At 38.5% G+C, this 288,358-nt stretch overlaps 1 protein-coding gene and 1 long non-coding RNA gene across 5 annotated transcripts; one reads left to right on the forward strand and one right to left on the reverse strand.

The window, feature by feature from the left end:
• Nucleotides 1–9,318: 9,318 nt before the first annotated feature.
• On the forward strand, nucleotides 9,319–206,940 carry PTGER3 (prostaglandin E receptor 3). Of its 4 annotated transcripts, XM_059054672.2 has the most exons (5): nucleotides 10,027–10,916; nucleotides 46,198–46,402; nucleotides 60,495–60,627; nucleotides 85,092–85,183; nucleotides 87,882–88,761. In XM_059054672.2, exons 1-4 carry the CDS (start codon nucleotides 10,035–10,037, stop codon nucleotides 85,159–85,161), a joined length of 1,290 nt encoding a protein of 429 aa, XP_058910655.1. In that variant the 5' UTR covers nucleotides 10,027–10,034; the 3' UTR covers nucleotides 85,162–85,183; nucleotides 87,882–88,761. The 4 variants fall into 4 exon arrangements, with proteins under 4 accessions (XP_058910627.1, XP_058910637.1, XP_058910662.1 ...); XM_059054644.2 differs by lacking the exon at nucleotides 60,495–60,627 and having other exon boundaries at nucleotides 9,319–10,916; nucleotides 46,198–46,377; XM_059054654.2 differs by lacking the exons at nucleotides 60,495–60,627; nucleotides 85,092–85,183; nucleotides 87,882–88,761 and adding an exon at nucleotides 206,147–206,940 and having other exon boundaries at nucleotides 9,319–10,916; nucleotides 46,198–46,377.
• LOC136791997 (uncharacterized) lies at nucleotides 93,656–230,418 on the reverse strand. The gene is made up of 4 exons (XR_010835020.1): nucleotides 230,356–230,418; nucleotides 183,436–183,551; nucleotides 94,554–94,610; nucleotides 93,656–93,789 (listed from the first exon to the last, which is right to left on the reverse strand). It is a non-coding gene; the product is annotated as an uncharacterized lncRNA (long non-coding RNA).
• Nucleotides 230,419–288,358: the final 57,940 nt, after the last annotated feature.

The raw sequence follows: 288,358 nt of genomic DNA on the forward strand, positions 1-288,358 counted from the left end.
AGGACCAGATAATAGAGGTCAAAATGGTTTAGTGTGTATTAAAATAACTCATAAATGTGCTTAGGTCTTTAGAACAGTAAATTTATTACATACTACTTATAACCATGTTTAATAAGTATGGCTTTAAGACCTTAAAAGCTTTTAATAGAAGAAAATAGCATAAAATATTATTCATTGATAAGTACACCAGTCAAGTTCATTTTACTGGCAAAAATGATTTGGACATTTATTATGAGAGAAGTAAATTATGAGTTATTTGCTCATTAGTGAAATGAAAACCTGAAAATCAAAAATGGAAGTGTTTGGGATGAAACGAGTCTGACAAATTAGTCTTTAATTATATTAATCCTCTTAGTGACATAATTACCTCTGTATACAATCTACCTGTTGACTTCAAACCTGCTGAAAATGTTGCCTTTTCAATGATTAAATACTTCACATCAGAATTCTGAACAGGGAAGATAAATCATCTGCATTCTTGTAATTTGGAATCTGTGGCTATTAGAGCTTAAGAATTTTAATGTGATTCTAGTGACCATGATCAGAGAAAATGAAATATTTGCAACTCTGTAAATGGTGTGGTTGGAATCACAAAATTGCGTTGCCCTTTATTATTACACTGTTCTTAATACATTAGAATCACCAAAAAGGAAAGGTTAAAAAGTGTTTAGTTCATTTTCTACCAGAAATGAAGACCACATAAGTACTTCTCAGGCTACATATTCAGTGCTGCAGTACCTGTAGTTCTAAAACCCTACAGTGGAAAAAATGCTGAGAGAAGATTGGGACGTTTCACTTATAATAGTTATGTTTTAATATTTTCCCCAAATTTATAAATTAGGTTAAATCCTTTCAATTAATTTAAATCCTTGAGTTTAAATGCTTCTCACAAAGCATTCCATATCAAGGTCTAAGCATAGACATGAAGAAAATTAGAGCAGATCTATTCATAAAATTAGAGCAGAACTAATCAAATTGTTTAAAGCCTGTGATAAAGATGAAAAGCAGCCAGAGAAAAAGATGTTTATACAGAAATGGTAAGAATGACAGCCAACATTGTCAGAGCAGTGCAAACCAGATCGTGCAATTATCAGCCTACTATTCTATATTTACTCCTTCAAGAATATAAAAATAACAAGCTTTTCAGCTACTCAAAAGCTGAATCTCTTAATACAGAAAGTATTGAGATTCTTTTGGCAGAAGAAAACTCGTATCAGATGGAAATTAGGCCTACACAAATAGCACAGAAAGTGTTATGTGTCTAAATATAGTATGGGTTTTTTTCCCACTTACTATTTAAGTCTCTTTAAAAGGTAATTGTTTAAAGCAAATACTCTGTGAGACTTTTATGTACGAGTAAAATATACAGCAAAAATTGCTCACAGGTCCAGAGGGGAGAAATGGAAGTGAGCTATTGTAAAGTTATATACAAAGTTGCAGGCATCTTGAAGGTAGTCTGATAAGAGAGATGCTATAAAAGCAACCACTGAACATAACCAAGAGTTATACATAATACACTTGTAAAGGAGGGAAAAAGTGGAATTACAAATACTCAATGCAAAAGGAGGTAGGAAAAGGAAACGTGACAGAAAACAAATAGGCTTGTAGGTTTAAACACAACCACATCAATGATTGCATTAAATATAAATGATCAAAACCCCCCAATTATAAAGTACTGCTTGTCAAACTGGGTAAATGAAGCAAGACCTACATGATCTTACAAGAAACCCACTGTAAACATAAAGACAAATAGGTTAAAAGTGGAAAATACTATAATTCTAGTAAAAACGGAGCAAAGAATAGAGGTAAAGAATGTCATGTCATAAGTCAATCACAAAAGCATAACAATCTTAAACGTTTATGAATGTTCTAGTCTTCAAAATATATGAAGCAAAAATTGATAGAACTGCATGGCAAAAGTAGGGAAATCCACAATTAGAGATTAAACTTCTCAGTAATAAAACAAGCAGGAAAGCAGGATATAGAAGATAACAATCAACTTGACCTAGTTGATATTTATAGAACACACTACCCAATAACAGAAATCTTTTTTTTTTTTTTTTTTTTTTTTTTTTTGCGGTACGCAGGCCTCTCACTGTTGTGGCCTCTCCCGTTGCGGAGCACAGGCTCCGGACGCGCAGGCTCAGCGGCCATGGCTCAGTCCATGGCCGCTCCTCAGCACGTGGGATCTTCCCGAACCGGGGCACGAACCCACGTCCTCTGCATCGGCAGGCGGACTCTCAACCACTGCGCCACCAGGGAAGCCCAGAAATCATTCTTTTCAAATACACGTGGGACATTTATGGAGATAAACTAGAGCACAAACAGATATATACATACTGTATGATTCCATTTATATGAAGCTCAGGAACACATTTAGCTGTTGTGATGGGAGTCAAAATAGTGATTACCTTGTGGGGCGTTGTGCTGGTTATTGATTGGGTCGGGGCACAAGAAACCTAGGTTGCTAGAATTGTGTATAAATCTGGATGGTGGTTACAACTGTGTATATATGTTTTTAACAATCACTGATCTATAGAGTTAAGGTTTTTGCACTTCGTGTATGAATGTTATACCTCAAAATAGTATTCACCTAGAAATACAAATAGCAGAATAGAATAAGAAATTACAGAGAAGAATACACACCTATATAGGATTTTTTAATAACTTTATTTGGGGAATAATTTTAGATATATAGAAAACGTACATACCCTTACAGTGTTAATATTTTACATTACCATAATTTGCAAAAACCAAGAAATCAATATTCAAACATTACTGTTAACTCCAGATTTTTTTTGAATTCCACCAGTTTTTCCACTAATGTCCTCTTTCTATTCCAGGATCCAATAGAGGGTGGTACACTGCATATAGTTATGTCCCCCATTTTCTTCTGGTTTGTGACATTTTCTCATTCTTGTTTTTCATGACCTTAACAATCTTAAGGAGTACTGGCCAGGTATCCTGTAGAATGACCCTCATTGGGGGTTAATCGATTACTTTCTTTTCGTGATTAGACTGGAAAGATTACTACAGGAGTGAAGTGCCCTCTCCTCATCACATATCAGGAGGTGTATAATGTCCACATGACATTGCTGGTGATGTTAACCATCACTTGGTTAAGATAGTGTTTGCCAGATTTCTCCATTGTAAAGATACTATTTTTTTTCTTTTCATACTATATCATTTAGAAGTACAGGCATACCTCGGAGATATTGCAGCTTCAATTCCAGACCACCACAATAAAGCGAATATCACAGTAAAGTGAGCCACACAATTTTTTTGGTTTGCCAGTACATATAAAAGTTATGTTTACGCTATACTATAGTCTATTAAGTGTGTGATATCATTATATCTAAAAGACAATGTACATACCTTAATTTTAAAATACCATATTGCTAAAAAATACTAACCATTCTCTGACAATACAGGATTGCCACCAACCTTCAATCTAAAAAATGCAGTATCCGCAAAGCTGAATAAAGCAAAGTACGATAAATTCCTGGAAGTCATGAAGTCAAGCATACCCTCAAGGCACAAGGGGAATTATGCTTCAATTCTGGAGGGGGGAATATCTACATATATTAAGGAGGTTTGCCTCCTCTTTCCCATTTATTTAATCAATCAGTATGGACTTATGTGTATTTTATATTTGGATTACATTCAATATTACATTACATATTTTGTTGCTCAAATTGTTCCAGTTAGCCATTGAGAATTCTTTCAGGTTGGCTTCTGTGTCCCTTGCACATGTTCCCATCCTTTTGTCTTTCAAGCACTTTAATTTTTGGTAATACAAGATGCTCTAGGCTTATCTTATATTTTCCCTGCCACAGCCATAAATCAGCCATTTCTCCAAAGAGCCCTGGTTGTTCTTACTGAAGAATGATATTTAGAAAGCAAGATCTAGAGTCTAGGCTGTATGGAAATTTATTATTTGATAAAATGGTATTTCAATTAAGAATTATTTAGCTAATAAATGGTGCTAGCTATTCATATGATAACCCATCAAAAAAAATTAAACCGTCTTATTACCATTTGCTAAAATGTAAGAATTTAAATCTATCTGATTAAAAGGTATGACTATTAAAGAAATATTTTCCAAAATGTAACTTGAGTGTAGAAATTAAGAAGGAGAAACTTTCTTAAGCAGTAATCCTAAAAATCATAAAGGAAAAGATGAACATTTTTCTGAATAAATTATTTTACATATGGTAATAGACATTACACAAAAAATAGAAAAAGAAATGATAAGGTAGGAAAATGAGAAACAGGCGGTATCTCTAACTAAGGAGCTCCTGCAAATTAATAGCATAATGATAATCTAACAGGAAATGCACAAAGATCAATTAGTCGAAGAGTAAGTTAATAGATATGTGAGAATGGATTTAACTTCACTACTTAGGGAGATCCAAATTAACAGTAAAATATATTTCATTCAGATTGTAAATATATCAGACAGCAATAATATACAGAGCTGGCAAACAGAGAAGCAGAAACCCATGTATTTTGAGTGGATATATCTTTGTATGAGCATAAAGAAAACGCTGAATACACCCCAACCTGTTTATATTGGTTAATTTGGGAGTGAAAATGAGGACGGGGTAGAAAATATCATTAACCTTTAAAAATGTAATCTACATGTTGTTTAAACTTTTTTTGCTTAGCTTATTTTGTTAAAATTTAAAATGATAAAATCAAGGTAATTTTAAAAAAAGATTGCAGTAGATTAGGTAAACGATGGTAGTGACCTGAACCAGGATAGTAGCTGTGGATATGGAGACAAGTGAATGTACCTGAGATATATTTTGGAATTAGAATTAATATTACTGGATGATGGATTGGAAGACAGTGATAATGGAAAACAAAGACTCAAGGATGGCCATTGGATTTCTGGCTTGAGTAAGTGGGTGGTATTATTATATACTGCAATGGGGAAGCCTCAGATAGAACCAGGAGTGGCGAAAAATTTTTGAAGTTACGTTTGAACATATTGAGGTGTCAATGGGCTATCCAAATGGGATGACAAATAGTCAGTTGGATATGAGGCTGGAATTCAAAGGAGACGTATAGGCTGCAGATATAAACTTGGGACACATCAGTCCTCTTCTAAGGATTGATCATGTAAAAATAAGCCCCACAGATATACACACCAATATATACAAGAATGTTATTGTACCATTGCTGCTGATAGCAAAAATTATAAATAACCCAAACATTCAGAAAAAATTTGTTAGATTCTTGGTATTTAAAAAGATTATGAAGGATTTCTATACAAACTGACCAAAGAGATAATCACATTTTGTTAAAATTTTTAAAAGCAAAAGACAAAAAATAAGTTGCAGGAGTACTTCCAGTAACAATGGGAAGGTAAAGAAATCACAAGGATTTTTCTCCTGTTTTAATCTAGAAGATTTATAATTTTAAGATTAAATGTAATTACACTTAGTGTATAATCCATTTTGTGTGTGGTGTAAGATAAGGATTGTTTCATTTTTATTTTCATATAGGTAGTGTATCCAGTTTTTTCAGCACCATTTGTTGAAAACATTTTTCTCTATTGAATTACCTTAACACTTTGCTGAAAATTAATTGAATTTGTATTTACGTATGTGTGTATATATATCTTTGTATCTATATCTCTGTATATCAATATTTATGTATCTATAAAAACATAGATATACTAAGAAACAGCAGCAGCTGTCTATCACAGTAGAGAAAATGTTGGCATTTTGAATCCAGGCACTGCCAAAAGAAGCCCCCCAAATCAATAATCCTCAGAAGAAAAAAGTGGAATCCACGGTCACTACAGTATATGAACTTCAATGTCCAGTTTTCAATTAAAAATTACTAGGCATGTAAAGAAACAGGAAGAAAAGTTTGGAGAAAAGGCAGTCAATAGAAAAGGACTCAGTGTACCCAGATGTTTGATTTAGAAAAGACTTAAAGCATCTCCTTTATTTTGTTGAAGTGCTAATTATATTGATTAATGTTTGAGTGCTACATCTGCCTTGGGTTCCTGAGATAAATCTTATTTGATCATGAAAACTACATATCTTTTCCACTTTTTCATGAAAACTACATTGTTTTTAAAAATGTGTTTCTTATAAGATCCTACCTCCATGGCAAATCACAAAAGCCACTGAGATTAGGATTCTTTCTTCTGTTATTTTGGATAGAAAAAAAATCAAGAGTTTTGCACTAAAATACAAACTCCATAAATGTAGAGACTTCTGTGTTTTTCTTTTGTATCCCTACTGACTAGTATAGTGTCTGACATAGACTAGGTGCTCAATATTTATTGAATAAATGACTTTAAAACATGCTGAAATTAGTTGGCTCTGTGGAGTAAGAATTGCAGAAAAGGGCCTGATTGTATGAAACTAGTTATTAATTTTTTAATCTATATCTATTTTAAGATTTCTTAATAGAAGTTCAGTAGAAGTAAATAGAATAATTTCATCAACACTAGCTAAATATTGACATATGTCGTGAATTTTAAAATTATTTATTTATTTATGGCTGTGTTGGGTCTTCGTTTCTGTGCGAGGGCTTTCTCCAATTGTGGCAAGTGGGGGCCACTCTTAATCGCTGTGCGCGGGCCTCTCACTATCGCAGTCTCTCGTTGCGGAGCATGGTCTTCGTCACGCGTGCTCAGTAGTTGTGGCTCGCGGGCTCCAGACGCGCAGGCTCAGTAATTGTGGCTCACTGGCCCAGTTGCTCCGCGGCATGTGGGATCTTCCCAGAGCTCGAACCCGTGTCCCCTGAATTGGCAGGCAGATTCTCAACCACTGCGCCACGAGGGAAGCCCTGTCGTGAATTTTAAAATGTAAGATACAAGAGGTGATTTAAATTTATGGATTGGGCTTCCCTGGTGGCACAGTGGTTGAGAGTCCACCTGCCAATGCAGGGGACACGGGTTCGTGCCCTGGTCCGGGAAGATCCCACATGCCGCGGAGCAGCTGGGCCCGTGAGCCATGGCCGCTGAGCCTGTGCGTCCGCAGCCTGCGCTCCGCAACGGGAGAGGCCACAACAGTGAGAGGCCTGCATACGGCAATAAATAAATAAATAAATAAATAAATAAATGTATGGATTAAAATTACTTCTAGGGCATAATAGCAGTTAAAAATATATAATGGGTGAATACGTGCTTTAAAATCTTTAGAACAAGTTTTGAATATGTGGTCTTTCAATTATCTGACTCTATAACTTTAATCCTATCTGGTCTACTGATTAAGCAGACACTCAAATGAAGACAGAATGACCACAGTTATGTATTAATGATTTAGGCCCCTGCGAAAGATATCAGAGGTCCCTAAGCAAAGCATGTATTTGTTATTTACAAATTGCATAGCATGTTATTAACCTTTTGGTCACTAGAGGGTACTGGTGTTTCAGACCAACACAATTCAGACTTCTACTCTGACACCAAAAAAATGCCAATCAGAATCCAACTGCCAGCATTCTATTGTGTGACTGTTCAGATCCCCCAAATTACTTGTTTGAAAGGTGAATAGCTACAATTTAGGATGGGATGAAGCAAAACACCAAAAGGAAAAAAGTGTTACACAAAAGATCTTAAATGCAACACATTTAAAGCATTGGTGTAGAGGTGAGTTAAGAGAAGCTAACATTAATTCTTCGATAACTGTAAGTCCTTATGCTTGTATCTCTTATGAAATCTAATTTGTGTATACTGCAATGGGGGAAACAAAAGTTTCAAAGAAGTCAAATATTCATAAATAAAAATGAGAATAATTTTTGATGTAACTGGAGATTGGCTCTGCTTTCTTTGATGTATGGATCATAGAAAGGTCTTAAATTTTAAAATAAAATACATAGTTACACTAGAATTTTATTGCTGTAACATTAAATTTTGACATGTACTTTCATCCCATTGTTTTGGATAAAGCTTGTATCTAAGAATACCATCAAAATTATTTTACTTTTCAAAGGACATTTTAGAAAAACATTTTCCCAAGTATGGGTTTGAGAGTAATTAAAACTAATAAGACAAACGTTTGGGGAAAGATTTAAAAGGTAAACCACTTCATTCCTTCCTAGCTATTGTTCTCATTAGAAACATGACATTTTAAAAGAAATTTCAAAAGTGTAAAAAAAATTTAACAGTAAAACACAAAGTGAAATTAGTGATATGATTAATGTATGTTGTTAAAATAGAGTTTACATTACATTTTTGCTTTTTTCTCCTTTAAAAACTATATAGCCCTATAATTATTTTTTTTTTCAAACTCTCATACAGAATCAAAACAACAACATAGAAAGAAAAAATGCAGGGGAACATATTCCATTCTTATTTCCTACCACTGATTTACACCAATAAGAATATCAACATGAAGAACTGAACTGACCAGGGCTTGCTCTGAAAGTCAAGCTGAAGTCTGAGTAATGGTCTTCATAGTGCTGCATGATTAGGTCTAATTTCTTAAATATGAGGAAAAATGAAGTTTGTAAATTTTAAAATCTTTTCATTTCCCTGTCAAGATGAAGAGGCAGAAAAACCAGGCTTTCCCTAGATTTGAGAACAGCTGGTTTTACCACTGATTTTCACCTGTTGAGAGTGGTTATGGTACCTATGTAAAAAACACTGTGCTTCAAATAAGAAGATGGAGACTGGAGAATTGCTGAAAGACTTGGGCACATCCTTTAACTTAATGGAGCCTCAGCTACCTCACCTTAAAAGGGGAATAATAATAATAGCAACAGGACCTTGGAGGATGTCTGAAAAAAAATGGGAAAATGGTTGTGAAACATAAAATATTGGCTTAGTAAAAGATGTTACTAGGCGATTATGCCCATTTTCACTAAATGTGAAGGCCTACATAACATCTAAATGCAGTTTCCAGTCCTAATTGCATAGGAATGGGCCAGGGGTGGAGAAAGATGGCTGGAGACTTTGTAAGAACTTGCCTTTTTCCTCTGCCCCACCCCGCCTTCACTCCCAAAGGCAAGCAGCCTTTGATTTCAATATCTCAGATGCACTGAGATAGTGAAAGAGTGAGGTAGTGAGTGGCTGCACCTGCCTCTAGCCACTTTTGCCCTAGCTAACTTTTTGTTGTTGTTGTTAATGAAGGGGAAGAATTTAGGCGGGGATTGGGGGTAGGTTGGTAGTTGGGATTTCTTTATTTTTTAATTGGACCGTCTGATTTTATTTTGTTTTCCTGTACCTATCCCCCTAAATCTCGAGGCACTATTAGTTTTATAGTTTCAGTGCGCCCCTGGGGACAGAACAACTTGGCCCTCTCATGATCATGCTAGAGTCCCGAAGCAGAAAGGGAAAAATGTTCAGGCTCATCCATGCAACGGGAGAGTGGTCGGCTTAGATTGCTCAGCGTCAGGTGAATGACACTTGCCAGGGTTACAAAAGAGCTTCAGGAGGAAGACCTGGTCCTTGCACAAGCGTCTGTGGATGGAGAAGGAGGAGGGCCGGCGCTCAGGTCCGCCTTGGCAACTTGGCAGAGGTGGGGTAGACCAGGGAGACACTCTAGCCCCCGCCGCCCACGAACGCTCCTCTGGCAGAGAACCGGAGGAGGCGCGGAGCCGGGCACGGCGGCCTGGCTGGGCGTCCGCTCCGGCCAGGAGTTGGAACATTTCAAGAGGAGTCTTCCGGGGGGTTTGCCGAGCCCAGGCGGCCAAGGCATTGGTCGCGCAGCAGCCGAGAGAGGCGCTCACTTTCTGCCGCATCCCCTCCCACAGCACTTTGGCCGACACCCACGGGCGCCCCGCCCCCCTCGGGCTTATAGAACCTGCCGGGCACCTCCACACGCCTGGGAGCCGGACGCTTCCCGGAGCCGACGGCACGGCTGCCTGTGTCGCCTGAAAGTCCCGCCGCCGCCGCCGCCGCCAAAGTGGCGAAGTGAGGCGGCGGCTGAGCCCCGCATCATGGAGGGCAGCTCCGCCGCAGCCCCAGCCCCAGCCCCAGTCGCCACCGAGAGCCGCCACCTCCCGCGTCCCGTCTGCCGGCTCTCGTCGTTGCTCTCAGGGCTCCGTTCCTTCCTCACCTCGAAGACAGTATGAAGGAGACCCGGGACCACGCGAGTTCCCCTTTCAACCACTCCTACCCCGGCATCTGGGCGCCCGAGCGCTCCGCTGAGGCGCGGAGCAACCTAACGCGTCCCGCGGGGCCCGGCGAGGACTGCAGCTCGGTGTCCGTAGCCTTCCCGATGACCATGCTGATCACTGGCTTCGTGGGCAACGCGTTGGCCATGCTGCTCGTGTCGCAGAGCTACCGGCGCCGGGAGAGCAAGCGCAAGAAGTCGTTCCTGCTATGCATCGGCTGGCTGGCGCTCACCGACCTGGTCGGGCAGCTGCTCACCAGCCCGGTGGTCATCGTCCTGTACCTGTCCCACCAGCGCTGGGAGCAGGTCGACCCGTCGGGGAGGCTGTGCACCTTCTTCGGACTGACCATGACCGTCTTTGGACTCTCTTCGCTCTTCATCGCCAGCACCATGGCCGTCGAGCGGGCGCTGGCCACCCGGGCGCCGCACTGGTACTCGAGCCACATGAAGACGAGCGCCACCCGCACCGTGCTGCTCGGCGTGTGGTTGGCGGTGCTCGCCTTCGCCCTTTTGCCGGTGCTGGGCGTGGGTCAGTACACCATCCAGTGGCCCGGGACGTGGTGCTTCATTAGCACCGGGGCAGGAGGCAATGGGACTAGCCCTTCGCACAACTGGGGCAACATTTTCTTCGCTTCCTCCTTTGCTTTCCTGGGGCTGTCAGCGCTGGCCGTCACCTTCGCCTGCAACTTGGCCACCATTAAGGCCCTAGTGTCCCGCTGCCGGGCCAAGGCCACGGCGTCGCAGTCCAGTGCCCAGTGGGGCCGGATCACGACCGAGACGGCTATCCAGCTCATGGGGATCATGTGCGTGCTGTCGGTCTGCTGGTCGCCGTTGCTGGTAGGTAGTTCCAGGGCGTGGGGAGTTCGGGGTGGGAGCGTGCGCGCCGGCGGGCAATGGAGACTTTTGGAAATGGCAGCACCTGCAAGGATGTGTTTGCAAGCACAGAACTTTGGAGAGGGCTCTGCCTTGTGCCATCTTGGTCGCGGCTTCAGAGCTGAGCTCTTCACTTACTTGCTGAGCACCTTCCAAGTGCCAGGCATCGCATTAGGCTCTGGTTGTACAGGCATGGAGACCACAGGGCTGCTCACGTTCTAACCAGAGAGAGTAAGAGGATACCCAGGTATCATTTCAGTGCTTGTGCAGAAACAGAGGTTTCTCCTGGGTGCCTTGGGAGCAGGATGGCGGTGACAACGGTAGCTCGGTGCTCTGGGTTTTCTCCTATTTCAAATACCTCTCTCCCGTTGAGTCGATTTTCAGTCTGCAGAAGTACTTTATCTGCGAACCACTGCAGACAGGCACAGCCGTCTTGCAGTCTCTGAGCCACTGCTTGTGCCCTCCCGGAGCAGCCGGCGCTCACGTTGCTTACAGGCTCACTCCTGAAGGGAGGCAGGAGAGTGAAGAAGCATCCTGCCGCTCGGGCAGCCTCAGCCCTTTCGAATTGTGCTGCACCCTCTCCCTCTAGGAAATGTTTGAACCGACAGTCAGCCAGTGGGCCCTGAGACCTGGTAACTCCCCCTGACCAGCCTTTGCTTGTCCTTGTGGCTACCGCGCAGGGCTGATGGCAAGGCCAATCCTGGGATAGGAAGTAGAGGTTTCTGCACTTCCCGGCTCCCCACGAGGGCCACAGCTCAAGAGCAAATGAGTTTCCACACGCTCCTAATCTAACGCTCTCTCTTACATTCGTACTTTCCATGTTTTCCTCTGGGATACTTTTAGCTAGACATTTTGTATAAGTGCTGTTTACTAATTCCTGATGAATGGTTGCTTTTTTAGGCCCCAAGCAGCCTGGCTTAGTAGATGTTCCTGAAAGAGCGATCTGGTCACTGTGACAGGGTTATAACAGATGACATATTGGACCTGGAAATTTATTAGACAGTTGTGAAAAACTCCTGAATCCCATGGCACGGTTTTCAGAACCCACCCATGTATATTTTTTCTTTTTGCTTTCTTTTCTTGTCTTCTGTTTTTTAAATTTTTTGGACGGGCCCAGCGGCACCCAAGATCTTACTTCCCCCCACCAGGGATGGAACCCGTGCCCCCTTCACTGGGACCATGGAGTCTTAACCACTTGACCACCAGGGAATTCCTGTAGTTTTCTTTTTTTAATTGTGATAACATACACATAACATGAAATTTGCCATTTTAATCACTTTTAAGTGTACAGTTAAATGGTATTAAGTACATTAACATTGTTGTGCACCATGTATAGTTTTAAATCCCTGGTATTTTATAAGAGAACTGTAGTTCCTTTTCCCCCTCACCCTCCCCTGCATTTAACAACAAAGATATTACAAAATACCTGTATTTAACTGGTGTAGTATATTTAGAGCAGGAGTCTTGGCTCCCAATCAGTAATAGGTGGTGACAAACAGAGTTATGTTGGAACCTCATAGCCCACAAATCACTGTAAGGTCTCAGTTCTGCATTCTGGGAGCTAGAACTTAGGCTGATGTCATCACCATGGCTTATCAAAGCCAGCACCAACTTTAGACATATTTACTTCTGTGGTGTGTAGGTGGCCAAATAGAAGGAAAAAAAGTTCTAAATAATAAGCACTTTGCTAAAGTTGATAATTAACATAACTTTAAAGGCAAACAGAGTATTTGAATTTTCCACAACAGTCATTTGAGTCTGACATATCTGAGTTTGTTCTATCACACTCTTTATATCTGTACTGTATATATCCAAGAAAAAAGGTAAATGATACAAATAAAATACTTACTCATACAGTTAACCAGACTTATAGTTGTTGATTTTTTTTTAAGTAGAAGAGAAACTATGTAGTGTGGTTTTTATTTCAACACTTTGATCCTAATATGATGAGCATAGCAGCCTTAGGAAGACTTTAGATCAGTTCTGAAAATTGCAATCTAGGATGGCCAAACTCACTCTCTTAAGAAAGACTGTATTTAGAATTCATCTTATTTAATTTCAATTAATAGTTGCAATTAAAATATTTGTTGGTTTGCTGCATTTTATCAGACACTTTATTCATTCAGTTCTCATAAAAACATTAAACTTAAAATAAATTCAACATGTCATCATATCAAAGAGAAGAAATTCGTGGTTTCCAAAATAGGTATTTTTTAAACTAAAGGAAATTATTCTATCTTCTGTTTTGTGCACCATTGAAATTAAATCTCCAACTATCTTCAGAAAGATCTACAGTACAAAGTTGGAATTATTTCAAAGGAAAGAAACAGGCAAAACTGCTTTCTTAATAGGTTAGGGAATTATAAGAATGAAAACACTAGAATATAGTGAAATGAATTTTCAGTGTATTAATGTTGAAGTGAAAGATGGTTTTTTATACTTTTTTCCTAACTAGAAAATATGGATTACCTATTAGCTTTCTCTGAATTGGGCATAGGATACTAATCTAATTATCCAAACTCCTTACTTAAAAGGACCCTGAGTATATCTTATCTTGGAAAACTGTCATGACTATAATAATAATCAGTTGTCATTGCTGAAAAACTTAGCATAGTAGAGATACCATAATAAGAAAACATCCCAACTGCTACAAGTTCCTGCTATGCAAATACTTAAATTGAGGGTTTATCTGTGGTGCAAACAAAAGCTTTTTTACCTTTTTTTTCCCAGAAACTTTACAAAGTACAAAAGAAAATGTGAAATTAAGTGAGACTACAGTGGGAAATGATGTCACCGTTGGTAGATGAACTACAGTTACAGTTCTTAGTCGATATTTATGTGAGATATCAAATTCTGTTGGAATCGGACAGTTGACTCAGCAATGCAATCTGTTTGACTTATTACTCTCGTTACATTTTTTTATGAACTACACTCACCAAATAGTCCAGTTGTTTGACATGATAGCCAAGTTTCCAGAAGCAGGAATAACCTGAGGCTGTTGTTCAGAGGAAGCCATGACTACATTTTATACTTTTGTACACCTGGTACTCCTCAAACAGGTAGAACGTGGCTAATACTGTAGCTGCCTTAAAAATAGTAGATATAAAGCTAACTATCACCATTGTGAAAAGAGAGGTATGAGGAACAGAGTTTCTTGTCTACAACTTTGGAACTGGATAAAAGCAGTCTTAGAAACTTTTGCCTTTAATCTTGAACAAGTAAATTCCCTGTTCAACATCCACAGATGCCGACAGGGATGCTTTGATTCAAGGAGATATTTTGCAATATAGATGTAAGTTTTCTTTTTTTTTTTCTTTTTTTTTTTTTTTTTGTGGTACGCGGGCCTCTCAGTGTTGTGGCTTCTCCCCTTGTGGAGCACAGGCTCCGGACGCGCAGGCCCAGCGGCCATGGCTCACGGGCCCAGCCGCTCCGCGGCATGTGGGATCTTCCCGGACCGGGGCACAAACCCGTGTCCCCTGCATCGGCAGGCGGATTCTCAACCACTGCGCCACCAGGGAAGCCCCGTAAGTTTTCTTTTAATTTAAGGATATATTTTGACAAAGGAAATTTGTCTTAAATATACTTCCTGTGATAAATAGATGCAATACATTATTTTACAGAAGGAATGCTATTTTATAGTATTAAAAAGTATTATTAAATTGCTAATGTTCTCTGCCTATTAATTTCTGCCATGTTCAGGATGTTGCTTCAGGGAAAATGATTAAACATGTGAAACGACATTATAGGAGAAAACTTCTATAATTTGTTTTTATAAGAATTGAGATTACTCAGACTTTTTTTTTTTTGGAGTTTACTACAATACGTTTTAAGCACTCTGGAAGTGATATTAAGTAGACTTATTAACAACTGGTCAAAACGTTATAATCTGTTCAGAGAAGTAGAATTCCCACATTTATGAGTGAAAAACTTAGAAAACAATACAAGATTGGATGTAATTAATAGTCCCTTTGGCTCTGGGAAGAAAGTCTCTGAATTTGCCAGAGTAGGCTTCCAGGAAGAACTGGGATGGCATAGCTTGACCTCATGGCTGAGAATGGGTGTGTCTGTGGACCCAGCCCATGAATACAGAGGGTGCACACTGGAACCATGGGAGGGATGGTTTGAAAAGGTTCCTGTGGCCGGATTGAGGTAGTTAGGATGAACACAGGATGAGGACTGTGTTCTTTTGCCAGTAGGCCATAGAACCTCTATTTTGGGTCTTTGAATAGGGGAATGAGTTTTAAAAACATTGGCAGGGCTGTAATGTGTGGATAGATTTGGACTGGAAAATGTGAAAGTGAGATCAGTTACAACTTGCTTCTGCAGGTGGGTTAGGCTCTAAGGGTAGATACCGTGAGAAGAGATAAGTCAGAGAAAGAAAGGTAAGAGAGAACTAATGCTGTTAGAAATGGTCAATTTAAGGAGTGATTGATTCACCAAACATTTCTTACACATATACTGTGTCCTATTCTTTGCGGTAAATATTTTCACATATATTACCTCATTTAACTGCATGCTGTGAGATTGCCACTATTTTCTGCATCACTCAGGTGAAGAACTCAAGTATAAAGAATATTAGAACCAAATTTCTAATTCAAGATATCTGACTTTGAGTTTATTTTCAATTTTTTGTTGTTGCCGTTGATCTGTTTGTTTAGCTTAGATAAAGGCCAGGAATTCTAGTCCTAATAGTAGTACTGGGCAAGTTATGTATCCTCTTATCTGTAAAGTGCAAAAGTAGGGCTAATAGATATCTAAGGTCTTTTTCCATTTGTTATGCTCAGGAGAATTATGAGAGATTTGGGAGAATCATAGTTTAATGATCCAGAATGAGAAATTTGGGAAGGAGACTGCTTGGTCAATTGTTTTTTTATAAGAATGGGGGCTTCTAGGGTTTTTGGACACCATGCGTATGGAGATGGCAGATTATCTAAATGATATATCCAGAAGCAAATATAACCTGAAAATTCATGGCATAAATCAGGGCTTAAAAATATAGATTTTTTTTTAGTTTTGAGTTTGTCAGAGAGAGCCAAGAATGAATTAAACAAATTTTTAAGCCATCGTATTTGAAGAAATTCAGATGGTCTAGATTTGTAGCATAATTGTGACTCATTGACCTTTGTCTTTTGAAAAAGCTGTAAAGGTCAATAACTCAATTATGAAAGTTTCCATAGGATCAGTTTTCTGGGAATAACACTCAGGAATATGCACTACAGGCATTTGTAACAGAGGATGATTGATAATTCGTCTGGGGGAGCTGAGAGGTAGTAGTGAGTGGTACTGGGTGTTATGTTTCAGTTTTTAGTCCTTGCCTTACAGTGTGGGGAAGCAGGGAGGGAAGTCCTCCCTCAAACTCCTCACATACGGGTAGCATTTTTATAATCCACCAGGGTTCCACATGCATCTCATTCTTGCCTCGCAACTCTTAAGATCTACAACTGTAGCATGTCGCATTCTGAATCCCCCTTTTCCCCTCAATTCCTTATCATAGAGGTAAGTAAGAAGTTTGTGTTTCAACTCCTACCATGCTTCTTGAGGATTATTAGATGGCCTCTCAAGTCCCCCTTTTCCCTAGAAAATTCCAGTTTTCATAGATTAATTAAGGTAACCAAAGAAGAGACCTAATTTTTGGGATTCCTCTTATATCTTGTCTCTTGAGTATATGTCAACATTTTATAGTAAACATAGTAATTCATTCTTACATAGAAATGACAGTTGAACAGCATGTGACTTTTTTCATGAGAGGGACACACGCACACGGAAGTAGCACTATGGAATGGTGAATCTGCTCCCTTTACTCAGAGCACATTTGTCTCCATTTTCCCACTTACACTTCACCCCTCAATCATTCAGCTATTGCTGCCGAGCAGTCACCCATCTTGGACTGGTTAAGTTCCCAAGTTAGCAGTCACTTTGTTAGAGGAGCCTTGCTTGATCCTCTCTAGAGGATCTTATTAACTGAATATCTGAGCACGTAAATCAAAAGACGGCGTCTGGTCCCAGTGACATACGTAATTCATTGTGTGACCTTAGACAGTTTACTTGATAACTTTGGGAACCATTTTCCTTTTTTTTTTGTAAAATAAGAGTAAAAACACCTACTCAGCCTCTTTCACAGGACTGTAATGAAAACCAAAATAAATGTATGTGAAAATAATAGGGAATATTTCTTCCATATTAGGAATACTACTATGATGTTTTACTGGATGATAATGTTGACTTCTTGTCTTCAGATAGACCTTCCCCCCAGGAAACTGGAGAAAAGAGACAAGTGATGTTTCACAGCTTGATTAGTTATAGTTAACTGGCGGGGAAATGTGGTGGAGAATATGACTTTTCAGAAAAAAATAAAATAAGAAAAATGGTGCATAAATTTTTACAAGGTACTGTAATTCATTCCTCCTCTTCTCCCCCTGTCGCCATCACTCTTCTGCATTCTCTCAGCTCTGGAATGCTTTCCCCCACACAGCTGCCAGGTAACTCTCTAAATCTAAAACATGCTGGATCCCATCTCACCCTTCCCTTGAACCTGGAGGAGTGCCCACTACCTCGTGCTCTGAAGGCCTCTGTCTAGAATGTGTCTCTTGTCTTTCCAGTCAGGGTCGTGGTGTGCTCAGACCTGTCCTCATGTAAATGAGTCAAATTAATTGTGCATCTAGTTGCTGTCCTGGGTCAGATTACTCTGCAGACCTCTTAAGGATAGAGCCTGTGCCTTGGTTGTCCGCATCTCTTCACAGGTGATCAGGAAAGTTGCGACTGCACAGAATCTCCACCACTGACTCACAGCCCAGAACTGAGTTCACACAAGCCTTAAATCAGACCAAAGTGTGAGAAACACAGAGTTGTAAACTGTCTCACAGTTAGACCAGGACCTGACAAGACATTAATATTATTTGCAATCTGCAAGTAGCACAAAGTGTAATTTTCCCATCCAGTGACCCTCCCAGAATTCTCTTGGGCAACATTTATAAGGAGGACATTTCAGTGGCTGATCTTGTCACTTATTCAAAATCTATATATTATTTTACCATATTGATTTTTATGTTAGGTGTTTGAGGACTGTAAATCTAAAAATGAAACATGGTGGCAGAGACAGAAGAGGAGGCTTGATTTTTCACACTTTAATTCTGTTAGAAAGAAGGAAATTAGATACTAATTAAGGTAAGAGTCATGTAATATAAGTATAGGATAAATTCTACACCAAATAGCATTACTATTTTTAAAAATCTTGATAATACAAAGACAGAGGCCAAATTGGAGGTGAAAGCCTATTTATTTTAAGCAATTATTGATCTAATAAAAATAAAGTATAATTTTAAAAATATACTTTTTACTTATCTTTTATTTCCTAAAAGTAAATTTGATTTTTCTGTCCCGCTTTCTGAATACTCAATGTGTCATTTTCTGTGGTTGAGAATATGCTGCTGTTGGTGAAATTCATGAAAATTTGGAAAAAGGAGTATGTTGTTAACGCTGAAAGAGAGATTCTGAAAGATATGACACGTCTTGAAAAATTCACCAGACAGTAGAGTGGAGCTTTTATTGTGGTCTTGATGTATGGAATTTCCCTGATAACATCCTGCTACCAACCACCTTGTTTGGGTCAAGTAGAGCACACACATCCATATTTCCCCAGATAGACTAGTGCCTCATCAGTCAAAGGCACAAGCAGCAGTTAGTGATTAAGTGACCTCTGCCTGTGTTTCCTAAGAAGATCAAGAGAAAGTGGTTGTTTCCATGTCCTGGCTATTGTAAATAGAGCTGCATGGACCTAGAGTCTGTCATACAGAATGAAGTAAGTCAGAAAGAAAAACAAATACTGTATGCTAACACGTATGTATGGAATCTAAAAAAATAATGGTTCTGAAGAACCTATGGGCAGGATAGGAATAAAGAGGCAGATGTAGAGAATGGACTTGAGGACACAGTGAGGGGGAAGGGTAAGCTGGGACGAAGTGAGAGAGAGGCATGGACATATACACACTACCAAATGTAAAATAGATAGCTAGTGGGAAGCAGCCACATAGAACAGGGAGATCAGCTTGGTGCTTTGTGACCACCTAGAGGGGTGGGATAGGGAGGGTGGGGGGGAAGGAGACACAAGAGGGAGGAGATATGGGGATATATGTATATGTATAGCTGATTCACTTTGTCATACAGCAGAAACTAACACACCATTGTAGAGCAATTATACTCCAATAAAGATGTTAAAAAAAAAAAAAAAAGAGAGAGAAAGTGATTGAAGAAGCAGGTGAGGGCCATAGAATAAGGCACTGGAAGGCAAGAGCCCAGGGTTCTCATCTTGGCTTTTTTACCACAGGATAAAAGTCACTGTATCTTTCTGGTTTTCCCTTTCCTCATTAGTAAGATAAAACAGTTATCACGCTAACCTTCCTTCCAGTTCTGACTTCCTGTAGCTCGAAATAAATAAAATCGTTCCTTTTGGACATACTATATTAAATGTGTGGGGGAACACACCCAAAGACTTCTTAAGAAAAATCATAGAAATGTATGCAAATGGACAGAGTAGATCATGCATTCTGTTATACAATTATTCTGTGAATATTTACTGCTTGCTATGTGCCTGCCACTCTGGTGATACGGTGGTGACCAGGGCTGACGTGTACGGTTGTAGGTGCTGAACGGTTACGTGGCTCTAGGGGGCACTCTTCACATCATGTTCTATGTGAATGACAGTCCTTGTGGAGCAGGGTGCCATCTGTGCTGTACTTGGTAGCCCTGAGAGTAAGCCAAACAGACATGTTAGCTTCTTCCATGAAGCTTTCAATCCACTAAGGTAGACGGACAGTGAATAAACAATCCTTCCAATAAACAAATGTAACCAGTCTAATGGGTCATTACCCTGGTTGCTTTCACCACCATGTGGTACAGCTTTTGCAGGTTGGCCTTGTCTGGGCTGAAGGGCAGTGCTGGTCCACTGACGCTGTGAGGCCCTGATGGAGCACGTCCCTGTCCAGGCTGTAGTGGGTCCGTGTTTGGGCACAATCATTAGAGAGCACATTAATTCACACCCATAACTTCAGCCCTGAAGCTCACCAGCAATTCCCTGGAGGGCAACCACTGTGCTAGAAGGTAAGAACCCCGAGAGTAGCTGACCTCAGGCCACATACTGCCTGGAACCAGCCTTCCCTCTTGGGTCCTTAGGCTCTGGGTTGTACTCAGATCATCCCCTCACAAGTTTGTCTTTCTCGTCCAGTAAATTTTCTTTTAAGGCTTGCCATGTCTTTTCCCTCTACTGAATGTAGCCAAAGTTACTGTGCTTTAAGTTTCTTGGCTTCAGATATTGGGAGAGGAGGTTAGATTTCTCAGCCTCTTTTTTCCAGAAAATATGATGGTCTACCTCTTCCCAAGTGATCAGCAGTTTATAGCAGCTGTGTTGCATGGATTTTCCTTTGTTGTACCACACAAGTTTCCACTGTGTAAATCTACTCCTTCTACATTTACCAAAGTAAATGTTTCTTACTTCTGTAACATCTGCTCCAATGTGACTTGCTCTGCCCACCTGAACAGAGAAGAGGGGGGCAGCTTCTGACATTCCCTTACCTACATCATTAAAACAATGGGTGTGGGGCTTCCCTGGTGGCGCAGTGGTTGAGAATCCACCTGCCGATGCAGGAGACAAGGGTTCAGGCCCCGGTCCGGGACGATCCCACATGCTGTGGAGCAGCTGGGCCCGTGAGCCATGGACACTGAGCCTGTGAGTCCGGAGCCTGTGCTCCGCAAGGGGAGAGGCCACAACAGTGAGAAGCCCGCGTACCACACACACACACACACACACACAAAAAAAAAAACAAAACCCAAAACAATGAGTGTGTGATGAAGGCAAGAAAAAGGTGCTTTGGGAGTGTCAAAGAGGACCTTCTCTTGATGCATTGGTGGATGCAGGGGTGGTTAAGGAGGGCTTCCCTAAGAAAATGTCATTTATGGTGAATCTTGAAAGATGTTACTTGAGGAAGAAAGAGCAGCTTGCGAAGCCATCAGTGTAGGAAAGAACTGGAAGCATTAGAGTAACTTAAAGAGGGCCAGATGGGTACATTAGAGTGAGTAAAACGGGCGGTGCCTTTAAGGTGAAGCTAGGGAGGTAGACAGGGCCAAACCATGTAGAACCTTGTCATTTTTGTTTGGGAGTTTATAGATTTTGATCTCAAGTATGATGGAAAACAACTAGCTTTGAGTAAGGGAGTGATTTGTTCTGTTTTGTGTATTAAGAAGATCACTCAGGTTGCCTTATGAATTGGAAAAGTGAGGCATCAGAGCCCTTGAGTACTGAGATCAGTTGGAGATGTAGAGACATTAAGGATAGGGGCTTCCCTGATGGCGCAGTGGTAGCGAGTCCGCCTGCCGATGCAAGGGACGCGGTTCGTGACCCGGTTCGGGAAGATCCCACCACATGCCGCGGAGCGGCTGGGCCCATGCATGGCCGCTGAGCCTGCGTGTCTGGAGCCTGTGCTCTGCAACAGGAGAGGCCACAACAGTGAGAGGCCCAAGTACCGCAAAAAAAAAAAAAAAAAAAAAAAAGAGAAGGATAAACTTTTTTTCCTTAAGTGTTGCTTTGAAAGAAGGAGGGGCACAGCTTGGTATAGAATTGGTAGTGGGAGTGAGAGTCAGTGCAGAAGCACAGAGGGAAAAATTGAGCCAGGTGTGCTGGGAATGGTAAGCAAATCTGTTTTTGTTGAATTATGCTTGAGAAAGTCAAATATTATGAGTCAAATAGGGACTGAGGGATAAGGGAGGGAGGAGCACGTTGTTGGATTGCCTTGAAAATTAGAAGTAGAAATTTGTATTTCATCTTGCACAAGTTGTATTGCTTGTCTATACTTCTGTTGTATGTTTGTAAAATAAGAAGGTTGACCTTATAAAATCTCTTGGTTTATGAAAGGTCATTTAGTAAAACAAGTGTTTTGTTTGATCTCTTTCTAGAATATTCTTGGTGAAATTGTCCAAGCTTTGTTTGAATACCTTTACTTCTAGGAAATTTATTGCTTTTTAAGGGGCATAAAACATTTTCTTAGAGGCAAGTATTGTGCTAGGCTCTTTCTTTCCTTCTTTCTTTCTTTTCCTTTCTTTCTCTCTCTCTCTCTCTTTCTTTTATGATCAAATGTAATAATATATGTAAAACACTTAAACATCATATCACACTAATAAGCACTTAATAAATGTTAGCTTCATTATCCCACTTCCAACTTGTGACAGATACTTCTCCTCAGTTTCCAGAAGTCACCACTATTATGATTTTCCAGAACACTGTTTCAGTATTGTTTGTGTGTATATGACAAAATGGTGTCATATTATACATATTATTCTGCAGTTTGCCTTTTTTCAATTAGCAGTGATGTTTTGTGATTTATCCATGTTGACACAAATGAATCTAGTATATTCATTTTAAGAGTTTTTAATATATTATATAAAATATAAATATAAATACTATATATTTATTGTATATACAATATATACATATAAAATACTACTGTGTATCGTTTCTTTTTTTCTTCTATTTTTAAAATTTATTTATTCATTAATCTATCTATTTATTTATTTTTGAGGATCTGGAAACATTAGGCACACAGTACATTCTCACCCTCTAACATATTCTTTTATTATTATTATTAATTTTTTTCTTTTCACCTTTTGATCTATTTCTCTCACCCTCACCCTCACCTCTGTTAACCACCCATCTGTTCTCTCTGTCTCTGAGCTTGGTTGTTGTTATTTTTTTAGATTTTACATGTAAGTGAGAACATACGATATTTGTCTTTCTCTGACTTATTTCACTTGGTATAATGCCTTGGAAACCCATGCATTTTGTCACAATTGGCAAGTTTTATTCTTTTTTCATGGCTGAGTAACTGAGTAATACTCCATTGTGTGTGTGGATGTATCTTCTTTATTCGTTCATCCATCAGTGGGCACTTTGTTTCCGTATCCTGGCTATTGTAAATAATACTGCAGTGAACATGAGGGTGCATATATCTTTCCAAGTTACTGTTTTTGTTTTCTTCGATAACTACCCAGAAGTGGAATTGCTGGATTGTATGGTAGCTCTATTTTTAATTTTTTGAAGAACCTCTATACCATTTTCCACAGTGGTTGCACCAATTTACATTCCCACCAACAGTGCACAAGGGTCTCCTTTTCTTCACATCCTCACTAGCTCTTGTTAATTCTTATCTTTTTGATAATAGCCATTCTAAGAGATGTGAGGTAATATCTCATGGTAACTTTGGTTTGCATTTTCCTGATGATTAGTGATGTTGAGCATCTTTTCATGTGCTTTTTGGCCATCTGTATGTCTTCTTTGGAAAAATGTCTATTCAGATCCTCTGCCCATTTTTAAATGATTGTTTATTTGCTATTTAGTTGTATGAGTTCTTTATATATTTTGGATATTAGTCCCTTATCAGATATATGAATTACAATTTTTTTTTCCATTCAGTAGGTTGCCTTTTCATTTTGTTGATGGTTTCCTTTGCTGTGAAGAACTTTTTAATTTGATGTAGTCCCACTTGTTCATTTTTGCTTTGGGTGTCAGATTCAAAAAATCATTCACGAAGACCTTTGTCAAAGAGCTTATCACCTATGTTTTCCTCTAGGAGCTTTATGGTTTCAGGCCTTACATTCGTGTTCTGGGCTCTTTCTCACAAATACTTTTCTTTATTTCATACAACAACCCTATGAGGTTCCAATATACAGATAATGAAGAAACCAAAGCTAAAAGAGGTTGAGTGATTCATTCAAGGTAACACCCAATGTAAGCAGTCAAACTGGGAATCAATGGCCAAGCTCTTTTCTCCAAGCCATGGTGACTCAAGGTAGCCCAATTCATCTTGAGTTGTTCTTTCTATTGTTAGACCTAAACGGTCTCCGGGGGATTCCACTCGCCCAAGAACCGCCAAGAGTGGAGAGCTGCTGCAACACGCAAGAGGTTTATTAGAAGCCGATGCATCGGGGTTCCCTGGTCCTCACGCAGGAGGCCGATAAGGAACCCCCAAAAGCGGAATCACACACATTTTATAGGTTTATTTTACTCATAGGGCGGGTACATCTGGAGTTTCATAATGATTGGGTAATCGGGGTGACATTTAAATTGATTGGCTTAGGCATTCTTGCCTGTTTTTGCGATTCGGGCCTGTCCTGTTTTTTTTCAAGCCCTTTTCTCGTAAGGGTGCGTCCTGTCCCTTTCTCGGAACTGTTTATGCCCAAAGGGACACTCCAGTATCTTATCTACACCTGCCAGCTGGACAGCCCAAAAAGTTCTAGTTATCGATAGGGAAGTGGGGATGGTGGGGATGTGAGTACAGTTGAGGCCTTACATTCCCCCCTTTTCTTGTTGTAACTAATTTCAATCATGGAATTTCAGTTTCTTTCGAGCTCTGGTATTGTTGCCTTAGCAATAACACTTGTACTGTACTGACACGCTGTCTGATAAAGGCTAACAAGCGATTTAAAATGCATGGTCCAAAAGTTAAGAGCAATAACAAAATAATAAGGGGTCCTAACAAGATGGAAATTAAAGTAGTAAGCCAGGGGGATCTGTCAAACCATGATTGGAACCATCCTTTTTGATTTTCCCTTTCCCATTGCCTTTTGTCCAGGCATCCCCTAAGTTTGTCCATAGTTTTGGTGATAGCCCCAGAATGATCAATGTAAAAACAGCACTCTTCTTTCAATGCAGCACATAGTCCACCCTCCTTAAGGAACAACAGGTCTAGCCCCCTCCTGTTTTGCATTACTACCTCTGAAAGCGAGGTGAGTGATTCTTTTAACTGAGTTATGGAACTCTCTAATGCCCGGAGGTCGATATCTACAGCCTGTCTTAAGTTAGCATAGTAGTGAGGCTGTTGGATGAGGGCTGTTGTACCTGTTCCTACTCCGGCTGCCACCCCAAATCCTAGGAGTACAGCCAGGGTAAGGGTTACGGGCTCTCTCTTAAATCTCCTTTTGCCTTCATATTCGTCTAGAAAGGATGAATCCGAATAATAGATGAGTCTGGGGACCAGCTGGACTAACACACAAAAGTCGGTCGAAGCATTGAGGACCTCTAGAGAAATGCAAGGGGTCAGTCCTGTACTACATGCCCACCATCCATCCAGAGGAGGGAGGAGATATCCTGAGCCCTGTGAGAGGCTTGAATTGGTACAGAGATGTCGATGGGACGGGGGGGGGGGGGGCGCGTTCCTACACATGTACCGTTTCCTGATACTGAGGACAGGGTCAATTTATTGTTTTCTTTTTGTTTCCATCGGCATTGATCTGGAGAGTTGCCATTACTATAATTAGCACTATATCCTATAGCATCATAATAAGGGGGAGGAGCAGCATAGCAAAGCCAACATGATTTGGTAGCCTCTGGATTTGTGGTATTTAAGACCTCAAAGGCCGCCTGGACCAACGAGAGCATTCAGTCCCGGGGAGTTTTGGGTTTGATTGCTATTTCCCTTAGCCCAGAAGTCTGGTTTCTTATCCCTGGTAGTATTGTGGGAGGGGCCAAGGGTAGCAGAGAGTGTCCAATCTCGGGATTGGGGCCCATAGGAACAGGAGTAGGGGTCTCGATCTTTAATTTGATGGTCATTAGGAGCCCATCATCATATCGTTCTTTGTAAAACCTTATACCCCATGAATGGCCATTCATCCAATTTTTGTCTTTCTTCCCAGGTTCACTAAAAGAAATTTTAAGGGGATGGCACCACGTTGAACATTCGGGCACGTTGGCCCATTGGGGATTTCCCTGGCTCCTAGTTTTCTGATGAGTGTAGTTGGCCATTACCTTGATAAAATCCCAGCTAGAGGTGGGTTTCCAGTAGGTGTCCCCTGTGGTTTCACATCCCCAGCTCTTGCAATAGAAATGTTCTCTTCCCCCGCACTGATAATTCAAGGACCGGTGACGATGGAACCCAGGGCATACATAAAAGGAGAGGGCCCTGAGCATGCTTCTTCGATCCTTGGTTGAACAACCCCCCCAGGGGTCTAATCCCTGGCGCCTGGGCGGGGAAGGTCTAGTCGGGGCAGTTTGTTGATCATAATATCCTTCTAGATCCCAATCAGAGGGGGCTCCCAAAGCCAACTTACAAACGTCGGGAAAGAGGTCTGGCCACCAGGTCCAAGGGGCAGCGGTATGGCTAACAGACCATATTACATCTCCAGTTTGGGAAATTACCTGCCAGGTTAAGCGCTGGGGCAGGTGAGGACTAAAGTTACTCACAGCCAGTAGGGGTAACAGAGTCAGAGTTATGAGTCTGATGAGCGCAGGAGCTTGAGCTTGAGCGGGTTGCTCGTCTTCTGGGCCCGCCATTCCGATGATGCAGACGCTGGCGCAGCTTTTACGTGTGAGGCGTGAATCCAAGCAGCGATGCCGTCTACCTTTACAGCCGTGGGGGTGGTGAGCAGGACGATGTAGGGTCCTTTCCACCAAGGCTCTAGCGTCTGGGTTCGGTGCCGACGGACGTACACGGAATCTCCAACTTGGAAGGGGTGAGCCTCTGCTGGTGTTCCCGGTCGGTAAGCCTCTGCCAGCTGGGACCACACCTCCTTTTGGACCAACTGGAGTCCCAATAGCCTAGCATATAAGTCAGTGTTATTCTGGCAGTCAGGACTTATTCCTTCCCCGAGCGTGAGAAGGGGAGGTGGGGCCCCGTATAGTATTTCAAATGGAGTGAGATGATAGCGGGAGGGGGTATTTCTAGCCCGGAACAGGGCTAAAGGAAGGAGCACCGTCCAATCTGTACCGCCAGTCTCTATGGACAATTTAGTTAGGGTCTCTTTTAGAGTTCTATTCATTCTTTCTACCTGTCCTGAACTCTGGGGTCTATAGGCACAATGTAATTTCCAATCAGTCCCCAGGTATTTGGCCACACCCTGACTTACCTGGGCGACGAAGGCGGGACCATTATCGGACCCTATTACCTTGGGTGCCCCGAACCAGGGGAAAATTTCTTCTAAGATCTTTTTGGCCACCACAGTAGCTGTCTCCTTTTTCGTTGGGAAAGCTTCTATCCATCCTGAGACGGTATCTATAAAAACTAGGAGATACCTGTTACCATATCTTCCAGGGCGTATTTCAGTGAAGTCGACCTCCCAATAGGCCCCTGGGCAGTCTCCTCTGAGTCTTTTTCCGCTCTCAAGTTTTCCTTTATGGGAGGTTACCTGTTGGCATGGAATGCACTCCCGGGCAATCTGTTCGGCTAATTTGGTTAGTCCAGGGGTATCATAACCTGTCTTGTGTAGTAGGGATACCATCTTTTTGGTTCCCAAGTGTGTCCATCTGTGAATCTGTTGTAGCATGGGTTTTGCTTGTTGAGGAGATAATGTTCCTTTGGCTATGGCTGGGGTGGTTATTCCCCTGTCATTTGGTTCCCCAGGACTCTTATCCGATAGTTCTAGTATAATTTCCCCTAGCGCCACTTTTCGTGCCACTCTATCCGCCATGTTATTACCTCTTGTCACCGGGGTATTGTCCTTCTGGTGCCCAGGGCAATGAATGATGCTGACTTTAGTGGGGAGCATGAGGGCAGCTAGCAGGGCCACTATTTCTTCTTTGTTTTTAATTTCTTTGCCCGCCGAGGTGAGCAAGCCTCTTTGTTGGTAGATGGCCCCGTGGACGTGGGCAGTAGCAAATGCGTACCTACTGTCCGTGTAGATGTTTACCTTTTTGTTTTCTGCTAGTTCTAATGCCCTGGTCATAGCAATTAGTTCAGCCCGCTGGGCCGATGTCCCTTGCGGTAATGCGGCTGCCCAGATGACCTCTTTCCCGTCTACCACGGCTGCTCCCGCCCGACGCTTACCTTCTTCTAGGAAACTGCTTCCATCAGTGAACCAGGTAACGTTGGCATCGGGGAGAGGCTGATCCTTCAAGTCTGGCCTGCTACCGTAGGCTGCAGCCAGTACTTCCTGACAATCATGGATGATGATGGTGCTTTCCAGGTCGGGGTCGGGTAGCAAGGTGGCCGGGTTAAGCCCTGTGGCTGGTGTAAACTTAATACGGTCTGAATTTAACAGCAGGGTCTGGTAATGAGTCATTCTGGCATTTGTTAGCCACCTGTCGGGCGGTTGGCGAATCACACTTTCTAGTGCATGGGGGGGCTGTTATCGTTAAGTTCTGCCCCAAAGTCAATTTGTCAGCATCTTTGACCAAGGCGGCTACAGCGGCGATTATTTTTAAGCAGGCGGGCCATCCTGTTGCCACAGGATCTAATTTTTTTGATAGGTACGCAACCGGGCGATTCCAGGGGCCCAGTTTCTGAGTTAGTTCTCCCTTTGCGATACCTTTATTCTCGGCCGCATACAGATGGAAAGGCTTAGTAACATCTGGCAGCCCCAAAGCCGGGGCTGATAGTAGGGCTCGTTTAATTTGGTCGAAGGCCCGTTGTTCTTTATCACCCCAAGCGAAAGGGATGCAGTGTTTGGTCAGGGGATACAAAGGGGCTGCTAATTCAGCAAACCCTGGAATCCATAGCCTACAGAATCCGGCCGTCCCCCAAAATTCCCTAACCTGTTTGGGACTCTTGGGGGCCGGTATCCGGGCGACGGTATCTTTCCTGCTTTCCGAGAGCCATCTCTGTCCTCCTTTTAACAAGTACCCCAGGTAACTGACCTGTCGTTGACATATTTGTGCTTTCTTTGCTGAAGCCCGATATCCCAATGTCTCAAGCTCTGTTAACAGCCTCTCAGTTCCCCTGATGCAGTCTTCTTGGGTCTCTGCAGCTAAAAGAAGGTCATCAACATATTGAAGGAGAGTTACCTGAGGATTGGATTCTCTATAAGATGCCAAATCCTGGTGGAGAGCCTCGTCGAAAACGGTGGGGGAGTTCTTGAATCCTTGTGGCAGGCGAGTCCAGGTCAGTTGACCTGACATTCCAGAGGCTGGATCCTTCCACTCGAAGGCAAAGTAGAACTGGCTGAGAGAGGAGAGTCTCAAGCAGAAGAAAGCATCTTTAAGATCCAGAACAGTGTACCAAGTGAGCTGAGGTGGAAGAGTACTCAAGAGATTGTAGGGGTTGGGTACCGTGGGATGGAGGTCCGCTACCCGCTTATTTACCTCACGTAGGTCTTGTACCGGCCGGTAATCATTAGTTCCTGGCTTTTTAACTGGTAAAAGAGGGGTATTCCACGCGGATTGGCACCTTACTAGGATCCCTAGTTCCAGCAACCTCTGTATGTGAGGACGGATGCCATCCCGGGCTTCCTTGCTCATAGGGTACTGGCGGACTGTCACCAGGGTGGCGGTTACTTTGAGTTCTACCACCACGGGGGGCGATATTTTGCCATTCCCATACCGGTGGTTTCTGCCCAAGCCTGTGGAAACCTGGTCACCCAATCCTGCATGTCAACTTGTGGAGGCGAGGGCACTTCATATAACCTATGTTCATCTTCCAGCTTCATAGTCAAAATTCGGAGTAATCTCCCTTTGTTGTCAGTTATGGTGGGTCCTTCTGGTTGGAAGTGGATCTGGGCCCCCACCTTAGAGAGTATGTCTCTGCCTAGCAGAGGGTATGGGCACTCAGGTATGACCAAGAATGAGTGGGTTACTTGTCCCACCCCAAGGTCTACTGTCCTTCGTGTGGTCCATGAGTACTGCTTATTTCCTGTAGCCCCCTGGACCCATGACCTTTTAGTTGAGAGGGGGCCCTTTGAGTGGAGGAGGACTGAGTGCTGAGCTCCGGTGTCCACCAAGAACTGGACGGGTTCCCCCTCCACTTTAAGAGTTACCCTGGGCTCGGGGAGAGGGTCCGAGCCCTGACTTTCCTAATCTTCCTCTTCCAGGGTAAAAATTTTTTCTCTGGTTGGTTTTCCCCCGTTCTTCTTTTTAGGGCATTCTCTTGCCCAATGACCTTTTTCCTTACAGTAGGCACATTGATCCTTGTCTAATGGTCACCTTCTATCCATTGTCTGCCCTTCCTGTCTATTTCTGTCTCTAATATTTTCTCCTCTGACTACAGTGGCCAGTATCTTACTCAAATTTTTCTCTTGCCGCTTGTCCCGCCTTAATTCGCGGGCCTCTTGCTCCTTCTGCTTTCTTTCTTCCCTTTCCTCTTCTGTTTCCCTCTTATTATATACTTTATCTGCCTCCTTCACTAAATCCTGAAGGGAGAAGCCTTGTAGGCCGTCCAGTCTTTGTAACTTCCTTCTAATATCAGGGGCTGCCTGGTCAATAAAGGCCATTGCTACGGTGGCCTTATGTTCTTCAGAGGTTGGATCATAAGGAGTGAACCGTCTAAAAGCCTCCATTAATCGTTCTAAGAACACGGTTGGCGATTCCTGGGGCCCCTGAGTTACCTCTCTTACCTTGGCCAAATTCGTGGGGTGCCTAGCCGCTCCATGGAGACCCGCCACCAGAGCCTGGTGATACATTCTCAGGCGCTCCTTACCTTCTGGGGTATTAAAGTCCCAATTCGGCCTGACGAGTGGAAAACCGGCATCAATCTCATTAGGCAACTGGGTAGGTTGCCCATTGGCGCCTAACACATTCTTTCTAGCCTCCAAGAGAACCCGTTGTCTTTCCTCGGTTGTGAGGAGAGTCTGGAGGAGCTGTTGACAATCGTCCCAGGTGGGTTGGTGGGAGAAGACAAGAGACTCTATTAGAGCAGTGAGAGCCTGTGGATTTTCAGAAAAAGTAGGGTTATGCATCTTCCAGTTATAAAGATCTGCAGAGGAAAAGGGCCAGTATTGAAGGGGCCTATTCCTGTGGTTATCGGGGGGGCCATATTCTCTAAGGGGTAGGGCGGTAGAGTCCGGGGACATAGCCCTCTGGCTCCTGGTGCCCGCCGAGGGACCCCCCCTTTCCGCCATGACAGGTGGTCCTATTGGTGCGGAGGGTTGTGGAGCTGGGGGATCGGGAGGCTACGGTATGGGGTCTAGGGCTGGAGGGTAAGGTGGTGGTGGGGGATCGAGGAGAAGCAGGTCGGACTGCAAGTCTGGATATATCGCCTTTGGTGGATCCGGGACTGCAGATGACTTTTCGGAGTCTGGGGCTTTCTTCAGAGCCAGTACTTCCGACCGTGCTGGTGCGCATGCAGATATGCCTGTTGAGGGAACAAAGGGCCGGACCCACGGAGGTGGGGAGAGAACCAGATCTTCCCAGACCAAGATATATGATGTCTGGTCTGGGTGTCCGTGGGGTCCTGTGTTAAAGACCCTAGATTTGACTGGCCTGATTTTATCTAACAGAAAGGATCCCTCGGGTGGCCACCCTGTCTGAAATGTAGGCCACTCAGAGGTACACAGCGTCTGCCATTTCCCTCTCTTTACTTCTACCGAAAGGTTGTGGGCCCTAGCCCTAACTTCGGTCCAGTGGCTTAGGGTGAGAAAGAGAGGCGTCGTCACAGTTTGTCCCATTATCGTCTGTCAAAAGAAAGATAGAGCACAGGAGAACAATAAAATTTCAGAAGACACACGTTAGTATTGCCGCCGCGAGCTCGTTTTAAAACTGAAACCAACTCAGATTCAGATGGCAGTTTGTATAACCTGCCAGGACCAGGTGAAGGGGAGACAAGATTTGTTTCTCCTTCCAGATGGACCACCAGGGCGTCCCCCAGCGTCCGTGGACACCAGCTATTGGCACGTCTGCCTAGCTAGAAGTCCAATACAGATTTCACAGAGAACCGGTTCGCATGACTTCTTCCTGATGGCGGCTAACAGAGGACAGGGGACAAACAGACAAACAATCAGGCCCCGGCCTGCCTACCTGATACCTCCGACTCCCGATGTTCTTGTGACCCGGGGGTGAGTGGGGATCCCGGACGAGCCCCCAGATGTTAGACCTAAATGGTCTCCGGGGGATTCCACTCGCCCAAGAACCGCCAAGAGTCGAGAGCCGCTGCAACACGCAAGAGGTTTATTAGAAGCCGATGCATCGGGGTTCCCTGATCCTCACGCAAGAGGCCGATAAGGAACCCCCAAAAGCGGAATCACACACATTTTATAAATAATAAATAAACAATAAATAAATAAACAATAAATAAATTATTTATAAATAATAAATAAACAATAAACATTTATTGTTTATTGAGTAACTACTATGTGTTAGGCACAGTTCTAGGTGCTGGAAATATAGTAGTTAAATAGGCAGACTAGTTTCCTGCTCTCAGGGAACATGCATTCTAGTGGAAGGAGAAAGTCAATCACTAAATTAGATGAAAGCCAGATTGTGATAAATACTGTTGAGAAAATAAAGCGATGTGATGTGATAGAGGGAGGCTGGGAAACTTTTGTAGATGAGGTCTTAAGAGAAAGGTGCATTTTAAATGAGAGGTAACATTTAAGCTGACATCTGAGTGAAAGGAAAGAACCAGGTATGAATGATCTCCAGGAAGAACATTCTAAGCAGAAGGAAGAGCAAAGGCCCTCACCTCAAGGTGGGCTCAAGGGATAGAAAGAAGTCCAGTGTGGCTGAAGTGAGATGAGCATGGAGATAGTAGAATGCCATGAATTGAGGTCAGAGACCATGTTGGGGTCCAGATTGTGTGAGGCCATGCAGAGGAGTTTTGATATGAGTTTAAGAGAACACTGGAAGACTTGAAGCAGGGGAGTGACATTATTGGATTTACATTTTTAAAAGATCCTTCTCAAAGCTGTGTGAAGACTGGATTGCAGAAAGGCCAGAGTGGGAGCAGGGAGACCAGATAGAAGGTGTTGAAGTTCTCCAGGTGAGGGACAATAACAGCTGAGGTTGGAGTGGAGAAGTGGATATGTTCGCATAGAGCATTTTGGAGATAAGAGTTTACAAGACATTCTGTGTTTTCTCTAATCCTTGTCCTGTAACTATAACAAGAAATAGGGTCCTGTCTTCCTCTCTGAGCCTCTGGTAGGGAGGTGGCTATCTGTCCACAAATGACTTTCCATGTGACTCCTTAAAATGGAAGTGACCTCTCCAGGCTTACACAGCTAGCAATGGGCAGATTTAGGATTAAGTTCTATCTAATGGGCACTATTTTTTTTTCTTCTGAGATGTGAATTGGAATAGTCAGAGAGAAAGGGAAATAAGCAAAGTTTGCTTATACAATAGTAGGATGTTATAAAAATCATCATCCCCAAAGAAGATCCAGACCAAGCTAAAGCAAGCTAGTTTAAGAAAAAAAAAGCAGGGGGCGGGGGGAGGATTTCTTGATTTACGTAAATTGCTGGGGGTGCCCAGAGTGGAGGTGGCCTTGTGGAAGACAGAAGCCAGGACTCTCTCTTTCTGTATCTCTCACTTTGACTTCTTGCCTGTGTCAGAATCTCCAATTCCGTCTCTGCTTCTAAGGAACCAAGCTAAAACATAGCTTCGCAGCCCATTGGCTAAGTCCTATATACTTTTTTTCAGAGCTTTTGGTTAATAGGTTTATATTTACAGCCTGCATGTAGGGGTTTAATTTTGCCTTTGTAGCAATACAGTATTTCAGTGACTATGTCTTCCTGAAGGACTGTTTCAACAAATTTATTTTCCTTCCTTCCTCCCTTCCTTCCTTCCTTCCTTCCTTCCTTCCTTCCTTCCTCCCTCCCTCCCTCCCTCCCTCCCTTCCTTCCTTCCTCTCTTTCTTTCTCTCTTTCTTCCTCTCTTCCTCGATTCCTCCATTTGGCCCTCCCAACCTCACTCCTTCTTTCTTCTTTATTATTATTTTTTGTAAGTACAAGAAACAGTTATACATGACGTAAAGTTTCAGGACCGCACTTCATCTTCAAAGACTATTGTGAGTTTTGTTAAGCTATGATAAAAGATTTAGGCTCAGAGAATTGTCCAGAAGTGAGTTAAGACTGTAATGTGAAGTTTCCAATGGTACAGAGGTAGCTGTATAAAGCTCTGAAAGCTCACAAATACACCATCAACACCACAGTGAGGCAACAGGAGAAGAAAAAAGAAGCTCTTTCTTGATTTTTCCATAAAGGGTGAATTGCAGTCTGGGTTTGATGTTAATCTGGCGACTTTCTCTGTATAAATCAGTGTATGTGCTAACAGCCAACAGGCTGGGTGGCATATTTTTGAATTTACTTAATGGTAATAATTTCCTCCAGAATAGATTAAGGATTTGCCTGGATCCAGAAGTAAATTTCTTAATTTCTTCACTTTTGTTCTATAAAAGATATTAGGGAACATCTTGATTTTTTTTTTCTTTAACATCTATTTGTAATTAAATTCTGCTGTAGATCCATTTCAGGAAGTACGGGAATATCCTCTGACATCAGATCTCTTGTCTTCTCCCTCAACTTCATTCTTGGTTGCAAACAACAGAATCTGACTCCAAGCACAAAGGCCCTATGTGAAAAGGATATCGGAGGGAAAGCTGGCAGGCCAGATTTGAAAGAGGCAGGACACAGACTATTCTAGATACTGAGCATCAGGCCACACTGCCAAGATCCTGCTGCAAAACAGTTTGCTGCGTGCTGCTAGGATGAACTATAAACTCCATTGCTCTTTGTGTCTCTGTGTCCTGGGGGCAAACCTGACTGCTTTCTGCCCCCCCCACCCCCGCTATATGAAGGGGTTACTAGAAGAGGGATCAGGCACGTGCAGCAGCTTGTTTTTGAAGTAGGAACTGATAGTGAGAGGTATATGCTGAGATTTCTCTCCCACCCAGAATATATAGAAAAAGTTCATCAAAATTGGGGCATTAATAATAAAAATGGGAGTTCACTGTTATCATCTAATTCATCCTTAGAAACATTATGACAGTAATGTTGTGTCTTTCGAGTCCTGTGTGTGTTGTGTGTATGTGTGTGTTCATGTCACTTATTGAGGAGTTGGAGTGTAGTGAGACTGGTGGAGAGGAAGCTGAAGAGACCCACAAAACAAAAGGACATTTATTGAATGCCTACTATATGCAAATACTTGAGAATTAGTTTATTATCTCATTTAATCTTCACAAATTTATCAGATTGGTATTTTTATCCCCATCTTTCAGTTGCACATACTAAAATTTAAACAATTAAAAAATTCTCCCCAATCCTACCCCTAGAAATTGGTAGCAGCTAGATTTTTTATGCTGTAATAATCTCTTTCACATTGGTTGTCTTTTCTTTATTAGTTTACTAAAACGTTTTCAAGTTACTTCATTGAAAATGTCACACAAAAAAGAACAGATTGATTGAGAATAGTCAATAATCACAGAAACTGGATGGGTCACATAATTACAGCGATTAAAGGTTCCCTGCAGTATCTTCATTCATCCATTAATTGATTGCCCTTCTTAGGAGCTTGGGTTTCTAGAGAGCATACTGTCAAAACCCCTGTAGAAATGACAAGAAATTTTGCTTGTCCTACAACAGACTGTTAAAGGATTCCATTCAACATGATACCTACAATTTAGGAGGTTTTTTCTGTTAAGGGGCAGCATCAATTTCATCCTGTCTGTCTCTTCAGGTTTAGAACACTCACATACAGTGGTAAAGTTTTACTAGGCAAACATTTTTCAGCTAGTACAATTCACAAATGTTATTCTTTTTGCTAAACTATTTATAAAACAAATAAAATTGTTTACTGAGTTCTCATTGCTTAGTGGGAAAGTGTTTGACTAAAGTCAAAATTAGAAAATTTGTTTTGACAGTGTTAAAATTTCTAGCATGATACAGTACAATTGGGATTCTTGCAAACCTGCTTTCGACTTTTTTTTTTTTTTTCTTATAGAGAAGAAAAAGAGCCTGAACCTTACTGAACCTTAGTGTGTTCACAGTGACTCTCTAACATGGAATTCAGGCACGTTTCCATCCAGCACCCTCTCACCCAGATTAAAAGGCTTCAGATTCCTTAGTTTAATCCTTAAATTCTTGGATTTGCCACATTTACCACTCATTTTCCATTCCTCCCCCAGCATCCCTATCTTCAGTCATAGAAATCAATCTGAAGTTCCTGGAATGACTAGCACAATTTCACACTTAGAAGTGTGAACTCTGTATTTCAAAACTCTCCAGAAGCTTCTGCTGTTTTAGGGGACAGAGCTTCCCTAATCCTGGAGACTGATTTAAATGCCCTGCTTCTATACTCCATAGTGCATGCACATACCCTTTTTATTTAATTATGCACAGTTATATTTACAATTGTCATAGTGTTTATTATGACTAAGGATGATTGCCCACAGTAGACAAGTGCTTGCTTTACAACAGGCACTGAGTTTAGCATTTCACAGACATAATCTCATTCTCTTCTGTCAACAACACTACAAGAGGATACTCTTATCTCCTTTTTCAGATGAGGAAATTGGTTTTGAGATGTTAAGTAACTTTCCCAAGGTCACAAAGTTAACAAAAAGCAGAGCTGACCTTCAAATCTAGATTTGTCTGACTTTATAGCCTATGTAATGAACCGCTAAATGAAATGGCCTCCCTCTTGTTAATATCCACTTATTTGTCTGATGTACAATAAACTGTAAACTGCTAAAGAGCAGAGACCTTGCCATATTTGTCTATAAATCTTCGTGGCCAATAGCAGGCACTCAATAAATGATCATGGAATGAATGAAGAAATGAAGTTGCAATAAACTAAAGAGGACGCTAGAGTTGGAATCAGAAAATTGAGGTTTAAATTTGGCCTTAAGAGTTTTACATATGTTACATGGTTTTTAATCTTCACATAAATTTTTCAAGGTAGAAGATATTTATCTATTTTATTTTATTATATTATTTTTTCATTTGCTGGGTAAGCAACTTGCTTTAATTCCCACAGTTGGTAAATGGTATTGAGCAAATCAAACCCAACTCTTTTTTATTCCAAAGCCACCAGTGCAGCTTGTATCTAATGAATAATGGTACTAATTTATACAGTAAAACTGTGAACATTTTTTAAAAAACATTACACCTTTCATTTGTTAATTTTTATTGTTTCCACATTGTTCTTAGTAATAAAAATTCTTAGAAAGACTGAAAAATACATGGGAGAAACAGCATTGTTTTTGTAAAACAAGAGAGAAGTTAATTAGAAGCAGTGGGTAGAAGCACTAGAAAACAGCTGTTCTAATGCCTGGTATCCAAAGAAGAAAAAACAGGATATTTGGAAAGGTGCCCTGGGGATAACAATTAAACAATTAGGAATTTTAGCAACAATAGGGAAACAGTAAGACTAACAAAGGAAGGGAAAAACATGCTTCGAAATATGCTCAAAAGTTTCAGTATATTTATGTTGCCCTCAGTTGTTTTTAGAGATGGTATAATATGGTGTCTTCAGAATAAAAAACATAACTGCAAACCCAGAGTTGGGGCAGCCTTCAGAGTTGATTAATCCAGAAGCTCAGCATTGTCATCAGGCTTGCCTCTTCTTTTGCAGTCTGGCCTCATCCTATGGCTTGTTCCCCTCAGGTAGTAGGATGGTTGCTAGTACATGCTTCCTAGTTCACCTCTAGCAGGAGAGAGAAGCCGTGTTTTTTTCTATGGCTCTCCCCTAAAAATGAAGAAATTTTCCCCCAGATGTCCTTAGGAAACTTCCTCATGGGACTCATTTCCTAGTATGGGGTCATATCATCATCCCTGATCCAGACACTTCCAGTAGCTAGGGATGGGGTCAGCCCTGATGCACTTAGTCTTCAATGAAAATAGATGTGCTGGGAGAAGCAGAGATGGGAGACTGGCTGTTGAACAGGCAACCAATAATGGACACTATAGTGATGACATCTATGCAGTTTAATTGAGAGAATACAGGTGGAAGGCCGTCAAAAAGTATAAAGCACTAGACCTGCACTGTCCCATATGATAGCCCAGAGCACTTGGTTATTGGACACTTGAATATGAATACTCCAAATTGAGATATAAGTGTAAAATACATATCAGATTTTGAAGATTAAGTACAAAAAGAAAGTAAAATATCTCATAATTCTATACTGATTACATGTTGAAATAATATTTCAGATATATTTGATGAATTTAAAAATATTATTAAAATCAATTCTACATGTTTCTTTTTACTTTTTTTTTAAATAAATTTTTATCTATTTATTTATTTATTTTTGGCTGCGTTGGGTCTTCGTTTCTGTGCGTGGGCTTTCTCCAGTTGCGGTGAGCGGGGGCCAGTCTTCATCGCGGTGCGCGGGCTTCTCACTGTTGTGGCCTCTCCTGTTGCAGAGCACAGGCTCCAGACGCGCAAGCTCAGTAGCAGTGGCTCACGGGCCCAGCAGCTCCGCCGCATGTGGGATCTTCCCGGACCGGGGCATGAACCCGTGTCCCCTGCACTGGCAGGCGGACTCTTAACCACTGCGCCACAAGGGACACCCTCTTTTTACTTTTTAAGATGTGGTTACTATAAAACTTAAAAGTATACATGTGGCTCACATTTGTGGCTTGAATTATTTTCTTTTGGACAGAGCTGCATGATCTTCCAATTGTTTTATCTGGGAAAACGACTTCAATAAGTATCTTTAGAGTAACACATACAAACAAAGCTGTTCTGGTTCAATGGGGTGGGGAGCTGGATATTTCCAAGTCCCAATAATATCTGTTCACTAATTCCTGCAAAATTATTCTTGAAAATATTTACATCAAATATAGGTTTTTAAATGAAATCAACAAAAGTCCCTAAGATAATAACAGGAATAATTTTACAGTTACTCCTATTAATTTTTTAAGATCTCCCCTGGGAAATTAGTACTGCAATAAAATTCCTCGGAACTCACAGGTTAAGGAGAGAGGGAGCTAATGGATTCAGGTGTTGGGATCTGTTTATCTTCCATAGAAGCCCATAAAATTCTCATAAGAGTTTGGCATTTGAGTCATGGGAAAAATAGATTTCTTCTTCATGTTTGCTTAATTCTGGTTCCTATTATTTACTTTGCTGTTGGACCAAATGGTATGAATCCAACTAAATCAACATATGAGAAAAGAGCAGCTGAATGGGGGAAAACACAGAAGATGAACAGGTTACAAGTTTCCATGTTCCTGCATTACATATAATATGAATTTAATCTTCTTCAAACTTTGCTCAAATCTGGTAAAAAATTGTAAGTGTTAACTATAATTTATGTGATTTTGTAAAGTCTGATTTCCTGAAAATGGAAAGCAGACTCTTTTCAGAAGAGCAATTTGAAAAATAAAGTTTATCATTTGTAATGCAAATATCACATGGTACTTGATGGTGTTCATCTGCCATCTACATAGTGCCTGAAAGGAAAGAGTGATTGTGAAGATGTATTACAAGGCTGCTACATAAACCTTAATGGAGGATGATGGAGTCAAAAAGGGACTTGTACCTCTACTGGACATGGCAAGTTACCATTCTGTCGTGTGTCATAGCCACATTCTTCCTCATTGGAATTCATGTACTAGCTAAGAGGTGACAGTGAAGAGACCTTTTATGCTTCCTTTTATTATATTTAACATCTGAATATTAATAATACCAAAACAATAGCACCTAATACTTACACAGTACTTACTATAAGGTTACAATACACATCCATATCTGTTAACACAGCAAACCTGGAAGGTGAGTGGGTTTCAGGCATCAATGTCTTCAGTGCTGCTACTTGGAAACCCAAAAGGATAGTCATCAAAAATTTTGGTTGTCACTTTCCCCCCTCACAAAGGCCAAGCAATAAAAGTGGAAGTTAAACCCAGTTAACACAGTTCTCTTTAAAAAGGTTGAGGCATTGGAGGCTGAGCTTCCTGTCACAGTCAGGAAATCATAGAAAGTTCTTCTTAATGTCAAAGGATAGAAGTAAGCCCTACTCTTGAAACAATTTTCATGTCCTAGAAGAGGCTGGCAATTAAACAACAATATAAAGTGTGTAGGAGTGATAAAAGTAGTCAAGAATTTTGCGAGTACGTATTACAAATTATCTGCTAGGCTTTTGGCAGGGGAAACAGCATATAAATTGATTTTTCAAATATACACAAAAAATAAGTTGGAATTAGTCAAGAACAGAAGAGGAGAGTGAGAGTTATAGAACCTAGATATCCACATTTATAAAAGTCTAGAAGAAAGAAGAACTGGCACTTTTAAAGAACTCAAAGAAGTTCAAAGTAATTGGAATATAGATAGATGTGGGAGTAACAAATGGTGAGAATTTAGGCTAGAAAGCACTACAGGAGCCAAATGATAATGAGCTTTCAATGCCCATTTTAAAGGGTTTAGACTTTATACTCAGGGCAATTAAAAGCCATTGAAAAAACTTTTCAAAGTGGAATAACACAGTCACATTTTCATTTCAGGAACATCTTGTAAACAGCACGGAGGGGCCCAGAATGGAGGCTAACGAATCATGTAATAGACTACTGTGGTAGTTTATATAAGAGATGATGATGGTCTGAATTTAGAGTCAATGGGAGTGAAAATGAAAGAAGTGATAGATTTTTAAAGTAAAAGTAATTGGAGAATTAGTGATTGATTGGATGTGAGGAATGTGACTAATGAGGTGGAATGAGAGAGAAAAAGCTAGACAGAGAGGAACATACAGAGATAAATAAATCAAGATGAACCAAGGATAACTCTTCAGTTTCTGTTTCAGGGGACTGGGTTTACTGAGACAGAGAAGATTAGTGGAGGAGCAGCTTTGAAGAAGATAATGATTTCAGTTTGAACCTGCCGAATTTGATGTGAGACATCTAGGAAGATCTGGGCTTTAGGCGGATCTGTTCTAGAAACCTATACAATAGTGCAGTAGCCTGGGGCTTAGGGAGAGGTATGCTGTGTAGATTGAAGGTGTTAATTATCCTTACCTCATTTTAATTTTCACAACTGCACTACTAGATGGAGAAGATGCTTAGTAAGCATGTATTAATCAGGTTTTAGAGAAGAAGAGAAATCAAGATTCAAAGTTAGGTAACTTGTCCCCAAACTAGATGCAGAGCTGAGTCAGATTTATGGCAGATCTTTAACTCTTGATCAGTGTGTTTGCCTAAGCCTGAACTTCTAAAATATCTCCTCCTAAAGTTTCATGAATTCTTGTCCCTTGTCTTCTTACACTGTCCACTTTCTAACTTTGTAGTTTTCCTCTCTCTTCCATTTCCCAAAAGACACATTTGGGGTTTTCCTGCAGAAGAGTTTTGTCTTTTGTTCCACATCTTTTACTTTTCGGTTTCTTTTCTTTTTCAGATTAAATCCTTATTCATTTTCCAGTTTTGCCCCAGAATTCATCAGAAAAAATTTAGCCATAGAAGTATATGTAAGAAACCATCCAGTCCAACCCCATGGTTTACTAGTAAATTTAATAAAGCACAGAGAGTAAATGACTTGCCTAAAGTCATAATTGGTGGCAGAGCCAGGGTAGGATTTGCTTCTTCTAATTCTTAGTCCATTGTTGTTTTGAAACATTTAATAAAATTGCATAGTAGTAAAGATGAAGTAATGCAACTTCTAGTAACTTTTCTTAATGTGTATGAACTGTTTACTTCCAACTTTTCCAGATCAAACAAAGAGGAGAAGTTTCTGAAACAAAGTCTAGAATGCTGAGATGATTTGGCAATCTGAGAACAGAGTTGTAATCAGATTGAAAAGACTACAATTATTTCTTAAATTTGCAGTCAAACTTCTCATGAAAGCCCTTCAAATTATGTAATTAAGTGGTTCAAAGCTTCCAGACTGGTTTCAACGTATTATAATGTAGCACATTTATCAAACTATACAGTGAGTTTCCAGTGCAGCAGAATAGTCTCCCATAGCCTGACAACCAGAGATTATGGAAAATAAAACATCATACATAAAAATTGTCTGTGAGGAAAGTTCTCTTACACATTATATTAGGAATAATCTCGAAATGCATAAAAACCATGTAATGGAGCCTAAGGGAAAATAAAAATGTTATTCCCTCCCCACAAATTAATTTTTCTGGGTTTTCTCATTTATCATCTTCAATAGATAGATGTAGCCTATAGCCCAAGGCATTTTTGAACCAAGAAATAAAGTACTGAAGGTTTTTAAATGTGTACTTTTAAATCCTACTGCAGTAAAATAAAATCCAAATGCAGAATATTAAAAACAGTCTTCCGGGCATTCCCTGGCGGTTCAGTGGTTAGGACTCCACGCTTTCACTTCCAGGGCCCAGGTTCAGTCCCTGGTCGGGGAACTAAGATCCCACAAGCTGTGCAGTGTGACCAAAAGAAAAAAGAAAAAAAAAAAAAGTCTCCCTGGTTAGTGTTTTGTACATTTAAAAGATCATTATCACTGGGGAAGGGACAAATCGGACAATTCTTCCTTTAGGATGGAGAAAAGTAATTGCCCTTGACACTAGGCAGGGATGGAGAATTTAGGGGTTTCTGATGTAGTTGTGTTCCTCGCTATCATGGTACAAAAAGAACTCTCTCTTCCTGCTGATAACCAGAGGAGAGGCAAGAGGCCTGGGAGAGTCATATGGAGCCTGGAGAAGATGCTGACAGAAGAGCGTCAGCTCTGTTTAACCACAGCTGGTCTCACGGCTCCCTTGACCAGATTGTTATATGAGGCTGTTTAGAAGGAGCAACTGTGCAGCGTGTTTGCTGAAAAAATAGCTTCAGTGGTGGCCAAGCATCCTGGTTTTTGTCTGTCCCTTCTCCCTTGTAGAATGGGGCTAATAGGAATAATCTACCAGAAGTCTGTATATTGATGCCAAAGTTTTTCTCCCAAAGTCTGATCGTCTAAAATATATTTGCAAAAATCCTCATCACTGTTCAGCTCCTTAAATAGAAGGACGTCTAATATAGGACACCTAATATCAAGGTGTCCACAGGGCTCTATTCCCTGCTGGAAGCTGTGCAGGAGCATCGGAGACTCCTTTCCTTGCTTTTTTCATGGATGTTAACTTGCATTTATATTTAAAATTAAACAAGAAATTAAGAGTTCTATTTCCATCCCTGCTGCCATTTGGAAATGGCAATATCATGCTCACTGCCTCTAATTCCAATTATCTTCATACTGCACATCTCATGAGTTCTGGGAAAGCTCGAGTGTGTCTTCCCATGTGCCAGCTATTGCTTACAGAGCTTGGTATCATAATTTCATAATCACTGCATTGTCAATAGGCAATTATGGGAAATTACAGTGGACTAGCCAATGTAAGGCATATGAAAGCTGTATTAGCCTAATAAAAATAATTTTAAATTATTAGCCTCATAAACATTAATTTTTAAACAATCAAGGAGGACTGTGTAAAATGACTGAAATCCCATTTTAATAAGTAATTTTGTGAATTTTCCTGATTATAAAAAGTTGGAGAAATCCAATACTTTATTTTGTAAAAGAAAATGAAAATGTAACCTAAGTGAGTTTTTAAATCATTCTAGATGAGGCTCAGAACACTTCCTGAAAGATGGTAAGTGGTCAAATATATTTAATTATTGGATGAGGTGAGGCACTGAAAGAGTTAGCACCAATAGCTTATAAAAAGAAGACGAAAGAATTAATAAGCATGTGTTTTTCTTAAAGGCAACTGAACTGAAAATATTGTTTTATACCTTTTAGTCAAAGACTGAGATCTAACTGATGTAACTTGAAATAACAGGAATGCATTTTTACATGATGCAAATATAGAAATTGAGATAATTTAGATAAGAGTTAGGATGAAGTTTACTTTTACTTTATTTATGTTAAAAAAAGTTTCCTAAGAAAGTGCACAAAGTAAGGAAAATTGCTAGGATATTTTATCTGTGAGAGAGAATAAGTCATTTTCAAGCTCATACCTCCCCATCCCCTTTCAGCATTTGTTGAGAACTCACTCTATGGGTGTATTAGTTTTCTACTGTAGCTCTTTAACAAATTACTACAAAGTTGGTGGCTTAAAACAAAACAAATTTATCTTACAGTTCTGTAGGTTGGAAGCCTGACATGGGTCTCACTGGGCTAATCTCAAGGTATGCACAGGGGGCTGCATTACTTTCTGGAAGCTCTGAAGAAGAATCAGACTTGTTTCCTTGCCTTTTTTTTTTCTTTTTCTTTCAATTTCTAGAGGTCATCTATAATTCCTTAACTCATGGCTCCCTTCCTTCATCTTCAAAACCAGCAACACCGCATCTCTCTGACCATTCTTCTGTGGACCCATCTCCTTCTGACCACAGCTGGAAAGGTTCTCAGATTTTAAGGACCCGTGTAATTACATTGAGCCTACCCAGATAATTCAGGATAATTGCCCCATCTCGAGGCCCTTAACATTCATCGCATGTGGGAGGTAGTGTTCAGTTCACAGGGCTCTGAGCCAGCATCAGAAGATACTAATGTAGATATATTTATTTTAAAAAATTTTGGTGTATAATAATTCATGTTTATTAATGAAGGGAATAATCAACTCCCTTTAAACAAAAGACTTTCCTAAATTGCTCGAAATGTTTTTATGTACATAAAAAATTTTAAATAATTTAATAATTGTTTAATAATAATTCCATTGCCTTCTGCAAGTCTACATATTTTACATAATCTAATTGTAATAACAATATAATTTTATATGCATGATAGTATCTTACATTCTGTTCTTTTCACTTACTTCATATATATATTATTAGGCAAACAGGCTGTATTCTATTAAACTTTACTCCTGATACTAGAGATTTATTTGTTTGCAGTTTCTTACCAGATTAGACAATTCTTCACTGAACATTCACATATTTGTCCAGCTTTTTCCTTTTATTGAATAAATCCCTTCGAAAAAATTTCTTTGAAAGAAATTACAAAGTCAGAATATATGCCTACCCATTTTTCTCTTCTTATTTGTTTATAGAGCCGTAATTTTGTTCACATATTAGGTGGTAAATTGGTCAAGGACCAGGGTGTAAGCCCCAGAGAATGTATTTGTCTTATAAGCCAAACCTGGAAATTTCCATCTCCTTTGCCAGTGATTGGTTTAAGAATTACCTGTGACTCAATTCTGTCCAGTAAGACCGAGGTGACATTTTTATAGCTGGTGAGGATTTGATCAGAGCCGAGATTTAGAATGCCGAATCTGTGTAGTGCTGACATCTCTTTGCACCATCGGGGTGTCTGTTATCACTATAATTCAGATGAGAGGACAAGCTGAACTAGGATGAGACTGGAACAAGAGCAAATGGCAGTGCAGCGGACAAGGCAAAAGAAGGATTTGAAGGTGACTCTGACGTGTCAAGCCAGGGTGACTGTGTAAGAAAGAAAGTGCCATTGTTGGGATAGTAAGTTTGTGGATGTTTGGGATGCCCAGAGATGTTGGGACCCCTTTAATTTGGGATGTGTGACCTGAGGACAGAACATCCAAATAAATGTGAGCCTTAAGAGAGGGACATTTTGGGTTCAATAGAAATGTACCGTGAGCAACAAATACAAGCCACATATATAATTTTAAATTTTCTAGTAATGCCATTTTTTAAAAAGTAACAAGAAACAAGTGATGCTAATTTTAATAGTGTACTTTATTTAACACACTATATCAAAAATATTATCATTTCATTAGTCATTACATATCCCAGCATCTCAATTTTCTCCAGCCAAGTTTCAATTGCTTAACAGTCATGTACGTCTAGAAAGACCAGTTTAGGAGCTGGTAATAAAGTCAGCACCTTTCTTTGTTTGCAGGTCATATATTCATTTACAAATGCTTATTGAACACCCTTTGCTAAATACTGGTCTAGGTACTAGTGAGGAAAAAATGATATAGTCCCAAATTCTGCCTTCATGGAGTTTACATTCTAGTGTGTGTGCAGTGACCAGGGAGAGACCATAAAAAGGTAAAATGCTGTCAGTGAACCTGAGTTTAAGTCTGGCTCAGCCATTTTACGTCATTAAACCTTGGTTTCTGCAATTGTAAAAAGGAGATGGCAATAATATTTAGCTTCTATTGTTTATTAAATGCATATGAAGAACTTGACACAGTGTCAGGCAAATTGTAAGGATTCAGCAAATGCTAATGACAATAAGAAGAAGAAGAAGAAAAAGAAAATATAACTACTATTTTCCCCTTTCTTGCTTCTATTTTTTCTTCTAGGTTTTTTTTTTCTTTTTTTCCAGTTACAACTACTGAAGTTTAAGATTACATATGTTTTGGTTTTTTTGAAGCATTGGCTCTCATTTAGGTGTCAACCTCCTGATATTTTCTGCAGCAAGACAGAAGACATTAGCTAATTTGGGGATGTGTTGTTTTCCAACTTCTTAAATCCCAAGAGCCAAGAGCCTGAGTACATGTACTTTTAAAAAATCTGCATCACGTTGAATAGGCAAAAATGTGGGAAAATCCAGAGGAATATCTTATATAATTCAGGGCTGTGTTCTGTGAGTATAAATGTTGCTTGAATTAATCATTTCAATCCAATAACCAATTTATTGTTGATTTATGTGCAAAGTATCGTGTAGGGGAGATGCATATGACTTTATTAATCTTTGGAATAATAATTTGTCCCTTTTTCTTAGATAATGATGTTGAAAATGATCTTCAATCATACATCAGTTGAGCACTGCAAGACGTACACAGAAAAGCAGAAAGAGTGCAGCTTCTTCTTAATAGCTGTTCGCCTGGCTTCACTGAACCAGATCTTGGATCCCTGGGTTTATCTGCTGCTAAGAAAGATCCTTCTTCAAAAGTTTTGCCAGGTAGCAAATGCTGTCTCCAGCTGCAGTAATAATGGAAAGAAAGTACAGACTAGCTCACTATCCAATGAAATAACACAGACAGAGGCATGAAAGAGAACTCTTAATCAACTTGCATGTTCACAGTTTTTGGCAACAAATAGCCCTAAACCTTACTGTGAATTTAGGCATCTCTGGCATGCCACTGTTTATGCATTGAAGTAGAATTTTTGATGTAAGGCTAAATGGTCTCAGAAGCATAAATAATCCCCTATGTGCAAGGGAAAATAGATTAATAATAGTCTAGTGTTTGGGGGACTCTGTCATTTGTCCCTGAATATGTGATTATTTATTAGGTGAAGACTTTTTTTCTATATAAATGATCTTGGACTGTGATGGGGGCGGGATGGGAATGGTTAATATTCTAGTATTCCGAATACATGGGGAATTTAATGCCCAGATCGTTGAAGACAAGGTTTGTTTTTGCTCAAAGACCTTGGCCTTCTGCTTTCTCTTTTACTCTCTCTCTTTCTCTCTGTGTCACTCTTATTCCCCTTACATTTTTTAAAAAGTTGAGTTATGATAAAAAAAAAATCTATAATATATCAACAGTGATCATTGGTACTGCTGTTATTTAAATATTGCTCAATATGTAAATTAGCTGCTAACCTTACAGAGTTTAAGTTTTGGTTGGGTGGGTAATTAGGTTTATTCATTATCTGAATAACAGTCAATTCCATTTATTTCAAAAATGACAGAGTTTGTGACCATCCAAATTGCTGAATGTTCTTCCTTTGTTTTTTTTTTTTGGTTTTTGTGGTACACGGACCTCTCACCGCCGTGGCCTCTCCCGTCGCAGAGCACAGGCTCCGGACGCACAGGTCCAGTGGCCATGGCTCACGGGCCCAGCCGCTCCGCGGCACATGGGATCCTCCCGGACCGGGGCATGAACCCGCATCCCCTGCATCGGCAGGCAGATTCTCAACCACTGTGCCACCAGGGAAGCCCCATGTTCTTCCTTTTGATTACATTTTTAATTCCTACAAGCCTGCAGAAGATTTGTAAAACTGTGCTTGGGAGTCAGTGAAGTGATTTTTCAAAATGCTATTTAAGGACTGATTTGAGCACTAAATATAGGTACTCTGGCTAATTATCTTCCCTGATTTTCCACCAAAATATTCTCCTCAGTATTTTGGGTATTTAAATACTAACTCTGATTCTAAGACCAGTAAATATTTTGAAGCTTCCATAAAGACTTTCTATAGTTTGGCCTAATTATAGGATTAGGAAATTAATAATATTGATCCCTCACAGCACTTTCTCTGCCCTCTTCTCAAAGTAGCTCTATCTAAATATTTATTCTTAAAATGTTTCTCTCAGGGTCTACATGTGTACAAACCTTGATAGCTAAGCTTGATATCTTTTTGGCACAAGTAGGCCACTACATTAAGTTTTGAGAATTACACTTAAGAAGAAGATTTCCCCAACAAACACAGCAATCTTTCAAATCAGACCCACATAAAATGTTCTTCATACTCTTTAGAGCATTCATTTTGCAAACTTACTAACATTTTCGCATGAAGACTTTAATTTGCTTTTTCCTTTATTGCTTTCCTAGTTTTAAGAAACTTGAGATTTATTTATACTCCTTTATAGTAACTACATTTGTGTTTGTGTTCAGTAAGCATTTGGGGAAGAATTAATTTTAAGAGGTACCAAATATCTATTAGATTAATATGTACACCACTCTAAGTCAATCAGGAGGAATCAATTTAAATGACCATGTCAAACTGAGTGAGAAGGCAAGATCTGCTGGGAGCAGAAATAGAGACACAGATGTAGAGAACAAATGTATGGACACCAAGGGGGGAAAGTGGTGGGGATGGGGGGTGGTGGTGGGATGACTGGGAGACTGGAATTGACATGTATACACTAATATGTATAAAAAGCATAACTAATAAGAACCTGCTCTATAAAAAATAAATAAATAAATAAAATTCAAATAAAAGAAAAAAAATCTGCTGGGAGCACTTTTGTAACTCATGATCATTCCACTAGTCTAGGTTTTGGACAAAATGATGATAAATAACCTATACTAAAACCCCACTATAAAACCTCTCTATGCCATAGAATTGGATTATCCTACAGGTCACCTCATGGAGGATGAAACAAAACTACATACTTTTTTCTCAGGAAAAAAGTGCACTTAAATGATCTTACAGTGAAGAGGTTTTACCTCTTGAGTGGTCCTCAGATCCTAGGTTTAGATATACACATAGTATAGATCCAAGTGGTATGAGCTTGACTGGGTTATTTCTTCCAGCACCTAGTACAGCACTTGGAATATAGAAAATGTTCAATGACTGTTTGTTCAGAGAATGAATGAATCATTATCTGCCTAAGCCAAGTGCACATTGGTGGGGCCCCACAACGTGGTTGAAGCGCTTCATGCCATTACAGACCATCAAGCTGATAGAGTGAATGATCTCTGCTTGTTTAATTACAGAAACACAAATTTATCTTCAGAAGTGCAGTGTCATATTGCTGCATAACAAAGTGCATTATTTGTATTAATAATTTAAGAGACTGCTCCTCCCAAGTGGTAATTGAGATTATTGTCAAAGAAATATCACTTTTCATCAAACCACAGAAATGCATAAAGACAAAACAGCCTAAAACTCATGCTTAACTACAAAACAAATTCCTGCCCAGGGATACATGGTAGTTGTGGATGATGGCAGTTTTTGAACAAGCTTGAAAAGGAATCTTAAAAAAAAAAAAAAAAAAAGAAAGAAAATGGTTCTGAAGAACCTAGGGTCAGGACAGGAATAAAGACGCACATGTAGAGAATGGACTTGAGGACACAGGGAGGGGGAAGGGTAAGCTGGGACGAAGTGAGAGAGTGACATGAACATACATACACTACCAAATGTAAAATAGCTAGTGGGAAGCAGCTGCATAGCACAGGGAGATCAGCTCAGTGGTTTGTGACCACCTAGAGGGGTGGGATAGGGAGGGTGGACAGAGATGCAAGAGGGAGGGGATATAGGGATATATGTATATGTATAGCTGATTCGCTTTGTTATAAAGCAGAAACTAACACACCATTGTAAAGCAATTATACTCCAATAAAGATGTTAAAAAAAAGAATTAATGAACAGGTAAATAATTGAAACAAGTAATTCTGGTAAGAAAGATCTGGAGATAAGAGGCTATCTTTTTAGTAGAGACTTTAAAATATTATTGTCAAAAAAAAAAAAAAGGAGATGGAAAAGGAAGAATTAGGTAAACAGCATGTGAGTTTTGTTATGTAGGCAGCCATTTATTTGCACATGGAAAACCTGATAAGAAATATAAGTCCTAAATGATATCAGCCTTTGGATGATAGCTGGTTAGATTTCAGAGATGTTGGTCATAGGTCCTAGATTTGGTTAGGAAGTAAGCATCTAAAGTCACTGCAGAAGAGTATGTCAGTTTCCACGTTTAAGTTCATTGGCCTTTAAATTCACTCGCATATACTTAGTTTATCCATGCATATATCTGAGCAGGAAAAAAATGCATGCATAAATTATGAGAATTCCAAAACTTCTCAGTATTGGTTAAAAAAGAAATAGAGACCTAGGAAACTAAATAGAAAGTAGTGAGTGAATGCAATGTAGAAATATATGTAATGTCAGCTGTCGTAGATTTTACGAAGCAGTTTTGATTTTCCAAACAGTGAATTTATACCGCTATGTTGTGTCACAGAAGAGAATGAGGACATGTCAACCAATTAGAACAGTTTACTTTTCAAATAAAATAAGTATAGTGGATATCTTTAAAATATTTTAAATTGAAGAAGCAAAATGTGTTATCCCAAGATTTATCAAATTTACCTAATGCTATATATGAAGTTATTTTAAGTAAGCATAAGCATTTAATCATGCCAGATTTAAATGATTGTCAATTTAAAAGTGCACATATATACTGAACACTTCTTTATTGTATAAAAGACCTCTTGACCATGTTATGGAATAAAATTGTGGAAGCTCATGTAAAAGTTAACTATAAAAGACCCTGTGACCACACTGGCATTGAGTAATAGACAAACTAAAAACTTTGACAAAACAGTATTTTAATAAGGTGGACAATCTGTGGCAGTATTCTAATATTAAATTTTCAAGAATTAGGAATTTTGTTTATTTAATACTTTATATGTTTTTGTTGGTTTTGACCCCAGATTAGTGATCTGCTTTCAGTCTTCCCCATGTCAGTTATCATAGTTCTTTGTATTGGGATTAAGTCAGCTACAGAAAATTGAAAAATTTTGTTTTTTGAAATTTTAGGCACATATATTGTCCATTTATTCTCATATTTTAACCCCAAAGCTTCTCTTGAAATATACAGATTACTAGAAGATGAGTGACACAGAGAGACTTTATTACTACAGAGAGTATTTATTGCTACAAACATATAAAAAGCTTAGTATGGAATAATTAAAATTTCCATGATTTACCTCTGTAAAAATTTAGGTCACCAACCATGCCCAATCTTCACAACTGCTTGTTTATTGCTAGTTTTGTGATTGTGTTATGTCTCAAATCTGCAAAATTGAGGTCTAAATAAATGAATTGTTCAATGAATGAGATTATAACATTTTTTAAATGAAGAGTAATATTGTGGCTAAATCGACAGAACTGTTTTCTGAGTTGCAATACAATGCTAATAAGAGGTGACATAATCTGTGATGTTTCCTAACATATGTTACGATAGAGTCTATTTACAAAATTTAGAAATCAGTCTAAAACTCACATGCACATTTATTAAGAAGCTGCTATCAGTTCAGAATTCTAAGACTACTGACAGGTGGTGATTACATATGAAGCATGAAACAGAGAATTAGGGAAAATTCAAAAATTAAAACTCGATTATACTGGTATCATTAATATAGTTACAAATTACATGTAAAAGTTTATTTCCCCTGGATTACTCTCATGCAAAAGGTTTCAGTTTTATAATGATTCATGTTGTAGTTACTAAGTAAAATCTTTCACATGCCTTCCCTGAATGCCTTTTTTGGATTGAGTCTACCTTAAATAAAACTGAAGAAAGTAAAAAGAGTAGTACAGGGTGACTTTGTTCTCAAAGTGACAAAGGGAAAACTGAAACTATACATATTTATGAAAGACTTCAACAAGTCTAGAAGTGAGGCATTTTTTTTCTAAAAGAGGTAGATAATTAGTTTTTAAGTCAGATGGAAATACATCTTCAAAGCATGCTACTTTCCATTTCCTTTCTCACTCTTCCCTGTTCTCTTTTAAGTAATGAAAGAGCACAGGATTTTTATTTTGTATAGTCTCTATTTTATAATTTCTAAAGTGAGGATTCTATTTAAAGGCTTATAATTTATACAAGTTGAGCTGTAAACCATTACATTATGATACCACAAGCCAAGTACATTTTGATTCTCTAGAAATGTAGTTCAATCAGACATATACCATATTTATTCATATGTAAATCACACATTTTATCTATTGAGAATGAAAATTATTTTATTTTCAGAAGTTTTACATCAATCTGTTTCAAATCATAAACAACTCAAATATCCACTGGAATGCTTATTTCTTCATTAGGAGCGAGACTGTTCCCCCAGTGCCCTTGCCTCCAGCCTGTTTTTCCATTTTCTCATGGAGAAAAAGTAACAGAAATATTTACTATGGTGAAGCTGGGATTGTTTTTAAGAGAGAGAATGGTTTCACATTTCTAATATGCTAACGTCCTAATATATGAAACATCTGAGTCTGCTTTTTTTTTTTTTTTTTTTTTTGCGGTATGCGGGCCTCTCACTGTCGCGGCCTCTCCCATTGCGGAGCACAGGCTCCGGACGCGCAGGCCTAGCGGCCATGGCTCACGGGCCCAGTTGCTCCACGGCATGTGGGATCTTCCCGGACCAGGGCACGAACCCGTGTCTCCTGCATCGGCAGGCGGATTCTCAACCACTGCGCCACCAGGGAAGCCCCTGAGTCTGCTTTTTAATATCTGCTTTGATGAAATGATTTTATTATGGGAGTAAAGATAAGAAGGAAAGAGATTACCATCAGATACAAATTAGCCTTTTCAGGCTTTTTGAGCATTTTAGAGATGATAGCACTTCTAAATTTTTTTAGAGCAGATCTTAAATTCTTTTGTTACTTGTTTTAGAGTTAGAATATTTTGGCTTTTTAATTAAAGTGAATCACATATTTAGCCAAAAGCTAGCCAATCACCAGACTTTAATAGTTATTTGAAAATAGTTTCTTTCTATGGTTTTCAGTTTCTGTAGAAATCAAAGCTGTAATGTTCAGCAGGAGAAAATGTGTATGACTTACAGATGGACTTCAATGTTCTTTCAGCTTTTGAAAGGACACTCATATGGAACAGGCATGGAGGATGGGACAGAGAACAAAGAGAAAGAGGTGAAGGAAAACCTGTATATTTCTAACTTGTCAAGATTCTTCATTCTTTTAGGCCATTTCACAGAAGCAAGGAGAGGAAGAGGCCACATTTATCTTTTCATAATTGACAAAGTGATTTGTCAATTATGAAAAGTAGGACAGTAGGACAAAGCGAGGAGTGGCCATTTTTCTTCTCTGTAAGAGTGAATGTTAAATTCACTCAAGTCATCACTGACTGCTCAACTCTTTTTCTTCCCAATCTTCCTGCATATATATGAAATATCTTACCTTCTCCCTCTTCTTTAACCAAACAATTTTGTACAAATAGCATAAAGTTGAACATTTCTTTAAGGAAACAAATTAAAAATAGGCACTGATTATTTTGATCTGTTTACAACAAATGAATATATTATTTTCAAAATGTATCTAAGTAAGAATTGAAATCATTGGCACTTTAATCAATCATGTAAAGCTCAGTATAGAAAGTGTACATTTCTCCACCTCTCCTACTCAGCATCCCATCCCTACACACTTGGTTAAATGGGAAGGTATACTGTTGTCACCTTTATGCAGTTAGTTATCTTAAGTGTATTTAAACATATATTCCAGTATGTTTTAAAGGGTAGTCTTCAATATGGTGGAGACAAAAAATAAAAGAGACTATGAAAAGTACATCAGAATTTTAATGGCATTCTAGTCATAGCTAGTCTGTGTACTTAACAAATGTACGTTATTTATGATGTGCTTGTCAATGGAAAATAAAGTCGAATGTTCTGAAATGTCCCTGTCTTTCTTTCCTGATGCCAGCTCATGTCAGGAATGTTTTACTTATAATCACATTAAGCATTTTGCTAAAATCCTATTTGATGTGCTTTGCCAAAATAACAGCACAATGTAATGCAATAGCATCATCCTATCTGTAACATTTAAATCATTTTGTTTTATATTCCATAATAACATATAGTACAAATTATCACTGATGTGCTATAAACTTGAGAGGTGCTTTTCAATATGATACCTAGTCATGTTGTAATCTCAGAAGTTTTGTGTTTAATACAAAACCACATTTATAAATTATTCTAAACTTAGTTCTCCTACTTTCTTGTGGATTTGAGTATAATCTACAGGCAGCCGACGTAAGAATTGTCCTTGTTCATAGTCAGCTCCTTCAGCAGACTTGTACCTGTGTGTTGGTGTGAGCTGATTACTGGTAGAGGTGTGTTGGGCTACCCCACTACCCTATTCCATGTGCTTATTCAGCTCAACTCTACTTCTTCCTCCCTCAGTGATGGGAGAAGTTCTGTAGAACATAGACTGCAAAGCCAAGCTCATTATAAGTAACACACCGAGCTCCTCCTCGCCCTCCTTCCTCCTAAGAAAAGGTACTTAGGGAGAGCTCTGCCGTAAACCCATGACCAGATCTTTTTTTGTTTGTTTGTTTCTTTGTTTGCACTGGGTCTTCACTGCTGCATACGGGCTCTTTGTTATTGTGGTACATGGACTTCTCTAGTTGTGGCGCACGACCTCAGTAGTCTGAATAGACTGGCTTAGTTGCCCCGCGGCATGTGGGATCTTAGTTCCCCGACCAAGGATCAAGCCTGCATCCCCTGCATTTGAAGGTGGATTCTTAACCACTGGACCACCAGGGAAGCCCCCGACCAGATCTTATGATCTCTACAGTCTTTGTCTTGTAGCATTTGAGGTAAACATCATTATGGCTATCTTCTGGTACACCAAGAATTTCCACTACAATGCTGATGACCCTATATGCCGTGGAATGACATTGCCCAGTTTCATGTTCTCGGCGGACAAGGCGTCAGGCATGCTTACATATCTTGGAGGTTGTTGTGATCACCTAAAACAGTCTTGAGTAAACCTATTTTGGAGGAAGGTACTCAGAATCCAAGCCAGTCCTCCAGACTTGTTTGTTTCTTCAACATATATTTGTTGTGTACATATTATGCGCTAAGCATTCTGGTAGGCACTAAGACACAGGGATTTAAAAAACAAACAAACAAACAAACCCAGCTTCCAATGAATGTATAATCTAGTAGGGGAATAGGAAATCATTTGAACAGAGCTGCAATTGGGGTAAGCCTATGGTCATGAAAGCATATGGGGGAGGTGATGCTGAAATAGGAAATAGCTTCCTGTAGGAGTTGACATTTAATCTGCATTTTGGAGAAAGGAGTTGGTATTAACCAGGAAGGTGGAGGCACATTTTAGGATATTTATTCACTCCACTCTGCCCAAAGCAGTACAATTTCCAAGGCATTCAAACTGACTAAATTCTAGTGGCCCTATAAAAAGTGTGGGTCTGAATCGTGCATACCTCTGTAATCTCACAGAGTGGGGAAAAATGACTTGGCCTTAGGGCAGGATTTCTGAACCATGGAACTCTTGACACATTGCGGTAGATAATTCTTTGTTGTGGGGTGTTGTCCTGTACATTGTAAGCTGTTTAGCAGCCACCCTGGCCTCTACTCACTGGATGCCAGTAATGCCACCCTAGTTGTGACAATCAAAAATGTCCCCAGACATTGTCAAATGCAGCATGGAGGACATATTGGCCCCTAGTTGGGACCCTCTGCCTTAGGGCAAGGGCCATGGCCACTAGGAGGAAGCTATGTGTGAGGGCTTTCAGGACAAGGCCATCTGTGGGATCTTGGTCCTGACAGGCACCATTCTGGCATTTCTCAAGGAAGCAGGCATTAAAAATGCTGGTTTGTGTCTGCACAAAAATGTGGCACTACTACTACAGCAGTGCCCTGATCACCATGGGCCCTGATCCACTTCCGTAATTACATAAACCTATTCACAGACAAAGAGGCACAATTTCTTAGAAAGTATCATCTTTTTATTGATGCCTCCAATCCCTATTTTGTTCTTGATAAGAGGCCCTAGGGTTATATGTCTCTCAAAGGGATATCTAAAGATGTTCCATTTCTCTCAGGACCTCAAAAATCTGTTATAATTCCTCTTAATTAAGTTCACACTTCCAGGCAAGGTGCATTAGTAAGAGAGAACTAATTTACCAAATTCTGTCTTTAACGGAATTTTTGCATGTCTGATCTGTGTTACAGAGTTGTAAGAGCTTTATTTAATCTGAGACATAATTTTTATCAAAGAGCAGTCAAATCTGGGGCAAATGTCTCTTTATCAGCCTGTGCCTTTCTGAGTTCGTGCCAGTCTGCAGTACCTCAGGTATAGAGCTATTACCATACATTTTGCTGACAGAGTTCAAGTCATGATCTCTATAACTGACATTTAAACTCTAGTTTGCATGAAATGGGAAGTTGAAAAACTTAAACCACAAAATTAAAATGAAAACAAAGGTACTCATTAGTTTATTATAAATTTCTGAGGCAAAGTAGGGAAGGTCTATGGATAATCAGTGCTTATGCCTAATATTATTATGCAATCTTTTAAAAAGAAGTCTTTGAATGTAACATGCAAGGTTGTTTGAATTCAATTTTGAAAAGAACATTGGAAGAAAATAATTCTGAAACCATTACAACACATTGAGGCCTTTTAAAATTAAATGTAACTAGAAGTACCCAGTGGAACACTGGTTCTTAAACACTGTGGGGTCAGAGACCCCTCTGACAATCTGGTGAAAGTTTTGGATCCCCTTCTCACAGAAAGCACAGAGAATTTTTTTACAGTGTCAGAGATTGTGCAGTCCTCCTAGAGTCTGTCTACAGATGTCTTGGAAATTTATACACACAGGTTAAGAATTCTCACTGTGAGAGAACCTTTGTGATTCAAGGAACCTCACAAGTGTCCATGTTTGGTTTGAAAACTAAAATCAAAAACTGCAGCTAAATCAACATAATTACTTCCCTGTGAATGCCAAAATTCCTTGACATCTCATGTCAAGGAATGACATGCTCATAATAGTTAATCAGCATAATGCCCATAATAGTAAATCAACATAATGGGGGGTAGAATTCTGCAATCATTTTTAAAAATTGCCATCATGTGGGGAAAAGAAACAACACAATCCCAAACAGAAGAGGAGCAATATAGGTTACTTGCCAAAAACAGGATGAAAAATGAAAGGACCATTTTTTGAAAAAGAATTACAAGTTATTCAATGACACATTTGCCTTACACAGTTTTAGTTTTGCCTTGTGTTGATCCAGCAAGAGGGATTTAAAACCAGCTATTAAAAAAATCAATTAAAATAAATAACACCTCGCCTGAAAAATGCAATCTCTAAAATGGTTAGAATCTAACTTCCAGTTACTTTCTGTTACATGACTTTATGTTACGTTATGTATATGGATAAATATATATTTACACTTCTGCCTGTACTATAGTTTTGTGTAGCTATTTAGAATGAAAGCAGCAAGGAGGACCTATTGATTGAAACTTTCAGTAAAATGCAAGGCATACACTTGCAGACCTTCTTACAAATGTAAAATTAATGATGCTTTAAGCCAATGCTTGAAGCTATTAGTGGAATGCAGTACTAATGTTTATAGTTTGTACTTCTCTAGAGGGAAACATCTGGAGCAATTAATGACATTTATCTTTGCATTTTTCTTGCCTTATTGAGGAAAAAAGTGCCATCTTAGAGCCCTGAAATATTTATATTTTGGAAACCCCACACTTTGATACCAGAGCATCCTACATTCTGGATGTGTGTATGTGAATTGGACAGCTGTACACAGTATGCATGAAATTGCAAGTTGATTTTCATAAGTCAGTGGTTTGGAGTCTTCTCCTTAGAAGATCCATGAAAAGCCATTTTTAGAGGAGAGCAATTGCTCTTTGTTACTTATTTTCAACCTTCCTTGACCATTAAATTTTTTTTTTTTTTGGCCTGGCCTCTTTATTTTAAGAATTGCAGTGACAGAATTAATTTTTACTTGAAAAATTTTGGATAAATAATATTCATTTATTGCCAAGCTCTGAAGGGGAACCACTGCCTTAAATGTTTTGCAGCCCTAGTTAGACATGCATGGCTCCTCTCCTTATGACAGATTTTCTCCCACCATAGCCATTTTGCATATTTCTGCTACTATGCCTTCAGCAGAATTGTCATTGAAACCTAAAATAATTCATTTATTAATTTAATTAATTAATATTTGACCACCACTAAGAGATTGCATGTTTAAAATATTTTAAAGCATTTTTAAAGCAACATCATTTCTCTAAAATGTTCTCTAAATTTTAGTGGGTCATAATGAAAAAGAAAAACTCCCAGTGTTGGACAAGGAATCAGAACACTTAAGTCTATTTATCTAATTTGCTATTCAGTGGTTGTTTGCCCCTGACAATTTAGTAAACCTCTCTGAACTTGAATTTTCTTATCAGCACAGGATTATTAGGATTAAATAAGAATGAAGATAAGGACACTTTTGAAAGCACTATACAAGTAGGTAATGGTTAATATTATTTTATTATCTGGATTTCATCAATGGGACATTAATTTTAATTATGATTTTTCTCATCTCAAACCACTATAGTACAGTCTGGCTAACTTAGTATTAGGCATTCACCAGAACACACAAGTGATATTAGAACTCTAGTTCTGGTCCCACATAGGGATAGATACATAGCTTCTTTTAAGTTTATTTGCCTCATCTGTACAATCAGAGATTGGTTGATATATGTGTTATCTTCTAGCTGAAAAACCATGATTTTCCTTTCTCTCTGGAGTGTCATACAGCTCATCTTGTCAGCTAAACACAGACAGTTTTTCTCTTTTGAATTTTGTAAAACAGCTCATAGGGAATCTCTAGGTGACAGACAGAAATGCCTATAAACGGTTTCTGTTCCTTTTCTCCCTAAAAAGAATTTTTAGTTTTCCAGCCTCCTTATCCTATGAGATTGTCCTCTTACCAGACTGGAGGATCATTGAATTCAGGGGCCATGCCTTCCATTTCTTAAGTTTTTCTGCCTCCTTTCCTTTTCCTCCTCATCCAAACTACCAAATCCTATAATATTGATTGTTAGATGACAGATCTCATTTACTTCTTTATTTTTGTCTCAGGAAATATTAAAAAGATTACATTGTATAGATTTTCATACACTTGGGCTTATCAATGTGTGTGTGTGTGTGTGTGTGTCTGTGTATGGGATGTCCATTATATCTCAAATGTGTATTTCTTTTCTTCAATGTTTCATTTTTAATCAAAATATTATGTTCATCCCTTTAAAAAGTCAAGTGGCACTAAATGCTTATTATGACAGCTGAATGGATAAAGAAGATGCGATACACACACACACACACACACAATGGAATACTACTCAGCCATAAAAAAGAATGAAATTTTACCATTTGCAGCAACATGGATAGACTTGGAAGGCATTATTCTGAGTGAAATAAGATGGACAGAGAAAGACAAATACTGTCTGATATCACTTATATGTGGAATCTGAAAAATACAACAAACTAGTGAATAAAACAAAAGAGAGGCAGACTCACGGATATAGAGAACAAACTAGTGGTTACTAGTGGGGGGATGGGGGCAATATAGGGTTATGGGATTACATGAAATCATGTATGTGAAACTTTTGAAAATTGTAAAGCACTATAGAATTTAAAGAATCTTTCATTCAGTTAAAAAAAGCTTATTATGATACCCACACTCCTCATTCTAACCCTCCCCCCACCAGCCTGCTCTCCAAACATCACTACTTTCAGCTTTTTTTCAACATTTCTTCTGAAATGTACCATCATATTTCTAAATAACATATTTATGTTTTTGTATCCTGCTTAATCAACTTTGGACCTTGTAGGTTGATTTTCTATTTTGCTGGATTTAACTCTCTCCCCACACATTGTCCCATTATGGTTCTAACACAATTTTATTAAATCAGAATTCAGTGTTTGCATTTTTATGACAATGTAAATATTCTTAACTGCAGAATCAGTAGAACTGTCATCATGCTTCTTTTCTTGGACATATTTTTTATTTTCTAGAGTTAAGAACTTATCAAGTTAAATTTGCTTAATTTTCTTTGTGCTAATGACCAAATCTTAACAGTTTTCCAAGTGCTCAAACCTATCAGATAATCTTTACCTCCTTTAGAGCCTAAGATTTTTTTTTAAGTTTCTCTTCTATTAAGCCTATTGCCTCTTTTTTTATTAGATACCCTGTTTCCTAGATTCCATGTCTTGATGTATTTCTTGAATAATTCACTCTTTTGATCACACCGGCTTTAAAATGGGCTTTTTAATAGAAAAAAAAAAATGTAAGGAACCAAACTCCTAGAAAAGAAAATGATTTTAAATTCACATGAACACTAAAAATAATAGTGATAATAACAACAGTGGCAGATATCATTTTATGAGCACCTATATTTTACATATGTTATCAAATTCTCATGTCAATGCCACATGGTAGGTGTTATTACCGCTACTTTCCAGATGAGAAGTCTGAGGCTCACGGAGGGTAAATCACGTGGCCAAATCCACAGTGTTAGTGAGAAGTGTATCTGGGATTCTCACCTGATTTCAGGTTAGAATGTAATTGTTGTGAATTCACTTAGTGAAGAACTACTACTATGATTATTTTCTGAAGCATCAAGTTTATCTTGGAGAAATCCTCTAAGGCCCCATGAAAGAAAGGCTTTGACTCTGTTCTGACGCCTGGGCATTTTTCCGCAGCCAGAAATAATCTTGGGCAGCAGTGGGAAGGTGGTTTTTCCAACAGCACTGATTAGATTCAGCAAACAAGATTTTCAGCAAAAATGTAGTCCATATGTCCAATCTAGGCGTGTGCACACTACTGAGAACATTCAGACCTTCCCTGTTGGATGCAGAACCGCTTCTGCAGTGGAGAGAATATCACCGCCGGGAGCAGATGGCTGTACAAAAAGAGGGCACTTCTGCTTGCTGCCCAGGCCTGTGAGTTTCGCTAAAAACTAAGAGCTTATCATGATCTGGGTTACAAAGTATGCATCTCTTTCAGTCCTTTTGGTTTTTTTGTTTCTTTTTTTTTGTTTTTCCTTTCGTACTTTCTCTCCTGCTTGTAGGGTAACTTAGGATGGGGCTTAATGAGAAGGTGTTTTTGCTTCCTAATGACACAGGGACTCCTGGGAGAATTTGTAAAATTCAGGACAAGCCAGAGGGAGAGCCGGCCATTTTGTCTGCAGTGAAACCATTCTGTTTATCACCTCCTCCTGTTTAATTCTGAAATTTGCTCTAGCTTCTTCCTGCAAAATACAATGCAGTTTCAGAGTGGAGCATATTTTATCTTTGAGAAAAGAGAAAAACTGTCCCCAGTTTTTGAGTCTTTCTTCCCTTGTTGCTAGCAAGCAAAATCTATTTGGTATATTTGACATTTTATCCCTTCACCAGTTTTCTCTTCAACTGACTGCTCTGTTTTCTTCAGAACTGGTCAGGCTGATTAGAACGGTGCAGGACATTTTGCTCAAGGGAATAAAATCTCAGCATCTCCAAAACTTGAATTCTATGTTTTCAGATGAATGCAAATGGCAACCCAACTATAGCAGTTTAACTTGAAAAATCGAAAAAAATCAGTGCATCTTGCTTAGGGCAAGTGTTTGAAGGGTAAATTTCCTCTTCCTGCCAACTTCTATGTAATTTGCATGAGAAATGGAGCCTGAAGATCTTCATAATGGTTTGTTGTTAATAATAATATAACTTTTAAAATAATGTAGTAATTTACAGACCTCATTTTAGGAAAGTAAGTTTTAATGAGAGAATGGGTTTAGAAAAAAAAAGTAATAACAGTGGATGTTTACATTGCTTGAAGTTTCTTAATGGGAAACATCATGCTCCATTTCATTGGATGGAGAATGATACACTCAAACTTAGGGGATCTTTCTCATTTGCATGAGAAAACTATTTGGAAGGGAGAGAGTGATATCCTTGGAGAAAGGCAAGAGGAAACTAGGATGCCAACTAGATTAGTAGGAACTTAGTTTGGATGAGAAATGTCATGGTCAGATTACCTTCAGGGGTATGAAAGTATGTGTTTCAGAGTCAGACCTGGATCAAAGTTTGGATTAATAGCTATGGAACTTGAAAGTAATTCCTTAAACTCTCTAAGATTTTGGATCCTTATATGAAGAATTGGGATTTTTGCACTTACTTTATAGGGTAGCTGTGAGGATTAAATGTGTAAATATTCCAGAAGAGTGGTGGGCATGATAAATATGCAGGTGTCGTTGTTATTGATGCTGTATTAATAGTAATAATAGTAGCCAAAATAGCAATCTTAATTATTTGAGTAATCCATAAACCATATTGGGAATATGGAAAAAGACATCCCAAACTCTGTACTAATTCCTTAATATTATTTTGGGAGACCCAAACATATAGCATTGTGTTTGAGAGGATGGGAACTGTTATTAGACTAAATTTAGTGGCACATCCTAGTTCTGTTAATTTATTAGTAGGCTGACCTTAATCAAGCTAATTAACCAAAACTTTCTAAACCTCAGTTTCTTTAACTATAAATGAAGATAATAATGTTATCTAAAGTTTAACAGATTTATTGCAAAGATTCAATGAAACAATGCATGCAAGTGTTTACCTAGCACTTGGCACATAATAAGCATTCAATAAATGGTTATTATTATGTTATAAATTATTACCACTAATATCAAAATCAAGCTCAGTTTCCAGCTGAGGCTGAATGTCTTCACAAGCATACAAATTTTATTCAAACTTCTCAAGACCTAGGATAAGAAAATAAGGATGTGAATGAATTCCCTGGTGTCCAGTGGTTAAGATTCCATGCTTTCACCGCCAAGGGCCAGGGTTCAATCCCTGGTCAGGGAACTAGGATCCCACAAACCACACAGTGTGGCAAAAAAAAAAAAAAGACCTTTGTCAAAGTGATTTCATTGCATGGAACCGGTTATGAAATGGGTAAAATATTTGAAACGGTAGAAAGAAATTTGTCTGAATTTAGCTGTTGAGCCGTGCTCTTCTTCAAACCCCATTCCTATGTGCTTTATATTCTGCCTTATGTGACACTAACTGAATCATAGTTGGATCTAATCTCAAAGCCAGCCTTTCGAGGTCTCTGTGTTTACCTTATTAGTTTACAACATTTTTTGAAAACTCTACTCAGGAAAACAAGAATGTTATATTCTAAAAAAATGAGCAACAGCAATTATTTTCCCATTAAATTGGAATATCTGGTGGCCTTATTATCAATGCTTTTATTGCCTAGAGTATCTGATTGTCCTCATTAAATATGAAAAACTGCCAAGATTTTGAATTTGGTCAAAGTCAGCTTGTTAGCTACTCTGATAATTTTTTACTATGTGTAAAACATATATTTTAGAAGAATAAACTGAACATGAATAATAGTCATCAAATTTTTGTACATTACCAATCCTACTTAGTGTTTTTTTTTAAGTTTCTTGACCAAGAAAAAAGAGAAATATACTTTAAAATATAGAAACAAATGATTCAGTGGTGTTTAAGGAAGCTTTTAAAATTTAAAATAACTATAAAGAATCAATACAATTGCATCAATAAGGAGGTTTTTTTTCTTCTTTAAATCAATAGAGGAATTATCCTCAAAGAAAGACTTTATTTCATTTTCAGAGGGTGGGACAGAATAGGTCATGTTTTCCAGTTAAAATTAAGCCTAAAGGAAACATATTCCTTATCTATTCAGCATGATCCTTAACTGGATTAGAAATAGTTACATCTTTTTTGAAACACAGAATCAGACACTGTCATCCTTGCTGGAAGTGTTGAAACCACTGGCAGCATTAATTGCTTCCTGAAAACATCATTTCCATGTGCCACTGCCACCTGAAAGGTTTATACCATCATCAATGGGAAAGCAGTAGGCAGACTTATGGAAAGAGTTTGGGGATTCAAAGACATAGATTTGCAGCCTAGTTCTTGACTTAAAGGCTACATGACTGGGCAATACTTTAATCTCTTTCTGCCTCTGTTTACTCATCTGTAAATTGGAAATAATGATTCCTATCTCACAGTATGGTGAAAGGAAATAAGACAATACATGTAAAAAGCACAGTAGAACTCAATCTCTTATAGCCAGTAATGACATTAAATAACACTACTTGCGTTTGCAAAAATGCATTTATGCTACCTTCAGGAATAATATTAGTTGTAAGTGGTAACAATAAAATAATACTAATAATTAATACTTATAGAATTCTTTTATAATTTCTAAAGCATTTTAGCATATGTAGTTTTATTTGATCAAACTTTTAGGTAGGTAGAGAAGTACTGTCATTATTATCACTTTATAGGTAAAAACTACGATTAAGACTGGATGGGTATAAACTTCCAGTTATAAAATAAATAAGTCATGGGGAGGTAAGGTACAGCACGGTGACTTAAGTTAATAATACTGGAATGTATATTTGACAGTTGCTAAGAGAGTAGATATTAAGAGTTCTCATCACAAGAAAAAATAATCATTACTATATGTGGTGGTAGATGCTAACTAGGCCTATTGTGGTGACTATTTTACAAACTATACAAATATAAAATAATGTCTTACACCTGAAACTGATGTAATATTGTGATCAATTATATCTCAAAAAAAGAAAAAAAGACTAGATGTAGTGTTTGGACTTTGGAGTTATGCTTCAGTTCAACTACCACCTCCACACTTGCCTAAGAGTGACTTTCATGCCCTTTCTAAGCCTCAGTTTTCTTATTTGGATAGTGGAGATAGTAGCAGTGCCCTCAAAAAACCTTTGATGCTTTCCCAGTATCCACTGTACAAAGTATGAATGTTTTCACTTCTTCAAAGCTCTCAGTAAGCTAATCCCAACCCACCTTTCCAGATTTATCTGGCAACACGTATTCCCAGCCTTCTGGGAATCCTTTCCTCACACACATTATGTATTTTCACAGTTCTGTTTCTACATTTTCTTTGCTTGACTGATATTCTTCTTAATGGAAAAAAATCTACTCATTCATTATGGCCCAGCTTAAATGACACCTATTCTAAAAATTCTTTCCTAACGCCTCATTTGGAATTACTAAGTCCCCCTTTGTGCATCTATAATACCTTATTTATGCCTCTGTGATTACTTCTCCCTGCTTGACTTGTATTATAGTCAGCTATGCATGCTTCTAGCTCTCCTACTGGACTATTAGCTCCTTGAATGAGAGACCACATCTTTTTTTTTTTTTTTTTTTTTCCGGTACGCGGGCCTCTCAGTGTTGTGGCCTCTCCCGTTGCGGAGCACAGGCTCCGGACGCACAGGCTCAGCGGCCGTGGCTCACGGGCCCAGCCGCTCCGCGGCACATGGGATCCTCCTGGACCGGGACACGAACCCGTGTCCCCTGCATCGGCAGGCGGGCTCTCAACCACTGCGCCACCAGGGAAGCCCTGAGACCACATCTTTTTAATCTTAGAGTCCCAGGCCCTTCGATTTCCTCTCCTCTCTCAACCTTTTAAGTATAGACACATAGGAGACATAGACATATCTTTTAGATTGATTTAAACGACCACAGTACAAATAGTACAAATCAAAAATGCAAGAATGTCCAAGGAGGGGTTTGAAAAAAATTAAGGCTTACATAACTTACCACAGTGCTAGATATACAGCACATGTTTCAACAGATATTTGTTAACTACGTTAGGGACTGAAATTAGAGATTATAGCATCCAGACTTTTGGCATACATGTCATTCAGAATGTCTCTTATTCCTTCCCAATAAAAGGTCCCTTGGTGCCACCATTGGACAAAATATTAAATTGGAGGGACCATTATTCTCAGTGGGTGCAACACTTCTTATACTCAGGATAAGCTTGTAAGGTAACGTGAAGGGAAAACCTTGCCTGTGTTGAGTCATCGGTCTGTTGATTCATCTGTCTGTGGAATAACCCAGGGAACGGGCCTGCTGAGAGGCAATCGTCCAGGCTGGCAGAGAGAAGAGAAGGCAGCTGTGGTTAGCAGGATGGTATAGAGGAGCAGAGCAGCCCTTGGCTGCATAGTCTAAATAGTCTGAGCTTTGGATCCCACACGCTTGCTCCTAGCCCTTTTGGCAACACAGCTGTGGAGTCAGAGGCTGATAAAGAGTGAAAGAACACTTTCTTTCCAAGAATGGGGGGCTTTTCAAGAGAAACGAATTCTGACCAAATTCTCCTTTAGACTTGCAAGTAAGCTGAACTGGGAGCTATCAGCCCAGCTCCAAGGCTTTGTTTGGTTAACACTTGGAAACACTTTTCTGCTTCCTCTCAGTACTCATATCACTAGACCACAGTTTCCCCATCAATTCTACTTCTCACTCACTCTGTCTTTCATTCACCCACTCACTTCTCCTGTCTGCCTGTTACTATGCTGGGCCACACAGGGATACAGATTGCCCTCAAGGAGCAAAGCATGAATGGCACACACCTCAAAGACTGAAAAACCGGGCTTCCCTGGTGGCGCAGTGGTTGAGAATCCGCCTGCCGATGCAGGGGACGCGGGTTCGTGCCCCGGTCCGGGAAGATCCCACATGCCGCGGAGCGGCTGGGCCCGTGAACCATGGCCGCTGAGCCTGCGCGTCCGGAGCCTGTGCTCCGCAAAGGGAGAGGCCACAGCAGTGAGAGGGCCGCGTACCACCAAAAAAAAAAAAAAAAAAAAAAAAAAGACTGAAAAACCCAAAAGCACACCTGAGCAGCCTCCATAGGTCATTCCTGAAAAACTGCCCTGAGCCCTTCAGACAGAGACAGCAGATCTTACTTCCACTAATGCTCCTCAAGCACACCCAGGCTTATTAAGGCACTGCAGCAAAAGGAGAGTCTGTTGGATGTTCTAGCCTAACCATACAAAATGTAGATTGCTGCCTAAGACTGGCTCACTTGGCAATTCATAGTGAATTTCTAAGAAAGTGAGTATGGCACTAGGGGTCCTCTAGCTCAGGTACCAGAGGTGTGTTCACCAGTGACCTACGTGCAGGCAAGCACTTTACAAAGCAAACCAAAACCACGGAATCTTCCTTGGTTTCTCCAGGATCTTTCCCTTTAACAGAGACATCATCTGTTACATCTTCTGCTTTTGGGGAGAACACTTAACAAAGGTAGGACAATGATACTGAAAAGTAAATGAATTAAAGACAAATGTGTTCCACTGTGCAGAAAGGAAGGATGAGGTTCTTTTTTTTTTTTTCTTTTTAAAATATTTATTTATTTATTTGGCTGTGTTGGGTCTTAGTTACGGCATGCAGCATCTTCTTTGTGGCATGTGGGATCTTTCACTGTGGCGCGTGGGCTCAGTAGTTGTGGCGCGTGGGCTTAGTTGCCCTGTGGCATGTGGGATCTTAGTTTCTTGACCAGGGATCGAACCCACATTACCTGCACTGGAAGGCGGATTCTTAACCACTGGACTGCCAGGAAAGTCCCAGGATGAGGTTCTTAGAGACTACCTGGAGGTGGGAAGGAAGTATATCCAGCTCTAATATCTGCATTTGCTGTTAAAAGAGGGAGGAGTTCAACACTGAGGGGCTAAATATGTACTTTAATTGAAGTAAAAGAAAAAATAAAATCAGTGGAATTTATTTTCATCTAATAGAATTAATCTCAAAGAGTTCTGCCCACAGTGATGTTGGAGCTATCTATGTTGTGAGCCTTGGACATATTTTGCTATAATATTCAACTCAGCTCAATGATCATTCATCAAATGCTTCCAAAATGCCAGTCACTGTGCTAAGTGCTTAGAAACTCCATTTCTCATTCCTGTTTCCCTGAGTGGGATTCATAGCATAGGGTGAGGCTTTAAATGAATATTTCTTTATTTGCTTGAGCCCTAAAGGAAATCAAATGAAATGATGAAATGCTTGCTTGCCCTCTTTTCTGACTCTAACTTGGGTTGTTTCCACTTGAGAGCACTGTAGAGAGGAGGGCATATTTTGAGATTTTACTGCTAGGTGTGTGTACACAATTGGTTGCATAGAATCCTACAGCTGGAAGAGGCAGAAGAGATTGGGAGTCAAGAGAATTTCAGTTCGGTTCAACAGAGTCCTATCTACAGGGATGACTCTGTGTGTGTGTGTGTGTGTGTGTGTGTGTGTGTGTGTGTGTGTGTGTATAAGGTGGAATTAGGGGCAGGGGTGATGGGTTGGACTTTGAACAGTACGAGACCAGCTATTAGTATAGCCTGAGCTCAAGATGTCTCTTTTGCCTGTCATGTCTATTAGGCTTCTAATTGGAACTTCATTAAAAAAATTGTTCTGCTTTTTAAAAAAACCAAAAAACAAAAACACACTGTTTCTTTTACATGCTACTCTCAACACTTATGATACCAAATATGAGGGTTTTTTCCCCACACCAATTTTGCAACACCAGCTGGGTATCCTGCAATTCAATTATGACACTAAAGATTTTAAAAAGCTCTTGTGACCCTATAGGACTCATCATAGGATCTAAAATCCCAGAATTATTATTCCTTTAAGCAAGAACATGGAAGACCCCATCTTAGGAGGTAAATGCATTATCTGGGTAAAAATAAAATAGTAAAGCACTGTCACTCTCTAATATCTCAGAAACAATTATTTCCTTTGGCTCTAATTACTTAGTAGAGCCTCACAAGAATGAGACTTAGAACATTTAAGCTTTATGATGAGTTGGGGATAGGATTTCTTTAGAAAACTGAGGAAAGCCATGAGGGCTAAGAGGGGCCAAGTTTGTAGGGAAGGTACTGGTGAGAGAAAACATAGGCCTGAAACAAATGTGGCCCCTTTCAAAATCGTCTTCTGGGCACACATCAGAGACTGAGGCACAGAATGAATCTCCCTACAATTCCCAGAAGGGACTGGGGCCCAGTCTACGTGTGCTCACTCCCTGGGTGAGTCGTCCTCTCCTTTCTCACTCCATATACATCCCCTATTCACTCACCTTCTGGCTCAGATACTATATTGAAAGTCACAGTGAAAAAGAAAAGAAATAAAACAAGTTTATAAGGGAAGACAGAGTTTGGAGAAGAGACAGGACAGGGGATGTCCTATCAGTCAGCCTTGATGATGGTGAGTGGCAGGTGGGTGGGTTTTCAAAAAAAAGCAGGTAGATGACTGGTCAGTTCCTCTTCTCCCATGTTTCCTTGTACTATTAGCTCTAAAGTATGAGGCCAGGGCCAGCCCCCGAGTTCATGTCCTTGTAGAGTGTCTCATTTTTCAAGATCATATTGAAGAGGGAAAGTTCTAATGGTGTGTGTGTGTGTGTGTGTGTGTGTGTGTGTGAGAGAGAGAGAGAGAGAGAGAGAGAGAGAGAGAGAAAGCAAAGAGAGAGAGAGGTGGAGTTGAAGTAAGGTGACTTCACTGCTAATCACATGGCAGCCCCACTCATCTAGTTTGAATTGGAAGGGAGCCTATGAAGTGAATCACAATCCAGAAGGCAGTTCTTGACAAGCAAATTCAAACAAGCTACTTTCTTTTGAGCAAGAAATTCAATCTCACTTTTACTACCTGTAAAATGGAATTATAACCTTTGTTATTTTGCTCCGTGTAGATCTCAAATAATCTAGTCTTTTTATTGCTATGAACCTTCCTGCTATATAAATAAAATAGTGGTGTGGTATACTTCAGCTAGTTAAATACATTGATTGTTTGATAGTTCAGAAAATGCTTCAGTGTTTTGTAGGTCCAGAGACATTTTTATGACCATTGATAATTGCTCAATGCTGTGAAATGTTCTGCTATGTGAAATGCCTCGATGCTTAATTCCTGGTTAAAGGGAATTTGCTGCACAGAACACTTAGATTTCAATCAGTAAATGATATATTTTAACTGCACAGTCTTCTGTAATTAGTTAATAAATTTACTTTTATTTTCAATATCCAAGTGCTTCTTATATGCTGGTTTCAAAAGAAGCAGTTGTTAAGTTAGCCAAACACCCATTCCCAATAACATCCTTTTAGCTTAACTTCTTGCATACATGTAGCCCTTAAAAACTCAAACATCATAAAAACAAATTTTTTCTACAGAATCATGAAAATGAGATGGCTACAGAAAGGAAGTTAATGTGGGAAAAGAGTCACTTTCTCAAGTTAATTATCCTAGAAAGTTGAAAAGAAAGTGCCTCTCCCAGTGAAACTTAAGTAAATACCAAAATGATTATAGTAACAATGATAACACTGACATATATCTATTTCATTTCATTATCCCGACTTCCCTATGGGGATAATGGGGTCAACGTTATCATTATTCCTATAACATAGATAAAGAAATGGAGATTTATAAAATTTAAATAAGCTTGTCCAGGATTAGAGTGAGTTAGGATGCAAGCCCAGCTTTTATGATTTCAGTTTCTGAGCTCCTTCCAGTGTCACCATCTGTGTTGTAAACACAGTATGGGGAAGGAGCAGATTTGAATTATGCAGGCTTACAATGCTATGCCACATTTCCTCTTTGAAAATGCAGAAATACTGTACACATTTTGGGAAAATTACCTGCAAATAATTTGAAGTCATCATTGAACATACAACCTATGTTAGGGTCAAAAAATCAGTCTCCTCATGTCAACTCCTGAAGCCTTGAGGATTGCACATTTTAGAAAATGGATTCATTTTAGGCTAGACATGATGAAAACATTATTAATCTCCTTTTATTATTATGCCTTCTCTCTGCACTACTTCAGGTTTTCTCTTGACGATTGTCTAGAATTTACGCTGGCTGATGCGATGGCTTTATGTTATGTATGTTAGGTTTTGATGGGCTGCAAAAAAAAAAAATCTAAAATAACAATAACAAAAAACATAGAAGGATATTTCTCTCCTACTTATATAAACTCTGTATATAGTCCATCCAGGGATGATCTGGCCACTTCCTCATCATCAGAGATTGATGTTATTTTTAGCTGTCATTCTTAGTGTACGGACTCATGGCCCAGTATGGTTGCTTGAGCTCTAGCCACTAATCTGTGTCCTCCTTCCCGCTTTCATATAGTTGGCCAAAGTTTAGTCACATGGCCACACCTAACTGGGACAGAGCTGGAAATGCAGTATTTAAATTGTTTCTCAGCTAATAATCAGGATTCTATTATAAAGAAAGCAACTGGCAATCTCTGCCACAGTCAAAGAACGGTTCCTTATTTTTATGTACCTGTTCAATTATTTTTAAATTTTATATTTATTGAAACATATTTGACATATAACAAAGCATAAGTTTAAGGTGTACATGTTAATTTGATCCATTTATATATGATGATATAAGTGCCATTGTAGCAATAATTAGCACCTCCATCACACTACACAATTATCATTTTTTTTAATGGTTGTAATAACTAAGTTCTAGTCTCCTAGCAAGTTTGATGATTGTAATACAATAGTGTTGTCTAGTACACTATACTGTGTATTAGGTGTCTAGAGCTTGTTTACTACCTGTTGCAAGTTTGTACTTTTAAACATCTCTCCTATCCCCCCCCCCACCGTCCCCTGGTAAACCACCACTTTACTCTCTGTTTCTATGAGTTTGCCTATTTTAGATTTCACATATGAGTGATATCATACCATACCTTTCTCTGTCCAACATCTCATTTAGCACAATGTCTTCGGGGTCCATCTGTGTTGTCACAAATGGCAGGATGTCTTTCTTTCTCGTATTACATGGCTTTCTAAATGTCTTTTATGTGTATTGGTTATTTTGTGTAAAAGAATCTATCAAGTTTCTGCCCGAGGATCATAGTTATTATATTATTCTACTATATATTCTACTATATTATTATTATATTACTAAGAACAAAAGAAGCTGAAAACTAAATAATTTGCTATATTATTTTGTATTTAAAGATAAGCAACTGGCTTTGAAACTACTTTTGTATAAGATACAGATTCCAATTGGCCACATTGTGACTAATGAGACTTTAGCCATTTTTCTTTGCTGTCATCACTTAGAGAAATGGGAATGTGTCGAGAATTGAGACTTACCATAACCATTAAATATGTATGACTTATACCACATAATGAATACTATTTAATTATATACAGCTTATAACATTTTTATTGATGAGTCAAGATTTTCCTTCAATGCCTCGCACGGTCTCTTACACGTAGACGATACGTAATCAGTGAGTGCTGAATTCAATTTACCTTCACTACTCTGTGGAATTTACTCACCTGTTGGATAAAAGATCCTTGATAGCTTCTGCTAGTATCCAATCATTAGCCTCATGACAGTGTTATTCTGGTGCTGATTTAATTTGATTGTATTGGATGGTTGTGGTGGTCCCTATGCATAGAAGGGACTGCAGGTGATCAGGTAACTTCATAAGAATGCAAGTGTTTTACCTCAGACAGTGACCACACCTGTATCTTCAGGGACTAGAAAATCCTCCGGAATGCCCAAGTGCATAGAGATCAAGCAAATCAGCTCTGAACTGGAGGATCAGGATTAATTTATCACAAAATCCATTACTTAGTGCAATTACCATATTTATGATAGTTTTTAATCTTATTTAATCTTTCGCAGCTATCAATTTGGTAATATACGATAAGAATGCATTTGATTATTTTCTTTTTATTTGAGTCATATGTCCTGTGATTTGATTTACCTTTTAAAAACTGGATGTAAAATTGCAATGAAACCTTCCACTGACTGTCTCATTACAAGTTATACAACAGAACAACACTTGCAACTATTATTAGATTTAATTTGTCTTTAGTTGTATACTCCTGACTTGTTTAGAATTAGGATGGGCTTCTTTTATTAGTCATCTTGGGCACTGTTTCAGCTTCCTTCTTGATCTCCCTTATAAAGCCTTAAACTGGAAAACAAAGGCCCATAGTCACAGACTTAAAAGGTGGTCACTATATTTATTTAGTGCTATTTGCATTTGTTTGGTTCTTGGAGTCTCTACTTTTGCTAAAGGCTAGGGTGATAATTGTACAGTCTAAACTTAGTTATTTTTTAAATGTCTTTAAATATCTTCTATACAGAACAAAACTTCCTTACAAGTCTATGTTCTCTGCTGGCTGGGTCAAGGGCTGGGAGGTGGGACAGTAGAGGGTAGATTCTTAAACTTACAGTTGAAGGTATGTTGTCCATCTGTTTTCTCAGTTTGCATTAACTCAGTCTCTCTGAGGGATGTGTTCTTTCTTCATGGTTTCTCCCAGCTCCTTCTTTCCTTAGCCAAGATGGCATCTGTGTGAAGGAAGAAGCTTACATTCCCTCATGGCAATGCGGGCAGATAAAGAGAGGCAGCTTGTCCACACAGAGGACCTGGTTCTGTCCGCTGGGTCCTCCCTACCTTCCCTAGAGTTGATTTTGGTCTTCCTGGTTGCTGGGTAGCTGCTGGCATCCCCCATTGATTCAGGGCTGCTGAAGCCTGTGAACTGTTTCCTCAGCACATTTGAGCCCTGTGGTCCTACTTTGCTGACTCGGCCCCATTGCTGTCTCACTGGCACAGCAGACCCTCAAGGCTCTGCCACTTCCTTCCTCTGGAAACTGCTTTGGGCTGTCCAACCCATAGGAACTGCTATCTCTGCCAGGGTGTCACTCTGGTCCTGAACATAGCAGCTCCATGGCAGCTCCTCTGGCGTTTAGCTTTCTTCTCTTTTCCATGAACCCCAGAGAGACTCTGGGGGACCTTCTCTACCATGTGAGGGCTGGAGGCACCCAGACAATCATCATGGCCTCTCTCTGCTATTCCCCTTCCCCAGGAGTATCCATACATGTGTGCCAGGGCACACTCTGAGACTGTGTCCTCAAAGACTTGTAACCATCCCTTCTTTCTACTTGAGGTTTCTATTCTTTTGTCACCCTCCCACTTGTGGGGTTTGATGCTGAGGCAGTTGTGGTAGAGAAGTAAAGACATCTCTCCTGCTTCTCTTCCTATATCGTCCCCGCCTCCTAGCACTAGAAAGGCTTTTACCTGCCTCCATACCATTTCCTCCTTCTTAAATTGGTCCTAATTGCCTGGGGCTATGATGATGGAATGGTTTCGATGGCTGTGGGGAGGAAATGGAAAACAATACTTTTACTGATCCAAAAAATAATTAGGAGGTTTTTAAAGCTTCAAAGAGTATTGTTGTTGTTTCATCAAAATACTTCCCCTATTTTTCTGAACTGCACAACTTCATTTTTTCCCATCTTTGAAAAAATAAGTTTAAAAAATATTTTCCCTTTCAATTGGAGAGTAGGTTGTGAGTTCCTAGGTTACCTTTATTTTCTCAGTAATTTTGAATAGTTAAAATAATTTTGTTATTTTGATCAATCTAAATAATGTTATTATTTAAATGAATTAGCAACATAACAGATAGCGACAATACAGCTAAGCCATACAGTACTGTATACGCAGTAACAACAAGTTTTCATTATTCAAACTGACAGTTATGGGCATTAATAGGCCTCTGACCAGCTCAAGTTCTCCATGACAATAAATCCCTGCATGCCAGGATTTTTCAAGAACCAGGCTCAGATTAAAGTCTATGTCTGGGTATAGGGCTATATCCTCCTGGTTCTGAGAACCAGAAAGCTCCAGATGTGGAACAAACCAACCAAATTCAATGAATCAGAGAGCAGCAAGGATGGTGTAGGAAAGGGTTAGTCTCTAGTCTAACATCTTATTGATGCCAATCAATTGTTCTTCCTTTTGCATGGTTTACCTTTATAGACCTGGGGAGGGCATACAAGCTAACACAGGTTGTGAATTTGACCAGGTGTGCATGGTTATCACCAAGCTTAAAGAAAAAACATCTCCCTTATACATACATAGTGCATCGTAAGTCAGCCAGCAAATACTAACTAGTGCCGCTCTGTGTCATACATCATGCTGCGCTCTTTGGAGTTAGTTAGAGTGTATTTATAGTACAGGCCCTGCTTTTAAAGAACTAGAATCTTAATGAAAAGATCATGCATTCATTCATTCACTCAGCAAATATTTATTGAGTTCATCCTTTGTTCCAGGCACTGTGATATGTGGGCATGATGCAGAAACAAAATAGATGTGAACCCTGCTTCCATAGAACTTACAATCAGGAGATACTGATACTTCTAAGTGACTTTGGCTATGTCTGAGTAACCCCAATTCTAGCCAAATGGAAGGAAGAATGTTGCAGTCCACTCACAAATGATGCTCCCAAAGTGGGAGGCAAGGTGTAAGACTGTAATAATTTATCTAGCAGCTCTGTGTGATTATACAAATTGCTGTAAATGTACCTGGTAGAATAATCCCACTGAGGAAAAATTCCTCCTGAGTTGGTACCAGAGGCAGATGTATGGTTAAGCTAATGAAGCTCAGGCCTCAAAGTCCCTCATTTCACAGGCCTTTTCTGAGGTCTGGTTTTATATTCATTTCATTAAAGAAAGTTGTATATTCTTCAGGTTCTGCAAGCCTGGATCCAGTTCTGTCTGGTATGGTACCCAGGTATGCATGGAGAAAGTGGCATTTGACCTAGCTCTTGAAAGAAAAGTCTGCTGTGCATATTCCCCAAAAGAATGAGAGCCCAACATATATACAATGGAATATTACTCAGCCATAAAAAGAAACGAAATTGAGTTATTTGTAGTGAGGTGGATGAACCTAGAAACTGTCATACAGAGTGAGGTAAGTCAGAAAGAGAAAAACAAATACCATATGCTAACACATATATATGGAATCCAAGAAAAAAAAAAACAATCGTTCTGAAGGACCTAAGGGCAGGACAGGAATAAAGATGCAGACATAGAGAATGGACTTGATGACACTGGAAGGGGGAAGGGTAAGCTGGGACAAAGTGAGAGAGTGGCATGGACATATATACACTACCAAATGTAAAATACATAGCTAGTGGGAAGCAGCCACACAGCACAGGGAGATCAGCTCAGTGCTTTGTGACCACCTAGAGCGGTGGGAGGGACAGAGATGCAAGAGGGAGGAGATATGGAGATATATGTATATGTATAGCTGATTCACTTTGTTATAAAGCAGAAACCAACACACCATTGTAAAGCAATTATACTCCAACAAAGATGTTAAAAAAAAAAAGACCCAATGCAGCCAAAAATAAATAAATAGAAATTAAAAAAAAAAAAAGAATGGGAGCCCATTCAGGATGAGGAGAATTGTAGGGACAGTGTACAGGGTAAATTGGAGGGCAGTGAGTTGATTGATGGACAGTAAGAATTGCTAAAGTAGGGATCTGATTACCAACTCATCAACTAAGGTGTCTGCAATGGCCAATGTTATTATTTAGTCTCTTTGCGATGTAAGAAATGGAGCACCACTCAGGTTAGCTCAAGCAAGGGGAGGTTTATTATAATGGAATATCATGGCCTGGAGTATGTAGGCTGGAGTTGGAGGGTAGATCAAGATCCAGAGAATCAACTGTTGGAATAAATGAGTTCCTTGCTAATCCTCCACCTTCACTGGACCTAGCTATTTTCTACCTGTTTGATCGCGTTTCCATTACCAACTGCCAAGTCTTTCTCTCCACTGTCAATATAATTTCTTAACTTTATAATTTTTCTTTACTTACAATATCTGCTTCCTCACGGCACTGGTCCTGCTGCTAACTTCCTTATTTTTTCAACGTTTCCAAATTCAAATTCTCACGAGAGGAAATATCTGCCTTGTTAGCTCATTGTTCCTTGACTGGCAAGGCTGTGTTTTAGGTTTGTATACCTTGTCCAACTGGGTATTCCTGGGATATACAGAATCCTTGTACAAAATATGGTAGCCTGTGGATGTGGATGCCCCTTCAGTGGGGCTGTAAGCAGAGGAACTTCCCTTATAAGGGTCTGTAGGTGCAGGTGGTATAACGAATGACATGTCCAATGTAGCTGAAATAGCTAATACTTCCTGAGAGCTTACTCTGTGTCAATTTCTGTTTTAAGCACTTCCTATACATTCTCCCTTTTAATCCTACTGATAATGTTATGGGGTAGAACTACTGCTGTTCCCATTTAACTGAGGAGGAAACTGATGCCCTGCAAGTTCAACTAACTTCCTCAAGGGCACACAGCTAATAACTATTGGAACCAGGATTCTAACCAGGTATGTTTTAGAATCCATTTTTTTTCGATGCCATAGGCTGAATGTGGGATTTTGAAATAAATATTCAAGGAAAATGCATTATAAGTGCCCTCCTAATGAAAAAAATCTAGATGGAAAAGAGATTTAAATTTTCTTAGCAGTGGAAAAATGACTAAATTGGCTCTTGGTAAGTATAGTATCCAAAGATTTTATCAAACGCTGTGGAAGAAACTATTATATTCTTCTTACAGAGAAGTAGTATTCAGTCAAACCCCGCCTTTGGATATTACCCACAAAAGGCTGGCTAGATTTCAGGGTATTGAGAAACTCTCATATTTCATTTATATAATGTAAGCCAGATTTCTGAAGGGAAAACTTTCCCCCCCCCCGCTTACTTTGTAGCATGAAATAAAGAAAATTTCGGGGGTGAGGTACAACCTCAGTGTTGATATTACAGCTTCTCAGAGTCTCCTGAGAAGCCAGATGTGAGAGCAGATGTTGCAGGCACTGTAACAGGTGTGGCAGAGGGGTGGATAGTATTCCCTGGGAGCCAGCGGCTAGAGCAACCATTGCTCCCTGTAGAGTCTGGGATGCTCCCCTCAGAATGGGTTTTGGTTTCTTTTTGAATTTTTGAATTTCACTTTATTTTTTCATACAACAGGTTCTTATTAGGTATCCATTTTATACATATTAGTGTATACATGCCAATCCCCATCTCCCAATTCATCCCACCACCACCATCCCCCTCCCCCCGCCACTTTCCCCCCTTGGTGTCCATACGTTTGTTCTCTACATCTGTGTCTCAATTTCTGCCCTGTAAACCAGTTCATCTGTACCACTTTTCTAGGTTCTACATATATGCGTTAATATACAATATTTGTTTTTCTCTTTCTGACTTACTTCTCTCTGTATGACAGTCTCTAGATCCATCCACGTCTCTACAAATGAGCCAATTTCGTTCCTTTTTATGGCTAAGTAATACAGAATGGGATTTTTAACATTTAGCCTTCCTTCCTGCATGAGGTTTCTGGCTACCAGTTATCAGTCTGTAATCCCCCAAATTGTGTCAAAGTCTTGGACTGCTCTGAGGTGGGAAGCCGTTCTGCCTCCTCAGCTGCTGCCCAGCTTTACTCAATCTTGGTCCCAAAGTGAAGTGCCCATTACTGCCAGCTGCACTTGTGCTTTTCTTTCATTTACTTATTTATTTTAACTTTGGCTGCATTGGGTCTTCTTTGCTGCGGGCGGGCTTTCTCTAGTTGCAGCGAGCGGGGGCTACTCTTTGTAGCGGTGCGCGGGCTTCTCACTGCGGTAGCTTCTCTTGTTGCGGAGCACGGGCTCTAGGCGCGCGGGCTTCACTAGTTGTGGCTCATGGGCTCTAGAGCGCAGGCGCAGTAGTTGTGGTGCACGGGCTTAGTTGCTCTGCCGTATGTGGGATCTTCCCAGACCAGGTCTCGAACCCGTGTCCCCTGCATTGGCAGGCGGATCCTTAACCACTGCGCCACCAGGGAAGCCCACTTGTGCTTTTCTGACTCTTGTACATTCAAGCATGTCTTTTTTTTTTTTTTTTTTTTTCTGTACGCGGGCCTCTCACTGTTGTGACCTCTCCTGTTGCAGAGCACAGACTCCGGACGCGCAGGCTCAGCGGCCATGGCTCACGGGCCTCCCGGACCGGGGCACGAACTGTATCCCCTGCATCGGCAGGTGGACTCTCAACCACTGCGCCACCAGGGAAGCCCCAAGCATCTGTCTTTGTTCAAGCTTTCCCCCTACTCCCTACCAATTCTTTTCACAGCTTATACATCTTGATGAAACCTCACCCCCCCCAAAAAAAAATAGCCACTTTTATTTCCCTTTCTCTGAATTCTTAGGGTTTCTACAATCTGTACTATTGTGAGGAAACCATTGTGAATTACATCTAAGGTCTATTCTCTTTAGAACACATTTTAATGTTTTAGAAGGAGAAAAAGGCAGAACGCCTTTAAAAGACTAGGTTAAAACAGAAGCATTGGAGGTCACATAGCCGAGTTTCAGTGTGATATTTTTGGACTGTAAGGCTGTAAAAAGCCGAAGATGAAGTTCTACTGAGGAGGAGACTGTCAGACGTTAGAGCCTTTATGGAGCCTTAGCTGCTCAGTCTCGGAGAGCGTGGGGACCATCATTAGAAAAAAGGCACTGCACCTACCTCTTTCATTTCTCTGAGAAGAGAAAGATGAAGGAAAGGAAAGCTTTGAAGAGTAAGAAGCAAAACTGTTTCCTCTTCTTGATAGTGTGGAATAGGAGGACCCAGCGTAGAAGTGATGCCTCACTCCGAGACCAGCAAGTGCATAATGATGGCAGATAATGCACCAGCTATACGCATTTCCTTAGAATGTTGAAGTTTCCATATCTATCTTTATCCCTTATACAGAATAATTAACTGATTTTTTAAAAATCAGAAAGCAAAATTTTTACTGTTAAGTAATGAACTAGGAGAAAAAGGCCTAGTTTCTAGTCCTGGATCTAGGTCTAGACTTGAGCAAGTTACTTAACTTTTTTGAGCTTTCTTTTTTTTTTTCATCTATAAAATGGAAACAATATCCACCCACTTGCAGGCACTCTATGTAAAAACACATAGAAATCATTCATTTAAACATTAAACAGTAATTAAACTGCATTGTGGCAGGCTCTGGTCTAGTCACCAGGGGTGTATCAGTGAACAAAAACAGATAAAAATCTCTGTCCTTGTGGGGTTCACTGACTAGTATAATTGGCCAGGTCACATTTTAGTTTTTCACACTGCTCAGTTATCCACCTCTTTCTTTTTTTATGAAACAAGTGTTTACTGAATAACTGTTATACTCTGAGGGTGTTTACAAGTGAATCAAATCTATAGACTGATTATGGGGCCTTATGATGGAACAGAAATAAGGAGGCTGAATTCCAGACAAGACTTTGCTGCAAGCTAGCTAGCTCTCTTTTTTAATTATAAAAAATAACTTTGTCACATATTTGCACTTCAATATTCCAAAATTATCTATATTTTTTTCTCCTGGAGTAGATCAAATTCTGACCCTACTGACTTATGTGTTTTACTTATTTCTTTGATTGATTAACCCCTTTAAAAATATTTTTATTTTATTTATTTATTTTTGTCTGCATTGGGTCTTTGTTGCTGAGTGCAGGCTTTCTCTAGTTGCAGTGAGCAGGGGCTACTCTTTGTTGCAGTGAGTGGGCTTCTCTTGTTGTGGAGCACGGGCTCTAGGCGCACGGGCTTCGGTAGTTGTGGCACATGGGCTCAGCAGTTGTGGCTCACAGGCTTAGTTACTCTGCAGCATGTGAGATCTTCCCGGACCAGGGCTCGAACCCGTGTCCCCTACATTGGCAGGCAGATGCTTAACCATTGTGCCACCAGAAAAGTCCCCAATTAACCCCTTTTTATACATCATGAAAATACAACATTTAGTTCAGCCCTCATCAGAATGATTTGTTCCTTCCAAATTAATGAAGGTTCATTATACTTGTATAAAAAGAGGACAATCTTGTAAATACTAGGAACACAGTTTTCTCTGTGTTCCTCAGGAATTCAGCTAGCCTTTATAATACATTACACGTCTGGCAAATTCTGAAGACAATAGATCAGACCACACACCTCCACTGTTCAGGATCAAACAGTGGATGGGGAGAAATTAGTGAGATGATGCGAAGTAAACAGAGGGAACTTTAGCAACATGCTGAAGAGTAGTCTGCACCGTGTGGTGCAGCTGGGTCATTCTGAAAGGAACCTCACAGACAGACTAACGCAGGGTTCACCAGACAGAGGCAGGGTGGCTCCAGGAACACAGGCATGCGGCGTCCTCAGCCAAACCACTAACAGCCAGGGTCCACCCACAAGCCATGGCAGCAGACCCAACAACTGGGTTGTGTTCAGGTGACTGGAGTGGCCACTCATACATCAATCTTTTTATTGCAATTGCCACAGGAAAATAATTTGGTCCAAGAGTCAAATTCAAAGTGAAGATCTCACACACACACACACACACACACACACACACACACACACACACACACAGATAGTCTTTTCTATCTTAACAGGAATCTTTAAAAATATCCTATAATAAGGCTGAGTAAATAAAGCTGCTTTAACTGAAAAATTTTGGTTTCTCATATCCAAAGGGAGGACCAGCTTTGCTAGCAGCTTAGGTATTATACATATTTGGTAATTTGGGAAGAACACACAAAGCTATAAGCTTAGCTAAAACAAGAGGAAGAGGACTTATTTTGAGCTGGACACTATCTTCATGGTGGTAAGAGCTCAGATGTCTAAGAGAGGCCCATTAGCGTCTGTACATCTTACACTCTCAGGAAAGATTCATACTTTGATATGGATGAAATTCAGTGTCTTAAAGGGGTAAAGCATTAAATGGATTAAACATAAAAGAGTTTGGCATTGCCTGACATAAATATTTCTACCTTTTCTCCCTTCCACCAAAGGTAATTCCCTTTTAAGTATTGCTTCTCAATCTAGATTAAGAAGTTTTATCCCTAGCTAAAGGGAGTCCAGGCATCAGTAGCAGGAGTGAAGAAGATTATTTTCAACAGGACACCCCGCTGAACAGAGCTCCCCAATCTACACACATGGGCAGTCTCCTCCACTACCAGCTTAACTTGCCAAATATTTGCTTGGAGTGTATCCCACATGACTGGATCCCTATGCAGAACCTGTCAGATCCCATACACCAGTTCTATACCCATGCCCAGCTTCTGCTTGTTTTGCTGCTAACTGTTCACACCAGTACCTTCAGAGGCTCACCCACAGGCAGAACCAGCATAACCTGTGAGTTTTACTCCTCCCCAAAGCAGCAATGACTTATGGGTATGGGAGTAGGAAAGCCCAAACCCTTCGTCTAGAGATGGGATAAACTCTGAAGTGTAGTTTACACTCCAGAGTTTCCCAAAGCTTCAGACTGAGACTGGAATTACCTAAAATCTCACATCATGGCTTCTTCTCCTTCTCTCTCCTACTTTCCCACTCCCTTACTGTTTCTCCTGGGAGTACATCCTTAATAAGTCACTTGCATACAAGCCCTTGGCTCACGGTCTGCTTCTGGGAATACTCAGTACAAGACAGTCCTTACTTATTATTCGTTGATTCATTCATTGATTCATTCAAAAAAGTGCACTGAGTGTCTAAGTGCTTTCATCCCAGTCCAGTGAGTTAGAGTGATATATAGTTAGGTGAAATGTAACCATGGATATTCTCAAGTATTATACGGGACATACAGAGACTACACATTTCTAGAGTCTTAAGATAAAAGAAACTTAAGATATGAACATATCATCATGCCTGATAAAGTGATTTCTACCTAGTAGGTTCTTATGTGTGCCAAAATATTTGGTTAGTCCTTGGCCTCATAATGTTGACCACTGAGGAGAGCCAATCATTTCTTAGAATGTTGTTTTACTCACAAACGTTTATTGGGCTCCTGCTATGAATCAGAAAGTGAGAAACCGACACACTCATAAGTATGGGGTTTGCCAAAAAGTTTGTTCGGGTTTTTCTGTAAGATGTTACGGAAAAACCCAAATGAACGTTTTGGCCAATCCAGTACAACATAATGAGATAATTACATCTTGAATAATGTATACGATGTCATGGTAATATGATAGAAGGAAAGACACTTTTCCAAGAAAACAAAAGACTGGATCTTGGAGGAAAAGTACAATTGATTCCGGACAGAAGTAGAGAGAGGCATTTTAGAAAGGGAATAGCAAACTCCATAGTAATTAGGTGTAAAAGAACATTTGGCAGGTTTCTGGAAGTGTGAGTAGTTTACAGGATTGAATCAAGGGTCACGTGAAGAGGAGAAGCAGGAGATAAACCCAGAGGTGGAGGTTGGAACCACTCAGTGGTGCACCTTAGGTACTTTAGAACTTTATCCTGTAGCAATGGGGAACCTTCAAAGATGTTTAGGCTTTGCCAAGGTTTGCCTTGGAAACAATACAAAGGATGCATTAGAGAAAAGAAAGACTCCAGTCAGAAACACTAGTTAGTTAGAAGGCTGTTCTTAAGTTAGATTAGATATAATTTCCAATATCCAACCATTTTTGATCCAACAAAAATGTGAATTTCATATAGTTCAGATGGATACACTGGACAAGAAGAATGAGGGTGAGAATCTGAACAATGACATGAAGACTGGAGAGAAGGAGTGAAATAAAAGAGACACACAGGGGCTTCCCTGGTGGCGCAGTGGTTGAGAGTCCGCCTGCCAATGCAGGGGACGCGGGTTCGTGCCCCGGTCCGGGAAGATCCCACGTGCCGCGGAGCGGCTGGGCCCGTGAGCCGTGGCCGCTGAGCCTGCGCGTCCGGAGCCTGTGCTCCGCAACGGGAGAGGCCACGACAGTGAGAGGCCCACATACAGCGAAAAAATAAATAAATAAAAGAGACACACAGGAGAGAAAATTGGCATGAAATGCAGGGGCAGAGTAAGCTGCAGAATTAGGTGTGACCGTGAAGCAAAATTTTGTAATGTGAATGACGGAGTGAATCACTGAGAATGTCCGTAAGGGAGCTGGGTTCCACCAGGGGAGGGGTTTAGGGAGTGGAACAGGGCACCATACCATGCTTCAGAACTCACAGCTCTTCACCTATTACCTTGCAGTGACTCATTTCTCTTTAGTTCCTTGTTTTCCTGCTACTTGACATTGGACAAGCATATTATACCCAAATGCCTACTGTTATATTTGCTCTTAAAGTTGGGCCAACAAATAATGCCAACCCAAGTGTATTTACTTAGTTAAAGCAGTCCTCTAAATGAGAACCTAAGCAGCATGACAGCAGGAAGAGAAATTTAGCAGTCCTCTAGTGAAGCGACCCAGTCTAACCAGATTGCTCTTTAACATATGAAGGATCTTCTCATACAGGGGCCCACAGGGGTTTCTGAAAGTCTCAGAGAATGAAGAGGAAAAACTGTTTTGTTTTTCTTTTCTACTTTGACCTCGACTCTGACCACTCTTCCAGATCCACAATGTTTCTATAAAAAGTGTCACTGAACGTCTTCTGTTTGCTGTGAAGTAGATATTGGCCAAATTATATGTTTTTGTTGCAATGAAGACATGTCATTTTATTGTCCTTCAAGTAACATTGCCTTCCTAAAACAAAAAATTGTCTGTTTGCTTAACACAGTCAAGAACTGGAGAACCACATGTCTGTCTGGACATTTTACATAATGTCACACCACTTGGGTTGGACATGCTATTTAAGATGATCTTAACTATACTCTTGAGAAAAAAACGACTCTAGCAATCTGATAAAAAAGACTGACTAAGGATACATTGAATTCAATTTCTTTTTGTTCTTTACTGTAACAATTTCTTATAAGAATTTCATTTCATTTTGCTGTTCTTATAAGAGAATTACTAAGAAATTTATAAAAAGGAAAGATTTTTCAGGTATATTTTCTTTTTATGTATTTCAACTTTGTTGGAATGTGTATATTTCAATATTTTATTGCATCGAATGAATTTAAGTGATTATTTGTAGAATGCTGTTGAGGGATGGGCCTCAGGGCAAATTATGCAGCATTGTTCATTCAGGCCACAAATACTTACGGACTGCCACCTATGTGCCAGGCACTGTGGTAGCTGTTGGAGATGCAGTGATAAGCTAAACCAGGCATGGTTTCTGCTCTCACGAAGCTTGTAGCCTAGAGATAACAACTCGTGTTAAACAAATAATCACACAAATAACTAGTCATTACAAACTACAATGAATTCTTGAAAAGAAAATAGTGGATCACACAGTGGGAGACCAGTCCTGGTCAACGGGGTATTCTCTGAGGAAGTGATTTTCCAAGTTAAGACCTGAAGGACAAGTAGTAGTCAGCCAGGTGATGAGGGAATGGAAGAGCACTCTGGGTAGGGGAAGCTTCAGGTGCAAAGGCCCTGAGGTAGGGAGGAGGATGACCCTGTTTGTGATGTTCCTGGACGGCTAGTGTGGCCTGAGCACACGGTAGCAAAAGGTTCAAAACAAAGCTGGAGTTGCAGCCAGAGGCTAGATCAAGCAGATAATGTTAAGAATTTTGATCTGTACCCTAAGAGCAACAGGAAGCCACTGAAAGCTGGAGAATGGTAGAATTAGATTTACCTATAAAGATCATTTGAAGTCAGTGAGCTTTCACTCCACATTTAACAAATGCTGTGATAAATGCTCTAGGGCTCCTGAAGTCACATTAGACCTGATTTCTGCTCTCAAGTAATGTCTGGTGTGTCAGTGTGGGAAGAAATAGAGTGTGGGTCAAAGCACAGAGGCAGGAATGAGACAGTCTCGGGGAGATAATATCTAAAACATCTTTGTTTACTCGGTCATAACCGATGGGCATTGATTGAATTGGGGCTCTGCTGTTTTTTTAAAAATGTTCAGGGAAGTGTCATCTGATGAAAGGAGTCATAATCAATAATTCGTCCGCTGAAACCCTCTGTCTATTCACAGATCAGGCACCACACAAACAACTATGCATCCAGCTCCACGTCCTTACCCCACCAGTGCTCCTCAACCTTGATGTGGAGTGACCACTTGGAAAGGTGAGATGTAGAAGCGGTCTGGATCTACAGTTTAGCCCTCCCCCATCTCTCAGTTCTGATCCGAGTTCATGTTACAAAAGCAGAATATCTCTAAGAATTAAAATGCAAACTAAGCACACACATCTGATTAAGGAGGACTAGATTCCCCAGAGGCGCTACTATTGTTTTTTACAACTCCACTTACATTTCCTCCAACTAAGAACTTTCTGAGACTGGCTCCAGGCTGCTCTTGGAACTGACCAACTCTCATGTAGTGAAAGAGCCTGCACGTCACTTACTTTTCATAGTCAGAACAGTCTCCAGGAGTATTTCTTAATTTTTTTTAAAAATTGAAGTATAGGTGATTTACGATGTCATGTTATTTTCAGGTCTACAGCACAGAAAATTCAGTTATATATTATATATATATATATATTCGTTTTCAAATTCTTTTCCTTTATAGGTTATTACAAAATACTGAGTATAGTTCCCTGTGCTATACAGTAGGTCCTTATTGTTTATCTATTTTGTGTGTAGTATTGTGTACCTGTTAATATCATCCTTCCAGGAGTATTTTAAAGCTAAGTGACCCCTGTTTTGCTTAGGTACCAGAACTCAGCATGTTCACCATATGTTTAGCACACTCTTACTTGCCCTTTCAATTATATCTGTTTTGTATAAACCATATATTTCAATGAATGAACATTGCAGAAAGCAGAACATAATGCCAAAAGTGATGCATGTTTGGTCAGACTAAATTTCGAGCATTAGTTTCCTCTCTCAGACATTTCCTTTTAATATTCTTGTTACTGACTGTAGGGTTAACTGAATGAATAGTCTTCTGTGTATCACTGCACTGTGTGATCTTTTTTGTTTTAATGAGAGCATGTAAAAAGTTTTAATTTATTTTCAAAGATAGCACAGGTCTTTTCAAATAGGTTGAACTCTTCATTTTCAATGGAAAGTCAGCATGTTCATTTTATTTCATTCCCTGGGTACAGCTGGGTACAATAGCTCCTCTACTCAATATAAGTTGTTATGACAGATGTGGACATTCAAGCAGCTCAATTTCTTTGACCATTTGTTCTCCCATGGTGGCAGTAACTGAGAGATCATCACTTCTGTTCTTCAGGGCAAGATCTAAATGTGTTTTTCAATAAATACTGTGCAACAATGCCCAAAGGATAAGAATAAGGTGGTTGCTTCTGAAACACCTCAAAAATCACAAGGCCAATAAAGTTTTTACTCAACTCACTTTTATGATCTTATATCCTTCCCCTGGATATCTGCCTGTAATATACATATTATAGGCACTGTTTTGCTATGAACACAGATCCCTTGGAAAACAAAAGAAGGGAAAAGAAGGGAGATACACAGCTCCCATCTCATTATTGGTAGGTTCATGCTAATCCCACTTTCAATTTTTTAAAGTAAATCTTATCATACTTCCCCTCATTATATAAATAAGCCAGGCTCTCTATAGAAACTTTAGAAAATAAAGAAAATTAGAAAGAAAGGCAACTTACTAAACTTTACTTCCCCTACTCAAGAAAAACCTACCATTTTAGTATATTTCTCTCTTCATTTTCCCCTACACTTTCCTTGATTTAGTTTTACATACTTATGATAATATAAACTCATTATTGTGTCTTGTATTTTTACTTCATTCAACATAAAATAAGCATTCCTCAGATTATTTGCAAATTATTTTTAAAGTAACTTTAATATTTATGTAATAGCCTATTAAAAGAATATACTATAGTTTACTTAATCATTATGTGTGTTCAAATTTAGCACCATGATGAATAGAGTTGTATCTATTACCCAAAGACTGAAATGCAGAATTTAAAAAAAAAATTTGTGATTATTTTTACCAAAAGTATACTTTAAGGAATAAATAATATATACATTTTTAATATTCTTGAAAGATGCCTATAGTCTGCTTTCAAAAAGAATTACTAGAGATTTAAAATTTCTTCAGCAATGTGTGAGAGTTTCTACTTTGCTTTATTCTAACCAGCACTGTACATTATCTTAAAACACACACAATACTTTGTTGGTTTGATAGGAGAAAAATTGTATTTCATGGCTCTTTTAATCAGTACTCTTCCTGATGTTTTTAGAGTGTGGTTATATACTGATTAGGGCTTGTTTTTTTTTTTTTTTTTTTTTTTTTTTTTGCGGTATGTGGGCCTCTCACTGTTGTGGCCTCTCCCGTTGCGGAGCACAGGCTCCGGACGCGCAGGCCTAGCGGCCATGGCTCACGGGCTTAGTTGCTCCGCGGCATGTGGGATCTTCCCGGACCAGGGCACGAACCCGTGTCTCCTGCATCGGCAGGCGGATTCTCAACCACTGCGCCACCAGGGAAGCCCAGGGCTTGTTTTTAAGGCACAATTATTTGACCATTCAATGTTTATACAATTGATATAGTTTTATAATTTGATTATTCTTCTGGATTACAATCTTGGAAACCAGAAAAATTGCTCAGAATGAAGGCATACACTTAGCATAATTAAATGATCCAGAGGCTTACATGATCCAAAATCCAGAATTATTTAAATTGCTTTTATTTACAAAACACAGATGTAATTACTTCAAACAAGAAAGTTTTGATGTCTAAGACATTATATTTCCCACTTACATCTTAGTCCTCAGACCATACAAAAACAAAAGTATTCCTATCCATGCTTACTATATCTTTTTCTCTTTATTCTAACAGATAATGAAAAAATGGAGTTGGACTTTTTATTGCAATTCCTGCTTCCCTGAGTTTGTGTATTTCTTCCTACCTGAGAAGGAAAATTTTATATTTTGATTTGGATTGTTTCTTCTTTTTCATCTTTTTAAAAATTTTAATGTTTTTTCTTGTCAGTAATATCCACTGAGACCAAGTTTATTACTGTAATATGTGTCTTTGAGTATTAAAAATTGGTTTCTGGGACTGGATTTTGAGTATATATTTAAGAAGCTGGGCACGATTGCACAGATGGTGACTGGTGAAAAAATGAGAAAAAGAAAACCCAATCCTTCAGTTTTCCCCCAACTTCAAACACTTATGTGAATCTCAACTGATGTGGCTATCTTTACATTTTATGGTAGTTTTGATTTTACAATATGAGTTTGAAAAATCAGTAAAAGTTTTTGTCAGTGAAAAGTCAACTTACCGAGAGCAAGAGTTCAATTAATAAGACATAAACTTCATGAGATAGGAAAGGATGCCAAATGAAGGCAGGAGGGACCATGATCAAAGAGATTTATGCAAAATGTGTGATTAATGTTTTGGAGATGTGTTCTTCTGGGCTAAGCTGGGAACTAAAAGTCCTTAAGTCTGTATTCTGGTTATGTATCATTTAGTAACTCAGGAATCAGCATAACTGTTATTTCTCTGTCTTTGAAGACTGAAAGGTGTGATGCAATGAAGGGCTGTCTTGAAATGTCATAGAAAATAATAATGAAGCTAAGGGGTAAACTGTTGAGTTGGAGCATTAAAAAATCCGGGTGCAGCCTCTGATCCATCACTATCAATTCAGCATTTCTTACAATTTCTTCTTGGGTGGCATACAAAAGACAAAATTAATAAATGACATAGTTTTCAACTATCAAGTTTTGTTACTTTTTGATGAAATTAAAGGGTCTAGTTTGTCTGAAATAAGAAATTCTGTGAACTTTAAAAAAATACTTTGAGTCATCTACTATCTCTCAGCTAATGTGCCCTTACCTGCTCATAAATTCAACCAACATTTCTTTCTCTTGTCTTTCTTTCCCATTCCCCTTCTCCTTCTTTTCCCTCATGCCATTCACTTAATTCAACACATATTTGAGTGTCCCTTCTTTAGGCACCTAAGGGCCATGCTGTCACCTATGAGGATATCTTGGAAAGAGATGATAATATGGTATCAGTAGTTTTGCAATAGGAGCCTATACTGTGACTCTATTGTCATTTCTGTCAATGAGATGAAACCAAAATAGTTGAATAGTTCCTTTTGGCTAGTTGAACCAGTGTGAATTAGCTGCAAACTACAATTATGTTCATTAAATATGTATTGAAATTCAAGCACCATGTAACTGGCACGAAACTGATGCTGTACACAATCCCGTTATTCAGGTTTAAATTCAACATATTTTATTGAGCATATAGAATTTGCAGACCATCATAGGAATATCCACACTCCTGTTACCTCTATCTGTCCATCATCCAGCTATGTGGTTGTCTAGCTGTCATCTATTTACTATTTTATTTTTACAAAAGAGGGTAAGGTTTGCAGAGGGCTTGCCCAATGTCACTTAGCTAACATAAGTAGGAATTCAGATCCAAGTTTAAGTTTTTTGATTCCAGGTTTACTGTTCTCCCTACAGCACAGTGGGACATGAGACTTATTACAATGATATTCCATTTATAAGACAATGTGATCTAGTAATAAAAGCATGGGTTTTGAAATCAAACTTGGATTTAAATCTGGTTGTGCCACTCAGTAGCTCTGTGAACTTGAGAAAGTTAATTAATTTCATTTAGTCTCAATGAATTAATCTGTAAACTAAAGACAGTAATGCTTACCTGTGGGGTTATTGTGATAAGGTACGTAAAGTGAGTGTAACACAATAGGTACTCAATAAGTATTAACTGTGATTAATTCTTTATTTAGACTTACCTCCAACTGTATAATATGAGTTCTCACTTTCAACTATAAACTGGCTTCCTGACTGTGTGGGTTGAAATGTCATGGACAGAATCAACATTATGTAACAACAAATCCCTGGATGCTAGTCTTCTTGATTCTAATACCTCATGGTTATTTTTACCCACACAAAACCTACTCATCTCCCACATGTTCGAATCTCACCTTGTCCTTAGGCCTTGGACAATTTAAGTAGAGAAGCCTCTCCTTATCTGTGATTTCAGTTACCAGTGGTCAAGAGCAGCCTGAAAATATTAAATGGAAAATTCCAGAAAAAAACAATTCATAAGTGTTAAATTGCATGTCATTCTGAGTAGAGTGATAAAATCTCCTAGGGTTCCACTCTGTCTTACCTAGGACGCGAATCTTCACACTGTCCCCCGTATCCCACTCATTAGTCACATGGTAACCCACTCAGTTATCAGATCCACTGCTGAGGTTTTGCAGTGCCTGAGTTCAAGCACTTAATAAGCTTTTTACTTAATAATGGCCCCAGGGAATTCCCTGGTGCTCCAGTGGTTAAAACTCCACGCTTTCTGCCACCAGCCTGGGGTTCAATTCCTGGTCGGGGATCTAAGACCCCCCAAGCTGCGAGGTGTGGCCAATAATAATAATAACAATAATAATAATAGCCCCAACGCCCAAGAGTAGTGATGCTTGGCCATTCGGATATGCCAAAGAGAAATTGTAAAGTGCTTCCTTTAAGTGTAAAGTGCTTCCTTTAAGTGAAAGTTCTCAATGTAATAAGGAAAGAAAAAAAATATGCTGAGGTTGCTAAAATCTACATAAGAAGAACTCTTCTATTCTTGAAATTGTGAAGAAGGAAAAAGAGCTAGTACAATAACTATTGGTTATTATCGTTAATCTCTTACTGTACCTAATTTATAAATGAAACTTTAAAAGAGGTACTTATGTATAGGAAAAAACATACTATATATAGGATGCGGTACTATCTGTGGTTTCAGTCATCCACTAGGGTCCTGGAATGTATTCCCTGAAAATAAGGGAGGACTACTATGTCTTTGTTATCTGCTTACCTCTCTCCACAGCTCTGAAGTTATATAGTGCTCATTTTGATAATTACTGTATTATTCCTTAAATATTTTCATTATGCCTGCCTTTTTCCCTTGACAAAATTCTATTTCATGGTTGACAGACACATTTGTTATATTTTCTTCATGGGTCTCATAGCACTAGTACAATATTTGACACCACACAAAAATGGGCTGTATAGACCTGGTTCCTGACTACATATAGACCTATGACTTTTGCATTGGAAGATATAAACTCCTGCCTACTTCTACCAACATTCTATTGCAGAGCCAGTGATTTCATCCAGCACCACTGCAACCCAGTGTGAAACAAAATAAACAAAAGCAAAAAAAATCCAGCTATGCTGTTCCCAAAAGAGGTTGGGACAGGGTAATGTGAAGAGGCATGCCAAGCCATGCTGAGATCTCAGAGCCAGGGCAAGGAAAGGAAACAGGGAATATTAGGGTTAGAAGACTGAGCTTCCATCAGAAGTTATATTTATCCAAATTCTCCCAAGGAAGGAGGAGAAAATTAAAGTCATTATCTTTTGTATGTAAATGTGTATATGTATCTTATAAGGGGACTTGGTCCACGAAATATATGAAAATTCAGACAGTGTTGAATTGGTCTACATTTTTAGTGTCTACAAGAATTACTTTTAAAAATTAAATAAATAATGAAAAGTAGGTTATAAGGAAACCATATAAGCTACTTAAGAGAACAAAATTTTTGTCAACATCTTCAGTAGTTGGAAGCACATTTAAAAGAAGTCTGTTGTTAAGATAATTGTAATTATTCAGACACCTTAAGGATCTGAATAAAATATGCCTTGCTTGATATGCTTTTAATTAATTACTATGAATACTTAAATATTTAACAGCTGTCTTAAAAAATATTTGTGTTTATGTGTTTCATAATCCAGGCTTTTACTAAATATATTAATTCAAAATATGTCTAGGCTTACCCCATGGATTAAAATGTTTCTCTCTTTATTCATGTTCTAAGACTTTATTTTATTGTCATTGTCTGAAATGCTTTTTTATATAAAAATAATTTGTACAATATGCATTTTTAAGAGCTTTTGTAGTTTTTTTTTTTTTTAATACTCAACCATATTGTAAGCCCCTTGTGGGCAGGACCTCTGCTTTTGTACCTACAGAGCCTAGCACTGTGGTAGGCTCATAGAAATTGCTCAATAAAAACTTGATGGCAAGTCTAAGTGGCCAGACTGCAATCTACATGAGTGATGCCTAAGACACTAGGTATGCACAATATGGGGAAAGGTAGCATTTAGTTGACAGTTGATTCTTTATTTACTTTTCCTCTTCGATGTGCTGTTTCGGTCGGTCTTTAAATCTGAGTGGTGCAGAGAGTCTTCTTTAGACTTCTTGAAGAAAACAACTCAAATATTTGTTGAATATGGGGTGATTGCTGTTAGAAAAAAAATAAATGAGATAAATAGAAACTACATATAAAACTAACTTGTCTTTTGGTTAGCTAAGTTATTTCTTATGTTGGTATATGAGCTGAATTTTACTACACTTAGAAGTAAATGAAAGTATTGCTGAAGATATATAGCCTGTGGAATAAAATGAACATAATTTTCACATATGAAGACAGTAGAAAATTTTCATTTTATGACTTTTTTGAGCAAAGTATAGTGTTTTCCTTTTCAAAATAAGTATAACAGAGCCATAGTAAATGAATGACAGTCATTAGCTGATTTCTTAAAGAAAGTTAGTGGTTGCTGATCATGGGTTTTTATCAGTGTATTTAACTTATAATAGAAATATTAAATCTTTTTAAATGCTTTGGAAATAGCAAGAAGTACTTATCCAGAATTACTTGGAGAAAATAATAAAGAATAAAATTGCGGGTATACATAGAAAACATGAGAACTTAAGTAATAAGCACTAAAATACTATGGCACAGGAAGGGCAGAAGAGATTATACACTAAAAAACCACAATGCCATGTAAAATACAGGGTTAAACCAAACAGAGACTACCAATAGAAATTCAGGATTAAAACAAAGGGAAGTAAATTTGTTATAAGACTAGACAGAGTATGATTTAGTAATAAGTGCTCCATAACTACTTGCTGATTGCTGTGGTGGTGGTGGCAGAGGCTCCTGCTTCTGCTGGCAAAGAATAGAAATAGATATTCAAGCAAAACTAAGTAAATGTCATACTAAGAGAATTTGGAGGGAATAGGGAAACATAGTAATATTTTTTAATAAGACTTTGGAAAAAAATTAAAGATTGAGTTAATCTTCTTTCTATATATCTAACCTTCCTTTAAGTTCTGTTAATCCTACCAGTATTTCTCAGTTCTCTTCATCATCACTGCCATGTTTTAAATCTATGCCTCCATCATTTCCCATCTGAATTACCCCAGTAACCCATGTCCTGATTCTGGTCTTGGGCCCTTTAATCATCCTCCACATCTGCTGTCAGAGTAATATTTTGTTAATAAAATGAAAATCTGTTTATGCTATTTTCCTTCACAACATCTTTAATCTTTTCCTATAGCCTTAGGGATAAAGTTCAAACAACTTAACTTAGTCTATGTGGCTTTCTACAATCTAGTCCCTGCTGAGCCTCTGGTCTCCTCTTCCACATCCACCTTGTTTTCCAGCAATGCCAAACTGCTCTCCAACCCTTTTGTACTTTCCTCATAATGTTCCTTCTTGGCTGGATACTCCCTTCTCCTCTTCTGTACATAATTAATCCTAACTCATCTTTCATAAGTTTCAACTCAAGTACCGCTTCTATCAGGAAACTTTCTTCTTGATAAAACGTCCATTTGTGTTGTAATTTGTTGGTGTATTTGCCCATCTTCTCTGATAGCCAAGGCAGGGATATGTTTCTCATCCCCGAGTCTGGTGTATGGCATGGAACTGGTATTCAATAAGTCTTTGCTGGTGAAAGAAAGAACAGAAAGAAGATGTGAAACAATCAGCAGTGAGACTGAGCAAAGGGAAAAGTTCAAGATAATTCAAAGTCCAAACTGTCTTTATGTTACTTAAAGCAGGTAATTGGCCACCCTTTCTGAATAACCATCCAATTGTTGACTTTCCAGTCACAGAACTAGGTTTGTATTTACACTTGAAGTTAGCAGAGATTCTGTGGAAGTAACTGAGAAAACTGAGAAAGAGTGCCACAACCTTATCTCACTTGACTGCAGTTTAGATGCAATCTTAGAAACTCTAGAAAAAAATAACAAATTGAAATATTGCTCTCCAACTTGATCTCGAATTTCTTCAAAGGCAGAATACTGTAGTCTTGCAGAGACAGCTCAGGCTTTGAAGTTGGACAGTTAGCCTTGAATCCTGACTGACACTAGCTAGTCATGTGACCTTGAAGATTCTATATTTAATCTCATTTAGCCTCAGTTTCCTTGTTTGTAAAAGAGTAACAAACACATTTGAGGGTTGCTGAAAAGATTAGATATGATATGTTTGAGGCCACTATTCTTAAGACCACTTTAAATCCCCAGAGGTAAATGATGGTCCAAAGAAAGCCATTTACAGGCTGCCTCACTTTTGAGTAAGTGGCTGGAATTTGGATCTGAGGAATTATATGTGTACCAAAGCAGCACATAGGCATAGTTGGGCCCCAATCAATTTTACTACAAGCTCTTTGCAAATCCCCAACCACCCTTTAAACATTTAACTTGAATTACCATCATCCAGCTGCCGAACCAGTGAGATTTCCTCTGCAGGTGCCAGCAAGAATATTCCTGCCCCCAAAAAAGAGAAAGTGGTTTTGAAATAAAAATCCTAGAGTATAACTCACACTAAGTACTTGTGAAGTTAAAGAGGAAACAACCTGAGGCTAGAGACCCCATTAATATTGGAAGCAAGACACGGTTATGGGATAATAAGGAGCAAAAGAGAAGTATTAGAGTTGCCAGAAAACGCTACATCACCTGGTCCTATTTCAGTGTGGGCTCTGGACTACATCACAGTACCAGGGCCAGTTGGTATTAAGAAAGACTTCTCCCAGGGCATCTGTGTGTGAAGAGAAGTGCAGTTCTATGGTTGGCCTATAGGCAGTATCAATAGATTAGGGTTACAGAACTCAGTGATTGTGCTATTCTTAACTTCTCGTACAACTATTGCCATATTGCAAAACCCACCCGTTGGTACCACGTGGGAAAATGACAGATGCAAAAAGGGAATTCATGAAGACTTGGTGCGGTGTTTCTCAAACTTGCCTAATCATACTAATCACTCAAAGTTTATTAAAATAGATTGGTCCCTTCCCTAGAGGTTATGAGTCAGAAAGTTTGGCATGGGACTAGGATTCTGTATTTTTAAAATAAGATTCTCCTAGGTGATTCTTCTCAACAAGCAGATGCGACAACATTGATGTAATCCACTGGTTCTCAAAGTACATCGCTAGACCAGTGCATTAGCATCACCTGGGAATTTATTAGAAATGCAAATTATTTGGCCCCATCTGACCTACTGAATCAGAAACCCCAGGGCTGGAGCCCAGCAATCTGTGTTTTAGAAACCCTCCGAGTGATTCTCACACACACTAAAATGTGAGAACTCCCTATGTCAAATGTGGTCCAGAGAGCTGGAAGTTGGGAGTGTAGCTGCAGTTTAGGAAACTCACTTGATCCAGATTCTCCTAGGACTAGGAAAGTCATGACTTCAATCCAGGTGCTGACTGCTGCTTTTCCCTTGACATCAGTCCTCCTTTTCTATTTTCTAACGAGTAGTTTGATTTTGTGGCTTCCTTGGTTTCCCAAATGATCAGAGTAGTGCTCCTCTCTCTTTCCTGATTACAAATATACTTCGTTATTTATTTTCCTACTTGAAATCCTCCTGTTGCTTAGCTCCGCCCTTAAGAACACTGGCTGAATGCCCATTTGGCTCTTACTATGTATGACTGAGGCTCACACTTCTATCAAAATGCTTTTCAATGTTAGTATGTACCCAGACAGGGGCTACGATATTTTTTTTGGAGGAAGGTGTAAGCAGATAACAAACTGTCTTCTTCTCTCTTCTAAGTCTCATCATTTTTCACCTTATGGAAGGCCAAGGCAATGCTGAAAGACGTTGTCCTTTTTTTTAAAACATGTCCATCATTTTGAAGGCTAGCTGGGAGCACCACTAATGTGCAAAATATTCTCATTTAATGTATAGGAACAGAGATAAAAAGGGGATCGCTAATCAGCCAAGGAGACTATTTGCTGCCGCAGCAGTGAAAAAGGTGTATTAGTTTGCTAGGGTTGCCATAACAAAGTACCACAGACTGGAAGGCTTAAATAACAGGATTTATTTCTCACAGTTCTGGAGGCTGGAAGCCCAAGATCAAGGAGTTGGCAGTGTTGGTTCCCTCCATGGACTGTGAGCGAGATTCTGTTCCATGCTACTCTCCTAGTTGCTGCTGGTTTGCTGGCAATCTTTGAATCCCTTGGCTTGTAGACCCATCGCCCCACGTAGCGTTCTCCTTGTGTGTGTGTCTCATGTCCAAATTTCTCTTTTTTTATAAGAACACCAGTCACATTGGATTAGGGGCCCGTTCTACTCTAGCAGGACCTCACCTTAACTAATTGCATCTGCAATGACCCCATTTTCAAATAAGGTCACATTGTGAGGTGCTAGGGGTTAGGACTTCAACATATGGATTTGATTGGGACAGGGGAACAATTTAACCGTAACAGAATGGTTGCTTGATTCAGGGAGGAAGCCAAATCTAAACTCCAAGATCACAAGACCTAAATGATGCTGCTTTGGGGATTTAATGGGTTAGGAATAAATATCTCAATGACACATGCCAGCCCTGGCTCCAATTAGGAAAGACAATTCAAAAGTGATCATATTTCTGACACTGAAATATCTGGAAGTTTTTCCTATAAATTTAAAAAAAACAGTAGAAAGCTCACAAAACAAGTGGTGGGAAAGATATTTGTGTTTGTACCAGGTTTTAAATGAACAAATTAGATGAAAGTCAAATTGCTCTATTTATGTTGGGAAGAGTGGGAGCTTGTAAGAATTCCTGCACTTATGTTATCAACTCAGATTGATTTCGCTGCTTTGAATAGTTACATTTTTACTCTGGTAAGTTCCAAATCAGAGCAATATACTTATCTAGAGGTTGAAGTTTGAAGGGAAACCAAATGCTACTCATTTAAAAGAGGATAATTAAGGATTTACAAAGTCATTTGAACAAGTGGGCATTCAAACAGGTATATGATATTATTACTGAGCCCAGAGGGTAACGGTGGTCCAGCTACTGCCTTCTTGAGTCAGCTTGTTTATTTGGAGATTTTTATTTATGATTTCATGCCTGTGCACAGATCAACCTTCAAAGGAGCATCACAAGCAGTGGTACCTCTGTTTTATCTGCTAATTGAAGTCTCATCTTGGGTAGAGGGTCAAGTGCCTGTCTTAGTCTCTTTGATGTGTAGGTCTGACTGTTGACACCAGGTCATGTAGGTGCTCTGGAGGTGTCTAAAAGCTATTCATGATCACACAGAACATTGTTCAGTGTTAATCTAATCCTGATTTACAGGTTGTGCCAGTAAAATTCCATTGGCTGTACTTTTTCATTTCATCGCTGTATTTATGTACGTCCCAAATAGTTTTAAAAAAAGAAAAATAGTGGTTGAAAAGATGTGGACTTATGTTTCTGGGAAATGATGCAATAGTTTTTGGAAAAATAATGAAACTTTCAGCATATTTCTAAAGTTCTTTTTTTGTATCAACACTTCTTGCTGTGTTTTCGCAGTCACAGTGGAAGATTTTGCCAACACCCGACTGTGTTACTAATCTAGTACACAGCTGAACAAATCATTTTCTTGAAGTGGTTCCCCAGTAAAACCTAATTGTAAATGCCTATAATTACCTAGGTTATCCGTCTATATACCAATGATTGTCGGAAATGGAATACATTGATATGATCCATTTGACAACACTCACCACGTACTTAACAATTTCACATTTCAGACTCTGAAACTGTATGAGAAACTAAGCCTTCTTTATGGTGGAGATAACTGCCCAAACCCATAGAGGTTCTCCTATTATGTGAAGATGGAAATAGCTACCTGAGGTGGCATAAACAGCAAAATTTCAGCTAAGACCAGTACTAGACTGGGTACTGGGAGGTTCCTCTGTCTCATAGGTTTACGTTAGGTATCTGGTCAGTTGTCTGAAAGACAAATGTATAATTGTGTACAGTGATGAGATTAGCAGCCCTAAACTATATTTCTGAGAAAATTTCATCCATTAATAAATGACAAAATCAAACAGGGCTAAAAGTCTTTCAAGGAGGAGGTTCCGCTTTTGGAACAAATGACCAGTTTCTAGTGATATTGTCAGAAATGTTATAAAGAGGTTTTATACCTCTTATGTCTCTACTGGGGAAAGAGGTTAAGGGCAGGATAACTCCAGGGCCTTCCAATCTCCTCTGATAGAACAATATCAGATCATTCAGAGAAGGGAAAGTATCTCTACTCTATTTTTGAATTGTTTTTCTTAATAGGGATTTTTCTTTCATTACCTCCCTCCCTTCTTTTCTTCCTACATTTATTAAGTTAATAAAATCTCGACTGTGTGTTACTTGGGAATAGGAATCAGAGAACAATGTGAATCTATATGATGCAAAGGGAAAAGAGAAGTAACATTTTCTAAAATTTACAGTATATAAATGCTTTCTATTCACTATCTCATACAATACTCACTACTATCCTATGAGAATGTTAATGTAAACTTCCATTTTAAAGATGAAAAACTTGAGGCCCATCTGTAAATTAGGATTTAATTACCTTTCTTTCCCAACATATTAGATGATCAAACCAGTGTTCAAACCCAGGCTTGCCTGGCTACAAATCTTGTATTTTCATTGTATCTTTCAAGATGTTTCCAGTGTTTAAAATTGATTGGGAAGAGATAGAATATTAAGAATATTAGAAATTATATTAGCCACAAGAAAATAATTATAGTTTCTTTTTTAATATAAATTTATTGATTTTATTTATTTATTTTTGGCTGCATTGGGTCTTTGTTGCTGTACACGGGCTTTCTCTAGTTGTGGTGAGTGGGGGCTACTCTTCATTATGGTGCGTGGGCTTCTCACTGCGGTGGCCTCTCTTGTTGCGGAGCACGGACTCTAGAGTGCAGGCTCAGTAGTTGTGGTGCGCAGGCTTGGCTGCTGCACGGCATGTGGGATCTTCCCTGACCAGGGATCGAACCCATGTCCCCTGCATTGGCAGACGATTTTTAACCACTGCTCCACCAGGGAAGTCCCTATAGTTTCTTAAAGAAATGATAGGACTTAAAAATTTTGCATCCTTCCTCATTTCAAATCTCAGCCAGAACAAATTGCTATACAGGATACCTCACTTTAATTTTATTTTCAAGAGCATGTTTATAGTTTTTTTTTATCCCTAATGTATCTTCTTTCAGTTACTTTATAAATGTAGAAAGCATAATTTCACATTCCCAAATATATGACTAAAAATAAATATCTTCATTTTATAATAGCATGTGCTCTTAAAGTCAAGAGACATTATCAAATTTGCTCCTCCAGGGACAGAAAAAAAAAAACAACTGTAATAGTAAAAAGGAGAAAGTGTGTTAGAATTGAAATCAGAGGTACTGGTTTTGGATATATACTCCTCTGCTTCCCATCTATGTGAATTTGGTAAATGATTTAAAAGCTTTAAGCTTTAGTTCTATCATCCGCAATGAGGCTTAATGTGGAGGTAGTACGTAAAGGCACTCTAAATTTTCAAGTCATGCAAACACACAGTATTAGTCCTGCCAGTCCCTACTCCTGAGCCCATAGAAGACCCTGCCAAACTATCATGGTACTTTTCCCAGCAGCTTCTAGACAGACTCATAAATGGAAGCCTTATCAAAGTCTTCTCTAAAGACTACCCAGGACACCTACCTGGCTTAGTGGATTTAACAAGTTTGGGGAATCCTCTTTGCCATCCTGGGTTTGGGTGAAAGGTACACCCCACTGCTTTTCACCTGAATACCATGAGATGAATACCATGTTGGAGCTTTAGTTTATTAACTCAAGTTTTTAACTGTTAAAATGCAGCTTTTTTTTTTTTTTTTTGCGGTACGAGGGCCTCTCACGGTTGTGGCCTCTCCGTTGCGGAGCGCAGGCTCTGGACGCGCAGGCTCAGCAGCCATGGCTCACGGGCCCAGCCGCTCCGCGGCATGTGGGATCTTCCCGGACCGGGGCACGAACCCGTGTCCCCTGCATCGGCAGGCGGACTCTTAACCACTGCGCCACCAGGGAAGCCCAAAATGCAACTATTTTAATGAATGATTTAATGAGTGATACATACCTTCCTGGGAGCAGTTTGTAACAGCAGAGTTGGAAGAGGGCAAAGAAAGCATCAGGGTACACAGAGGGAGAGAAGGGCATGCTCATGACTAGGAAGAAGCTTGCAGGGGGAGAAGAAAGGGGAAGCGAGGGGATAGATGGCAATTTCCCCGCCATTTCTGCAGTCTCTTCAGATTCAGTCCTGCCTACATGGATATATCCTTCTAGAACATTAGTCTATTTACCATTACTCCTCCCCAAAATAGCTATTTTCATTGAACATCATCTATGGTTTGGCATCCTGCTAGGCACTTGACATATTAAATTGTCATAGCACAACTATGCTATTATCTCTTTTTTACAGCTGAGAAAAAGAAGGCTCAAAGAGCAAGTAAGGTACAGAGACTGGATTAAAACCAGGTCCGTTTCAATCCAAACCTCCTCATTTTCTGCCAACTGTACTGTCTGTCATGCTTCTCTAATTTGGAAATTTGTATTTTCCTTCATGTCAAGAATGTGAGGAAATCTATAGCAGTCAAAGAGATGAGGTTACGCAGCAGCAGCAACAACAATACACCTCTAAATCTTAGTGTCTTAAAACAGCAAAGTTCTTTTGCCCTCATACAACATGTCTGTTGAGGGTTAGTTGGGGAGACTCTCTGCAGGTCATCCTCATCAGGGACTCGGTCTAACAAAGGCTCTGAACATCACTAGACCCTGCAGTGGGGGAGGGGAGAACTGTATAGCAGCTCCTAGCTACTTCCAGAGCAAGGACTACATCATACCAACCCAAGAGGATGAGGAAGTACAAGCCTATCATGCACAGAGAAAAAGAAGAAATGGAAGTACTGGTGAGCAGAATCTGAACAGTAAAGATAGAATAATAATAAAAAACAAAACTGCAGAAGTACTGAGTTTATGAAGAGCAAGGTCCTTTCCAGCTTAGCTTTTGAACCCAAACCTGCTTATTTCAAGCCTTATTCACGTGTTGATTTACTTGTCGAGGTGAGAGATTATCAGCAACCAGTCATTTTACATATGGGCAGAGACAGGCATATTTTTAGCAAAGCTGGAAAAACAGTTTGGTCACTCAAATTACCCAATTAAGACTTATGGTAAGAACAGCATATGGTTCAGAATTGCTACAGATTGCTGCTTTAGTCTATAGAAAATTTTCCACATGTATGGGGATAACTCAGCACATCCTTGGAAGAAATGCAAGAGTATTTTGACATTTTGTACAGAAAAAAAATATATTGGAGTGTTCCTAGAATGTGGTGCCCCTTTCAGATGAAATGAAGTTTTGGATTTGAGAACTGAAAATCTGTGAACTGTCCAGGTAATTAAAGAATATTCTAATTCAAAATCATTTGACTGGCAAATGCTTCTACTTTTAGGACTCTATAAAACTTACATTGACCTTGAATTAATAAAGCAAAGAAGTGTGATGTAGTGGAAAGGGCTTTAAAGAAAGCAGGGTTCATAACCCCATCCTGAAGTTACTATAAGAGTTTAGTTAATCTCCTATTCTTTTAGGCTATTTATCATCTGTTATGTGGGGGATATTAATAAATAAATGTGGCAAGTACTACCACAAAATCTATCTCTGCCTCCAGAATACATCTTAATACTGTCCACTTCTTTTCATCTTTAATACTCCTAATTCAGGAGAAACTCATCTCTCAGCTAGATCACCACCAATAGCCTCCTAAGGATTTTTCCATTTCTGCTTTTGCCTCCAACTCAGTAGGCATAAGAATCTTTCTTATGCCAGGGCCTTTGCACATGCTACCCCACTCTTTTTGCTATTTCCTATCTGGACAGCTCTATTTCTTCCTTTGATTAGCAATTAAATCCTTTCTTAAAGCAGTCTTTCTTGATCTTACTATCTGTTGTTTCCTCTTATTATTTGTTACTTCTGCTCATTTGCTACCTTCATGGTGTGCCCGTCCTAATTTGTCATTTGTTTTTGTTTGTCTGTTTACTTCCTTGTTTTCTGTACTACAATGTGAGTTTCACAAGGGCAGAGACTGGCTTGTTCTTGTTCAGCCTTGTCTCTACCAAGCACAGTGCCTGCCACATTGCAGGTGTTCAAGAAATATATGTGCAATGATATAAGGAGCTGTTGTGAAGAGTAAGTGAGATAATTAAGTGCATAATTAAGTACCTAGGTGGAGCTCAGTAAATATTGGTATTCCTTCCCTTTTCTTTATTAGTGCTGCTCAATCAATCTCCACCTTTTCTAACCTATACATTTCCCTGCTGAAGGTACACTGGCATGTCTCCCTATCACCTATGAATGTCCTAGAACTCTAACTAAATGCAAATGATACTGAAGTACAGAGAACAGAAAAGGTTACTCTTGGCTTTGATACATTTGCCTTTAAATACATATGTGTTTTTGTGAAGAATGCACTGACATCCTTACATGACCTTTCCTATACCAAATTTGGAGATTAGTAATCAGCTAGCAAACATTTATTTCTTACCATCTCTTCCTATAGGTGCTACAGTATCTCTAAATTTGTCTTGAGCAATGGTAATGAAAAATTATTTGAATCTTTTGTTGCCATTTTCTCTTATTTAAAAGTAGAAATGAAAATATAAACATGCATAAACTACTGATTAAAATGTCAGGGTAAGAATACAATTAAGACAAAGGTGAAAATAATTAAACATATAATGAATGGTTAACATTTAGATTTTATTGGACACATTGAAATTAAAATGATTAATACTGCATTTTTAAAAGAAAAGAATAAATTTAAAGAACAATATGAAATGCTAGAATTTATTATCAGATATTATGTCTGAAAGGTGAGGCATAATTATGAAATCTACATCAGTTTAGCTCTGTGTGGAACAGAATCTCACTCTAAAATGTACTTCTTGTATGTTTGGCTTTCGTTTATGTTTTTAGTCTGGTTTTGTCTGAAAGTAGTAGTTTGCCAATGGAGCGTGCCCCTTTTTCTCCCTGAAATATGGACAAACCCACTCCCTCAGTTTACTTATGAGGAATTTATGACTCAGTGAGGTGAAGGAATTAGTCCTACAGGCCTGTCTTAATTCTTCTTGATCAGTTGCCTGAATTATTTTAGACTTGAGTTCTGCAGGTAGAGAGGCCAGTATTTATTTAAAAGAAACTCCTCAGAGTTCTGGACTAATATTCATTTATAAATGGTGTCCATTTTGGAGTGGGAAATATTTACCAGTGTACAGCCAACTGTTCTAGATGCACAAAAAGAAAGACCCTCAAGGTATCTTCTTCACTTGTTTTCTTCTTGGTTGATCGCTTCATAGGCAATAGGACGTTTACTTCCATCTGTTCTCCTTTAAGATTGATGAAGGTCAACCTGTGGGGACCACATCTTGTGTTTCTAAAACAATTCTTCGATGAATCAGGTCTAGAAGAATGTTTGTGACTTTCCTACACGCCTGCTGTGCTCCTTAACTTTTGCCAGATTCTGCAGGAATCTCCCTCTTGACTGTGACTCATTCACTCTCTAGATTTGGCTTGTCCTACAGTCACCAAAATTGGCCATGTTCTTAATATTACTCTGGATATGCAGAATGGGTTTTGTAATTATGCCCATATTTCCTAGCATTTGATCCCCAACAAGCCTATCTATTTTTCCTTCATTGAAATTACCAACCTCATTGCACTAGCCTCATTTCAAGTTCTCAATGGATATGTGAACTGCTAGAATTTATTATCAGGTACTGTGTCTAAAAGGTACAGAAATCTGTACTGAACAGAGCTGCTCTGGAGTACACAGAGCTTCACTTATCTGTGCCATGTGTGTCTCTTAACATATGACAACCTGACCACAATGTGAGCAGCCCCGACTGGAATGCATCAGTGACCACACAACTCTTAGCAAGCTAAATCTCAGTACAAATGTCCTTGACATTTTTCTCTTTTCAGTTAATGAGGCATATCACTGCTTTCCAAACTGTTTCACAAAGCTTACAAAATCCATCCTGACCTTTACCATTTGTCTAACTTTACCATCCCTCCTTCCCTTAAAGTGTACTCTTCTGAACTACTTTACAATCCTTGACTCCAATTTTAAACATGCCATTCCTTTTGTTCAGACTGTTCTTCCGTTCCCACTCAGTATCTCAAGTATACTCTGGTGTTGTGGGACACCTGAAGAGGAGGTCCTCCATCTCTCTGGACAGTTTAGAGATGTGGGGTTAATTTGATGTTGCTTGACTATTCTTTTCATTAAACATCAGAAAGCGATTTAGGACTTAGGGAGAAAGTGGAACTGTATTTCACACATAGAAAATAATGAAATACTAAACTTCTTAAGGGAAAAGATCTTAACTCTAGGGACTTAAACTGTTCCAAGCGTTTTGCAGAGAAACAAACATTTTGTATCTTTATACCTGTAGGCATGTCCATGCGTGTACGTGTGTTTATGTGTGTGTGTGTGTGTACGTGTGTGACTCCCTCCCCATCACTAAAAACTTTTCTCTCAAACCCTTTACTCCACACATGAAGAGGCATGTGGAGTTCTGTGGATAAGGTATAAATTATGTCTGAATCTATTCCAATATTTAACTCTAAGAACGTATTCTAATACTGGCAGAGCCTTTGAGAAACACGCTGTAATTCATCTTTTTTTTTTCTTTATGATAGCTATAGATAGAGAAAACATTTCGGCAGGAGAACCATCCACAACAAGAGCAGAATTGTCAGGAGAAGCTCAGCTCCCATCTGGGCCCTGGTCTTTCCTTTAATTCACACCTGACCTCTATCTAGTTAGCAGCATTTAAAGATGAGGTTAAATTGTAGCAAAGGATGCAGAGAGTTGTAATATCCCCACTGAAGATACTTTCTGATTAGTAATCTAAAATAGATTAGTACTAATATATTTGAGTGTATATTAAACATGAGCTGGCACCTGACCCACACTGCTTCTTCATTGGCTTTCCTTGGTCACCCTGTCTCCATCTTTGACATACAGAGACTGAGGACAAAGGTCTCTGCAGGAAATGTGTTTACTTTGTGACAAACATACAAGACATTTTTACTTAAGACTTGAGAATTGAACCTGATGTGCATGTCTCAGGTTGGTAAGAAAATGGAGAGAAAACTTAGATTTTATAACACATCTGTAGTTGCAATATCATCCTGAAAATGCAGTAACTATAACAAAGATTTTACAAATCCCCATTCAAAGGATCCCAATTTGACCAAGATCCGGACATTCACCTCAGTTTTCAGGTGCTTGAACCAGGAACTCATAATCTTGATTAAGCCAAGCATGTGGATCGACTTGAGAAATTATTTACAATTCAAGTTAAATCCAGCTGATCATTTTTCTTTCTCAGTTCATGCAAGGCCCATTTCAGAAAAGCATGCTTATCTGTTTCTATATAATTAAAAAATATCTTGTTCAAGAAATGAAGTATATAAAAGAATAATCAGACACATTTGTTAAACTAATTGCATGTGGAACTGTGCCAGTCTCCAGTCTCTGTGATTAGATTGCGTCCCTCCACTTTCTTTAAATATTACAAAAATGAGTGTAAATTAGTATTAGCAGCTATTTTCAGATTAATGGCAACATGTAAAGCTCAAAGGTTCATGTTCTGTTTTGCAGGGAGTGTTGGTTTTGTATGACAGCATTTACTTGTTCCCCCCAGCAGTGAGGGGTCATCAGGCTTTTTCTCAGGCATTACAGGAAAACTCTACTGTTCCATTACACTCACTACGTCTTCAGCCCTGGTGAAACCCATGATTGTGTTCTCTGGTACTTAGGTTATGTTTTGATTACTATGGACATTTAAAAAAAATAATTTGGTTCTTAGGGTTCCCAAGCACAAACAATCATGCATCCTATCAAAACAAGACAAACCATAGCATGTAAAAGTATACATTTTTAGAACACATACACAGATAAATAAACAAAAGTGTATGGAGTGTGACTGTTTCTAAATGATATCATGCTGCTTATTTGAGTTGCAAGTACTCAACACTGATGAAGCCATGAGTGATCCCATCAGCTTTGGTAAGTCCCAGCAATGCAAACTGAAGCTCGATAATCTCAGTCTACAGCAGTGTGAGAACCTGAGCTTGTGTGTGGTCTGATGCAAAAGTTAACTTGTGTTAATTTTCTAGACATATGGAGCTCCCCTTTACTTTTGGAAGCTGAGAGAAAGTAAGTTTATTGAGCATCTACTTTAGCCTAAACATGGTGCTAGATATATTCACATATTATATCATGTTTAATTCTAACAATCACCCTAACAGTAAAAATTCGTAACCCTATTTTACCAGTGAGAACTAAGGCACTCAGCAGATAACTGACTTCTCAAGAACATGCTGCTGAGGCTGAGATTTAAACCCAGGTCTGAGCCCCTCGAGTTTATTCCTGTTCTAATTTATCATGCTACTTCAGGTCACCAAAAACCTTCTTACATAGTTACACCTGGAATGATATAAACCTGCCCAAGGACATGCAGGAGCAAATCAATAAGGGAAAGTAAAGTGTAGCAGTACGTGAAACGTAAGAGCTGTGACCAGGCACACATGATTCCTGGAGCAAAATTAGTGAGGACACCAGCCAAACGATCTGGGGGTCAGATTTGGGCCACAGTCACATTACAAACAGGAATGTCAAACAGGAAAACTACAGCAGAAGTCCAGGTATGCAGACCGTGCCAGCAGGGTGGGCTGCTGGGGAGAGCTCATGAACACTCAGAGCCTTCCAGACATACCAGCTTTATAGCAACAGACTAATTTCAGAACCCACAGACTGACTGTGGATCTATGCCTGCTATTGTATGATGTTTTATGTGGATTATCTTAATTAAACCTCACCACAGCCATGAAGAAGCAAAATTATTTGCCACAGTTTAGCCTGGCCAGTTGAGTAGTGGTAAAGAACATGGACTCTGGAACCAAACTTCCTGGGTCTGATTTCTGGCTCTTACTGGCCTGTACTCTCTAGCTGGGGAAACTTACTTTTTCTGTTACCTAGTTTCTTCAATTATAACCTAGGAGTGATAACAGTGCTCACCTTTTTGGGTTGAGTCTAAAAAGCCTCAAATAGTGCCGGGCTCAGTGTAATTGCTAGACAAGTGTTTGGTAAATTAAGGAGGGGACTGAGTAACTTGCATAAATTCTTAAAAGTAATTGGTGGAGCAGAGACTCAAGTCCAGATGGCATGAGCCCAGAGCCCAGGTCATAGTCCGTAGTATATAGAGTATGGGTTCTAATGGGTACACTCAGACAGTGGTGTCTGATTATGCAAATGTGGGACCTCAGCAACTTCACCTGTGAGGGGTCTAGGGAAAGCAGATGCCAGCACGATCCTAAGATTACTTCTCATTTCTCTCTCATCCCATATTGGCTACCATTTCTATGGAAATCATGACATATCTGAAAGTCATTTCAAGATCTCCTTTACCTAAGACCCTTTCTGGTGTTGGATGTACACTTGAGATATTTAACTTTGCCTTACTGAATCCATCTCATCTAAATTCAACAATATTTAGTACTCTCTACCTTCTGAGTCCACAATGGTGGACTCTGGAGACAGGTTTCAGGGAAAAATATAAAGAAACTTACCAAGTCTGTGTACACCAGTAATTCCTTCTCCACGATAAGAAACATGCCAGACGTTTACATCATGCAATGAGTTTTTCAAAGGGCCATTAGGTGTTTTTTTCATGCACTTCTATGAATCATGTATTTTAAAAGATAAATATAGCATTTTCTGTGAGGAAGGAATTGCTGTTTTGTGAAGATTTTCCTGTTAATTTGACCTGAAGCAAACAATAGCAATACATAGCTACATCTGTACAGTCTCAGCACTACATGAGAATGTAAACTTTTGGTAAAAAAACATTTGTACCTATGCCAAATCAAGTCAGATTAGGTTGTATAAGATCTATTGTCCTATGACTCCAAGTTCTTGGACAACATCCCAATTTATTCTATTGGAGTCCTTTTCTCTGGATTTCATATGCATAGACACACACCTGGTAGGCAGAGACACAGTCTGAATTTGAGAGCAAGCATTTTGTAGTAAAGACCACATCCCACAGTTCTAAGTGATAACAAAATCTCTCATGTGTCACTTTTCACAAAACTTCAAAGCTATAAGGACGACATTAAGTGAAGGGTCTGCAGTAGGGTGTTGGGGTGCATATTCTTGGACCAGGTTTTGTGTCTCACTGTTGTCAGTTTCTCCAAGTTAGAAGGGGCCATGTTTAGTTTGTTTACCAGCTCAGAAAGTATAAGAATTACAGAAAGGGCCTTCAAGGAAATAGGCAGTCTGCCTGAAAAAGAATTCAGAGTAATGATAGTAAAGATGAAGATGATCCAAAATCATGGAAATAGAATGGAGAAAACACAAGAAACGTTTAACAAAGACCTAGAAGAACTAAAGAGCAAACAAACAATGATAAAAAACAAAATAATTGAAATTAAAAATTCTCTAGAAGGAACCAATAGCAGAATAACTGAAGCAGAAGAACGGATAAGTGACCTGGAAGATAAAATAGTGGAAATAACTACCACAGAGCAGAATAAAGAAAAAGAAAAAGAATTGAGGACAATTTCAGAGACATCTGGGACAACATTAAACGCACCAACATTCGAATTATAGGGGTCCCAGAAGAAAAAGAGAACAAGAAAGGGACTGAGAAAATATTTGAAGAGATTATAGTTGAAAACTCCCTAATATGGGAAAGGGAATACTCAATCAAGTCCAGGAAGCACAGAGACTCCCATACAAGATAAATCCAAGGAGAGACACGCCAAGACACATATTAATCAAACTAAAGAAAATTAAATACAAAGAAAAAATATTAAAATCAGCAAGGCAAAAACAAAAATTAACACAAAGGGAATCCCCATAAGGTTACCAGCTGATGTTTCAGCAGAAACTCTGCAAGCCAGAAGGGAGTGGCAGGACATAATTAAAGTGGTGAAAGGGAAAAACCTACAGCCAAGATTACTCTACCCAGCAAGGATCTCATTCAGATTTGATGGAGAAATCAAAATCTTTACAGACAAGCAAAAGCTAAGAGAATTCAGCACCACCAAACCAGCTTTATAAAAAATGCTAAAGGAAATTCTCTAGGCAGGTAACACAAGAGAAGGAAAAGACGTACAATAACAAACCCAAAACAATTAAGAAAATGGTAATAGGAACATACATATCGATAACTACCTTAAATGTAAATGGATTAAATGCTCCAACCAAAAGACATAGACTGGCTGAATGGATACAAAAACAAGACCCATATATATGCTGTCTACAAGAGCCCCACTTCAGACCTAGGGACACATACAGACTGAGAGGGTGGGAATGGAAAAAGATATTCCATGCAAATGGAAATCGAAAGAAAGCTGGAGTAGCAATTCTCATATCAGACAAAATAAACTTTAAAATAAAGACTATTATAAGACACAAAGAAGGACACTACATAATGATCAAGGGATCAATCCAAGATGAAGATATAACAATTGTAAATATTTATGTACCCAACATAGGAGCACCTCATAAGGTACATTTACATAAGGCAAATGCTAACAGCCATAAAAGGAGAAACCGACAGTAGCACAATCATAGTAGGAGATTTTAACACCCAACTTTCACCAATGGACAGATCAACCAAAAGGAAAATAAATAAGGAAACACAAGCTTTAAATGATACATTAAACAAGTCGGACTTAATTGATATATATAGGACATTCCATTCAAAAATAACAGAATACACATTCTTCTCAAGTGTTCATGGAGTATTCTCCAGGATAGATCATATCTTGGGTCACAAATCAAGCCTTGGTAAATATAAGAAAATTGAAATTATATCAAGTATCTTTTCTGACCAAAACACTATGAAACTAGATATCAATTACAGGAAAAAAATCTGTAAAAAGTACAAACACATGGAGGCTAAACAATACGTTACTAAATAACCAAGAGATCACTGAAGAAATCAAGAGGAAATCAAAAAATACCTAGAAACAAATGACAATGAAAGCAGGACGACCCCAAACCTATGGGATGCAGCAAAAGCAGTTCTAAGAAGGAAGTTTATAGCAATACAATCCTACCTCAAGAAACAAGAAAAAGCTCAAATAAACAACCTAACTTTATACCTAAAGCAATTAGAGAAAGAAAAACAGAAAAAAATCCCAAAGTTAGCAGAAAGAAAGAAATCATAAAGATCGGATCAGAAATAAATGAAAAAGAAATGAAGGAAACAATAGCAAAGATCAATAAAACTAAAAGCTACTTCTTTGAGAAGATAAACAAAATTGATAAAACATTAGCCAGACTCATCAAGAAAAAAAGGGAGAAGACTCAGATCAACAGAATTAGAAATGAAAAAGGAGAAGTAACAATTGACACTGCAGAAATACAAAGGATCATGAGAGATTACTACAAGCAACTCTATGCCAACAAAATGGACAACCTGGAAGAAATGGACAAATTCTTAGAAAAGCACAACCTTCTGAGACTGAACCAGGAAGAAACAGAAAATATAAACAGACCAGTCACAAGCACTGACATTGAGACTGTAATTAAACATCTTCCAAAACAAAAAAAAAAGCCCAGGACCAGGTGGCTTCACAAGCCAATTCTATCAAACATTTAGAGAACACCTAACACCTATCCTTCTCAAACTCTTCCAAAATAGAGCAGAGGGAGGAATACTCCCAAACTCATTCTATGAGGCCACCATCACCCTGATACCAAAACCAGACAAAGATGTCACAAAGAAAGCAAACTACAGGCCAATATCACTGATGAACATAGATGCAAAAACCCTCAACAAAATACTAGCAAACAGAATCCAACAACAGATTAAAAGGATCATACACCATGATCAACTGGGGTTTAACCCAGGAGTGCAAGGATTCTTAAATATATGCAAATCAATCAATGTGATACACCATATTAACAAACTGAAGTATAAAAACCATATGATCATCTCAATAGATGCAGAAAAAGCTTTTGACAAACGTGAACACCCACTTATGATAAAAACCCTCTAGAAAGTAGGCATAGAGGGAACTTTCCTCAACATAATAAAGGCCATATATGACAAATGCACAGCCAACATCATTCTCAATGGTGAAAAACTGAAACTATTTCCTCTAAGCTCAGGGAAAGACAAGGTTGTCCACTTTCACCACTATTATTCAACATAGTTTTGGAAGTTTAAGCCACAGACATCAAAGAAGAAAAAGAAATAAAAGGAATCCAAATCAGAAAAGAAGTAAACCTGTCACTGTTTGCGGATCACATGATACTATACATAGAGAATACTAAAGATGCTACCAGAAAATGACTAGAGCTAATCAGTGAATTTGGTAAAGTAGCAGGATACAAAATTAATGCACAGAAATCTCTTGCATTCTTATACATTAATGATGAAAAATCTGAAAGAGAAATTAAGGAAACACTCCCATTTACCACTGCAACAAAAGAATAAAATACCTACAAATAAACCACCTAAGGAGAAAAAAGACCTGTATGCAGAAAAGTATAAAGACACTGATGAAAGAAATTAAAGATGGTACAAACAGATGGAGAGATATACCATGTTTTTGGATTGGAAGAATCAACATTGTGAAAATGACTATACTACCCAAAACAATCTACAGATTCAATGCAATCCCTATCAAACTACCAATGACATTTTTCACAGAACGAGAACAAAAAATTTCACAATTTGTATGGAAACACAAAAGACTCCAAATAGCCAAAACAGTCTTGAGAAACTAAAACAGAGCTGGAGGAATCAGGCTTCCAGACTTTAGACTATACTCCAAAGCTACAGTAATAAAGACAGAATGGTACTGGCATAAATACAGAAATATAGATTAATGGAACAGGATAGAAAGCCCAGAGATAAACACATGCAAATATAGTCACCTTATCTTTGACAAAGGAGGTAAGAATACACAATGGAGAAAAGGCAGCCTCTTCAATAAGTGGTGCTGGGAAAACTAGACAGCTACATGTAAAAATGAAATTAGAACACTCCCTAACACCATACATAGAAATAAACTCAAAATGGATTAAAGATCTAAATGTAAGGCTGACACTATCAAACTCTTAGAGGAAAACATAGGCATAACACTCTATGACATAAATCAGAGCAAGATCCTTTTTGACCCACCTCCTAGAGAAATGGAAATAAAAACAAAAATAAACAAATGAGACCTAATGAAACTTAAAAGCTTTTAAACAGCAAAGGAAACCAAAAACAAGATGAAAAGACAACTCTCAGAATGGGAGAAAATATTTGCGAATGAAGCAAGTGACAAAGGATTAATCTCCAAAATGTACAAGCAGCTCATGCAGCTCAATATCAAAAAAACAAACATACCAATCCAAAAATGGGCAGAAGACCTAAATAGACATTTCTCTAAAGAAGATATACAGATTGCCAACAAACACATGAAAGGATGCTCAGCATCACTAATCATTAGAGAAATGCAAATCAAAACTACAATGAGGTATCACCTCACACCAGTCATAATGGCCATCAACAAAAAATCTACAAACAGTAAATACTGGAGAGGGTGTAGAGAAAAGGGAACCCTCTTGCACTGTTGGTGGGAATGTAAATTGATACAGCCACTGTGGAGAACAGTATGGAGGTTCCTTAAAAAACCAAAACTAGAACTACCATATGACCCAGCAATCGCACTACTGGGCATATACCCTGAGAAAACCATAATTCAAAAAGGGTCATGTACCACAATGTTCATTGCAGCTCTATTTACAATAGCCAGGACATAGAAGCAACCCAATTGTCCATCAACAGATGAATGGATAAAGAAGATGTGGCACATATATACAATGGAATATTATTCAGCCATAAAAAGAAATGAAATTGAGTTATTTGTAGTGAAGTGGATGGGCCTAGAGTCTGTCATACAGAGTGAAGTATGTCAGAAAGAGAAAAACAAATACCATATGCTACCACATATATATGGAATCTAAAATAAAAATAGTTTTGAAGAACTTAGGGGCAGGACAGGAATAAAGACACAGACATAGAGAATGGATTTGAGGACACGGGGAGGGGAAAGTGTAATCTGGGACAAAATGAGAGAGTGGTATGGATATATAGACACTACCAAATATAAAATAGATAGCTAGTGGGAGGCAGCCGCATAGCACAGGGAGATCAGCTCGGTGCTTTCCGACAACCTAGAAGGGTGGGATAGGGAGGGTGGGAGAGAGATGCAAGATGGAAGAGATATGGAGATATATGTATATGTATAGCTGATTCACTTTGTTATACAGCAGAAACTAACACAGCATTTTAAAGCAATTATACTCCAATTAAGATGTTAAAAAAAAAGTGATACATCAGCCCTTTCACATCCTCGCTGGCACTTGCATTCTCCCTAGCTCTCTTTGTGTTGCAAGAATGACTGTGTCTGTTCATAAGCCTAAAAAACAGATATTCATTTTGATTTAGATGGAGACTCACTGTGCCAATTTATTTATGGTTAGCTGAGTTTTGTACTTTTTGTGGTTCTGGACCACTATAATCCAGTTTGTCAGTGAACAGGGTCTCCGGCCACATCAACAGGTCATTTTTGATAAGGAAGGTAAAGGAAAGTTTGCTCCAGGCACACTTGTATGCCTACTCTGCACACAACAGTACCAGGGATAGAAATATGAGAAAGATATGGCCTTTTCCATTAAAAAGCTCCCCATTCTATGGACTTCCCTGGTGGTGCAATAGTTAAGAATCCGCCTGCCAGTGTAGGGGGTATGGGTTCAATCCCTGGTCTGGGAAGATCCCACATGCTGTGGAGCAACTAAGCCCATGTGCCATAACTACTGAGCCTGCGCTCTAGAGCCTGCGAGCTACAACTACTGAGCCCCCACACCACAACTACTGAAGCTCGCACACTCAGAGCCCATGCTCCACAACAAGAGAAGGCACCACAATGAGAAGCCCATGCACTGCAATGAATAGTAGCTCCCACTCTCTGCAACTAGAAAAAGCCCGCATGCATCAATGAAGACCCAACACAGCCAAAAATAAATAAAAATTAATTAATTATTAATTAATTAATTGGAAAATAAAAAAGCTCTCCATTCTAAAAGGAAGACTGCAGTCGAAGATAATGTGTACATCAGTAGTATGAATAAGGATTCACAGAGAAGAAATTCATTCATTCATTCATTTGTTCATTCACTAAATATTTCATGAGGGCTAACTATGTGTCAAACAAAATGATGTTTTGCCCAGATGTGGGATCAGGAAAGATTTTGAAGACAGAAGTGCAACTGAGCAGTGTTTGAAAGGGTGAAGAGAACTTTACTAGTTGGACTCTGTGGTAGACAATTGGCGAAGATGTCTGCAGTTGTTACTTTCTTTGTATCTGAGACTCTGAAATGAATTCTGTAACTCTTCTCATGAAGAAGTAAAGTCTACATTATTTCCTACCTTGTTCTTCCCTCCATGGATCTGGGATGGCCACCTGATCTTGCTTTGGCCAAGCGACTACAGATGAAGTAATGTTGTATCAGTTCTAAGTGTCAACCTCAAGAGGACTTGCATGCTTCCACTCTCTCTTTGGCATCCTGAGACAACAGTACAAATAAGTAGGTTTGTCTGCTGTATGATAAAAGACATGTGGCTCAACCACTCCAGATAATGGCCATCCACCTCCAGTAGCAGAGACTTCCTAGCTGCAGAACTGCATCAATGATCCCAGCCGAGACCAGAGAGCCATCCAGGTTAGCTCGTTCCAAATTTCTACCACACAGAATCATGAAGCAAATAAATGAGTGCTGTTTCAAGCTGAAAAATTTTGGAAGGGGTTGTTATGAGGCAAAAACTTAATAACAAAACATCACCTTCTAGAGGGTAGAAATAACATATGCAAGGGCACTGAGGCTAGAACCATCAAGAGAGCTTCAAGGATCTATGAGAGATTCAATGTCCCCATGAGCGCCGTTCAAGCTACAAATGTTGGGAATCCAATTCAAGCCAGTTTGAGCCAATAAAGGAAATTTATTGGTTCTCATAGCTGGGAATTGCAAGGGGGTGGATCCAGCTTCAGAAATAATTGGGTATAGGTTTCTAAGTGATGCCACCTTGTTCTACACTCGATGCTGTTTTCATCTTGTCAACTAAATGATTATTAGATTCTCTTTTTGTAGTGAGAAAAGGACCATAGAGAAGTTTCAGGCTTCCATTGTCTTCCCTGTTAGTTAGTTCCAGCATGACCATCTCACCCTCAGTGTGCATCTAGGACTTCAAAAAGGGCTCTGATCGTGGAGGAGGTGGGGCAAAATTCACAAGACCACAAGGAGAAGGAAGTGTTTCCAAAATGAAAAGAGTTATTCTATCACCAGAAAGAATAGTTTGGAAGAATGACTGTGAGGAATTACAAATAATAGCCTTCCTCCATTAGTTAATAATTTTTCAATGTCAAGCAATAGAATGCTCATCTTCATCTGATTTATATAATAAGTAAATTATAAGTAGTTTTTTTAATCATGTAACTTAATACAGGCATATCTAGTTTTATTGTGCTTAGCTTTATTGTGCTTCACGGATACTATATATTTTTACAAATAAAAATTCTGTGGCAACCCTGTTTTTAGCAAGTCTATCAGCACCATTTTTCCAACAGGATTTTCTCATTTCCTTTCTCTGTGTCATCTTTTGGTAATTCTCACAGTATTTCAAACATTTTCATCATTATTATATTTGTATGGTGATCTGTGATCAGCGAACTTCAGTGTTACTACTACGATGTCCTGAAGCCTCAGATGATGGTTAGCATTTTTCAGCAATAAAGTATTTTTAATTAAAAAAAAGAATTATAGACAGATGCAATAGATAATAGCAGGGAAATTAAGGAAAAATTTTGAAGACAGGAACCCTAGGTTTGAATATAAACTCAGCAACTAGCTAATTACATGACTATAGTCAGTTATTTAAACTCTTGGAGCTTTGGGTTCTTCACCTGTAATAGTTCCTCAAAGAGTTAATGTAAAGGTAAATTAGCTAGAGTAAAGCACCAAGTATATAGTCAGTACTTTAAAAAAAAGTCCCGATTAATATTCCTGTGCTATCTTCATAGTTGTGGAGATTTTAATATTAATTGACATGCCGTGCACAGGGTTAGTTCCCTTACATACATCATCTGTAATTTGTACGACAACCACAGCCAGAAACCATGGTTAGATAGATGTCTCTCATTACACTGTGTTAAATTGGTTGGAGAAGAAAAGGTCTAGAGCCATGGGAATCCATCAAGAGGCTATCACACTTGTTCAGATGGGGAGTTCTCTTTAAGACAGTAGTAGTGAGATGGAGAAGGAAAAACTACTTAGGATTTGGCATTTGGAGGACAGATGTTGTAACTGATTGGCTATGGTGGTGAGGAGTAGTAAGGACTTAAATAATAACTCTTTTCATCTAATCCCTCTGACTAAAAACACTCATGATAAAGCACTGATTTGGCAGAATATTCTAATGAAGAGGTAAGGCTGTAAAAAGACATACCCCAAAATGACATACTAGGCAGCATTTGACTTCTTCACTCAGTACTAGCAGATATTCCTCAAGTATCTACTATTTCAGAGTCAATGCTAGGCATTAGGTAGATATACATAATAAAACTTTACCAACTGAAAGATGTACAGAGAAATTATATCAATGCTTATCTCAGCTTTTTGGTTGTAAATAACAATAATAACAAAAACCCCACCTCAAATTGGCATTCAAAAAGGACTTTTTTTGATGAAATAACTGGAGTATAGGGCTTTAGAAATAGATGAAACTTGGTACTCAAATGATGTATGAAAAATCTGGATTTTTATGTCTTTTGTCCAGCATCACTCTGCATTGGCTTCATTCTCAGAAAGGTTCTATTTTCATGTTGGCAAGATAACCAGCAGCAGCTCCAGGCTGTCATCCTACTAGTTAAGCAACCTCAGTATGAAAAAATGCTCTGACTTTTCATAAATTAATAGTTCCAGCAAATATTGCTGATGGAGATATTAGCCTAATGTGGATCATATTTCCCTTCTTGACCTAGTTACTATGGCCTGGGGTTGGCCCTAATGAACCTCATGAACTAGAATAAAGGAAAATGACTCCAAAAAGGTTGATCAGTGTTATTTCAAGAATCAAGGAAGAATGTATTTTTTAAAAAACATCTATATTGGAGTATTATTGCTTTACAATGGTGTGTTAGTTTCTGCTTTATAATAAAGTGAATCAGCTTTACATATACATATATCTCCATATCTCCTCCCTCTTGCATCTCCCTCCCGTCCTCCCTATCCCACCCCTCTAGGTGGTAACAAAACACCAAGCTGATCTCCAAGGGAGAATGTACTGAGTGATCAAAAATTACAGATGTCAACTATACTTATCAAATTGATTCAAGCAAGTATACTTTTTGAGCAAATAGCAGAAATTAATTCAAACTAGCTTAAACCAAAATGGAATTTGTTATAAGAATCTCATGGAATCCAAGAACAGGCAGTGCAAGAGGATCTTACAAGGAAATGAAATGAGAAAATGAAAATTATTGGCATTACCTTTGCCTCTCTCTCTCTCTCTCTCTCTCTCTCTCTCTCTCTCACTTTATCTTTATAGCTATGTGAAGTCTTTTTCCTCTGCAAATCTTCTGTATTTTGGATATGTCCTGTCTCTGTTTCTCAAGGCACCAGACTATCCCACAATTCTGGAGTTTATATCTCCTCAGTCTCAGCCACTTGAAAGAGACCAAGATTACTTTCTCTCACTCTCAATTCAAAATTTAAGAGATAGCATCTTATTAGTCAAACATGGATCTAGGGACCACTTTGTTCCAACCAAGTGTGGCATGCAGACTATGTTAAACCACTCCTGCATAAGGGGGTCGTTCTTGGAAAAAGAAGGCTATTATAATGTGGATAGAATACCAAAAATAGTTCACTTACGACAACCTCACCAACTCTGAGAGAAGACCTTGTCCTTGCTATGAAACCCCATCATCATCTTCCAGACCTTAGTAAATACACAAAGATACAGAAACTTCATCTTTAAGTAATGCCCATACAACAATATAAAAAATTCAAGGCAGAACCTCTAACAATGAAATCCAATATCCAAATCAATACTGCAGGGCTTCCCTGGTGGCTCAGTGGTTGAGAGTCTGCCTGCCGAAGCAGAGGACATGGGTTCGTGCCCCGGTCCGGGAAGATCCCACATGTCGCGGAGCGGCTAGGCCCGTGAGCCAGGGGCGCTGAGCCTGCGTGTCCGGAGCCTGTACTCTGCAACGGGAGAGGTCACAACAGTGAGAGGCCCGTGTACCGCGAAAAAAAATAAATCAATCAATACTGCATGTTTAGCACCCTGGGCAGATATGTCAGGAGGCTAGACCACAAGGGAAAACTCACACCACTTGCTTACTTACCTATTGGCAAGTTGTGGACAAGAAATTAATTCATTCTAAAGAACATTTATTCCTTTCTTACAAATTTTCAAACGAATAGTCAGAGGTTAATGAAACAGATGAATAAGACAGAATGATTTGCCTCAAAGGTTTATGGACTAGTTAGGGAGACAGACAACTAAACTGATGATTGGAAAGTAGCTATGATATGTGCTAAAATGGCAAATGCTCGGAATGCTGATGGATTTCAGAGGTGCAAACATCCTGTCTCAAGGAGTGTATCAGTTTGCTAGGTCTGCCATAACAAAATACCACAGACTAGGTGACTTAACAGAAATTTATTTTCTCACAGCTCTTGAGGCGAGAAGTCTAAGATCAAGGTGTTGGCAAGTTTGGTTTCTTCTGTGGCCTCTCTCCTTGGCTTGCAGATGGCTGTCTTCTTTCTTTGTCCTCACATGGTCTTTTCTCTGTGTGAGGGCAACGCTGATACTTCTCTAGGTGCCCAAATTTCCTCTTCCTATAATGACACTAGTTGGATTGGATTAAGGCCCATCCTAAAGACCTCATTTATCCTTAATCACTTCTTTAAGGTCCGTATCTCCAAATACAGTCACATTCTAAGGTACTGGGGGTTAGGGCTTCAATGTTTTAATTTGGGGGAGTGGGGACACAGTTCAGCCCTTAACAAAGAGAAAGAGAAATTTTCCAGAAGGGTGATACCTGAATCAGCCTTACATGATAAGGCAGGAGAGGGTCTAACCTTGCAGGAACAAAGGCGTAAAAGCAAGACTGAGCAGCATGACATATCTATGGAATCTCAAGTAGTTTGGTATGGCTGTAACATAGGATACATAAGAGAGGTTGGAATTTGGTAAAAGATGAAGTTGGAGAGGTAATTATGGATTGAATTATAAAAGGTTTGGTATTGGGGTGGGCTAAACCGTGGTAACAAATATCCTTCAAAATGTAATAGATCAAACACAAGAGTTTTTTTTTCCTCCCTCAAATAACAGTCCAGTGTGAGTGTTAGTGATTCACCAGGAGCTCTCTCCCACACAGTGATTCAGGGACCAGATTTCCTTCATGTTAAGGCTCTCATCTCTGTGGTCAAGTTTGGGCTTCTATGTCCAGCACTTTCTCTTTAAGGTCTGAACCAGCAAGTGGCACACTTCACTCCTGCTATTGTGTCCTTGGTGAGAACTAGTCATATGATCTCCCCTGATTGCCTGGTTATGGATGTTATAATATCATAAGAGGGGTTAGCTGGATAAGCCTTTCATGGATGTAATTCTATTATGGAAAGCATTTTGTACGTAGGAGCTGTCTCCATCAGTCTTGTAAGTCATACAAAAGAATTTAGACTTTTATACTGAGAAAGAAAGCATAACTCAGGGGATTTTTAAGCAAGAATGACATGATTAAATTTTAATTTTAAAATAAAAGACAGAATTTGTGGGGCAACACTAGAAGCAAAGATATAACATTGAGGTTGTTTTAGAAATTCTGGCAGGTGGTTCTGAATTAAAGCAGTGCTGGTGGGTGAGGAGAAGATGAAACAGATTCCAGTGATATTTCAGAAATAGACTCATCATGACTCCTGACTGATTTCGTATGAGGAAAGAGGAAGAGGAGAATTCTAGGTTTGTAGTGATTTCTGGCTTGGGTGAATGATGAGATTTTGGTAACATTAAATGAGGGGGAACAGGTTGAGAGAAAGTCTCACTTTGAAATGTACTGAGTTTGAGACTTTTGTGGGCTATCCAAATGGCAGTATCCAATGGGTTGTTGTATATGTGGATTATATTTTCAAGAGAGAAGATGAAGCTTAAAAATTGATTTTATAATTATTACAATAATAGTAAGAGGTAATTGAAATCACATGTGGATGAGGTCATCCACAGCAATCATAGATTTACATAATAACAGAAAAATGTTGATTTCCAATTTCCTTTTTTTTTTTTTTTTTTTTTTCTGCACGCAGGCCTGTCACTGCTGTGGCCTCTCCCGTTGTGGAGCGCAGGCTCCGGACGCACAGGCTCAGCGGCCATGGCTCACGGGCCCAGCTTCTCCGCGGCATGTGGGATCTTCCCGGACCGGGGCACGAACCCGTGTTCCCTGCATCGGCAGGCGGACTCTCAGCCACTGCTCCACCAGGGAAGCCCCAATTTCCATTTTAAACCCCCAAGAAAGTTTTAAGTAAAAGGGGAAAATTTAAATAATGCCAGATTATGAAAGCAGTGATTAGCTGTTTCATAAGTATTTAATGGCAAAAAGAAAGCAAAACCTTCTCACCAAATATCAGAGATTCAAATACTTAAAGAAGATAATTATCATGAAACAGAAAATTGTTTCAATTAAGAGAGATTTTCTGACCTTGACAATTCTTTACGTCTGAGTATTGCCATTATATATAGAGAGAGTCAATGAAGTGAACATTTAATTCATAACCCTATGCTCTTGCAAATACCCATCAAGTATGTTCATAAAGCAAGAGGTGGCCAGTTTATTCTTCCATCCATCTTCCTGGCAAATAACCAGCCCCTTTATGGAAACCCTGAGCCACTTACATTTATATTTGCATTAACCTGTTCATTTAAGGATGGGCCCAGTGTAATTACTACTAGATTAAAGATGATCATGTGACCACTGAGTTAGAAACATGAATCAAAGACTCCAATGAAAGTTCCTATTAGGTGATAAAAAATGCCAAATAAACAACTAAATAATATCCAGATGTTAGAAAAATGCTTGAAATTTCTTTAGATGATGCTACTAAATTCAGAAAATAAAAATGTAAAATGCTTTTAAAATATGACACCATCATGGAATACTTCCCCCAATACTATTTCCTTTCAATTAGGAGATTATGATAAATTTTATAAATCATCATTATAATTTTAATAAGGGTCACTTACAAAATATATTTGAGTTACTTGCACTGAAAAACTCTACAGTGATCTGGTTTTTGCCTGTCTAACATGGTGCTCAAGCTAAGTATGATTTTTGGGCTCTGACTTATATTTGATTTCTTAGATTTTCATCCTCTTTTGAGTTCCGCTTTCTATTTTTATTTCTATGTCACAAAGTATTTTAAAGAAATCTTTTGCTAAAATGCAGTATGATCTTCCCCTTCTTTTTTTAAACAAGGGTATAAATAGTATTTTTAAATAGATATCTGTAATCCATACTGCAGTCATTTAGCTATAGGATTTGAGTTTGCCTCCTAAGTGCCATCTTTTATTTCAAAGTTTAAGGTTGAATAAGAGTTAACTCTTACCCAATTTGATGAGTATGAAATTATAGAAGAAACTTCCTATTCTCTGGGATAATATAAAAGTGAAATATACTTGTAAGCAAAACTAGCCAATTGATTTAAATGATGCATAAATATAATAAAATATGATTAATTTCTATGTTTTTAAAAGTAACCTTCATTTTCATGTTTTATATTTAATTCACCATGTAAAATGATAAAAGAAGCATCGTGGATTTCTTTAATGGGCATAGACATTCTGAGGCTATCTAAATAGGTTTTTTTGGGGGTGACCAACTTCAAACTGGATTGAAGATACCTAAAAAGCAGTCTCAGGTATATCTACATTTTCAGGGTGCTCTTCACCTAAATATTCCTTTTGATGTTGCCAGAGATTTAACTGATTCCCTTTGGATAGCATACTCTTCGTGGATTGTGTAGTTTAAATTCACATCCACATGCTAATGGCTCCCATCTCTCTCCTATTGGGATCTCCCACCTGTATGTATAACTAATGGCTGGCTGGACATCACATTCAACTTAACGCCACTCAAAACCTGCTTCCCAAAGCCTGCTCCTTCTCCAGGACTCCCGTGCCCTGGCCACCATCCCTAGAATCAACCCGAATGACCTCTATTCCCTCCTGTTGTCATATCCATATATGTGCCAATTCTCTTTAATACCTGAATCTGTCCATTTGTCTCTTTCCCCACTGCAGCTAAATTAGTTCAAGCTGCCTGTATTACTGCTTACACGAATGCTTTCTTGTTGCCCTCACCCAATCCTCAGTTTCCCCCACCAAAATCTATTCACTGTGTAGCCAAAGGACCTCTCTTCCCCATCTATTCTCTGTGCGGCAGTCAGAGAGATATTTCTAAAGCATAAATATAACCTTGACACTTTGTTGATCAGAAGTTTTAAGAGTTTTTCATTTCTCCCAGAATAAATTCCAAACTTATTAGCACCACATATATGGTCCTTAATAATTGGGGCCCTTTAAACTTCTATTCTATTCTTTGTTCAGTTCCTTAAATGTACCAGGCTTGTCTATAGCATCTTGGACTTGGATCAAGTTTTTCCTCACCTCAAATTCTAATTCCCCCCCCATCCCCCCCAACCTCGTTGCTTTATCTCATACTCTTTTTCAGGACTTAGCTTTGATTTTACTTCCCTGGTGAATTTTTATCTGACCAGCCAAGGTTGGATTTTATGTTCTTGTGTATTTCTTCAGCACCCTGTTCTTACTCCAGCATTCCACTCATCATATCAAATTTCCTCTCTTTCTTCATAGATTGCAAGTTTCTTGAAGTCCTCCTTGATGGCAGGGACTATTCTTTTTTTTTTTTAACCCATGTCTCCTCAGTGTCTAGCACAGACCCTGAAATAAAGTAGGCACTCAGTTAATATTGGTTGATTAAATCAATGGATACCTATTAGATCCTCCTTACGTAGATGTGACAAGTGTTTAAATTTGATTATTACCTGCAAACATCACCTTATCTCAGAAAGGATTCTCTTATCAGTTTGTAATTAGTACCTAAAATTTTGACATAAGGGGAGCATTCATTTTGGTAAAAATAAATAAATGTATAGATAAATGAAGAAACAAATAAATATATACACTTTTAGTAGGAGGTGTGGAAATACATACCTCTAGAAGGAGGTGAGGAAACTGGTTTAATTCTTAAAACCATTTGTTTAAGATTGATATGAAGGAATAAATACCTGGATTCCTTAAAAACTCAGTTTCCTCTGGTTCCACTTTCTTCCAATTCAAGTTGTCACCTTTAAATAAATTAGGAATAAGTGGACTTTAAATAGAAAAAAATAACTGGGACAAACTAAGATAGTGATCAATACATTTAGTTTTTTACATTGTAGCAAATAGTGTGACTATTAGAATATTGCTGGAGGGAGGAAGCAACTGGAGAATCTGACACCTAGGAAGTTTGAGAAAATAGAGGAAAAAAAAGGAAAGGCTTCCTCTGGTTCTTTTCAGTGCCAGTGTCTGGAAAAGCAACAGCAGTGTTCTCCTGAGTACCAAGAGTAGAAGAAATGTGCAATGATACATAGAAGCCAGCTCTCACATCAGAATGAGTTGTTGGTTTTTCTTTGTGTGTTCAATGTGCATTTAGGAGTGTCTGGAAGTAAAGCATGGCCTGGGCTTTCTAGACTCTGATGACCTAGTCTGAGCTTGTCTGAAATATGATGGCACAAATCATACTGTCCTAAACCCACGAGCGGTAAAGGACTCAGGGTATGGCCATTACACACAGAACATTTATTAGCTGTGCTCTATTGCTTAAAAAATCTATTATGCTGAGAGAAGATACATGTTGCACTACAAGCACTAACTTAAGTTACTGGAGTCAGGTACCTTACAATATACTTCACACCAAATAAGTGATGTTCTTTTAATAGTTTTTTGAGAAATGTTACATGGTCGATCAAAAACACAGAGTTATAGGCATGTTTGGTGGCACTAAATAAAAACTAGATCGGCTTACATCAAGTCCTGTTCTGAATTTCCAATGGCCACAAGTGATTCTCTTTTTTTTTTTTTTTTTAAACTGTGCGCGGGCCTCACACTATCGCAGCCTCTCTTGTCGCGGAGCACGGGCTCCAGACGCGCAGGCTCAGTAGTTGTGGCTCACGGACCTAGTTGCTCCGCGGCATGTGGGATCCTCCCAGACCAGGGCTCGAACCCGTGTCCCCTGCATTAGCAGGCAGATTCTCAACCACTGAGCCGCCGGGGAAGCCCACAAGTGATTTTTATCTGCTGTATTTCCTCACCCCAAACTCACCATGTTTATGTTCGTAACATTCCTATCTTACCCTGAGACAAGCTGCAGTCTCTAACACTAATTTTCTTTTGTTTTTAAATAGCATCCATCTTGTTTTGGGCCAAAGGAGCTCTCTTAAATGTGCAAAATGGGGGAAAATGTGTTTTGGGCAGGAACTCCTCCCCCTTTTGAGTATTTTTGTTGCTGCTGTTCCTCCCCCTCTGACTGAAACATTGCTTTTAGCCAGCTGTCCATTTCCTCTTTTCCTAGATTTCAATTGATAAAGTATTTATTCTCCCAGAGGACTGATGAGAGAAAACCAAGCATAAAGTAGATATACTTGGGAGGTGGGGTCTTTCCTGACACTTTTAAATAATGCAGGTCTCGCCACAAACAAGCATGACTTTCCAGTAAAGAACACTTAAAAAGAATCTAAACAACCTCTGTTCTCTTTCATTCCTTCAACAAAAGAGCTCCAAGTTCCTTAAATCTTGGTTTATTTACGCTGCCATCCAAAGAACCTACGAATGCTCTTCCATTTTGCAGGCTATTAAAATTAAACATTCCTCTGTCAGATCCTCAGTCTGATTTTACCTGTGCAGTCAATTTTTCTTCCAGACTTTAGATGTCTTGAATTCTGGCATTATATTACAAAATAAAATTCCTAGTGTAGGAGTACCATCTAGCTTTGGTATGCTATATTTGTTAAATTTTCTGATTAAATAATGAATCAATAAATGAAACCATTACTGAAGGAAACATTGTTGTGCCTGTTCTCTAGATTCCACTATTCTCACTTCAACCTCTACACCTTTGCTTGTGCTAATCTTGCACCTGGCATGCACACTTTTCTTCTTCTACGTCAGTGGTTGTTGTGTGCGCTAGAATCACCTGAGAGCTTGTCAAACAAAGATTTCTTGTCTTCACCCCAGAGTTCCAAGGTTGGACCCAAGAACCTGCATTTCAAACAAGTTCTCCAGAGATGTGAATGACACTGGTCTGGGGAGCACCTTTGAGAACACTTACCTAGAGCTTAGGTAACTTCTGAGACGTACCTTGTATCTCACATTTTTGGGGGGTCGGGGGTGATGTTCTCTCCTATGATTTGAATCTGTATTGTTCTCTACCACTTATAAATCCTTTTCTTCATTTTTTTAATACTTTTAGAAACTTATCACACATGAGTCTGTTATCCAATAACTTGATGCTTTCACATCCTAACCCCAACCATGCTGAACTTCTCACTTCTCCTTGAAAAGACCATGAATCATTGTGACTTCATGTTATTTCCTTTCCCTAGCTTACCTTTAATCCTTTTCAACTTAGTAAACTCTGAGACCTAGTTCTAGTGTCCCCTCTTTTGAAAAGTCTTCTTTGAATTTCTTGGTAATTACCACTTGTACCCCATTTCTTTGCTCTCATGGATCACTGAACTTAATCAATACCATTGAAAGTATCTGAATATGTTTATTCTGAACTCCTAAGAGACTGGAAGCAGATCATATTTATTGTGTAATCCCTAGTACCAAGCACAATACCTCACTAAAGGCATTTTTTTGAAAGAGTACCAATTTTGGGTAAAATAAGGTGTGATATAAAAGCAAACACAATCAATAAAACAACAAAACAACCAAATAACAACAGCAAAAAGGAATGTGCTATAGATATAACTTCCCCACTGAATTGCCATGTGCAATATTGAAAAATCAGTTAGTAATCTAGGTGAACCCTCTTATTAAGGCAAAATTCCAGATTCTATTAATAATTTAGGCTGAAGACATGGGAACATCCAGAGTGCTCATCAACAGATGATTGGTTTAAGATGTGGTATATATATATATATATATATATATATATATATATATATATATATATAATGGAACGTTACTCAGCCATAAAAATGAATGAAATATTGCCATTTGCAGCAACATGGATGGACATAGAGATTATCATACTAAGTGAAGTAAGTCAGACAGAGAAAGCAAATGTTATATAATATCACTTGTATGTGGAATCTAAAAAAATAAAACAAATGAATCTATATAGAAAACAGAAACAGATTCACAGACAGAAAACAACCTTATGGTTACCAGTGGAGAAAGGGAGGGAGAGAGGGATAAATTAGGAGTATGGGATTAACAGATACAAACTACTATACATAAAACAGATAAGCAAGAAAGACTTACTATATAACACAGGAAACTATATTCAATATCTTGTAATAGCCTATAATGGAAAATAATATGAAAAAATGTATATATATATAACTGGATCACTTTGCTGTACACCTGAAACTAACACAATATTGTAAATCAATTATATGTCAGTAAAAAGAAAATAATTTAGACTGAAAGCATGCCAAATAACAGAATGATATATTTATTTTTGTTTCTGTTTATAAGTACTGAGCAGAAAGACTAAGTAAGAAGAAATGAGAAATATCTCCACTTAGTCTAAATTAAACTACCTAGATGAAAATTAGAGGAGGAAGTGAGGAAATATTTAGATTTGCTGGTATATTATAACTGTGTGCAAAAAAAAAAAAAAAGCATCTCTAACATCATCCAAAGTGAGAAATTTCTGAAATTAGTTCCCATGACCTCTTATTAACCATTTCCACCTTTAATGTGCTTCTTCCCAAAGACTTGATTCTTTTCTTCAAATCTCTTGGATGCTTTATTACACGTGACTTCAGGATCAAGCCATCTTGGTGGGCTCACTTTGGACATGAACTTCTCCCTTTATTTTTGGTTTAAAATGTAAACCACCTGTAACTTCAATGATATTTTGCACAGGATGGTTACATTTAGATCTGGTGATCAAAATGTACCTTAAAGAGTCAAGAAGAGAAAGTTTAGAGCTGCTAGGTTAGAGGATGTCCATTTGAGGAAGGAATCATTTTGACAGCTGACATTACGGCTTCTAATAAAATTGACCAACTGTTTCTTGTGGAAGTTTTGTTTCTGCTGTTATAGCTGCTTCTGTCAGGAAAAGAGATCTGGAGAGTGTTTTAGAAAGCATGCTTGTGATAATTCAAATGATAAAGTATCTTATATAACTATGACATTTATATCTTCACATTGATGTAGGCAAATTATCTGGAATTTGTAATATTGCGTGTATTGCCTTTATTAACATATCAATGGAGACCTCTAATTTTCCTTACTGTCGATTCATGAGCTTTTTTGAAGTTCAGTATTCTTAAAGCTATGCTGGTGTGGGCAGGCCACTTTTGCTGATATGAAAACCAAGCAGGGAGAGACTGAGTTTCCCAAACATAAATACAGTTAACGTGAAGCTACAGAGTTAAAGGATGTAGAAGGTTAAAAGAAGTTCAGCTTTGGCAAAGTAAATTTACTCAGCATAAGTAGCTGAATTTCTGAAGTGGAACCATTCACTTTGCGATAAGTGTTATATTTATGGTACAACATCTTCACAGTGATGTATATATTACTCTTGTGTATGCTCAGAGACACACGACTGTGAAATAAAAGGAATAGAATTTAATTGGTCAATTTATTGGTTAACTTCGGTAAAAGTCTCGGCTGAAGTTGTTGGTTGAGATCATTTTGTCTTGTGGATAGATTTGTGTGTGGTTTAATGTGTCCCCCTTTCCAGATAATTAAGAATTAAAGTTTCTAATTTTTATCTGTCCTTCTGATGAACTAGGGTAATAAAATTCTGTTCTTAAATCACAGAGACAAGTATGGGTCACTTACTAGACATAATAAGACCCTGAAAGAGAGACAATAAAGATTTTTTCCACCCTAATTTTCAGTCTGAAGTGAATTATATCCTGTGATAAAGTAGTATAGCTACATAATGTTGGGTAAATTTATAAATATTTCTGAGCCTCAGTTTTCTCCTCTGTAGTAAGGTGGTAATGCTATTTGGTCTGTAGGATGTCAACAGAATTACATGAGAATAGGTGAAGAGATTAGCAACAGGATGGCATGCCAAAGTTTTCAATAAATTGAGCTATTATTATCATTGTAAGAACAATGAGATCTTTGAAGATTTTATTCTCAGTCACTAGATCCATTCTTTTCTTCCATGTGGTTATTGATTTCAGTGCTTAGAGCATCCTTTAACTTCTCAGTCAACTACCATGAAAGAGACTATCTCAAGACTGCTTGCAGTATGGTCACCATCTGTGGGGATATGGCAGTAAATCAAAAAGTTAATGCTTCCCTAACTTCTGAGTTAAAAAACTACCATTACCCCTTCCAAAGTCATTATTTCCAGCGATACCTAAGCACTGGAAGTAAAAGAGTACAGTGAATTTAGCTATTAAAACTGGATGATTGTAACTGTTCTCACCCATTGTTTGCTCAAGGTCCAGATCATTGCCCACAGATGAACCAAGTAAAGGGTCTTTCCTTCTCCAGTTATCATTCTCTTCTTTCATGTTCCCAGCACCTGTATATTTGGCACCTGCTATGTTCTGGGTCCCGGCAAATAAAAATGAGTCTGAGGCTTCCCTGGTGGCGCAGTGGTTGAGGGTCCGCCTGCCGATGCGGGGGACGCGGGTTCGTGCCCCGGTCCGGGAAGATCCCGCATGCCACGGAGCAGCTGGGCCCGTGAGCCATGGCCACTGAGCCTGCGCTCTGCAACAGGAGAGGCCACAACAGTGAGAGGCGAGCGTATCGCAAAAAAAAAAAAAAAAAAAAAAAAAAATGAGTCTGAGATCATCTTTGCCCTGAAAAAAAAATCAAAACACATTGCATTGTTTGATAATGTATATTTGGGGAAAATTGCAAATATGTAAATTTATATTGGCAAACATCAAGGAGAAACTGTTTTCCAAAACACAGTACTATGTGGGGAAAAAGATAATTGAAGAAGGCATGATTTTTTTCTGACAGGCTAGATGACAGGGTAGATGCAATTAAAATCCAGGAAAGTTAGTGATAACAGCCACAAGCAAAGAATTAATAAAGTGTGCTGTGAACTCAGAGAAGACAGAATTTATTCCTATCATAGATGAATCTGCAAGGTTTCACAGTTCCTTCAAAACTGATGTGGGTCTTGAGAGTTGAGAAGAAATTTATTCACTCATCTATCAAGCATTTGTCAAACCATTCAGTTTATTTATCAAACCATTTCTAAGCAGCAGGCACTATGGCAAGTATCTGAGATACAGAGAAGCTATAGCTTTGCCCTTTAGGAGCTAACAGTCTAGTCATGGAAGAGACAGACATGTAAAAAATGATTAGACTATAATAGATTTATAATATTAAAATACAATCAACATATTATGTCATACTGATATAATATAGTATAACATAATATAATATAATATAATGTAATGTAATTTCTGAAGGAATTCCTGATTCTACCTTGGGTCTTCAACCATGTGTATGTGTGTGTGTGTCTGTGTGTATTTGTGTATGGAAGGGGAATCAGGAAAATCTTCCTAGAGAAGACATATGAGCTAAGTCTTGAAGAAGAGAACTTCAGAAAGCTGCCCAGTGGGTTGGAGACACAGGAGCATTCCAAGTGAAGAAGGAAGGAAACTGGATATTCTTAGGAAACTGCAAAAAGGGAGTGTCAGGAGTATAGTGTAAGGAGATGGGGAATGAGATCTGGGAGTGGGAATGAGAGTGTGAATTATGATGTAGACATGACGGAGAAGAAGCTAAAGCTCGGGTAAGGGCCAGATCATAGAAAGCTTTGTTCTAAGCACAGGGAGTCACTGAGATGGCTGCTGGGAGTCTGAGTGTGCAATGGAGGACTCTGGGTCAACCCGATGCATCTAGTTCACCTATGCCACCCCTCACCCACTCCCAGCCAGCTACGTTGAAATATATACCCTCAAATTCAGGAGCCATGAAATCAGAACCTACTGGTATTATTTGAAAAACCTTGGGAACATGAAGTAACACTTTACTTAGTTTGGAATTCTTAGCTTCATCTTTGGATACAGATGTAATTTAGGTCTGAAAATCAAGAGACATAAAACAGTCCTGTATAGGTGCATACATTTTTTTAAACTGATAAGAGATTTTTTTCTTTTTTGAGTGGTTTCTTCCACCTTTAATCGCTTAGAATCTTTACTTCCTTTGTTCTTGGAACATTAACATCTTCATATTTCATTTACTCATTCAGTTCACTAGTCTCCCCTACTGGTAGAAGTATTATTGCAAGCACTTTTAATTCTTCTTTTTCTACTGGAGTTTTTGAAGATCAAATAAAGCCTTGGAAATAACTGCAAGTTGAAAGTATTATTTATTTCTCCGTCTAGTTACCTGTAACTTGAGCAGCAGAGATAAGAGCCTTTCCTTGTGAACTTCTGGGAATTTAGTAAAGGATGATCTTTCCACCTATTTCCTAGTCCACCACTCTGATATAAACACCACTCAGAGAAACTTGGTTTAGGGTGAAAGCAATGGCATTTTGTACAGAGTGATGTGTGTCACAAAGTATTTGATTAACTAGGGTAGCCAAAGACAAAGTTAATTATTTGGTCAATATTTTACTAGGTTTTTCAGTTATTACCCATTTTACTTTTAAATACTTTTCCCACTATTCTCCATCTGATGTTATGTAAAACATCTACATATCTACACATAAAATCATATTTTATCAGAAACCTATAGCTGACCTCATTTTATAAAATCATGTTGTTTGCCGTAAGAAAGAAAATCTTCAGAAAAAGCACCATGCTTTTTAAAAAACCCACATCAGGACATGACAGCAGGATGAGAGACAAGAACTACACAGCTTTTACAGTTTGAAGATAAATGGGAAAAATGCCTCTGAGAGTGGATTTCATGAAAAGTATGGAATCAAAGTACTACTGTGTCTGTTAGTCTTTACTGCTACTTTATTTCATAAATTCGGATTAGTCATTAAAAATGTCAAAGGAGGCATGTTTTCTACAACAGAACAGAAGAGAACATTATACACAAGGCCAATTTATAAAGCTCCAGTTTACAGGTTTACTGAGGAACAGAGTTCTGAAAAAGCTGTGTTCTGGGGACTTTCTCAGTTCAAAGCAACTAGCAGGAATTATGCTTAAATCAAATCTTAGAATTGAACTCCCTAGTTTCTAGGTTGTCACTGTGTGTGTTAAAAGAAATACAGTATCTGTAAATTCCTAAGGTAAAACAACAGGCCAATGAAGTAATATGAATTTCTAAACTTTTCTACTGAGTAGCTGTTTTTTCATTATAATTAATACTAGTTCATTCTAATAGTAGCAAGCCTAGCAATACAGAAGCATATGAAGAGAAATATTATAGTTTCTCCTGCTTCCCTTCCTTCCTTCCTTAAAACCACAAGTGGCTTGTATATGTTCCTCCATATCTTTTAAGACACATCTTATACATTAGGAATCAAAGTTAGATATTTTTAACATGGCCAACATGATCTACAATTTGGAATTTCTATATAATGCAGTGGTTTTCAATCATTTTTACAGCAAACAGTTCTTTTGTTCCAAATTAAATATTTCATGAAAATTAGGGTACTTCCATGCTTAAAGGTTGATCTCAGCTTAAATGTCATTTCCCCTGGGAAGTCATTTTTATCCCATAAACTAGATTCAAAACAAATTCTTGAGGGATTTTTTGGGGGGTTTAATGCTGTAGGTTCCTTGAGGTAGAGTGAGTTAACTATCATTCTATTATTAGCAGTCTTGTGACATAATAGGGACTATTTGTAGTCTCTATTACATAATATATATACAGATAAAGGTGCAGATATAGATGAATGAGTTTCTTTACTATCAACAGAAAATATTCTTAAGCACTATAACAGCAGAACCTTAGATAGTGCCTGGGAGATATAAAGTTGCCCAGTATTTGTGGAATGAAGAATAATATTTCTCTAAACATTTCAAGTAGCTGTAACATTCTCTGGTGCACAATTTGAAAATCATTAGCTTAGTGGATAGGGCTCCCACAAAGTAGTAAGATATCTGGTTTACAGATTTAAGTTTTGCATAGCCTCTCTCTGTTTGAGTAGCAATTTCTATTTCACTTGACTTATCTGGAGGCACTTGACATCATCGGCCACTTGACTTTCCCATTCTTTCCTGGTTCTCCTCTACACCCCAGAAAATTTCTCCTCAGTGTCCTTTGTGGGGGATGATCTCTAGGAATCCAGTATAGCTCTCTTCACCTTTTTATTTGACATGCTCTTTTTTACATGATCTTACCTACTTTTGTGGTCTTAGTTACTGGTGTGTTGGTAGCTTCTGGATCCTTATTTCCAAAGCTCACCATTCTCCTGAGTTCCAGAAAGGATTTCTAACTGCTGCCAGAGAACCCCATTTTTATGTTATTTAGTTGCAAACTCTCAGGTATATAATGCTATCTTTTCTGTCATCATTCTCCATAATCATGTGGTGGGTTTTTTTTTCTCTTTTCTCTATCTTGGTTTATGACATTGGTTGTTGAATCTAGGAAACTGACTCATTTTAAATGACTGTCATATCCTTTATGTATCACCAATTATTGTTAGTTCTACCTGTTAAATATCTCTCAAACCAGCCTCATAAAATTTGTTTCCAAAGCCACTGTGTTGAGCCAGAACCTCAAGATCTCTCAAATGAATTGTCCATCCTCTACCATGCTGATAAAATATTTTTTTAAAACAATCAGGTGACTTCCCTGGCGGTCCAGTGGTTGGGACTCCGTGCTTCCAGTGCAGGGGGTGAGGGTTTGATCCCTGTGGGGGGAACTAAGATCCCACATGCTGCATGGCATGGCCAAAAAAATTATTACATAAATACACATTGAAAATAAATAAATACAATCCATCCGTTTAAAAAAAAGCTTTAAAAAAATCAGGAATATGAACAATTCCTCTACTTGAAAAATGTCAGTGACTTCCATTGTCTAATTTTGTAGTCTCTGTGTAACCCCAGCAGGTACAGTTAGGTTCAGGAAGAAAATATTGGGACTTCTCTTTATATTCATTCATTCATATATATATATTGATGGATATTTGGATTCTTTCCAAGTTTAGCTAATATGGACAAGTCCACTATGGATAATATTGTATATTCTCTGGGTGCACACGTAAAACTTTCAGGGATATACTTGGCAGTGGAATTGTTGTATTATAGAATAGGAAAATGTCTAAAACATAATATATTAGCAGTTATACAGGCATATACTTTATTTTTAAATGTATTAAAGATATATTAAGAGTGAGTGCCCAAAACATTTTTTTTCTGAATAAGAGTATGTGATCAAAAATGCACTGGTTTATAGAATAAAAACTCCCAGACCTAGCTCCAAATTCCCTTTCATTTCCATTTTTCCAAAATACGCCTGTAAGGCCCTTGCTGCTACAAGCTTCCATTGCATGTATTACCATAATAGTATTTATCAGGTTGAGTAGCTGTTGTTTATTTCTTGTCCATCTCCTCACCTAGACTTAATGGTCAAGGGCAGAATTCTAGTCAGAATTCTAGTCTCACTCATTTTTGTATCTCTAGTACCTGGCAGTGGTAGCACATGGTAAGCACAAATTTAAATATTTATTGAATGAATGAACTAAGGTAAATGGTAGGAATACCATTTTATATAGCTGAAAAATGAAGTATCACAAGAAAATCCTGTATACTCTGGAAAAAAAACATTATATAAATTTAAGCATTAGTGCTTTATGATAGAATTTGAACTATAGTGTTCTGTAGCCTGAATATCAAAATGTGTGTTTTAGTTTAGAATTAATCAAGAAAGCCAACACTCTATTTTCTCTTTATCTTCACCTTAGATGCACTAGCACTGTAGCAGAGCAGTGGAAAATTCTCTTCAGTCTCTAACTTATGTTCTCTTTATCAATATTCCTAGAAGAAGAAGGTTATGTTAGAACGGAAAGATAACTGGGCTAAGAATCAGACAGACCAATATTTGTCTCAGTTTTGTGTTTGTGATTTTACACAAATTGCTCAATTTCTTTGACAACCCATATAATAATTTAAACGAGCTATTGCTTATTAGCATGTGTCAGGCAGAGTGATATGCACTTTCCATGAGTCATCTCACTTAATAATAAGCATAAATGTTACCCCATTTTACAGAAGGAGTAAATGAGGATCAGAGAGATTATACAACTTCCTCCAGGTCCTAAGACACAAGTCACAAGTCACTTATCGAGTTTCTTTCCTGGAGTTTTAAAAGAATCAAATGAGGTAATCTATGTGAGAACATTTTATAGTTTTTAACACTTCTTCCATTCAACAAATATTTATTTAGTACTTAGCACATACATTGTTCTGTACACACACACACACACACACACCCCGCAAAGAATATGAATTATATAGTCGGCAGTTGGAGGGTCTTGAAATCTTGTACAGAAGATACAAAAATCTATAAATGACAGTAACACAGTAGTGTTACTGGGATGAAGATCAGGGAAAACCTCACAAAAGAGATGCCATTGAAGTCTAATATGTTAAAAGATGATTGAGATTTCTAGGTAGATGCTATGTTAAAGGACATACGAAGAAGGAAAGAGTAAGACCAAAGACAAAGGAGGTAAAACACATGCTATCTGGGAATAATAAGTTAGTCATCGTGGCAGAAATACAGGATGTGGGGCAGCACGTAGCAGGAGATAAAGCCAGAAAGATGGGTAAGTTAGAGCTGGAATATAAAGGATTTGGAGCTTGAATTATTGTATTGAGCTAATAGGTATCACAGAAACATTTAACTAGGCAAGTACTATGATGTTGACAATAAGAATATCAATAATAATAATTTTTATAACAATAATAATAGGTAATATTTACTGAACACTTAATATGTGCCAGTGACAACATTAATGCATGGCTGATTAACTTAATCTTCACAGTTACCCCATGAGATAGGTATCGTTTTTCACTCCATACACTATGCTCTTAGCCTCATTCCCATACTGCCACAATAGCGGTGACTCCAGAATGTCAGCACAGTAAGAAATGAGGTGAGACAATCCTACCAATAGGGATGAGAGGCTAGGAGATCAGCTGGGTTGTTTTTTTTTTTTTTTTTTTTTTTTTGCTTTGTTTTGTTTTCTGAATTTGTATTTACATAGCAAACACATTATTACTTCTTAATTTATTTGGGATGGCTTGAGAGGACTCTGGAAGAGATAAGGAGGTTACAGCCTTCCTTTCCAAAGTTTTGTCAAGGTTTCAGCACTGCGGAGCAATTTGGAAGAAGAGGGTAGATTTACAGGGCATCGTTACCGATTGTTAGTACCTGCAGCAGCTCAACAAAGCTGATGGAGGAAACCAAAGGCAATGAAGTGGTAATAATAATATGGCTGGCCCTAACACAGCAAGCTTTCAAGCATGGACAAGCTTATTTATATGTGTGCCCTCATGTCGTGAAATCACTGCTGACTACAGCTTTGCAGGAGAACAGAAACAGGATTAAATTAGTCATGCCTTTCTCACATGCACAAGGAGTCAGCAGGTAGTTTTTTTTTGTTTTTTGGTTTTTGTTTTTGTTTTTTGCAGTACGCTGGCCTCTCACTGTTGTGGCCTCTCCCGTTGCAGAGCACAGGCTCCGGACGCGCAGGCTCAGCGGCCATGGCTCACGGGCCCAGCTACTCCGCAGCATGTGGGATCTTCCCGGACCGGGGCACGAACCCGTGTCCCCTGCATCAGCAGGTGGACTCTCAACCACTGCGCCACCAGGGAAGCCCCAGCAGGTAGTTTTAACTCCTGACATTTTACTGCTATGCCAAAGAAAACTACACCTTATGGGCAAATCAGCCCTTGTTTTAGGTAGAAAAATATTCTGCCAGTGAGAAACTATGCATTACATATGCACTACAGGGATGCTGGGTGTGAGTTTGTTCTGTTGGAATTTCTAGCCTTACAGCCCCCTTTCTTTCTCCACATTGGGGGTACAAGCTGTACTGGGCCCTCTAGTTAATGAATGTGCTTTTTGAAAGGCATGGGTTGTTCATCAGAGACCCAGAAACTACCTCAAGGAACACCCTTCTTTGTCCAAATATTTACTTGGCTGGGGAAGAATCCAGACATTTGGACAATAACTTGAACTTAAAAACTAGGCTGATTCTATTGCTTGGTCTGCACAGATACTGGTTGTTAGTAAGATACTAGTTGGAATAAATGATGATCCAGATTTGTTAGCAAGGAAATGATGCTCTGTGGGTGGGCAGCACACTGAGTGCCTGTGTAGACACATACCCATGACACCTCCTCCTTTGTACAGTGAGATGCTTCCATGTTTTTCTGGGTATATTCCTATCTGCTACAAGACCGTAAGCTCCTTGAAGGCAAAGACTTTCTATTTTGTTAATTGCTGGTACTTAGAATAGTACTTAGGACATAATAGGTTCCTAGTAAATCTCTTTTGCTCATTATTCAAAGAAATGTTGAGCATTTATCATGTTTATTTACAATTTAAATGAAAAAGTGAATGAGTATATGAATAAAAAAATAAATGGAGGACTTTAATAATCATAGCAATGTATGTAACTAAACTTTACCAGCTTCATGAAGAGTCTTATCTATAGTCAGTTTATTCATAAGAGTCAGCTTATATAGAATATGTGTAGCATCAACAATATACAAAAGTTGTCAGGATTCTTGATTTTTCCTTTAGTGCTTCTTGTCCTTCGACATCTGACCACATTTAACGGTCAGTAATAAAATACGACCAACAGCTGCCAAAGTCAGTATTCCTGCTTCAAAAGGGAGAACAGAAGCTAACATTTACTTTGTTACTAGGATGTGCTACATTCTTTCACAAGTTATTTCATTTAATTCTTAAAATAACAATCTGAAATGGTGATATTATCCCTATTTTATATCTATGAAGAAACTAAATTCATGCTTCTATTCAGACACAGAAGCAGCATTCTTTTTCTTTTCCTATATAATTATTTTTTCATATATGTGTCTTCCCCTCTTGACTAGGGTTGTTGAAAAATGCTTTCTTAACCGAGAACAATCTCAATCCTTGGCTTTGTATCTGTATCTAAAATTCCCATATTACTTATATTTTGGGCTATGGACATCGATATTATATGTCCACGTGCAAACATAATCTGGGGGAGAAACAAAGTAAACCATAATTAATCATTAACACCTTGGTTCAATTTTGTTTCTGTGAGATTTCTTTTAGCATGTAGACCCTAAGAAAGTGAAAGCCTGATCAAAATTATTTTGAAGCCCTGCCCAGTCACAGGGAGACTTTGAAATGCAGTCTGAGCAGCTAAATTACAGAAAGGGTAGGAATCTGCCAGTCCCCCATTTTCTTAAGCCCACTGTGAAGACTGTTACTCAAAACATGAAATTAACCAAAAGGCTGGAAAGGCATGGATGACGAGCTTGGTGTGGAGTAGAAAAATGGATCCTCAACCTCTAAAATTTCTCCAGAGACTCTTAGTCTGTTTCCTGAACATTCACTTTGCATTGTCACTCATATTCTTTTGAAAAACTCATGCTAGTTTCTACAGACAACAAAGAAATAGAAACAATTGTCAAGATTAATCAGGCTCCCAACTCTTAGCCCCAGAATTTGCCACAATCGATAGAGCCTCTGTAGAGGGCAACGAAGTCACTGTGAGCCAGCCCTGCCCCAGTAAGACCTATGGCTCCTTCCTCTTTCATGAAGACACTTATCACCTTAGGCTGGTGGGACATAAAACTTGGTAAGATGTTTAATGATGGCTCTGTGCCTGTGATCAATGGGAGTTCACCCTAATCCTCTATGACTCTTTTTCTTGGACACTATAGATGGAACTTTCCCTGGCTTCTAATTATTTTCCTCTCTACTGTACAGAGTATAAAATAGTATTTCCAATAAACCCAGATTCAATAGGCAATAGCCATAGCCTATGTTCATTTTCTTTTGTACCCCAGATATAGTAAAACTCGAAATGAAAAATAAATAAATAAATGCAGGCATTTTCCAATAGAAGCAGAAATTTAAAATGCCTATTTAACAGCCTGAATTTTAGTCCCTGTGAATGATATGCTGGCTGAATGGTTTGCTGCCTTAATTAAAATGATATCTAGCCATTTAAATACATACAATCAGACATACCAGAGAGGTGTTTGAAATCTAAATGCATTCTACTTGGGTAAATATGCTCTGGAAGATATGTTTTCCACTCTCTTTGTTTACTGACCAGCTGTGTTCCCAGATTTCTCAGCTCTCCTCAGGTTACTGAAAGCAAAAGGTATTTCGTGATGGGTTCTGAGAATTAGAAAAAAAAAAAAAAATCAAGGAATGGACTCTTGATCACATGAGCCAAAAGACCATCACCTAAATGTACTGACTAGTGAAATTTCCTTTTAGTAAAGGGAAGAATCATCTGGCAAAATTACTTCTTTGTCGCCATTTCAGAATTCAGGACCTCTTTGGTTTGGGTTAGCTCCCTGCAGACTAATTTCAGGGCAGAGTTGAGTCTCTGGGTCAAACTCTCAGAGAAATAAACTTCTATGTTTCTAGCAGGAGCTGGGGAATGGGGAGAAGGATGTAGAACCCAGGCTTTAGAGATGGCCTGCTTGAACAGAATGCAGTGTCATTCCAAATGAGCCCAGGGCACTGTCCCTGGCTCTGTGCTGTTTGTGATTCTACTTCTTACTGAAAACCAGAGCTTCAGTTTGTACCTCTGAATAAGTGTCTAAGAAACTATGCCTATTTCACCAATATGGATATTTTAGGCTTAAATGTAATTGCAAATTGTTTTAATTCTTTGCTTCATTTTGCTTGGGCATTTCTATCCCATGTATGTGGTATGTAGGGAATTCTACCTACATATTAGCTATCATCATTTGCTGCGGGAACTTCAATATGAAATATAACACAAATTGGAAGCCTATTTGTTCACGTTCAAAACCTGACCATAGAATCAGCATGCTACTGCTGTCAGAAGCCACAGTATAGTTTATTCTAATGGTTTCCAGTTCTTGATGAGAAGAGAGAGGCCCAGAGTTTTGAAGGGACTTGCCCAAAACTATACCTAGAATTTAAGTACAACCAGCTCTGGGGTTGAGACTTCTGATGCCTAATTCCTATGACTCAGATACAGAATGATCATTGCTTAATCAAAGTACTCGAGATGCTCTAGAGAAAAGGTAATTTTTGTTTGGGAACAAAGTGAACAACTTCCAAATTTGAATTCTGACAGAAATTGGTGAGATAAACAATTATATCAGAGGCTCCTAATAATTGCTAACACGTTTGGGAACTCAATAACTGTTAAGTTTGTTCTGACTTTCAGAGATTGTTAACAAGTTGGCAGAAGATAATCAGGCTCTCCAAACTATCTAAATGGATACAATTTGACCCCATATTCTCTGTTTTTAACCAGTATGCTAGATTTGTATCCTCATCACTTCCCTCTTGGTTATTTTATAAGAATAATCATCTATTTTAAGGTTTTTATAATTCTTAACCAGTATACTTCCTTTCCAAACTCTCCATTCATTCATTTGCTCATTAAATCATTTATTCAACATGCACATAGACATTATCACATGCAGGGACACAAAGATGTATAAGACAGTTTCTCTTCTCAGAATTCATAGCCCAGGAAGGGGAACATAGATTGTAACAGAAAATGACAATTCAAAAATCTGAGATTGAAGTTGATATACACATGAGAATCATCTGCACAGTTCTGTGATTTTCTCTAGTAAGGTAGATTACAATGTGCTTTTATGTAAATGCTTCTTACACGAAGCTTGTGAGGTAGGCAGAATAAACAGAGGTCCCAAAGACGTTAAAATGTTATCAGTAAATCTCAGAGACCATATCTGTCCTGTTCCCCCTGTAACTTGTGCACAGATTCCTGGCATACACAGAGAGCTCAATAAATATTTTTTGACTGAGAGACTGAACATAGCTAGTTAATATGAAACTGAGCTTTAAACTCCAGTGTCCAAATCTTGAGACCAGTGTTTATTCTGTTGGATCCATATTCAGTGTCAGCTGTGAGCATTCCCTCTCTTTGCTCCTCAGAGCAATGGTTCTCATCTACCTTGAGTCCCATCTACTTGAAATAAAGCATTCCAATTAATTAATGCTTCTGAAGCTACTGCCCAATATATTAACAAACTTAACAATGGTATCAGTTGAGGCAGAAGATGACTGTTTCTCTAGGTATTGCATCTCAGGTGAGTAGCTAATTTTTATCAGAGGGTCCATCAGATCACATCAGAGAGGTGATCAAACTGCCCCCTTGCAGAATGCCAGCCTTGGGAATTCTGTGGCAAGTTTATGAGAATAGTGCAGAGCCAGAGATGTGACATTTTCTAATGACAAATGACTATATTTGTTTCTGAAATGCCCATATTCTTCATCATTAAATGATGGACATTATAAAACTAGGGTTATGAAGATGTCAATTATGACATTAATGAAGTTAATAATAAAAAGAAAAATGGGTACCATTTATTTAGACCCAACTACGTTCCAGCAATGTGCCAAATGATTTGTACATGTTATCTTAAACAAATTCTAACAATTCCATGACATTGATAATATCAATTCCAGTTTGCAGGTAATGGAGGCACATTGTCTTTCATTAAATCCAAATATTCAATAAGTACAATTTAATTCTTAAAAGATTGTGTTTTTCTTTCTTTTACTTACAGCTGCATTCATCTATTTCTCTTTCCACACACACATAATATTAGATAAAGTATAAGTGTATCACCTGTAACAAAGGGCAAACCAGCAGCTGGTTAAACAAAATATTGAACACCATGGAATACTTCTCAATTCATTCCATGAAGCTGGCATTATTCTGACACCAAAACCAGAAAAAGCATTACAAGAAAACAAACTGTAGTCCAATATCTTTAAGGAACACAGACACAAAAATTATTTTACAAGTGTTAAGCAAATCCAATGACATAAAAAATAATAACACATCATGACTAAGTGCAGTTGTCCTAGAAAATCCAGGTGGCTTAATATTCAAAGATCGATATAGTTCATATCAAAGGACTAAAGAAGAATAACCATATGATTATCTCAATTCATGCAGAAAAAGCATCTGAAAAAAAGCTAACATTCAATCCTGATTAAATCTCTCATCAAACCTGAGGTTAAAGGTAACTTCCTTAATCTGACAAATGGCATCAATGAAATTCTGTAGCTTAATATCGTACTTAGTATTTAAAAACTGGACGCTTTAGTCCCAAGATAGAGAATGAGACAAATATGTCTATTCTGTATTTCCCATTTTACTGGAGACCCAGCCAGGGAAATAAGGCAAGAACAAGAAATAAAAGAAATATGGATCAGAAATAAAGAAATAAAACTTTTGAGTTGAATAAATCAAATTCTCTTCCCCCCCAAAAAAAAGAAGTTAAAATTTTTTTAAAAAAATTTTAAAAAAGAAATTAAATTTTCCTTATTCATAGATGACTTCATTGTCTATGTAGAAAATCCTAAAGAATTTTTAATAAGCTATTGAAACTAACCAGTGAGTTTAGCAAGATTATGGGATACAATGTTAAATTTTGAAAATAAATAACATTTCTGTACACTAGCAATGAACAATAAAAAATGGAAATTAAAAGACAATACAACTTACAATATCATCAAAATTATGAAATAGGGATAAACTTGATAAAATATGCACAAATTTGTACACTGAAAACTCTAAAACATTGTTGAGAGAAATTTTAAAAGATCTAAACAAACAGAGAGATATATTGTGTTCACAGAAGACTCAATATTGTTAAGATGACAATACTTTCCAAATTTACCTATATATTCAAGGCAATTCCAATCAAAATTTCAGCAGGTAGTTTCTACAAAATGATAAACTGATCATAAAATTTGTAAGAAAAATGCCAAGAACAGCCAGAAAAACTTTGAAAAAGAAACAAAATTGGAGAATTTATACTACCTGATTTCAAAACTTATTATAAAGCTAAAGTAATCAGAGTATGATATTGACATAAGGAAAAACATAGATCAGTGGAACAGAATAGGAATTCAGAAATGGTCCTACACATATATAATCAGTTGATGGTTTTTTACAAAGGTGCCAAAGCAATTCAATGGTGAAAATAATCTTTTCAACAATGATGCTGGAACAATTAAATACCCATATGCAAAACAAAATAAAACAAAAATAAATGAAAACTCTCCACTCTTACCTCATACCATTTATAAAAATTAACTCAAAATGAGTCATAGACTTAAGTATTTAAGAGTTAAAACTATAAAACTCTAGGAGAAAACATAGCATAACGTCTTGGTCACTCTGGGTTTGGCAAAGGTTTTTTAAAAATAGCACCCAAAAAGTTCCTGCTATTAAATTTTTAAAATCCTTAAATTGCACCTTACCAAAATTAATATCTTTCACTTTTCCAAAGACTCTGATAAATAAAAAGGTAAGTCACAGCATGTGAGAAAAGATATGTGAACATATACCTGACAAAGTATTTGGGTCTATAATATACAAAAAACTCTTACAACTCAGTAAGAAAACTAACATTCTAATAAACAATGGCAAAAGTTTTGAAAAAACACTTCACCTAAGAAGTTCTATGAATGGAAAATAAGCACCTGAAAAGATGTACAACCTTATTAGTCATTAGGGAAGTGAAAATTAACTACACTCCCACTAGAACGGCTGAAATGAAGACTGATCATACTATATGTTGCTGAGGATGAGAAGCAACTAGAACTCTCTCTTTCACTATTGATGGAAATGGAAATTAGGACAACCACTTTGGAAAACAGTTTGGCAGTGTCTTAAAATGTTAACGCATACCATATGACCAACTATTCTTCTAGTTATTTACCCAAGAGAAATAAAAGCATGTCTCGACACAAGACTTGTACACAAATATTCATAGCAGCTTTGTTTTTAATAGCCCAAAGCTAAACCGGAAACAATTCACAAGTCCCTAATGGATAAGCAAAGCAAATTGTGGCATATACATACAATAGAATACTACTAATAAAAAGAAACAAACTATTGATATATGGAAAAGCATGGATAAGTCTCAAAATAATTACAAATGAAACAGCCAGGCAAAAAAATGCATACTTCATAATAATATTTGTACAAAATTCTAGAAAATGCAATCTACAGTGACAAAAAGAAGATTGCTGGTTGATTGGGGTTGGTGGTAGTCAGGGAGGGAAATGTTACAAAGGGGCACAAGGAAATTTATGTGAGGGAAGTGTGTGTTCTGTTTCCTAATTGTATGGTTTCATGTGTGTATACATATGCCCCTAGTTATCAAATTGTATACATAAATATGTGCAATTTGTTTTATGTTGATTATAGCTCAATGTAACTATAAAAATAAAAAATAAAAACAAAAAGAAGATAAAAAGAAGGCTTCTTCTCTCTCATGTTTCAGAGTGAGTGTAACTATGATATGGCTGTTATGGTAGCTCTGTGGTTTCTGGGACTCAGCCTCCTACAGTCTTCATGCTCTGAAATTCTCTACATGAAGCTTTCATCTTGAGGTTTAAAATAGCTGTTCCAGCTCATTCCATTATATTCATATGATAGCCAGTGGGAAAGAGTGGAAAGTAGTGGAAGGCAAATCTTTTCTTTTAAGGGCATAAACTGGACTTTGAACACATCACTTCTGCTAACATCCCATTGAACTGTGCTACATGACCACAACTTACCAAGGGAGGCCAGGAGATCTAGTCTTTAAACTGAGCTATCATGTACCTAGCTAAAACTCAGTTACCATTACTAAAAGCTAAGAGTTAGAAATCTCTACCCACCCACCTCTGCAAATATAAACATCTTATATGAAATTTCACTTGAACCAAAGCAATAAATAGGCTATTGATTATGTTACAGCTTGTAAAGTTCACAGATCAGAAATATTCTCTGTTTCTTTTTTCTAAGGTAGAAAGAGCTAGGTACTACATTGAGGAAGAAATGAATGGTCTCCTGGATTCTATAATCAGAGTTCAAAGCTGTGTTGGATGTTGAGAAGATGTGACAATTGCCTATGATTTTGTAGCATCTTGTAATTATGTTATCTTCTCAAAAACACCCAAAGTCACTAAAACTTCGAATTCTTTGATCTATGGCTAGCCAGGTTCACCAATATTTCTTTGAGTCTGCATAATGTGTTTAGATCTCAATGAAACATTAGAGAAATGTTTGATGTTATTATCATCTATTTTCTGAGAAATGATTTTTTCCCATCATGATTGTGAATATTTAGGATTATGAAAGTACTAAAATTTTATAGCTCTGCTACAAAAAGTAGGGGTCTCTTTTTCTTCCTGAAGATTCATTAACAGAAGATGAAGGCAATCTGCTGAAAGTGAGTAATAATAACTATAAACATTATTAATCTGGGGCCCTTTTATTCATTGTGGAATCAAAAACAAACAAATTTTTATTTCCACTTAAGCTATAATACTATTTCCCCTCTGAATTTCACAGAGTTTTATTTAATCTAACCTCATTTTAAACTTTGGATAAAATGATCTTAAAAACTCCATTATACGGGATTCTATCTCCCTCTTTTCCCTCCTCTTTACAGTGTGGTCTGTTTCTGCCATTCTACATTTTTTGTATTCCCCTAGTTTATTTTTTCTTCTCCTTTCATAGAACTCACACTTTCAAAGTACTTTGAATTCAAAGCTAACCATTTTAAGGGAAAGAAGATTAGAATGAAGAGAAGAAAGATGTATCTGTAAGTGTCACATGGGTACTACCAGCTTTCCAGAACTTAGGGAAAAAAACATTCTTTGAAGATAACCCTCTCCCTTGGTCCTGTGAGAGTATTTGATGTTATCAAAACATGTGGTCTAATTTTTGGTTTGGAAAACAAGAATCGTCACTGTAATTATGGAGAAGGAAATTTATAGATGAATATGACTGAGCATAAATGCCAGAAAACAGATATTAAAAAGGGAGTATAGTGAGTTAGGAAAAGTTAGATACAAGTGTCTCTAATCTAGCTTGTTTGATTGTCTCTCTATAGTTCTACCAGTCTGATATTTTGTTCAGGTTAAGCACATTTGAGTTTCACTCTAGAGTGATTAATTTTACACCTTTGACATCCTTGTTTTCGTGGCTTTTGTGATAGCTCATTAGGATCCTACTGCCAGTACACTGTTCATGACATTTTTTTAAAACCAGTCCTTGTTTGATTTGTTTCTTCTATTTTGTAAATGTCACCTCTTTGTGGGCATTCTCAGCAGAAGGGAAGGTTGAAGTATTTTTTTAAACAAAAAATTAGGTCTCATGGTTTTTAGATCATTGTTTTTCCCTGGACAAAACAAACGTTCTGATTTTTTAAGGTATTTGTTTCAAGTCAGTAAAACACTTCCTGCCATCATTCAGCCTCCTGGGTGTAGCTGGTTGGACAGGAGGACATGTATTGGGGATGAGCCGACAGATCCCACAGCTGTGACCCTGTCAACCAGCAATGTGGCTTTATGTAGAACACAAGTGTCATTTAGGGTTTGGCAGCAGAAAAGGCAAATGAGTTCATTTAGAGCATGTGGATATTCTTTTGGACTAAGACTGCAGACCAGCAGTTTTCTAGAGAAGTGCTTTCCTTTCACTGTTTTCAGTTCCTTGCAATTTCAATAAAGTTGTGATGATGTTGAAATTATTATTTATTAATGCTTATTGATAACAATAATAGGTAACAATTACTGAGTGCCTGCTAAAGTGCCGGGCAATATACTAATTTCTTTGCGTGAAATATCTCAAATGATCCTCACATTAATTCTATGAAGCTTGTACTACTGTAATGTATGTTTACAGATGGGGACATTGAGCCCACAGTTGGTAAGTGGTGAAGTGCACACAGGAGTTCAAGTCCTCTGATTCTTAATGGATACATTTCCTCATCAAACTCCCTGCAATAAGAGAGAATGAAGAAAACTAATGCTCCTTATAGGCACCCATCATTAACTTGAGATATATTCCTTTTCCTTCCTTGTAATACCCTATATGACACATATTCAAGGATATTTTTTAAAACCTACGATAAAAACAAGTAGCTATTGATAGGCCTGAATATTTTACTCCACTTGTGAGTTAATGTTTCTACAGATCATCTGATCTCAACCTCTTCCTAGCTTCATTTCCTGCCAACTCCACACGTCAAACTGTGTGCAGTTACCCCACATCCTGTGAGCTCTCACACTTCTGGACCTTCAAATATGCTTCTGCCAGGAGTGACCTTCTTCTGCGTTTAGCCATCCATGAGGCTCTTCCCGGGGGCCTTCTGAGACTCCTCCAGGCAGAGTGGATTGCTCCTTCCTCTGATCCCAAGTCAATTCATATAAATCTTGATTACACAATATTTTCAGTATAGCTTTTTGAAAGAGTAATATATACTTATGTTAAATAATGTTAAATAACAGTAAAAAATGGTTACAATGTAAAGTATGTCTCCCTCTCATGCTTGACATACAGGCAGGCCTCTCTTAAGGCAGCAATTATTCCCATGATAGCTACACACAGAAACATATATGCACACATAAGTCTGGGTTTGGTAAGATTGGAAGCTTGTCTAAGAAGCACAGTGTTCTGAATCTTGCTTTCTTCTCTTGACAATATCTTAGACTTATTTCTATATTAGTATATAAGCCTTATTATTTTTAATAGCTCTAAATATTTTAATATGGCATACCATACTTTACTTACCCATCTTTTTATGAGAGACATTTGAACTGTTTCTAGCTCTTACAAACAATGCTGCAATGAGTACCCTTGCTTGTATGTTTATAAAGAAACCAAACGGATACAAGAATGGGACTTGAAGTCAGATTTCCAGGGTTTGAACCCTGGATCTGTACTAGTAGCTCTTTTAATCAAGTTATTTAACCTCTGTATGCTCCAATTTCCTCTTATGTAAATGGGGATTTAATAGTAATTTCATAGGATTTTTCTGAGGATTAAGTGAGTTACTACATGGAAAGAGCTTTAATGTCCAGTATATCGTAAGCACTTGATGATGCTTACTGCTATTAATACAAAGGTCATACGTCTTTGGGCACTTTTGTGAGTATGTCTTTAGGATAAATTCCTGGGAGTGGAATTCTTGAGTACAGACATTTATAATTTGTATAGCTACCCATCTTAATTGGGTTCCTTTAGAAGCAGATCCTAAGACAAGGATCTAAATACAAATATAGTTTATTCTGATGCTGAAGGAAAATCCAAGAAGCATGGGAAAGTGAAACAGGAAGAAAAGGTAGCTAATAAAGGGTGTACTATTAAGCCAATCACCACTTTGGGTACTTGGAGCTCAGTCCTGCTGAGGAAACTCAGAACCAGTATTGACACAAGCCTCAGAGTTATCTTGAGGCAGCTGGGTTGTTGGCACACTAAATCTTGTCCTGTCAGGTCAGTCATCGTCCGAAGGCCATTGCATGATCCACGGAGCAGTGGCTTCCAAAAGCAGAGTGATGGGAAGGCTCTGCCTTGGTTCTGGCAATAATGGGATCATCTGGAGATAATTTTGAAAGAGTAACAAAATTGACTAAAAATTATTCTGATTTTTATATCATGATATTCTGGGAATTCTCTATAACCTTAATTATAAATTACTCCTCCCCTCAGGAGCACTCCCCACCTTGATTCCCTGTATTCCACTGCCTGGAAGATATTAATTCCCCAACAATTTTGGCCTATTTCACAGGCAGGTAATGTGGGTTTTATTGGCCAGAGAAGGAAAGAAATGCAGGTGCTGGCAGTTGGAAGCCTGACCAGCATGAAATGAAGGGGAAGGGATAGATGTTAAGGTCAGAATACCAATAACATCCACCACAGTTGAACTTGTCCCACACTGACCATCTACACAAGTTCATTACCATCTGTACTGCTTGAAGTTTTGCCCATAGTAGTGATAATTTTTCCTCACTACTGTCTTTCATGACCACCCCTGAGTAGAACTGTGTTGTATAAGCAGTCTATTTTCAGCTCACATGATATACTGAGCCAATGCCACCATGAATCAGACCTGAGTTTTATTGTCCTCTGACAACTGGTTATAGTATCTCTCTGTGAAGTCATACGTGTGACCTGAGGGAGAGAAATTCATTTAACAACTTAAGAAATATGGGGGGCTGGACTGCCAGCTCATGTGATTTAGTTGTTTCCGCTGGACATGCTCACATCTGATCGTAAATGTACTGTTGTATGATGAGTTACTGCTGTGCCTGCCCAACCTAATGAGTTGGAGAATCTGACAACAACCGGCTCCAGTCAATCACTTGATGTCCCATAATGAGGCCCAGTTTCTACTAGGTCCAGTAGCAAACGAAGAGCTGTTTTCTGAATGTTAAACAGTTCTTTTGAAGACTTCTGGCTTTCATATTGTATCCTGATTGATAGATGAGTCTCTCACTTTTTTTCCTCAGCATACCTATGACACTAACAGCAGCCAGCCAACTCCACTGTCTTTACAATTCCCATTATCCCCTTATATCTTATACTCTAGAAATATTGCACAAGCCAGTGTACACCCTTCATCCCATATCCCAACCTATTTCAGCAGGTGATGATGGAATTTGAAAATCAGGCCTGCAAATGCTGAAACTTAAGGGCATGGGGATACAGGCAGGGAGCCAACAGCTTCCGCTATGATATTACTAAATTATCTTCCAGAGAAGGCATTCATTTTACATTTCCACTAACAAAATGCAAGATGGCTGCTTTTATGCATCCTTACCATCTCAATATATTATCAAATATCAAAGCCTAATCTGATAAGCTTTTAAAAATAGTACTTCATTCTTTTATGTGCATTTCTTTATTATAAAGTTACATCTATTTTCACACATATGAAAACCATTGATATGTCTTTCACTATGAAAAAATCGACTGGCAATATCTTTTTACAGGCTTTGCCATTTTGTCTATCTGGTTGTTGGCCTTTTTTTCTAATGATTTGTCAAAATTCTCTCTATACAAAGGAAATTAGCCTTTTGTCAAATGACTAATAAATTCTTTCCCATTTTTATATTTGTCTTCTTTTGTTGTTTATAATATTTCTTGTTTTCCTGAAAATATTTTTATATAGCTATGTGCTTTAATCTTTTCTTTAATGCTTCTAGCTTCTTGCTTATAAAGATATCACAATTACTAAAATTATAAAAACAAAGCTCCTCTGTTTTTCTCTACTTATTTTAATAGTTGTATTTTAATTATTTATGTTCTGATCTCCCTTGCTAGACTTTAACAACCTGAAAAGCACATTTCCAGGACATAGAAAACATTAAATGAATGATGGTTTCCTCTCTTCCTTCCCCTCTTCTTCCTTTCTATTTTATATATTTTTTCTAACCTCAATACCTATCAAGGTACCTGGTATATAGTAAGTGCTCAATCAGTTCTTTTTAACTTATATAGTTGACATACATTATGTTAGTTTCAGGTGTACTACATAATTATTTGACATTTGCATATATTATGAAATGACCACCATGATAAGTCTAGTAACGATCTGTCCCCATACAAAGTTATTACGATATAAGTAATCACATTTCTTATGCTGTGTATTACATCCCCATGACTTATTTATTATAGAACTGGAGGCTTGTACCTCTTAACCCCCTTCACTATTTCACCCACATCCCCATCCCCTCCCTTCTGGCAACCACCATTTTGTTCTCTGTATCTATGACTCTTTTCATTTTGTTTTGTTTGTTTTGTTTTCTAGATTCCATATATAAGTGAGATCATATAGTACTTGTCTTCCTCTATCTGAATTCTTTCACTTAGCATAACACTCTCTAGGTCGATTTATATTGTCGCAAATGGAAAAATTATTGATACTTTTTAAAAACATTTTTATTGGAGTATAATTGCTTTACAATGGTGTGTTAGTTTCTGCTTTATAAGAAAGTAAATCAGCTATATGCATACATATATACTGATATCCCCTCCCTCTAGTGTCTCCCTCCCTCCCTCCCTATCCCACCCCTCTAGGTGGTCACAGAGCACTGAGCTGATCTCCTTTTGCTATACGGCTGCTTCCCACTAGCTATCTATTTTACATTTGGTAGTGTATATATGTCCATGCCACTCCCTCACTTCGTCCCAGCTTACCCTTCCCCCTCCTCATGTCCTCAAGTCCATTCTCCAAGTCTGTGTTTTTATTCCTGTACTGCCCCTAGGTTCTTCAAACTTCTTATTTTTTTTAAGATTCCATATATATGTGTTAGCATATGATATTTGTTTTTCTCTTTCTCACTTACTTCACTCTGTATGACAGATTCTAGGTCCATCCACCTCACTACAAGTAACTCGATTTCGTTTCTTTTTATAGCTGAGTAATATTCCATTGTATATATGTGCCACATCCTCTTTATCCATTCATCTGTCGATGGACACTTAGGTTGCTTAAATGTCCTGGCTATTGTAAAAAGAGCTGCAGTGAACACTGTGGTACATGACTCTTTTTGAATTATGGTTTTCTCAGGGTATATGCCCAGTACTGGGATTGCTGGGTCATATGGTAGCTCTATTTTTTGTTTTTTAAGGAACTTGCATAATGTTCTCCACAGTGGCTGTATCAGTTTACATTCCCACCAGCAGTGTATGAGGGTTGCCTTTTCTCCACACCTTCTCCAGTGATTAGTGTTTGTAGATTTTTTGATGATGGCCATTATGACTGGTGTGAGATGATATCGCATTGTAGTTTTGATTTGCATTTCTCTAATGATTAGTGATATTGAGCATACTTTCATGTGTTTGTTGGCAATCTGTATATCTTCTTTGGAGAAATGTCTATTTAGGTCTTCTGCCCATTTTTGGATTGGTATGTTTGTATTTTTGATATTGAGCTGCATGAGCTGCTTGTATATTTTGGAGATTAATCCTTTGTCCATTGATTCATTTGCAAATATTTCCTCCCATTCTGAGGGTTGTCTTTTTGTTTTGTTTATAGTTTCCTTTGCTGTGCAAAAGCTTTTAAGTTTCATTAGGTCCCATTTGTTTATTTTTGGTTTTATTTCCATTTCTCTAGGAGTGGGTCAAAAAGGATCTTGCTGTGATTTATGTCAAAGAGTGTTCTTCCTACGTTTTCCTCTAAGATTTTTATAGTGTCCGGTCTTACATTTAGGTCTCTAATCCATTTTGAGTTTATTTTTGTGTATGGTGTTAGGGAGTGTTCTAATTTCATTCTTTTACATGTAGCTGTCCAGTTTTTCCAGCACCACTTATTGAAGAGACTGCCTTTTCTCCATTGTATATCCTTGCCTCCTTTGTCATAGATTAGTTGACCATAGGTGTGTGAGTTTATCTCTGGGCTTTCTATCCTGTTCCATTGATCTATATTTCTGTTTTTGTGCCAATACTATATTGTCTTGATTACTGTAGCTTTGTAGTATAGTCTCAAGTCAGGGAGTGTGATTCCTCCAGCTCTGTTTTTTCCCTCCAGATTGCTTTAGCTATTCCATGTCTTTTGTGTCTCCATAAAAATTTTAAGATTTTTTGTTCTAGTTCTGTAAAAAATGCCATTGGTAATTTGACATGGAGTGCATTGAATCTGTAGATTGCTTTGGGTAGTATAGTCATTTTCACAATATTGATTCTTCCAACCCAAGAACATGGTATATCTCTCCATCTGTCTGTGTCATCTTTGATTTCTTTTGTCAGTGTCTTATAGTTTTCTGAGTACAGGTCTTTTACCTCCTTAGTTAGATTTATTCATAGGTATTTTATTCTTTTTGTTGAAATGGTGAATGGGATTGTTTCCTTAATTTATCTTTCTGATCTTTCATTGTTATTGTCTAGGAATGCATGAGATTTCTGTGCATTAATTTTGTATCCTGCAACTTTACCAAATTCATTGATTAGCTCTAGTAGTTTTCTGGTGGCATCTTTAGGATTCTCTATGTATAGTATTATGTCATCTGCAAGCAGTGACAGTTTTACTTCTTTTTTTCCAATTTATATTCCTTTTATTTCTTTTGCTTCACTGATTGCTGGGGCTAGGACCTCCAAAACTATGTTGAATAATAATGGTGAGAGTGGACATCCTTTTCTTGTTCCTGATCTTAGAGGAAATGCTTTCAGTTTTTCACTATGAGAATTATGATTGCTGTGGTTTTGTTGTATATGGCCTGTATTATGGTGAGGTAGGTTCCCTCTATGTCCACTTTTTGGAGAGTTTTTATCATAAATGGGTGCTGAATTTTTTTTTTTTTTTTTTTTTTTTTCGGTACGCAGGCCTTTCACTGTTGTGGCCTCTCCTGCTGTGGAGCACAGGCTCCAGACGCACAGGCTCAGCAGCCATGGCTCACAGGCCCAGCCACTCCACGGCATGTGGGATCCTCCTGGACTGGGGCACGAACCCGTGTCTCCTGCATCGGCAGGCAGACTCTCAACCACTACTCCACCAGGGAAGCCCGTGTTGAATTTTGTCAAAAACTTTTTCTGCATCTATTGAGATGATCATATTTTTTTTATTCTTCAGTTTGTTGATATGGTGTATTACACTGATTTATTTGCATATATTGAAGAATCCTTGCATCCTTGGGATAAATTCCACTTGATCATGGTGTATGATCCTTTTAATGTGTTGTTGGATTCTGTTTGCTAGTATTTTGTTGAGGATTTTTGCCTCTATGTTCATCAGTGATATTGGCCTGTAGTTTTCTTTTTCTTGTGACATCTTTGTCTGGTTTTGGTATCAGGGTGATGGCGGCCTCATAAAATGAGTTTGGGAGTGTTGCTTCCTCTGCAATTTTTTAGAAGAGTTTCAGAAGGTTGGGTGTTAGCTCTTCTCTAAATGTTTTATAGAATTCACCTGTGAAGCCATCTGATCCTGGACTTTTGTTTGTTGGAAGATTCTTAATCACAGTTTCAATTACACTACTTGTACTTGGTCTGTTCACATTTTCTACTTCTTCCTGGTTCAGTCTTGGAAGTTCATTCCTTTCTAAGAATTCATACATTTCTTCCAGGGTGTCCATTTTATTGGCACAGTTTCTTGTAGTCTCTTATGATGCTTTGTATTTCCGTGGTATCCATTGTAGCTTCTCTTTTCCATTTCTAATTTTACTGATTTGAGTCCTCTCCCTCTTTTTCCTGATGAGTCTGGCTAGTGGTGTATCCATTTTGTTTATCTTCTCAAAGAACCAGCTTTTAGTTTTATTGATCTTTGCTATTGTTTCCTTCATTTCTTTTTCATTTATTTCTAATCTGATCTTTATTCTTTCCTTCTGCTAACTTTGGGCTTTTTTTGTTCTGCTTTCTCTAAATGCTTTATGTGTAAAGTTAGTCTGTTTATTTGAGACTTTTTTTGTTTCTTGAGTCAGGCTTGTATAGCTATAAACTTCCCTCTTAGGACTGCTTTTCCTGCATTCCATATGTTTTCGATCATCGTGTTTTCATTATAATTTGCCTCTAGTCATATTTTGATTTCCTCTTTGATTTCTTCAGTGATCTCTTGGTTATTTAGTAATGTATTGTTTAGCCCCCATGTGTTTGTGTTTTTCGCGTTTTTTCACTGTAGTTGATTTCTAATCTCAGTGCTGTGGTCGGAAAAGATACTTGATATGATTTCAGTTTTCTAAAATTCCCGAGGCTTGATTTGTGACCTAAGATGTGATATATCCTGGAGAATGTTCTGTGTGCACTTGAGAAGAAAGTGTAATCTGCTGTTTTCAGATGGAATGTCCTATAAATATCAATTAAATCTATCTGGTCTATTGTGTCATGTAAAGCTTGTGCTTCCTTATTAATTTTCTGTCTGGATGATCTGTTCATTGCTGTAAGTGAGGTGCTAAAGCTGCCCACTATTATTGTGTTACTGTAGACTTCCTCTTTTATAGCTCTTAGCATTTGCCTTATGTACTGAGGTGCTCCTATGTTGAGTGCATATATATTTATAATTGTTATATCTTCTTCTTGAATTGATCCCTTGATCATTATGTAGTGTGTTGCTCTGGTAGGCATAGCTCAGTAAAACTTTAATCTGCTTCTCTGCTGATGGATTGGGCTGGGTTCCCTCCCTGTTGGTTGTTTGACCTGAGATGACCCAGCATTGGAGCCTACCCAGCTCTGTGGTGTGGCTAATGGTGGACTCTTGGAGGGCTCATGCCAAGGAGTACTTCCCAGAACTTCTGCTGCCAGTGTCCTTGTCCCTGCAGTGAGCCACAGCCACACCCTGCCTCTGCAGGAGATCCTCCAACAGTAGCAGGTAGGTCTGATTCAGTCTCCTATGGGGTCACTGCTCCTTCCCCTGGGTCCCAATGCACACACTACTTTGTGTGTGCCCTCCAAGAGTGGAGTCTCTGTTTTGCCCAGTCCTGTTGAAATCCTGCAATCAAATCCCACTAGGCTTCAAAGTCTGATTCTCTAGGAATTCCTCCTCATGTTGCCGGACCCCCAGGTTGGGAAGCCTGACGTGGGGCTCAGAACCTTCACTACAGTGGGTGAACTTCTGTGGTTTAAGTGTTCTCCAGTTTGTGAGTCACCCACTCAGTGGTTATGGGATTTGATTTTATTGTGATTGCGCTCCTCTAACCATCTCATTGTGGCTTCTCCTTTGTCTCTGGCTGTGGGGCATCTTTTTTGGTGAGTTCCAGTGTCTTCCTGTTGATGATTGTTCAGCAGTTAGTTATGATTCTGGTGCTCTCGCAAGAGGGAGTGAGTGCACACATTCTTCTACTCTGCCATCTTGAACCAATCTGATCTTCAATTTCTTTCATCAATGTCTTATAGTTTTCTGAGTACAAGTCTTTTACCTCCTTGGTTAAATTTATTCCTAGGTATTTTATTCTTTTTGATATGATTGTAAATGGGATTGTTTTTCTTAATTTCTCTTTCTAATAGCTTATTATCAGTGTATAGAAACATAACAGATTTTTGTGCATTAATTTGATATCCTGCAACTTTAGTGAATTCATTTATCAGTTCTAATAGTTTTTTGGTGGCATATTTAGGATTTTCTACATATAGTATCATGTCATCTGTAAATAGTGACAGTTTAACTTCTTCCTTTCCAATTTGGCTTCCTTTTGTTTCTTTTCCCTTTCTGATTGTTGTAGCTAGGTCTTCCAATACTATATTGAGTAAAAGTGGCAAGAGTGGGCATCCTTGTCTTGTTCCTGATCCTAGAGGAACTGCTGGCAGCTTTTCACCATTGAGTGTAATGTTGAATGTAAGTTTGTCATAAATGTATTTTACTATGTTGAGGTATGTTTCCTCTATACCCACTTTGTTGAGAGGTTTTCTTTTATCAAAAATGGATGTTGAATTTTGTCAGTTTTTTCTGCATCTGTTGAGATGATCATATGATTTTTATTCTTCAATTTGTTCTTGTGGTGTATTGAGTTGTCAATCAATTCTTGCTTACTCCAAGAATGAACAAATGACATAGACTTTTTAATATTTTAATAAATTTTATTTTTTAGAACAGTTTTAGATTTACAAAAAAATTGTGAATATAGTACAGTTTCTGTATACCTCATATTCATTTCCCCCTGTTATTAATATCTTCAGTTAGTATGTACTTGGGCCCTGATCACCCAATTACAATGTGGGGTTTGGAGGGGTGGGTTCCATACCAACAAGCAATTCTCCAAAACCTTCTAATTGTCCTACAATTCAACTCAATTCTGACACTACCTACCCAGAGATAATATCTGATTCCACAGGTAAAACACTCACTCCTACAAGATCACCCTCCACTTCAGATGCCCATTACAAGCCCAGGTTGTTTTCTGTGCTTTTGACCAACAGGCTATAAATTAGAGGTTCCCATGACCCCATCTTTGGGTTTGATTAACTTGCTAGAGTGACTTATAGAACTCAGGAAACCCATTTACTCACCAGATTACCAGTTTATTACAAAGGATATTAAAGAGTATGAATCAACAGCCAGATGAAGAGATACATAAGGTGAGGTCTCAACAAAGGAGCTTCTGTCTTCATGGAGATTGGGGCCCAGCATGTGGAAGCATTCTGGTTTCCCAGCCTGGAAGCTCTCTGAACCCTCTCTTTTTGGCTTTTTATGAAGGCATCACTACATAGACATGGTTGATTAAATCATTGACCATTGGTGATTGATTCAGACTCCAGACCCTCTCCCCTGCTCGGAAGTCAGGGAGTGTGACTGAAAGCTCCACGATTCTGGTTGGTTTCCCTGAAACCAGCCCCCACTCTTAGGTACTTTCCAAAAGTCACCTCATTAACATAAACCTAGCTGTGGTTGAAAGGGGTTTGTTATAAATAACAAGATACCCATTTCAGCTTTCTGGCTCTGAAATATTTTCAGGAACTGAGGACAAGAGACCAAATATTATAACAAAAGATGCTCCCATTGCTTTTATCTCTCAGCAGATTCCAAGGGTTTGGGAACCCTGTGAGCCAAGAAATGTGGATGAAGATCAAATATATATGAAAAATATATTTTGGTCAACAGAATGACCAAATATATATATTTCTTATAAATCACAATACTGCAGTATGGTTAATTTGTTGCAATTAATGAACCAATATTGATATATTATATTAATTGAAGCTCATACTTTATTCAGATTTCCTTAGTTTTTAATCTAATGCCCTTTTTTTGTTCTAGGGTCCCATCCAGGGTACCACTTTATATTTAGCTATCATGTATCTTTTTTTTTTTTTTTGGTACGCGGGCCTCTCACTGTTGTGGCCTCTCCCGTTGCGGAGCACAGGCTCCGGACGCGCAGGCTCAGCGGCCATGGCTCACGGCCCAGCCGCTCCGCAGCATGTGGGATCTTCCCAGACCGGGACACGAACCCGTTTCCCCTGCATCGGCAGGCGGACTCTCAACCACTGCGCTACCAGGGAAGCCCTATCATGTATCCTTTTAAGCTCCTTTTGACTGTGACAGTTTCTCAGATGTTCCTGGTCAGGCATTTTGTAGAATGTCCCTGTATTGGGGATTGTCTGATATTTTTCTCATGCTTTGACTGGGATTATGGGTTTCTGGGAGAAGAATCACAGATGTAAAATACCATTTCCATTGCATCATATCAAGAGCACATATTATCAACATGATTTATCACTGTTGATGTTGGCCTAGATCAGCTGGCTTGCATTTGTCAAATTCTCCACTGTAGTTACTGTTTGTGGTGGCTAATTATATGTATCAACTTGACTGGGCTAAGGGATGCCCAGATAACTGGTAAACATTATTTGTGGTGTGTCTATGTGAGTGTTTGTGGAAGAGATCATCATTTGAATCAGTAGACTGAGTAAAGATCCACCCTCATCAATGTGGGTGGATAGCATCCAATCTGTTGAAAGACCAAATAGAACAAAAAGGCAGAGGAAGTGTGAATTTACTCTCTCTCTTCTTGAGCTGGGACATTCATCTTCTCTTGACCTCGGGCATCACACCTTCTGGTTATCAAGCCTTTGGACTTCAAGATTTACACCAGCAGCCCCTTGGTTCTCAGGCTTCTGGCCTTAGACTGGGAATTATACCATTAGCTCTCCTGGTTCTTAGGCCTCCAGCCTTGGATTGATTATTCCACAGGCTTTCCTAGTTCTCCAGCTTGCATTGCAGATGGCAGATCATGGGACTTCCCAACCTCCATAGCCACATGAGCCAATTCATATAATAAATCTCTTTCTCTCTCCATATACATGTGTATGAAATACATAAATTATTTGGAATTCTTCTGCTGAGAGATATGTCTGTTCTTCCCCATTTATTTATTTATTCAGCCACTTATTTATATCAGTATGGACTCACGGATATATATTTTATACTTTGGATTATAATCTAAAATGACTCTATTTTGTTGCTCAAAATGTTTCTTCCTTGGCCAGTGGGAGTTCTTTCAGTTGACTTCTGTGTTCCTTTGACCTATCCCCATGATTGTGTGTTTTGTTTTGTTTTTTACACTTCTTTACTTTCTAACACTCCAAGATTTTCTAGGCTTATCTTGTATATTTTCTGCCCTAGTCCTAGAATTAGCTATTTCTCTGGGGAGGTCTTGTTCCCTTTGTTGGAGAACAGTATTAGAAACCAAGATCTGGGCTCCCAATATGCCTGTTACTACTGGGCTTCAACTTGGTAAACCAACACAATATGGTTTATTTAATAAACAAGTTCCTAAAGTAATTCACAATATGTTGACTTGTGCTTGAATTATGAGTTTAGAACAACAGAAATAACCTCTGACAATCAATATTTCTTGAATGATTTTTACATAAATTCAAGTATTCTCTTTTAGCTACAATTACAAATTTAAAGCATATTCCTAAGGTTGTTACAGCATGTCCAATTATGTGCATGGTGTAGAACTTTATAAGTGTGTGAAGAAACAGGCTGTCTAAGAGAAAAGAAGCACCTTTCTGAGTTTCAGCTGCTCTAGTTCTTTCAGACTAGAGAATAAGGATAAAAATGTCAGTTTGGACCCTGAAATGCCTTGCAGTGTGGAGAAGCTTTTCCATAACTAAAATAACAACAAAAGCTGTGACTATCACCCCATCTTGTTACCAATTTTTGAACAACCTTACTATTGGTGAGCAGAGTGACATTTGGTCATTACAGGTGACCTAACATTCAATGACCATAAATGTCCTTGACAGTAAAAATGCTGTCTTGTGACTCTAATCTAATCTGATTTGCTAAGCACAGGAAATGCTTGGCACTTTCCTACGGCATTGATTAATGAGGAAACAGTTTCACAATTAATGTGAACTATCATAACCCCTGGGAACCCATTTGTTTTATAAGAAATCCATTCTGTATGCTGTTTGCATTTATTGATGTGCAAACACAACATAACACTAATTTTTGGAAATACATACATGTGCTCAATGCAACTCCCTCCTTCCCTCCTTTCTTTGTTTTCCATTGACTTTATTGATGTAAAAGGGAAGGGGGAAATCAAAGCTGAACAGACTGTACATATTAAAGGCATTTGTACATACATTTAATTCATTTCTTACAACAGCATTAAGAACTAAGTATTATTGTACCTATTTTAAAGTTGAAGAAACAGAGATTTAGAGAGGTTAAGTAACTTGCTCAAGATCACACAATTTATAAAGTAGCAACTTATAAAGTAATCCGATAGAATTTAAGCCCAGAACAATCTGGCCCTAGAGCTCACCTTATCCCACTCCAGCAGGGGTTCACAAAACTGGCAGCATGTGGGCTTCCCTGGTGGCGCAGTGGTTGAGAATCCTCCTGCCGATGCAGGGGACACGTGTTCGTGCCCCGGTCCGTGAAGATCCCACGTGCCGCGGAGCGGCTGGGCCCGTGAGCCACGGCCGCTGAGCCTGCGCGCGTCTGGAGCCTGTGCTCCGCAACGGGAGAGGCCACAACAGTGAGAGGCCCGCGTACCACAAAAAAAAAAAAAAAAAAAAAACTGGCAGCATGTATAAGAATAATTTAAGATGATTTTTAAATATAATGATGCTTGAGGCCTACTCTAAGAGATTCTGATTTAATAATTCTGTGGAAGAATCTAGACATCAGCAAGTCTTAAAATTTCCCCAGGAGATACTAATGTGCAATCTGGTCTGAACCAGAGCACTATTCTGCTTTCACTTTCATAACTATATCTAACATTCATGCAGTGTCTTTACAGTTTTCAAAGTTTTTTTTAAATGCCTAATTCATTTAATCATTAAACCAAACCAGTTAGGGATTATCATGCCCATTTTATAGAATAGGAAGCAAAGAGGCAAAAAAAAATTATAAATCTTACTCAATATTATTATCAGTAGCTGAAATCCAATAAAATTTGAAGAGGACCACCCTAATGTTTTTATTCTTATTTAGAATCTCCTAATCTTGCTCCCTTTTGGATCTCTTCTTTTCTTTCCCTCCTGCTACAGTCTGCTCCCCAGCCCAGGATTGCAAGAGCTCCTTGGATGCCATTGGAAGCTCTCAGCTCTGTGTGGATGGGAGGGAGTGGTGGCTGTGAGGATGGTGATTCATTACTGAAGCAACATAGGTTAGTAGTAAAAACAGAGTTAGGGGTAGAAGTTTGACACCTTAAGAAAGTGGTTTTATTTCTTTGAAGCTCACACTCAACAATAAAATGGGGAAAATAATAGTACCACCTCACGGTTTCATCATGAAAATAAGAAAAGATAATGTATATAATAGGGATTTGTAAATTGAAAGGCATTATTCTTATTCTAGTAATTGCTATTTCATTTGTAATGATTAGTTTTGAAGTGTTGTATTAGTGTCCCAGGGCTAGTATAACAAATTATCACAATCTTGGTGACTTAAAACTACAGAAAATTATTCACTCTCAGTTCTGGAGACTAGAAGTCTGAAATTAAGGTGTCAGCAGGGCCAACGCTCCTCGGAAGGCTCTAGGAAAGAATCCTCTTCCGGCTACTAGTGACTGTTGGTGTTGCTTGGTGTTCTCCAGCCTGTAGCCACATTACTCCAGTCTCTGCCTGTGTCTTTCCATCCCCTTCTCCTCTGTGTCTTTCTCAAATATATCTCTCCCTTTCTCTTATAAAGATATTTGTCATTGGATTTAAGACCCACACTGATAATCCAGGATGATCTTCTCATCCCCAAATTCTTAACAATGACATCTGCAAATAACCTTTTCCCAAATAAGGTAACATTCATAGGTTTCAGGAATTATGCCATGGACTCTTTTTTTGAAGGGGGTGGGGGAACCGTTCAAACCACTGTAGATATTATAAGTACTTCTCTTTCTTTAAACTCAATATTCCACTCTCTAACTCATTAACTGCCACTTACCAATAAATATAAGTTCCAAATTCTTTTTATGGTCCACAAGTCAGCCCTGCCTCATTCCCCAAATAACTTCACAGAACTTTCTGCCATTTCCCAAATATCCTCACACTTTGCTACTTCTGTGCCTTTTATGTGTGCCATTTCTGTTGTGTACCTTCCCTCTCTTTCTGGACCTTACCAACATTTTTCATCTCTTTCGTGAAATCTTTACTGATCATCAAAGATGACTGCTCCTTATTCTCCTTCCAAAGCTTCTAGATTCTTGGCTTCCTACCTTTGCTTCTAGCACGTACTGCAGGCTGACCTTTACTGTTGTAGTTGAGCACTTACTGGCTTTCCCACTAGACTGAGCTTCGGTTTTATTATGTCCTCAGGATACAGATGGTGACTCATTCATCTTTGTACTGCCCTCTGCATGAGGCCCAGAACCAGGCACCTGGTAGGTTCTCAGTAGAGCTCAGTGACCACAGGGAATGATTGACAGCACTTCCCACAGGTTCCTCCAGTCCACTCCATGTGGAGCAACTGCAATAAGGACACTGGAGTCTCATTCTCTTTTCAGTGGTGCAAATTCTACTGACACATTTGTCTTATTCTCTTTATTTGGACATTTAAAAATTATTATTATTATTTAGAAAAGTTGACTTATGGGCCCCTTTACTTCTTTTTCTCACTTGGTAGTTTATTTTGTGGTCATTAACTTTTTTCCATTCTGGGTTTTCTTCTATGAAAGTATTCTTATTTGATGGAAAGTCTATAGCTTTACTATTAGTGATAACTGAGATTTCTTATATCATCTTACTTTAGTAAACACTGCACGAGGGAGGGGAAAGCACATATAGAGACTGTGTGAGTCTCCCTTTTCTCCTCAGATCTTAACTCTGTGCTTTGATTTAGGTTCTGTCTTTTTGATGTTCAACATATTTGTTTTTCTGTTTATTTTCCCTCATCCCTTTAGTGGCTAAATCCCTTTTCAGTCTTATATTCAAAATCTAAAATTAAGCTTGGGAAAAAGTAAACAGAAGATTGAATGTTGTCCCATTTCCTGGTTATTGCCAATGCTGTATGTTGTGGGTACACCCTTGCATTCAGGATTTCTTAAAATATATTTTTTAAGTGAACACTACTCAGCTCCTCCTAGATGGAATAGCCATACTCACATAAGTACTGGACTGTAAATTCTTTGAAAATTAAGCTCTCTGTTGCCCATATCTGTAATCTAGATGCCAGCACAGTGTCTGGCACATTATAGGTAGTCAAAAAAAGTTTGATAAATCAATGAATGCAAATGCTTGTCTTGGGAGCTGGCAAAACATCAGTAGACAATTGAGGCTTCTGATTTCTCCTTCCTACTATAATACCTACTCAATTCTGTGATGGTATTTAATTGAAATAATTTGTCCTTTTTTCAACAAAACATCTAGAGCAGCCCAAGCAAACTCTTGGTTGAAACCAATGCACTTCACAATTCTTGTTCTGCATGACATGCCTCCATATGATAGCAATGCTGATGATTATGCATTTTCTTAAGCTCTCCCAGTCCTGCTTAGGGAATTTAAAGTCCACTTAGGTCTATGGAGATTTGAGTAACAAAACAGAAGGCTACCTACCACACTGTAAAAGCAGTCTTCTACAAAAGTCAACATCTGTCAGTGTCCCAAGTTTCAGCTCTATCACTTAAGCCTCTAAGCTCGGGGTGAGATGTCCAGGGATTGCCCAAGAGATTTTAGGGTCTTTTCTCTCTGTTTTGTTTGTAAACGGAGAGAAACAGGAGCTTGGGCATCAGTCTCATCACACATGTCAGTGCTTCTCCCAAGAGGAGTCCATTCGAGGTTCACTAGACTATTAATTCCTGGCATATACCCTTATCATGTGTCTAAGCTCTCCTACCTGTTTCCTCCCACTCGTCTAACATATATACTTGCAATAAATAGTCATATATCAACATAATCAAGTCCAGACCATCACTACTTTGTCACTTGGGCTTGGAGAAGTTTATCCAAGATAAATTGCTTCATGCATTATGTTCACCTCTTAGTATGAGCTGGACATTCTTCATAGAGTGCACAAAGTTCCATAAGGCAGTGGTCCCTACACAAGGCTGTGCTTTCATCCCTCACTCCTCCTCTACTGCCTTAAATTGGAAATACAGAGCTGAAAGGCAATTCCCATGTTAATGTATGCAGCAAACCAAATGCATCACATTTCATGTCTCACTTCAGACACGAAACAAATAGGATCTTAAAATAAATGCTTAACACGTTGCATTCACAGTCTCTTTCTCCCCCTCAGTTCATCATTTATCTACAATTACAATATAAAATTGTCAACAAAAAAGATATGAGTATATTCAAGCAGTCTCTGGTGATTCAATCTATATTTCCCATCACTCAGAACTGTTGGCCAGTTAGAGTCATTGGTTCCTGCACAGTAAATGAGGCTGACACGCAGAATGAGACTACAAAGCAGCCATCCTTTAAGGTCCAGCCATGTTGTATATACAACAGAGAATATGGCCTTTCCCCCTCCACTCTAGCAACTTGTTCGCCCACAGAGAAGGAAATGTTTACTGTCCGTGATAGGAGCCTGGGGTTTGGCAGTGATCCAGAAGAAAAATAGGGACAGAAGTCTGTAAGATAAAAAATTAAAGTTAATCTGAAACAGGCTTTGTATCTATAAAAAAACATGCTCAAGAAAATTAAGGCGAAAATCGGTAGCTTTAGGGGTTGTTTTGCAACACAAGGCTGCACCTCCGTGGGTAAGGCTGCAGCCACTGAGACATGGGTGAGGTGTCCTCATAGTCCTTCCTACTCAAAGATCACTTCGGATGCCTCAAAATTCCTACCCATCACAGTCACAGCATCTAGAAATTCTGCTGAATGTTGAGGAGTCTGATATCGAATCACTGAAAGACATGGTACAATTATACCCCTGAAACAACTGGTGGGAACTTTATATACTTCCTCTCCTAGCTTATTTTTTTCAACTTGTCTTCTCTTTTCTAGTCTTTTCATCTTCATCCCTTAGTTCAAGTTTTTAGCATATTTTTTTACAGTGGTTATTGCAATAACCCTGTAAAATGCTTTCTGTTTCTGCTGCAGTCCAACTTATCCTTCACACTAGTACTAGTATAAACCCAGATCTGGCCCTGCTAGTTTCCTGCCTAAAGTTGTTGAAGAGCTCCCCATTGCTTGCAGCATAAAATCCAGGCCGGAGCATAAAAACCCTTCATAATCTGGCCTGTGCTTATCTCTTCCCACCCCTTAACCTCTCAGAATTTGCAGTTGCTCCAAGCACAATTGCTCAAGGCCTCTGTGTCTTTTCCCATGTGATTATTCTTTAGCCTGGGACACTCTTCTCCTGAGACTCAGCCTGGTTGCCATTTCCTTTAGGAAGCCTTCTCCTACGTTTGGAGTGAGTTATATGTACTGTGTGTTGCCATGGCATCTGGTTCCCTCCCTTTATCACAACTAATCACATTGCATCCCAACTGTAAATATAATTGTCCATATCCGCCACTAAACAATAAACATGTGAAGGCCAGGACTATATCCCCAGCATCTGGAAGCACATGCTAGGTATAGAGCAGGTGTTTAATAAATATTCCTTGAATGATTCCACATGCTCTTACTGGGCCAAATTCTTCCTTGGGAATTTTCACATATTTCAAGTCTTTTAATTTTTCCAGTAACAAATTTAACCCTGTTTTTTTTTACATAGGATTTGTCCAATTCTTGGAGCATTCTTCAAGTGTAAGGCTGAGGTACAGGTGAACATTATTACATCAGACAATTCAAGGAGAGAGAGTAAGCTGAGATGGGAAGTGGGAGATAGTTAAGAGACAGACAAAAAGGGAGATCTTACGACTTTACTACTCTGATGTCATAATGACATGGTTCTCTCCTTATTTGACATCCTAGAGGACAAAAAGAAACATGACATGGTATTATTGTATAGTGTTAACCCTATAATATGTTTACTATTCTACATGTTTTCATGCATTAACTCATTCCATCCTCAAAAACTCTCGAGGAGATCACTACCATCACTATCCTCATTTGACAGATGAGGAAACAGAGGCACAGAGAAATAATTTGTCTAAGGCACCTAGCTAGTAAATGGCACAGTGATCATTATAAACCTAGGCAGTCTGAAACCAAGACACTATGTTCATAACCACTATACTATGTCCTTTTTACATGATGCAGTTCATATGTAGAAGGACAAATATTTGAGCAAGCTATAGCAGTTGCACAGACTCTGATGGCAGATTAGTAGTCAGGGAAGGCTTCATGGAGGAGGTGAGGAATGACCAAGTCTTAGAAGAGCAGGAATTGACCAAGGGGGCAGGAAGTGTAAAAGTATTTTATAAAGAGAGAATGCCATCTTTAAAAGTGAGGAGGATGTGGAGAAGACTCTACCCTCTTGGTGTGGAACCATATTTACGACTATACATCAAGTGAAAGGGAGAGGAGAGAAATAGGAAGACCAAGTTGGGCAGCAGTGTGGGTTGCCTGAGTCTACACTCAGTGGGGTTGGCCTCGGTTGCCCAGCAGGAATATGGGGAGAGTCTGCTTTGATAAGACCAGAGTAGCCTTCACATGAGTAAGCCTCACCACAAGCCTCATTTGGGCACTTCCCAGAGTTTGGGATGCTTGGGAGACACTAAATATAAACTGTTAGGGTAAGAATTGTTCATAGATAGCATTTTCCCACTGTGCCCTTTTTATATCAATGAGGACAATGGGGGTCCAAATAGATTAAATGACATAACCAAGGTTGTACAGCTCCTTAGCAGCAGGGTTAAGACTAGAAACTAAGAGATACAGTATCTTTATTTGAAGAGCTGCTGATCTTGCAGGGAGATAAAAATCAAGTACAGGAACAGACTGATATCAAAAAACAGACAAACAGACAGAAGTTACACAATTTAAAATCTAAGTGTTGAAGGGTTGACTGAGTAAAAATGGGAACAAGGAAGTCTGGACATCTCCTGGATCAAGTTAGTTTTTAAGCAGGTTTTGGTGAGGTGATGGACTTTGGCTGGAGACAAAGAGGGACTGGGAGAAATGAGTTTCTGAATGGGGGAATGTCTTACCATACTATGGTGTGTATACACCCATTTGGTGGGTTTTATGAGCAGGCAGCTTAATATGGAGGAAAGAGCAGAGACTTGAGAGTCATACAGAAGGTCAAGCAGGTAGATTCATCAGCTATGGAAACATGGACAAGTTCCATTATTTGAGTCCAAGTGTTCTCATCTATAAAATGAGGGTAGAAGTTCTTGACACATAGTAGTTATTATAATTTATAGAGTCATTTTGTGAGAATGGATCCCTGGGTCTCCTCTTTTTTTTTTAACTATTCATTGAATAAATTCATGAATGAATAAATGAGTGGGTGAATTCCAGGTGAGATTTGTTTCAAGTCCATCTAAGGAATGGAAACGTGGCACTCACCAGTGGATTCAAGCATGATCTGCTAAAAGGTAACTCACTGTCCCTAATCTCCTCTTGTGTACCTTGCCTAGGAGGAGAAAGGAAAAGAGAAAGGGTTCCCAAGACCCATGAGGGATGAGGACTGTCTGATGAACCACACAGAAAAAGGAAGAAGTGTTCCACAGACTTTGGGCACCGATCCTTAACCTTCTGAGAAATACCAGATCCGTGGATGGAAGAGCATTTGATCCTTATATTCTATACCAGGAGCACCTAGAGTTTTACTTCTACTCCAACTACAGGGAAAGAAATCCAGAATCCATGTGTAGAATTTCAAGCCATGCACTGAGATATTTTCTCAGGTTTGGCTCTGAAACACCTAACTATTTCTCCTGTTATCTGGAAGGCTCCAGTCCTAGGTACCCTGATGGCTAACCAGAAAACTTGGAAAAGAGATTTCACAGTATAAAATATCATAAAAATCTCAGGGTAGGACAGGACATAATTGCATCTAGTTTAAGGGTTCTAAGACTTGGGGCTTTTAAGACCTAACAAAATTTCATAAAGCATAACAAAATAGAAACAAAAATAGGGAACTGACCTAGGCTGGCTGTATTAGTCTGCTAGGGCTACTGTAACAAATTACCACAAACTAGGAGGTTTAAACAACAGAAATTTATTGTCTTACAGTTCTGGAAGCTAAAAGTCTGAGATCAAGATGTCAGCACATTTCGTTCCTTACGAGGCCTGTGAGACAGAATCTGTTCCAGGTCTCTCTTAGCTTCTGGTGGTTTGATGGCAATCTTTGGCATTCATTGGGCTTATAGGTGACATTCTCTTAGTGTCTTCACCTCATCTTCCCTTTGTATGTGCTGTCTCTGTGTCCAAATTTCCCCCTTTTATAAGGACACACTCATTTAGACGACACCCCCCCACCCCATGCCTTCATTTTAACTCAGTCATCTGCAAAGCCTCTATTTCCAAATAAGATCCCATTCACAGGTGCTGGGGATTAGGACTTCAACATCTTTTGCAGGGACTAAATTCAACCGACAACAAGGGCCTTCTCATAATTTAGTTAACTAAGGACATTCAGAAAAAACCCTGAAGTCTACTCTCTTCATTATTTCAAAAAGAAGATAATTTAACACCAAAAATTTTAGGAATGTTATCATCTCACTGCAAAGGGCAGCCTTTCCCAGAAAGAGCAGCTGCAACCTTACATCAACCAACAAGAGTGCATGGACTGCGTAGCTCGTACTTCCTAATCGTTCTCTGGGTTAATGGGGACTTCGACACAGGTCAGCAGAGATCTGTGGAAAGGGTTTCCTTGGTGCATTTGGTCTATTACAACTTGACCACTGCTGAAACTGCCCTGCAACCACCTTAGCCTGAGTTTTGAAACTATAGTTCTCACATGCAAATGAAACAGACTATCAAAATGTACACTGCTCACACTTCTGTACCTGAGATTATATGAGACCTGGTTCCTTTCCTGTTCTCTGTATTTTCTTCCACAAGTATGCTATGGTCTGTTTCTCCAAAACAAAAATTTGTTTTTGTGAAATCTCACTGCCCCTTCAGAGCATTCTAAAACATCTTTGTAGCGTCTGGAATCCATATTTCAGCTTTGAGTCTCCCTGCCTAGTTTACAAAGTGATGTTGATTTAATCAGCCCTTTCATTGGATTTGGGGTGAATGATTTTGGAGTTTTATAGGAGGAGCAGTAACCACTATTCAAAGGCAATGATTGATCAAAAGCAACCACTTGAATTCTGGGACCGTCCTTCTCTTATTTGCGAGCAATGACAAGCTTGCTTGAACCTTCAGAATACTAACCACATTAACCTTGGATTGTTAGAACTGCTATTCATGACCAGTAATTGACCTGCTCAGAAAGCCCTATACATACACAGAGAGTAGACTATGGACTCTCAAGTAGTTTCAGAAAAAAAGAAAAGGATGGGTAAAGATCATGGCTTATATTTTTTGATCATTTCTCCTATTTGTTATTTATTTTTCAGGATTCTATCCCCTCACTCTTAGTGCTGTACAAATATTCAAATTTGAAGTGTGAAGAGAAAACCTTTAAAGAGAGGAAAAATAAGGAAATGTTAAGAGTCATGCTGTAGGTGAAAAGACTGGACTAGGTGTTTTTACCCCTGTCTCTGCCACTTTATAGCTGCATAATCTAGGGCACAATATTTACTCTCCTTGAGTCTCAGTTTCATCATTTATAAAATGGAATTAATAACATCTACTTCTTAAGGCTGTTGTAAAGATTAATGTATCTCTGTTGGGGAGGGGACTTGGATACAGGGAGGGCTTTCAAGAAGGAAAGAGTGGGCTTCCCTGGTGGCGCAGTGGTTGAGAATCCGCCTGCCGATGCAGGAGACACGGGTTCGTGCCCTGGTCCGGGAAGATCCCACATGCCGCGGAGCAACTAAGCCCGTGAGCCATGGCCGCTGAGCCTGTGCGTCCGGAGCCTGTGCTCCGCAACGGGAGACGCCACAACAGTGAGAGGCCCGCATACTGCAAAAAAAAAAAAAAAAAAAAAGAAGGAAAGAGTAAGTTTAATGTACTTTTGCCTAAAGGTGAGGCTTGACTGACCCAAATGCCACAGAAATTGTGATTCATGATAGCACTCCAAAAAAAAATCTAATTTTTTTCTATGAATCGAGCAATTATGGAACAGAGTTTTTGAAAGAAATGATGAGTTTGCCTTCAACAAGAGTAGAAAATAATCAAATATTCTTCATATCAAACAACCAGATGGATACTGTAATGTGTCTAGCTATTGAAGGTCACATAAGAAACTGGGAATTAAAGGTAGTTTTCTGGCAGACTTACAGGATCAAAATGCCATTTGGTATTTAACAGAGTTAAGCTGATGATTATCACAAAACTACATAAATAAAATTTATCAAGCCCTTCAAAAGGTTACTTTCCATTCTAACCAGAAGCAAAATGCGCTTCTTGGCATTTGTAGTTTCTTTTTGAATAGGGCAAAAGATGTGCATTGGTTTTACTGTTACAAGTGAATTAAAATTATTTATTTGAAGAATAAAATTGTTGGATTGAAGAAATTGTTAAATAGGATTTGGAGAATGTAGAAGATATAATTAAAATATCAGGGAAGCTACCAACAAATGAACTTTCTCTGTTGCTTTTATTCCTAGCACCAAATGCACTTTTGACTAGAACATTTGGAGAATTTCACCTTGGCAGCAGTTTTCAAAGGAATTTTTCCTGACTTATTTGAAAAAGTTGTATAATAAAATCTTATCCATTCACAGAAAAGTCCTGACTCTTCAGGGAAGAGTCCTTAGTCATGTAAAAGCATTTCCCATTCCTTCATGAACACTGACATATGAGCTCAGACAACTGGGTTCTAATTAAAATAATGGTTTCTCTCTATGATCTTGTCACCTAACTGGGTAATCCAGATGTTGGCGAAAGTCCTAGTGAGGTAACCTCATCAGGAAATCACAGTATCACAGGGAAAGATGTACACTTAACAGAGCAATCAAGACACTACACTACAATTCCCAGCACATTCCCAGACCCTACACCACAATTCCCAGATGTTCCTGTTCTGATATATTTCTCCACACCAGTGTCCCACAACTGAAACAAGAGGCAGTGGCTGAGGGAGAAGGCATCATCAGCCTGTTCTAGATTTAAACCACAGCGCTGCCACTTATTCAGCTGCATGACTTTAGAAAGGTCTGCATGGCTCTGAGCCTCCACCTCCTCTATACTGTGGGGAAACCAGTATCTACCTCACAAGGATTATTCTAAAATTAAGTTTGGTGACAAGTATAAGGTGCCTGGCACATAAAAGAGTACCTACGTTCAAACTACGTGAAGAAGACGATGATCTGAGAAGCTGTGGATTTGGAGCTAATAAACTAGATCCAATCTGAGCTGTTTTGTTTTTAGTTTAATTCAAGGTTGTAGTCATCAAGCATACAAACAAACAAACAGTGAACCTTGTTTGTGCTTTCCAGGAGCCAATCGCCTAACCACAGAAAGCACATAGATGAAATATTATTTAGTATATATTTTAAGATCTGCTGTGGGTATGGTATTAAGTTATCTGAATGTTCTTGCTTCAATGGAGGTTGTAATTAGTGGTGGAGGAAGACTGAAGGCAGGGTTATGTTTATCCTTGGAGGGCCTGGTGTAATTTCTATGAGTACATGTACATTATAGACATACTTTCTCTTGTAGCAGTTTTTCTCTGTGTATTTCTCATTTGAGATGAATGGTAGTCGGTGCCAGCTTCATTTAATAGATGTCAGCAGGGCTTCCCTGGTGGCGCAGTGGTTGAGAGTCCGCCTGCCGATGCAGGGGACACGGGTTCGTGCCCCGGTCCGGGAAGATCCCACATGCCGCGGAGCGGCTGGGCCCGTGAGCCATGGCCGCTGAGCCTGTGCGTCCGGAGCCTGTGCTCCGCAATGGGAGAGGCCACAACAGTGAGAGGCCCGCGTACCACAAAAAAAAAAAAAAAAAAAAAAAAATAGATGTCAGCAGATAACAGCCACCATTTACTAAGCTCCCACTCTGTGCCAGGCATTATGAATACACTATCTTGTTTAAACCTCAGAACAAACCTGTGAGGTAGGCTTATTATCAGCATATTACAGATGAGAAACACAGGATTAGAGCAGTTCACTGATATGCCTCAACACTACAGCTAATAAGTGACAGAAATGAGATTGAAATGCAGGTCTGTCTACTTCCAGTCTTTTTTCTCCTGAAACTCTGTGTTCTACTACCTCATCTCTATGTACTTCACACTAGAGGCCATAGAGTGAGTGCTCCAAAATATTTATTCGTGATTGATTATAAAGAAATAAATTGCTGGCCTAAAGGAAGCCCTTTCAAAATTGACTCAGGCTTATTTTGGATTTCCTTTTCCCAGCTAGCTGGGATTTCATAACGAAGATTTTGTTGATTTGCTGCATTCCCACTTTTAAACGCAGCTTCAAATTTCTTTATCTAAGACTCACAGAACATGGTCCTTTTACTCGATTCTCCATACTATATAAAGCATTTGCTAAGCTTGTTAGGACCTTCTGGGATCTCCCCTGATGATCTGACATTGGCATAATTTTGCAATCTTCCCTTCCTTAGGCTATGAGTAAGGTTGCAAGAAAGACCATGCTATTTTTATGATTGTTGTTGTTAGAGAAAAAGAATGTTATGCAAGTCTGCAAGCTCTAAAAGCCAAATGTCCCTGGTGGCACAGATGTTAAGAATCCGCCTGCCAATGCAGGCAACACGGGTTTGAGCCCTGGTCCAGGAAGATCCCACATGCCGCGGAGCAACTAAGCCCGTGCACCCCAACTACTGAGCCTGCGCTCTAGAGCCCGCGAGAGCCACAACTACTGACACCCACGCACCTAGAGCCCCTGCTCTGCAGCAAGAGAAGCCACTGCAATGAGAAGCCCGCGCACCACAACGAAGAGTAGCCACCACTTGCCGCAACTAGAGAAAGCCTGCGCGCAGCAACGAAGACCCATCGCAGCCAAAAAATAAATAAGTAAATAAATTTATTTTTTAAAAAAGAAACAGAAACCAAGGCAAATGGATCAAGAACACAGTTCTAGCCCTGAAGGACATCTGATCTAAAACCACAAATGGATGTAACGTGGCACTGACTTGCTTTCCTCGAGCAGTTGCAGACATCATTCGATGTCACCATATTTTAAAACTGGAGGGGCTTTTTTCTTTCTTTTTTTTTTTCAATGTATTTTATTTTATATTTTATTTTACGGCTGTACTGCTCGGCATGCAGGATCTTAGTTCCCCGACCAGGGATTGAACCTGGGTCCCCTGCACTGGAAGCATGGAGTCCTAACCACTGGACCGCCAGGGAAGATTCACTTTTATCAGTTAGAATAAGCAAGAGAGAAAAAATAGAGAATCTCTACAAAGGGTAGCAAGGAGGGAGGGAGGGAGCAGTGCTAGAAGTGTTGAGCCTTTAAAGTTCATTGAAATGTTTCTGGCTGTTTTATCAATATTTAACTGTCAGTCTGAGGTCAACATCTCCAGTCATGGCTGAGTGTGTTTATGCCAAATGGGAATACAGGAAATGCATACGAAAATCAAATAGAAATAATTTTGGATTACTGTTCCTTTATTCTTTCATTAAGCAATCATTGACTGAGTGCCTGTGTGATGAATGATAGTCTCTGCCTGCTAGAAACTCATGGTCTAGGGTCAGAAGTAGACAAAGATGGAGTGGGGTAAGTGGGATATGATAGTGGCATTGCTGGTTGTACGTGAATTCCAGAGTGTCACCTAGTCCTACCTGGTAGGAAGTGTGTCAGGGAAGCCCCTCCCAGAGAAGATAAAGGGGGAATTTTGCAAGATGAGAAGTCACTGTGGCAAAGAAGCAGGTTCCAGAGAGGATAGCTTGCAGATGTGTTTGAAGAAAGTAAGAGGGCTTTAAGTTTGAACTTTGGTTTAAGAAGAATGATTGAAAGATTATTACTAGGAACATGATAAAACCATTTTCTCTTGTAGCAACATGGAGATTAGGTCAGGGAAGGCTATGTGTGAAAAGGAGAGCTGGCAGTTAAAGTAAGAAAAAAATATTTGTCAGGGAAGATGGATATTTAAGTGATGCAATTGGTAAAATGGCATAAATGGCTGGGAAATGATTAGATGGACGTGACAGCTAAGTAGATGATAGTGCCATTTACCAAGATACCATGTATAAGAGGGAGTTTGCAAGGGATGGCACTCAAGATGGATTGTAGCATGAATTAATAGGCCAATATTTGTGTTACAGTTGTTATGTCTACTTCTTTCATCCTTAACTATTTTGTAGAGGTTAGAAGCATGATTTGGGGGATCATTTCAGATCTCAAATCTACCACTTACTGACTCTCTGATCCTAAGAAGACCACTTACCCTCTATAAGCCTCAGTGTTCTCATTGGTAAAATGATGATAAGAATACTTATGTCACAGGATGTCATAAGTAATGGTTAAAAGAGAAAATTCACACAGAGTGCCTTCAAGTGAGTATTAAAGAATAATGCCAGTTATTATTACTACTCTTGCTACTTATTGTCCATTGAATGTTCACTGAATGCAGGGTCTACATTTGTTTCCTTTGAATTTGTGCCCTCCCAAGTGCCTTCTCTAGTGGTCTGTATGTAATTGTCCATCAGGAAATAATTGAGCTGAATTGAAATGGTGGAACATGGAAGCACCAAATGAAGTTTCTGAAAGAGATGGAGAAGGATTCATGCATGTTTAATGCACAACAAATTCAGGTAAATGTCACACAGTAAAGGTCAAGAGTGACATTTGGGGATGAAGGACAGGAAAAGAGCAATGGTATTAATGAAGTGAAATGGAAGGTGGCTCCTAACAGTAAAGAAAGCAAACTGACCCAAGGGAAGGGGCCTCAGAAGGAGTCCTCCCAGACTAACTCAAGGGGAGTTAGTGACTTGATGTTTTTCTTTCTCAGCTCAAGGATCTACCAAGACATCACAGCAGAAATCATCTACCATATTACTTCTAGAAGAAAACCACAGGGCATAAACCTTATAAAAAGAATCATATGCCAGCCTAGAATAGAAACCTATTCTGAACACTGATATATTGTTCAGTTGGCATCATGATTCTTGTTTTATTTTTCTTTTAGTAATTTAATCTTTCCTGAATGTGAGCCATTTTAAACTTTATGCATAAATAAAAACATAAAAATAATTGCTTTTGCATTTTCAAACGAAACTTGTCCAGCAGAGAAATAAAATAATTATATTTATTATTAGCAGAACATAAATAAAGTATAAACCAACAAAGTGGGGCACAACTTTAAGTGGAAATTCTCTTGGTGCACAGGATTTCGATTTGGGGGGTTAAGGTGCACGTTGCAGAGGGGCGATTTAGCATAGATCTAGCTATAATAGGTCAGCAGCATGTAAATCTAAGACAAGGTGGCATGAAAAAGAGGGAATACTTCTTTAACACCAGATAAATTCAGCAGCTTTCAAACACTTTATCTTCTAACAAACCTCCCAAACTCTTGCAGTGCATGACCACCCACTCTAACCCAGGGCAGCTGCAAACTGTATGCACACTGCTCACAGCACAAGGGTGCCAGGCAGAAGAGAGGGAAGGGATCCCTAAGGAAGAAGGGATCTTTTCCTCCTTTGCACAAATGCATGGGTAAATAACAGCCTGGCTGTATCTCATGTTCCACATTGTCTTTCCATTAAAAAAAAAAAATCCCCAAATACACAAATCAAGGCCTCGTTTCTCACTATAGAATGGCACACTCTATGATGAATTTAAAAGCCTCTCAGATGAGTTTAAAAGCCTGGTCGGATGACTGGAAAATGAGGAGCGGTGTAGGTACGTTTGGTGTTCCTGAGCCTCCCTGCCCCTCTCTGTGGTTCTCTCTAGCATATATTATTTATCCTTTAAATAGTGGATTTTCAGAGGCTTTAGATCTGCCTGAGACTGTAAAAGTCTATCTCCTTGGTGCCTTTCATGCCCGACAGATGTCTCCCGCAATACGACCATCCCTGCTGCTTTTTCTGCCCAGAAACTCAGCTTGGAGAAAGGCCAGGGTACTGCTTGCCTGCGTACATGGTACAGCTCTGCTGATTTTCAAAGCGTCAACACCCGCAGCTTTGCATGCTTTGATTACCACCAGAACGAGAGAGAGACGGAGACAGTGTTGTCGCTTCATTGCTTTCCAACCAGGACTGCTTCGTTGCTTTCCAACCCCCATGAAACTGTCTGTTCCCACCCTTATTTTGAGTTCCTCAGAGAGTTCTAAATAGAATCTTATATCCAAACATAATGGAAGAAAGAAAATATTTCTTTGCTCTTGTTTACATAATCGTCTATAGTTCGCGTTTGAATATGAGTTTTGGCGTATTATGAAACCCAGCATAGAAACCACCCAACTAGAAAATAATAGCTGATGTAAATCAGGCAGCTCATATGTAAAACAGATTTTTAAAATATGCTTTATTTTCTCTAATGCACCGTAGAGAAGATAACAAGGATTTGGACATTTTAAAACAGAGAGAAATTATTTAGAGGCTTCATTGGAAAATAAGTATCAAGTTTCAATAAATAAAATCTCATATAGAGAACCTAGAACTGAACTGAAAGAAAGCCAACTTGTTACTTCCACAGCATAAGAAATATCAAGAATTTCTTATGGATTTAGAAATGTAAGACTCACCTTCCCCCTCACCTACCCCACCACCAAAGGGGGGAAAAAAAAAAGATGCTGCTCAACAATGACAAAATATATATTTGGGTTAAAATAATTATAATAATTATGGTACACTACACACAGAATGATCAGCGAAAGGGCTTGGAGCTCAAAGCCGACCACGACCTGAAGCTTTAGCTATTAAACATCTACAGCGAGTCACGTGTGACAAACCAGCAAGGAATATATTTACGAAATTCTCCACTTTTAGATTGCAGTGTTCTGTAGAATTCTAACGGAAATGAAGAAAGATCTGAAAGTTATTAGAGTTTCTATAAATGCCCTTTCCCCATTTCAGGTGGTCTTGAGCTCTCACCCTTAGCATTTTAGAGGGACTCTTAACACCATGTTGCAAGCCTTCTCTTTGTGCCCACAGGGAAAATAGTAAGCTACTTTTCCAAGACTTTCAGATTCCTCATTATCTGTCCCAAACTATCTATCTTCCTAGTTTCATCTTCAGGACCCTCATTCGCACATCCTTATGCTCCAGCTTTCCCCCTTGTTACGTATTCGTCCTCTTCCTCTTCAGTAGCAAGAAGTATTTAAGAAATTAGATTCTGGGGTTAGACAAACCAGGATCCAAGGGCCAGCTCTGCCATACGCCCAGAGTATGACTGACTGTGGAAGTCATTTCAGTCATTAATGAATTCATAAATTCAGCAATATTTATTGAGCCTCTAGTGTGTGCCAGGCTTTGTGCTCCACACTGGGGATAGAGTAAAAAAAAATAGTGCACAGTCCCTGTCCTCACAAGGTCTTCATTCTAGTTGGGAGAGACAGAAATTGTCTGATACATGTCATGATGAAAAACAAAGCTGGGTCAGGATGGGTGTGGAGAGGAGAGAGACTTGTGTTGTCCACAGGCTGTCAAGGAAGGCTTTTCTGATAAGATGACCTTTGAACAGAAACCTGAATGAAGGAGGAAGCGAGGCTTGAGGATATCTGGAAGACAGTGTTCCAGGCAGCGGGATGAGCAAGGAGCATTCCTACTGTATTTGAGGGGCATCAAAGAGGGGGAAAGATGGCTGTCGGGCGGTGGATCCAGGAGACAGTGGTAGGAAATGATGTCACAGAGGAGTGAGGGCAAAATAACGTAGGATCTTGAAAGCCGTGCTAAGAACCTTGTGTTTTAACGCACGTGAGGTGGGAAGTTGTTGGAAAGTTTGTTCAGAGCACTGACATTATCTGATCCGTGTTTTTAAAAGATCACAAAAAGACTGGGTATAATGCAATGGCAGAAGCAGACAGACCGGTTAAAAGACTTCTGCAAGAGTTTGAGAGAGAGTTGAAAAGGGCTTTGATTGGAATAGTGGTGGAGGAAGTGATGTTCTTTGGTAGGATGACTCCAGTATCCTCTTCGGGAATTACTCGTCACTGTCATCATATCCCCGATCAAATGAAGTTGCTGTGACGATTATATGAGGTTCATTAGTGTAAAGCGCTTAGGGCAGTTCTTGGCACATCGGAAATGGTTAACAAAAAGACAGTGTTATTTTTACTATCAAGCTCAGCGGAAATGTCACCTCTTTGAAGACTCCCTCACTACTTACTTCTACCCACCCTCATTGCCAGTACAGTCCTTCTCTTGGTTTGCCCTGCATATTGTACGCACCATTGCAAGAGTATTTATCATAGCATGTACCCTTGTATTTATGCTTTTGCTTTCTCAGCTAGAATGTGAGCTTGAGGAAGAGGGTGACTATGCTTTATTCTTGGGCCCTCAGAGTCTAACACACCAAAGTTTCTAAATACAAGATTGTTGAATGAGTGAGTTTAAATCCTACCTGCTCCATGAAGTTTTTTAACTTACCCTCACCTGTACCTCCACTTATTATTTGGATCAGTCATATCACTTAACATGTATCACTTAACCTATATTATTTTGTACACAAAATTTTAAATATTTTGCATTTATACCTTGATTCCAACTAAATCATAAAGTCTAATTGAACAGGAATTGTATCTTTTATTCTTTGTATGTCTCAGGGTACTATGTACATTCATGGATCAAGTATTATTGTATTGTTAAAAGAAAAGCTTAGTAAGTAAAGACACAGATTGACTTAAGAATGATTTGATAGAAAGGGCATTACATATTTCTGATGTACTGAGTGAGTGATGTTGTTAGAATATAACTATTATTGGTTCAGAGAAACCAGAGTTTACCCCAGAAGCACTAGCCAGAGAAATTGTAGAATGCTTTCAGAGTCACAGGGAAAATAGAGGGACATTTCAGCACTCAAGACTTTTCATAAAAACTTAGCTTTTTCCTGTTTGTTAAAGGCACCAATAGAAAGAGTCTGACTCTAGAATCAGATAGATTTGGGCTCTGGTGTTTTCAGAAGGAAAATGATGTTGAAACAGTTAGACAAAATTATGAAAGATACACAGAATTCAATGGAATGCCATTGTAATATCTAGAAGAGTTGTGTAAGAATATAACAAATAAGAGGGGATCTTCCTCAAGTTCCTATCTACAGGAACTTAGAAACTTGATGGAGTTTCTGTAGGTAGTAAGACGTATAAGTATCTCAGCTGGCAAATTCTGTGCAAAATTCTATCAAGTGATGTAGCATTTTGAGGGGGTTGGGTGCCAAATCTTTGTGACTAGACAGAAGAATCAGGTATGTAGAGCTTGAACTTGAAGGACACAGGTGGTGAGACCATTCCAGTTGGAGGGTGTATTAGTTTTTTAATCACTGCAAACTTAGCAACTTAAAACAACACAAATTTATTACCTCACCGTTCCTGGGGGGGAATCTGGGTATGGTAGCTGGATCCTCTGCTCAGGGTCTCCTCAGACTGAAATCACGATGTCATGCAGGGCTGTGATCTCATCTGAGGCTTGAGCACACTGAGGCTTGGCCTCTTCCAAGGACAGCAGGAGGGTACCCTCACTGCTTCTTGTCTCTCTTTTTTTTTTTTTTTGCGGTACGCAGGCCTCTCACTGCTGTGGCCTCTCCCGTTGCGGAGCACAGGCTCCGGATGCGCAGGCTCAGCGGCCATGGCTCACGGGCCCAGCCGTTCCGCGGCATGTGGAATCGTCCCGGACCGGGGCACGAACCCGTGTCCCCTGCATCGGCAGGCAGACTCTCAACCACTGTGCCACCAGGGAAGCCCTCTTGTCTCTTTTGAGGCTCACTTGGAAAGGTCAGGCCCACTCAGGAATTTTTTTCCCATTTGATTAACTCAAATTCATTGTATCTGGACATTTATTACATCTGGGAAATTCCTTTTGCCATATAACATAACAATCACAGAAGTGACAGCCCATCATATTCACATGTTCTACCCATACTCAAGGAGAGAGGATTATATAGGTCATGTACATCAGGGGCCTGAAATCTTGGAGCTCATCTCAGAAGGCTGTCCACCTACCACAGAGAACAGTGACTGAGGAAATGGGACTCGGTGTGTCCCAACGACATTGCTGATAAGGGTCCAGTCATGTCCAGTTAGTAATTCTGTTTTTTTAAGAAACCTCAGCAAACTAGAAGGCAACCCCAAGAATTACGGAAGTAACATCAAAATTATTGGGGATGATAGAATTGTGTCCTAATCTTTTAATAATGGCATACTTTAGTATTATGTATAAAAAAACCCAAAATATAAAAATCAGTGGTAAAATATCTGAATTTAAGAATCTGTGCTTATTTTGAATCTTAATTATTTGTACTATTTACAAAAATTAGGCCTATTAGAGGAACAAGTCAACCTTGCAATTTCAAATTAAAATGAGTAATTGAGTCATTGCTTTAGACCAGAAATTTCAGGTTGAAATCTTACTTGGAACATTTAAGAGAATTTAAAGTTCACTAGATCTATAAATTTAATTTATTAGATTTATAAGAATTACTTAAGTTCTTGGGAAGTTTGTTAAGTCATGTGATTAATGTACTTAGAAAAAGGAAATAGAGATATATTATCTTAATAAATGTGGCTAAACATTCAAGAAATTTAATTAGGTTGTGAAATCTTCCTTCAAAATAATTATAAAATTTGTTAGATTTATGAATGAATTCATAAAATTTATAAACATACAAGCTTAAGAAAAACAAGGGTTTCAAATAGCTTGAATACTAATTTTGCACCAAAATAACCTTGAATAGTTATTTTCTAGGCATAAAAATTGTCCTCAAGAACATGAAAATACTCATTTGTAACAAGTTTCAGCCCTGCTATTTTGTATGACCTTTGTCAAGTCACTTAACTTCTCTTAGCTTCACTTTCTCATTTGCAACATGGGGTCAGCATATTAACTTGCAGGGTGGTCCTAAAGAGTAAAAGAGATATTTTGCACAAAGTGCTTGACATATTTAGGATCTCAATAATGAGAACTTAAAGAAAAAAAAAAAAATCCAGTTCTTTTCCTAAAAGTAAGGGCAGAGGCCACCTTCACTTTGAAGTTCAATCCTCCAAAACCCTGTTAGATAACAATTCGTTTGTTACGTTACCAGGCACAAATGATACTTAAAAGATTAATTTTAATACCAGAGGCAGTATAGTTGCTTGTGTCAAACCACAGGGGAGGCTGACAACACCCATTAGATCCTCCCCAGAAAGCGGCTGCAGGAAAGCAGCAGCAAACCAATGTCCCATTTCAGTCCTTAACACTCGGGGCACAGAGGACACAGAGTAAGCATCAGGCTCCAAGGACTTTATGCAACTAGCGTTTCTGTGCCAATATCGGGGCCAAATTCCCGGAATGGGGTTTAAAATGCTCGGGGAAGGGAGAAGTGAGTATTCCCTCTAGGCTAATAGTCGCCTGGTGAAATGTCGCTGTATTTGTGTCAGAAGGAGCAGAGGGGTGCATTCCTGTCTGGGCTGAGGGCACACAGAAAACCCAGAGGATAGCAGACCCAATCATTCCACAAGACTTAAGAGTGTATTGTGGTTAATATAGATCAATCCACTTTTCCCGAGTGCTTATATTTGGAAAATGGAAATGTGGTTTCCAAGAAAAAAAAGTGTAAAATGAATTATTCTGAGCACTTATACAAATCTTTAAATGTGTCTAACTTTTTGAAAAACGGCAATGAATTTTGGTGGTAATGCTGTAAGGGAGCAAACTCAAATATAGAAAAGTTGTGTGTGAAAGACAGAGACAGAGATGGAAAGGAGGAATGGAGAAATAGAGAGTCTCAGAGAAAGAAAACAAAGGGACAGATTCCCAGAGAAGCTGTGAGATAAGACCCAGACACAGAGAAAACAAACAAGAAGAGGTGATATTGAAACACAGAGAGGCCTAACGCTGAAAACTGAAGGGACAATAAGGCAAGGCTCTGAAGAAAAGATATTTTGTCAACAAAACATTAATCAGTAGTAGATCGAAAAAATGGAAAATTTTGTTGAAGCCAAGTTGAAGATTGTAACCCAGGAACAGACTCTCAGAAAACTCCAAGAACTGTTCCGCGCATTAGATGTCAAAGCAGAGTCATACAATGTTTTGAAACAGAGGACTATATGTTAATTGACATATTATTGACGGTTAACACAATCCAGGTCTCCACGTACAGCGCGAGTAGTGAGTGGGTCATGGTTAATTGTGGCCCCTTACAAGATTAAGCAGGAAGGTTATCTCCTCAGGATTTATCTTGTGATGCTAGGAGAATACTGCTCTTTATGGTTGAGCAGGTATTTCTGCCTATGGGGAGGTTTGGTCGATGCATGATGGAGATACACAATGCACAGTAGAGGGAAAAGAGGAGGCCAAAGGGCAGAGAAAATTTTTTTATGTTCAAATTTTCTTTGACTTGCCTTAGAATGCGAATTTTTATTTCATCAATATATAATTAATTTTCAAGGATCCAAGGAAGCAGCCAGAGGACCAGGGGAGAGAAAAGACAGAGGAAGATACCACAGGGCAACATTCAATTAGGTCAATATTTATTGTATGCTCACGGGGAACACGGCAACCTCCTGGAACTAAAGTGGAAATGAATTTAATTCTCCCCTGTTCTGAAGGGTGGGCAAGTTCAAGTCTGTGGAGCCACCTGAGGCTGAGGAGAGAGTACGTGCAGATCCATACTGTGCTCTGCTTCCATCTGGCTGGCCTGCAATTCTCTGCCTCCAGGGCAGACCTGCAACCTGTTCTTCCCTCAACCCAAGTGTTTTGTGTCCCCCTAGAGGGGTGGGATAAGGAGGGTGGGAGGGAGACGAAAGAGGGAGGGGATATGGGGATATACGTATGCATATAGCTGATTCACTCTGTTATACAGCAGAAACTAACACAACACTGTAAAACAATTATAGTCCAATAAAGATGTTTTAAATATAAATTAAAAAATAACCCCCCCCCAAAAAAATCTATAGAGAGACAAAGATGAAAGCATTATATACTTTTTTTTTGTACTTATAATATCAGGTCTAAAACAAGTGTTACTTAGTAGTGACACCATATTTCTCAAACATAAAAATTTGAAATCTAGATACTTAAAAATAAAAAATCTTAAAAAATTTTTAAAAGACTGAATCAGAGACCACTTTCATTAGGCTCCCCTCCAAACACACACAATGTTCTGACATATAATGTGCAGTATTTTTAAAACAAATCTCTATTTCAAAAAATTCAGCCAAGAAATATTTCTTAGGAATGTCAGAGTACACAGACACATATCTGATCAAAATGTCTCTGAAAGACCTGCAGAAAGGGAAATGTAATTTGTTATATGACTCATGGTGTCCATAAGACAAAAATAAACCAGAGGTTTAGAAGAAATACAACGATTCCTAGCAGGGAGATCTATAAAACAGACTGGCAAGGGAAGGATGCAATCATCAAAACTCATTATACCTCACCAGGGAATCCACACACGTTCAACCACCTCATCTGATAAATCCAAAAGAAAGAATATGCCTGGCAAAATAATTTATGGGAATACTAGCTTACCTTTATTCTTCTTATACTTTCCTACCCTACAGCCAGACCTCTGGGATTGTTGCAGAGTGGAAAACAGAAGATGCTTAAGATAAATGGTTCTTGGTGTCATGTAAATGTGAGAACTATTAAAGTTGAAGAAACTGGAGGATGAGGGTAGAGAGAGTAAGAGGAAGCTATGTCTCCCAGACCAAGAAATGGGTCAAAGTCAGGACCCATGCGTTGCTCCAATAGCAAAAGTAGGACCCTAAGGAGGTGGCACATGATGGTGGGAATGTCCTCTTGATGTGCCAGGAGAGTGGCACCCTGGGCACCAGAGTTCCAAACTTTACCAAAGATCCTGCACCTTGAATGTGAGACGGAGCATGAGAGTGGCCTCATCAGAAGGGTCAGATCACAGAGTCTGGAGCGGCGGGAATCTCAGTGGTACCCAGTGGACCAAATGGCCAATGACTGCCTGTCACATGATGTGATGCTACCTACCACTAACTCTAGGGCCTCAGCACAATGCCATGGTGCGATGAGTCCCAATAGTGAATGCAATTGAATTTTCTACCACCCTGACAAAATAAGCTTAGAGAACAATTTTAGTTGATTTTATAAAAATAAATAAATGAGATACTTTATATGTACCTGTGTTCATGGTCCGAATGTCATAACTGCCGCACAAACTTTGACATCACGTAGAACTAGGACTGAACAATCCTTGGGCACCTTACTTAATTTCTCCAAGTCTCTATTCTCGCCATCTGCAGAAAGGAGATAAAAGTAGAACTTAATTCATAAGGTACTATAAGTAGTGAGGATTAAGTGGATGTAAAGTTCAGTGCCTGGAACATAGTGTTCAATAATGATCATTACTTATATTCAGTTTGAAAAATGAATCTATGAGAAGTGAGACACAAAGCTTTCAGCCATTCACAAACACAACCATTGCAAAGAGAGAAACATTACCAGTTATGCACACTGTTTGCCAGATAAAAATAAATTATTTATAGTTCTTCAATAGATATACCACTATCCCTTGCAGGAAGGATATGAGAATATGGCCAAGAAAAACACAAACCATCTCCCACAACATGGGGCCACTCAGATCAACATGTCTAATAAACCTCAAACCCATGGGGAAGAACAATAGAGAAGCAATTCAAAGTACTTAATACAGCGATGGCTTTTAACAAGTCAACTGCCACCCTTATCCTCCTTTTTCCCCTCCCTTCCTTCAACACAACCACATCTGGGCTAAAGATATTTATAATTCTCTGTTGACTAACTGTAACAAACCTTTAAAAAGCAGGCTGGTAAACTTGATAAAAGTATCTCAATACGACAGATACACTACTCAAATGGAACGTGGGAGGGGAGAGCATACTTTAATTTTCGGTAAGCTAAAATAGCACCTTAAAAATGGATGACTCCGGGCTTCCCTGGTGGCGCAGTGGTTGAGAATCCGCCTGCCGATGCAGGGGACACGGGTTCGTGCCCTGGTCCGGGAAGATCCCACATGCCGCGGAGCGGCTGGGCCTGTGAGCCATGGCCGCTGAGCCTGCGCGTCCGGAGCCTGTGCTTCGCAACGGGAGAGGCCACAACAGTGAGAGGCCCACATATCAAAAAAAAAAAAAAAAAAAAAAAAAAATGGATGACTCCACACAGGCATAAATGCCTGTGTAGAGTAGAGCTACAGTAGAGCTAATTTCAGGTCAGGGTGAGCCACCTGTCTATCAGGTAAGCAGGTTCGCATTCGCATTAGATTTCTTTTTTTTACGTAATTAATTAATTAATTAATTTATTTATTTTTGGCTGTGTTGGGTCTTTGTTGCGGTGCGCGGGCTTATTGTCATGGCTTCTCTTGTTGCGGAGCACGGGCTCTAGGTGCGCGGGCTTCAATAGTTGTGGCATGTGGGCTCAGTAGTTGTGGCTTGTGGGCTCTCGAGATCAGACTCAGTAGTTGTGGTGCACGGGCTTAGTTGCTCTGCGGCATGTGGGATCCTCCCAGACCAGGGCTCAAACCTGTGTCCCTGCATTGGCAGGCAGATTGTTAACCACTGCGCCACCAGGGAAGCCCCTAGCATTAGATTTCTCATTAGAAATCTTAGCATGATTTTAGGGTCTCCTCATTCTTGCTTCCCTCTATCTTGCCCAAATCATTTGGAACTAATCACTGGTCTCAGGTCGGTTGCTCAGTGGCCCATGATGGAAAAAATCCTGATTTAACAATTCAGCAAACATTTCTTGAGCCTTTGCTATAAACCTGGTAGCAAGGACACAGAGATGGACCAGAGTCCCTGCTGCAGCCCCATCTCAAAACCACGGCACAGCCTTCACCAGCTTCTAACAAGGCCACTTAGTCCTCCCCACCACCTGAGCCACTTCCTGTGGCTCCAGCCACCTCCAAGTATGGCTTGGTATTTTTGCCTTCCTGTGTGGCTACAAGGCAGCTATGACTCAAGGTTTCTGCACTCGTGAGGATTAGCCTTCTCCGGAAAAGAGAAACTCAAGCGTGAGTTTCTTCCAGTGATTCTATTTTGTAGAATAAGGCTTTCACTTTAGCTCCCATTTCAGTTCTTGTTCTAGAAGTCCTCATGTTTCTCTAGACTGTTCTTAGGAGGAGTCTGCCTAACTGACAGTTCTGTTTCCCTGAGGATGGAAATTATTATCCAGAACACAACCTTGAGGGCTGTGATTCTGTGACCTATAGACAGACTTCCTTATGGACACCCTTTGGGATTTCTAAAGTCCACTTATTCATTACCTTGTGCCCAACTCCAGGGAACTGAGCTGCAAAAAGTTAAGCCATCCAAACCCCAAGGATAGATAATTAGGCAGATAGTATTCATTGAGTAAGGGAATAAAACATTCATTCATTCATTCATTCATTCCTTGAGTATTTAATAAGTGCACGCTTGGGTCAGACACTATGTCAGATGCTGGAGCTATGGAGATAGGAGGAAGTAAACCCTATTATCAAGGGGGACATAGTCTCAAAGGGAAAACAAAGAGGATGCAAACAATTATAAAGGTGCAGAGGCCTAGTATATCCATGGTACAAGAACCTTATATGTTTTGCATAGGAGTTTGACCTTTCTCTTACAGGCCCAAAATGGCAAATGGAATTCATCTTGAGGGCCTGCTGGCTCTTGCCTGTCATGGTATTCAGTAAAGTCTATTACAGACAAGGAAGAGAGGACTGTGACACAAATGCTGCCTATTTGCAATATAAGCATAGATATCTTGAGCCACTGAAGAGTTTTGTTAATTTGGAGAATAATGTGTCTCAAAGTTTCTTTCTGGGACTTCCCTGGTGGTCCAGTGATTAAGACTCCGAGATTCCACTGCAGGGGTCATGGGTTTGATCCCTGGTCGGGGAATTAAGATCCCACATGCAGCCTAAAAATAAATACATATATAAATAAATACATAAATAAAATTTAAAAACTAAAAAAAAAGTTTCTTTCTTGCCATCCCAGGTGGGAAAGCTTCTTTAGGATCTAGCCTGGACTCATGAGCATATCTTGTGACCATGAAAGGTCCTTTATCTTTCCAGCCTGTTTACCTACAGTAAACAGCCTGTAGGTTCTGAATTGTGATACCGGCCCTTGAGGAGAAAGTATAAACTGGAAGAGAGGGAAAAGAGAACAAATAAATATGAATAGTATAATAAATTCCAGTAAAGGTACAGTCTTCAAATATAGAGAAGAAAGAACAGCAAAATCTACCCGATGGTAAGAAAACTTTTCATCGAGTAGATTATAAAAGATCCTTACCTGACAAGTGGGAGTCTGAGAGGTGGGGAAGGGTATTTACAGATGAAGAAACAGCCTGAGCTAATAGCATATGATGTGTGAGAGTCAACAGTCTATTCAGTGAACAGCAAAACAGTTTGGTACTGCCAGGGTGGTGGAGGACCAGAGCCAGTGGCAGACATACAACAACAAGGGCAGTTTGGGCAATAGTGCAGGGCCTTCTATAACGTGCTAAGAAGAGCTGACTGGAATAGAGCTGTTTCTTAGACCCACCTGAGGAGGTAAGGAGAATACATTGCAAGTTAGAGAAACTAGGTAGAAACCTAGTGAGGCATTCAGCGCAAAGAAAACAAGGCAGAAATAAGGGCTAATAGGAGCATCGACCCTCTGTCCTCCTGCCTGGGTGAAATACAGAAGCCCAGGTTTGAGTCCTGGTACCTTCACAAACAGCCCTGACCCTTTGTCTCAGGCTGTGGAAACACCACCAACACCTCCAGTCAGATCGAGCTGCCAGTGCCCTCTAGCGGTGGCCCACTTGATGGCCAGATGACAAAAACCATCCAATTCCTCACCCAAGTACCTGCCATGTACTGGCTTCTCTGATGGCTGCTGGAGCCATAGATCTTTAAGACATTGATTTTTCACTCAGGCTCACAGTTTAGGATGTGAGACAGAGATGAACACATCTGAACAATAGTGTGTGGTCAGTGCAAAAAAAATGTGCGATCAGGAATATGCATAAGACAGTTTGTACAGAAGAGGGATAATTAACTTTGGGGTATAGGGACTTTGATGGTGGCTTGATGTTTGGGCTGGCAGTAAAAAAGGCCTTCTGGAAAATGTGCCTGGGCTATGAAGGAAGATTAGGACTTCACAAGGCAATTAATAGGAGATGAGCTTTCCAGGAACAAGAGATCAACATGGGTTAATTTGGAGAATGGAAGTAACTTCCTATTATAGAAGGATTAAGTGGGAACAGAATCAGGTAGATTTTGTAGTGACCCTTTCTGAGGCAGTCTAAATGGTACCAAGTGTTTCCCAAAGTGTTCCATTCAACCAACAGTTACTGCGCATCTTCTGTAGACAATGTGATATGGAATTAAATAATGTTCTACCCTCAAGGTGCTTTAGTGTTAAGACATGTTCAGACAGAGATGTGAAGGCATACGTTCTATAAAATGCAAGTTATACACAAGTAGCATTTGGCAGCAAAGGAAAAGAAACATTTACATTGAAAGGGGCAGTCAGGGAAGCCTTTCCAAAGTAGGAAAGGCTTGAACATTGACTAACGAATGAGTAGGAATTTGCCATGCTGCAGTCAGGAGAGGGTGTGTCTCCATTGTTTCTATGATTTGTGATGCAAAGCTGGCTGAATGTCTTCCTGCCTCTCAGGTCACATTTTACTTTCTTCCTCTGGCTCCTTTTCTCCTTCCCACTCCTGCGGTGATCAGTCCCCCAAGGTTCTGTGCTCAGCCCTCAGATCTCTGCTTTATTCCCTCTCAGTGACTTCATTCATCCCTATGGCCTCCATTTGCAAACCTCAAACATTTTACTTAGCGGAGACACCATATTACCGAGTATATCACTTTTCACCCAGAAAGTCAACCTGTCCCTAATGAAACCTGCTCCAAACAGAACCCACCATCTTTAACCTCTGAAATACTCCCCTCCCTTGGTTGGTTGTCCCCACCAACCTTTAGTAGCCTGATTTTATAAGTCAAGAACCTTGAAAAGACCCTTACTTTCTCCTTTTCTCTCCCCAACATCCAGTGCCTCTCCAAGTTCTGCAGCATTTGTAAATCCTTTTCTTTCTGTGTCCACTATTACTGCCTTAACTTGGTCCCTCATAATGTCTTGCCTGGTTGATTACAGTGGCCTCCTAATCTGTCTCTCTGCTTCTAGCTCACCCCCTCAGTCCATCCTGCTTCATGTCTGCTAAGGTGTTTCTAATAAGCAAGCCTGATCTTCTGTGTTAAGCCGCTGCACCCTTCCTTCTTACGATGCTTCCATGCTCCCTACAACCTGCAGAATCAGGTCTCAGCAAATTAGAGTAGTAGACAAACCTCCCCTTCTAACCCTTCTAGCCACATGTGTTGTCGTCTTCTTCCAGGAATTCTCCAGAAATTCCAAACTCATGTAGATCCCCTAAACATCACATTGTTTAATACTTTCCTGCCTTAAACTGCTGACACCTAGAATGCTCTCCCCAGCACTCTTCCCACATGGCAAACTCCAATTCATCCCTCAGAACTCAGTTTCATGTCACTTCCCCCCAGTGAGTCTTCCTTGACCCTCCCTTTCAGATAAATAATCAATTTCTTCTCTGAGCTACTTCTGGACTATTTATATATATTTATTCTTATGTCATTTTGCGATGATCTGCTTATCTGTCTGTGTCCCTTGCTCCACAGCGGAGCAGCAGTATAGCAGAGTAATTAAGAAAATGGAACTCAGTCCCAGCTCTGACACTTATCAGAGTGAACTCAGGCAAGTTTTTTAATCTCTTGTTGTCTTAGTTTCCTCATCTACAAAATAGGGATAATAATAGTTCCTGGCTTATAAAGTTGTTGTCAGGTTAATGTATATCAAGTGCTTTCAACAGTGTTATATAAAAATTTTCTTTGATTTTTAACTATGAGCATCTTGATGTTAGGAAATTATGTCTTATTCACTTCCGTTTTCCCAGGGTCCAGCAGCATACTACCTGACACAGAAAGTATTGTATGTGGAACAAATATTTGTTGAAAGGAGGAATGACAATCTTTGGCTTTTCCCTGTTTCTTCTCCAATATGTCATAAACCCTTGAGTCTTGCTGGGTTTTCCTTTCCAATATCCCCTGCATTTAGTTTTCTTTCTGTAGTAACTGTCACCACTCCTTCATTTATTCAACAAAAGTTATTAGTAATCAACAGTGTACAAGGCACCACTCTAACTGCTGAGGATACTGCTCTGATCAAGACAAATTCCCTTCATTATGGACCTTGCATTCTAACAGATGACACAGACACTAAATAATAGCATATTAGTTATCTTATCATAAATGTGATATATACAATCAGAGGAATTTAACCTAGTCTTAAAGGTCAGGAAGTTTCCCCTAGAGAAGAAATTTCACTGATATGTGAAAGACTAGAAGTAAATAACTAGCATAAGGTGGTACAAGTTGTGGTGGAGAGCATCCAGGTAGGCAGAGGGAACAGCATGTGCAAAACCCAGAGTCAGGAAGAAATTTAGCACAGGCAGATTTTGCGTTCCCTGTGTCTGAATTATTGCTACAAATGCTACCCAATCTCTTTACAAGATGACCCTCCACACAGCTCTAAGATTAAATTTTCTATCATGTTAATTTCCTGTTCAGAAACCTTCCATGGTTCTCTACTGCTTGCTGAACGACATACTAACTCCTTAGTTGTTTTTCATGATCCACTGAACATAGGCTCCAGTAATGGTCCAGTTTTATCTCCCACAAATCATCTGCATCTATACGCAACAACAACCATCATGTACTATTTGATATTCCCCAGACATTCCTTATTTTTTCTTAGTTTTCCACATTTACTCAGGTTGTTGTTGTCACCAAAATGCCTTTCCTTATTCCTGTCCACTCTTGCTGTTCTACAAAACAATATTTACTTGTTCTATGCATGATGTGCTTTGATATTTTCTCTTCTAGTCTATTTTACTCTATTTCAGTTTTTAAAACAAGCAAGTTGTAACCTATAAAAGTGATTTCACAACCCACTGATGGATCTTGACTCATAATTGAAAATGTTGCCCCAAATAACCTTAAAGACTTTTCCAAGATATATGATTCTTGGCTTTGGTGGATTCTAAGTTTTCTTCAAGTAGTAGAATCCTCTAATTCAGTTACATCTTGATTATTGGTCATCTGTATTATCTTAAGATAGAAGGGTAAAATTCTGCTTGAGCACATGATCAGTGGGGGAGCAAATCATACAGAGTCAAGTCACCCTGAGGATACTTAGCAATGCATCTTTTTGCATTTGTAGGAGTTGTCACACTTTGCTGCTTCAGTTCTGGCAACGTTCTGAACTGAAGTTGCTAATTGTATTGAGCTATTCCAGATCACATATTGGGCAAAGACGAACACGGGAAAGTACTTGTTCTAGCTACAACTGAGGGGAAAACACCCCTCCACTAGCAAATAATCCATGGCACTCAACTGTAACTCATATTAGGTAATAAGTGTACCTTTGCAAACAGATTTGCTTTATAATTGCCCAAGGGGAATATTTGAATCTTTTGTAGTAACCACTCTACAAAGGATCTGTTTTTCAGAATATCTTTACATCTGGGGTTAAGTTTCAGTGGAATACTTCAGTGTTTCAGTATTTCTTCCATTTTAGATTTTGCGATGTCAACACCTGGATCAACTAACTTACCATCTTGTTAATGTTTTTCAAATCTTTATCTCCAGCCCAGATTACATTCCTACGTTTCATTTTTCTGTATATCCTATGGCCCCATCTCTCCACTTAAACCAGAGAACACCAGCATCAGGCTTTACTCCCCTTTTTTCAACTCACCTGCCATTAATTCCTCTTGATGTTACATCATATATGCTTCTCAAATCTGTCTACTTCTCTCCAACCTCCCTGCCTCTACTGATGTTCAAGTCTCCCAAATGGTCCTCTTGCCATCTTTCTTAGTGCATTTCACAAAGTGGCCAATCTATCATATATTATTCTCCAGCTGGAAGCCATTCGGTTAACTACTATTCCCTTTAAGAGGCAGTCCAATAGAAAGTATCTAAAATTGCTTGCAAAGCCCTTCTTAATCTGTCCTCTGCTAAACTCTCCTGCCTCATTTTCATTCTCTCCTTTCCTTTGTATCTTACCCTCCAATCATTAAAAAATGTTCTTTATGCCTCAAACACTCCATTCCTTGTCTAAAACACTCACCTTTCTACTGGAGAACCTTCATTTTTCCTTCAAGCCACATCTTGGATAGTTCATGGGAATCATTCCTGGAGCCTCCTAAGTCCAGGCTTTGGGCTCCTCCCTTGTCCTCTTTAGTACCCTGGAGCTCACCATTACGCTGTATTGAAATCACCTCTTCAGTTCTATAGTGTTAGCACAGGAATTATCCAATATCGTATCTATACTACCTAGCATATAATATATGATTAACATTTTTAGAATGAACAAATAATATCTGATTTGCTCTCTGACAAATGGTAAGGGAACTCCCCTGTGGGAGGGCCCTCAGTGCCCAGCTATGCTGATGACCTGGGAGAGAGGTCTATCCAACACTGGGATGAAGTATCAGAAAACTATTTTGACTGTAGATTTAAGTTATGATCTCCAAACAGCTTATCAGTAATACAACTTACTTTCAAAAAAATCTCCAACTGTTTTATGTGTCAAAATTTAGGAAACTTAGGAAAAGGTAAAAAGGGGGTATTTTGGGCTCCTTAAAATCCCAATATTTCAGATAATCTCTTCTCTTAGACAAATAAATTTTACTTCTTACCAGACTCACCCTGGCCAATATCTAGATCCTCAGATGGGTGCAGCTTTCACCAGTTCCATTCACTTATTCTCATTCATCTATTTCTCATTGATTAAACACTTACTAAGTGCCAGATACCAGGAATACTAGGTGAGTAAAATGTCATTCCCCACCCACAGCCTGAACACCCAATCTATTCAGGGTTAGGAGGAAGGAAGAAAACAAACATTTAAACTCTTATGATATAGATTCCCTCCAAGCTCATGCAAACTTGAACTTAACCAAAGAATTCCAAAAGGGTATAAAAAATGTTAAGGAACAAGAAAGTTTTTGCTTTATATATGACAAAACTTATAAAATAAGCTTTAAGAGCGATAAATAGTCTGAGGAAAGAATGTGCAACAAACAGCACATACCATAAGAGGAAGACTTTTTGCTTATGGAACTGTAAAGATTGTCATTACATTAGTCCATATTTAGTCAGTGCTATTTGCATTAGTTACCTTTTTATTGAATTCTATTCATAACTAATATGAATAGAAGCAAATAGTCTGGCAAATAGTCTGGCAAAGTCCAGACATTTCTCCAAAGACATACAGGCAAAATACAGCCAAAGTTATGAAAGTCTGTGGTTCTTCACAGGTAGTCAACACATACAGCTTGTGACAATTGTTCAAATGAGCATGTCATTGGTGAGGCTGCTAATGCTGATACCAGCGGAGTAGAAATGTATTCTAAAGGATTTTTGACTTGAGCAAGATTTGAAATGAGCAAGACTTTTTTGAACAGAATGATTTTGGAATTTTCATAAGCCAAGAACTCTTCAAAATGCATTTCTGAGGCTCTTGCATAAATATTTAGAGCCTCGTTGAATTCCCTGCTATTCTTTTAACACACTTTGCTCTATGTATGATACCTGATACCTTTGCTGTTCTTTCTGAGTGGAATAGCCTCCAGTCCCAGATGCCTGTCAAACTCAAATATCATCTCTTCTGTGGAGCAGCACAACAGGATCAACAGAAATCTTTCAGGCTGAATTAATTCTTCCCCACTCTGAGTGCCCACAGCGTTTTGTGATTTGCCTTTCAAATTGCACTTATTGCATTATATTATCCTTATTGGTTGATATATCTCTGTTCTCCACAGGACCCAACAGTACCTGATACACATTAAAGCCTCCATATAGACAGGTTTAATGTGTGAATCATCTTATTTTTTTCTCCACCTCTCTGTGTCACTATAGTAGTACCAAGTTCATGTTCTCCAGTTTCGGTTAACTTCATGATGTACATTATTAAAAAGTTCTGATCTGACAATTAAGATATAAATTATTTTTAATTAGTCACAAATCTATCTTGGAAAAAGCAAGGGGTTGTAGTTTTAAGAGATTACGTGGTTTGGGGCAATCAATGTACCTGCCATGGCTTCAGTTTCCTCATCTAGAAAATGAGGACATTATTAAATAATCTCTACATTCCCCATCTTCTCTTAGTCTATGAATCAGTGTCCTTTCCTGAATTCATGCAACATTAATGGTCTAGATTGTTTTTTTTTTAATCTTAACTTGTTTCCTGTTCCTCTGCCTTTTCTTAAAAACACATAATCAAATTGAAGTTCTTTATGGTTTACTATGATGTCATTAGAGCTCTGAAAGTCACAGATCCAGGGTTTAATCCCTGACTCTGCCACTTATAAAACTAACTTGATAATCTTGGCAATTTCAGCATGGCTAAGCCTCAGTTTCCTCATGTGTGAAATGAGAATAATAGTAATAGTGATGGTTTCATAGAGTTATGGGTAATCGTCTTCTATATTTCTTATGATTCCCTGCAGTTGCAGGCTGTGTAGGGATACAAAAGTCTTAACAACACAAACGCGTTCAGTCATAAATTAATCACTAGTCTATTTTCTCCCATTACGTAAAGTGTTTTATCTATTTTTTGCTGATTGCCAGATATTGTAAACATCTGATAATATAGTGCAAATATAGTACCAAGTAAGTACAACGCCAAGTACAACTGCAAATTTGACAACAGATGCAAAGCTTCATGAAATTGCTGAAAATAAAGTCAAATAATTTTAAAACACCCAGGTAAAGCCATGGACAAATAAACTGAAGAAGCAAAAGTAATAAAAATATAGCAGACTAGGCACATTAAAGATACTGAATAGAATATGGGAATAAATAGATAAATCCCTGCAATATTTATCACAAAAGCAACCATATTTATGATCATACTGCAAAAAGTTTTAAAAGGGTGTTATTTTGTATTGTGATACAGTTTTTAAATTCTCAAAATTAATTATTTAACTTCTTCTTTGCTTTTACTAAGAAGTATTTAGGAATCTATGAGCAAGAGGATGAAAGTCAGCATGAGAACAGGAGTACCTCACCCAGTGGGCATCTTGGGGCAGACCAGAGACAGTGAGAGGCAGCAAAGACAACCTTCACCTAGTTCTCAGCTCTGCCTCTGGCCAACTCTGGTGGTTACCCTTATCAGCAACGTGAGATAGCAATGCAGAAAAACACAAAGACTGATGGTCTGTGTATTTTTTAAAAAATTTATTTATTTACTTATTTTTGGCGGCGCTGGTCTTTGCTGCTGCACGTGGGCTTTCTCTAGTTGCAGCAAGCAGGACCTACTCTTCATTGCCGTGCACGGGCTTCCCACTGCGGTGGCTTCTCTCGTTGCGGAGCACGGGCTCTAGAGCGCAGGCTCAGTAGTTGTGGCGCACGGGCTTAGTTGCTCTGTGGCATGTGGGATCTTCCCGGATCAGGGCTTGAACCCGTGTCCCCTGCATTGGCAGGCAGATTCTCAACCACTGCGCCACCAGGGAAGTCCCGGTCTGTGTATTTTTGACACCTAGTAATTTATTAAAGTTTCAACCTAAGCACTTCTACTCAAATATGAAAAACAAACTAATTTCAAAACTTCAATAGAACTTTGGTAAACATTAATTTCATTTATTTCTATAGCATTTTGTAATCAATAAATGTAATTTCATTACCTTTTTGTGTTATTAATACTACAAAGTAGCTGAAACAGGTATTATTTTTCTCTTACTGTTGAAAAAGCAAAAATTGGCCAAGTCTGCTCAGATAGTCAGACATCAGACACAGGCTCCCTGAGTCTAAGACATAGTGGTAAGGATGTTTAATGTCTCTTCTTTATCACCAGTAATATTAAATACTTTACATGTTAGTTCTAATTCTCATTAAAATCTTTTCAAGATAGATATTGTTGCCCCCAGTTTACAGTTAAGAAATTTGAGGTTCAAAGAGATTAAATAAATATCACCAAAGTCACTAGTAAACATTGTCTTCCTAACTCCACAGCCCCTTTCACTATGTCCAACTCCTTTCTTTGCTAAAATTCAGGTTTGAACCTATTAACTAATAATAGAAGGACTACACCTGCAGAGAAGAAACTTTAGAGTATAAGTTTTTCTTAGGAAAAAGCGATATTTTAAACCTTTTCATTTTACATCTCAATTGTAATTACTGGTAAATTTTTAAAATCAAGTTTAAAAGTGATGCATTTATTTCACTGTTGTTCTCTTTTTCTACAGACTTTCTGGAGGTAATACTAACGAGCAATGAAGTGAGCAAAAACCATGTTGCACCAAAAATAAAATAGGAAAAAGAAAAGAAAATTTGTAATTTATATAAATCCCTAAACTCTCTCACCCCATTTTACCAATTGAAATGTGAACTATAAAGAGATTCAGTGAATTTTCTAGGGTCATAGAGTTCAAAGTCAGCTAGGAAAACATACCAACTGTTCTTGCCCCACTTGTGGGTTTTGATAGCTATCTTTGATCCAAGCATATTGTAGTGAAAATATAAAATTTTGTTTAATAAAACAATAAAGACAATACATCAGCTGAAATTATGACAAATAAACTCCGGATTGAATTTGTGTGTTGTGAGCGACCATTTACTTCTACTTATAGCAGCTCTGGTCATTGATTGTTTGTGAAGGCTTTTTCATATGGGCGATATAAATTACATAAATGAAACAAAGACTATGAATATGTACATATTTTAGCTTATATTATAGTTGCAGCAAAACAAACATTTCTTGTTAGCTGAAGACTGAAAATAACCTTTGTGGAAATTTTAGAATTGAATCTATTGGCTTCATAAAGAGATCTTGACTTAACTCTTTTTTTCTCTTTAAATTAGAAAATAGAAAAACTAACACCATTAACCTTTTAGCAAGGCAGTAGAAAGTATAGTTACATTTCACACTACATTCTTGGAGGGATTTTTGTAACTTACTAAAACTGCTTCAGAATACAAAGGTTAAAAAGGACCTTATAATGTTTCAGTTGCGTTTCAGGACCGAAAGTCTCCCATTAGAAGGTGATTGCATTTCTTCATTAAAACTGTAAAGCTGAAAGGTATCTATCTAGAAGAGTTGCTGAATTGCCATCTAAACTAAATAATAACAACTATAAAACAAGTTTTGTGTTCTCTCTTTTATTTTTCACTCTTATATTTAGGTTAGCAGATGTGAGAAGCAATTTATAAATGCATACACCAATCTATAAGTGGCCTCAAGAAAGAAAGCATTTCCCAAGGAAAAGAAACCTTTAGCATTATTCCAAATCAAATAAACTCTCAATATATTTTCATATTTTGACAGTAAACATCTATTGTGTCAGTAAGTATGCGGTCACAGAGATATGACAGTTTGTAAGAAAATGTCCCATATTATCTTTCAACCCCACACGAATCTCAAATCTACAGATTCTATCTCCTTTTCATTGTCCCTCCCCTTCCTCCTCCACCACCGATGTCCTTACTTCCCTCCTTGCCTCACTAAAATTCTCTGGTCAATCCTTACAAACATCTCCTTGCATATACCCTTGACTTCTTTTCCCTGACTGGTTAGCAGAACTGGAGGGGTTGCAGGTTACATAAGTGTATGCATGTGTCAGAAAATCATCAAATTGTACACAATAGTTATGCATTTCTTTGCATGTAATTTACCTTTAAGAAAACTTTAAACAAATATTGAACTCTAGTAAATAGGTTTGCTTTTTGAAATGGTATGGGTTAGCAATTTTTAAATTTACTTACACAAATGAGTAGATATATTGAAGGTAATGGGAGTTATAGGGGGAGTTATAAATATGGAAAGAAGGAATATTAGTATTGGATTGAAAAGGAAAGTATTACTATAAACTCATAATTTTTAGTATCTACCTATCTAGCTAGATAAATATAGAAATGATTATATGGGCATATAGTGTATATGTGCACATACACATGTACATATACTAGATGTGTTCACTGAGATTGTCTAAAAGTTATGACATAGCATTAGCAATGAGCACACCTAATACCCAGAGCTTGATTTCTATTTACCATTTTGCATTAAAAAGAACTTAGATTTCTTAAAGAAGAAATGGTTCCAGGGCTGTATCAGAGGGCAAAATATAACTATAAAGGATATTATTGGGAAAAGTGACAAAATTTGAATATGGACTGTGGAATTGATAACAGTGCTTATCAATATCAATTTTCCTGATTTTATTAATTGTACTGTGGTTATAAGAGAGTGCCCTTGTTTTTAGAAAATATTCACTGAAATATTTAGTGGTAAACAGTCATGAATCTCTCCAATTTACTGTCAAATAGTTTAGAAAAAAAATATCTATTTAAAGGGAGAGGGCTTCCCTGGTGGCGCAGTGGTTGAGAGACCGCCTACAGATGCAGGGGACACGGGTTGGTGCCCCGGTCCGGGAAGATCCCACATGCCGCGAAGCATCTAGGCCCGTGAGCCATGGCCGCTGAGCCTGCGCGTCCGGAGCCTGTGCTCCGCAAAGGGAGAGGCCACAGCAGTGAGAGGCCCGCATACCGCAAAAAACAAAACAAAACAAAAAAACATAAAGGGAGAGACAGAGAGAGAAACAGAAAGAAAGAGAGAGGGGTTAATGAGAGAGAGAGAGAGAATGATAAAAGCCAGTGGAATAAAATATAAACAACCGGTTAATGTGAGTAGAGGTATTCCTTTTACTTTTCTTGTTGCTGTCAGTTTGAAATTATATCAGAGTAAAAGGTTACATAAAAGAATATCCTCATTGGCTTCTTGTGTCAGTCAGTATAAGACCCAACGTTCTTACAAAGTCTCCACATCATCATGTGTACTCTCATTACCTCTCTGATAGCATCTTCTCCATCTCTCCCTTTTTCAATGCTTTGTCCTCAGATGTCCTTGTTACATGCAGAGAATCCTTGTCTCCTTTGAATCTGTGCAGGATCTCCACCTCAGTTGTACCATCCTGTTTTCCATTACACCCTTTCCCTCCACTCCCACACTCTTGATCCCATTCACTCTGCTTTACTTTTTCTTTTCGGTGGCATGTGTTATTTTCTAACATCTGTATGACTTACATGTCTTCTTTCTGTCTTATCTCCACTCTCTAGAATGTAAGTTCCACAGGACATGAGCTTGTCTGCTGCCTTTCCTGACCTATCTTAAGCACCTGGGATAGTACCAAAGACACTCTATAACTATTTGTTGAATGGAAGAATGACTGTTATTAGACTGTCAGATTACCATCAGGAAACATTTACTCTTTTGGATATGAACTTTTAAGAATATTTTTTTCTTTATGGTTCTTAACTCACTGTAGTTAAATGTCTATTAGGTATTAATATTTATGGTCATGTTAAAGCAGCGTTGTTTCTAAGTACCTGTTTTTAAAGCATATAAGTAACAATTGGAATAATTTGAGGAGTTTAGAGATATTGCTTAAGGAGGTTAGCTGGGTCTCAGAAGAAGGCAGTAAGTTGCTCTGGGCCCCTCTTTCCATTCTCTGCTCCTCAGCTCTGAAGGTCTGGAAATGAGGCACTGACACACCAATCAAACTCACGAGACACTGGTAAGAAGGCCGGTTAAAGGACTATAATGAGAAAAAGTTGCCACAGGTATCAGAAAGTTGAACCTCCTGCTCAGCTATTCTCTCTATATAAGGAGCTGATATGGAGTCCAACAGATAAGTGCAGTTACCTGTTTTTGTGGAATCAGAACAAAACGAAGGAGTTAGTCAAATTATGCTAGCCCACTGCTTATATTTTTCTGTCTAAAGATAGAATGTCTAAGGAAAAAGGATTGGAAAATCCACTTCCCTGCTCAAGGCATTTTCTTACTACGTGGTGTTGAAATGAAAAGTATTACACTTGGCTTTGGAGAACTTCCCCTTTTCAGGTTTCACATTAATAATCAGTTCACATATTTCTTTCTTTAATTATGTTAGTACATATCTGAGCCACATTTAAGCCTTATTGCTATTGGTTTCCAAAGGAAATCATGTTGTTCTTTGAAAGATGACTTCCCAGATGGCTGACCTTAGCCACTGTGTACTGAATTTATTACATTAGCTGTTAGAGTTGGGCTGAGGCAGTTCTTCCACTATAACTCATACACATATTTACTATAATTAAATGGTTTTAATAGTTTAATAGAAGTTGCTTAATGCTTAAGCAAAAAAGTCTGAACAAAGTTAAACTTCATAAAGTTCTAAAATCTAGTTGTCTGATTATAGACCATGATGAAGTAGATGCATTTCCTTCTACTAAGCACAGGTAAAAGTCCTGGACATTATATATAAAACAAACATAAGAAGACTGTGAAAGGCAGTGAGAAGAGGGAAGACCAGCTGCAGACCTTGGAACCCGAGAAAGACCATGGTGGCAAGCTCCTTGACTTTTTTTTTTTTTTGACTTCATATATCCTCACTGAATGCTAGAAGCTATAACCTAAAAAAGCCAGTAGGAATTGGCAAAAAAAAAAAAAAAAGAGCTCTCATAAAAGCCCTTCTTCTCTAGCAAAGGACAAAGAAAGGGACATCTTGACAAGACAAAAAACTTTAGACAATAGCTACTCTACTGCAGAAATACATCATAGAACAAAATGAAGCTCTAGCTCCATCACTGTCAGCAAAAGCTGAGTTGGGAGCCTAGACTTCTACCCTTGCCAGGCTGTAATAAGTCACTGCCAGTATGGTGTCAGAGAAGCCCAGTAGGGAGATGGAACTTTCATCCTCACTCAGCAGTAACAAGCTTCTCCCCACAGTGTCACTGGAAGCCATTGAGGGGTCCCCATCTGGCAGCAATGAGGTGGTATGATAGGAGGCTGATTGGGGAACATTCACTACCAGTCAGTACTAAAACAGTTCCCCTCTTGCAGTGTCAGTGGAGGTCAAAACCATGTGAAGGTCATGTGGGAAGCAGTGGCACCCCTTCCATGCCCAACCAGGGAAATGTCATGGAGGCCTAGTGGGGAGCCTGAAATCCTACCTCTATTCAGCAGTAGTGATGTAGCCCTTGGTCTCAAAAGAGACCAAGTGGGGAACCTGGATCTTTATCCCCACCTGGCAGTATCCGCCTCCCCCACTGACATAGTGTTATGGAGGGCAGCTAAAACAGAAGATCTAGATAAGATCTAGAGTCTCACAACATAACACCCAAAATGTCCAGGATAGAACTTTAAAAATCACACATTATACTAAGAACCAGAAAAATCTCAACTTGAATGAGAAAAGACATTCAACAAATGTCAACACTAATATGACCCAGATGTTGAAATTATGTGACAAGGATTTTAAAGGAGCCATTATAAAAATGTCTCAATGAGCAACTATAAATACACTTGAAACAAATGAAAAGTGGAATATATCAGCTAAGAAATGGAAAATATAAAGAAGGGCCAAGTTGAAATTTTAAAGCTGAAAAATAAAATAGTTGAAAATAAAAAGCTCAGTGGATGTTTCAAAAGCAGAATAGAGAGGACAGAGAAAAAAGAATCAGTGAACTTGAAGATAGAATATTAGAAATTACCTAATCTGAACAACAGAGAGAAAATAGATTGAAAAAAATAAAAGGAATAGAATCTCAGGGATCTGTAGTACTGTAGCAAAACATTTGAGTCATAGGAGTCCCAAAAAGAGAAGAAAGAGAGTGGGGTTGAAAAGTACTCAAAGAAATTTCTCAAATTTGGTATAAAACCAACATGGAAAAACAAAAATAAAACCACAAAGCAACAGATTCAAGAAACTGAATAAACACCAAACAAGAAAAACCCAAAGAAATCCATGCCAATGCACATCAAAATAAAACTTTAGAAAACTAAAAACAAAGAAAACTATTTGAAAGCAAGAAGAGAGAAATGACACGACCTAACAGGGGAAACACCAGTTTGGATGATTATGGATTTCTCATCATCATGGAGGCCAGAAAGAAATGCCACATTTTTCAAGTACTGAAAGAAAAGAACCATCAACCCCAAATCCTGTATCTTGCCTCCACAAGTAAATTCTGTATCTTATTCTTCAGGAATGTCGAGGAAAATGACATTTTCAGATGAATGAAAACTGAGAGAATTTGTCAACAGCAGAATATAGACAAAAATAATGGCTAAAGGAAGTCTTTGAATAAGAAAGGAAATTATTGGGACTTCCCTGGTGGCAGAGTGGTTAAGAATCTGCCTACCATTGCAGTGAACACGGGTTCGAACCCTGGTCCGGAAAGATCCCATATGTTGTGGAGCAACTAAGCCTGTGCAACTAAGCCTGTGCACTAACCCCGCGTGCCACAACTACTGAAGCCCATGCACCTAGAGCCCATGATTCACAACAAGAGAAGCCACCTCAGTGAGAAGCCTGCACACAGCAACAAAGAGTAGCCCCTCCTCACCTCAACTAGAGAAAGCCTGCACGTGCAACGAAGACCCAGCACAGCCAATAAATAAATAAATGAATAAAAATTTTAAAAAAGAAAGGAAATTATTAAAGAAGAAATTGTAAAACATAAGAAGGAAGAAAGAACAACTATGGATGAATACAAAAAGTTTCCTTCTCTTAAATGTTCTAAATTTTGTTTAAACAGTTGAAGCAAAAAGTACAATATTCTCTGATGTGAATCTCGCTGTTTGTAGAGGAACTAATTAAGAAAGAAAATTAAAAGACTTAAAGGGAGGCAAGTTTTCTACATTTGATTTTGATATCAGTAAATTTTGTGGTGATGGAAGAACTCTGTATTTTGATTGCAGTGGTGGTTATAGGAATCTACACATATAATAAAATAACATAGAACTCTATACAACATTGTACTAATATAAATTTCCTGGTTTTGATGTACTGTAGTTAATGAAAGATGTAAGCACTGGGAGAAAGTGGATGAAGTGAATTTTCCATTATTGCAACTTTTATAAAGTTCTAATTATTTCAAAATAAATAATAAATAATAAGTTTCAACATGTCTTTAATAGGTCATACTCAGAAACTTCTAACTGTGAGAAAACATAAAAAACACACAATAGAGTGGGTGTGAAATACAGGGCAGATTTCCTCAGTAATTGGTAGGGTTTTTGTTTGTTTGTTTTTTATTTTTTGATAGCTATTTATAACCTGTTTGATTTGGGGAATGCAATTCTCTTTTGACGTTAATGTTATTATCAGTTTCTGCTCTTTTATGTCTTCAATAATAAAACTGTGTAAAAGCTCATGAGTCATCTTGGCTGGGTAATGACTATAACTGACACCTTTTTAGCCTTTCCCAAAGAAAAAATCATGCATTATCTTCAGCCATCAGGGCATAGCAGCAGATACCTTGGAATTCTGCAAGCACTTTTTTCTCTTTCAGCAAAGTGAAAAAGAACTAGCTTAGGCGTCTCAGGATATATTACTGGCACAACTAGATAGTGACATTTAATTGTGGCAGCCAAATATATCCAGGCCTTATTCCCCATCTGTGTCTCATTTTCTTATCTACAGTGAAAATCTATCCTGCACTTCTGACCTATAATATATATTTTCAGCGTTTCTACAAAGCACAGATCACTCCTTTGGATCTGACCCCCATCTTCCCCACGTAGCCCTGTTTGAACTATGTGGTCTTGTCTACTGGTCACAATAGATTGATCTAGTATAGGAGTCTCTTTCTTATACTAATTTGAAATTGGGACCCATAGACTCAGATTGGGTAAACTTAAAGTACAATATTGCCAATTTTCTATATCTATTACTTTTTTCCAGTTATAAAATATTCCAAACATACAAAAACACCCAATTACTCCTTGCCCTGAATGAATAAGTATTAATACTTTGCTATATTTATTTCAATTTTTTTCTTAAAAAAGTACTAAAAATTTGATATAGGTACAAAATTAAAGAGTCTAGTACAAGAAATACCAATCATGGGCTTCCCTGGTGGCGCAGTGGTTGAGAGTCCGCCTGCCGATGCAAGGGACACGGGTTCGCGCCCCTGTCCGGGAAGATCCCACATGCCGCGGAGCGGCTGGGCCCGTGAGCCATGGCCGCTGAGCCTGCGCGTCCGGAGCCTGTGCTCCGCAGCGGGAGAGGCCACAACAGTGAGAGGCCCGCGTACCGCCAAAAAAAAAAAAAAAAAAGGAAAAAAGAAATACCAATCATAAGATAAAACAATTACCAAAATTTTGTCACATTCACTGAATCTGTTTTTTATTTATTTTTTTAATTGTGGCAAAAACACACAACATAACATTTACCATCTTAACCATTCTTTTTTTAAAAAAAATAAATCTATTTATTTATTTATTTTTGGCTGCATTGGGTCTTCATTGCTGTACATGGGCTTTCTCCAGTTGCAGTGAGTGGGGGCTGCTCTTCGTTGTGGTGCGCGTGCTTCTCATTGTGGTGGCTTCTCTCATTGCAGAGCATGGGCTCTAGGCATGCAGGCTTCAGTAGGTGTGGAGAGTGGGTTTCAGTAGTTGTGACACATGGGTTTAGTTGCTCCGCAGCATGTGGGATCTTCCTGGACCAGGGCTTGAACCCGTGTCCCCTGCACTGGCAGGCGGATTCTTAACCACTGTGCCACCAGGAAAGTCCCATCTTAACCATTCTTGAGTGTACAATTTAGTAGTGTTAACTATATTCATTCTGTTATGCAACAAATCTCTAGAAGTTTTTCATCTTGCAAAACTGAAACTCTATGCTCTTTGAACAACTTCTCATTTCTTGCTTCCCCCAATCCCTGGAAACCACAATTCAACTTGCTGTTTCTATGAATTTGTCTATTATAGATACCACATGTAGGTGGAACCATACAGTATTTATCTTTTATGACTGGCTTATTTCATTTAGCATGATGTCCTGAAGTTTCATCCATGTTGTAGCACATGACAGGATTTCCTTCCTGAATAACAGTACAACGTATGTATTTACCACATTTTCTTTATATACTAATTGGCTGATGGACATGTGGGTTACTTCCATTTCTTAGTTGTTATGAGTACTGCTTCAATGAACATGGGTGTGCAAATATTTCTTTGAAACTGTGTTTTCAATTCTTTTGAATACATATGCAGAAGTGGGACTGTTGGATCATATGGTAATTATATTTTTATTTTTTTGAGGAACTTCTACACTGTTTTCCATAGTGGCTGCACCATTTTATGCTCCCATTAACAGTGTACAAGGCTTCTAATATCTCCACATTCTCACCAACCCTTGTTATATTTTGTATTTTTTGTGATAGTGGTCATCTTAATGGATGTGAAGTAATATTTTATTGAAGTTTTGATTTCCATTTTTCTAATAATTAGTTATGCTGAAGCATTTTTCATGTACCTGTGAGCCATATGTATGTCTTTTTTTGAGAAATGTCGATTCAAGTCTTTTGCCCATTTTTAAATTTTGTTGTTATTGTTGTCATTGAGTTGTTAGAGTCTTTTATACATTCTGGATATAACTCCTTATCAGATATATGATTTGCAAATATTTTCTCCTATCTGAAGGTTGCCTTTCACTCTGTTGGCTATTTCTTTCAAGCACAGAAGTTTTAAAATTTGATATAGTTTCATTTGTCTAATTTTGCTCCTGTGCTCTTGGTGTCATACCAAGAAATCATTGCCAAATCCAGTGTCATGGAACTTTTGCCCTATGTTTTTTTCTAGTAGTTTTATGGTTTCGGGTCTTACTTTTAGGACTTTAATCCATTTCGAGATAATTTTTGGTAAATAATGTAAGGTAAGTGTCCAAATTAATTCTTTTGCATGTGGATATTCAGTTTTCTCAGCACCATTTGCTGAAAAAACTGTTCTTTCTCCCATTGTGTGGTCTTGCCACTTTTGTTGAAGATCATTTGACCATATACACAAGGGTCTCTTTCTGAGTCCTCTATTCTATTCCATTAGCTTAATATGCCTGTTTTTATGCCAGTACCACACTGTTTTGATTACTATGGCTTTGTATAACTGACTTATTTTTTTAAACACCTTTTCCTTTTTCCTTCTTGATGCATTTTACAGCAAATATCACACAGAAAAATTTTATCCCTACATAATTCAGTATGGTTCTCTAAAATTTATGGACATTTTCTAACAAAATCAGAATATTATTCTCACTCACAATAAAATCGACAATATTTCTTTGGTATCATCTCATACCTAGCCCAAAGTCAAATGTACAAATTGTCTCCAAAATGTGTTTATTGGTTTGTTTGAATTAAGATTTAAAAAAGGTCCCCACTTTAATTTGATTGTGTCTCTAAGTTGCTTTTCATTCAGAGAAGTTTCTCCCCTCCCCACTTTTCCCTCCAGATGCTGACTTGTAGAAGTTGAATTAGTTGTCTTATAGAAGGTCTCACATTCTGGATTTTTCTGTTTACTTCCTTGTTCTGTCATTTAACTTATAAATGGAAGTTAACTGGTGACTTAATTTTATGGTCATTTAATTATAAATTGAAATTAGCTCAGAACTTTGATTTTTTTATGCTTGCATGCAACTGTTTAAATTCATTTGCAAATTGCAGACCCTGGGGCTTTTCCATTTCACTAGTCATTCTCAGATCTGCTTCCAGGTTTCTACCCAGAATATGCAATGTTCTCTTTCCTCAGAAGTGGATATTTATTGACAATTTTTTTGAACCCTGGGTTTGTGGGGTACCTAGGTTGTCCCCATTCATTTCTCACTATTCCTGCCACCCAACTTTGATCATGTTCTTGTTCTACGGCTGTAGGTGATTTATCATTTGTATTCATAATCTGAAGTTTATGGAAATGTCTTGCCTTCTAGTTTTATTTTGATGCCTTCAATGTGTTTCTCATTTTCCATCCTAATTGATTTGTTTATTTTTCAGGAGGAATTTTTGGGAGATTAAAAACCAACCTTGCTGTCAAGATCACCTCATTGGAATTCTTCAACTTTCTTTTTGTTAAAGAAAGAAAATATTACAAAAACACCTCACCTCCCAACCCATTCCATTCACTTTCTCTCCTATACCCTTTCCGAGGGTAACCCGTAATCAGAAGTTAGTATGTCCTGTTTCCATGCATGTATTTGTACTTTTACTACATGCATATGCATCCATTAAATTTGTATACTATTGTTCTGTGAGTTTACAATATCTACATATATATTTTCATATTATATGTATGATTTGCTAGTTGGTTTTCTTTATTCAAAGTTGTATTTTCTTGAGATTTATCCATTTTGAAGTATGAAGTTCTAAATTGTTAATTTTAACTGCTGTAGAGTATTCTATACTTTGAAGAAAATATAATTTGTTTGTCAGTCCCCCGCCAAGGGAAAATTATTTCGTTTCATGGTAAAAAAAGAAAAAATCATCTGTATACATGTTTACTTGTGCATATCTGCATGAGTTCCTGTAAGATAAATATGTAGGAGTAGAAGTGCTGGGTCAAAGGGCATGTGCATCTTCTACACCCACACATATGAGGATTTCCCTTGCGTAACCATACCAACGTTTGTGATGTTTTAACTTTTCACATCCTTGTAGGTGTGAAATGGTAACTCATTGTTAATTTATTTGATATTTTCCTGACTGAAATGTGAGGTTGAGAATCTTTCCAAGTCTTATTGATACTGGTTTCCTTCCATGGTGTCTGGAAATAAAATTGACAATTTCTCCTGAGTTATGTGTCAATTTCTTAATGGTTTGTGAGGGGTTTTTAAATATGTTCTGGATAACAATGCTTTTTTTGGTATTTATTAAATACAATGGATTATCATAGTCTTCTGTGTATCCTCTCTCTCTTTCTTTTCTCTGTTTCTTTGTATCTCTACCTCTGCCACTATCTTTATCTCATTAACCCTTTCTCTCCCTGCAGCTCAGACTTCATCCATGGAAACATCTTTGGAAACAGGGAGCATACTAACTTTTTCATTTTCCCAGATTTTCATCTCTAACTACCCCTCTCCATGACCACCACTCAAAGTTCTTAATGGAATATCCTGTCTTTCTGAAGCATTGACACTCATGCAAACAGATGTTAAGAGTAGAAGTTTTCTGCCTTTATGACAACTTGATTGTCAGGATCATATTCTGTATATTAATGTCAAGTGGTGTTTTTTCTTTTTCCTGCATGCTTTTCCTAATCCATGTCTTTATCAGGATCTGGTAAGTCTGGTGAGTGCAGTAAACAAAATGTTAGGTGTGTGATAAATTATGATATGGATAATAGGAAAAAGAAAAAGAAATTATTTTATAAACATAGACCATGTATTGATATGAGAATTTGATGTTACTGCAATTGAAACAGTTGAGATGATAGTTCAATTTATTGAAATGGGTAGATGTCATAATGAGTTTGGGAAAAAAAAGGAAAGTTTCTAGGACATACCAGATCATATTATCACATTGTCTCCATACACAAAATTGATGATAATGCATAAATGCCTCTGGAAGATTCTATAAGTTTATGAGTCTGAAGCTATGCTGTTTTAAATATTAATATCTAGTTAAATTAAAATATATAGATCAGAGATTTTCTTTGTTTTCTTTTGCATTTCTATCTTTCTCTTTGGCTCTTCTCTTAGTATAGACTAGAAAAATAAAGGCACATGTAAATGCTTAGAGTTAATTATTTGGATTACAATTTAAATTTTCCAATATTTTTCGTTTTATTTTTAAACACAGGCATCTGTTTGGTTTCACGAATAAAGCTCCCAATTTTGACCTAATGAAACTCAAAAGCTTTTGCACAGCAAAGGATACCATAAACAAGACCAAAAGACAACCCTCAGAATGGGAGAAAGTAGTTGCAAATGAAGCAACTGACAAAGGATTAATCTCCAAAATTTACAAGCAGCTCATGCAGCTCAATAACAAAAAAACAAACAGGGCTTCCCTGGTGGTGCAGTGGTTGAGAACCCGCCTGCCAATGCAGGGGACGTGGGTTCGTGCCCCGGTCCGGGAGGATCCCACATGCCGCGGAGCGGCTGGGCCCGTGAGCCGTGGCCTCTGGGCCTGCGCGTCCAGAGCCTGTGCTCTGCAACGGGAGAGGCCACAACAGTGAGAGGCTCACGTACTGCAAAACAACAACAACAACAACAAACAACCCAATCCAAAAATGGGCAGAAAACCTAAATAGACATTTCTCCAAAGAAGATATACAGATTGCCAACAAACTCATGAAAGAATGCTCAACATCATTAATCATTAGAGAAATGCAAATCAAAACTACAATGACATATCATCTCACACCAGTCAGAATGGCCATCATCAAAAAATCTAGAAACAATAAATGCTGGAGAGGGTGTGGAGAAAAGGGAACACTCTTGCACTGCTGGTGGGAATGTAAATTGATACAGCCACTATGGAGAACAGTATGGAGGTTCCTTAAAAAACTACAAATAGAACTACCATATGACCCAGCAATACCACTACTGGGCATATACCCTGAGAAAACCATCATTCAAAAAGAGTCATGTACCAAAATGTTCATTGCAGCTCTATTTACAATAGGCAGGACATGGAAGCAACCTAAGTGTCCATCAACAGATGAATGGATAAAGAAGATGTGGCACATATATACAATGGAATATTACTCAGCCATAAAAAGAAATGAAACTGAGTTATTTGTAGTGAGGTGGATATACCTGGAGTCTGTCATACAGAGTGAAGTAAGTCAGAAGGAGAAAAACAAATATAGTATGCTAACATATATATATGGAATCTAAAGAAAAAAAAATGTCATGAAGAGCCTAAGGGTAGGACAGGAATAAAACACAGACCTACTAGAGCATGGACTTGAGGATATGGGGATGGGGAAGGGTAAGCTGTGACGAAGTGAGAGAGTGGCATGGACATATATACACTACTAAACGTAAGGTGGATAGCTAGTGGGAAGCAGCCACATGGCACAGGTAGATCAGCTCGGTGGTTTGTGACAACCTAGAGGGGTGGGATAGGGAGGGTGAGAGGGAGGGAGACGCAAGAGGGAATGGATATGGGAACATATGTATATGTATAACTAATTCACTTTGTTGTAAAGCAGAAACTAACACACCATTGTAAAGCAATTATACTCCAATAAAGATGTTTAAAAAAAAAAAGCTCCCAATTTTGTTTCCTTCTTACTGAAGTTCTGTTTTTATTTTTTAATAAATTTATTTATTTACTTTTGTTTGCATTGGGTCTTTGTTGCTGCGCATGGCCGGCTTTCTCTAATTGTGGCGAGCGGGGGCTGCTCTTCATTGCAGTGCACGGGCTTCTCATTGCGGTGGCTTCTCCGGTTGCAGAGCATGGGCTCTAGGAGTGAGGGCTTCAGTAGCTGTGGTACGTGGGCTTAGTAGTTGTGGTGCACGGGCTTAGTCACTCCGCAGCATGTGGGATCTTCCCCCATCCAAGGCTGGACCAGGGCTTGAACCCATGTGCCCTACATTAGCAGGTGGATTCTTAATCACTGCTCCACCAGGGAAGTCCCTGAAGTTCTTGAAGAAGTAATATTTTAACATTTGAGAATAATGGACCAAAGAAGATGACAACATTCAAGGGTAACTGTATTTCATAATCTAGAACAATTTTCTTTTCACAGGCAAATGCATTAGACAAAGAATAGTAAGGAACTTTAATTACAATAATAATTGTGGAAGAAACAACCAGCTTGGTATAACATATCCAGTTCAAGTTTGTATCCAATATAATTTTTTAATCTAAAGCAGAATTATAATCTAAAAACAATATTTAGATTCTGAATAATAAGTTAGATTTGTACAGAAAAATATTAGCATGTAATATTTGATTGTCAAAAATGTGAGTGATTTTATTTGAAAAACGACCAACATTCTTCAGAGTTCCAGGCCTCCCAGTTATTTTAATAGAATTATCTTGGAGGAAGGCTCATAAACTCTCATGTTCATTAGTTTATACTTGCACCATGAGGGGATTTGCTTCAGAAATTGATAGACTCTTATTTGGCTCAAAAAGTGAGTGCCCTTGGATTAGGGTTTTTCTCAATGCACAATGCAAAAGGCTAATAATTTTATTTGAAAAAAATTAATTATTATTACTTTTCATTCTATTCAGCCTATATCACACTCAAAAGCAATTAATTATCTTGATGGCTTTGTGCTTCATCTGTCCCGAAGTTTTTTGTTTATTTTAATAAATGTAATTTTTATACTAACTTCAGGTTGTACCTTTTATTACAAATTCTCAATATCTGATTTACTAAATAATGGAAATGATTCTCATGAATGTTCAATATAAGAAGGGGCTGGCAAGCTTCATGCTCCATAACTTTTTCCAAAAGCTTTTATCTCCAAGTAAATTTGATCTACTTTTATTTGCTATTACTTTAGCATCATGAGCTTAATATCATTTAACTATCTAGTTTATAAATTTTTGTATTAAGTCCTTGTAGGCAATAATTTACTTGTGACTCAAGTTCTGAATTCTTTCTTCCTTAAATTAACAAAACTTAGAACTTCTGTTTTTATCCTCAAATATTCTAATAATTTATTTCAAACAAGCCTGGATTAAAGAGATGATTAAAAGTCATAATAAATGTCATTTTTGTCCCACCATACTACTCAGAACTATAAAAAGTGGCAGTTTTTATATTTGTGGTACTTCACACATATCAATTATCCTTGTGAAAATCCTACGGATTCACAATGAGAAAGCACAGTGCCTCTTCCAATATCCCTGAAGAACTATAATCTGTGACATTGCAGTAGACTCTAGGACATACAGCAGTGTCAAGAACAAACACCAGTGACTGCCAATAGGCAGGAGGCTGCATACTGGGGAGGGCCCAGGTTCTGGAAGGTTCTGGGAGCTAGAAGTTATTGAGAAGAAAATAAGATGACCTCTGTTTCCTCCCAACCCAGCCAAGACTGCTCAATAGGTCCACAAACAGAAAAGAAACTGAAATCAATATTTATTTAGTTCCTCCTATGTGCTAGTGTTAACTTGGACCCGTATTGTAAACTTTTAGTGCCTACCAGCCACATGACTTGGGACAAGGATGTCTCAGTGCTGCAGTTTTCTAATCTTATAAAATAAAAACAATAACATGCATATTTCAGAGTTTGCTATCATAATTCAATACTTTTGTTCTTATAAAGTGCTTAGGATTGTGTCTGGCCCAAAGTAAGCAATCCTTAAATATTTGTTATTATTATTGTATTATCACTGTTGCTGTCATTAATTTAAGGAGTGGCACACCAATATGACATGTTACAGCAGAACTTTAGCAAAGATTCTGTTGACTTAGATTCAGAAATCATTTGGAACATCAAATCTTCATCACAATTATGTGCAAGGTCTTAATACTTCAGGTATTTCTCTGGAACAACCCCAGTGGGTTTTATTGTTTTTCCTTGGATGATAAGTCCTCCTACTAAACCTAATCATGACTCATTAGGAGCCAGAGGTTTTTATTTTTATTTTTATTTTTGTGGTATGCGAGCCTCTCACTGTTGTGGCCTCTCCCATTGAGGAGCACAGGATCCGGACGCGCAGACTCAGCGGCCATGGCTCACGGGCCTAGCCATTCCGCAGCATATGCGATCTTCCTGGACCGGGGCAAGAACCCGTGTCCCCTGCATCGGCAGGCAGACTCTCAACCACTGCACCATCAGGGAAGCACTTCATTTTATTTTTAATTTTTGTATTTTTTTTAATTTTTGAATTTCATTTTATTTATTTTTTTAATACAGCAGGTTCTTATTAGTCATCAATTTTATACACACCAGTGTATACATGTCAATCCCAACCACCCAATTCATCACACCACCACACCCACCACCCTGCTGCTTTCCCCGTTTGGTTTCCATACGTTTGTTCTCTACATCTGTGTCTCCATTTCTTCCCTGCAAACCAGTTCATCTGTACCATTTTTCTAGGCTCCACATATATGCATTAATATACGATATCTATTTTTCTCTTTCTGACTTACTTCTCTCTGTATGACAGTCTCTAGATCCATCCACATCTCAAAAAATGACTCAATTTTGTTCCTTTTTATGGTTGAGTAATATTCCATTGTATATATGTACCACATCTTCTTTATCCATTCATCTGTTGATGGGCATTTAGGTTGCTTCCATGACCTGGCTATTGTAAATAGTGCTGCAATGAACATTGAGGTGCCTGTCTTTTTGAATTATGGTTTTCTCTGGGTATGTGCCCAGTAGAGGGATTGCTGGATCATATGGTAATTCTATTTTTAGTTTTTTAAGGAACGTGCATACTCTTCTCCATAGGGGCTGTATCAATTTCCATAGTGGCTGTATCAATTTACATTCCCACCAACAGTGCGAGAGGGTTCCCTTTTCTCCACACCCTCTCCAGCATTTGTTGTTTGTAGATTTTCTGATGATGCCCATTCTAACTGGTGTCAGGTGATAGCTCATTGTAGTTTTGATTTGCATTTCTCTAATAATTAGTGATGTTGAGCAGCTTTTCATGTGATTCTTGGCTATCTGTATGTCTTCTTTGGAGAAATGTCTATTTAGGTCTTCTGCCCATTTTTGCATTAGGTTGTTTGTTTTTTTTAAATATTGAACTGCATGAGCTGTTTATATTCGGGAGATTAATCCTTTGTCCATTGGCTGATTGATTGATTCATTTGCAAATGTTTTCTCCCATTCTGAGGGTTGTCTTTTCATCTTGTTTATGGTTTCCTTTGTTGTGCAAAAGCTTTGAAGTTTCATTAGGTCGCATTTGTTTTTATTTTCATTACTCTAGGAGGTGGATCAAAAAAGATCTAGCTGTGATTTATGTCAAAGAGTGTTCTTCCTATGTTCTCCTCTAAGAGCTTTATAGTGTCTGGTCCTATATTTAGGTCTCTAATATATTTTGAGTTTGTTTTTGTGTCTGGTGTTAGGGAGGGTTCTAATTTCATTCTTTTACATGTAGCTGTCCAGTTTTCACAGCACCACTTACTGAAGAGACTGTCTTTTCTCCATTGTATATCCTTGTCTCCTCTGTCATAGATTATTGACCATAGTTGCATGGGTTTATCTCTGGGCTTTCTGTCTTGCTCCATTGATCTATGTTTCTGTTTTTGTGCCAGTAGCATACTGTCTTGATTAATGTAGCTTTATAGTATAGTCTGAAATCAGGGAGTCTCATTCCTACAGCTCTGTTGTTTTCCCTCAAGACTGCTTTAGCTACTAGGGGTCTTTTGTGTCTCCATACAAATTTTAAGATTTTTTTGTTCTAGTTCTGTAAAAAATGCCATTGGTAATTTGATAGGGATTGCACGGAATCTGTAGACTGCTTTGGGTAGTATAGTCATTTACACAATGTTGATTCTTCCAATCCAAGAATATGGTATATCTCTCCATCTGTTGGTATCATCCTTAATTTCTTTCATCAGTGTCTTATAGTTTTCTGCATATAGGTCTTTTGTCTCCTTAGGTAGGTTTATTCCCAGGTATTTTATTATTTTTGTTGCAATGGTAAATGGGAGTGTTTCCTTAATTTTTCTTTCAGATTTTTCATCATTAGTGTATAGGAATGCAAGAGATTTCTGTGCATTCATTTTGTATCCTGCAACTTTACCAAATTCATTCATTAGCTCTAATGGTTTTCTGGTGGCATCTTTAGGAGTCTCTGTGTATAGTATCATGTCATTTGCAAACAGTGAAAGTTTTACTTCTTTTTCAATGTGTATTCCTTTTATTTCTTTTTTTTCTCTGATTGCTGTGGCTAGGACTTCCAAAACTATGTTGAATAATACTGTCAAGAGTGGACATCCTTGTCTTGTTCCTGATCTTAGCGGAATTGCTTTCAGTTTTTCACCATTGAGAATGATGTTTACTGTGGGTTTGTTGTATATGGCCTTTATTATGTTGAGGTAGGTTCCCTCTATGCCCACTGTCTGGAGAGTTTTTATCATAAATGGGTATTGAATTTTGTCAAAAGATTTTTCTGCATCTATTGAGATGATTATATGGTTTTTACTCTTCAATTTGTTAATATGGTGTATCACATTGATTGATTTGCATATATTGAAGAATCCATGCATCCCTGGCATAAATCCCACTTGATCATGGTGTATGATCCTTTTAATGTGTTTTTGGATTCTGTTTGCTAGTATTTTGTTGAGGGTTTTTGCATCTACCTTCATCAGTGATATTGGCCTGTAATTTTCTTTTTTTGGTGACATCTTTGTCTGGTTTTGGTATCAGGGTGATGGTGGCCACATAGAATGGGTTTGGGAGTGTTCCTTCCTCCACTAATTTTTGGAAGAGTTTGAGAAGGATGGGTGTTACCTCTTCTCTAAATGTTTGATAGAATTCACCTGTGAAGCCATCTGGTCCTTGAATTTTGTTTGTTGGAAGATTTTTTTTTTTTTTTTTTTTTTTTTGGCGGTATGCAGGCTTCTTACTGTTGTGGCCTCTTCCATCGTGAAGCACAGGCTCAGGACACACAGGCTCAGCGTCCATGGCTCACCAGCCCAGCTGCTCTGTGGCATGTGGGTTCTTTCCGAACCGGGGCATGAACCCATGTCCCCTGCATCAGCAGGCAGACTCTCAACCATGGCACCACCAGGGAAAACCCTGTTGGAAGATTTTTAATCACAGTTTCAATTTCATTACTTGTGATTGGTCTGTTCATATTTTCTATTTCTTCCTGGTTCAGTCTTGGAAGGTTTTACTTTTCTAAGAATTTGTCCATTTCTTCCAGATTGTCCATTTTATTGGCATAGAGTCGCTTCTAGTAGTCTCTTAGGATGCTTTGTATTTCTGCAGTGTCTGTTGTAACTTCTCCTTTTTCATTTCTAGTTTTATTGATTGGAGTCCTCTCCCTCTTATTTTTTATGAATCTTGCTAATGGTTTATCAATTTTGTTTATATTCTCAAAGAACCAGATTTTAGTTTCATTGATCTTTGCTATTGTTTTCTTTGTTTCTATTTCATTTATTTCTGCTCTGATCTTTATGATTTCTTTCCTTCTGCTAACTTTGGATTTTGTTTGTTCTTTTTTCTCTAGTTCCTTTAGGTGTAAGGTTAGATTGTTTATTTGAGAATTTTCTTGTTTCTTGTGGTAGGCTTGTATAGCTATAAACATCCCTCTTAGAACTGCTTTTGCTGCATCCCATAGGTTTTGGATCATTGTGTTTTCATTTTCATTTGTCTCTAGGTATTTTTTCATTTCCTCTTTGATTTCTTCAGTGATCTCTTGATTACTTAATAACGTATTGTTTAGTCTCCATGTGTTTTGGGGTTTTTTAAAAGTCTTTTTCCCTCTAATTCATTTCTAATCTCATAGCTTTGTGGCCAGAAAAGATGCTGGATCTGAAAACAGTGCTTTTCAGATTCCCAGGAGTTTGAAAGGGGAACTTGATCTGCGGTCATCTTGAGATGCCAAAATGAGTATGCTTTCCTCCCAGAATGACTCATATCTGTACCTGGAGGCAGGGTTGTTAATGACCTTGATGACTTTAGCCCAGCTGACTGCTAGCATACTCTAGCAGTTCCATGCTGGCAAGAGGAAGCAGCTGTTATCAGATGACTGCTCAGGAATGTGATCTAAAGGGACCTTAAATGGGACCTAGAGACTGGTCATATAGCTGTCTTTGACAGGTTGTTTTACATAGTGGCTGCAACTCTTGATGTCCATGAGCCATACCTAGGTCACCTTCAACAATTTCTCTTCCTGTAAAGCAGGAAAGGAGTGCTAGGAAGTAAGCAAGTGAGAGAAAACAAGTGGGAGTCACAGTCACTTCTGACCCCATTAGCCAATATGACACTATGTGCTAGCCCTGGGGCTGAGTTTTAGTAACCCTTAGATATTTTTGGCTGCTTTGTTTAGAAACTGAAACTCAAAGCCATGAGCACTAGTGAGGTTGAATGGTGTAGCTTGAGAGTTCAGGATTTCAAGGGACCAAATCTCAGCCCCATTCCTTAATAACTTTGTAATCTTAGTCTTATAACCTATCTATGTGTTACCACCCCAATTTGTAAAATGGTGATTATAATAATAACCTCAATAGATTAATGTTAAGATGAAATAAGAAAGCATAAGGTGCTGGGCAAAAATGATGTGCTCAGTATTTACTGGTCTCTTTTTCATTATGTTGTAGGCTAATTGCACCCAAACCTTCCATCCAGGTTTGGGTTGGGCATTAAAAGACATTCACATATTCATACTGGTGTCAATTCACTCCATACACACTAACCATCCATGTTGCTCAAACATGGCAGACATTCTCCTGACTTAGGGCAACGGATCTGGCTGTTCCCCCTCCCTGAATGTTTTTTCTCCCAATTATGCACATAAGCTTTTATCTTCTTCAACTCTGCTCAACTGTCTTCTCATTGTGGCTTATCCCAACCACCTCATTTAAAATTGCAACCTGTACATTTTTCCTCACTGCTCCCTCATGACTGTATTACTGATTCTCCCTGCCAGGATCCTTTCCTTTTTAAAATACATTTATCACTTTCTAGCACTCCATAAAATTTACTTTTATTATGTCTATTGTTTTATTCTCTGCCTTCCCCAACCAGAACACATACCCCATAAAGGTGAAAATCTTTATTTAAATCACTGACATATCCCAACACCTGTTTCCAGGTGTATAGTTAAGGCACAATAAATATTTTTGGATGAAGGCACAGAAGCATTTCAATCTAATCAAACTATAGAACTTACTCAGGGATGGCCTGGGACCTGAATTACTATGGTTTTTTTCACCTCCATATTCAAAAAGCCTGGAGTATAGGAAGTATGAAATGTATAACGGAATGGATGAAAAAGTTAGTTCAAGTACAATACAGCTTCCCAAGAGGTCTGGGAATTACTCATGCTTAGGTAAAATCCGGTATCATTAATTCTCTTCTTTCTGAATCTGACAACCAAACATACTGGCTTAGGAGTTTTTTCTATATTTGACTTATGTCATGCATCCAGAAGGTCAAGAAAATGTTGAGAATATTAACTATAGCACCAAAACTTTGATGTAATCATTGTGAACATTTATGCTCATTGAGTCATTTAAAGTTTGAATGTTAATATTTTAATTAACATTAGAATAATGTACATCATTTTGCAATAAAAGAGCAATACAATGAAATTTAGTTGCACCTCATCAGTGGATAGTTCTATATTGCTAACTGTCTTTTTGAGCATGGTTGAGCAGGATGTTGGCATCTGTTCTCAGAGTGATTGATCTACCTCACCCAAGTGAAGAGACACAATTGATTAAGCCCCTTCTCAGAATCTATTCTTTGTTCTTAGAATTTTCTGTTCTACATAGTGTTAAGAAGGTATCATCTAATACAACCTTAAGAAAGTGTAACGGCCTCTTAAGACTCAAGAGGTGAAAAAAACGCTCAGAGAATTTCTACAGAGTCAAATCCAAAATGAAGAATAAGTATAGTTGAGTTATTTGGAAGAATGCAAACCATGAGACATAAAATAAAGAGGAATGCATGTTATAAATACAAGAAAAGAAAGTTTACAGAAATCATAGTAAAATTTTGTCAAGAGAGCTGGAATTCAGATGGGCTCCATTATCACCTGACCTTTCTCTCCCTCTATTTTTAGCAGTTAAAATGATGGTCATCCCCCTGAGATCCCTCTATAATGGATAGTTTAGGACATATTAATTTGATTTTACACAAATGCTATACTCAGTCAACTGTGCTTAAAGTGTCATTATGGAAAGGTTTTATGTGATGCTAGTATCTGGTTTTCCGTCATAACAATGCATTTAACAATTAGGTATGCCTTTGTGTGGTCTCTGGACATTAGCACTTTTAAGGATTTCACAGGCTGAACTGAAGAAAGATGCCATAGGGAAGCACTGAAGCTGTTTATATTCTACCTCATCATTAACACAGTCATTCACTTATCTGATCACACAGGGTAAAAGAAACATGCAAGAGGGGAGACCTTCAAGATGGCGGAAGAGTAAGATGTGGAGATCACCTTCCTCCCCACAAACACATCAGCAATACATCTACATGTGGAACAACTCCTACAGAAAACCTACTGAATGCTGGCAGAAAACCTCAGACTTCCCCAAAGGCAAGAGAATCCCCACTTAACTGGGTAGGGCAAACGAAAAAAGAAAAAAGAGAGACAAAAGAATAGGGATGGAGCCTACACCTCTGGGAGGGAGCTGTGAAGGAGGAACAGTTTCCATACACTAGGAAGCCCCTTCACTGGAGGAGACAGGGGGTGGGGGGGAAGCTTCGGAGCCACGGAGGAGAGCGCAGCAACAGGGGTGCGGAGGGCAGAGTGGAGAGATTCCCACACAGATGATCCGTGCCGACCAGCACTCACCAGCCTGACATGCTTGTCTGCTCACCCACCCGGGTGGGTGGGGGCTGGGAGCTGAGGCTCTGGCTTTGGAGGTCAGACCCCTGGGACAGGACTGGTGTTGGTTGCATGAACACAGCCTGAAGGGGGCTAGTGCACCACAGCTAGCCAGGAGGGAGTCTGGGAAAAAGTCTGGAACTGCATAAGAGGCAAGAGACCATTGTTTTGGGGTGCACAAGGAGAAGGGATTCCTTCCTTGTCTGTCCACAGAAGGCAGGGCACTGCCTAAATGAACTCCAGAGACAGGTGCAAGCTGCAGCTATCAGCTCTGACACCAGAGAGGGGTATGAAATGCTAACACTGCTGCTGCAGCCACTAAGAATCCTGTGTGCAAGCACAGGTCACTGTCCATACCCGTCCTGGGAGCCTGCGCAGCCTGCCACTGCCAGAGTCCTGTGATCCAGGAACAATATCCCCAGGAGAACACACAGTGTGCCTCAGGCTGTTGCAAAGTTACACCAGCATCTTCAGCTGCAGGCTCGCCCTCCCTCCCCCTGGCCTGAATGAGCAATAGCACCCTAATCAGCCACTGCTTTAACCCTGTCCAGTCTGGTCGGGAACAGAAGCCTGGGGGCAACATACACGCTGAGGCAGGGCCAAAACCAAAGCTGAACCCCAGGAGCTGTGTGAACAAAGAAGAGAAAGGGAAATTTCTCCATGCAGCTTCAGGAGCAGCAGATTAAATCCACGCAATCAACTTGATGCACCTGCATCAGTAGAATGCCTGAATAGACAACGAATCAACCCAAAACTGAGGTGGTGGACTTTGAGAGCAACTATACAATTGGGGTTTGCTGTCTGCAACTGACTTGTTTCTGATTTTTATGTTTATATTAGTAGAGTGCTTAGCAATTGTAATCATTGGTGGATTTATTGGTTTGGTTGCTCTCTTTTTTTAATTACTTTTTATCTTTTTATTTTAATAATTATTTTATTTATTTATTTGTTTTATTTCTTTTTTTCTCCCCTTGCTTCTGAGCCAAGTGGCTGACAGGGTCTTGGTGCTCTGGCCTGGTGTCAGGCCTGAGCCTCTGAGGTGGGAGAGCAGAGTTCAGGACACTGGACCACCAAAGATTTCCCAGCCCCACCTGGTATCAATCCGTGAGAGTTCTCCCAGAGGTCTCCGTCTCAACACTAAGACCTAGCTCCACCCAACAGCCAGCAAGCTCCAGTGCTGGATGTCGCATGCCAGACAACTAGCAAAATAGGAACACAACCTCACCCATTAGCAGAGAGGCTATCTAAAGTCATACTAAGTTCACAGACACCCGCAAACACACCACCAGACACAGCCCAGCCCACCAGAAAGATAGGATCCAGCTTCATCCACTGGAACACAGGTACCAGCCACCTCCACCAGGAAGCCTACACAAGCCATGGAACCAACCTTACACACGGGGGCAGCCACCAAAAACAACAGGAACTACAAACCTGCAGCTTGCAAAAAGGAGACCCCAAACAGAGTAAGTTAAGCAAAATGAGAAGACAGAGAAATATGCAGTACATGAGGCAGCAAGGTAAAAACCCACCAGACCAAGTACATGAAGAGGAAGTAGGCAGTCCACTTGAAAAAGAATTCACAGTAATGATAGTAAAGATGATCCAAAATCTTGCAAATAGAATGAAGAAAATACAATAAATGTTTAAGAAGGATCTAGAAGAACTAAAGAGCAAACAAACAATAATGAACAGTGCAATAAATGAAATTAAAAACTCTCTAGAGGGCTTCCCTGGTGGCTCAGTGGTTGAGAGTCTGCCTGCTGGTGCAGGGGATATGGGTCTGTGCCCCGGTCCGGGAAGATCCCACATGCCGCGGAGCAGCTAGGCCCGTGAGCCATGGCCGCTGAGCCTGCGCATCCAGAGCCTGTGCTCCGCAACGGGAGAGGACACAAAAGTGAGAGGCCCGCATACTGCAAAAAAAAAAAAAAAAAAAAAAAAAAACTCTCTGAAAGAATCAATAGCAGAAGGACTGAGGCAGAAGAACAGTTAAGTGACCTGGAAGATAAAATAGTGGAAATAGCTCCTGCAAGCAGAATAAAGAAAAAAGAATGAAAAGAATTGAGGACAGTCTCAGAGACCTCTGGGATATTAAATGCACTAACATTCAAATGATAGGGGTCCCAGAAGAAGAAGAGAAAAAGAAAGGGACTGAGAAAATGTTTGAAGAGATTATAGTTGAAAACTTCCCTAATATGGGAAAGGAAATACTTAATCAAGTCCAGGAAGGGCAGAGTCCCATACAGGATAAATCCAAGGAGAAACATGTCAACACATATTAATCAAACTATCAAAAATTAAATACAAAGAAAAAATATTAAAAGCAGCAAGGGCAAAGCAACAAATAATAACAAGGGAATCCCCATAAGGTTAACAGCTGATCATTCAGCAGAAACCCTGCAAGCCAGAAGGGAGTGGCAGGACATATTTAAAGTGATGAAAGGGAAAAACCTAGAGCCAAGATTACTCTACCCAGCAAGGATCTCATTCAGATTCTATGGAGAAATTAAAAACTTTATAGACAAGCAAAAGTAAAGAGAATTCAGCACCACCAAACCAGCTTCACAACAAAGGCTAAGGGAACTTCTCTAGGCAGGAAACACAGAGAAGGAAAAGACCTACAAAAACAAAACCCAAAACAATTTAGAAAATGGTAATAGGAACATACATAAAGATAATTACCTTAAATGTAAATGGATTAAATGCTCCAAACAAAAGATATAGACTGGCTAAATGGATACAAAAACAAGACCCATATATATGCTGTCTACAAGAGACCCACTTCAGACATAGGGACACATACAGACTGCAAGTAAAGGGATGGAAATAGATACTGCATGCAAATGGGAATCAAAAGAAAGCTGGAGTGGAAATTCTCATATCAGACAAAACAGACGTTAAAACAAAGACTATTACAAGAGGCAAAGAAGGACACTACATAATGATCAAGGGATCAATCCAAGAAGAAGATATAAGAATTGTAAATATTTATGCACCCAACATAGGAGCACCTCAATACATAAGGCAAATGCTAAGAGCTATAAAAGGGGAAATCGACAGTAACACAATAATAGTAGGGGAATTTAACACCCCACTTTTACCAATGGACAGATCATCCAAAATGAAAATAAATACGGAAACACAAGCTGTAAATGACACATTAAACAAGATGGACTTAATTGATATTTATAAGACATTCCATCCAAAAACAACAGAATACACTTTCTTCTCCAGTGCTCATGGAACATTCTCCAGGATAGTTCATATCTTGGGTCACAAATCAAGCCTTGGTAAATTTAGAAAGTTGAAATATTATCAAGTATCTTTTCCGAACACAATGCTATAAGACTACATATCAATTACAGGAAGAAATTTGTAAAAAATACAAACACAAGGAGGCTAAACAATATACTACTAAATAACCAAGAGATCACTGAAGAAATCAAAGAGGAAATCAAAAAATACCTAGAGACAAATAAAAATGAAAACATGATGACCCAAAACCTATGGGATGCAGCAAAAGCAGTTCTAAGCGGGAAGTTTATAGAAAAACAATCCTACCTCAAGAAATAAGAAACATCTCAAATAAACAATGTAACCATACACCTAAAGCAATTAGAGAAAGAAGAACAAAAAAACCCCCAAAGTTAGCAGAAGGAAAGAAATCGTAAAGATCAGATCAGAAATAAATGAAAAAGAAATGAAGGAAACAATAGCAAAGATCAATAAAACTAATAGCTGTTTCTTTGGGAAGTTAAACAAAATTGAGAAACCACTAGCCAGACTCATCAAGTAAAAAAGGGAGAAGACTCAAATCAACAGAATTAGAAACGAAAAAGAAGTAACAACTGACAGTGCAGAAATACAAAGAATCACGAGAGATTACTACAAGCCAATAAATTGGACAACCTGAAAGAAATGGACAAATTCTTAAAAAAGCACAGCTTTCCGAGACTGAACCAGGAAGAAATAGAAAATGTAAACAGACCAATCACAAGCACTGAAATTGAGACTGTGATTAAAAATCTTCCAACAAACAAAAGCCTGGGACCAGATGGCTTCACAAGGGAATTCTATCAAACATTTAAAGAAGAGCTAACACATATCCTTCTCAAATTCTTCCAAAATATAGCAGAGGGAGGAACACTCCTGAACTCATTCTATGAGGCCACCATCACCCTGACACCAAACGAGACAAAGATGTCACAAAGAAAGAAAACTACAGACCAATATCACTCATGAATATAGATGCAAAAATCCTCAAAAGATACTAGCAAACAGAATCCAGCAGCACATTAAAATAATTATACACCATGATCAAGTGGGGTTTATCCCAGGAATGCAAGGATTCTTCAATATACACAAATCAATCAATGTGATACACTATATTAACAAATTGAAAGGTAAAAACTGAATGATCATTTCAAGAGATGCAGAAAAAGCTTTCCACAAAATTCCACACCCATTTATGACAAAAACTCTCCAGAAAGTAGGCATAGGGGGAACTTACCTCGACATAATAAAGGCCATATATGACAAACCCACAGACAACATTGTTCTCAGTGGTGAAAAACTGAAATCATTTCCTCTAAAATCAGGAACAAGACAAGGATGCCCACTCTCACTACTATTATTCAACATAGTTTTGGAAGTTTTACCACAGCAATCAGAAACGTAAAGGAAATAAAAGGAATCCAAATCAGAAAAGAAGAAGTAAAACTGTCACTCTTTGCAGGTGAGATGATACTAAACATAGAGAATCCTAAAGATGCTACCAGAAAACTACTGGAGCTAATCAATGAATTTGGTAGAATAGCAGGATACAAAATTAATATACAGAAATCTCTTGCATTCCTATACACTAATGATTAAAAATCTGAAAGAGAAATTAAGGAAACACTCCCACTTACCACTGCAACAAAAAGAATAAAATACCTGGGAATAAACCTACCTAAGGAGAAAAAAGACCTGTATGCAGAAAACTACAAGACAGTGATGAAAGAAATTAAAGATGATACAAACAGATGGAGAGATATACCATGTTCTTAGGATGGAAGAATCAACATTGTGAAAATGACTATATTATCCAAAGCAATATAAAGATTCAGTGCAATCCTTATCAAACTACCAATGGAATTTTTCACAGAACTAGAACAAAAAGTTTCACAATATGTAGGGAAACACAAAAGACCCCAAATAGCCAAAACAATGTTGAGAAAGAAAAACGGAGCTGGAGGAATCAGGCTCCCTGACTTTAGACGATACTACAAGGCTACAGTAATCAAGACAATATGGTACTGGCAGAAAAACAGAAATATATATCAATGGAACAGGATTGAAAGTGCACAGACAAACCCACGCACATATGGTCACCTTATCTTTGTTAAAGGAGGTAAAAATATACAATGGAGAAAAGACAGCCTCTTCAATAAGTGGTGCTGGGAAAACTGGACAGCTACATGTTAAAGAATGAAATTAGAATACTCTGTAACACCATACACAAAAATAAACTCAAAATTGATTAGAGACCTAAATGTAAGGTCAGACACTATAAAACTCTTAGAGGAAAACATAGGCAGAACACTCCATGACATAAATCACAGCAAGTTCCTTTTTGACCCACCTCCTAGAGAAATGGAAATAAAAACATAAATAAACAAATGGGACCTAATGAAACTTAAAAGCTTTTGCACAGCAAAGGAAACCTTAAACACTACCAAAAGACAACCCTCGGAAGAGGAGAAAATACTTGTAAATGAAGCAACTGACAAACGATTAATCTCCAAAATATACAAGCAGCTCATGCAGCTCAATATCAAAAAAACAAACAACCCAATCCAAAAATGGGCAGAAGACCTAAACAGACATTTCTCCAAAGAAGATATACAGATTGCCAACAAACACGTGAAAGGATGCTCATCATCACTAATCATTAGAGAAATGCTAATCAAAACTACAATGAGGGGCTTCCCTGGTGGCGCAGTGGTTGAGAATCCGCCTGCCGATGCAGGAGACACGGGTTCGTGCCCTGGTCCGGGAAGATCCCACATGCCGCGGAGCAACTAAGCCCGTGAGCCATGGCCGCTGGGCCTGCGCGTCCGGAGCCTGTGCTCCGCAACGGGAGAGGCCACAACAGTGAGAGGCCCACATACAGCAAAAAAAAAAAAAAAAAAAAAAAAAAAAAAAAACTACAATGAGGTATCACCTCACACTGGTCAGAATGGCTATCATCATAAAATCTTCAAACAATAGATGCTGGAGAGGGTGTGGAGAAAAGGGAACCCTCTTGCATTGTTGGTGGGAATGTAAATTGATACAGCCATTATGGAGAACTGTATGCAGGTTCCTTAAAAAACTGAAAATAGAACTACCCTATGACCCAGCAATCCCACTACAGGGCATACACGCTGTGAATACCATAATTAAAAAAGAGTCATGTACCACAATGTTCATTGCAGCACTATTTACAATAATCAGGACATGGAAGCAAAATAAGTGTCCATTGACAGATGAATGGATAAGGAAGATGTGGCACATACACACGATGGAATATTACTCAGCCATAAAAAGAAATGAAATTGAGTTATTTGTAGTAAGCTGGATGGACCTAGAGTCTGCCAGACAGAGTGAAGTCAGAAGGAGAAAAAACATACCATATGCTAACACATATATATGGCATCTTAAAAACAAATGGTTCTGATGAAGCTTGGGGCAGAACAAGAATAAAGACCCAGACACAGAGAATGGACTTGAGGACACAGGATAGGGGAAGGTAAGCTGGGACGAAGTGAGAGAGTAGCATTGACATATATACACTGTCAAATGTAAAACAGATAGTGGGAAGCAGCTGCATAGCACAGGGAGATCAGCTTGGTGCTCTGTGACCACCTAGAGGGGTGGGATAGGGAGGATGGTAGGGAGACTCAAGAGGGAGGGGATATGGGAATATATGTATGCATAGAACTGATTCACTTTGTTATACAGCAGAAACTAACACAACATTGTAAAGCAATTGTACTTCAATAAAGATGTTTTAAAAAAATGATGCATTGCTTAAAGCAATGTCCTTGTGTTTTACAGTGTTTAGCTTGCTGAAATCTGTAACTTGGGGAGATAGACTTTAAAACTTATGTAACAGTAAATCTTCATAAAGATCTTGACAACCAGTAAATCAAAATCTTTATTTACCAAGATAAAAAAAAAAATGAAATACGCAAGAGTTCTCTGAAACAATGTGAAGACAGAGGATTAAATCGAGCATTATGGTGAATAATTTATTCCATTAGAAATATGTTTTTATGTGTGCAACAGCTGTAAGTACTCAAAACTCAAATGTTGTACTTTAAAGTTGGGGCTCTCAGGTGGCAGATAAAACCACCAACTTATTCATGATTTATTCTAATCCCTTTACATAAGACTTCAAATGGGAACATGAACAAGGAATAAGAAAGCTGACCCAGACTGTACCACTATAGATTAATTCAGCTGACTGGTAATTTTACAAAAGATGTAAATGGGTTCAGAAAAGTTGGATAATGTGTTCTTAATCCACATTTAGTTGATACCAAAGAATATACCAGAAAAACAGAATATACCATTTTTGTCATTAAGTTATATCTGTCTTGTAAGGTTCATCTAAGAATTTGGGCATCGGGTGGTATGATACCAAGTAATTTATAGGTAAATTTTTATTCTATTTTGTTATTGTCTTTGTTTGGATTAATATTAATTATGATGTCATTTTTATTTAAATCAGAGGATTACTGTTTCCAGGCATCTATTCTTCTGCCTAGGCTCAGGTCATTTGTATAAACAGTCTACAAAATGAAGTCCCCAGGGTCTGTTTCTGTTCAGCTACCCTGATTTCTACCCTGCAATTAACCACAGGAAGGTGAATATATAGCACTGAGAATGAAGCCAACCAAGGGCTCACCATCAGGTGATTTTAGACATTGAACTTTGGCACAGCAATTAAATTCAATCACCTGGATCCAGATTACCAGTCACCTATTCAGATTCATGGTTCTGGTTACACAGTGAAAATTCACAATTATAAGGCCACAATCAAGGTTGCTGTAGCCAATTTAGTCAACTCCTCACAGATAGTCACAGTGAAGAGTCTTTCAGTAGTCAACTCTTGCCCAAGGCCTTAGAGGTCATTAATGGCTGACCCAGACAAAACCAAGCTTTCCGTACTTAAGTACAGGACTCTCTCCAGCCAATCTTTAATGATGAGAAGAGTGTAGCTCTGAAAGAGAATTTTTGCACATATTTTTATATATTTATATAAAAATATATATGATTACTTATTTTTAAATATTTGCATGTATTTTTCTGAGTTCTAGGGCATATTTAAATAACCCTGCATAATGAACCCTGGTTGAAATTTCTAGGATCTTGGTTCACTTTGAAACTGTAAGTTATTTACAAATATTAAAAGTACTGAGCTAGACTAACATTCTTTTGTTTATTTAAGAAAAGGGAGGACAAATAGACCCAAACCTCAAGTTGTTAATGCTGAGGAACTGGGTCATATAAATCAAGGACACAAAATATATCAAATGCCCACAACTTCAGCCAGTAGCAAATTTTATATGCTGAAAATCTTAAATGTATAAAGCAACAAAGACAGAGGATAAATAAGAAAAAAAGTTGAGGTGATAAATTTTTCCTATAAAACTCCTCTAAATTACCCTTTTTTATGACACATCTTGGTTTATTTAGATAAACCAGGATGACTAAGTTATTCTTTCAAAAAGCTGTTTATATACCCAAATGCCATTTTCTACCCTCAAGAAAGCAGTTTGCAGCTCTTAGCACTCAGGGAATTCATGACTGAACAATCCCCTTCAGAGTGCTGCTCACTGAACTTGTTGAGGGATCAAACCTTGTGGTACAAAGCAGCTGAATTACTAATGTCATCCATCTTACACAAGAAGGAAAAAAGAACTCCCTCTTTAATGTCATTTCTTAGTGTTTATTCTATGTCACAAAATATTAGACCTTAAAGTCCCCATCTGATTGCCAATAGCAGAAGACCTCCTGCCAAGTGTTTTATGCTGTCAAATAATCAAACAACACACTTTTATTATTCTAAATCACTGGAATTTGGAGTAGTTTCCTATAGCCACTACTGTTACTTACCCTGACTTAACGCACAGAGGAACATTTCTTTTTTTCAAATTGGTAGTTTTTTCCATGGGGTAGACATTATATATAACTTTTTTTACCAATACTCTGTTCTTCTTCTGTACACCTAGAAGATGTGATTATTGGCTTCCTTGAAATTGAGGAAATCTGACCAATAAATTGCGAGTAAAAGTTATGCGTGGCTGAGGCTGTGGAAACGTCATGCTCAATAACCCAAGCTCTGCTTTCCCATGCTGAGTGATGAGAGGGCTTGTGCTTTAGATGGTGCAACCGCAACATAGCACAGCCCCCACTGGCTTGGGTTCCTGAGTAACTGAGCGAGTGAGCCACATACCAGCAATGCATATATAATTGGAACAGGAAATAAGTTTTTACTGGGGTAAGCCACTGAGATTTTGAGTTTATTTGTTAGTTCAGTACAACCTACCCTATTCTGACTAATGTATGACATACTGGCTAGAATATGTATATGATGGATATATATATATGTGTATATATACACATATACATGTATTTATAGATATATATGTATATGTATGTATGTGTATCTATATACACACATGCATGGCTATATGTATATGCATATATACATATGCATGTACAAATTTCCATATATATGTATATACACATATAAGAGATGTATTAGAATATGTGTGTGTATATATGTACATATACACACATACATACATATGATTACTAAATTTTAGCTTGAGAAATTTTCATGATATAGTGGAGCTTTATTTTAGAGAAAGTGTTCTTAATTATGCCTTTAAAAGACAGTGATTTTTAGCCATTAAGTCATTTTTTTATAGCACCATGCCGAAAAGCAAACCATATACTCAATAACCTTTGCTGGAGGTTCTGCAAGGTGCTAATCACAACACTTGTCCTCTCTGCATTCTAAACAATATGAAAAATAAACACAGGAAATAGGCAGAATTATGGATCTCAAAATATTAGCTTTTTCACCCTACAAAATGATCTTTTTTGGGTGGATCATTTTGGATCTTCTACTCCATACCACCTAACATGAAGTGACTCATCCATCTACTTGCAGGGAGAGCAGCTGAAGGACCGTGGGCTTCCCCTTGCAGAGGTGAAAAGCCCTGCTCCAGAGAGCTTAAGGTATGGAACAGTAGCTTCATGAAGCTAAGTGCAATATGATATACTGAATTGGATCCTGGAACAGGAAAATGTCATTAGTGGGAAAACTGCTGAAATCTGAAAGAAGTCTGGAATTTAGTTGATTGTAATGTATAAATATTAATTTCTTAGTTTTGATAAATATACCATTGCTATATAAAGTAAGAGATACTGGAATAAAAGGTATATGAAGATTCTCTATCCCACCCTTGCAGTTCTTCTGTAAATCTAAAATTATTTCAAAATTTGGAAATTTAAAGGAAAAATATATTTCTTCTACAAGCTAGGAGACACAGTATAAAAGAAATGGTTAATAGTTTTGAAACCAAAAAGCACTGGATTGAAATACCAAACATGCCACTTTCTACCCAGATTCTCTAAAGTAAAATATCTAACTCTCAGTTTGCTTATCTGTATAACTATTGTAATAGAGCTTACATACAACATGGTTGAGATTTAAATGACATAAAATATACAAAATAGTTCCTGGGATGCAGTAAGGCATCTCTACAAACAGATTCTACATTCTCTAAAAAAGTGAGTTTGGTAAAAAGTAGGATAGCTTGAAACTATGACAATGAGGATGGAGACTGGAACAGGTATCATTGTGAGATGTAAAGGCATACATCTGGGAGGGGTCTTTGCTGAAAGGTATGCACTTTCTTCACATTTGTACACATACTGAATTGTGGTCACAGCTACAGTCCCAGAGTGCCTTTCACTCAGGGTATTTCTACCCTTCTCTCACTGCTCATGGCACCATAGAAACACCTAAAAGATGCACTCTCCTGGCAGTGTCAAGACATTGGAAGACACAATTCAGCTGATTGTAAATGGTAGCTTCTTTTCCTGTTTTTGTTTACTTTCTGTTGCACAACCACAGGCAACTCACACAAAATGAGTTTGCTAGTTGTTGCTTTAGGACTTTCAGCATCCCCATTTAAGACAGAACACAATCAAGCATAAGACTGCTAAAAAATTGTGGTCTTCTAGCAGGTTGAATAGAAGGCCTTTAATCTACCCAAATCAATGCACATCAGTGGCTTCTGAGCTCAAATTCCAAGTAACTGGCAAATGTATACATGACAACTCAGTGACCAGAACCAATTCTGACTGAACGCTGATTACAGTGGTGATAGCTTGTAACAAATACAAGAGCTCTTAGGAAAAGGTTTCAAAACCTTACAAAACCAACTAATGATGTAATGATACTTTCTTCTGTTTAATTACCAGTCATAATGCAATGTAATTAAACTCAGTGGCAGGAGGATAATAGTACCAAGATATAGACAATTAAGTTAATCACAACACAAGTAAGATATATTTAGGCACCACATAAGTCTTCTGACAAGAAGGATCTAAGCATTTTTCTTACATTTATACAAAATAAAAAATACACAGTTTCCATATTCTACGCAATATGATAAACTGCTAATGACAGTGTTTCTAAAAATTGTATAACATTAACTGACCTTTATAGAATTGGATTTAAGAGTCCAAGCATTATTTCCTCTAGTTCAGATGCTTAGAGAAGACCTGGATGAGAAAAAAGAAAGAATATTGAAGAGTAAACATAATTATTTCTTTTAAAAATTGATTTGCAGCTCATTATTTATTCAGGATAATAATCATTTGTTGGGTATATAATGCAACTATCTACTCCCAAGTCTGCAGCATTTCTTTTACATTTGTTTATAATATTTTTTGACATGCAAATTTTAAAATTTTAATTTCAACACACTTATCGATCTTTTCATATGGCTTATGTTTTGTGCCATATTCAAGAATACCTTTCCTACCATGTTGCAACCATATATTCTTCTAATAAAGATTTATTTTTTCATATTTAAATCCTTAGTCTCTCAAGTTCATTTTTATGTTTTGGGTGAAATTGGGACCTAATTTTACTTTTCCAAGGAAATTCACTGACCCAACACCATTTTTTGAATAGATTATCCTTTTCTTACTGTTTTGAAACACCATGTTTATCATTTATATATCCTTTATATATTTATATATATATGTATATAGCATTTATATTTATATAATTAGAAGCTGTATTGTATTATGTTACAAATTTATATTTATGTCATTTATATATCTATCATTTATATACCAACTATGTCATTGATATCAAGTCCTTATACATTCACATATGTACTTTACAATTCTCTTCTCCATTACATAAGTCTATTCTTTCATTAATACATAACTGTTTTAATTCCTATAACTGTATAATAAATCTTGGTATAGGGTAGCCCAACCATTCTTCAAATGTGTCGTGGCTTTTCATATTCTTTTGGTCTTCTGTATTAGTTTAGAATTAGACAGATTTCCTTGAATTTCCTGAAGTTTTCCAATCTTTCCTGAAGGGCTATTTTAGAAGTTAGGATCTTCCTTCAACACTCTGGTAGTTTACAACTGTGCTTTAGCCTTGATTTCCAACTTATGTAGAACCTCAAGATCAGCCAGAGGGAGAATTAGAAACTTCTCAGGTCTTTCCTGGGGATGCACAAAACATTGCATGTGTGTTTGGCCTTCTAGATCCCCAGAAATATGTCAGAGCTTTTTAAAGTCCCCTATGGACTTCTCATTCCCCATATTTTCCTTTTAAATATTTTAGCCAAATTTTTGCTTGCCCCTACTAGAACCTATGCCTATGGCAGCTGGGACAGGCACTGCTGATTGTCCTGAGGATAGGGATCTCCTTACTGAGAGAGACTTGAGTCACGTCAAACAATGATAAGTTTTCTCGGGAAAGCTCATCTAATGCAGATCATCTGATGAAAATCCTCTGGAGATGAAACTTTTGGGGGAGTTCCAAACTCTTTCCATTCCCTCCAGTAGCTGCTAGGTGGCTGGTTTTAATGGCAACCATGTTTCTGAGACTGCTGGTCTTCAAAGCTACTGAGAAGCTGAGGAGAGAGGAATGGAAAGAGGCAAGTTAAAACACCTCAAAGCTTGCTGTTCTTACCAAAAGTCAGCTGTTTTTCTTGCACAAATTCTCCCCACATTGTTACAAGCCTTTGGTTTATTAACAGAGTGTTTAAAAAGTTGATTTTGACAATTTTGGCCAATATTCCTGTTGTTTTCTGGAAGAAAGGAGTTTCAGAGGTCTTAACTCTGTGTTATGGATGTTTGTGTTTCCCCCATCCACATGTTGAAGCCCTAGTCCCCGAGTAATAGTATTAAAATGTAAGGACTTTGGGAGGTAATTAGGTTTAGATGAGGTCATGAGGGTGGAACCCCCATTTTGGGATTAGTGCCCTCATAAGAAAAGACATAAGAGAGCTTGCTTCCTCTTTCTCTCTCCACTGTATGAGGATATAGCAAGAAGGTGGCCACCTACAAGAAAGTCTCCACCAGCTCCTGACCACGTTGGCATTTTGATCTTGGACTTCAAAGCCTCCAGAAGTGTGATAAATAGACGTCTGTTGTTTAAGCCACCCAGTCTATGGTATTTTGCTATAATAGCCCAATCTAATTAAGACATTATCATTCTGGAAGTTCTCTATTTTTCCATATATTTAACAGTCATAAGTGCTTCATTTGGGGGGAAATTTCTTCTCATGCTCTTTGCCCAATCTGCTATATTAGATTTTCTTATTGGACTGGAACTGATTTTTTATATTAAGTATATGTAAACTGACTTTTTTTTTGCTGAAATTCTCTGTTTACCATTTGCTTATAAATATTATAATTTTGGTTCACACAGATTTTTTATGAAGTCCAATATATCAATACCTACCATTATATTTTTCATCATATTAGGAAGAATTAGAATTCATTACATTTTTCTGGTTATTTAATGATTTCATTTTTATATCAAACTTTTGCATTCATCTAGAATTAATTTTGGCGTATGTTATAGTGGGAAAATCAACTTGATTTTTGTCCCAAAACTTCAATTTTCCCAACAGAATTTATCTATTAATCTATTTTACCACTTGTTGGTTTGTGATACTCTATTTATAATACATTAAATCTCTAAATATAATTCTTATATATAATAAAAACATTTTCTCACTTATGTCTTCTGAACTCTGGTCATTCCTACTCTTGATCCAACATTACATTATCTTGATATTTTGCTGCTTGTTACTATATTTTAATATTTGGTTATTAACTTTAAATTAATATGCAATGTAAAGAGCTAACACTAGATGAAAAATAGTCTTTGGAGTACAGCCTTTCTCTCTTTGCTCCTGAAGTTCTTAAATCCTTATTCAACTTTCAGCAGAGATATTGCCTCCTATAAGGAGACTTTCCTAAGGTCTTATTTTCCTCCTTCTGGGATGTATTAGGTGTCTTCCTCTATGCTGCTTCTCCTTATTCTCATAATGTCCCATGCACATCTTTGTTATGGCATATCTGGGGTACGCTGCACTGTGAGGATTGAGTTTTCCACTATTTACACCACCAGACTGTAGTAAACTCTTTGCAGGCAGATACAGTGATCTGTATCCATGATGCCAAATGGTTTCTGGCCATATTAAAAGATCAACAAATTTTCCTTGAAAAAAATGAATAAATGACATCAACTGAACTTTCTCCTCATGTGGACAATAGGGAGACAGAAATCTGGCAAACAATTAAAGCATCATTATCATTCTAGGACTTTTTACAAATAAATAAACTATAGTAATTTTAAATACAAACCTAGATATGATTCAATAATGTCTTGATTTTGAATATTCTTATTCTGCTTTAATACAAAATTTGACTATCATCATTGGATATTCAAAAGCTGTGGTTTGTATGCAGTTCTCAGTCATTAGCAGTTAAAATGCCCCTTGCAGTTTTTCCTACTGCCAACTCTATTTGCTTTTTATTTTTTTTTATTTTTTTTAAAATTTTATTTATTTATTTATGGCTGTGTTGGGTCTTCGTTTCTGTGCGAGGGCTTTCTCTAGTTGTGGCATGCGGGGGCCGCTCTTCATCGCTGTGCACGGGCCTCTCACTATCACAGCCTCTCTTGTTGCAGAGCACAGGCTCCAGACGCGCAGGCTCAGTAATTGTGGCTCACGGGCCCAGTTGCTCCGTGGCATGTGGGATCTTCCCAGACCAGGACTCGTACCCATGTCCCCTGCATTGGCAGGCAGACTCTCAACCACTGCGCCACCAGGGAAGCCCCTCTATTTGCTTTTTAAATCAAATCAATTTAAATCAAGCACCTACAGAATATCTGCTAATCCCAGGAGGGTCTGAAAGTCTCAACCCTTGTTATTTGCACTTGAAAAAATTGCTTTGCTGCATGCACCTGGACTCAGCTGTCAGAAGAGAGGTATGACCATTGGATACACATTAACAACCTTGACAGACCTTCTAGGACAGGTGTCCCTGACCCCCGGTCCATGGACTGCTACTGGTCCATGGCCTGTTAGGAACCAGGCCCCACAGCAGGAGGTGAGTGGTGGGCAAGCAAGCAAAGGTTCATCTGTATTTACAGCCGCTCCCCATCACTCGAAATACCACCTGACCTCCGCCTCCTGTCAGATCAGTGGAAGCATTAGATTCTCATAAGAGCGCAAACCCTACTGTGAAGTGTGCAAGTGAGGGATCTAGGCTGCATGCTCCTTATGAGAATCTAATGCCTGATGATCTGAGGTGGAGCTGAGGCAGTGATGCTAGCTCTGGGGAGCAGCTGCAAATATAGATTATCATTAGCAGAGAGGTTTGACTGCACAGAGAACATAATAAATCAATTGCTTGTAGACTCATGTCAAAACCCTATCTGTGAGTGGCAAGTGAAAACAAGCTCAGGGCTCCCACTGATTCTGCATTATGTTGAGTTGTATAATTATTTCATGATATATTACAATGCAATAATAATAGAAATAAAGTGCACAATAAATGTAATGCGCTTGAATCATCCTGAAACCATCCCCCCCTCCCCTGTTCCGTGGAAAAATTATCTTCCATGAAGCTGACCCTGGTGCCAAAAAGGTTGGGGACAGCTGTTCTAGGACAAGGAGTTTCCAATTAGAGATTTCTCAGTAAGCTAAGTTGTACTCCACCAGATAGTTTACAAAAGAAACAGTTGGTTTCTTTGGTAACAGCTATAGACTTTTACATTTTGAATCAGACTTGCTTCTCAGCATCAGATGTAACAAGCTTATTAAATAGGCCACACCTTTTGTAAGAATTTTTTAAAATTTAAATATCTAGAGGGAATGTTTACCTTTTTCTAATAAAAATATTGAAAGATTTAAAATAGCCTCTGAGAAACCAAAAATAAAGCCAGCATTCAGCCTATCCAATCTATTGAACTGTGTCAAAATAATTTTGGAATAAGCCAAGGTATAAATAAACATACAAATACATACACTGTAAGAAAGGCAGATAATTGTGGTAGAGCAAACACAGTTGGATATACTGGCGTGAATAAGAAGTGCTAGCTGACAGCCAGAATGGAGCTAGAATATCTATAAAAATTTAGCTGTAAACTATGCATACAAAGAAGACAATCATTTAAAGAAGACTCAAATTTGCAAAGCCAATTGAACTGGAACACTTATGAATATTTTACTAATCCGGTCTAAGACAACATGTATAATATTGAAAAATGCTTCTGCAGTCCATGTTAATTTAACGAGCTCACCTTGAAGAACCCTCATTGATTACTTAGAGTACTCAAGGTTCCCTTTAATTTTTGATCCACAGCAATGTGGCTTTTGCACCATCTGTTTACAGTTAAACATGACATTGCAATATTTCAAACTTGTCATTCTCCCTCAGGAGCAAATGGAACTCACTGCAAGCATCAGAACTCCCTGCACTCACCAGCCACATGGGAGCTTGGAGAAAAGAGGACAGGGCAACACAGTTGAGAAAGCAACTGCTTTGGCTGGAAGATCTGACTATAGGTTATAGCACAGCTCAGCAGTGAGGAAAAGAATAAAAAATCTGCTTTTGTACTCAGTGTAGTCAGGTCCTAAGGATTAAAATCTCTATTTATTCTCACTTTCCAAGTAGGATTTCAAAGTTTTTATTTTCATAAAAAGAAAATGTTATAAATGTTTAATTGTGTTAACAAATAAGGAATGATTATATTCTAGCTAATGCTAAATCATAAAGTTCTCCATCTCATTATTAGTGCCAGCATGTGTGAGATAATCACATCTTTACCTTCGGATAACACGATTTTTATTGGGCATGAGTAATCTTGCCTCATCCCCCAACTCCCTAGAGAAAAAGAAATTCCTATTCAAAGGACTGAAATCCCCCTTTATGGAGAAGTCACTCTTTATGAAGTAAGCATTGGTATACCCAGAAGCTTCTTGTTCAAATACAATAGCCCTGAAAACAGAGCATATCAAGGCTTAGAGATCTTTCACACCAATGTAGATTAGTTTATTGGTGTCTTGTTTTTGTTTGTTTGTTTTTTGCTTCAGGGGGATTGTTCAAAGAGAATTCTGAGGCTGTGGAAGGCCTAGGTAATTAAGATTTCACCAAATAACTACTTGTCAACTTAGAATGCTGGGATCAATGCAGAGGGAGTGGGACACAGTGGCCAGGAATACTTTGATGGGACGGAAAAGAGAGACACAAGCCCATAGCTTCTCAAACAGCCCTTAGCTTTCCTGTAGGTCTCTGCACTTGCTACTCCCTTGAAACCTTCTACTCTTCTGTCCCAACTCCGTCCCCACCTCTCTACCTGGCTATTGCCTATTCAACATTTGGGTCTTAGCATAAATGCTACTTTTCTGCACAAGCCTTTTCTGGCTCCTAAGGTTAGGATGCTCTCATGGAATACTGAAATTTTCCATTTTTGCATATATCAAATGCTAATTAATTATCTGTCCAATTATATTTTAATGTCATCTTCCCAAATGGACTAAGGCATCATCATGGCAGGGCCATGATTGTCTTACTTACCGTTCTTTCCCAGCCCCTAACATACTATAAACACTTCAAAAATATATGTGGACTGATTGGCTTTTTGGTGCAATGCATATGCATGCAGTAATCTTGGAAGTGGAGCATTACAGCAGCAAGTTCTCATGGCATAAGGGTAATGGATATCCAGGTGGTAGTGTAAGCCTGGGAAGGATATGGACAGGGATGAAAGGGAAAATAAAAGGAGGAGACAGTCTTTTCAATTTCACACGGCAAAATACATAGCTTTCTTGAGTTTCACGTTTATAATGTGAACAATGACCCCTACCTTGCAAGGCTGCTATGGGAAGGTGAGGATGCAGTGCGTACCTGGCATACAGTAGACAGCCAATAAGTAATAACTCAATGTTAATTCTGCCAATATTCCCACTACTGTTTCTTAGTTCACATTCTCTCTCTTCCTAGACTATTATAATAACTTTCCAACAGATCTTCTTGCCGTCAGTGTCCCCCTGTACACAGCAGCAAGAGGCTATGCGGGCATAGGAAATGATGGGCAGGGAGTGAAAGGTGGGGATTAGGGGGCGGTCAATAAAAAGATTGAGCTAACCCAGAGTGCCCACGTCAGGGAACCGAATCTGAAGAATTCACATGTACTTATAAAAACAGGGTCAGAGGAAGAGTGACAATCAACAGAAGATTGTTCATATATACAGTGAGGCAAAGGGACTTCAGAGAGACCCAGAGAAGCTCTTATATAATCTGATAAAGGAAGAGGAGTAAAAGCACAGACCACACCCTTCTGCCCCATGCAGTCGGCCCCTCAAGCTAAAAATCTGTAAGCGCTATGCGGAAAGGAAAATATGAGATCCATGTGGGTCTCAGACTGCAGTTTTTTACTGAATGAGACTATGCTTTGCACACAACCGAAAGGTATAGAATCGTCCTTATATGGTCTTAAGAGGTGGGAAAGGGAAGTTTAATTTAGTGCCACTTAAGGCAGAGAGTCTGAAAAACACTAAAACCATTTTAGGTTTATGGCCTCTCAAGTTTGGACTGTTCAAGAACCTGGTAAGAGGGCTGATGCAGTCAAAGATGACATTCAGGTCTCTGGCCTGGGAAGTAAGCAGTGATATTACCCAAGATGGGGATATAGCAGCCCAGGTATGGACATAGAGGTTTGGGAGGGCACTGCCTGAAAACAGGAGTTGAAGCTTTGTCAGAGGATGTGATGACTCAGGGAGAGTAGAATGGAGGGGAGCCAAGAGCAGTCAAAGTAAGAAAAGTAAGTGTAAACAGAAAAAAAAAAAAATGAGCAAGGAATTGTGTTTCTGAAGGAGGGGAGAAATACACAAAAGGGAGGACTGTGGTTCTTGATTCCAATTTCACTTCCATCACAATTGTGCCCATAGCAGACCAGTTGAACAAGCTGTGCTTTTCTCATTCCCTCCAGGGAGACACAGGATGTTTTTGTTTTTCAAGGAAGTTCTGCAATGTGTACTATAGGCAGACAAAGTATAATTAACTGGGTTTTTTTTTTTGGCTTAGAGCTTCAGAAGTGCCCACTGGTCAGTAAAACAAATGCCCAGGCAAGAAAATACATCATGCATTCCTCCCTTGATGATTCCTTGGATGTTCCATGGTACTTAGGTACATCAAAAACTAAATAAAGTAATATGCTGCCTCTTCATAAACTGCACTGACCCTAGAGTCATAACTTCACAAGCCAGGAAAAATGATAGCTAGTGTAAATAAAATGCAGTTCTCAAGAGTTCTAAAACATTTTTTCTCAATTTGACAACTCCCAAATGTGAGCTGGTAGATGGATTTGGTGCTGTCTTCCAGGCCACATGCCCCTCCATCCAACTCACAGGGAAACTTAAATAAAATATATTCAAGATGTATTTGCTGTGAATGCAGAGTAGTTAGAGCTGACCCACTGGCATGAAGATGAGTGTCCAGGGGTCCCCACAGCAAGTGCCCTGCAACACGGGTCCTGGCTTTGGTGTAGTAGGTATGTGGTGGTAACCGCGCTTGCCAGAATCTGGAAATTGGCTCTGGTGGTCTCTTTTAATTCCTGCCGACCCCAGTTCTCCAGGCTTTCTATGCTTCTGTGAGCTATGGATTCTTTTTCTGCCTAAGTTAACCAGATGTGATTGTTGCATAAGAACCCAGACTAGTACAACGGTGGTTTGGCTTTATCTCCCTGGCCGTTGCCCTCAGGGAGCTAGTTCTATATAGTGCTTTAACATAAAATATGAGACTGAGGGCTTCCCTGGTGGCGCAGTGGCTGAGAGTCCGCCTGCCGATGCAGGGGACACGGGTTCGTGCCCCGGTCGGGGAAGATCCCATGTGCCGCGGAGCGGCTGGGCCCGTGAGCCATGGCCGCTGAGCCCGCGCGTCCGGAGCCTGTGCTCCGCAACGGGAGAGGCCACAACATTGAGAGGCCCACTTACTGCAAAAAAAAAAAAAAAAAAAAAGAGACTGAAAAGAGACTATATTGACAGGGAGCTCAATAAGCACCCATGGTATTTGACCAGAATCTCCGTTCCTCTGCCTCTACTGATGTACAGTCTCTTTATGGTTTGCAGATAGACATATGGCCTAAACTACATCAAGCATAATATTTCACCATCACTGCATGTCACAGTGATGGAAAGAAAGGGTGGATGTGTGATCCAAACCTTGTTAATCAGACCTGAATCTGTGATTTTTTTTTTTTTTTTTAATACCAAGACTGTTGAGAGAGGTGAGAGGAGGATAAGAAAAAGTGGTGGGAAAGGAGTGAAGATGGAGCAGATGCTGTTAATGCCTCACTCACATGCTTATTGATTTCATCACCATTTTCACACAGCTGCATCACTTTGTTGAAGGACTGTCCTCAGGCTGCCAAATTTGCATGTGCACACATATAACTGAAAGAGCCTGGGAATTTACATATCCCAAGCATCACCTGTTAATTGGGACAATGCTGAAAGAGATCAACTCCATCTCCAGAGTCCCACTGAGGGATGGAGCCAAAGTCACCTTCTGTGGGGCTCTGCTTGGTTTCACAACTTTGCACCTTTGCTTAACTCCCTTCTCTTCCCTGTCTCCAGTCTCCACCGCCTGATCAGATTTTTCCAGGAACATGTCTTAATAAATCACTTTCAGGGTCTGCTTCTGGAGAATCTAATCTAAGACATCTGAAAAGCCAGCAGCTCTCTCTTGTTCCTTGTGGATAACAGTGTTTGAGATATAAAGTAAACAAGTGGGTGGATGGATCAAATCTCTGCTTCCAACCACTCCAGCCCCTCCAACAGATGAACTGATACATTCCCATTCCTGCCAAAGTTAGGCTGAGTTTGATTTCTGTTACTTGCAACTAAGAGACATAATTCACCAGGGTGAGGTACAGCAACTTCTTTCCTTGCTCCACTTAACAACAGACCTTGCAGATAAGTGAGAGATGTCCGTGATATCATAAGTCAGCCGGATTTTCGAAACAAAGTTATGAGAAGACCACTGTCATGTTCATTGTTCCTTGGATGCCATGTACCCAATTTATTATTTACATTTTCCACTAGAGTTTACCAGATCGCTTCCAGACTTTTCTACAGTACAAACACCTGAAAAATTTCAATCTACCTTGACATATTCCATAATACGTACCATATATATGTTAAGAAAGAAAAAGAGAGGAGAGAACAAAATCTTTCTAACATGCAAATCTACTCCTGTCAGGCCAAGTTTAAAGGCTTTCAATATCTCTTCCTTGTTACCAAGATAAGGTTCATACTCCTTAAAATGCTCTCAATAGCTCAATTATGTGATGTCAGGTGCAACCATCAATCACATTCTTCCCACTCTACCTCCATAATCCAATCACAGTGGACACTTTCAGTCCCTTGAGACACATGCTCTTTCTTGGCCTTGGAACTTTGTCCCTCCTCTTCCTCCACATGATCATACTGCAGCTTCTCACTTCACTTGGATTACTCATTTGTAGGTCTCAGGACTCGGCCAAGATATTACTTCTTCCAGAAAGTTCCACCTCCCACCTCTCCTAGGTGCTCCCATTGTTCCCTTTACTTCCCTAAAATTTCACATATCACCCTCTAGTGGGATTAAATGTGTTTATTTGGAATAAGAATATATGACCCTTGAGGTAAAATTATGTCTGTTTGTTCAATGCCATATTGTTGGAGTCTAACAGTACCTGGATCATAACAGATTTATAATATTTTTTAATGAATGAATAAATGAAAAAGGAAAAAGAGAGAGATGTTGAGAGAGGAGAAATTATGGTTTTTTGAGCACCAGTATAGCTGGAACACTAAGTTCCAATCAGGAAACATCTCCTTAGGAGAAATGCCTTGATGAGTAAAAGATGTTTTCACCCCAGCATATGTCTCCCTCGGTGTCAACTCTTTATGACAGCTAACATAACCATAAAATATGTGCTCAGCAACAACTCCTGTGATTTAACAACAGGATCCAGAGTGACTTAGCTGTGATACCTGGCTTCTCTCCCACAAAAAGGTACCTAAGTTCCCTTGGAAAAAAGACAGCTGAGATGAGTATACCCACTGCCGAGAGACTTGGGTCAATCACTTAACCTCTTTATCATTATATTAAATTATGGATTAATGTTCAGGGGCAGATAGCTGTAAATAATGCTCTTTAAAACAATTTCACTTCCAACCTTGTCTCATTTAATAACCAGATAGATTAAGGAATAAGGAGATGCTGACTTACAGAACAAAGTGCAAGACTGAAAGTCGGAAGTTCATGTACAGTGAAAGAAGAAATAGCACTAATCCATGTATGCGGTCTTACCAAAGTGCTGTGAGAAACTTATTGTCAGTTTATTATCAAGTTTCACCCTGACCAGGATCATTATGCTGGATGTTATATCCTCAAAATATCTTCAGAAAGAGAAGATATGAGCATGGTACTGCCCCTCCTCTATGCAGCTTCCTTGATTGGCCTCACTAACTCATCAAGATGTTCTTTTCCATGAAACAGAGTCACTCAGAATGCTCCTCATTGCATTCCTCCAGCAGTCTCTATTGTCCAGTTAAACTTGCCACCACAGAAGATAAAACTGCTGTGTCACTCTGACTTTTCTGCTCAACTAGTGATAAACAATTCATTACCTTTTGGGATCTCAAACACTTATCTCCCTACCATTACTGATCTCCATCTGTCAGTACTCACAAAACTACTCACCATATGCCAAGCTCTTAGAGCAGACAGGGCATCTACAGAACCAATGGAAATAGCTACTCACCCATGCTGATTTTAAGCAGCATTTACTTCTTGGGGATTACTCTTTGTCCTCTTTGCTATCACATTATGGATGGTCTCAATGCTCACAGGTGGGGATAGTGCCTGAAGTGTTGTCTCATGGTCAGCTCAATCCAATCCATCTCTACAGAGAGGAGGGTTGGTCATCACTCAGGCAAAAGTATCAATAAGGCTTCTTTGCTTACACAAAAGAATGTAAATCACACCACATATTTCATTCATTTTTAAATATCTTCATCCAAGCTCAGTTGACAAAGAATATTTGAAAATATGGCTTTTGTCCTTAAACTCTTTGCTTTTCATCTCATCATCAATCTTATCAGGAAAAAAAAATCCCTTTTGTCTCCCAAATTCCTTGGTCCTTCATATTTCCTCTTTTATCTCAAAATTCAGCCCAGGGTTTTCTAAAATTCAATCATTTGTATCCTACCTTCACAACTTTTGCCAACTGTACTCTTATAGATGAGGATGGATACGTACGTAGGTAGGTAGGTAGGTAGATAGATAGATAGATAGATAGGAAACATAGAGGTACATAGATTTGGAAAGATAGATATATCAGTAGCTAGGTAGATATAGACATTGATAAATACACATATAGGTAGATAATCTGTTTTGAACTAACCCACTTTTTATAACCTTTTACTTGTCCTAAGCAATAATAGCCATGGGCAACTTACATATTCTTCTGATATATATTAAAAAACCATCAAACTATTATGTATAAAATAAATAAGATACAAAGGTATATTTTACAGCACAGGGAATATAGCCAATATTTTATAACTTTAAGTGCAGTATAAAAATACTGAATCACTATGTTGTACACCTGAAACTAATATAATATTGTAAATCAACTATAGTTTGAAAAAAATAATGAAAATAATTTACATTTCTTGATATTAATATATTTAATTTGTTGACTTCTCCATGTTTGAATATTTATCAGGGATTCCTCTCTTTTGATAGTATACTGACATTCATTTATCATAGATGCATAAGCTTGATGACATATGGTATAATTTATTTATCGGTTCCTCTTTTACAAACATTCAGGTTATTACTGGATTATTGTCATTAAGATGAAACTAGCAATAAGCAACTAGTTCCATTAAAAAAAATTAAAATTGAAACTGATCCAGCACATTTAAAATTATCTTAACTGTGAGTATAACACTTTGAGAAAGTGACTTATGCCATTGGTTCTTTTTTTTTTTTTTTTCCCCCTTTTGCGGTACGCGGGTCTCTCACTGCTGTGGCCTCTCCCGTTGCGGAGCACAGGCTCGGATGCACAGGCTCAGCGGCCATGGCTCACGGCCCAGCCGCTACGTGGCATGTGGAATCTTCCCGGACCGGGGCACGAACCCGCGTCCCCTGCATCGGCAGGCAGACTCTCAACCACTGCGCCACCAGGGAAGCCCATGCCATTGATTCTTAATACTGGAATATCAGATCACCTGAGAAGACTTATTTTATTTTAACAATATAATTTTAAATTCTAATGTCTAGATCTCACCCCAGACCTACTAAATCCGAATGAGAATATCTGAGAACAATGACATGTCTAAACGAGAAAAAATAATCATGCAGAAGCTTCTCATTTTAATCTATGAGCTGTATGAAAACCTCAAGATAGACATTTCCAATAAAAAATGTCTAACTTCGCACTTCCTCCTTTCCATCAGGAATTTATGAACTAGCATTCAATTTCTACACCAGTCAATGGTTCTAACAAAACTTCCAATTTTAAAAAGATCAGTTGTGGGTTATTTTGCTACAAAATTTAATTTTTCAAAGTTGTTTAAACTGAATGAAAGAAAATCTTTATAGAGAAATATACAGCTCTTAATGTTCCTCCACATGTATGCATTGGACATGGCTATAAGTCCTCTAAGAATAAGAACTTTATCTTTCTCACATCTATGTATCTATTTATCTGAAGTTTCAAGCAGTGTCTGGCACACAGCAAACCCTCAAAAAATGGTCATCACATAAATAAATAAATAAGTAAATACACATAGCTCTAATAATAGAAAGGATACAAATTATGTCAAAAACATTGAACATTTCTTCCTCTCTCACTTGAACCTCATCACCTCTACTGTGTTTATTGTGAGGCTTTCTGATATAATTTGAAAGATAAAGACTAGAGTTTTCTAATATTTTATCCTCTACTAAAAAGTAAAGCTATAGTGAGAGATTAAATGCCTCCTTAATAATCTGTTTTAATGTTTGCAGTCTGAGGAGCTACCATCAATTTCAGAAGAGGTAATTGCTTCTAACCATTATAGCTGAACTGGCAACATTTCACTCATATCCAAGCCACTGTCCGGTGCCCAGTACATAGTAAGTGCTCAATAAATCTGTCACTCGTATTTGAACAAACATGACGTGGAATATAATCAAAACACTTTTCACTGGGGAATTGTTTCCCCTGCCACTGGATGAAAGCTCTGGAAGGCTCCATCCACATCTGCAGTCTTTCAGTCTTCCCGGTTGCATTTAACCTCCAAAGGACTCATTTTTTTCATCTGTAAAATAAAGGGCTACTACTACATACTAATGTCTCCATTTTTCTTCTAACATCTTCTCTCTCTTTTTTGTGTGTGTGTACAAATTCATTAAGTAAGTACATTCACAGCTATTAAGTACACTCAAATTGTTTCTCTATTTCTAACATCCTAATAGTATGATTTAAAATTTTCTGTATTGGATCTGGTTATGTCTTAACTATGTTTTCTAATTCATAATTTCAAGAAATAGGATGACACTTTGCATTTTCATAGAGATCCTGTTATGAGTATAAATATTGATCTCACCCACCTTTTTCAGCAAGGACAGGGTCTGTGCACACAGTAGATTTTGAAAGAGTTGAAATTATTGACCTACAGAGAATGACATACAATCTGCTTGATGATTTTAATGTTCTCTTGTAAGGCACTTGCCTCTTTGATTTGAGAAGGTTTTAGTTTCCATTTCATTGACATATGCATTCAATATGATTTCTTCTTCTCCATCAAGCTTTTGTACCAAATCTGCTGATAAGGGTAGTACTTTTTATACAGTTGACAGAGAGATATATATTGGAATCTTCCCTCATGATCATCAAAAATTTCTCACATAAAGAGCTGGTGCTCACATTTTCTGAGCTTCATAAGCAAGTAACTACAAAATACTGGCAACTTGTATTATGGTGATGTCTCTGAGGCATCACAGGCTGCTGCAACTGCATTGTCCCTGATTGATGTTCTTTTCTTCAGAATTAAACCAGAGCCAATTCCTGCCATATGTTGCAGACAAAGGACAAAACAATGTTAGAGTCTTCTCCCCTCCACTTCGTATCTGAAGTGCAAACTTTAGATTTTCTTATATTGAAGAGAAATGTCAGACAGAAGTCTTTTTGGTTCCATATTGCTGCCAGTTATGTAAAATGCAAACTAAAAATTCCATTCTACTTCCTAGAACCAAATGAAAGGAAAACACAGCTTTGGTGAGTAATGGCAAAAACTTGAACCATATCCTGAGGGGACAGGAAGGATAAACATGGCACTGTATTGTTCAGAGCAGCACTATTATGGGATGCAGATGTCACTGGCACCCATTCCTATCAGAGAGTACATATTAGACTAGAAATAGGAATGTGTAGGTGGTGACAAATCATCCTCATGTGAAACCAGCATAAAATCCATTGCCCTTTGTTTCTATTTTGGGGAAAAATAGCCAAGAGGTTAATGAGGAACTAAGGACATTAGATCACATTCTTCTTTTTACCCATATTCATTTACTTATTCCTTATTTTGTATCATAGATGGTTATTAGGCTGATGTATATCAGCACTGTGTTAGCCTTTGGCAACACACATGTAAGTGAGGCAAAGTGTGTAGCCAGCAATAAGCTGAAATCAAGTTGGGAAATAGTCATCCATACAGATTAGTATAATATAAAACTCTGGAGATCATGATCCTTGGATTAAATTTTGCTTTACTTTAATATTAAACAGAAATTTAATTAGCTAGATAATACCATGTCACACTTGTAAAATTTGTTCTTTGCTACATACAGACATACATATGTATCCATATTAATTACCAAATGATGAGTGTAAATTAAACTTTGAGGGAAGGAGGTAAGGATGGTGTGGAAGCGGGAATGGTGTCATGTCAAACAGAGGAACTTGCATGAGCAAAGGCTCAGAGAAATAGTTCAGTGTACTGAGCAGATTACCAGCTGTTTTGAGTGACTGGAATGTAGAAGAAATTAAGTAAGAGGATCATATAATTTATTATCCAAAATGGGACACTTTTGAAAGTGAAAGAGGATGTCAAAATAATTAAAATTATATAAGTTAAAATATTTATATACTGACATAAAATTATTATTATTTTTTAAATATTGGTGGACCTACAACACAAGTCTGAAATAACTATTTTTGAAAATAAAATTCTTCCGAAAATTAAAATAAGATAATCTATGTACATTAAAGAAAAAAAAAACACCATTGATTATCTGAATGTTACAAATACAACAAAAGCATAATAATTATTCTTGATACAAAAGTTTGAGTTTAACCAGTTGGCAACATTAAATACTTCTTCTTTTACCCCCTGAGACCCAGAAGTTGAACAATCCCTAGCCATCTTTTTTTTCTAATTAATAAATACTCTGCATTGTGTCTTTGAAAAGGAAGTGATAGTTAAAAGGTATGTGATAGTAATATTATGCCTAGAAAGACCTGGATGAAGGAAGATGGTTATTATTGATCATCTTTCAGATTTAGCTATGTATTATAAAGAGAACTCTCTTTAATAATATACAGGCCACTTATCATTACTAGAAAAGCTGGAAGTACAAAGTAGAGCAAACCTATCCCAGCTTATTTGAATGCAACTATTAATAACATTTTAATTAGTAAAATGAAAAATCCTGAACAAATACTAAACCAGGAAGGGCTCTCTGACAGCCTTCATAAGCCTGAATTGTTCTAGGCAAAATGGCTACAAAAGTAGCTGACAGTTAAGGGTGTGATAAGATACAAAGCTAGACAAAGAACCAAAGGCCAGATCCAGATCCTAGAAGACCTCATACACCACACAAGGAAACTTGGAATTAACCAAGGGGAAGCCATTGAAGTCCTGCAGGAAGATATATACAATGGAATATTACTCAGCCATTGAAAGAAATGAAATTGGGTTATTTGTAGTGAGGTGGATGGACCTAGAGTCTGTCATACAGAGTAAAGTAAGTCAGAAAGAGAAAAACAAATACCATATGCTAACACATATATATGGAATCTAAAAAAAAAAAAAAAAGCTTCTGAAGAACCTAGGGGCAGGACAGGAATAAAGACGCAGACGTAGAGAATGAACTTGAGGACACGGTGGGGGGAAGGGTAAGCTGGGTTGAAGTGAGAGAGTAGCATTGACATATATACACTACCAAATGTAAAACAGATAGCTAGTGAGAAGCAGCCGCATAGCACAAGGAGATCAGCTCAGTGCTCTGTGACCTCCTAGAGGGGTGGGATAGGGAGAGTTGGGGATAGGGAGAGTGGGTGGGAGACACAAGAGGGAGGAGATATGGGGATATATGTATATGTATAGCTGATTCACTTGTTATACAGTAGAAGCTAACACACCACTGTAAAGCAATTATACTCCAATAAAGATGTTAAAATTTTTTTAAAAATAAATGAATAATAATAAAAACAGATGCATGCTCTACCATGAAAAAAAAAAAAGACTTTGAGCCATAGAGAAATTATGTTATTATAGAAAGTGGAAGAGTAAAATAAAAAGGGTATATCCTTTATGCCAATTATACTGTACCCTTGTGGTCCCCTTGTGTAAATGTTACAGGCCACAAGAAGAATGCCTAACTCCTTTTTATGTTTTATGGCCTTTCGTCATCTGCTTACCTCACTACAGACCCTTTTACAGACCCTTCTGACCCAAACTCAGTCTCCAATCGTACTTACCTCTTTTCATTTCCTCAAACCCATCATGTTCTCCCTTCCTGAGCTCTGCACACACTCTCCCCTCAACCTCACAACCACCCATCTCATTTGTTGTGTATTATCTATTGCTGTATAACTAATTAAGCAAACTTAGCAGCTTTACACAAGTCATACATATTATCTCAGTTTCTGTGGGTCAGGAATCTAGAAACAGCTCATCTAGGAGGTTCAGGGTTTCTCATGAGGTTACAGTCAAGCTGTTGGCCAGGACTGCTGTGCCTTGGGATGGAGAATCCACTTCCCAGATGGCGTACTCAGATGGCTACAGGCAGCAAATCTTAGTTCCTTGCTAGCTATTGGCAAAGGCCTCAGCTCCTCGTCATATGGGCCTCTCCACATGACGGCCTGAGGGTCCTAACAGCATGCCAGCTGAATTCTCCCAAAACTAGTGACCCAAGAGAGAACAAGGTAGAAGCCTCGTGTCCTTTATGACCCGATCTTGGAAGTGAAACATCATCACTTTGGCCATATTCTTTTTTTAAAAATGAGTCACTAAGTCTACACTCAAAGGAGGAAAATTAAGCTTCACCTCTTGAAGGGAATGTCAAAGAATTTGTAGGCACATTTTAAACCACCACAGCCTTAAGAGAGCCAAATTTCAGCCTGGATGATTACTTCCTTGGTTAGTTTTTGTAACTCTCTCAAGACTGGGCTGGTATCTCCTCTAGCTCTCAGGAGGTACCTCTCTTAACAGGTACTATTTTTGGAACCATTCCTTATTCACTGGTCTGTCTTTTGCAGTAGAAAGTAAACAACATGAAGGCAAGGACTATGTCTTGTTCACAGTGCTTGGCCTTTTGGTAGGCATTCAGTCAAAGTTTGTTGAAGAATGAATCATGCCACTTAGAGAGGCACTTTTCCTACCTTCCCACATAATAAGCAGGGGAAGAAAGGGGGAGAAATAAGGTTTATCATGCACCTCCTGCTGTGCATTGCACTTTGTATATATAATCTCATTTAGTGATAGATGTAACCTTTGGTAGAAGCATAATTATGTGGTGGAAAAGAATGAAGAATTGTAATTTTACACTCTCCTGCATCTTATTACTGCGGAGTCTTGGGCAGCTTATTTAGACTCTTGGAACTTCAGTTTCATCTGAAAAAAATTAAAGGATATAATAATAATTGCCATGAAAACTAACATGGTTTTAGTGAGGATCAAATAAGACAATGTAAATGAAAAGAAGGTACAAACCATAAAACACCATACAAATATAATACATAAATATTATTATTTCTCAAATTCCTTAGAGTATGGATGATATTGCCAAGCATGAAGAAGATGCTTCCATCTTTGGAAACTTAAGCAAAGGTGAAACTCCTATCCCAGTGATAACCAATATATATATATTTTTAGCATTTCTTTCTTTGTTTTTGAATTTTTAAATTTTATTTATTTTATACAGCAGGTTCTTATTAGTTATTCATTTAAGATGCCCAGTTAAATTTGAATTTATGATAAACAATGAATAGATATTTTAGTAAAAGTATGTTCTAAGTAGGTCCTGGCCTCAGTAGGTGGACTTAGAAAAATCATCAAGAGCACCCTGTCAGATATATATTTGGGACATACAAATTTAACTGTGTGTCCTATATTTTTATTTGTTAAATCTGGCAGTCCTATTGCAATTGAACTGAATCATACTAACCTCTACAGTTACTTGTCATATAATTACTTGATTACCCTTCAAAAAATCATATTCTGAGACTCATTCAGACATTTTCTAGTACTTGTTTATTTTAAAGGGATGATAAAAATTATAGATTGGAAATTTATTAATGCAATCACTTTTATAATTTGATTTTATCTAATTGCCATTTATATCAATGATAACTTCATAAGGCGAAAGTATAAAAATGGGGCTTAACTATCCAAAGATAATTATGAAATAAATAGGCCACTATAGGCTTCTGGGAACCAGAGAGAGGGGTTTTACCCTTATGACTGGAACCAGCTGGAATTTTTCTTTTTTTTTTTTTTTTTTTTTTTAATATTAAGGCCCTTGACCATTTAGACACAAAGAAACTTTCCATTTCAAATCCTGAACAGTTTTCACCAATGATATCACATCAGAGAACTGAATATTTTGGACTTGAAATGAAATCAATATCATGTTATCACAGATTAAAAGGTGAAATTTCACCCATGTTGATTTTGGACATTGCCAGACTCATTCCATCAAGGTTTCAGTGCTTTTGTTCTGCTTTCTAGTGACTGCTAAAAGACAAATTCTGGGAAATTCATTCCAAATCCCAGTGAATAGTCATAATGCAGTTTCTAAGGGCAGTCCCTACAGAGAGTTTTATAGAATCTCCCTCTCACAAGGAGGCCTCCTTGTGCATCCAAACAATTCAGTGTGTGAGAGAAGACTAACTAGGATGTAGCAATGAGCCTCAACATGTGACCTTTGTTTGCTGAGTTTCCTCAGACCTCAGGTAGGTAGTCATCTTGATGACTTCTGGCCCCTGAACTCTTCACAGGAGGATTCCAAGTCCAACATTTCCTGTACAGTTCCTGGTGGATTTTGATCCAAAATGAGTAAGACCAAATCCTTGACCTCAAAATTGCTGTTGGGTCAGTAGAGCTGCTGTCTCAGTCATCCTCACTTCTCCATCCATGGATGGTGTGCTCTTTGCCCACTGCCTTGTGACCCTTAAACTGGGCAAAAAAACCCTAGCCAGACCTGCATGGTCTATCTCAGGAGGAGGAGGACATCTTCTTATGTGGACCCCCCCAAGGCAAGCCACGCTTTTTCACAAAACAAATAAAAACAGACACACAGATAAATGAAACAGAATAGAGTGCCCAGAAATAAACCCACACATAAATGGACAATTAATTTACAACAAAGGAGCCAAGAACATACAACAGAGAAAGGACAACAACATACAACATTCTCATCCATAAACGGTGTGGGACCTCCTGGAGGTCCTAATCTCAGCACCAGGACCCAGCTCTGTCCAACCGCCTGCAAACTCCAGTGCTGGACACCTCCGGCCAAACAACCAGTAAGACAGGAATACAGCCCCACCCATCAAAAAAAAAAAAGAAAAAAGAAACAACAAAAGAATATGTTACAGATGAAGGAGCAAGGTAAAAACCTATAAGACCAAATAAATGAAGACGAAATAAGCAACCAACCTGAAAAATAATTCAGAGTAATGAGAGTAAAGATGATCCAAAAATCTCAGAAACAGAATGGAGAAAATATAAGAAACATTTAACAAGGATCTAGAAGAATGAAAGAGCAAACAAACAGTGATGAACAACACAATAACTAAATTAAAAATACCCCAGGGGAGACCTTAAAGATGGCAGAAGAGTAAGATGTGGAGATCACCTTTCTCCCCACAAATACATCAGAAATGCATCTACATGTGGAACAACTTGTACAGAACACCTACTGAATGCTGGCAGAAGACCTCAGACTTGCCAAAAGGCAAGACACTCCCCATGTACCTGGGTAGAGCAAAAGAAAAAAGAAAAAAACAGAGACAAAAGAATAGGGATGGGACCTGCACCTCTGGGAGGGAGCTGGAAAGGAGGAAAAGTTTCCACACACTAGGAAGCCCCTTAACTGGTGGAGACAGGGGTGGCGGGGGGAAACTTTGGAGCCACGGAGGAGAGTGCAGCAACAGGGGTGCAGAGGGCAAAGTGGAGAGATTCCCGCACTGAGGATCGGTGCTGACCAGCACTCACCAGCCCCAGAGGCTTGTCTGCTCACCCGCCGGGGCGGGCAGGGGCTGGGAGCTGAGGCTCGGGCTTCGGTGGGATCGCAGGGAGAGGACTGGGGTTGGCTGGGTGAGCACAACCTGAAGGGGGCTAGTGTGCCACAGCTAGCTGGGAGGGAGTCCAGGAAAAAGTCTGGATCTGCCTAAGAGGCAAGAGACCATTGTTTCTGGGTGAGCAAGGAGAGGGGATTCAGAGCACCGCCTAAATGAGTTCCAGAGGCAGGCGTGAGCCGCAGCTATCAGGGCGGACACCAGAGATGGGCTTGAAACGCTAATGCTGCTGCTGCAGCCACCAAGAAGCCTGTGTGCAAGCACAGGTCACTATCCACACCTCCCCTCCTGGAAGCCTGTGCAGCCCACCACTGCTAGGGTCCCAATTCCAGGGACAATTTCCCAGGAGAACACATGGCACACCTCATGGTGTTGCAACATCATACCAGCCTCTGGTGCTGCAGGCTCGCCCCGCATTCCGTACCCCTCCCTCCCTCCCTGCCTGAGCGAGCCACGGCCCCCTAATCAGCTGCTCCTTTAACCCCGTCCTGTCTGAGTGGGAACAGATGCCCTCCGGACACCTACATGCAGAGGAGGGGCCAATTCAAAGCTGAACCCCCAGGAGCTGTGCAAACAAAGAAGAGAAAAGGAAATCTCTCCCAGCATCCTCAGGAGTGGCAGATTAAATTTCCACAATCAACATGATGTCCCCTGCATCTGTGGAATACCTGAATAGGCAACAAATCATCCCAAATTGAGGCAGTAGACTTTGGGAGCAAAGATATATATATTTTTTTCCTTTTTCTCCTTTTGTGAGTGTGTTTGTGTATGGTTCTGTGTGTGATTTTGACAGTATAGCTTTGCTTTTACCATTTGTCCTAAGGTACTGTCTGTCTGTTTTTTGTTTTTTGTTTTTGTTTTTGTTTTTTTAGTATAGTTTTTAGCACTTGTTATCATTGGTGGATTTCTTTTTTGGTTTGGCTGCTCTCTTCTTTCTTTTTTTAATTACTTTTTAATTTTTTTTTATTTTATTAACTATTTTATTTATTTATTTGTCTGTCTTTCTTTTTTTCTCCCATTTATTCTAGCCGTGTGGATGACAGGGTCCTCATGCTTCGGCAGGGTGTCAGGCCTGGGCCTCTGAGGTGGGAGAGATGAGTTCAGGATACTGGCCCACCACAGACCTCTCAGCTCCACGTAATATCAAACAGCGAGAATATCCCATGGATCTCCATCTCAACGCCAAGACCCAGTTCCACTCAATGACCAGCAAGCTACAGTGCTGGACACCCTATGCCAAACAACTGACAAGAGAGGTACACACCCTACCCACTGGGAGAAAGGCTGCCTAAAATCATAATAAGGTCACAGACACCCCAAAACACACCACCAGACACGGACCTGCCCATCAGAAAGACAATATCCAGCCTCATTCACCAGAACACAGGCACTAGTCTCCTCCACCAGGAAGCCAGCACAACCCACTGACCAACCTTAGGCACTGGGGGCGGACACCAAACACAATGAGAACTATGAACCTGTAGCCTGCAAAAAGGAGACCCCCAAAACAGTAAGTCGATCAAAATGAGAAGACAGAGAAACACACAGTAGATGAAGGAACAAGGTAAAAAACCACCAGACCAAACAAATGAAGAGGAAAGAGGCAGTCTACCTGAAAAAGAATTCAGAGTAATGTTAGTAAAGACAATACAAAATCTTGGAAATAGAATGGAGAAAATAGAAGAAACATTTAACAAGGACCTAGAAGAACTAAAGAGCAAACAAACAATCATGAACAATACAATAAATGAAATTAAAAATTCTCTACAAGGAATCAATAGCAGAATAATTGAGGCAGAAGAACGGACAAGTGACCTGGAAGATAAAATAGTGTAAATAAATACAGCAGAGCAGAATAAAGAAAAAAGAATGAAAAGAATTAAGGACGGTCTCAGAGAACTCTGGGACAACATTAAATGCACCAACATTCGAATTATAGGGGTCCCAGAAGAAGAAGAGTAAAAGAAAGGGATTGAGGAAATATTTGAAGAGATTATATTTAAAACTTCGCTAGCATGGAAAAGGAAATAATCAAGTAACAGAAGCACAGAGAGTCCCATACAGGATAAATCCAAGGAGAAACATGCCAAGACACATATTAATCAAATTATCAAAAATTAAATTCAAAGAAAAAATATTAAAAGGAGCAAGGGAAAAACAACAAATAATATACAAGGGAATCCCCATAAGGTTAACAGCTGATCTTTCAGCAGAAACTCTGAAATCCAGAAGGGAGTGGCAGGACATATTTAAAATGATGAAAGGGAAAAACTTACAACCAAGATTACTCGATCCAGCAAGGATCTCATTCAGGTTCGATGGAGAAATTTAAAACTTTACAGACAAGCAAAAGCTAAGAGAATTCAGCACCACCAAACCAGCTTTACAACAAAAGCTAAAGGAACTTCTTTAGGCGGGAAACACAAAAGAAGGAAAAGACCAACAATAACAAACACAAAACAATTAAGAAAATGGTAATAGGAACATATATAACAATAACTACCTTAAATGTAAATGGATTAAATGCTCCAACCAAAAGACACAGACTGGCTGAATGGATACAAAACAAGACCCATATATATGCTGTCTACATGAGACCCACTTCAGACCTAGGGACAAATACAGACTGAAAGTGAGGGGATAGAAAAAGATATTCCATGCAAATGGAAATGAAAAGAAAGCTGGAGTAGCAATTCTCATATCAGACAAAATAGACTTTAAAATAAAGACTATTACAAGACACAAAGAAGGACACTACATAATGACCAAGGGATCAAACCAAGAAGAAGATATAACAATTGTAAATATTTATGCACCCAACATAGGAGCACTGCAATACATAAGGCAAATGCTAACAGCCATTAAAGGGGAAATCACCACTAAAACAATCATAGTAGGGGACTTTAACACCCCACTTTCACCAAGGACAGATCATCCAAAATGAAAATAAATAAGGAAACACAAGCTGTAAATGATACATTAAACAAGATGGACTTAATTTATATTTATAGGACATTCCATCCAAAAACAACAGAATACACTTTCTTCTCAAGTGTTCATGGAACGTTCTCCAGGATACATCATATCTTGAGTCACAAATCAAGCCTTGGTAAATTTAAGAAAATTGAAATCATATCAAGTATCTTTTCTGACCACAGTGTTATGAGACTAGATATCAGTTACAGGAAAAAAGTCTGTAAAACATAAAAACACATGGAGGCTAAACAATACACTACTTAATAAACAAGATATCACTGAAGAAATCAAGAGGAAATCAAAAATACCTAGAAACAAATGACATGACGACCCAAAACCTATGGGATGCAGCAAAAGCAGTTCTAAGACAGAAGTTTATAGCAATACAATCCTAACTTAAGAAACAAGAAACATCTCAAATAAACCACCTAACCTTACACTTAAAGCAATTAGAGAAAGAAGAAGCAAAAAAGACACCAAACTTAGCAGAAGGTAAGAAATCATAAAGAGCAGATCAGAAATAAATGAAAAAGAAAGGAAGGAAACAATAGCAAAGATGAATAAAACTAAAAGCTCCTTCTTTGAGAAGATAAACAAAATTGATAAGCCATTAGCCAGACTCATCAAGAGAAAAAGGGAGAAGACTCAGATCAATAGAATTGGAAATTAAAAAGGAGAAGTAACAACTGACACTGCAGAAATACAATGGATCATGAGAGGTTACTACAAGCTACTATATGCCAATAAAATGGACAACCTGGAAGGAATGGACAAATTCTTAGAAAAGCACAACCTTCCGAGACTGAACCAGGAAGAAATAGAAAATATAAACAGACCAATCAAAAGCACTGAAATTGAAACTGTGATTAAAAATCTTCCAACAAACAAAAGCCCAGGACCAGATGGCTTCACAGGCCAATTTTATCAAACATTTAGAGAAGAGCTAATACCTACCCTTCTCAAACTATTCCAAAATATAGCAGAGGGGGGAACACTCTGAAACTCATTCTAGGAGGCCACCATCACCCTGATACCCAAACCAGACAGAGATGTCACAAAGAAACTACAGGCCATATCACTGATGAACATGGATGCAAAAATCCTCAATGAAATACTAGCATACAGAATACAACAGCACATTAAAAGTATCATACACCATGATCAAGTGGAGTTTATCCCAGGAATGCAAGTATTCTTCAAAATATGCAAATCAGACAATGTGATAACCATATTTACAAATTGAATGATAAAAACCACATGATCATCTCAACATATGCAGATAAAGCTTTCCACAAAATTCAACACCCATTTATGATAAAAACTCTCCAAAAAGTAGACATACAGGGAAACTACCTAAACATAATAAAGGCCATATATGACAAACCCACAGCCAACATAGTCCTCAATGGTGAAAAACTGAAACCACTTCCACTAAGATCAGGAACAAGACAAGGTTGCCTACACTCATCACTATTATTCAACATTGTTTTGGAAGTTTTAGCCACAGCAGTCAGAGAAGGAAAAGAAATAAAATGAATCCAAATCGGAAAAGAAGAAGTAAAGCTGTCACTGTTTGCAGATGACATGACACACTATGTAGAGAATCCTAAAGATGCTACCAGAAAACTACTAGAGCTAATCAATGAATTTGGTGGAGTAGCAGGATACAAAATTAATGCACAGATATATCTTGCATTCCTATACACTAATGATGAAAAATTTGAAAGAGAAATTAAGGAAACACTCCCATTTACCATTGCAACAAAAAGAATAAAATACCTAGGAATAAACCTACCTAAGGAAAGAAAAGATGTGTATGCAGAAAACTATAAGACACGATGAAAGAAATTAAAGATGATACAAACAGATGGAGAGATATACCATGTTCTTGGATTGGAAGAATCAACATTGCGAAAATGACTATACTACCCAAAGCAATCTACAGATTCAATGCAATCCCTATCAAATTACCAATGGCATTTTTCACAGAACTAGAACAAAAAATTTCACAATTTTTATGGAAATACAAAAGACCCCGAATAGCCAAAGCAATCTTGAGAAAGAAAAACGGAGCTGGAGGAATCAGACTCTCTGACTTTAGACTATACTACAATGCTACATTAATCAAGACAGTATGGTACTGGCACACAAACAGAAATATAGATCAGTGGAACAGGATGGAAAGCCAGAGATAAACCCATGCACACATGGTCACCTTATTTTTGATAAAGGAGGCAAGAATATACAATGGGAAAAAGACAGCCTCTTAAATAAGTGGAGCTGGGAAAACTGAACAGCTACATATAAAAGAATGAAATTAGAACACTTCCTAACCCCATACACAAAAATAAATTCAAAATGGATTAAAGCTCTAAATGTAAGGCCAGATGCTATAAAACTCTTAGAGGAAAACATCAGCAGAACACTATGACATAAATCACAGCAATCTCCTTTTTGACCCACCTCCTAGAGAAATGGGAATAAAAACATAAATAAACAAATGGGACCTAATGAAATTCAAAAGCTTTTGCACAGCAAAGGAAATCATAAACATGATAGAAAGACAACCTCAGAATGGAAGAAAATATTTGCAAATGAAGCAACTGACAGAGGATTAATATCCAAAATTTACAAGCAGTTCATGCAGCTCAATATCAAAACAACAAACAATTCAATCCAAAAATGGGCAGAAGACTTAAATAGACATTTCTCCAAAGAAGTTGTACAGATTGCCAACAAACACATGAAAGGATGTTCAACATCACTAGAAAAATGCTTATCAAAACTACTATGAGGTATCACCTCACACTGGTCAGAATGACCATCATCAAAAAATCTACAAACAATAAATGCTGGAGAGAGTGTGGAGAAAAAGGAACCCTCTTGCACTGTTGGTGGGAATGTAAATTGATACAGCCACTATGGAGAACAGTATGGAGGTTCCTTAAAAAACTAAAAATAAAACTACCCTATGACCCAGCAATCCCACTACTGGCCGTATACCCTGAGAAAACCATAATCAAAAAAGAGTCATGTACCACAATGTTCATTGCAGCACTATTTACAATAGCCAGGACATGGAAGCAACCTAGGTGTCCATCGACAGATGAATGGATGAAGAAGATGTGGCACATATACACAATGGAATATTGCTCAGCCATAAAAAAAAAAAAAAAAACAAATTGAGTTATTTGTACTGAGGTGGATGGACCTAGTGTCTGTCATACAGAGTGAAGCAAGTCAGAAAGAGAAAAACAAATACCGTACACTAACACATATATGTGGAATCTAAAAAAAAAATGTTTCTGCTGAACCTAGGGGCAGGACAGGAGTAAAGACGCAGACGTAGAGAAGGGACTTGAGCACACGGGGAGGGGGAAGGGTAAGCTGGGTCGAAGTGAGAGAGTAGCATTGACATATATACACTACCAAATGTAAAACAGTTAGCTAGTGGGAAGCAGCTGCATAGCACAGGGAGATCAGCTCAGTGCTTTGTGACCACCTAGAGGGGTGGGATAGGGAGGGTGGACGGAGATGCAAGAGGGAGGGGATATAGGGATATATGTATGCATATGGCTGATTCACTTTGTTGTGCAGCAGAAACTAACAACATTGTAAAGCAATTATCCTCCACTTTATTATACAGCAGAAACTAACAACATTGTAAAGCAATTATCCTCCAATAAAGATGTTAAAAATAAATAAATAAATAAATAAATAAATAAATAAATCGTGGCGAAAACTGGACAGTCACATGCAAAAAAATGAAACTAGACCACCAACTTAGAAACTGTCAATCGATGTCATCAATTATTTGTGTTGTGCCACACAGGAGCATGTATTTATTTGTCCTGACACTGTTTATAAAGTGGAGGAACATCCCTAGAGAAAAGTCTGAGTTCAAACCCAGTATGATTAATATTGCATTGAGTACTGAGTTTGTCTTTGATACTCTAACATGAATAAGTAAAAACAATCTCTGAAAAAAACCTTTCTACAGGCTTCTTGAAGCTGCACTGGCTGCTTCAAAGACAAGAAAATCAATCCTGAACTCAATCTTTTCATTTCTTTTCATGGTTACTATTTTCAAAAGGAGAATGCAATTAAAACTAATGCTGTCTTAGTTCACTTTCCTGAAAATGAACATTGATCAGATTCTATGTGAAGGGTCTGTAACATCTCTTCTGTAATTATTTTAAAATATATTAACAGGGATCTGTGTACTGTAGAACATAGTGTTCTGTGTCTGCAGGACAAGAGTCTGAGTTCCGGCACTAGCTCTTCCCTTTACCAACTATGTGACTTGTGGAAAATCATTTCTTCTAGTTGACCCTTTGTCTCCCTTGTAAAATGGGTACATTACTACCTCACAGTATTAAGTAAGGGTCATTCAGGTCTTGCATGTTAAAGGCAAAAATTGCAATACACTTATAATAAACTATTATGATTACTACTCAAGTTCTTACAAAATATAATTAACACAAACCACACAGAAATCAGAGTCACTGGGACTCAACACAAATATTTTATAATGCTTATCGTCATTATGCTATGAAATAAACATCAGAGTACTCAAAGGGATAAATAGCTTAAAGCTTCTTACATTATAAGAAAGGTTATTTCTTTCATTTTTAGATGACAGCCAAAGAAAGAAGAATGAAACATCTGCGACTCACTACTTAACACTAATTTATTAAATAATTATATCTCCAAATGATCCAAAATGATCAGAAACTGAGATATGGTACACATACTTTTGTTTTCTTTTCAAATGCAGCTTACTTTGCTAATGTATTGATAGAATATCAGACCAGCCTTACTGTTTGTCATAAGTATTCTCCAGACTTCATTTTTCTCCTCAACAATTTCTCTGATGTCTCAACATACAGTTATATAGGAAATGCTTCACTGCTGCAAATTTTAATTTAGCCCTTGCCAAAACCTGTTAGCTATGAACTCTGACACTTTTTTTTGAACTTCTAAATTTCAGTTCAGATGGCATTTTAAATGGGATAGGGAGGGTGGGAGGGAGACGCAAGAGGGAAGAGATATGTGGATATATGTATACATATAGCTGATTCATTTTGTTATACAGCAGAAACTAACACACCACTGTAAGGCAATTATACTCCAATGAAGATGTTAAAAAAAAAATTCTATTGCTATAGTATAAATCTGCCTTCAACAACCCAAGTACTGGATTAATTGGAGCCATACAATAAAGCATGTGCTGTGCATAGGGAGTAAATAATACTTAGACAGACACATAAAAATGTCAGGCTTCATTTTTATTAGCCATCATAGAGTCATAAATTTCACAATACTATAAAACTTGGTCCTTCCTCCAGCTCCGACTGGGCTAAACCACATGCTCACCCTTTATTTCAGATCATGAAACTGATAACATTTATATCCAGATCTATGCCAGAGGATATAAAATTTTCCTGAAGTGGGGGGGAAGTCATCTGCTACCCCGAAAGAAGGGCTGGACCAGCTGCATGCTCATAATTGTCATCTATAATTGCTAGATGGAAGGGAAATGAGAAATTACCTTTTTGACAGAGGCAAGAAACTTCAACAGGATCCTGTTTTGTTGGCTCAGAAAGTTACTATTTCAGGTCTTGGCTTCCCTGGTGGTGCAGTGGTTGAAAGTCCACCTGCCGATTCACGGGACACGGGTTCGTGCCCCGGTCCAGGAAGATCCCACATGCTGCGGAGCGGCTAGGCCCGTGAGCCATGGCCGCTGAGTCTGCGCGTCCGGAGCCTGTGCTCCGCAAAGGGAGAAGCCACAACAGTGAGAGGCCCGCGTACCACTAAAAAAAAAAAAAAAAAAAAAGGAAGTTACTATTTCAGAGGTTAACATTTCTTGGGGTTACCTAGAACAAAAAGGAAAATACAATCAAGGATGCAAAGATATCCTTAAGAAAACAAGCCCAAGTTCCTTTTGACAAACATTTCTTTACCCTATTCTTCCTCTAAATAGCCAAGATAAATGTTGTTCATTCCACATTCCACAAATATTTATTGATCAACTTGTAAGTTTCTTTCATTCTTCAAGGCACAAGTAGAAGTGGATAAGGCTCAGTCCCTACATTCAAGGAGCACAATGTCTTTAGGAAAGAAAAATGTATAACCAAGCAATCAGAAAACAATAGCATACTATAGAAAAGGCTTTCTGAATGCTATTGGAGCACAGAAGTTTCAGTGATTTATGTTGCTAGTACTTCAATAAATATTTCAGAGGAAGCAACACTTAGCCTGAGTCTTGAAGGTTAAATAAAAGACAAGGAGATGCTATTCTAGAAAAAGAAATTGATATGCAAAAACACAGACTATGAAAAGGCATAATACCTTTAGGAAATAACAAGTAATTACAGTTGACCCTTGAACAACATAGGTTTGAACTGTGCTGATCCACTTATATGCTGATTTCTCTTCCATAGTAAATTCTACAATCCTACAAAATCCACGGTTAGTTGAATCCGTGAATGTGGATCCATGGATAGGGAGGAACTGGGTTTGTATGGAGGGCCAACTGTAAATTATCCACAGATTTTTGATTTCAGGGAGGACTGGTCCCCCTAACTCCCTCCTTGTTCAAGGGTCAACTGTAATTACATTTGTCTGGATGATAGTTTTCATAGAAAAGATTATTGACTTTCACCTCTCTGAAGAGACAAGCAAAATAACCTGTTTGATCAAACAAAGACAAGTTTACTGTTCACTGCTGGAAGGGGGAGCCAATTAAGACCTTGACAGAATCTTAGTAGTATGTTGGAAGGGGCAGTCAAAGTGACATTTGTAAGGTTTTGGGGTGTAGTTTAAGGCATGTCTTTTAATAAGGGGGTCTGACTGATACTGAACAAGGTTCACAATGTAATAGTGTAAGATTAATGGATAAAGTAACCAGGAGACTTTGAAGACAGTCTTTGAAGAGTAAACAAACATTTGATGAGCCCAGCTGAGTAATCTATTATTCTGAGAAGAGGCTATATACCTAATGAAAATAAATCTATTGTTCAGATCAGTAAATTCAAGAGGTTCTGAAATAAAACAATAGTTATTTTCAACTTCATATTCTTGGGCAAATGTTTGCTGGAATAACAAAGTTAGATTAATGCAGAAGTTGTAAAGTAAAATCCTGTTAATGTACAATAGATTGTGAGCTGCATGGAAGTAAATTGTTTCAGTATCAATAAGCAGATGAACTTTGAAACAGAACTTGGGGCTTCATTGTGACAATCCTTATATGCCATCTTGAAGAATTTGAAATGGGCAAAGAAAGGAGAGGGAGCAGTCTAGACCCCATGTTAAAATGCTTTGCAAAAACAGAAACACTTGGACTTCCCTGGTGGCACAGTGGTTAAGAATCTGCCTGCCAATGTAGGGGACACTGGTTCGAGCCCTGGTCTGGGAAGATCCCACATGCCACAGAGCAACTAAGCCCATGTGCTACAACTACTGAGCCCGTATGCCACAACTACTGAAGCCCGCGTGCCTAGAGCCTGTGCTCTGTGACAAGAGAAGCCACCGCAATGAGAAGCCCATACACCACAGTAAAGAGTAGCCCCCGCTCACCACAACTAGAGAAAGCCTGCATGCAGCCACGAAGATCCAACGCAGCCAAAAGAAAAAAAAAAAAAAAAAGGAAACATTTAATTCTTACAGCAATCCTGTATGACAGATATTATTATCTCCATATTCCAGATAATAGTGAGACTTAGAGAAGTTATACTTAAAAAGTAATCCTTGCCCAATGTCTTTTAAAGAATTAATGGAGCCAGATTTCAAATCCATTCCAGTTGACTCCAAAATAATTTTGCTGTTTCCTTTCCAAAATGCTGCTTCCAGTAAATTGTAAGGTAGGGATGCAAAACGAAAAGATTTCTCTGTAGAGACTTTTTAAAGGGTGGATCCATGTACTACCTGGCTGCGTATGAGAAATTCAGACTGTTCACGCTCACCCCAGAACTACTGAATCAAAATCTGCTAACAGGTGATTGCTATGCACGTGGGCATTTGAGAAGCACTGTTTTAGAGGACTCTGCAGAGTTCTTGAGTTGCCATCGCCATGACAGTAACTTATGTTGCACAATGGAATTTTCTGCAGCCCTCCAGTTTGCAGCCCTGTCCTTTTTTTCCTGTATCTTCCTCAAATGTGATAAGAAACAAAAGTAACAGAAACTTTGTTAGCATAATACCCTATAAAAACTGCTATGGAAGTGCAGCCAACAGAGTGAGAGAAATATTGCCTTCCTTGTACATGTTCCTTAAGACTAAAAAACGTTGAGTCTGCTCCTAGTTGGACAGTAAGGATCTGGAGCTCATCTCCAGGGCAGAACTGAGACTGTGGATTAGGTGATAAGGGAAGTGGCAGAAGGGTAGAAAAGACCAAAGGAAAGATGGGAAGAAGAGGAGAAGGGGCGAGAACAAGGATGGAGACCAGAATTCCAAGAGATTACTAGCTATCCACAAAGAGGCATTACTATGGACTTTTTGGGAAAACAAATATTTTATCATCTGAATCCATCTGTGCTGGCAATCATAAGATCATATACTTTCCTTTCTGATAATCATCTGTATCTGCACTGTGACAAATTTTTTTTGCCACTTTCACATGGAGAACTCATAGAAATGGGACCCAAAAACTGGCCAAAGCATGGAGTATTACTCAACCATTAAAAAGAATGAAATAATGCCATTTGTCGCAACATGGATGGACCAGGAGATTGTCAAACTAAGTGAAGTAAGTCAGACAGAGAAAGACAAACATCATATGATATCGCTTATTGTGGAATCTAAAAAAATGATACAACTTATTTACAAAACAGAAATAGACTCACAGACTTAGAAAACAAACTTACGTTTACCAAAGGGGAAAGGTGGAGGGGAGGGATAAATTGAGAGTTTAGGACTGACATATACACACTACTATATTTAAAATAGATAACCAACAAGGTCCTACTATATAGCACAGGGAACTCTGCTCAATATTCTGTAATAACCTAAATGGGAAACAAATTTGAAAAAGAATAGATATATGTATATGTATAATTGAATCACTTTGCTGTACACCTGAAACTAACACAACATTGTTAATCAACTACACCTCAATATCAAATAAAAATTTAAAAAATAAAATAAAATAAGAATAAAAAAGTGGCCAAAGCAGGCACAGTTTTTCACTCTGTTTTCTCTGGGAGTCTGAATAATGATAACTGACATTTGTATAGTATGTGACAGTTTACAAAGGCTTTTCTCACACTTTATTACACTGTTTTTATATCTTACAGTTAAGAAAATGGATATTCAAAGACAATAAGCATCCTTCCCAAACTTTCTGTGCCCAAGAATTAAGTGCCATGCCTTCTAACTCCAAACCCCCTGTTCATTCTACTACTCCAATGCCAATATTCCATCATAGCTAGTCTCTGTCCCCCTTCACCTCTTCTTCCTCTCCCTTCCCTTCTCCCTCTCTCTCCCTCTCTCCTCCTTGTGGTTTGTACATTTTTAAAGCTGAAGGAAAATAAAAATGAAGCAGCCATTTCTAACCAACCTGTTACATTAGTTTACCTTTTTATTTGCATTGTCTTCTTTATGGGAACAAAATGCTTATCATTCCTCCATCGCCAATTTTTGTAAATTTAACATTATTAGTACCTCCCATCACAAATTATAGATACTGTCATTAGTCCTACTGACAATAAATAGGACTGGTTGACTGTGACTGCAGGTCTCAAAATAAACTAGGTCTTATTTTTTACTTTTTATTATTATCACATACCAGCATTACTTGCTAAGGCCATAATCAGGAGCTAATGTTTGGCATTGAGAGAAAAAACATCCATTCACATCTTTCTGAGCACTTTGAAATATATTGCCAACAATAACAAAAAGGTTATTCAAGAAAAAAATGTCTTCCTCCTTAGGAAACTTTTCTTTGATATATAAGGTATTGATTACTTACCCAGCTACAGAGCTTGAGGCAAACTTACCACTGAAATAGCTATAATAAAGCAATCCATAGAATTAATTTTGGCAATGGTAAAAAACATATATGGGTAGGGGCTTCCCTGGTGGCGCAGTGGTTGAGAGTTCGCCTGCCAATGCAGGGGACACGGGTTCGTGCCCCGGTCCGGGAAGATCCCACATGCCGCGGAGCGGCTGGGCCTGTGAGCCATGGCCGCTGAGCCTGTGCGTCCGGAGCGTGTGCTCCCCAACGAGAGAGGCCACAACAGTGAGAGGCCCGTGTACCGAAAAAAAAAAACCATATATGGGTAATAATCTACATAGAGATTTTTAAAGAAAACCCTAGTGGGATTATCATCATCACTCCCCTTTTTAGTACCAATGTGTTGTTTAAGAGAGCAAACATTTGACTTCCTCTATGGTTGCTTTAGTTTAATATAGAAGCACATTTATACAAAAATAAACTCAATAGTTTTACACTGATGCTCAAGCTTACAGATTGTACTTTATCTGCCTCTTTAAAGTATTTACTGAAAATTTAAAGCAGTGGTACTGATTCCTAAGCAAGAATCATGTGGATCCCCTTATCTATGTCTTTTAAAAAATAATTTATCAAAATGAAATGAAAAGGCATTTTAGCAATTTTCCAGAATAAATGCCTACACTCAAGTAAGGTTCCAATAAATATCCTTAATTCCTAGAGAAACTACATGAATGGGGTACTTAAACTGAAGAGATTGCCTTCAAAAATTGTATTTTGTTCATAAAATTGTCATAAATAGTACGACAGAGTGAAGTTATCCATGAATGAAAGAAGAAACTATGTCTTGTTTATTTTTGCACTTACAGAGTAGTACCTGGTTTAGATAGGATATTTAATGTACATTAGACTGAATTGAATAACTACTGATATACTGAGCTCTATCTTTTTCCAACATACCCAGAAGATAAGAAACAACTAAACATGAAATAGTCACTAGTGTGCACAAGTAGACACACACACACGCACACACGCACACACCCAGACACCTCTCTCTTGATTTTCTAGTCCTACACTTGCTTTCCATGGCTAGACAAGAGCTTTCCCAGCCACCGTGTAGCCTGACTCTAATCATAAAAGTGAAGTCAAGATGGAGGTATTGGCCACGCTTTGAAAGTAATGCCCCTTTTGCTCCTGTTTCAACCCTTTTCTCCAGCCCTGCAGAATTACCCAAGGATTAAACTCATGAGCTATCTTTTTTCTCTTCTGGTAATTTTAAAGATCTTTCTCATTGTCTTTGATATTCAGCCATTTCACTGTGATATCCCTGGGTGATTGTTTTTAATCTTACTCCACACTCAGTGAGATTTTTCAATTTCAGAGCTTGAATATTTCTTGTAGAAAATGTTAAACATTTGCTTAAACAACAGAAATTTATTGTCTCACAGCTCTGGAGGCTAGAAGTCTGACACCAAGGTGTCAGCAGAGTCAGTTCCTTCTGAAGGCAGAGAGGGAGAATCTGTCTCATGCCTCTCTTAGCTTCCAGTGGTTTGCTGGTGATCGTTGATGTTCCTTGGCTTGTTCTGCGTCACCTCAGTCTCTGTCTTCGTCTTCACACAGCATTCTCCCTGTGCCTGTCTGTGTGCAAACTTCCCCTTCTTATAAGTACACCTGTCTTATTGGATTAGGAGCCCACCCTAATCCAGTGTGACCTCATTTTAATTAATTATGTATGCAATGGTCCTATTTCCAAATAAGGTAACATTCTGATATAATAGTGGTTAGGACTTCAACATATAAATTTGGGGCAGTGGGGCGCACACATCTCAACCCAAATTCAACCCACAATAGAAACCAACAGTGTCTTCTGTACTGTCCTTAATCTGGTGTCCATGTCTCCAGTCTCTGACCTCTCCAGTCTTCAGAGGACAGAACCTAGATCTCATGCCTGCACCCTCCCTGTAAGGAAGGCTAGACATAAAGTGTCTGAAGTTTACCTCAGGAAGGTGAGATTTAAAGTGTGAGATCCTAATAGAATGTAGGGAGGGTGTTCAAAAAATATGAGGATCCACAATTCACAGATATATGTCAAACCTACGTTTTAATTCTGGCCCTACTCCTTCCTGATCTTGATTTATTTAATTTCCCCGATATTCAGTTTTCTCATTTTTAAAATGGGGCTTTGGGTGGGCTAAATGTTAAGGACTTAGCTGTGTATGACATTATACAGGTGTTCCATAAATGCTTCGGTCCTCCTATTTCCTTTCCACTCCACTGAACCCTCAAAATTCTTTATTTCTTATATGGTCTCCACCACATTCTGTTGTGTGTTTATGGTTGCTTTTCATATTTCTCCAATTTTATCGTAAGTTTCATGAGCCAGGGACAATGTTCTAGACCAGAGTTTTCCAAATCACTTGTGATGAACAACCATTTGTATGTATATACAATCTGTCCCAGACCAATATTTTTGTAAAATATAATAAAAATAAGTTACCAGAAATTTAAAAACAGAGATATACAAAACACAAGTCCCAATTTTACTATTATATACAACAAACATAAAATTACTATTTCAAAATGCTTAAAGGTTTCAAAATGCTTACTTTCATTTTCTGTACTTAACCCATTATAGACCAGTAACCAATAGTTCACTGCCTAGCACTGGTCTATGGACCACACTTTGATTGGCATGTCCCAGACCTTTGCTCCTCAGAATGAGGTGCCAGCACCAGCAGTTTTGGCCTCACCTATGAGTTTGGTAGAAATGCAGAATCACAGGCCTCATCTCAGGTCTATTGAATCAGAACTTGTACATTGAGTTTTGAGAAACTCCTGGATCATTCTGACTCCCTTGCATTATTGAGCTCCAAGTTTTTCATAAAGCAAGTGCTCAATCTAAAATCTATTAAAATTGTTTGAGAGTGGAGACTCCCCAGAGAGACTCAATATGTGACTTTTAGTGCATCTGGCAGGGGATTTTCATTTTATTGGGATCCTATAACTATTTGTTGATTAATAATTGAACAGTTCTTATAGTTCTACGCCCATGACTAAAACCATACATTTTTTGGAAATAGATGATTTCATATTTTTAAAGCACAGTAGTATTACCATTTATAGTCTTAACGTATGTGTATGGTGTGTGTGTGTGTGTGTCTCTCAGTCTGTGAAGTATGTAAACAAGGAACATAATTCTAACAGTGGGCAGTTTGCTGTTTGTGCGTCATTAAGTCAAGATTAAGATTAGTAGAGATAGATTTCAAAACTGCAGTATAAATTATAGTGAAAGAGGATCAGCTTTGAAGTCAGAAGTGTCTGCATCTGAATCCTGGGTCTTTGTCCATTATTTAGTTCCTTTCTTTAGTTAAGATTCCCCATTTGTAAAATGGAATTAGTATTCTGATTCTATAGGATTGATGTAAGGTTAAAATAATTCATATTAGGCACCAGTATGATGCCTCTTATAAGGTTAGTACCCAATAAACGTTGTACTTCTGAAAAGAGAGAAATTAGCTTAAAGTTTTTATTCATTTTTTAATGAGGCTGTTGGAAGAACTGAAATACATACAATGAAATTAATGACTGTAAAGTATATAAAACAACTTCAGAGTGAAAAAGAAATTCAGAAACTCAATATACAGGAGTTATTTCTTGAATTCTAGTAAGTTTAAAGCGTCTGTTGCTATGTGTCACAGTTGTAGGTGTTCAACATTTCTTTCTCTGTGGTAAAACCTTATATTCCGCCTAATATGAATGTGTCACGTGCCCACAGTACCTATCCACAGTACCTTGCTTGTAGAAGACACTTCATAAATGTTTCTGGAGGAAATTGTGAACTGCTTGCTGTAAGGGACCATGTTTTATTCTCCTTAATCTATGGTCCTCTCATCGGTTCCATACTGCAGAGCTTCCCGCCCAGTGTGCTCTCATGTCTTGGTGAGCCACAGTTTACAAGTGTTCAGAGATCTTGACCCCTGGCGCTGCAGGGTGGCCAGGCAGGGCCTGGAAAGCTACAGCAGCCTCTCTTTGTTTATTCCAGAATCATAGTGTTCTGACATGAAAAAGGTTGGGAGACATGCCTCTGTCCTATCTTCTTTCCTAACTAGAATCATTGATATACATCTCTCCGCTGTACAGAATATCCTTTGAAATGGGACCTGAATTTTCCTCATCATTCTGTTACCTCCACTTCTTTCCTTCTAGCCAAGTACAAGGCACCTTTCGATGAATTTAGGTAAATTCTCCTCAATTACTTTTATTGTAAACTTGACCCTTTTCTCTAACTAAAAGTCTTTTCTTCCATTACTTTTTCTGATATACCATACCACAACTTGATGCCTCCCAGCAGGGATACTACAATTATTGTATATAGTACAATGTTAAATTTTTTCCTCGTTCAATTTAATCCTCAAAGAGAAAGCCTCAGTTTGGTGTTTGTGTGACCTTAACATCCTTTCAATCTCCTACTATTTTCCGTCTTTAACAGCAGGAATACAGGACCTCAAGTGTTTTAGTAGGCAACAGTCTCTGACTAGAATTTAATAACTTTGTTTTATCTTCATTGTATTTATTTTCATGGTTTCTTTTTTTTAACAAAAATTAGCTTTTTCATTTAAATTATAGTAAGTCAAGCTACTTTTCAATATATGCTCAGTTAAGTAATAAGATTAGTTAAAATTTTTAAGTTCAAGTACATAGCACACTTGAGTACATAGATACATATATACATTTAAATTCTGTGCAAGTAACTGACATTTACAAAACACCAGTATAGTAGAAAGGGCACCGAGTTTTCAATCTGAAGACCTATGACTGGGCAACAGCCTTTTATAAAAAAAATTTTTGGTCGCGCCATGGGGCATGCAGGATCTTAGTTCCCTGACTAGGGATTGAACCCACACGCTCTGCAGTGGAAATGTGGAGTCTTAACCACTGGATCATCAGGGAAGTCCCTGGGCAACAGCTTTGTCAGTTGCTCAAGCAAAGTCCTTAAACTTCCTTAGACACAAGTCTTCCCCCTCATCTATAGAATAGGAATTATATCTACTGCCTGAAACAGCATTTCTTGTGAATTAAATGAAAATGTCTGTGAAAGAACTTAGTAAACTAAAAAGAGTTATATGAATGTTAGTTTATTATTTTTATGAATACATCATAATTGACATTTCATATTATAATTTATATCGCAATGTTCCAGAAGAGCCATACATATTGCAAGATGCATGATATGAGTGTATTAAATTTTAAGTACTTGGGCACAACATCAAAAATAAAAATGGTTTTTAAAGATATTATAGAATCTTGCCAATATTGATAACATTGGTATCAGGTTTATTTTCAAGGTTTCTTACATGCCACACTAGTTTTAGGGTCAGCTGAATATGACTAACAGAGACAATTGGAGACAAGCTATACACATAAGTGGGGCCTCAAGAAACTGCAGGCAACTGGGTAACTCTGGGTAAAGGGTGAAAGAAAACCAGTGGCTGGAAGAAAGCAGACAGTTCTCTGAGGAAAGGAGATTCCAGAAACTGTGTTCAGGGGCAGGCTGGCTTTCTTTGAGCCCCAACAATGTAACTAACCATGGGAACCTAAGGACGATGTTGGGAGGCAGGAAAGGAAGGGCTCCCAGAGACTCGGTGGGACTCACTGGTAGAGAGCCAGGCTATGTGCTCTCAAGCAGTCTGCCAAAGTACACAGTCTACAGTAGACTGAGGTTTTGTAAAACTTGGAGGACACTGGCCTCCTAATGGTCCCAGTCCACATACTTCAAATAGCAAGTAGGAAAAAGGGGAAGATTTGGACTTTCTGGGAACCTTTACAAGAGAAAGACGTCTGGGCTCCCACAGGCTTGATTTCACAGAAGACGCATGATGGATTTGTGGAGCCTGGACACCAGAAAGGAGTACATATTTGAATCTCATAACAAACACTCTCTGTTAAACGGCCTATAGAACATGTCAAATAGGGCTCTAAGTGAACAAAAATCATAGAAAGAAATATTATTATTTCTCACCTCCGCAAATCAGTAGTGACAAAGTTCCCTGACCTTCTTGAAGCTTGTGTGAAAGTTTTAGAACTTACAAATCCAAACAAGCTCCAATACATTATGCTATTAAATAGTCTATTTTTTAAGCTTGAATGATCTCAACCATGAATATTATTATACTATCAATTATACCAGCAGTATCAATAGGACATTCCTCATAATTCAAGTTTATTGGCCAAGCAAATGGTTCTCAAAGTGTGGTCCAGGGACCCCAGGAAGTCCTCAAGACTCACTCATGGGATCTGTAATGTCAAAACTATCTTAATAATAACTCTAAACGTTATATTCCTTTCTCTCTCACTCTCTCATGAGTGATCAGTGTTGTTCTGCAGAATCAACATGAAGTGTGATGATGTAACAAACTGAATGCAGAAGCAGCTATGAGAATCCAGCTATCTTCTATTAAGCCATCAAAGAGATTTGCACAAATGTTAAACGATACCACCCTCCGGGATAATTTTTTAATGGAAAATATAATTATTTTCCATTAAAAATATGTTATTTATGCTAATATCAGTTTATATGTAATCAATTAACATGTAATGGGTTTATTATTATTTTCAAGTGAAAATTTTCTCAATTTTAATTTTTAATATGGAACCCAGAAATAGATATGTAACACACAAATCATAGATGTGTAACACACATAACACATACTTTGGGGTCCTCATAAAGGGGTTTTGAGGCCAAAAAGATTGAGATCTACTGGACTAAGCTCTTAAGTTGCCAGAGCTAATTTTATCTGTGGTTTGGATTTTCTGGTACTGGCTTGAGGAAAGGTAACTCTATTAGCGATTTCAATTAGGTAGCAGCTGGGTTAACATTTGTGAATATGAGTGTAACTACAGAACACCCAGAGGAAAGTCCTTTTCTACCAGCTGCTGATTTGCTCTGCCCATCCTGAGCTCCAGAACCTTCACAGCAACTTATCCCTTGGAACTTACCTGTTAGCTATCAAACTACGGCTACACTTGAGAAGTTTTTAGACCTGGGAGTTTAAAATAATAGCCAAAGTTTTGATTAGAAATGGCCAAACCTGTAGTATGGTATGAAAACTGGAAACAGCTCTCTCTACAATTGCAATAGGCCAAATTACACATATCACAAAGATTATGCAGTGGACTTCTGCCAATGCCTTAAATCCTTTCTCATTAGAAACGAGTGAACACTTAGAAGGGAGGATCATGCAGTGGTGAAGAGTTCAGGCCCTAGAGTCAGGCAGAGTTGGGTTTGACTACCATGTCCCACACTTGTTAACAGCATGGCCTTGGGAATGTTAGTTAGTTTTAATTTTAATTATTTCTGTAAGGCTCGGTTTCTTCATCTATAGAGTGAGAAATAGTAATAATAGTAATAAGAGCTTCACTTCATAGAGTGATTTGAAAATTAAATGAGACACATTCATGCACATTATTTCATTTAACCCTCATGGCAACTTTAAGACATAGATGCTATCTTTTTTCCATTTGGCAGTCAGGGAAACTGACATTTAGAAAAGTCAAATAATTTTCCAGAGATCATACTATTATTAGTGGTAAAGCAGAAATTTGCTTTTGACTGCCCTAACTGTAAACAGCCATATCACTGTGTTTTCTTAACAGCAAAAGTTAGAAAATTGCAAGCTTCTCTTTCTCTTGTCCACAGTCTTTAGCCCAACAACTAGCTTTATGTAGAATACACACAAACTAGAGTTTGTTGTAACGCAGGGCAAGAAAACTTCAGTGGGATCAGTATAGGAGAGAACGGGAAGAGGTATTTTACAATTCCCCAAAATATGGGAACCAACAACTCCTCTTTTGCACACACATATTCCACATGTTCCCTTTAATATGTTCTGGAATAGGGTTGAGTCTTTGTGACAGATACATGTAAATATTGGCTTATTACTAAGTGATAAATGATAAATAACCTTAACGAAGAAAAGAAAAAAGATTTCCCCATAAAAAGCTCTCACCGAAACATTCTAGATGAAAGCGCTTGAAGCAATGCAGGCTCACTCTTGATACACCGCCAGGCCAACAGGCTGAGGACCTGATACCCTACAGCTGGAATTTTCTGGGCCTTAATATTGTAATGGAGATACAGAGTAGCTATGAGTGCTACCCAGATCTTGCTATTTAAGAAGCAATTCTATTTGGAGCAATGTTGTTCCATTTATATACCAGACATGTTTTTAAAAATTGATGCCTTTTTAAAAATGTTTATTGTAGGGCTTCCCTGGTGGCGCAGTGATTGAGAATCCGCCTGCCCATGCAGGCGACATGGGTTCGTGCCCCGGTCTGGGAAGATCCCACATGCCGCGGAGTGGCTGGGCGCGTGAGCCATGGCCGCTGAGCCTGCGCGTCCGGAGCCTGTGCTCCGCAACGGGAGAGGCCACAGCAGTGAGAGGCCCGCATACCACAAAAAAAAAAAAAAAAAAAAAAAATGTTTATTGTAAATTCAGAATAATAGACTAGGTGTTACACCGTTAATAGCTTATGAATCTATTTATATTATGTGGCTGTGTATAGCCAGGGACCTTCTCCATTTCTGGACTCGCAATCTAAAATTATAAATAAATTTTTACATTTAATCTCTGTGGTTCCCGCTTTTCTCTTAGCTGGATAACAGGAATTGCTTACAACTCGAATCATCTATTTCCTGGAGGTCTCCCCAGTACTTCAGTTGTAAATGTGACAGCCACATGAATTAGTGCTGAACCTAACTGGGTCATGCTTTAGACTTGAAGGAAGAGTTCAGAAATGTATTGTGGCCAGAACCCATGAGTCAGACTCGTCTTTAGCTCAGTAAACCATAGTTTTGATTTTACTCTTCCATTGGGATAGAGATAAGAAAACACATCTGTCCATGAAAAGTTGGTAGTTTATGTTCCCCTTGTTATTATTGAATAGATCAATATTTGGAGCTGTCATGTGCCTCTTTCTTATTTGGGTTACTTCTGCTATTTGAATTACACTGAATTTACTCATGGGTCATAGGAGGCCAGTTGAAATAAGCTGCAACTTCAGTTTTCCACCTTGCATTCTGAGGACAGCATAGTTCAGGGCTGTGGAAATGATAGGCTTATACTCTGTATTTCTACAACACCTTTCATCCAACAGTAGAAAATGACCCTGTATCTCTCTTTGACTTCACCTTTTAGAGGAAAGAGAAATGAGACATCATGGTTTTCCTAAGATTAGATTTTAGATTGTGACTTCACACTTTCTAGTTCACTCACATAGAATTTCTCCAGAGAAAAAATAATTATCAAGATGTTTTATTTATGTGTAGGTCAAATATTCTCCAAGGTCAAGACAACAACAACAAAAGTCCATGATGTTATAAGTAGAATTCACTCATGAGAAGACTTTTGGTACCCAGGCTATTTGACACAATGAAAAAGTAAATGCCTGATCCTGTAGGGTTCCTGTGAATAATCACTTCCACTGCACACCAAATGCCCCATAAAATGAGAACTTCAGCACTCTCATTCCCACAGCTTCAACTTGTCCTGATTCATTCCTCTGACATTGTCTTACTCTTGACACCCCACAGTTTCTAACCCTCCTATTTTCATCCACACCTCACTTTTCAGAATTGACCCTCAATACCATCTTCCCAGGTTCAGGCTTGCTGCTCCCATGAAGATTATTTTAATTTTGATTCTTCCTCTAGCAATGCTTTCCTTGCCATTTGAATAAATCTTAATAAATATGTGTTTTACTTTCAACATTCCATTTATTTCAAAATTAATTTTATTGAAGCCAAAACAGTGGAATTAACTATAATAATAAACGATTTTATACACACACACACACACACACACACACACACACACACACACATTTAAGTTATAAGGAATGAAGTTTATTCTGGCAGATAGTGTTAAACAAAACTAAACTTGCATATATTAGTAACATAAATCAACATCCTTAATTTGGTGTAAGTGTGACACATTTTCTTGTTTTCCTGTGTTCTGCTAAATCACCATAACCTAAACTGCCTTATAAAAATGATATGTTGAAATGTAACTTTACTCTTTTACTTATATTTGTTGATTATAAACAAAACTTTTCATTGGCTTTTTCTATCTCTGGGTCTATCTCATCATCAATATCATCCAAGTATGGATCACCAGCATCCAATAAATCTGCCCCATTTTCTTCATCATCTGTGGTAAGTCTTCTCATCCAGATAAATCTTGATATTATTTTAAATAAATTACTATAACTAATTAAAATTAATTACTAACTACTTTAAAGAAATCTCCCACTTCAATAGGGACCCAGCAGTCTCTCTTTTAAGACTATCCCTATGAGTGGTAAGTCTTATTCAATGGGTTCCGGTTTTGAAACAAGCAAAACCTCGTACAAGAAGGAAAGGAGGAAAGAGAACGAAAAGGAAATAAAGACCAAACATAAACTTATCATATAAGTGTCTTCTGAGCTAAAATTCCTTTGAGGTTCCCAGTTAGCCAAGAAATCAGTCAATCAAAGGCTTAGCTTACAAATTCAGAGGTATCAGGGTAACTGCTGTCTGGTTTTGTTAATGAAATTTCAACTCTACCATCGCCACTGGTATTTATTTCTAACCCACATTTGGTCCAGTACTGTTTCTGGACGTGTGGAAATGTAGGGCCAGTTGGGAAATTTTCCCAACTCCTCTCACTTCCTATCAGATCTTGGAAGCTCACAGCAGTAACTTCGGGCCTTACCCTAAGCCTCAATATTCTGTTCAGAGCCACAGTTATTTTTAATTCAAGCAAAGGGAATTCTTTCTCAAGACCCATGGCTAGCAGTTGGTAGAGACCATGCTCTCAAACATCAAGTTCTATCACTTCTTGTTAATAGAAAAGATTTTAGAAAAGTACAGACGTGAATTCTAATTTCAGACCTGAAATATGGGAAAATTTATTCATGTGCCTATCAAAATGCCTGACATTTAGTATGTGCCAAATATATATAGTATACTCTGTCTCTCAGTAACTAAAGGAGGGACCAAGTACACTATCATTATGTTTTCAATGTCTTCTGTGTCCAGGCTTTATTAGGCCAGTGCGTCATCGTTCTATAGAAACAGAAAAAACACTTCATCTTAGAGACAACTGAGCACTCTGAACCATGAAGGAGCCCATAATTGAAGTGTATCACAGTTTCCACCATAATATTCTATAGGGGTCAACTTAAATGGGACTGCTTATGCCTTTCTTCAACAGTTACTTCACTTATCTTACATTTTTATTAAATTAGAGAAGCATCATTTTTATCTTCTCTACAGGCAGGATGGAAAGTTTAGTTATCTCATCAAAATTACTCCTGGACTTGTTTCCCACACTTCCAGCTCATCCTTCATGGGTTTAACTGATCTGAGATCAAAGGCTCAATATAAATTATAATTTTTTCAATGCTAAGTAATCCAAGGAAGGCTTCTTTCTAAACACATTATAAATCTGATTGTAATGTTGCCTCTCTGGAATCAATCTGACAGTAAGCAAAAACAGACTTAGAGGGAACTAGATTGCACAAGGGGAAGAAACATGAGCAAACCTTCAAACTCCTCTGTTTCTATCTTCCTTTTTGAAAACTGCCAGTAAATGAGATGACTGAGTCAGAATCTTAATAATCTAGCTCACATTTCCATCTATGATGACTAGACTATATCTGACAACCTAGGATTCAATAGGTTTTATTAGAAGAGAGAAGCTATTTGTGTAAGACGCCTTATTTTATTCTTCAAGTCATTAAATATAAATAGAACAATGACGGCAGATGTTTCTGGGATCAGGTTTTCACGTGTGTTTGGGTTAAATAAACAATTCACTTCAAAGAGAGAGTCATCCTCCTTCTGTTATCCTCTTTAAAATTTTGTACCTTAATTCCATAGTCATCCATAGAAGAGGTCACATTACAGAGAAAAAAACTTTTTTCTTCTAGTTTTATTTTAATTTTTTAATAAATTTTTAAAATTAATTAATTAATTTCTATTTTTGGCTGAGTTAGGTCTTTGTTGCAGTGTGCCTCTCATTGCAATGGCTTCTCTTGTTGTGGGGCACAGGCTCTAGGCATGCTGGCTTCAGTAGTTGTGGCATGTTGGCTCAGTAGTTATGGCTTGTGGGCTCTAGAGCACAGGCTCAGTAGTTGTGGTGCCCAGGCTTAGTTGCTCTGCGGCATGTGGGATCTTCCGGGACCAGGGCTCGAACCTGTGTCCCCTGCATTGGCAGGTGGATTCTTAACCACTGCGCCACCAGGGAAGTCCTCTTCTAGTTTTATTGAGATATAATTTACATACAGCACTGCATAAGGTTAAAGTGTACAGCATAATGATTTGACTCACATGCATCATGAAGTAATTATCACAATAAGTTTAATGAACATCCATCATTTCATATAGATACAAAATTAAAGAAATATTTAGTGTTCTTGCTGTGTGGAGAAGAGGTATATAGCACTAAGCAACAAGTTGTGTCCTGATAGGAGCTGGTGCTCCTCAAAGTCCTTCAGAGTATATAACACAGATCCTTACACTTAGTAGCATTTACATTTAAATACATGTAAATAGTGTAATAAAATGATCTGGTCCCCAATTGTATATACCCACATCGAGAGTTTTTAGTTACAAAGAGCTGCAACTTCTTAACATTATTATGACACTCCTTATGAGTAAAAAGAAGAACCAGTTTTGTATTAGCAAGGGTACTTAACCTCACTCAAATAACATAGAAAAGAAGGAATTTAGTTTTTACATTGTGTTCAGGTTTAAGAGCCTGCTAAACATAGATTGTTCTGATTTTTCTAAACAAATAACGTTTTTTGTGGGAAAAAAACTCTGAGTAAATGCAAAACAAAGAATAATCCCTATTAGCACAATTTTTCTATAAAAATTACAGGACTTTACGACTGGAATTTTAATCTGGTTAAATACATGAAAGAGTTTAAAATAACGGAAAATCAAGGTAACAGGCAAGATGTTAGAAGCATTATAAAGATATATGAGATATGAACTTTTCCATCAAGCTACTTGAAATCTTAATAAGAAAATAAGACATGACAAACATATATTTATATCCCAGAGATAAAATGTAAGCTGCACGTCCTACACAATTTCATTTATTTCTGGCCACATTAGTAGGGCTATCTGGGCCCTCCCCAAAGTTTATTTACACATATAATAGAGGAACTTGATAAGTGAAAATGATTAATCACTTTAAGATTGCCAGCCACAGGACTTCTGTATAAGCATGGTAGATGAAACACATTCATTACCTTTGGCTCCCTCCCCAAAATTCCACTAAAATAATACTAATATGATTTGGTTTAAAGATATAAACCCACAAATTTAGGAAAAATAGAAGGCAAGCCTACAGTAACAAAATTATGGAAGATGAAAACAGATCTGAAAAAAAATGCTGAATCCTAAAATAACAGTAAGGAAAGCTACAAAATAACCTGATTTACAATTTGAACTGTCCCCCAAATCTCAGGAACTGTTGGCAAAGCAAAGTGAAGAGAAAATGGCTAAAATGAGAGGATTTTTGAAAATCTGCTTGGAAAAGTGAGAGCCACAGATTCTTTCTCTACTCTGATCAGCCATGTGACTGTACCTCCCTCACTCTCATGGACTCCTAGAGGGACTTTTCTTTTCTTCTCTTTTCCTGTCTTTTTTTTTCTCTTAAGAAGTTAAAAAAGAGAGTTTCTGAATTTTAGTAGGATACCGTAACAAGAACAGAGAAAATGAGCAATTGGATGTAAAGTGGATGCTGAGCTTCCCTGTGTTCTTAACCCAAATTGGTTGCAGATGTTAGAAAGAAGATCTTTACTTTTCAAGCATAAACTGGAAACCACCTAAGACAGAATAATAGAGAACTCCTCTGTATTCCATCACTAGGTCAATAAGCACTAACCACAGTCAACAGCAGTCTACCATTTGGGAAGGGAAAAGAGCATGGAGAGAGACCAAGGAAAGCCTAAAACTTAGGATAAAGCAGGAAAATTGAGAAAAACCAACCCCATGATAAGAATAAGGTGATGATAGAGAAATTTAAAGCTGGTGGTACACTAAAGGTAGCTACTGTAACAATAAAACCCAAACCCAGTTAAATCCTGACTATCTGAGCTCAATATCCCACATGAATGGCCATTATCCATCATGAGTACTAGTTACCTAAGTCTGCTCCTCTACACACCATGTCAGGAACCAATAAGACATTATGAGACACACTAACGTCAAGGAAAAGCAACCCACTGTCAAAAGGCAAATATATCAACAGACTGAGACTCAGAGATAAGCTAGATAATATATCTGTTAGAGAGGGACTTTAAAGTAACTATCATTAATATGTAATCTAATGGAAGGAGTAGGCAGCATTCATGAGCTGATGGGGAATTTCATCAGGGACAGATGGAGTATGTGAAGAATAAGAAATAATCAAATAGAAATGCTAGGGAAAAAAGTTACAGTTACAGAGATGAAGAATGCCTGAAACTGGCTTATTAATAGACAACATAACCAAGAACGGTCACTAGATAGCAACCAATCTATAAAACACACACACACGCACGCACGCACGCACGCACGCATGCACAAAGAAAGAGACAGAAAGAGAAAGCAGAACAGAGCATCAAAGAGTTCTAGGATACTCTCAAAGAGTCTAACATGCACTTAAATGTAATTTCAGAAGAAGGAGACAAACAGAAGTGTTGAAGAAATATTTAAAGAGAGAGTGGTTGAAACTTCTCCAAAAAGATTAAAGATATTAAACCACAAGACCTGGAAGCTCAGAAAATCCCAGAAAGGATTAAAAATTAATAATAAAATATATACACCTAGAGACCTTCAAGATGGTGGAAGAGTAAGATGTGGAGATCACCTTCCTCCCCACAAATACATCAGAAATACATCAACATGTGGAACAACTCCTACAGAACACCTACTGAATGCTGGCAGGAGACCTCAGACTTCCCAAAAGGCAAGAAATCCCTACGTACCTGGGTAGGGCAAAAGAAAAAAGAAAAAACAGAGACAAAAAAGTGGGAACAGAACCTGCACCACTGGGAGGGAGCTGTGAAGGAGGAAAAGTTTTCACACACTAGGAAGCCCCTTTACTGGCGGAGATGGGGTGTGGCTGGGGGGAAGCTTCGGAACCATGGAGGAGAGTGCAGCAACAGGGGTGCAGAGGGCAAAGCAGAGAGATTCCTGCACAGAATATCAGTGCCAACCAGCACTCACAAGCCTGAGAGGCTTGTCTGCTCACCCGCCGGGGCGGGTGGGGGCTGGGAGCTTAGGCTCAGGCTTCGGTCGGATCCCAGGGAGAGGACTGAGGTTGGCTGTGTGAACACAGCCTGAAGGGGGCTAGTGCGCCACAGCTAGGCTGGAGGGAGTCGGGGAGAAAGTCTGGAACTGCCTAAGAGGCAAGAGACCATTGTTTAGGGGTGCGCAAGGAGAGAGGCTTCAGAGCACCACCTAAACAAGCTCCAGAGATGGGCGTAAGCAGTGGCATTCAGCATGGACATCGGACAGGACATGAAACGCTAAGGCTGCTGCTGCAGCCACCAAGAAGCATGTGTGCAAGCACAGGTCACTATCCACACCTCCCCTCCCAGAAGTCTGTGCATCCCGCCACTGCCAGGGTCCCGTGATCCAGGGACAACTTCCCCGGAAGAACACCTGGTGCACCTCAGGCTGGTGCAACGTCATGCTGGCCTCTGCTGCTGCAGGCTCACCCCACATCCGTACCCCTCCCTCCCCCAAGCCTGAGTGAGCCAGAGCTCCCTAATCAGTTGCTGCTTTAACCCCATCCTGTCTGAGCAAAGAACAGATGCCCTTAGGTGACCCACATGCAGAGGTGGGGCCAAATCCAAGCTGAACACCGGGAGCTGTGTGAACAAAGAAGAGAAAGGGAAATTTCTCCCAGCAGCCTCAGGAGCAGTGGATTAAATCTCCACAGTCAACTTGAGGTGCCCTGCATCTGTGGAATACCTGAATAGACAATGAATCATCCCAAAATTGAGGCAGTGGACTTTGGCAGCAAAGATATATATATTTTTTTTTCCTTTTTCTCTTTTTGTGAGTGTGTATGTGTATGCTTCTTTCTGTGACTTGTCTGTATAGCTTTGCTTGTACCATTTGTCCTAGCGTTCTGTCTGTCCATTTTTCTGTTTTGTTGTTTTTTTAATATAATTTTTATCACTTGTTACCTTTGGTGCATTTGATTTTTGGTTTGATTGCTCTCTTCTTTCTTTCTTACTTTTTTTTTTCTTTTTTACTTACTTTTTTATTTTATTTTAATAACTTTTATTTTATTTTTTTCTTTCTTTCTTCCCTCCCTCCCTCCCTCCCTTCCTTCCTTCCTTCCTCCCTTCCTTCTCTCTCTCCCTCTCCCTCTCTCTCTCCCCCTTTCTCTCTTTCTCTCTTTCTTTCTTTCTCCCTTTTCTACTGAGCTGTGTGGTTGACAGGGTCTTCAGGCTCAAGCTAGGTGTCAGGCCTGTGCCTCTGAGGTAGGACAGCCAAGTTCAGGACATTGGCCCACCATAGACCTTATGGCTGCATGTACTATCAGATGGCGAAAGCTCTCTCAGAGATCTCCATCAAACACTAAGACCCAGCTCCACTCAATGACCAGCAAGCTATAGTGCTGGACACTCTATGCCACACAACTAGCTAGACAGCAACACAACCCGACCAAATAACAGAGAGGCTGCCTAAAATCATAATAAGGTCACAGACACCCCCAAACACACCACCAGACGTGGACCTGCCCAACAGAAAGACATTATCCAGACTCATCCACCAAAACACAGGCACTAGTCCCCTCTACCAGAAATCCTACACAACCCACTGAACGAACCTTAGCCACTGGGGGCAGACAACAAAAACAAAAAGAACTATGAACCTGCAGCCTGCGAGAAGGAGACCCCAAACACAGTAAGTTAAACAAAATGAGAAGACAGAGAAACACACAGCAGATGATGGAGCAAGGTAAAAACCCACCAGACAAAACAAATGAAGAGGAAATAGGCAGTCTACCTGAAAAAGAATTCAGAGTAATGATAGCAAAGAGGATCCAAAATCTTGGAAATAGAATAAGAAAATAGAAGAAACGTTTAACAAGGACCTAGAAGAACTAAAGAGCAAACAAACAATGATGATCAACACAATAAATGAAATTAAAAATTCTCTAGAAGGAATCAATAGCAAAATAACCGAGGCAGAAGAACGGATAAGTGAGCTGGAAGATAAAATAGTAGAAATAACTACTGTAGAGCAGAATGAAGAAAAAAGAATGCAAAGAATTGAGGACAGTCTCAGACCTCTGGGACAACATTAAACATACTAACACTCTTATTATATGGGTCCCAGAAGAAGAAGAGAAAAATAAATGGAGAGAGAAAATATTTGAAGAGATTATAGTTGAAAACTTCCCTAATATGGGAAAGGAAATAGTGACTCAAGTTCAGGAAGCGCAGAGAGTCCCATACAGTATAAATTCAAGGAGAAACACAACAAGACACATATTAATCAAACTATCAAAAATTGAATACAAAGAAAAAATACTAAAAGCAGAAAGGGGAAAAAAAATAAATAATATACAAGGGAATCCCCATAAGGTTAACAGCTGATTTCTCAGCAGAAAATCTGCAAGCCACAAGGGAGTGGCAGGACATACTTAAAGTGATGAAAAGGGGAAACCTACAGCCAAGATTACTCTAGACAGCAAGGATCTCATTCAGATTCGACAGAGAAATTAAAAACTTTACAGACAAGCAAAAGGTAAGAGAATTTAGCACCACCAAATCAGCTGTACAACAAATACTAAAGGAACTTCTCTAGGCAGGAAACACAAGAGAAGGAAAAGGCCTACAATAACAAACCCAAAGGAATTAATAAAATGGTAATAGGAACATACATATTGATAATTACATTAAAGGTAACTGGATTAAATGCTCCAACCAAAAGACATAGAAAAAAAAAGACCCGTATGTATGCTATCTACAAGAGACCCACGTCAGACCTAGTGACACATACAGAATGAAAGTGAGGGGATGGAAAAAGATATTCCATGCAAATGGATATCAAAACAAAGGTGGAGTAGCAATTCTTATATCAGACAAAATAGACTTTGAAATAAAGACTATTACAAGAGACAAAGAAGGACACTACATAATGATCAAGGGATCAATCCAAGAAGAAGATATAACAATTGTAAACATGCACCCAACATAGGAGCACCTCAATACATAAGGCAAATGCTAACAGCCATAAAAGAGGAAATCGACAGTAACACCATCATAGTAAGGGACTTTAACACCGTACTTCCACCAAAGGACAAATCATCCAAAATGAAAATAAATAAGAAAAACAAGCTTTAAATGATACATCAAACAAGATGCACTTAATTAGTATTTACAGGACATTGCATCCAAAAACAATAGAATACACTTTCTTCTCAAATGCTCATGGAACATTCTCCAGGATAGATCATATCTTGAGTCACAAATCAAGTCTCTCTAAATTTAAGAAAATTGAAATCATATGAAGTATCTTTTCTGACCACAATGCTCTGAGACTAGATATCAATTACAGGAAAAAATCTGTACAAAATACAAACACATGGAAGCTAAACAATACTCTCCTAAACACCAAGAGATCACTGAAGAAATCAAAGAGGAAATCAAAAACTATCTAGAAACAAATGACAATGAAAACACGATGATCCAAAACCTATGGAATGCAGCAAAAGCAGTTCTAAGAGGGAAGTTTATAGCAATACAATCCTATCTTAAGAAACAAGAAAAATCTCAAATAAACAACCTAATCTTACACCTAAAGCAATTAGAGAAAGAAGAACAAAAAAACCCCAAAGTTAGCAGAAGGAAAGAAATCATGCAGATCAGATCAGAAATAAACGAAAAAGAAATGAAGGAAACAATAGCGAAGATCAATAAAACTAAAAGCTGTTTCTTTGAAAAGGTAAACCAAATTGATAAACCAGTAGCCAGACTCATAAGAAAAAAAGGGGGAAAACTCAAATCAACAGAATTAGAAATGAAAAAGGAGACGTAACAACTGACACTGAAGAAATACAAAGGATCATGAGAGATTACTACAAGTAACTATAGGCCAATACAATGGACAACCTGGAAGAAATGGACAAATTCTAAGACAAGGCCAACTTTCTGACACTGAACCAGGAAGAAATAGAAAATATAAACATACCAATCACAAGCACTGACATTGAGACTGTGATTAAAAATCTTCCAACAAAAAAAAGCTCAGGACCAGGTGGGTTCACAGGCGAATTCTATCAAACATTTAGAGAAGAGCTAACACCTATTCTTCTCAAATGCTTCCAAAATAGAGCACAGGGAGGAACACTCTGAAAATCATTCTACAAGGCCACCATCACCCTGATACCAAAACCAGACAAAGATGTCACAAAAAAAGAAAACTACAAGCCAATATCACTGATGAACATAGATGCAAAAATCCTCAACAAAATACTAGCAAACAGAATCCAACAGCACATTAAAAGGATCATGCACCATGATCAAGTGGGGTTTATCCCAGGAATGCAAGGATTCTTCAATATATGCAAATCAATGTGATACACCATATTAACAAATTGAAGGATAAAACCATATGATCATCTCAAGAGATGCAGAAAAAGCTTTCCACAAAATTCAACACCCACTTATGATAAAATCCCTCCAGAAAGTAGGCATAGAGGGAACGTACCACAACACAATAAGGGCCACATATGGCAAACCCAGAGCCAACATCATCCTCAAATGTGAAAAACTGAAACCATTTCCTCTAAGATCGGGAACAAGACAAGGCTGCCCACGCTCACCACTATTATTCAACACAGTTTTGGAAGTTTTAGCCATAGCAATCAGAGAAGAAAAAGAAATAAAAGGAACTCAAATCGGAAAGAAGTAAAACTGTCACTGTTTGCAGATGACATGATACTATACATAGAGAATACTAAAGATGCTACCAGAAAACTACTACAGCTAATCAATGAATTTGGTAAAGTAGCAGGATACAAAATTAATGCACAGAAATCTCTTGCATTCCTATACACTAATGATGAGAAATCTGAAAGAGAAATTAAGGAAACTCTCCCATTTACCATTGCAACAAAAAGAATACAATATCTAGGAATAAACCTACCTAAGGGGACAAAAGACCTGTATGCAGAAAACTCTAAGACACTGATGAAAGCAATTAAAGATGATACAAACAGATGGAGAGATATACCATGTTTTTGGATTGGAAGAATCAACATTGTGAAAATGACTTTACTACCCAAAGCAATCTACAGATTCAATGCAATCCCTATCAAACTACCACTGGCATTTTTCACAGAACTAGAACAAAATATTTCACAATTTGTATGGAGACACAAAAGATCCTGAATAGCCAAAGTAATCTTGAGAAAGAAAAACGGAGCTGGAGGAATCAGGCTTCCTCACTTCAGACTATTCTACAAATCTGCAGTAACCAAGACAGTATGGTACTGGCACAGAAACAGAAATATAGATCAATGGAATAGGACAGAAAGCCCAGAGATAAACACATGCACATATGGTCACCTTATTTTTGATAAAGGAGGCAAGAATATCCAATGGAGAAAAGACAGCCTCTTAAATAAGTGGTGCTGGGAAAACTGGACAGCTACATGTAAAAGAATGAAATTTGAACACTCCCTAACACCATACACAAAAATAAACTCAAAATGGATTAAATACCTAAATGTAAGGTCAGACACTATAAAACTCTTATCAGAAAATTTAGGCAAATACTCTATGACATAAATCAGAGCAAAATCCTTTTTGACCCACCTCCTAGAGAAATGGAATTAAAAACAAAAATAAACAAATGTGACCTAATGAAACTTAAAAGCTTTTGCACAGCAAAGGAAACCATAAACAAGACGAAAAGGCAGCCCTCAGAATTGAAGAAAATATTTGTAAACAAAGCACCAACAAAGGATTCATCTCCAAAATATACAAGTAGCTCATGCAGCTCAATAACAAAAAAAACAAACAACCCAATCCAAAAATGGGCAGAAGACCTAAACAGACATCTCTCCAAAGAAGATATACAGATTGCCAACAAACACATGAAAGAATGCTCAACATCACTAATCATTAGAGAAATGTAAATCAAAACTACAATTAGGTATCACCTCACACCAGTCAGAATAGCCATCATCAAAGAATCTACAAACAGTAAATGCTGGATAGGGTGTGGAGAAAAGGGAACCCTCTTGCACTCTTGGTGGGAATGTAGATTGGTACAGCCACTATGGACAATAGTATGGAGGTTCCTTAGAAAACTAAAAATAGAACTACTATACTACCCACCAATCGCACTACTGGGCATATACCCTGAGAAAACCATAATTCAAAAAGAGTCATGTACCACAATGTTCATTGCAGCTCTATTTTCAATAGCCAGGACATGGAAGCAACCTGTGTCAATCAACAGATGAGTGGATAAAGATGTGGCACATACACACAATGGAATATTACTCAGCCATAAAAAGAAACGAAATTGAGTTATTTGTAGCGAGGTGGATGGACCTAGTGTCTGTCATACAGAGTGAAGTAAGTCAGAAAGAGAAAAACAAATACCGTATGCTAACACATATATATGGAATCTAGAAAAAAAAAGAAAGAAAATCATTCTGAAGAACCTAGGGGCAGGACGGGAATAATGATGCAGACGTGGAGAATGGACTTGAGTACACGGGGAGGGAGAAGTGTAAGCTGGGACGAAGTGAGAGAGTGACATGTACATATATACACTACCAAATGTAAGATAGATAGCTAGTGGGAAGCAGCTGCATAACACAGGGCGATTAGCTAGGTGTTTGTGACCACCTAGTGAGGTGGATAGGGAGGGTGGGAGGGAAACGCAAGAGGGAGGGGATATGGCAATATAAGTATACATATAGCTCATTCACTTTGTTATACAGCAGAAACTAACACAACACTGTAAAGCAATTAAACTCCAATAAAGATGTTAAAAAATAAAAGATATAAGAGCCTTTATATATATTAGCATCAATCATGAGTGTGAACTCTCTCCTCTGTATCTATACATATATCATTTCTTGTATTGATAAATGTGAAGATGGTTTATTATCAGTTAGTCAGTTAGTCAGCAGTCAGTCATTTGGGCAGTCTTTCTGTTATTCCCCAAATCATGGGATGGCTGGCTGAAAATTAAAAAGAAACTTAAATTTTATTTATTTCATAAATTTGTTTGTATTACCAAAGAGCCTTTCTAAGTACTATATTTCCTGAAACTTCTACTGCTGGGAAAATGGAATAGATAAACTTTTTCCTATTCCTCCCACCAAGGTCATTATGTAGAAAATGAACTTAAGAAGACACTGAGGGCTTCCCTGGTGGCGCAGTGGTTGAGAATCCGCCTGCCGATGCAGGAGACACGGGTTCATGCCCTGGTCCGGGAAGATCCCACGTGCCGCGGAGCAACTAAGCCCGTGAGCCATGGCCGCTAGGCCTGCGCGTCTGGAGCCTGTGCTCCGCAACGGGAGAGGCCACAACAGTGAGAGGCCCGCATACCGCAAAAAAAAAAAAAGAAGACACTGAAAAATATGTGGGTCTGATTGGTTAAGGACCTTGGGACTCAAACACCACAGAAAAGCTGTGCCCCCACTCCCCCCACACTACCAAAGGCTGAGTGGGAGCCTAGACGTGTAGCCTTGCTAGGTAACAAGATGTCCCACCACTTCTATGGGCGTGGTGTCAAAGAAGACCAAGTAGGGAGCCAAGAATTTCACTTCTGAAGAGCAGTAACAAGTACCCTTCCTCCCTCCCTCCTCTGCAATGTCAGTGAAGACTATGTAAGGAACCAGAACTTCCAACCCAACCCAGAAGTAATGAGAAGCCCCTTCTTCTGGTATCATTGGAGGACAAGTTGTGAACCTCTGTGTGGTAGTAATGAGGTGGCACTCGCCCTCCACTGTTTGAGCAATGCCAGAAAAAGCCATCTAATACTGAATTTTTAAATAAGATCCACAGTCTCATAGCATACTATAAAAATATCCAGGTTTCAGTAAAAAATCATTTGTCACACCAAGAAACAAAAATCTCAAACTTAATGAAAAAACTTTTTACTTGTTGACACCAAGATGACAGCGAAAGTAGAATTACCTGACAAAAATTTTAAAGCAGCCATGTTAAAGATGCATTAGTAAGCAATTATGAACACACTTGAAACAAATGAAAAAACAGAAAATCTCAGCAAAGAAACAAAAGATAAAAAGGAATTAAGTGGAAATTTTAGAACAGAAAAATAGCAAAGGAAAGAATCTGTGAACTACAAGATAGAACAATAGAAATAACCTAATCTGAATAGTAGGGAGAAAATAGACTAAATTTTTTTTTAATTAACAGATCCTAGAGACCTATGGGATTATAAGAAAAGATCTAACATTCACAATATTGGATTCCTGAAAGGAGAGGAGAAAGAAGGTAGTGCTGAAAAGTGCTTAAAGAAATAAGGACTGAAAATATGCCAAATTTGGAAAGGAACATAAATCCATACATTCAGATGTCTGAA

Source organism: Kogia breviceps, chromosome 1, assembly GCF_026419965.1.
Source record: "Kogia breviceps isolate mKogBre1 chromosome 1, mKogBre1 haplotype 1, whole genome shotgun sequence".
Classification (NCBI taxonomy): domain Eukaryota; kingdom Metazoa; phylum Chordata; class Mammalia; order Artiodactyla; family Physeteridae; genus Kogia; species Kogia breviceps.

Excerpts from the sequence above, each read along its gene's own strand:
- PTGER3 (XM_059054672.2), top strand. The coding sequence starts at position 10,035 with ATGAAGGAGACCCGGGACCACGCGAGTTCCCCTTTCAACCACTCCTAC. Across the intron at positions 46,403-60,494 it reads AAATGCTGTCTCCAGCTGCA|GCGTGTGCACACTACTGAGA; the intron begins GTAATAATGGAA and ends TGTCCAATCTAG. Across the intron at positions 60,628-85,091 it reads TCTGCTTGCTGCCCAGGCCT|ATCAGGCACCACACAAACAA; the intron begins GTGAGTTTCGCT and ends GTCTATTCACAG.